Source organism: Mustela putorius, unplaced genomic scaffold, assembly GCF_011764305.1.
Source record: "Mustela putorius furo isolate JIRA1106 unplaced genomic scaffold, ASM1176430v1.1 tig00000738_pilon_pilon_pilon, whole genome shotgun sequence".
Taxonomy (NCBI): domain Eukaryota; kingdom Metazoa; phylum Chordata; class Mammalia; order Carnivora; family Mustelidae; genus Mustela; species Mustela putorius.
In genome coordinates, this window is record NW_025421463.1 from 3757198 (window position 1) to 4033616 (window position 276419).

The 276419-nt window shown below is 49.1% G+C and overlaps 9 protein-coding genes, 1 long non-coding RNA gene, 2 other non-coding genes and 1 pseudogene across 21 annotated transcripts; 4 read left to right on the forward strand and 9 right to left on the reverse strand.

The window, feature by feature from the left end:
• Window positions 1-599: 599 nt before the first annotated feature.
• On the reverse strand, window positions 600-59668 carry SREBF2 (sterol regulatory element binding transcription factor 2). Of its 2 annotated transcripts, XM_045083779.1 has the most exons (20): window positions 59269-59668; window positions 50234-50305; window positions 34713-35162; window positions 33582-33763; window positions 32740-32886; window positions 30665-30886; window positions 29543-29657; window positions 29139-29320; window positions 26855-27047; window positions 26053-26234; window positions 23471-23750; window positions 20549-20718; window positions 12865-13033; window positions 11480-11597; window positions 10584-10693; window positions 9067-9199; window positions 6474-6642; window positions 4191-4376; window positions 2652-2763; window positions 600-2314 (listed from the first exon to the last, which is right to left on the reverse strand). In XM_045083779.1, the coding sequence occupies exons 1-20, from the start codon at window positions 59651-59653 to the stop codon at window positions 2094-2096; spliced, it is 3798 nt and encodes a 1265-aa protein (XP_044939714.1). In that variant the 5' UTR covers window positions 59654-59668; the 3' UTR covers window positions 600-2093. The 2 variants fall into 2 exon arrangements, with proteins under 2 accessions (XP_044939714.1, XP_044939715.1); XM_045083780.1 differs by lacking the exon at window positions 50234-50305.
• Window positions 58191-60769, forward strand: LOC123393080. Of its 2 annotated transcripts, none has more exons than XR_006607798.1 (2): window positions 58191-58898; window positions 59858-60769. It is a non-coding gene; the product is annotated as an uncharacterized LOC123393080 (long non-coding RNA). The 2 variants fall into 2 exon arrangements; XR_006607799.1 differs by lacking the exon at window positions 58191-58898 and adding an exon at window positions 59678-59763.
• A 2738-nt stretch (window positions 60770-63507) lies between these two features.
• On the reverse strand, window positions 63508-78326 carry CCDC134 (coiled-coil domain containing 134). Its single transcript, XM_013045178.2, has 7 exons — window positions 78189-78326; window positions 76124-76242; window positions 75177-75298; window positions 74891-74975; window positions 72697-72878; window positions 72342-72413; window positions 63508-65048 (listed from the first exon to the last, which is right to left on the reverse strand). The coding sequence occupies exons 2-7, from the start codon at window positions 76224-76226 to the stop codon at window positions 64923-64925; spliced, it is 690 nt and encodes a 229-aa protein (XP_012900632.1). The 5' UTR covers window positions 76227-76242; window positions 78189-78326; the 3' UTR covers window positions 63508-64922.
• Window positions 78327-79385: 1059 nt separating this feature from the next.
• Window positions 79386-157888, reverse strand: MEI1 (meiotic double-stranded break formation protein 1). The gene is made up of 31 exons (XM_004771229.2): window positions 157706-157888; window positions 154641-154764; window positions 153779-153829; window positions 151417-151490; window positions 149997-150102; window positions 149259-149462; window positions 147513-147643; window positions 141457-141571; window positions 140634-140750; window positions 139179-139278; window positions 138922-139056; window positions 135181-135295; window positions 134214-134305; window positions 132788-132929; window positions 129435-129546; window positions 126923-126983; window positions 125824-125921; window positions 123082-123250; window positions 117043-117190; window positions 109075-109350; window positions 102988-103153; window positions 101121-101225; window positions 99310-99420; window positions 98621-98781; window positions 95130-95211; window positions 94768-94943; window positions 83129-83210; window positions 82565-82671; window positions 80617-80748; window positions 80318-80427; window positions 79386-79567 (listed from the first exon to the last, which is right to left on the reverse strand). The coding sequence occupies exons 1-31, from the start codon at window positions 157874-157876 to the stop codon at window positions 79522-79524; spliced, it is 3819 nt and encodes a 1272-aa protein (XP_004771286.1). The 5' UTR covers window positions 157877-157888; the 3' UTR covers window positions 79386-79521.
• Window positions 112141-112609, reverse strand: LOC123393103 (annotated as a pseudogene).
• A 3435-nt stretch (window positions 157889-161323) lies between the features above and the next one.
• On the reverse strand, window positions 161324-172152 carry CUNH22orf46 (chromosome unknown C22orf46 homolog). 2 transcript variants are annotated; one of them, XM_013045163.2, is made up of 2 exons: window positions 172068-172152; window positions 161324-165987 (listed from the first exon to the last, which is right to left on the reverse strand). In XM_013045163.2, the coding sequence occupies exon 2, from the start codon at window positions 165931-165933 to the stop codon at window positions 161431-161433; it is 4503 nt and encodes a 1500-aa protein (XP_012900617.1). In that variant the 5' UTR covers window positions 165934-165987; window positions 172068-172152; the 3' UTR covers window positions 161324-161430. The 2 variants fall into 2 exon arrangements, with proteins under 2 accessions (XP_012900617.1, XP_004771292.1); XM_004771235.2 differs by lacking the exon at window positions 172068-172152 and adding an exon at window positions 167325-167585.
• SNU13 (small nuclear ribonucleoprotein 13) lies at window positions 172116-182467 on the forward strand. Of its 2 annotated transcripts, none has more exons than XM_004771233.3 (3): window positions 172116-172247; window positions 180302-180422; window positions 181229-182467. In XM_004771233.3, the coding sequence occupies exons 1-3, from the start codon at window positions 172245-172247 to the stop codon at window positions 181489-181491; spliced, it is 387 nt and encodes a 128-aa protein (XP_004771290.1). In that variant the 5' UTR covers window positions 172116-172244; the 3' UTR covers window positions 181492-182467. The 2 variants fall into 2 exon arrangements, with proteins under 2 accessions (XP_004771290.1, XP_004771291.1); XM_004771234.3 differs by lacking the exon at window positions 172116-172247 and adding an exon at window positions 178574-178659.
• LOC123393110 lies at window positions 174508-174611 on the reverse strand. Its single transcript, XR_006607841.1, has one exon. It is a non-coding gene; the product is annotated as a U6 spliceosomal RNA (small nuclear RNA).
• XRCC6 (X-ray repair cross complementing 6) lies at window positions 177890-214212 on the reverse strand. Of its 4 annotated transcripts, XM_004771231.3 has the most exons (14): window positions 214110-214212; window positions 213392-213475; window positions 210447-210559; window positions 206462-206600; window positions 205945-206199; window positions 204374-204557; window positions 200967-201153; window positions 198023-198191; window positions 197151-197312; window positions 195159-195288; window positions 194448-194548; window positions 190621-190734; window positions 188356-188439; window positions 177890-178843 (listed from the first exon to the last, which is right to left on the reverse strand). In XM_004771231.3, the coding sequence occupies exons 2-14, from the start codon at window positions 213465-213467 to the stop codon at window positions 178815-178817; spliced, it is 1743 nt and encodes a 580-aa protein (XP_004771288.1). In that variant the 5' UTR covers window positions 213468-213475; window positions 214110-214212; the 3' UTR covers window positions 177890-178814. The 4 variants fall into 4 exon arrangements, with proteins under 4 accessions (XP_004771288.1, XP_004771287.1, XP_012900618.1 ...); XM_004771230.3 differs by lacking the exon at window positions 177890-178843 and having other exon boundaries at window positions 188034-188439; XM_013045164.2 differs by lacking the exons at window positions 177890-178843; window positions 206462-206600; window positions 213392-213475; window positions 214110-214212 and adding an exon at window positions 206643-206738 and having other exon boundaries at window positions 188034-188439; window positions 210447-210539.
• A 126-nt stretch (window positions 214213-214338) lies between these two features.
• On the forward strand, window positions 214339-234176 carry DESI1 (desumoylating isopeptidase 1). Of its 2 annotated transcripts, XM_004771236.2 has the most exons (6): window positions 214365-214719; window positions 225892-225913; window positions 226860-226929; window positions 229312-229421; window positions 230092-230214; window positions 231690-234176. In XM_004771236.2, exons 1-6 carry the CDS (start codon window positions 214632-214634, stop codon window positions 231778-231780), a joined length of 504 nt encoding a protein of 167 aa, XP_004771293.1. In that variant the 5' UTR covers window positions 214365-214631; the 3' UTR covers window positions 231781-234176. The 2 variants fall into 2 exon arrangements, with proteins under 2 accessions (XP_044939718.1, XP_004771293.1); XM_045083783.1 differs by lacking the exons at window positions 230092-230214; window positions 231690-234176 and adding an exon at window positions 220432-220476 and having other exon boundaries at window positions 214339-214719; window positions 229312-229331.
• On the reverse strand, window positions 225054-225160 carry LOC123393109. The gene has a single exon (XR_006607840.1). It is a non-coding gene; the product is annotated as a U6 spliceosomal RNA (small nuclear RNA).
• A 10008-nt stretch (window positions 234177-244184) lies between the features above and the next one.
• PMM1 (phosphomannomutase 1) lies at window positions 244185-254060 on the forward strand. Of its 2 annotated transcripts, none has more exons than XM_004771239.1 (8): window positions 244185-244376; window positions 247419-247536; window positions 248600-248676; window positions 248803-248894; window positions 249109-249208; window positions 252238-252313; window positions 253035-253150; window positions 253529-254060. In XM_004771239.1, the coding sequence occupies exons 1-8, from the start codon at window positions 244290-244292 to the stop codon at window positions 253649-253651; spliced, it is 789 nt and encodes a 262-aa protein (XP_004771296.1). In that variant the 5' UTR covers window positions 244185-244289; the 3' UTR covers window positions 253652-254060. The 2 variants fall into 2 exon arrangements, with proteins under 2 accessions (XP_004771296.1, XP_004771297.1); XM_004771240.3 differs by having other exon boundaries at window positions 253035-253133.
• Window positions 254061-255790: 1730 nt separating this feature from the next.
• Window positions 255791-266584, reverse strand: CSDC2 (cold shock domain containing C2). Its single transcript, XM_004771237.3, has 4 exons — window positions 266222-266584; window positions 258153-258451; window positions 256861-256983; window positions 255791-256280 (listed from the first exon to the last, which is right to left on the reverse strand). The coding sequence occupies exons 2-4, from the start codon at window positions 258326-258328 to the stop codon at window positions 256118-256120; spliced, it is 462 nt and encodes a 153-aa protein (XP_004771294.1). The 5' UTR covers window positions 258329-258451; window positions 266222-266584; the 3' UTR covers window positions 255791-256117.
• Window positions 266585-276419: the final 9835 nt, after the last annotated feature.

A 276419-nucleotide genomic window follows, 5' to 3' on the forward strand; every position in this document is an offset into this window, starting at 1 on the left:
ACAGAGCACTTAACTGTAAACTGGTACCTATCCTATCACTGAAACTGGCCAACAGGTCTATGGGGACTTTGTCAAAGGAGGGGACTGTCATCCCTGTCGTCCACATGTGGGAGCGGAGGTGAGGTTCTGCCCCAGGTGACCCAGCTGGGAAGTATGGGAGGGAGCTGGCCTTGGATGGGAAGTCCATCCGGTGGGCCGGGAGGGGGAAAGCAAACAGCAGCACCCCCAGAAGGGGAGCGATGTATCCTCGAGGGGTGGACACATACGGGCTTAGCACCCCAATCCCAAAACCACTGCTGCTGTGAGCAGCCAGCCGTGTCCTGGCCACAGGGACCTCTGCCTCCAGCGGTACCTCCAGCCGCCCTTGTATACACCCCAGGCTCTGTCCCAGCCCTGGGAGCATGTACCAGGGAGCGGGCATCAGAAGGGGCTGGTGTGTGTGGGGGGCGAGGAAGGTCCTCCCGTCTGGAACTTTCCAGGGGCCTCTCAGCAGAGAGGGAGAGGCTGTCCTCAGCCCCTGACCCACCAGAAGCCAAGCCACGCAGTCGCCCGGCTGGTCATCACGGCGGTCACACGACAGACCCTCACACACCTCCTGCTGGGTGGTACCAATCTGTGTTTATTGAATAACCTACATCCAGGACACAGTGAATGACTTCGTATCAAGGAAACCACAGGTGTATCCCCTTTTCTGTGAAAAAAACACCCCCTCCCACCCCTAAACAATAATGAGAAAAGGCACGATATATACACATGACACAAGGGCTGGCTCACCTGGGGGTCGGGGCGGGGGGGGGGCAGGGGCCACAAATCAGAGTGTGTGTGGGCAGCAGAGACAGAAAGGGGGTAGGTTCCAAGCTGAGCCATTCCAGCCTGCACTTGGAGTCAGGGGGAGCCCTGCTGTGTGCACCCCAGCTGGACCCCCCCACACAGGCAGGGAGCGAGGGATGGCAGCCCCTCTCGGCTTTGCAGCGGACTCTGGGGTCTCAGGCAGTCCTTGGGTCCTGGTAGAAACGGCCTCAGGGGAGGCACCAAGCCAGGCGCATCCAGAAAAGGGAGCACTTTTCCCTCCCAGGGCCCCTGTCAAGGCAGGGGGCATGAGTCCTAGTGTCCTCCCCAGAAAGGGATGGGGAGGGGCTGGGGGCTGGTCCCTGCAACCCCGGCTTATTTTCAGGTCAAGAGTCAGGGATAAAAATAGACAGTGGAGGTAGGAGCTGGGGAGGGCGGGAGTTGAGAGCCCACACTGGAGGCCCCGGTCCTCAGGCCCGAGGAGTAGCTTCATCTCTTCCAGCCCCCTGGGCCTACTCTGAACTTGGGCTGGCGTCCCAGGGGGTGGGGGAGCGGGAAGGAACAGGACAATTAAATAAGATACCATTTATTTTTTAAAAAATTAAAAAATAATGCCGACATTATTTCATGCAACCCCAAGCCTGCCCCCTGCCTCCCACTTGCCTCCCCAGGGCCGGGCTCCCTCCTTCCCTGGCTGTCCTGTGTAATGAAGAGAGAACAACGAACTGGCTTTGTCAGGCACAGGGGAGGGGACACAGACTCAAGATGCCGCAGCAGCTCAGCCCCGAGTCTCGGCAAACCCCAGCACGCGGATATAAAAACATCTGTATAAAAAGGAGGAAGGGGGCGAGTTGGGCCCAGTGCCAAGGGCGAAGTGCTCTGGTGCCCAGAGACCTATGTCCCCCACGGGGAAAGCCTGATAAAAAACAAGCAGCAGGAAAGGGGGATGTTCGGGGAGAGCAGAGCTGGGGAGGGCGGAGGGCCGGAGGCGAAGGCCGAGCACACTGGGAGCCCCCCCGCTGCTTTCAGGTCAGGGAGCTCCCCAGGCTTTCCTTTCCCAGACCTATGGACTCCTGGACCACGGGCCTCTCTCCGCAGCAGATTCTGGGGCTCGGCCCAAGGGGCCTACCAGGTTGAGGTGGTCCAATGCCTCGGCAGGCGACAGCTCAGGAGACCAGGCTCACCCCACAGTTCCCAGAGGGAGCAGGGAGAGAGACAGCTAGACGGAGGGCAGGGAGAGAGACCCCGGAGACAGAGGGAGGAGGGCGAGGGGGCAGGGGGGCTGCCGTGGGCGAGGCCGGGGGTCAGGAGGCGGCAATAGCTGTGCCGCCCCCCAACTTGACAATCATTTGCTGGCAGTCGTTGCACGAGCGCCGGTCACCCGCCTTCTCCAGGGTGCGGGCCGCCTCGGCCAGCAGCACCGCCCGCTGGCCCGGAGAGGACAGGAAGGACAGGGGAAGGTGGCGGCAGGCCAGCAGGATGGCGGTGGCCCGCTCTCGCTGGCCGGGCCAGGCGTCCGCCTCTCCTGCGGGAACGAGACACGAGGAGGAAGCCCTCACTGGGAGGCCGCCAGCACACAGGGGCTGTTCCGAGGGCTTGCTGGGGCTCATTTACTGAACCTCAGACTCCCCTGCCCCCCGCCCCGCCAATGGGGTGCGTTCTGGTGCCCTCCCTGGTTCACAATGACCCGCAGGGCACTCGGCTAGCACCCCGCCTAGAGTTCGGCGGTGGGGCTGAGATGTACCCCTCAGGTGTGCCTCCTGGGCCCCCGCCCCCCTCTCCCTGCTCCTGAGGCACAGCAGCCCTACAGCGCTCCGGGGCTCCTCCCCGGCCCAGCGCTGGGGTGCCCGCGGCCGACTCACCATGCTTGGTGCTCTGGGCCGTGCGCCGGCGCAGACTGTGCTCCAGCAGCTGGTGCGTGCGGGTGGGGCTGGCTCCCGCCATCAGGCGCACGGTGGCTTCATGCAGGAACACCTGGGAAGGGGCGGGGGACATGCCTGTTCCAGCCCCAGCGGACGCGTCTCCCGCCATCTCAGCAGCCACCCCACCATGGCCCTTCGCTGCTCTCCCCGTGGAAGCCACCTCTGTCCTCTGACCTCCAGGCCCAGCAGGCCACTGGGAGCAGCAGCAGGAGTGGGGAGCAGGGTGCAGGCCGGCTGGCGGGGGACAGCGTGAGACTGGGCCCAGAAAGAGGCAAAGGACTGCTCCCCCCTCTCCTGGAGACAAAGAGCGCACGGACACGCCCCCGGGCTGGAAGCTGAGGCGCCTGGGTGCTGCGGGGGTGGGGGTTAGGGGGAGGTGAGGCAGCGGCAGCCAGGGGGCTGGATCCCATTTCCCTCAGTTTCTTCAAAAATAGAGGCCACGAAGTGCTGCTCTTCTGTAAATTCGAGTCACTGGGGAATGGGAGGCAAGGCCTAGGCCTATAATTTTTTGGGATTTCAAGGCTCCTTTATACTCTGTATCTCCATCATGGGGAGGGTCTTGAGTGCCACCCAGGAAGGCCACGGGAGGCCACAGGGAAAGGGGACCACTAAGGAGTGTCAGCAGTGTGGGGGCAGGATGGAAATGGTGCTTCACGACGAGGCCTTTGATGCCAGCCAGGCCCCGAGCAGACCAAGGGGCCCCGAACGCTGGGGGCACACGTCCTCTTTTCCCCGCTGGAGGGTGGGTCACCGGTGATCAATGGGTTTTGTCCACTGGCCATCCTGGCTCACCGCATGCAGGAGGAGTCACAGTGTGACCCGTGAGGGCCCAGGGGAAGGCAGCCTGGCTTTTTCGTGCCCTTCCCCCCTCACGGACACTTCTGGCCTTCTCAAATTTGAGTTTTTAGAAAGTAATTCAGGCAAAAATATGTTGAGTACATTACTCTAATTAGCAATAAAAATAAAACAAGAAAGTTATTTGGGTCCAATAAGCCCAATTAATACGACTGCCCTCGGAGCCTCCTCAGATCCCGCGGCGTCAGCAAGGGATCTTCCGTGCAGTCAGGCAGCAGAACCAAAGCCCCCAGGGGCTCCGAAAATCAATTAAATGAAGTTCTAGGGAGATTCGGTCACTCTGACCCCAGTGAGAAAAACCAGAGTAGAGCTCTCTCCGTGTCCCCCAGCCATCCCAGGGCCAGGGGGTCCTCCCGTCCACGCACTGGGTGGGTGAGAGGCGCTCTGCGCCGGCCTCCGCCCGCGACCAACGGGCCGCTCACCGCCGCCATGCCCGAGGGCCGGGTGCCCAGCAGGGACTCACCTAACACAGGCAGGAGCAGGGGGTCCCCGGCCCCAGGTCTGGGGCTTGACAGGCGAGCCGGCAGACCTCAGAGTTGACCAACTCCGCAACCCCACCCTGGCGCCCCACCGGGTTCCAGGCCCCCCACCCCCGCCCGCCCCTGCCGGGCACCCTGGCCTCACCTTGCGGTAGGCTGGGCGGAAGCCATGAGCCAGCCGGCGCAGGCTGCCCAGGTCCCGCTGGAAACCGGCCAGTTCAGCCCCCGATGCATGGTATGTCTCGCCCAGGGCCTGGCTGGCTCCCGCCTGCTTCTGCCAGAGAGCCGTCCTCAGCGACAGCAGCAGGTCACAGGTCAGCAGCTGGACCACCTGTGGAGTGAGCCCCGAGGGAGGAGACAGGTGACGGGCCTGCTGAGGGGACAGCTATCCCCGTGTGGATCAGGCGGCTCCTCAGCCCCACACTGAGTAGCGCCTAGAGGAGTGGAGGGTCCCAGGGGGGCAGCGGCCTGGAAGACACGCCACAGGGAACAAGAGAGCAGCTCAAGGGTGAGCTCGTGTTCCCGGCATCTGGTCCTCTCTGTGGCCGCAGGTGGGGAAGGGAGGCCCAGGCAGGGGCTAGCTTGTGTGTCAGGGGCAGGAATGAAACCGTGCGGTCTGACAGGGAGGCACAGGTTCCTCCCACACCACAGGAGCCCCCTGCAGGCGGCCTGGCCACTGAAACCCCCAGAAGGCGCCATGGCCCTGGCCCCTGAAACGGAAGGATGGCCAGGAGATGGAGGAAGGAGAGGAGAGGCCCCCATCAAGGCAGCCAAGGCTCAGCCCAGGTGGTCCCTGGGGCTGGGGACACAGGCGTGCGAGAAGGCAGAACCACGGAGCAGCTGAACGCCGGGGTTTAGACCCACAAACCTAAACCTACTGTGGTTTTGCCACCGACTAGCACACGACTGAACCTCCCAGCCTCAGTCTCCTCATCTGCGAAGTGGGCACCGAAGGCTGTTTGTGTTGTATGAGAGCACTGTGTGTGTGTGTGTGTGTTTGTCCCGTGCCCGGCCTTGGGAGGCACTGTCAACGCCAGCCGCTGGTGCACAGACCCCGCACAAGTGGGACCTCATGTACTGTCGTCTGCACGACACCCACGAGGCTGGGCCACCTGCCTGGCTCCCATCAGCACAAGAGAGCAGTGACAGTGAGGAGACAGCCCAGTCCTTTCTGAGCAGGGTCACACGCGGTCCTCCGGTTCAGACGGACGCCCCCAGGATGTTCCCCTTCTCGCCCCTTCGCCAAGGCACTGGACCCACCCTGGACCCTGCCTTGCGCCTGCTCTGTGTCCTGACCCTTTGCCACAGTGTTTTCTGGCTGCCAACAGCCGCCGGGGACACGGAGGAAGCCTTCCTCTTCAAACAGAACCTGACATTTCTAAGGCGCGAGCGTCAGGGGGAGCACCTGTGGACGGGGAGCAGCCTGGGGCTGGATTCTGTCCTTTGAGAGATGCCAGGCTCCACGGCATCTCCTCCTTCTCGGCCCATTCTCCCAGAGAACTACCACCGAGGCACCCCAGCCCCGAAGGCGCCACGGCCTCTCTCCTGTTCCCCAAACCCAGCTGAGACCATCTGCTTCTCTCACGACGACGAACTCCACCGGAGACCATGGAGGAGGGGCACAAAGTGAGCGGTGGCTCCCCCGTGGGCTCTGCTCTTGGGCCCTCTCTGCACCCTGCCCGTCCTGCAGGGCCGGCACGCTTCCTGGGCTCGCCTCAGTACCGGAGGCCACCGGCCAGCCGCTGGGGACCAAGCCTCAGTGAGGGTCTCAGAGCCGAACGCTCCAGGCCACAGCTCATCCCTCCCTTTGTGCAGTGGAAACCAGGCTTCTGAGGGAGCAGACGACGCTTCACTTCTCATTGTGGGGCCCCCCTCCCTTCCCCTCCCCGCCCCTCCGGTGGGACAGGCAATCCCGCAGGGACAGCAGGGGCCCTGGGAGGGGGCACAGGCAGGCAGCGTCCCGAGGGCCAGGCAGGCCTCTGGGATGCACTGTGGAAACATTGCACGGGTACGGCCGGAACATGCAATGCAACTACAATGCACCGCAGCTGCCCGCTCGGAAGCGTACGTGGGGCCGCGGAGGTGCCCGGGGCGGTTGGCGGGTCGGGGCTGTGTGCAGGCACGGGTGGGCAGCCCCTCGAAGGCCGACCTGGGCACCCTGCGCCAACTGCCCAGGGGAAGCACAGAGCCCTGGCCGGCAGGGTCTGGGACTCAGGGAACCCAGCCGAAGCGCAGGCGGAGACACGCTTCCCTGAAGGCTGACAAGGGACCCTGACTGGGCCCAGAGGCGATGCCTGTGGGACAAGCACCTGCTGGCCTGGTTTGTCTTTTGGATGGCCCCACGGGCCGCGTGAACTCGGTGGGCCAGTGCGTCCCTCCCCGCCACAGCCGCCCACCTCCCTGAGGGGCCAGACAAACCCCCACTCACGTGGTTGAGGGGGAGGTCGCCGGTGGCCCCGCTCACGTTGAGGCTGCTCCAGAGGTGGCCGCTGGCCCGCTCGCAGTGGCAGAAGGCACTCTGAGACCCATCTGCCTTCCCAGAGAGTGAGGTGTGCATGGCTCTGCAGGTGTGCAAGACGGCCTTCACCAGAGGGCTCCTGGGCACGGAAAGCAAGGGGAGGGGCGGGAGGTCAGTGGGCATCACCGGGGCACCAGGAGGCGGGGCCTGTGCTGCCACAATGGCTCCAGATCCGAAATGCCGGCCCTGAATGGGGGTGGAGGAGCTCCCCACCCCCACAGCATCTCCTCCATTAGGGATGGGGCGGCAGAGCCCCAGGCCTGGCGACGCAGCCATGAGCAAGCCGAGCACCTGCCTGCGGGCGCTCACTTTCTAGACGAGTCAGAGAGAACATGCACTGACCACGGAAGAGGCAAGCACAGGCGGCAGATGTGCCAGGAAGAAAAGCCAAGCAGAGGAAGAAGGCAGCATCCTGTGAGGGGGGTGGTCAAGGATGTCCTCTCTGGGAAAGGGGCATTTTAGCAGAGACCCGAGGAAACATAGGAGTGAGCTGTGTGGGTTTCTAGAGAGGATTCCAGGCAGAGAAGCAACACGTGCAAAGGCCCTGAGTCTCTGATGGACGGGAGAATATCCAGGGGCCAGCATGACAGTGGAAAGGAAACAGGGAGCAGAGAGAGGGCAGGCCCCGCTCAGCCAAGCCATGCTCCGGGCCCCACCTGCTTCCGACTGCTCCCGGCGGCACCCGGGGCCCACCGCCTTTTCCTTTCCTACTTCTGTGCCTCTGCCGACCGGGACGCAGGGGAGCGCCCCTTCTACCAACTTGTCTCCTGAGACTTAGTCCATCCTCTGTGGCCCCTGGGCTGTCTCCTCCTGTCCTGCCCTCTCCCAGCCTCCTCTGACCGCCCACGGGGTCGGGCCCTTTGTACCCACCTCTGGTCACCCTAACACCAACCTGCGGGAGGCGGACCTCCCTCCCTCTGGCCCAAAACCCCTCTGGGTGAAGAGACATGCTGGCCGCTTCCCAGAAACCACGACTGGCCTGGTGAAGGCAGTCGCGCCAACTGCCCACAGAAGTGGCCGTGCAGGCCTGGCCACTATTGCCTGCTTGTGGCCACAACTGGTTCTCTTGTTCCCTGCTGCCTCTCAGAGCCTAGAATGCACTGCCACCAAGAGGGCCCTCAGTTAAGCATCTACGCAATAAACAATGGAACCAGGAAAGGGGAGGGAGACCTGGGAACAGGGCGTGTGTCGGCTCGGAAAGAATCGGAGACCCAGGCTCACCCACCGGGAACGCCACTAAAGAGCACCTGACAAACCATCTGTGCCTCAGTTTCCTCATCTGTAAAGTGGCCATAATCCCATTTGCTGCCACCTGTGGTGGCATGATGTATGGACTCTATTATATGTAGCTCCCCTCTGAGGGGCCATTCCCTCAGAAGCTGGGTGTTCAGCTCTCTCGGGGCATGTAGCTTCTTTTCACAGAGCAGATCGGGTTGAGGCTGGAGAGGCTGGGGCTGCAAAGGGGCCCCAGAACATCATCATCAGTGAAGAGGGACCCCAGAGGGACTGAATTCAGGGGGAGGAGTGTCTACGGACGGTCTGAGCGGATGCCAGGGCTCTGCTGCTTACACGCGGGGCCCCCGGACGGCGGACCTGCCGTGTCCTCAGCCACCCTGGCTGGGAGGGCACACCTGCAGGGCAGAGCGCCAGGCGGGTGCAGACTGCTCAGGTGCTTAAAAAACAGGTTTCCTGAATGAAATGGGGGTATCAGACCTACCTCAGAGAACCTGCCTAGACCTACTTTTCTCGGCTCCTTCCTGCTCTCCTGGTTCCTGGTCTGCTTGACAGGAAATGTTTTAGCCCTGGCTCTGAGGACCAGACCTGATGGGGCTTTTCTGTCTTGGAGCAATTTACTACTTCTCCGGAGTTGCAGAAGATGTTAGGGACGCGGAGCCAGCAACAGCCAGAGTGTCGGCGGGCAGGGTCGAGCGTCACTATGGGCCAAATGCCCCCCCCAAGAGGCAGGCGCTGAGTCCCCCAACAGGAAGGTCAAAAGCTTCTCTGGTTATGCTCGTGCTACAGGCCCAGGGCCCTCTGAGTGACAGAGCTGACGCAGGGCTAAGAGACGGCTGGAAGGAAACGATACCACACTAGCCCACGAGAGGATTCTCGAGCCCTGCCGAGCCCTGAGCCATCATCACACGGCCTGGCTTCACCAGCAGCTTCCGAAGACGCCAGCAGCCGCGATGCTCTCCCTGCAGCCTGTGGCTCCGCAGGGGCTGGGGCAGATGGCGCCGGGAGTCCGCGGACAGCCGCCGGGACAACACGGCACAGACTGGGCGCTTGCCGAGCAAGGTTTCTCCATGCCGCCCTCTCCCGCCTCTCGCTCTCTCTCCCCATCTACCACGCAGTCCCCCGGCTGCCTGACCATTCACCCCGGTGACCACTCAAATGACCACTCAGACCTGCTCGCTCCCGCTGACACGGAGCAGTGAGCCTGGCACGCAGGCCTCGGGGAGTGCCCCGGGCAGAAGCAAGTAACCGGTCAAGGGGGCTTACGCACTCTGTCACTTCCAGGGCTTTGGGGACACGCTCTACTTCAGTAAAATGAGTTCGTACAGCCGCGTCGTCTCCCTGGAGCCAGCTGATGGCCACCGTGATGGCAGACGTCCACCACCGACAGATGACATCTGGACCTAGAAGGGAAGAGAACCAAACGTGACTCCAGCATCCACAGACCGACGGCGCTCAGCCTGGCTGCTGGCACCTAGTTCCTGTGAGCACAAGCCGTTACCTTCTGGCCGTGGGCTGGGGACCTTTGGATTGTCCCCTTATACAGTTCTGGTGGGACATGAGCCAACACTATCTTTTGGAAAATGTCTGGCAACCTGTATCAAGTGCCTTAAAGATGTTCACTCCTAATAAGGTAGTAATCCCATTCTGGGCAACCTGTCACAAAAAAACTGGCCCCAGATAGAGGGCAAAAAAAAAAAAAAAAGAATAACAAAGGTGTGCACTGTAGTGTAATTTTTTAGAAAGATTTACTTATTTGAGAGTGAAAGAGAGAGAGAGAGAGAGACAGAGAGAGAGCAAGTGCGCGAGCAGAGAGCAGGGGCAGAGGGTGAATCTGACGCAGATGCCTGCGGAGCGAGCTCAGCCCCTGCAATCATGACCTGAGCCAAAATCCAGAGTTGGATGCTCAACCGGCTGAGCCGCCTGGGCGCCCCATGTAGTACAGTTTTTAAGAAAAATGTTGGAAACAACCTGAATCTTCTCCAACAGTCATGAAAAATGGGGCTTCCCAAATGTTCGCAATAAAAGGCTCTTGTTAGAATCTTCAGTCTTTTCCTCTCATCGACTCAAGTTTTCTCTGCTGCCGGTGGTCTCGCCATGTCGGGTGGGGGCTTGGGGAGCAGAGCGCAAGATAAAAGGCGGAAGAGCCTGTGCTTTACTTAAGACAGTCCACAGGGTCAGGGGTCAGGGACCAGGGGCAGTTGCTTTTCTGGAATCTTTCCTCCCCAGGGAGAATGGCCAGCAGAGAGTCTGGCAGCCCCCTCCCCCAGCAGCATCAGAAAGACCTGCCACGCCATCATCCTGACAGCAGTCTACGGACAGAAGCAAAGAATGTCCTGGTGCCAGCTCAGTCAGCGGGCTGCACTGGCTCGACCAATGGGCAGCTGCCCGGATGAAAGTCTCTACAGCAGAGTGTGTCAGACCCAAAAGCAGCCTTGGGGCCCCTGGCCATCCAAGAGTGAGCCACCACCAGGCCCCGGCGTCTGGATCATTGCTGCTCAGTCTGGGTGTTGGGGAAAGCTCCTGCCCCACTCGGCCGGGGCCCAGGAAAGATATCCCACTGCTCGTCATCCCACTTCCAGAATCAGGACTTCCTGTCCTCACAGTGCCACCCAGCTGGGGGCACCTATGAGCTGGGGCTACGTGCGAGTCACAGACACACGCCTCAGAAAGAGAAGATTCTCCAGCACACACTCGTAGCTGCCCCAGAGCCGCTGGGACCAACGGTCCCGGGAAGGAGGGAATCTGGCAACACGAGGCCTGCAGAGCTGACCTGCGGACGCTTACCAAGGGCTGACTTGAGCACGGAGCTGCTGGAGAAGGGCGGGGTCACAATCCCCACGGAGTCCACAAAAGAATTAAGTAATTTCAGGTACTCCAGAGCATTAGAAAATTCACTAGAAAGAAAAGAAACAGTCCCAGTGTACATCAGAATGGACAGACGGCCCTCCCTCATGCCTGGCTTCCAGGTTCCAGTTCCAAGACCCAGTGACCATTCTGGTTCTGGTCCCTTCTCCCGCATCGCACCAGGCACACCCTGAGCCCCGCCCCCAACGCCATTCCCAGTCTCCACAGGCCTGCCTTCCTCACGTGTCCCTGGGCGGCTCCTGATGATCTAGCCATTCCCTTTCATTCCTTGTCCAGCAAAACCGGACTCCTCCCCTGAAGGCCTAGTTCCCAAGTCCTTTCCTCCCACTAGTCATCGATGATGTTGATGTCATGGGGCAGGACTGGCCTCCCTTCCCCGCTCGGGTACACTCCAGCTGGGGCCTGGGCTCTGCGGGACAGTGACTTGGACACCTGTCTGCTCTGCAGGTCTTACTCTGAGGAGACAAGACAGCGCCCCACTGCTCTGTAGGAATAAGAAATTGCTCGGCACACATCCCCAGACGTCTGCCTTCGGCTCGGCGCCCCACATTCCGTTCCTAGGTCTCTGACAGGGCATCCCTCCCCACCCCAAAAAGCACAGCAACCTCGTCAAATATCGCATGCTCAGTCTGGGGGTAAAGGGTAAAGAGGTCAGGCCAGAACTCCCACGGGACTCTCGTGGGGCTGCCAGGTTTGGGAAATAAACACCAAGGACTCATTTGACTGCCCCGCAGACCCTACACTGGGGCTTGTTTCCTGCCAGGAGTGTGGGCCTCGCGGATGCCCGAGGCAGGGGCCCGTCCTGGGGACATTACCAGCTTTCTTCGTCCTGGTCTCCAGCCTTCTTCTTGGCCTGAGGCTTCACCAGCGACTCCACAGCTCGCTCCAGCAGGTTCCTGCAGAACGCCTGGTGGACCTGGGCAATGGGGTCCGCTGAAAAAGAGGAGAAAGGCCAAAAGGGTCAGAGGGTGTTCTCATAAGGCCATTCTGGCTTTGCTGAGAACACAGAGGATGGGCAGAGGAAGCCCAGAAACAGCTCTCCTGTCTGAATGGGAACTGAACCCCCTTCTCCAGCAAAGCCCCAAAGCGCCCTATTCAATAGCTGGAAGGTAGGGGGACGTGAGGTAGGGCAGTGCTGTGTCTCCTGGCAGTGCTCGACTTCCATTCAAGGTTGGGGCAACAAGCCTCAGCAGGAAACAGAAACGGGAAGGTGGACAGTCAGCAGAGGACAACAAAGTAGTGGCCGCCACCTTGACATGACATGCTCTTGTTTTCCAGAACTTTGTGGCCAATGATGGTCTGGCTGCGCTGATTAAACAAGTGGCCTCGTATTGCTTGCAACAGCTGTCACGGCCAAGTTCCCAACTGGCAGGCCCGAAGCAGGGTGGCAGCGGCCCCTTCCCTCCTGTCCCATGCAGGGGTGGGGGCTGCCACCTGACAAGGATGGGGAACACATTCTGGGCAATAGGACCTAGAAATGGAGCCCCCACGAGGTGAGAAAGCCTATGGAAGTCTGCAGTGTAGACAACGCAGACTGTGGGGATGGAGCTGAGATTCAGGATGACTTTAACTTTTATCCTTTCTTTTTGGTGTTGCGCACCATCGTTACACTTAAGCCATAAGTGATTATTTTTGAAAAAAAGATAGTGGAAGCTCGCGCCCGGGACATTTATCTGCAGAACACGCCCCACTCTCCGCATGCGCCCACTTTAGAGAGGGGAGAGCACGCAGGGAGCAGAAAGCCATTGGCCGCTCAAGTCTGAGAGTGGGACAAGTCGCCTCCAATCACTGTCAGACACCAGGGACAGCAAGCCAGCATCTCCATGCCTGGGGGCCTGTCCCCGCCAACACTCTGAGCACTTGATGACTGCCCGTCGCCTACTGTTTTCGAACTGCTCCGTATACGACTGCTTTCCAGCGGGACTGGGGGGCTGGGGCCAGTGAACAGCAGCTCCACTCATCCTTTGGGTCTCCAAAGAACCCAGAACAATGTGATGGAGGTAAGGGCCACGGGCTCTGAATGTCAGAGAGAGGCGAGCTGCAAACCTAGCTCAGCGGCCAGCCAGGTTTGTGACGTCCCTGAGCTTTGAGAACGAGACTGAGACCACCTGTGTCCCCGTGTGTTTGGAGCACGGTCCCCCTGAAGTCCTGGAGGCTCTCGTGGCTTTTCTCCAATCCCCGATGGCTGCCAAATGCTCACCTGGGTTCCTCTGAGCACAGTAGAGGCTCTCCTTGGCAGCCGACTTCACCGACCAGCTCCGCTCCATGAAAAACTTCTGGCCCAGGGGGTGACAGAGCCAGCGCAGTGAGTCGGGGACTGCGCTGCGCTCCGGGCCACACAGGCTCTGGGCTCTACTAAGGAAGTAGCTCTGCAGAAGAACAAGGACCAGGGGTGATTCCAGGGTGGCAGAATGCCAGCTGCAGCCACCATGGGGCCATCGGAAAGTACCACCGTGGTGGAGGCAGGCTGGGGAACGACGAGCAGGGGTGCCAGGCCCCTCACCTCCATGGAAATAAACGCCACCAAAACCAGGGCAAGTGGCTCTGGGGGAGCCAGTTCGACTTGGTGACTGGCAAGAGCTGGGGGCAAGGTTTCAGGGCACATGGGAAGCCCCTGTTGCACCCTGCCCTGCTCGGTTGGCCTCACCCTCGTGCAATCTCCCTCTGGCCCTGCTGGTGTTCAGCCTGCAGAGGTGAGGAGGGGAAGTTCGCAGAGGAGAGGTCATGGAGGCTCTGCAGCTGCGTGTCCACCCTCAGCCCTGTGAGGGCCTCGCAGGGCCAAGCCAGCAACCCCCCCACCCCTGCCAACCACCAGATCCTGGGACTTTTCCTGATCCGACATTTTAATTATCCTTAAGAATATTTTGAGGCAAAAGAGTATTCTGCTTTGACTGGTTTTTCATCTCTTTAACCTCTAAGTATTAAGAGTGGAGAAAAGGCACATAGCAAGCAGCTAGGAACTGTTATTTTTGTCACTGTCAACGCTGGAAAACACTAGAATGACGGGGTAGCACCCAGGCTCGACCAAGGATCCACGCAGGCACGCGTGTCTACGGCTGCTGTCCTTCCCCCCAAAGCTGGCTTTGCAAGGGCTTTATCTAGTCCCCTAAAGAGACCGCGGCACCAGGCCTAGAGGATCCCCTGACGGGAACACCACCAGCCTGTGAGCGAAGACTGGGCGAGACTCCGAGAGCCGCTCTGCTGGGCCCTTCGAAGCCAGCGCCCTCGTCTCCCAGGCCCCCCGCCTGCGGGGTCTCATCACTCCAGGCCTCCAGGAAGAGCTGCAGGCGTGCGTCCTGCCATGTTTTCAGAAATTCCGTCATTTAGTGAGAGATGGTATTTTTACTCTAAAAACCACGATTTCCAACCCACAGGCCCACTCAGTGCGGGCTAATGTGGACGAGAAGCTGAGCCGAGAAGGACGGGGCCGAGGGAGACGCACAAGACCCAGAGCTCAGGAAACCCCGAGGGGCCACTGGGACAGGCTCGCGGACTTAACCTTCACACTTCCGCCCATGCCTCCACAAGGAGGGCAGCGCCTCCCTGTCTGGTTCAGTCTGATGGTTCTGACCTTTACTGGGCTCTAAGCAGCCCTCAGCTAATGTAACGGCTTCAGACGACTTGAATGCCAGGGTCAGAAATAGCACCACCGAAGTGCTACTCGGGGAACACAGACCGAGATGACAGACTCTCATGGGGGCGGTGGAGGGTGCATCTGGAGCGTGCTGCCTGAATCGGAGAGAAAATGGCCTGGATGGCCTGGCCCAACTGCCCTACAGAGATCCCCCAACACAATCACAGCACTTCTCCGGAGTCTCTAATCGCCGGGCCAGCAGCACTCATGACCTTCCCTCCTCTTTGCTGACCGCTATATTCGAGACGGGATACAGGAGAACAAATGCAGAGGAACCCCATGACCTTCACCTGACCCTCAACAAAGCGCTGCAGAATCTGAGCCTGTAACTGCAGTGGAGGAGCCTGAATGGGCCAAGAGTTTGGGCGTGGGGCGCTGGCAATCCCAAGGTGTCTGAAGTCAGAGAAGCTTCTCCGGGCTGCTTCATCAGCAAGGGAGCACAGTGCCACTCCAGGGGAAACTGAGAACGACTGGTCCCGGGGTGCCTGGATGGCTCAGTCGGTTAAGTGTCTACCTTTGCCTCAGGTCATGATCGGGGGTCCTGGGATCGAGTGCTGCATCAGGCTCCCTGCTCAGCGGGGAGTCTGCTTCTTCCTCTCCCACTCCCCCCGCTCATGCTCCCTCTCTCTCTCTCTCTCACAAATTAATAAATACAATCTTTTTAAAAACAAAATAACAATAAAAAACAACCGGTCCCTCAGAAAATCTCAATATCAGCAAGAAAAGCAAAAACAAAGCCTCGTTAGGCGGTTTTGCAAAAGGAACCCAAAGAATGACTTAGAAAATCATTAAGTTAGAATATATTTGTAAGCTTAATACTGCAGAAAAACCTCAGTTCTAAGACATCTCAGTGTGTGTGTGTGTGTGAGCTGGAGTTTAGCGGTTTGTATTAATAAGACATATAAATCCTGGGGTACAATCATCCACAGTATAATTTCTAGGAGGCAAACTGAAAGAATGATTTCTGTTGCTCTTTTAATTTTCCTGGCATTATCACCCTACGATAATCTCCCTAAATTTTACAGACAGAATCTCCCCTGGCTGCGGCCTAGGAGCCTGGTCCCCTCTAACTCATTTGCTAACCGCCAAACCAAGCAGCTGTGGCAGGAGACTCAGAACTGCTCAGATCCTGAGAGCCACCCTGCAGTTCCTGGCCAGGCCCAGTTCCACAGTGTCCCTCCCACACCAGGCTCACCCCATAGTTCCCAAACTGTGTGCCGAGGCACCCCAAAGCACCCAGGGAACGTGCAGGGGCACCCCGGAAAGTTCACATTTCTGAAGTAAATACAGCCACGCCCAACACGAGTCTGACGCCACGTGAACTACGAAGTGGTAGTTTGAAGTCTCGATGTGAGACTGCACGATCTCCCTTTGGATGTCATATCTTCATGAAGCTGAGTTTTAAAAGGCTATTGTAATAAAAAGCAAGCACTGGGGGCGCCTGAGTGGCTCAGTCGGTTAAGCATCTGCCTTCGGCTCAGGTCATGATCCCAGAGATCTGGGATGGAGCCCCACGTTGGGCTCTCTGCTCAGTGGGAGTCTGCTTCTCCCTCTCCCTCTGTACTTTCTGCTCACTCACTCGCTTGCTCTAATAAATAAGTAAATAATCTTTGAATAAATAAATAAATAAAAGGAAGCACTGTCTGAAAATCAGAAGTTGGTGGTGGTATTATTCTGCTTTCAAAGTCTGAGAAGGTATGTGACACCCAACAGGTCCATGTACCCCAGTGATCAGTAATATTAGTTATCAAGAAAAAAAAATACTATTTCTTCTTTCAACTTTGTGTCTATTTCTTCAATAACTACTAAACTGTTAAGACATAAATGTGTATTAAGATGTCTGTACCTAATTAATAAACAGAACTGTTAGGTATTTCTTTTAGCCCAGGGCAACCATGAAAAAATTACTGAGACTCAAAGGGTGCCGTGAAGTGAGAAAGATTAGAAATCTCTGGTCTAAATCATTTTCAGAGGCCAGCCCTCTGCTTGCTCTCAAAGCCCGACTCATTTGCCAGCTAAATATATTCGACTGGGGCGCCTGGGTGGCTCAGTGGGTTAAGTTTTTGCCTCCGACTCGGGTCACGGTCTCAGGGTCCTGGGATGGAGTCCCGCATCGGGCTCTCTGCCAGCGGGAAGCCTGCTTCCCCCACCCCCTACAGGGAAGGACTGTCTCTGAGTCTGGCCCCTCTCAAGAGATGCCAATCCATGAAAGGGGTGGTTCCTTTCCTAGAAATCAGTTCCTCTCCTAGGCTCAGCCTTACTGAAAACCCAACTCTGGCCATACTGATGGTGTTCCAGACATTAATGCCCTCAGAGCACACACCACCACTTCTAGAGATTTCACCTCAGGAGAGACTTGGACAAGCAGGTGAGGACAGTGTGAGGGGACATGGCCCGTAGCACCGTAACTGCAAATATGGGAAGCAACCAGACGCCCCCCAGCAACCATGCTGCGGTGCAGGAGCCTCCGTGGAGTAAGGAGGCCACAAAGACAAAGGCCCAAGACTCACTGCTTGCTTGGAAAAAAGCAAGTGGCAGAACAGGGAAAGCAGACTCACCAGTGTGCAGGAAGCCCGGTGTGGGCCTCGATCCTGGGACTCTGGGATCATGACTGGAGCCAAAGGCAGCTGCTTAACTGACTAAGCCACCTAGGTGCCCCAGTAGGGGCAGTTTCAAGGGCACCATCTTTCTGATCCTCGGCTGCCACACACACACCCTCCTCAAGTGGGCTGCGTCCCTCAGAAGCGCAGCTTCGTCTTGGCAGTAAGGACAATCAAAACCCCAGTGAGGCTTCTGGGATGATACGACGATCCCAACATTTACACGGAAAGGTAAAAGAGCAAAACCTAGTCACTAAAGCCAGAGGGCTGAGATTCAGCCACTAGGGGAATGTGGTGTTGGCATAATGGAACATACTGGAGCATCCAGAAGCAGACTGGGCACTTGATTTATGACAGAAGCGCCACTTGGTGCTGTGGGGCAAGAACAGTCATTTTATTTATTTATTTTTTAAGATTTTATTTATTTATTTGTCAGAGAGAGAGAGCACAAGCAGGCAGAGTTGCAGGCAGAGGCAGAGAGAGAAGCAGGCTCCCTGCTGGACAAAGAGCCTGATGCGGGACTTGATCCAAAGATCCTGGGATCACGACCTGAGCCGAAGGCAGTGGCTTAACCGACTGAGCCACCCAGGTGTCCCAAGGACAGTCATTTTAATAACAGAGTCTGGGGGCAGGGAGATTTGCATATGGAAAAATAAAGTAGATCTTACATCTCCACCTCACACAAAAAGGTCAACTCCAGGTGGATTTGGGCTTGGGTCTGGAAATAAATACAGTAGAGCGTCTTTACGACTGAGACAGGGCAAAGATTCACTGCACAGGACGTAAAGTCACTAACTGTAATGGAAAAGACTAATCGTCTGATTTCGTGAATATTAAGAACTTGTGCTCATCAACTGACACCGGGAAGAGAGAGACTAGGTGGGGCCCCTGTGCGGCTCAGTCAGCTGAGGGTCTGACTCTTGGCTTTGTCTCGGGTTCTGAGACTGAGCTCAGTCCATGCTCAACATGGAGTCTGCTTGAGATTCTCTCCCCGGCCCCCAATCCATACACTCTCTTTCTAAAAGAAAGAAATAGGGGCGCCTGGGTGGCTCAGTGGATTAAGCATCTGACTCTTGGTTTTGGCTGAGGTCATGATCTCAGCACAGAGTCTGCTTGAGATTCTCTCTCCCCCTCTGCCCCTCCTCCTGCTTGTGCTCCCCCTCTCTCAAATAAGTAAGTTAGTCTTAAAATAAATAAATCTTAAAAAGAGAGAGACCGGGCAAGCCATAGAAGGAGATACATGCAAAAAGCATATCCCACAAAGGATCAAAGTCAGAATAAAGAACTTCAATCAATAAAAAGAAGACACGGGTGTCTGGGTGGCTCAGTGGGTTAAAGCCTCTGCCTTCGGCTGAGGTCATGATCCCAGCATCCTGGGATCGAGCCCTGCATCAGGGTCTCTGATTAGCAGGGAGCCTGCTTCCCTTCCTATTTCTCTGCCTGCCTCTCTGCCTACTTGTGATCTCTGTCTGTCAAATAAATAAATAAAACCTTTAAAATAATAATAATAATAGTAAGATTGCTGGGTGCCTGGGTGGCTCAGTGGGTTAAGCCTCTGCCTTCAGCTCAGGTCATGATCCCAGGGTCCTGGGATTGAGCCCCGCATCGGGCTCTCTGCTTAGCAGGGAGCCTGCTTCCTCCTCTCTCTGCCTGCCTCTCTGCCTACTTGTGATCTCTGTCAAATAAATAAATAAAATCTTTAAAAAAAAAAAAAAGACAGACATTGCAAATAAACAGGTATAAGACTTGAACGTGGTTTTCACAATAGAGATTATCCAAATGGCCAACAAAAAGGTACTCAACCTTGTTAATTCCCTGGAAATTATAAATGAAAACTATGAGATACCAGAGATATCAGAAGGGCCATGAATGATGGGATCATGTGTTTGGCGAGGAGGCGGGACCGGAACTCTCTTTCCTACACTGCTAATGGAGTGGAAACCGGTGCAGCTGCTCGGGAAAACTGCTGGGCACGGTCTACTAAAGCTGAACACCATTGGAGCCGCTGACCTGGTGGCACCGTCCCTACAAATGCAATCACACACTCACCACAGGATGGACAGTGACGTTCACAGCAGCACTGTTCATGATAACCATGAACAGGAAACTCCAAAAAGTCCATCTCTAGGTCTCACCATAGAATGGACGATCTCACTGTGTGCAGCAAGACAAACGAATCTTGCTCACAACCCTGCACAAAAGCAGCTGGACACACACAGTACCTACTGTTCGACTCTCCTTTCATAAAGTCCCAACAGACACAAACACCTAGTGACCAGGATGGTGGCTACTGTGGCTGGAGGCCTTGGGGGTAGGTAGGGGGAGTTTGCTGACTGCAAGAGATGCTTCTGGGGTCCTGGTCATGCTCTGTTCTCAATCTGTCTGCTGGCTGTGTGAGTGTATTTGCTCTCTGAAGTCACTGAACTGTTATTTATGATTTGTGTACTTTTCTCCGCGCATACTATACTTCAATAAAAAGTTTACAGAAATAACAAATAAGAGGCAGATTAACTTATGGTGCCAGAATTCAGAATAATGGTTACCTTTGTAGGGGGCAGTGTGAGTAAAAGCCTGCAAAAGCTTCTGGGGGTAATGGGAAGTTCTACTTCTTCTTTTTTTAAAGATTTTATTTATTTATTTGACAGAGACAGAGATCACAAGTAGAAAGAGAGGCAGGCAGAGGGAGAGAGAGAAGCAGTCTCCCCACTGAGCAGAGAGCCCGATGTGGGGCTTAATCCCAGGACCACGAAACCACGACCTGAGCCGAAGGCAGAGGCTTGACCCAGAGCCACCCAGGCGCCCCCTGAATGAACATCTTATCTAAGGTCGCTGAAATAGGGTTGAGACACAGAAAGTACATGGGGCTTTCCTGTGTCCTCTGTCACCTAGACAATGGTGACACACTTCAGGAAACCTCAGTGTCCCCAAAGGGCACATTCCTATTCATCAGCTCCTCAGTGCCACGACTGAGCTACAGCAGCAAACGGAGATATGCTCGCTCTCTGCTGAACACAGCGCATGTACTCAGCAGCCTACTCAACGCGGGCACCGAACAAAACGTCTCTTTCTGCTGGAGTAAGAGAAAGCCCGAGGTCAGCAGACGTGGGGAACCAGCTGATAACAAGGACTGTGAACTCCCAAGGCTGGCCCCATGCCGGGCACAATGCTGGCGCCTGATAATAGCTGTCTGTTCCTGCCCCGGGTCTGACCTGAACTCCTTGAAGACGTGCACTGTTTTCCGTTTCTGGACTGAGAGTAATAGAAGATATGCACTAACTACACTTTGTGTGACTAAAAACACTAGGAGACACAACCATAAATATCTCAAGAATTTTTATGACCACTCGAAGAACAGAAGGGTCATATATTTAACCCCCGAGAATGTGGGTCACTGTCTCGCTGAATCCCTCTTATTTCAGGCACTGAAATGTCCTGCTTATGCTTATTAAGGGCCAGGAGGGCTTTTGTTATCTTGTGGGCCGGCTTTGTTTCGTGCCTCAATATTTGTGAAATGACCCACTGACTCAGTATCTACCCGTCTAGGTAGTTGGCCCCTGAAGGCAGAGCCCACACCTGTTTCTGCATCTCAGCTCCTGGCCAGGGAGGGGCGCCTCCCACTGGTCTGCAGGAGGGAGCCGCAGGGTACTCACCGCCAGGAAGCCTAGCTTGCCCCCACACCGGGTCTTGAGCCCCATAGCCGCCGTCAGATGGATCTCAACCAACGTGCTCGGTGGGATTTTCTCTTCTGCGCATTCGGCCAAGTTCACGGCGCACAAAGCCATGTGTACATCAGAGCAGGCAGACCCTGCAGGAAGCTTCCCTGTGGCAGGCAGAAACAGGCACTGAGTTGACAGATTCCTCCAAACCCAGCTTTTTTTCTGTGTTCTCCAGTGTAATCAGAGCAAGAGCACAAGGACTAGAGAAAGTATTTGAACTCTGTCATCAGATGCTCCCAGCTCAGATGCTAGACTCTGTGAGCGAGGAGCTGTCTGTTCCTTTCTACCTCACAGGCTATTGGGGCCGAGAGGAAATGCATGTCAAGTGCCTCACATGTGGCCCACGGCTGTTTGCAGGTGGTTGCACAGGACTCAGAGGTAGGCACTGCGACACTTTCCAGACACAACCATGTTCTGGGAAACATCTTGCGTCTCCAAACATGGAGAAAGGTAGTAAAAATTGAAAAAACAACAAGAAAAAAAAATGATGTGAATTTATTTTCATTGTAAAAGAACGCATAATATCTAATACATCCCTTTTTGAGGAGTAAGTAACAAAATGGCAATGCCGTTGGACACATCTTGGTTAGCCATGGAAGGCTAGGAATGTTTTCCTACACACTCTGTGTGAGGGTTGCAGTTACGTGGTGTGACCCTGAAGTCAGGGGCGGAAGTGCCCCTGTGTGCGCAATGAGGGCCCATCAAGGCCATGAGGCTGTCACACTGTTGCTGGCTTTGGTCCTTGCTACAGGGCCGGGCGGGGGCCAGGACAAGCCAGCTTTGCTCGGGGAGGCTGTGCTTCAGGGGGACCCATGTCAACAGTCCAGACAGTGGCCGAGCCCTGACCTCGTCAGCCCTACATTCTTCATCCAGGGCCACCCTGCCTCCCCCATCTTTCTGTTAGCCCCTACACTTTGTTCTGCATGGACATCAGGTGTCGCTCTCCCCCAGGAGACACCATCTGGCTTTCTCTCTTCAGGGGAGGGAAGGTGGAGGGCAATGACAGGACCAGGTTTTAGTCACTTGTCCTTTCCATGCCTTAAATAAAGCCAGGCCCACAGAGCGCTCAGCAAATGTGCAGGGAATGAGCGACACACCCCAGGTGGAATTCTCCAGAACAAGACAGCTGGGAGGATGAAGCCTCCTGAGCAGAGAGCTGGGAGGGAGCTGGTGCCATGCCCTGAGCGTACTCTGAGAGGGGAGAGAAGAACAAAGCCGGGTCTGCGGACAGGACCCGCTCCCAGAACTCTACCGTGATCCCAGGTGTTAAAACCCCATGGCTGGCCCCACGGGTCTCATCTCCCATTCACTCCACGCCTGGGGCCTGCTAGCGCCCCGTTTCTGGGCCGAAGCTCCCTCCCCGGGGCATGTCCACCACCTTGCTGTTAGCACGCCCCACTGCTGCTTTCTGGCCTTCAGCGGTTATCCCCGTAGCGACCTCCCTTCCTGAGCCCTGACTCCGGTCCCCGGCACCAAACCTCCCGGACAGCCTTCGCCTGGCGCCTGCCCCTGGCCTGCCCATGATATGTGATGTTTTTCTGGGTTCCTTGAGGGTCCCCTTCCAAAGGCCTCTCATCAGCAACGTTGGCTTTCATTCGCACTGAAGGTCAAAGACCAAGCCCCCTTCTCGGGCCACGGGTCCAGCTCGCCCACCGCCACGCATCATTTCCCGCCAGTTCTCACAGGCAAGTGTTCAAAACCAAACTCCTCCCTTCTCCCTGGAAAACTGCTGCCCAGCCGTTCCCCCTCACCTTTTTTTTTTTTTTTTTTAAGATTTTATTTATTTATTTGACAGAGAGAAATCACAAGTAGATGGAGAGGCAGGCAGAGAGAGAGAGAGAGGGAAGCAGGCTCTCTGCTGAGCAGAGAGCCCGACGTGGGACTAGATCCCAGGACTCTGAGATCATGACCTGAGCCGAAGGCAGTGGCTCAACCCACTGAGCCACCCAGGCGCCCCTCCCCCTCACCTTTGCTGGCAGCAACACCATTCCCCCAGACTCTCAAGAAGCCAGGGAACCGTCCTCACCGCTCTTTTCATGACCCTCATGTCCACTGGGCCCCCAATTCTGGTCAATGCGAGCTTCTGCTCTCTCTCTGCCTGTCCCCCCCCCCCCCCGTCTCCAGCTGCATCTGCCCCCATCTGGCCTCCACGACACCAGCCTTCATCCGCTGCCCGCCCACTTTCTACCTGCCAGCGGAGTGAATCTGCTCACTTCAGAATCTGATGACATCATCACTGCCTGGCTCTGTCACCGCCCCCTCCCCTTGCCGGCTGGCTCTAAGCCCACCAAGCTCTTCTTCCCAAGAGTCATCCCGCTGCCTGGAAGGCACACCCCCTTCCACTTGGCTGGAGAACCATCTTGTCATGCAAAGCCGAGACCTTCCAGAAAGTCCTTCCTGAAACCCTCAACAGTAACCCCCGCCCTGCAACTGAAACCGGGGCCTTCCGCTACCTCCACCACCCAAAATCGGAACTCACTTGCAGACCGGGCTGCCAGTTATCAGGGCAGGAGTTTGCTGAATGAAATGGATGACATTTCACTGAATCTACGGTGACATCTGTTTTAAGTCTACTATTAAGTACCACTAAGGAAAAAAGAGAGCCAACTCTGCCACACCATCCACTGTGTAAAGGACACGGCCCAAGTGTACAGAGGTTAATGTGAAAACGCATGTGCCTTAAACCGATGAGCTACGGTAACGAGCCATGTCTGTAGCCAGGGATGTGGGCGGTCTGTCCGGGTGTTCTAGAAGAGCAGCATGAAAACGGCTTTGGCCGGGGCAGAGAGCAGGCAAACCAGGCCCGGGGTGGGGAGACGGCCCGGGGGCCTGCTGGGCATGGGCAGCGCCCCTCACCTGTGATGTGCAGCTGGTGCAGCCTGTGGTAGGCCAGGGCCGCGTCCCGGGCGCTGGCCTTCGCTTCGTCCTCGAAGCCCGCCGCGGTGGCCGGAGGGGCGGCCCGCCGGCGCTGGAAGACCTTCCTCAGCAGCCAGCGCACCAGGCGCAGCTTCTGTAGGCTGTAGCGAATCACGTTCCAGGAGAGGCTGCAGGCTAGGTCCAGGCGGGATGTGGGCAGGGCCCGGCCCAGCACCGACAGGCAGGTCTGCAGGTTGGCCGCGGCGGCTGCAAAATCCCCCTGTAAGGCAGCAAGTGTGGGGGGGGGGGTTGTTCACTGCGATCTCACTGTGGCCTTTTCATTTTGCTTTCCTTTTTTATTTTTTAAGATGTACTTATTTATTTTAGAGAGGGGGGCAGGGACAGAGGGAGTGAGTCTTCAGCAGACGCTCTCTGCTGAATGCCGAGAGGCAGGCTCAATGCAGCGTCTTGTCTCATGACCCTGAGCCCATGACCTGAGCGGAAACCAAGGGTCAGACACCTAGCCGACTGCACCACAAAAATTTTTACTTTCCCTTCACTCCCTAGGTGATCAGAATAACACATGATCACTGAAGAGTGTGGGAAAATTCAGAAAGCAATGAAAGGGTAAGAAGAAATCACCTGTAACCTTACCTCCCATGGTTACTGACATTTTCATGCATTCTCTCCTGGCCTTTTTACTAAATTGCGATTGTACTGTGGTCTATCTTTGAGCAAACACTATTGAAAATTTCCTACTGTAGCTTTTTTTTTTTTAAGATTTTTAAAATTTATTTATTTGACAGACAAAGATCACAAGTAGGCAGAGAGGCAGGCAGAGAGAGAGGGGGAAGCAGGCTCCCTGCTGAGCAGAGAGCCCGATGTGGGGCTCGATCCCAGGACCCTGGGATCATGACCTGAGCTGAAGGCAGAGGCTTTAACCCACTGAGCCACCCAGGCGCCCCTCCCACCGAAGTTTTACACATAAGATGAGAAGATGGATTTAAATGATGATCTTTCAGGCTTATATGGCTTTTTAGGCTTTTCGGTTCTCAAAGTGTGGTTCCTAGGGACCAGCAGCATCAGCCCCTGGGATCTTGCTGGAAATGCAAATCCTTGGTGCTCTAGCCCCCTCTCCCCACACCCGCTGAATCAGCAGCTCTGGGGTTCTGATCACCTCCAGGTGATTCTGTTGCCTGCTTAAGTCTGAGAGCCACCATCTTAGACAATCACCTGGCTACACGACTAGAACCAAGGATCTCGATAAACTACTCTATGCCAACCTGAGAGGGTCCAATGGAGAGTCTGTCGGAGAGATCTTTCCCTCATGACCAGCAACCAGAAGGAAACCGCCCTCCGCCTTCTCCCGTCCTGCAGGGGGCACAGCTGCACTTCTGCCGGCGCCATCGCAGGAAGTGGATGGACCAGTACAAGGGGAGCAGCCCTCTCTGGCTGATGGGCGGGTTCCAGAGGCACCTCAACCCTGACCCCGGCCCCTTCTCCCTCCCAGGACCCTCTCACTGTACCTCCGAGCAGCACAGCTCAGACAGAGGCCACCACAGCTCCAGCCTCCCCCACCCTGGAGTCAAGGCCACGTCCCTTCCACTCCACGTCCTATCTCCAGCATTTCCCGAGTCAGGCTTTCCTTTCAATGCCAGGCTCTCGCCGCCTCCGATCCAGTCTATCCCCAGAGCCCCTCACTTGCTTCCGGGCCCCTTCCCGCAGCCCATCCTTCCTGCAGCTGCCAAAACGATCATCAGGAAACACAGACCTGAACATGCCTCTAGGATATACATCTTGGAATGATGTTCTTCTGGGAACAGGCCTGCTTCAGGCGGTAAGCCTCCAACCACCACACCTATAGTCCAGGAGCCACAGCTCTGGCCTGGCTGGCAGCTCCAGGCTACTCGATCAGATTCTCCCCGGTGGGCACTACAGCCCACCACCACCAGCCCATGGGAGAGTCGGCCCATGGTGTACTGCAGCGGAGGACTGTTCCCGCTCTTGTTCCTCTGACAAGTGACCTTGAACTTTTCCTTCGATGCTGTGAGATGCCCCAGAATCCTTCCCATAAACTTTCAGCTAACGTCCCTGCTCAAAAACCTTCCTGGTTCTCCAGAGAACTGGGGGGGAAAAAAAGCCCCAGATCAGTTACTCGTCAACGATCTCTCCAATCTGGGCCCGAGATACATGACCAGCTTTAGCCCTCATCTGTCCCAAATGTATCCTATACTCCAGACATACCTGTTTGCCTGCTGGTCCCCAAGTAGCCCATCTACTCATGACCTCTCCACCTGGAAGGTCATCCCTGCCCCAACTGCTCGGCTCAAGCCCCAGGTTCCCCCGGCCCGGCTCGTGCCGTCTGCCGCAGCTCCCAGAGCACCCTCTTCTTCCTCTGTGATAACACACACCGCAGGTTCTCTCGTGTCCGTGGAATCATTCGCACACAGGGGTCCTCTCCTCTGCTGCCCTGTGACGGGCAGGGGCAGGGTCCTTTCCTGCCGCCCACAAGCACCCGCCCCAGCACTTCGCACACCGGGGTGCTTGGCAGAAGTCACTGAGTTATTAGCTGCAGACCTTACCCTGGCGAGGTCCAGATCTGCCTGCTTCCGATGTCTCCAGAAGGTGACCGAGGGGCGTGAATGGGGCCGGATCACCGGTTCCCCGTGGACCAGCAGCTTCACGAAGACGCTCAGGACGATCACACCATTCACCAGCCATAAGAGGAGTGTTGGCATCATCCAGTCAAACCAGCCTCCAGAACCTGAAGAGGCACGTCTCAGCGGAGCCCACGAGAGCAGTCTGAGGGGACGGCAGGCCCCCGAACTGACCCCTGCATCTAATAGGTTAGAGCCCTCCACCTCATTTTCGGGAGCGTGGAGAACAAGATGGAGTCATGTAGTAACAGTGTCTGAACGCTTTCCGTAAGGATAAGACATAGCCTTATTCCGCACCCCAGGCAAATGTGGGACAGTTCTGTACCCTAAATAGGGACCCTGTAGCCCTTGTCACTATGGAGCCAGGAGCCACAGCTAGATAGCAAAGATAACAAAAATCCTTGTTAGTCAAGGTGGGGGGAGACCATGGGTTTTAAGACTTGGGCAAAAATGCCACATCCTCCTTCAAACAGGGCCACCTACCCTCCCCAGATCCCCAAGCCCAGTGGTAACAGCAGTGTGGGTTCCTGATTTCTTTTGTTCTTACTGACTGAACTCGGACTTGCCCTGTTACTTCCAAAATGTGACTTATGCCAGTCCCTCGCAGGCCCGGTACAAAAGCCGTCTGGGACCCGGTGGACAAGCCGAGCCGAGTGCACACACGGGGCCTGTCCCCTGCCGCAGCAGCCCACCCGTGCCTGGGGGATCCAACGGGCCCTCTACCTACCTGACTCAAGGGACAGGATGCTGCGGCCGGAGCCTGAGTACGGGTGCTGGTCAGAGCCGTGGGCCCCTCCCCACTGCAGCAGGGCGGTCAGGGGGTTGAAGGAGAGGCAGAGGAAGGTGAGGACACACAGCAGAATTCGAGAGCGATCCACCATGCCCAGCGCTACTGGCGGAGAGTCCGGCTCATCCTTGACCTTCAAAGCAGGGCCGAGAGGTTGGAATGAATACTGCGTGGGGTTTTAACAGCATTTTACTTTTATATGTACTGGAGTCAGACTGTGAGATTTAAATTCAAGACTACGAAGTCAGACAGGAAGAGAGCAGGAGGCAAGGAAGAAGCCCACACAGCTCTTCGGCTACTTCTCAAACACTGGCACACTCGTCCTCTTGCCACCTGGGACAAGAACATGTTCTGAAGACCAAAGGCACAGGAGTCCTGCTCATAAAACAGAGCACACAAGAAAATATTCTGCAGGGTTCTGTATAATTCCACAACAGGCAAGCTAATCTAATCTAAAGCAACAGAAAGCAGATCAGTAGTTGTCTGGCGCTGGAGAGGGATGCGGGAACTACCAGCCACGGTGTACGAAGGAACTTTGTGGAGATGGAAATGTTCTATATCTTGATTATAGTGACAGTTACGTAAGCGAACTCTTCATACTATACGCTAGTGCCTTATGCTACTAAAGAACAGCTGCTTTATCTAAGCATGTAAATTCAGCATCAACAGGGGCGCCTGGGTGGCTCAGTAGGTTAGGCATCTGCCTTCAACTCGAGTCATGATCCCTGAGATCTGGAATGGAGCCCCACATCAGGCTCCCTGCTGAGTGGGGAGTCTGCTTCCCCCTCTGCCCTTCACCTTGCTCGTGCTCTCTCTCTCAAAAAAATAAAAATCTTGAAAAACAAATAAATAAACATCAGTAGAACTGATTACAGACCATACAACTGGGGTGCCTGGGTGGCTCAGTCGGTTAAGCATCTGCCTTTGGCTCAGGTCATGGTCCCAGGGTCCTGGATTTGAGCCCCACATTGGGCTCTCTGCTAAATGGGGAGCCTGCTTCCCCGTCTCCTCCTGGCCCTCTCCCCCTACCCTACCTGCTTGTGCTCTTTCTCTCAAATAAATAAAATCTTAAAATAAAAAAAGACCATACAACTTCAGTGTGAATCTATTTACAGGACTTTGCCCGCTGTAGAACTGCAGCACTGCTTTTTTACCCCTCCCTGTCTTACGGAGGGAGGGCTGGAGGCAGGAGCCCTGCCTGCCTAGGGAGCAGCCCACAGAGAGGCAGAGAGGAAGCCTGGGACCAGGTCTTCTTCAACTCTCAGTGCACACATAGCACACCACTCTTTTTTCAATATTTATTTTTAAAGATTTTATTTATTTGAGAGAGAGGAGAGAATGAGCAGTAGGGAGGGGCAGAGAGAAAAAGTCTCCCTGTCTGGCAGGAGGCCCGATGAGGGGCTGATCCCAAGACTCCGAGGTCATGACCTGAGCTGAAAGACAGATGCTTAAGCAAGTGAGCCACTAGGTGCCCCTCCTTTTCAACATTTTAAAGCCATCTGAAAATTTCTTCTGATGACAGATGCCTAGCTAATTCAATGTATATGTCACATGGCCTTCTGTTACCAAACAGAACCACATTTATAAAGTACTTCAAGAATAGAGCCTCCTCAGTAAAATTAGGTACATGATACTCCAAACAGTTTGACCCAAAACAGGCTAGAAGGGAAGTTTGTGTTTTCGAAATGGGAACTTGCCAGTAGGCTCCACCAGTTCCGAGGGCTAGATCATTAGGCTCGAGCCTCTTTTGGCTAATTCCATTAAACCACAATCACCAGGGGCTTTCTTGGACGATTAATGGCCATGGTTGGAATGTTACTTGTCAGGCTGCAAATTAGAATCATTTCCAGAAGAGGACCCAGAGGCAGCCTTGCCCTATACCGACTCAACAACCTCAAACAATGGTCTTGCCAGGCCCGCTAAAAATGAGGAATGTAACGAGGCGCCGCAGGCAGCGCGCCAGCTGCTGTGTGTTCCTGTTCTGGATTTGGCCCTTACTCCTCTCAGACGGGCTCCTGTACCAAGGACCACTTAAAATGGACTACATTGAACCAGTTAAGCGGATTTTGTGGGGGACGCAGCAGGACCTAACGTCATAGAATTCCTATTCTCCTTCCCTGGTCCTCTCCACGCCTGGCCTGGCCCGCCCTTGGCAGCGTCTTCACAGTTCAGTTGGGAGAGATGGGAGAGAGTCCCGGGGTCAGAGGATTTCTAAAGCTCATACCTTTGCATCATCCAACAAAGGGCTTCCTGGCTCCGAGTCGATGGAGTAAGGGGAGAAGCCAGCTTGGGACCCCGAGTCAGAGGCCGGAGGGGACATCAGAAGGACATTCTGATTAAAGTCATCAATCTTCAGCTCCACGTCATTGTCCACCAGGCTGCCTAGGTCGATGCCCTTCAGGAGCTCTGCAAAGAAAACCGCATCTGACAAATGGTCTGTTTCTCCAGAGCCCCCCCACCCCGCGCTGGTGCCTAGGCCAGGGCTGGGCTGGGGGAGGGGCCCACGGTCCTTTCTCCCGTACACCCCCGAAGGTGCCTTGTACACGGCCTTGGGCCCTCCGCAGGGCCCAGCACAGGACTTCTACAAGCAGAAGGTCTGATAACCCTTCTTTCGATGAGCACACTCACTGTTTTTCTGATTCGCCAGCTTCAGCACCATGTTCTCCTGGCGCAGTTTATGATTGACCTGCTGCAAGTACTTGATGTAGTCGATGGCCTTCCTCAGGACGCCAGACTTGTGCATCTGGGAAGGAAGAGGAGTGAAAACACAGTGGCATCCCTGCAGGCTACACGGTGAGAGGGCTGAGGCCCAGAGCCTGTGGGTGAAAGCAAGGCTCCAGGCTGCGATGCTGGCTCGCTCACTGGTTAGCTGTGTGACCCAGGACAAGTCACTCAGGATCTCTGAACCCCGCTTTTCTTGTCCTTAAAATGGGGATAATGGCGATATATGAGTCACAGGTGTGCAGTGAGGGCAAGATGAAGTAATACCGTATGGAGAGGAGCCCCCCTCCCCAGTCTGGTGCACAGTGACACTCGAAACACAGACGATTAGCTAGTACTCCTCTTAGAATAACCCTAGAACCAAAACAAACTTTAAAGAAAGCAAACAACAAAAATACCAGAGCACTGTTGGTTAACTATCTTAAGGAAAGTTCAATTAGCACAGTTCCGGTCCCTAGGCTAATAAGGAAAAAAAAATTGTCTTTCAAAACAGAGACGACGAAGATAAATAGATAACGGGTTTAAAAAAAAAAAATCTATGTGACAGAAGATAAATTCACTGAAATACCTGAAACAACGAACAATCTATTCCCTCTATTTGCTGCTGGTTAAAGACCCAATCTCCATCTTCTCTCTTCCCTAAAAAGGTAGAACTTCTGCTAACCACTCGCGAACACAACCGAACCTGTGTCAGCCACGCCACCAGCCGACGCCAAGGCACACCCAGCCCCGCACCCGGCCGCCATCTTGCAGCACGGATCGCTCCGCCTGTGCTACTGGAACCTGTGGTCACTGGAGAGCCAAGGTCCAGGCAGGCTGCTGCCTTACCAACCCCCACCAGTCCCCTTATGTTGGTTAGTATTTTATAATCTTGGGAAAAAACCACAAACCCAAGAAGCTTTAATAAGAAAGCGCCGCTAAACCATCCTTATGCTCACGCACTTGGACGTGGAGTCTCCTAAATTCCTACGGCCTAGACACAGAGACGGGAGACGATGGCACATGAAATGGTCGCTGCTCGGCACCCACCTTGGCATCTGTCCCCATGACCAGGTCCTTCAACTCGATGATTTTGTCATTGATAGAGGAGCGGTACCGTTTCTCGATGATGTTGTGGGTCGTTCGCCTTTCTCCTTCTTTGGGGGGCTCCAGTTGCTTGGCCCCCCCAGGCACCTGCTTAATGGGCACTTTCTCCTGCCCCATCATCACAGGCATTGTGGTCAAAATGGTCCCACTGCTGCCCACCAGAGTCTAGAACAGGCAGAGACACAGGGCAGAATTACCCCGTGGCTAGTTGGAGTAAAGCAATCCCAGAACAGAGACCTGCTGGCCTTGGCCTTGTGCCATTGCCTGGTCTGACACTCTTCGTGGCTGAACCAAATCAGGCCCCACGAAGCTTCAGAAGCCACGGTACCTGAGCTCCTACACTCCCTTCAGAACCACTGTCAACAAATCACACCACAATGGGATTAACGTGGGTAAGTATGTTTTAACCTTTGATCTAAGGGCACCCGAAACAAGTCATAGGATTCCTGTTTTGCAAGCAAACCATGAGCCACCTGTGAACTCACGTACACTGCACCGTATCATTCTGGCCTCAAGGAAAGCCTTCTCTTGGTGCAGGATATATCTTTTCCTCTCACATGACAGTGAAGTCACTCACTGTATTTCCTTATATAATTTGGCTATCAAAAAGCACAAGGGCAGAAGAAGGGCTAGAGCCATCCCAGTAGATAAACAGGCCAATTGTAGAGGCTCCCCCTTTTCTCCTCAAATCTGCTCTCTCCCCATTTCTATTTTTACCAATTTTAGTTTTATTTTCTTCAATAAATGGCCTCAATATCCAAATGGCCAGTGAACTTCATTAATCATTAAGAAGTAATTCTCACATAATAAAAAGCACACATTTTAAGTGTACAGCTTGATGCATTTTTTTAAAAGATTTTATTTATTTATTTGACAGAGAGAAATCACAAGTAGATGGATAGGCAGGCAGAGAGAGAGAGAGAGAGGTAAGCAGGCTCCCTGCCGAGCATAGAGCCCGATGTGAGACTTGATCCCAGGACCCCGAGATCATGACCCGAGCCGAAGGCAGCGGCTTAACCCACTGAGCCACCCAGGCGCCCCATTGATGCATTTTTAAAAAAAGATTTTATTTATTTATTTGACAGAGAGAGAGATCACAAGTAGGCAGAGAGGCAGGCAGAGAGAGAGGGGGAAGCAGGCTCCCCGCTGAGCAGAGAGCCCGACTCAGGGCTTGACCCCAGGACCCTGAGATCATGACCTGAGCTAAAGGCAGAGGCTTAACCCACTGAGCCACCCAGGTGCCCCAACTTGATGCATTTTTACGTATGGATATCACGTGTGTAACCAAGACAACCCAGACCAAGACAGAGACCATTTCTATCCCCTTAGAAAGCTTGCTGGTACCTCTTCCCAGTCCCACCTGCCCCTTCCCTAACTTGCGATCACTGCTCTGACCTCTAACACCACAGCTTCGTTCTGCCTCTTCTCGAACTTCATGTACCAGCATCCCCAGCGTGAGCTCCTCTGGGACAGGCATCTTTTGCTCAACGTACTATTTCTGAGGTTCAGCAGTTGTATATAGCAACGGTTCTTTTTGTTCCCACTTTTTGGCTCTTATGAATAAAGCTTACTCTCAAATTCTGATCACCTCTCACTCCCTCGGACTCTTTTGCTACAAGCCGCTGATGTGGCTGCGACCCTGCAGCCCAAGGACCGGGCCGTCCCTGTCCCTCACCTTGCAGCCCCTCCTTGCCTGGTGGGCCTGGGCTCTTTCAGAAGCCAAAGCCCCATCAGCGGGACCTAGAAGCAGACAGCCCTGGGTGAAGCCGTTACCCAGGAACCAGGGATACTCTGCTATTCCTCTCTCCCTCAGAGTCCCCAGTACTCCCACACTACATGCACTGATGGTACTTCTCAAGGGGGGGAAAAAAAACTCTAAAAGGGAGCGGTATTTGCAATCTGACACATTCCACAGGGGTTCTGCCCCTGTCCATTCTGTAGAAGTTTTGTGAACATCTCCAACAATTCCAAGAAAGGAGGGGTGGAGGGGGGAGGGCAGGAAGGAAGGCGGCTCTTACTGGTACTTGAAGGGCAGCTGTCTGGATGGGGGTGGTGAGGGCGGTGAGGGCTGGGTTCTGGACCGCGGCCATGACAGGGCTGCCATCTGTCTTTAGTGTGGTCAAAACAAGGGAATCTGTCTTGATGATCTGAGGCTGAACCAGGACCTGGATGGAGAAGGAAGAAAAGGAGAAAGGAAGGCAGTATTATTTTCCTATTTTGCCTTAGCTTCTTACTGTACAGACTCCCTCCAGGAAAGAATGAAAAAAAAAAATGTAACATTTTCCTCAAACTGAGAACACAGCTTGATGGCGGGGTTGAGAGGGAGAAAGAGTCGAGCTGAAGGGTCTTAGGTTTTAAGATTGGAAGGGTTTGAGAAAAGCAATGCCAGGGCCTGGCGGGGCAGAGTTGGTGGGGGTGGAGACAGAGGACAGGAAGGGGGTCTGATTTTGGACAAACTCAGGAAAGCCAGGAACATGGCTGAGACGCAGAAAGGAAAAAACCTGGAATTTTTTTTTTTTTTTCCCAAAGATAAATGACCTTGTTAGTGACTACAGTCCACTATAATACGTGACTTATAAACATCTTGGCACGTCTCCTTCCAGTTTAATGCCCGTTCTATGTGTCACTAGAATAAACTACCTCCACTGACTGAGTCTGCGTGAGGGCCGGCGTGGATCCACAGAGGCGGTCTCAGCCAGGTCTCCACACCCGGCTCAGGGGCACCTCCCAGGCACCCTAAATGCTGCTCCCTTACATGCTGCTGTTCCTTCGTAGTACGCAGACCACCTCTTCGACCAAAGGCCGGCTCCCAGCCTCTACCTGCCGCCCCCCCTGCCCCGACTTCTCTGCGGCCACCTACCGGGACCTGCTGCACCTGGGGGGCGGCGACCGTCTGCACCGTGGCCGGGGCGAGCGTCTGCAGCGTGCCATTGGCCGTCTGCGTCAGCACCCGCTGGGCCTGCACCGTCTGCACCTGCTGCTGGATGGTGACCGGCTGCACCTGGGAGGATGTCACCAGGCTTTGGACTTGAGGCTGAAGAACTTGGGAAAAGAGGAGGGAAAAGTCACACGGAGGAGAAATGTACCGTCACCGTGGCTTCAGCAACAAGTGAGGGGGGGGGTGCCTCAGAGCCATCCCGACTCCCCACCTGCTGCTGAAGAAGATGTGCACAGCCATTCACAGGCTGGTCTAGATAACAAGAACATTCCATGAGGGCTGCATCAACTTCTGAGGGAACGGGAACAGATTGTTTTATTACTCTGAGTGCTGGGGTGGAGGTGCCGGCAGCTAATCGGCCAGTGACTGCACCCAGCAAGGAATTCGGAATCCAAGGAACCTACAATCGCACCAGGCTTCATTCCTTCTCACAGAAGGAAGAGAAAGCGCACTCTGGGATGACTGACTCTGCTTTTTGCTTTGCTGCCTCTCCGCAGCCCCTAAGCCCTCAGCAGTGCACTGGAGAACTGTCAGATCCCTTGAGCTTCAGAATATCCTGCTCAGGGCTCCCGGCCGCACGGGCACGGGGTGTAACACGACACAGAGGGTCACTCGCACACACTGAGGCCCGCACGAGGCCTGCTGTGCAGAGCCGGAGCCCCTGCTCTAAGTCATACTCTCTGCGGTGGCTCAGGAGGTGTTTGCTGAATGAATGGTTCTCCAGCTCCGGGCGCCAGGATCTGGCTGGTGTTTGGGTAAGTCTCCGGACTCGTCTCACTCAAGCCTCTAGCTCTAGTTACCAGCGCGGCCCTGTGTCTACTCTGCTCGTTAGACGCTTCCACCAAGGGTTCTTGAAGCAGGCATGACAGCTACTAGGGTGTCTGAGGACACACAGAGTGTGAACTATTCCTGTCCTTGCCACCAGTGACCCCAAACTCATTCAGACCCGGTCATCCCCAAAGAGGGCAGAACCCTTGACCTCAGAAGCATCTGCAAACTGGCACAGAAACTTCTGAAGCAACCAATCACTCTGCTCTCTGACTTCTGAATCACCTTGGAAGCTGGTGGCTGCGTTCTGGTACAGCAAAGGCTGCTGGATGATCCTGGTCTGGGGAGCGGTGCTGAATGTCGGGGTGATCATCACTGTCTGCGGTGGCAGCTGCGCGGGGGGCGGCGGCGGGGGCTGGGGGCGAGGCTGGAGCACGGGAGCGGCCCGAGGCGGGGTGGGCACCGTGCTGGGGGGGACCTTGACTTGCAGGGCTGGCGCCTGGGGGGAGGCGGCCGAGGGAGAGAAGGCAGGCAGAGGGACCTGGCTGAAGGACCGCTGCTGCATCGAGGGGTCCCCCGCTCCAGCCCCCCCATTGCTGCTGCTGCCGCCGCTGCTGCCCCCGCTGCCTCCGCCACCGCCGCCGCCGCCGCCACCACCGGGGAAGGAGCTACACAGCTGCTCTGAGAACAAGTCAGGGAACTCTCCAACTTGATTGCTGACGAACTGCAGCATCTCTGTGAATAAACAAAAAGGAGTAATTTTATTGCCATACAAAAGATTTATTAACTTCCAAATTTGCTTAAGAAATGTAGGCATGCAAAGCAAAAAGCATTCCCGGGACCAGAGCAGAAGTGGGTCAGGAAACCCTCTTGGACCTCTCAGGAGGCAACCAATGGGCTTAGACGGCCAAGGGACAAGGGCACAGGACTTCCGTCTTCGAAGTTCTTCTCTCCCCACCCTACCTCCAGGCCCTTTCCACCAACTTTCCTGATTATATCAGGCCAAACGGAAGCTCCCTCTGCGGCAGGTGAGTATTGCTTTTGGAGGTTACTGCCCGTCTCATTTCACAACTGGGGACCCTTTGGTGGAAAGTGGGAGTTGCTGAGTTCAGCAGCCTCAGGTGTGAGGCCACCTCCAGTCTCAGCACTGCTCCCCCGGACAGGGCCCAAGTGCAGGGGTCAGGAGGCGTCTGGCTGCAAAGTCGTGCCAGACCCCAATCCGCCCTCAGCCCAGGCAGCATTCTCTGCTCACCACAGGCAGGCCCCCAGCCTTCTCTCCAAAAAAGGACATAGCCCTGGGCACTGCTGGTACCAGCAGCAACACTCAAGGATGATGAAGCTGATGGCCTCCGAGTTAGGCACTTTAGGGGTGGAGTGGATGGAAACATAATTGAAGCCCAGAACAGGGAAATAGCTTGTCCAAGGTCCTCCAGCTCATCAGGACACAGCGAGGATCAGAACCAGTTCTCTGTCTCCCAGCTGAACTTTCTCCCACTGTACCACAGGGCACTCACTGCCGAAAGGCTGGGCCAGAGCCCCCATGCTTTAGAGGGGGCCCACTCTGGCCCTCTTCGGGCTGGGCTCTTCTCTCTGAGCAAGGAGTCTGTGGGACCAGAGGGATGTGTCCACCTGGAGACCATGGCCCCCTTCTGGATTATGTTCCAAGTAGGAGCCCTAAGTCCCCAGCCCAAAGGGCCTCAAGCCTGCCTCCAGGGCCTCTTCCCCTACTTCATCCTCCCTGAAATTTACCAAAACCCAACTTAATCCACAACTAAAACTCATCTCTCATGACTCTTGCCTCCCCACAGAGCTGGTCCCCATTCGAAGTCTGGGGCCTCAGCTTCAGAGGCAGCTGATATAGTGTGGCAGCTATTTTCAGACCTATGGGTTCTTCAGGTTGCTTCCATTCCTTCCTCTTTGCTCTCTAATACATTCCCAAGAAGCTACTGCTTGATCCCAAAGTGTACACTCTCCTCCTTAGCTAAACATTCAAGGAAACACGATGCTCTGACTTAGCCACCAAAATACCCCAAACCAAAAAGAACAAGAACACCACCTCTTCTCATTCCCTCAAACCTCCACCACCAAGTCCCTCTCACCATCCCAGGTCTCTAACACCGTGTGTGTGTGCACACGCGCGCGCAAGTGCATTCACAGTAATGGGTCTGGGCTATGAAGAGCCTTAGGTCAAGGCAAGCAGAAAGCTCCTGGGGGAGCTTCCTCGGGTGGCTGAAGCTCAGCAGTTAGTACTTCCAGCGTTTGATCAGTTCAACCTGCTGGCAAAATGGCATCTCATCAGATGAAAGACTACACTGTACGGCAGTATTATTTACCAATACCTCAACACTGCTGTGTGTGGGGAGGAGAAATGGGAACATTGCAAAGTTTTAAGGAAATGCTTAAGAGGAACCGAAGAATCTGTTGAGCTTTCCAGAATTCCCATAAAGTTCTTACTCTGGAGGATCAACACAGAGGCCTGCTTTGTGAGCCCAAAAAACATCTCTCCCTGATTGACTGTTTCAATCCATGGAAAGCTAAGGAGGGCACAAGGCAACAGAGGCCAGAGGCTTGGCAGACAGGGCACAGACTGGCACCAGCTGGGTCTCAAGGTGCCACCCACACAGCCATGTGAACGTGGGCAAGTCACCTCTCACACCCTGGTTTCCTCACCACAGAAGGCTGCCTTGAGAACACATGGCTTCTTTGTTGTGGGGATTGATAGAGTCATTTGTGCAGAGTGCTCGGTGAGAGGCAGACCTTTGTAAAGGTCGCCGTTAGTGGTCATTCCGGAGCACCGAGCTCCTGGGCACTTCACTCCACTTATCTCGCTGGTCGAGTGTTCTCCAAAACCTTTCATGGAGAAAGACATGGGCTGGCACAGCGAAATAACCAGCAGAGGTCACAAAGCTTGTTCACAAAGCAGGTTAAGAGTGTGTAGGCAGATGGGATGCGGTGGTTTAAATTAAAAAAATAAATCCTTTCCAACCCACACACGACAAGCTCCAGCGGTGTTATCTGCAGCCAGGCGGAGAAGCGTGGGGCTGAACGGCGCAGAGGGGCCCCTTAAGACCAAGCATTTGAAGGAAGAAGTAATGGGAAGAGGCTCCCTGAGCCCCCGCTCCAGCAGGGCACACTGGGCCTTCCTGGGACCCCATCTGGTCTGCAGTGACAGAGGAGGGGACGCCCTGCCAGCCAGAACGAGGCCAGGAGAATGGATGCGCGGAAAGCCCACCCTGGGTGCAGTTTTGCGCTAACGCTCCATGCTGCGCCCTGTGGGAGAATCCTAACGTCTGTGTTTGCTGCTCCAATCACTGGAGTGCCACAATGACACTGGCTCTCATTTCCGCCGGGGGCCATGAAACCCAGAAAAGAGAGGCATGGGAGAAGGCACAGGTTTTATGGGGCTTTGAAAATGACGTTCCAGATCCTGCACGACGAGCTGCGGTCCCTAGAGTGGAGGGCCAGACTCCGGCCTCCTGGGAGGCCCCTAGGCCTGCAAACCTGAGCTTACCTGGCAGGGTGCTACCAGTGGTTACCTTCCCCAAACAAGCCACAGTCCCATTTTTTAGCTGCTGCTTCAAGTAAGGGGTAAGTCTGCTTAATAAAGTAAGTTGGGCCTCAAGAAACTACACTTGGGTTTTGATCTCTTTAAAAGCTCAAGCTCATAGCCCAAATCAGACGATGCGGCTGTCACCTGTGCACTGCAACCATCCAGAGCCTCATCCAGAGACCCCAAGTTCATGTGCACTTTGAGGAGCTTGCAACCACCAAGCACTTTGCCTGGCCCAGCTAGCAGCATCCACCTGAGAGTAAGGTGACCCAAAATCTGGGCAGATTAATTCTGGCCAGGGATACAGAGTCTAAAGCCCCAAATGAGGTAACACAGTCTCCAAACTGCATAGTCAGTCAGGCAACAATCCTTCACTGGGCATCTGCTACCTGGCCCAGATAGGCTCTAAGAGACGTCACAAAGGTCATTTATTCTTCTTAGATTTTGTATTTTGTTACTGCCTTGTGTCAGATAATGTTCTAAAATAACTTTCTTTTTTAAAATCATAAAAGTCACACTATGGAAAAAATTTAGAAAAAAGTTAAAGGAAAAAAAATCTGCAATTCCACCTCCCTGAGACATCTACTGTCGATGTTTCGATGTGTCCTTCCCAAGAGCAGGGCTTGCTTGCACGCGCAGGTACACACATGTGTAAGGACAGTTTTACAAAAGTGGGATCGCACTGAAGAGGCTCTGTTGCCCCCTGCCCCCCTTATTCAGTAAGACATGGGGAGTGTTCCGTGTCAGCCATTATGGCTACGACAGTGTTCTCTGGGGGAGTCCCGAAGTATGCATCGTAACATGTGGTATTGACACCCTAGAATTTCACCACTTAGTGATGACAAATGGCTATTTTCCATTTTTTAGCATTAACAACTTTTGTTTCTTTCTTTCTTTCTTTCTTTCTTTTTTTTTTTTTTTTTTTTTTTTTTTTTTTTTTTTTAGCTTTATTTATGGAGGGGAGAGAGGAATGGAGAATCTCAAGCAGCACGGAGCCCGACATGGGGCTCGATCTCACAACCCTGAGGACATGAGCCTAAAAGCAGGAGTTGGACGCTTAACCGACTGCGCCACCCAGGTGCCTCCAGTGTTAACAACTCTTACAAAAATCTTTTCCCACTGATCTGATGATTGGGATAAACTTCTAGAAATTGATGGCGGGGTCAAAGGACGGGTTTATGTGCTTCGGGGAGGCTATACCAATCTATGCTTCTGCCAGCATTTCCCCACATCTGTTTCTGTCATTCAGGCGGTGGGGAAAGAATGACATCAAACTGTTTTGGCTCGCATGAATGAGCGCTAAATGAGGCTGGATGTCTCCCTGCCAATTTTACTGGCCATTTGTATTTCTCCCTTTGTAAATTGCCTGCTCTTGACCTTTGTGCATTTTTCTATTGGGCTACTTGTTTCTTTTTAATTTCATACACTGTGGGTATATCCTCCTTATATATGTGCAAATATCCGCCACAATGTTATTCTTTTTTATTGATGTACAATTGACATACAATCCACTTTATTTTTCTTTAAATTTGTTGAGAAAAAAGAGCGGCACGTGGGTGGCTCAGTCAGTTAAGTCCAGGCTCAGGTCAAGATCTCAGGGTCCTGGGATGAAGCACCTCCCCCCAAATCAGGCTCCCTGCTCAGTGGGGAGTTTCTCCCTCTCCTTCTGTTCCCCTTCCTTTCCCTTGCGCCCTGCTCCTGCGTGCTCTTCTCTCTTAATCTCTCTCAAATAAATAAATAAAATCTTTAAAAAGACAAAGTTGCTGAGAAAAAAAAATGGCACAGGGTTAAGTTATTATGCCCTAGCCCTATAACTTAAAGTTTTACTTCTCTGGGCCATAGTTCTCTCACCTATAAAATGAGGCTGAAATTACACCCACCTGGCGGGGACGCTGAGAGCGCATGGACTCCAAGGCACAGGGCCTGGCCCTCGGGAATGCCTAGTTCATGCTATTCAAGGCAGGGTTTTTGACAGTCAGTTTTGCTTGGACCCTTGTTTTGAAAATTTGAATTTGTTCCAGTGCATTTGGATTTATCAGGGAACAATCTGGGCCTATCGTGAATTTTGTGTTTACTTATGCATGAGAGAAACACTAGAAAATGCAAAAACATTCCCAGCTGAAATGAGCCACACAGGACTACACGAAATGAGCAAAGGCGCACAACTCAAACATCCGCCAGCTTCGTCAGCTCACTGCACGTGTTACAAACCACAACCATCCACATTGGGACCAGAACTTCCCATGGACTGTAGACTGCCCTCCGCCCATCACTACACAGGAGCTCGGAAGCTGGAACTTCTAACGCCCACTTCCACGAGCAAACCTTAGGTCTTTTTTAAGGTAAGGGGTCCTATCTGTTGGGGTATTTCTGTGTTTCTTACCCACTAAGAATCTGTAAACTGAGCTGTTTTATTAGGTTCTTAGCTTCCAGTCTTTTTATTTTCTTTTTGTTACCACTGAAGATTTTGAGTGTTGTTACCCAAACCCCACCTCCCTCACACGCTGTGGTTTGCATTACAATTTTGCTCAGTGTGGGGATTTTTAGGAACAGATACGTTGTGTTACAGCAGAACTGCCTATACACAAATGCTAATACTGTGTAATGATATTACATGGTTTTTGTGTTACACTGAAAAGGTCCCGCATCTCCAAGATTAGGATAGTCACCTAAACCTTCTTCATGGAGTGTTGTTTATTTAATCTTGCCCCACATCAGACCTGCCCAACAACATAAGAACACTGAATAAATGTGGTATGTGATGTCTGTAGGCTGCTGGGAGTGAGATGGACCACAACCACTGACTGAGAGGGAGATAAGCACAAAAGTTTATTCCCAACAAGCAAGCTTCTTAAGAAACAAGTATCCTGGAAAAAATAAAAAGAAAGAAAGAAAGAAAGAAACAAACAAACAAACAAGTATCCTGAATTCAAGATGACGATCCGATCTTCCCTCCTTCCTTCCTACCCTTCCCTAGGATTTGTTTTAAAAAAAAGGGGCGCCTGGGTGGCTCAGTGGGTTAAAGCCTCTGCCTTCAGCTCAGGTCATGATCCCAGGGTCCTGGGATAGAGCTCAGCAGGGAGCCTGCTTCCTCCTTCTCTCTCTCTGCCTGCCTCTCAGCCTACTTGTGATCTCTGCCTGTCAAATAAATAAATAAAATCTTAAAAAAAAAAAAATCAAATGCAGACTAGTATCAAGCCTGAGGGTCAATAGTGAGGTAACTTTTCTCCACCATTTTGCTATGTGTAGTCCCCACTGCTTTCTCAGGACCTGAAAAATTAGTTATCGCCCCTCAGGTCACCAGAAGAGCAGTTCAGAAGCTGGGCTGTCAACTACACCCTTCTGCACAGAAACCCTGAAATGCAAGACTGTAAGGAGCATAGGGACAATGGTTAACAGGCAAACTGGTGCCTAAAACCATTCCAAACACCAGGGGGCCCATTTGCTAAGAAGCTCATAGCACAGGGATAGTATCATGTTCTTAAAGGGAATTCTGGGTCACCTTCTTGGGGGACAGGGAGTCCGGAGGAGGGCTGAATGACACCGGATGGCAAACTAGTGACTCAGGCATCCTATGTTTTAGGTGAGGGATGAGTAAACTCTTTTTACTTACAAAGAAACCACAAAGGAAAATTGGGCAGGGAGGTGGGGGTTCTCAAACACGTGTGTTGCATAACACACACTAATGTATCTCTGCATATATCAAATATTACGTAACGAGATAGATGAAAATTAAGAGACAAAGCACAAAGGGAAGCGGAGTCATTCTCAAATGGCATTCTGGTCTGCTCTGTTTGGCTCTCTCCCTGCCTGCCCGGCTGGCTGTTAGGGGCAGCCTGAGTCCCAGCTGAGCTGGCCAGTCCTGCCTCCTCTGTCCCACACAGCAGATTCCCAGAGCAGTTCCCAGTTTCAACCAGAACAATGATCTTCAGCACGACCTTCAACTGCTCTTTCTGCTTCTTTCCTCGGCCAGTTTACTATGCACTTCTGGCAGGTCTCCCTTCACGGTAGCAGTTTCCTGCTTAACTTCCATACTCTGCCTTGATTTCAACCGCAGCCTCCTACCCAGTAACAACTGTCGTCTTTGAGTATCTTGTTGGTCCAACAGTCTTTCAAATCAAATCAAATCTCTAAAACACAAGCGTCAAAGCTTCCTACCGACTGCTCCCTCCCACTCCAAGGGATTTCACTTCCCACTCACCTTAGCTCATCATTCACCTGGGGAAAATACCCACCCCCTTTTCTGCACATGCCTTTGGCGGGGTTAGGGAACAGAGCCTTCTCTGTGACTCCCGTGCCCCACCTTTTCTGCTCTTTACCACCCTCTCTTCCCATCTGAATTTCACAATTCCATTTCAAAACCACTTCAGGATTACTCTCCACCGGGACTCTTCTCTACCTCAGGCCGGCCATCTTTGAGCTCTTGAAACCAGCTGTGATTTATTTGTTAAGAAAAATTATCTGAGGGGAGCCTGGTGGCTCAGCTGGTTAAGCATCCCGCTCTTGGTGTCAGTTCGGGTCTCAGGGTAGTGAGACTGAGCCCTGCCTCTGCACTGGGCATGGGATTGCTTTTAAGTCTCTCTCTCTCTGCCGCCCCACTCCCAAAGGACACCAGCACACACTCTCTGAAAAAAAAATAAAAAGAAGAAAAGAAAAAGAAAAAGAAAAAAAGGGGGGATTATCTGAAACTTAAAAATAAGGCAAAAAAAAAATGTCCTTTTAGAGTTATACTAGAGGTAGCCATGTCTATGCTGACTACATCAAAGTCATCTGATGCTCTAGAAACATAAATTTGTCTGACTTTCTATTTACCGCAGATCAGACCCACATTCTGTAAAGTTAGATGTTCATGTAATAGAAAACTGGTAAGCTGTGAACAATTTTAAAAAAGATAAACTTGAAAGCTTTATTTTTATTGCCCTGTAAGACAGTAACCAGTTTTGCAACTAAATTTGCAATCTTATTCCTGCATCCTTTTTTTAAAAACTACATAAATACCTCTGTTACCTTTTCCTTTGACCCAGCTTTGTCATCTTTTTTTTTTTTTTTAAAGATTTTATTTATTTATCAGAGAGATAGAGGGGGAGAGAGCGAGCACAGGCAGACAGAATGGCAGGCAGAGGCAGAGGGAGAAGCAGGCTCCCTGCTGAGCAAGGAGCCCGATGTGGGACTCGATCCCAGGACGCTGGGATCATGACCTGAGCGGAAGGCAGCTGCTTAACCAACTGAGCCACCCAGGCATCCCCAGATTTGTCATCTTTATGGTTTTTTCACTAATAATGTTAATAAATCTCTGATATGTGCTGATGATGTCTTAGTATAAGAGTAGGTTTTTCACATATAAACGTTTTTAGTTTGCCACATTAAATATAGTAAGTTATATTTTTAAATGTTTTTTTGATATTTTGTAATTCACAAGTACATGGACAAAATCTTCCACTCCCCTGTACCTCTTCAACCATTAACCACTCTGGCAGTTTAAAAAACTGGCATCAGTTCCCTGAAGTGCTCCCCAAAGCAACTTTCACGCAATCTGTCAAAATGGCAATTATGCTTTCTGAACCAAAACTAGAAGGGACATATCACCTCACAATGGGACAAGATATTTTTGAAATCCAGGTTATCCTGGAAAATCTGGACAAATCTGCAATTTCTGTAAAGCTTCTACTTTTGGTGAAGTGGGTATGTAAATGCAAAAGGATTTAAGCCTGTTGAGCACCCACTGTGTGCTGGCCTAGAGAGATGATAAAAAAAAACTCCTTGACCTCAATGAGTTAGTGAAAGTGACATAATCACAGCAGCAAGGAGGACCCAGGGCAGGTGTAAGTGGAGCAGCTTCCTGACGGAGCTAGACTAAGGCTGATGGGCACCCAATGTGAATTCTAGGCCCAGGGAATCTCACAAGCCCAGGCTTGGAAGCATAGAGCTAGCACAGCGGGCTGCTGAGGAGAATGGGCAACTGGCAGGACCCCGGCCTGGGCAGGTAGTCAGGGTCAAATCATGTCAGGTTCTATAGCTCATGCTGATGAACCTGATCTTTCTCCTTATCAAAGAAGGAAATGCCATAGCAAGTAGTCCAACAATGCTCTAGGAAGGGGAGCCTCTCTGGCCCAGTAGTTGCTCCTGCTAGTTTGTATAGGGGAGGCTGCTGGCTTCCCCAGAACCCCACAACATCACAAACACATTAAGTATTCTGGGCACATACTTAAGAGTGAATTCTGACTTGTGAGGATAATATCAAAATAGCTGAAACAAAACTTGGAGAGCTTCATCAACTGATGAGAATCAGAGATCACATTTATGTATTATTTAAAAGTACACAGGTGGTTATGACTAAAATTACTTTCACAGGGCACCTGGGTGGCTCAGTGGGTTAAGCCACTGCCTTCGGCTCAGGTCAGGATCTCAGGGTCCTGGGATGGAGTCCCGCATTGGGCTCTCTGCTCAGCAGGGAGCCTGCTTCCCTCTCTCTCTCTCTCTGCCTGCTTGTGATCTCTGTCTGTCAAATCAACAAATAAAATCTTTAAAAAAAAAAAATTACTTTCACAGTGATTCTAGGTGGACAACATAATAATAGCTCTCACTGATACCTACTTAGTACTTTATATAAACTCTAAGACCAGTATTACTCCTTTGCTTATTAATAAATGAGGAAAATAAGATTCAAAGAAATTAAATTACTTGCCTGAGTCCCCTCATAAGATTACAAAGTGGCTGAACCGAGATTTGATTTGAGATCAGATTTTGGTTTATCTGAATCTCTCCTCTATGTATACTATTTTCCCTATAAAACAACATTGCCTGAATTTTACGTTTGTGCTCATCACAACTTGGGAGAGAGATGCGAGAGAGACCTGGAGTGACAATAAAGTAAGGAGAATTGAGGGGTGTGGTATAGAGGGGGGTGCTTATGTAATCCATCTCATTATTTCCAATATTAAGTTCAATGCTAATGGAAGATTAAAAAATCTCAGGGCGAGCATGCATGTAACTGACTCACTGGGGGAACAGGGGAGAGATATTTTTGCCTGCCTATTTGTATTCTGTGAGCATTCCTTCCTACTCAAATGATTACATTTATTCTCCAAATGAGACTTTCTGCCTTGATAAGATGCTTTTTCTAGAAGTCTCTCTCGATCTTTTGAAAAATACAAAACAAATAAAGACACATCAGTTAAGACATGCATTCAACAAACATTAACTGCATTTGTTATGTGCCAAATACAAAATTAAAAGCCTTCAAGAGGTACATGTTCTTTCTTTTTAAAGATTTTAATTTATTTATTTGATGGAGAGAGAAAGCACAAGTAGGCAGAGAGGCAGGCAGAAGGAGAGGGTCAGTCTCTCCACGGAGCAGGGAGCCGGATGCAGGGCTCGATCCCAGGACCCTGGGATCATGGCCTGAGCCGAAGGTAGAGGCTTAACCCACTGAGCCACCCAGGCGCCCCAAGAATCTTTTGTAGTTGATTTTTACTACTATTTATCTACTGTTTGTGTGTGAGTACATATTTATACGCGAAGTTTAAACATTTTTCTGCCACTGGAGAAGAACCCCATTAGCACTACCCCCCAGTTGTTCTCGCTGGCACGCGCCCACATACTGCGGTATGTAACCTTCCAATCTCCCTGTGAGGCAGCAGCTTCAGCTACTCTTTGAAAAAAGAGTTAGTGTGTGTAAAGCGCGGAGAACAGGGCCGACATAAAAGTTAGTGAGAAGTGGCGGTGGTTACACGGATTAAGTCCAAGTCCAGAGAGGGGATGGCCTGCACGTGGTCGCAGGCAGGTGGCTGAGTGAGTGGCAGTCACCCCTTCCTCTTCCCAAGCCTGTGCTCTTCTCACAAGTGCCCTGCCCCAGAAGTCCCCGAAAACCACACTGCGGGCCTTCCTCTCCGGAATGTTGTCCCTGCGCATGCCCAGCCTCCGGCCGGGGCTCAGAACCCTGCAGTCAGCAACCAGGTTGGACACCGGGCAAGCGCCCCACCCTGGGGCCCAGGCAGCCCTTACTCAACACCTAGTTAGAGGCATCATACTGCTGGCACCCCACTTTGAAAGGCCATTCCTCTTACTCCACCTATTACTTTTAAATGCCTGCTCTTAGGAAGAGGTTAAGAAGAGACTTTGAGAACAATTAAGAAGAAAAAACCTGAGCCAATTAGTGGCAGTGCTAATAAAAATAGTATCTAATTGTTAACATTTACCAAACTCTTACTAGTTGTCAGCAGTTGTGTTAAGCACTTTGCACAGATTCCCTCAGTTAATCTCCACACACTTTGACACCATTATCACCTCCACTTCACAGACAAGGTAAAGGAGGCACAGAGAGGTTAAGCTGCTTGTCTAACGTCACCCAGTCGGGTGGTGGAGCTGGAATCTGAGGTCAAGTTCTCAGCCACCACGTTGCACAGATGCATTGGTTCTATCACCGAAGGGAATTCACCAGACAGACCCCCGCAACAGGGAGATGCTCCTTGCGTGCCTCACTCAGGAAAGAGAGCCAACACCCCCCACTGAGAAGGGGAAGGACTGTCAGCTCTGGTCGGCCTGCATTTCCGGCTAGTCACTTGCCCCTCCCTGCACCGCAAGGCAAGACTCTCCCTCTCCTGGAAAGAGACAGAAAGGTGAGCAAGATGGAGAGTGAGACTCCCAGGAACCCATCCCACACCGTCCTGTTCTGGAAGACAAGGGCATCACACTGCACAGCGCCAGGTGACCAAGTGTCCACAAAATCAGGCGCAAGCAGAACCACCCTCCTGACTCTCCCAGGTGCAGAGTCTCCATAGCAGGGGATCTCAACCCTGCTCAGTCCTAAAGCCAGCCAGGCAGAGGTGAAAGACCCCAATAACCCACCATCCCGTCCTTCGGCTCACGGCCACCCTCAAAGCTCCCTAAGACTAAGGACAAAACAAATACTTGCAAAGCAGGTTATTAAGTCATGCTACCAACACCACCCCCCACCCCCCGCACCTGCACCACACCTGTGGGTTACCCTGCGAGGCGCTGGAGGCCACTGAGCACCTCGCCTGGGACCCGGCCCAGAGCCAGGACTCACAAGGGCTGCTTCTCCTCCCACCTCCCATCTCCCAGCGAAGACAGAGAAAGCCAACCAACTCCCATCCAGGGTGGTAAGGACAAGAACGGCCAGGCGCCTCACAAAAAAAGGGCCGTCAGGGAGTAGAGACAGGACTGACCGAGCTGGAAGGCAGGGGACGAAGAGTTTTAGGAGTCAGAGAGAAGGAAGGTTATTGCAGGCAAAGGAAACGGGCTGAACAAAACCACAGCACCAGGAAACGCCCTGCGAGCCGCTGAAATGGAGAGAGTGTGAACAGAGAGGGCAGATGCTGTTGCTGACAATTAAGCTGGGAAAGGCCTTAACGGCACCCTAAGGCATTTGGCTCTTCTTGTGGAGGCCAAGGGAGGCACAGAAAATGTAGTGGACATTTGCCACTTTTGTTGTTTGTCTGTCATCTGGCTGACCATCCCCCCAGGACCCTGATATTCCTTGTGGAGAACCCTCACTGGGTGGTCTTGGTGGGAGGTCAGGCTTTCTGCCAATCAGCCTGGATTCTCGCAGACCCCCAACCAGGGGCATGGCTCTTGCCACGGAAAGCAGCGGGGTCCTCCCCCAGCAGCCCCGGGGCTCGCCTTAGCTAAGCTCTGCAGATGAGCATCCCTTGGTTCTGGCCCGTTTTCCAAGCTTGGCTCTGTAGTTTTTCTGGTCAGTCCGTGCCAGTAAACTCTTCCGTTCACGCTAGCCAGAGGCAGTTTCCGCTGCTTATCACCAAGACTCCTGACTGATAGAGCACACAGACGCAGCAGAGGGAGGGACCAGACCAAAACCATGTTTGAGGAAGATAAGGAACAACAGTTATCAGGATGGTAGCCTGCCAACCCCACACGCCCAAGTGCCTTTCGAAAGGGCTGTTCCCTGAGCCTGGAACACGACTCCTCTCTCCCGCCCCCTTAGCTGTAAGAGCCCAGCTTGCAAGGCGCCTCCACAAGAAACCTCTGATCCCACCGCTCCACTCCTTAGGCGCCCCTCCTGGATGCCACCCTAGACCTGTGGGTTCTCAGACACTTTGCCGTTTGAGAACCTTAGTTCTCTACTGCACTCTGGCCACGCTGAATCACATGTTCCCAGAACATGCCAAATTATTCCCAACTCTGCTCCAATTCTGTCAAAAATGAACACCCTGACACTTTTCCTTTCTAAAGTTCTATTCACTCATCCTTCACATGTTGGCTCAAATGCTAAAGTCCTTGTGAAGATCTTGCTAATTCCCTTCGCCAGTGCTCAAAAAAACCTTGGAGTTTGTATCTCTGCCATGGTTTCTGCTGCATTTCACTTTGTAAATCCGGCTGTTCAGAGGTCAGCTCCCTGAAAGTGGGGACAGTTTCCTTCATATCCAATACCCCAAAGAGTCTAACACTGCTGTGAATATAGTGGATACTCATTCGTGCTGAACTGGTCTGAACAAGTTTAAAAAGTTTTGTGTTTTTGTTTTTTTTTTAAGATTTTATTTATTTGGGCGCCTGGGTGGCTCAGTGGGTTAAGCCGCTGCCTTCGGCTCAGGTCATGATCTCAGGGTCCTGGGATCGAGTCCCGCATCGGGCTCTCTGCTCAGCGGGGAGCCTGCTTCCTCCTCTCTCTCTCTCTGCCTGCCTCTCTGCCTACTTGTGATCTCTCTCTGTCAAATAAATAAATAAAATCTTAAAAAAAAAAAAAGATTTTATTTATTTGACAGAGATCACAAGTAGTCAGAGAGGCAGGCAGAGAGAGAGGAAGGGAAGCTGGCTCCCCGCTGAGCAGAGAGCCCGATGCGGGGCTCGATTCCAGGACCCTGGAATCATGACCTGAGCCGAAGGCAGAGGCTTTAACCCACTGAGCCACCCAGGCGCCCCCAAAAAGTTGTTTCAAAAAAAATTTTTAAAGACTTCTGACCAGAGCAGGGTCTCCTAAGACAGGCTTCCTGAGTCAGGATACCTTCCACCTCATTGCCACAGGGAAGGAAAGAGTATGGGCACCCATGTTAGAAGCCCCAAATTCAACTCCCAACTCCCATCAGCATGGGACATCTTGGGCAATTCATTTTCTCTCTCTGTTTCAGTGTCTCATCTGCAAAATGGGAATAAAAAGTAAGCCATCTACCTCACAGCACTGTCAGGAAGACAAATGCCCAACTTTTGTAAATTACAAGGCTTCACCATAAATTTCACACTTAGCCGGAAGCAGGGTCTCCCCCTGTTGCTGTGGGATGGTAAAGGCCCCAGCCGGGCAGACAGCAGTTTAACAAGGCAGCTCTACATCTGGTTTGCAGCCGGATTTTCACCACTGGTCCAAACCAGATTCTGAACCCAACAGACCAGTTCCACCTGCCAGATGCGGAAGCCAGATTGTAAGGGACATTCTGACACATATTCTTTAGCAATTCCACAGGGCCTAAGTACTGCAGAAAGGGCTGTGCTTTTCCAGTTTCCAAGCCAGTCAATGGTTTAGGATTAGTTTCTAAACAGAAGTTCCCCAGAGAGCCTTACCTGAAGGCCCCAGTCTCTGGGATCCTGCTACTCTAAAAAATTCCACAATGACCGCCCCCCCTCAAATCCACAATGTCAACCAAGTTTAACCCTTGAATCCTGTGGTCCGAAAATGGAACATTTTACCCTGTACTCTGTGACTGCTCCTTTGTGTCCCGCCCACCACACCTACAAAAGCCCTTTCAAAAGGAAGAAATAAACATTCCAAAACTGTATTACAAAAAGGGCCCTTTGGGGGCGCCTGGGTGGCTCAGTGGGTTAAGCCGCTGTCTTCTGCTCAGGTCATGATCTCAGGGTCCTGGGATCGAGTCCCACATTGGGCTCTCTGCTCGGCGGGGAGCCTGCTTCCCTCTCTCTCTCTCTCTCTGCCAGCCTCTCTACCTACCTGTGATCTCTCTCTGTCAAATAAATAAATAAAATATTTAAAAAAAAAAAAAAAAAAAAAAAAAAAACAAAAAGGGCCCTTTGGTCCTAAGAGTCAACTTGCGAAGTGAAGTTCCTCTTTCATTCTCAGATACAGTCAAAAGGGCATGTCAGTTCCTGTCCTCTTCCTTCTATGTGCTTTGTTCACTTCTTGCAGCACCTGTGACGTAGACATCGCCAGTCCCTACCTTATAGCAGAAACTAAGGCTCAGAGAAGTGCTGCAGGGCCCAGGGGGAAGTCACTTGAAGTTCAAGTCCACGGCAGACCCCTCATGATAAACACATGTCCCTAAATGTGTACCTGAGCAGAGGATCCAGGGTCTCTCTGGCCTTCGTCCACCACACCAGCTTGTGTTTGCAACCAGGAAGTCCACTGACATCAGACAGAGATGTAGCACAAGATATAGGAAAAGTACACGGGTTTTGGAGTTAGACATGTCTGGAGTGAGGTCATCATTCTATCACTTACAAATTGTGTAATCTGGGCCCCAGTTTCTTGTCTCTAGCACACCACAGAACTGGGAGGAAGGATTAAAAGCAAAACCACATTAGGAGGCAATTGTAGGTAAAGGGCCAAACACACTTGCTTGTTTACCCCACCAGTGCTGTGCCCAGACCCCGCATAACACAGGTCCTGTAAAGATCTCAACTGCATGCCTGCGTAGACACAGCGATTGCAAAACCAGGTGAAGGACAGAAAAGTAAAGGCGACTGTGGGGACAGTCAATAACTAATAAAGAAAAAAATGAGTCACTTTATCCTAGAGAACACCAATGACTTTTAAAGTTCAAAGGAAGGTAATAGGAGAACGGAGCTATTCAGAACAAGGGGTACTCCCTAAAATGTCCGATGATTTTGGTGAAAAGTAGTCTTAAGAGAATTACAGCGAAAGGAAGCAACTTCCAGAACACCGTTTATAGTGATGGCAAGTCCCCAAAATGTTTTCTAAGAGGACACACTGAAATTTCAGGGCTCCATGGGCTGCCACCGTGAAGCTACATTAAAGAAAGCCCAGACAGAGAAGAGAGTCCCAGCAAAACAATGTAAAACAAGAAATCATTTTTCAAGTGCCCCAAAGTGGAAAGCTGAAAATAAGGAACTGCTCCACATTAAGGAGCATTTTTTAATAGGAGGCTCCATGCTATGCATGGAGTCCAACACGGGGTCCCAAACCCAGAACCCTGAAAATCACGACCCGAGCTGAGACCAAGCGTCGGACGCTCAACAGACTGAGCCACCCAGCACCCCAAGGAGTGATTTTAAAAGAAAAGAGAGCAAGCAAACCCGATGAAGGATCACTCCAAGAAACTGAAAGTGGCAGAGTTCACAAGCATGGGGTCCTGGACAAGCAAAGCGAACATCTGAGACCCAGGAGGTGATCATTCAGAAAGCTGGTCACTACCCATGGACTGTCCAGTGGTCTCGAATACAGAAAAGTCAAGTGAGGCACGACGAGGCTGGGACAAAGGGGTCTGCATGTGTGTATTACTGGGAGCGCAGGGAGTGGCGTGAGCTTTGAAATGGCACGTTTGGCAAATGCAGGCGGAATAAAGGGACCAGAGTTCTGGACTCTGCCAGCACACTGAGGGGAATCAGACCCTCTTCCACACACTGGTGGTGGTTACAAAGTGGTACATCCACTGTGGACAGCAGCTTCCTTGGATTTCTCAAAACTGCAAATACACGGGCCAGAACAGAATGTTAGTGCCTGCCCCTTCCTTTTATACGTTTGATACCCTTTGGTTCTGTGGCATCCGATGTAGATATTCCCACCCCCACCTGGACCAGCAATCCCACTTTCCCTCATTTATCCCACACTTACACCTGCACATGCGTGAAATTATGAATCTATGAAGCCAGTTACTGGAGCACTGTTTTGGGTTTTTTAATTTTTTTATTATTATTATTTTTTAAGTAAGCTCCATACCCCGAGTGGAACCCAACTCAAAGCCTGATCTCAAAACCCTCAGATCAAGACCCGTGAGATCAAGAGTTGAATGCTTGGGGCGCCTGGGTGGCTCAGTGGGTTAAAGCCTCTGCCTTTGGCTCAGGTCATGATCCCAGGGTCCTGGGATCAAGACCCGCATTGGGTGCTGAGCAGAGAGCCTGCTTCCTCCTCTCTTTCTGCTTGCCTCTCTGCCTGCTTGTAATCTCTGTCTGTCCAATAAATAATAAATAAAATCTTAAAAAAAAAAAAAAAGAGTTGAATGCTTAACCGATAGAGCCACCCAGGTGCCGCAGCATTGTTCTTAATAGCAGGACTGGAAAAAAACTCTCAAATGTCCATCAAAAAGGAATTGGATGAATGCGTTGCACGGCACCCGTGCCATGGAAAATCGCGCAGCAGTAAAGACTGGAAAGATCTCCAATACACACAATTAAGTGAAAAGGTGAAGGTGCAGAAGAACAGAGCTTGTCGCACGCTACCTATTTGTGCAGAAATTAAAAAGGCAGCAAATATTAAAATCTACATTTATCTCTTATATTTGTATTAAGGAAGTTCTGAAGAAAGTAAAAGAAACTACAAAACGAATTACTTGCAAGGAAGTAGAGCCGGTGGGTGCTAAGCAGATGGGGGAGGCCTGGGAGCATGACTTTTCACGCTCCCCTCTTACATACTTGTATTTCGCCATGTGAACCCATTGCCTTTTTGAAGAAATAACGATCTTTTCCAAGTAAATGACAGCCAGCACAGTAATCACAGTCATGTTTAGTACTGGAGAGTCTCCAAACTGGAAGGGCCACGGATGGTGGTGTGTAGGAGCTCTAACCCACCTAGTGATGTAAGGTCCTCGTTGGGAAACAGACACCAACAGACGGACTCTGAAATAACCTGCTCCTACCTGTTCAGAACAATAGAATTTATGCTGATGGAAAGATGCAAATGATCCAAACGTTCCACGGGAGGTGGAGGTGCAAAGGCCTGCCTATTTGGGTGGATTACGCTGGACTATACAGCTATCCCACGTCAACTCTTTCAACACCTAGGAACCCGTAAGTGAAAATGTAACATTTTGTGCACACATTAATAAAGTTCAGCCAGAATCCAGAAGATACAAACAGTCTGATAGTCAGAAAGCCCTTTTTGAATCAAGTTGTTCAAGAACTTTTTAAATTATGAACTGAAGGAGAGAAAAGATCCAGTGGATATAGACACAAAAATACATATTTTTAAATGCCAATACATGAGCTGAGTAGGAGAATGACAGAAAAGACTGTTCAATAACAGGCCCAAGGCCTGGGTGTGAATGCAGAACAGTGTCTGTCAAGGGCACAGCCGAAGAGATCCAGGGAGGAGAAACCCAAGGAGACTGATTCAGTGGTCTGAACAATCCCAAAAAACTTTTATGTCCCAAGAAATGGAACTAGCTGAGATCAGGAGCTAAAATCAGGTAGAAAGCAAATAAGCTGTGAGCAACAGTAGCTCTTTCAACCCAAACATGAGCAACAGTGATATAGAGTCAAGTGTCAAAACAAAGTGTATGTCCTGAAAAAGATCTGCACATGGGTAAAAAGCAGACCTGCGCTTCACCTCAATGAGCAGTTTCCCCAACCATGACTCACTGGAGAAATGTGCAGAAGGTTTCCACCTCTCTGGGCACCTTAGCCTCCCAGGGCTGCGCTGGCCACACCCTCCCCACACGCCAGCCTGGCTCATCAGGTCGGCCACTCCAAACTCCCCATTGATGGGGACACCTGGCTGGGGGCCCACACAACACCCTGAGCTTGAAGGGCCAGCCTTCATGAGACACACCTTTACAGAGCACCTGTTCAATGCTAGGTAGTGTCCCGCTCTCTGCCAGAGATGGCACAGACCGCAGGGAGAGGCAGCAGAGGACAAGGTGGTGCTACCCGAAGGCTCAGGAATTGGAAGTTCCTCAGCAGGCTGGGAGTGAGGAGGTCTGCATGAAGGCACGTGTCTGACACAGTGAGCCCTCCAGAGCCCCCCAAGTAGGTACAGTGACTGACAGTTCAGTCACATCAGTGTATGTCACCAAGGAACTCAGAACACCAAGGATAAAGATCCTATAACCGTCCAGAAGTGAAAACAGGTGGCACAAAGGGATCAGGAAGCAAATGGTATCCAAGTTCTCAACTACCAGAGGCGAGACGACAATTAGGCAAGGCCTTCAAACTTCTGATATAAAACTAGGTGCAAACTAAAATTCTAAACTCACCCAAACTATCAAATTGGCGTGAGGTTAGAATAAAGGTATTTTAAGACACACAAGGCCCCCCTCACCCTAAATTTACCTCTAATGTACTCTTCCCCAGGAAGCTACCAGAGGATGAGCTCCATCAAAACTAGGGTGTAAAAAACAAAACAACTAGGGAACGGGGGCTTCAATATCACCCCCAGGGTAATGGCTAAAGTAATCCCATGATAAGTGTGGGATGGTAGAGCCAGACAAACATCAGATGGGGCAAAAAGGGAGGGCTTCAGAAGAGACGGTGACAAGGGGTTAAAAAGCAACTAACACCCTACTGAGAGTTTCTGTTGCAAGAATTAGGGCTGAATTAACTGCCAGGACATGGAAAGTAAGCTAGTGAGTAACTAGTGCTATTAGAAGCCCAGGGAAAAAATACAAACCCAAGAGAAATTAAAACCTCCACCCAAACTAAAACTTGCACACAAATGTTCCTAGCTGCTTCATCTGTAACAGCCGAAAAGTGGAAACAGCCCCGATGTCCATCAACTGACTGATGGCTACATGAAACATGATGTCTCCACACGATGTAGGATTCCATTTGGGCGAAGTGTTCAGAACAGGGCAAATCCCAAAGACAGAAAGTTAAATGAGCTCACTGAAAAGTTTCTTCGACCTCCTCCAAAGGAAACAGCTGTCTCTAATTGCCATCACCCACGCACTCCTGACTTCTTTCTGGCTTATATAGACTTGGACCCCTTCATCTGACTGCTCTGTCAAATGTTGACCTTCTAACTGCCAAATCCCAGGACTTCTTTCGTGGACTTGTCATCCCCGATGTCCTCTGCACCACTACCCCCATCACCCACTAACCACTCCCTGAAAAGCTCTCCTTCCTGTAGTTTTTATTACACTTTCCTCACCCGATCAGACCTCCCAGTTCTACCTTCTCTCACCTCCAGTGACTACTCCTCAATCTCTATCCCCAGTTTGACCTTCTCCTGAGTACTGGCCTCTGATCTCCTAGTGGATTTCCCAGCCACCAGCACCTCAATTTCTGCCCAGTTAAGGCAAGTGTTTATCATCTCCCCAAACTAGCTCTTCCTGCTGGCTTCAGAACTTGCCCAATGCTCCAGGACCGAAGCCAGGATGGGATCTTAGAACTCCACCTCTGCTCTGCCTTCAAGGTGAGGTCTTTGCTGAGGCCCCATCCTGTTATGTCCAACAACTTGCATAGTGGCCACTTCCTATCCCAACCCCATCGCCCTCTTTATCATCATTTCATACCCGGATGCCTGCAGCTCCCCCTGGCTGGTCTCCCTGACTCCAATCTTCTTTGCCCATCACCACACTTAAATTTTCCTAAAATCCGTGTTTATCGTGTCATCACCCTACTCACTCAGCAACTCCCTCTCCACATTCCACAATACATATGCATCAGGTATGAAGACTGTCCGGTTTGGCTCCAATTCACCTTTCAGAACTTATCTTCTACCTTTTCCTTACACACACCATAGAGTCCCAGAACTCATCAGTAACCCTTTGTCTCCAAGGCAGCTTGATCCTTCTCTGCCATGTGCTTGTCTTGCTGATGCTGCCACCCATCCTTCTGGGACTCAAGAGAAGGACACCTCTGTCACTGTGCCTCTCCTGATTCCAGTGGAAAAATATCTCACCTTTTTGCGTTTCAGAAGACCTGCTTTATCACAATACATAAGGCACTTTCTCATAACACAGCTATCTGCCATCAAAGAAAGTGCTCTAGATAATCTATCATCAGGGGCCTGGGACCTGGGACAACAGAGCATCCTGCGGTGAAACAAGGCCCCGGAGATGAAGTAACACAACAGGTTTCTTTGTTGGCCCTACAGTATGTTTCTTTAAAAAACAAACAAAACCCACTTTAAGCCAACATTTAAAAATGTCGATATATCACATAAAAATCCCAACTTGGGCATCCCTTTAAAAAGAGAGGACAGATCTCTCCACCAAGAGGCCTCCCTTGCCTACCCCGTCTAAATTAATCTGCCCTGGTTATTCTCTATAACATGGGTTTGTTTGTTTATTTACTTTTTTATTTATTTATCAGAGTGAGAGAGAGAGAGAACAGGAGCAGCAGGAGCAGCAGGCAGAGCAAGAAGCAGACTCCCTGCTGAGCAGGAAGCCTGATGGCAAGGTATCGGATCCCAGGACTCTAGGATCATGACCTGAACTGAAAGCAGACACTTAACCAACTGAGCCACCGGGCGTCCCTTTTTTTTTTTTTTTTTTTTTAAGATTTTATTTTTTTACTTCACAGACACAGATCACAAGTAGGCAGGCAGAGAGAGAGGGCAGAGTCTGATGTGGGGCTGGATCCTAGGACCCTAGGCCCATGACCTGAGCTGAAGGCAGAGGCTTTAACCCACGAGCCACGCAGGTGCCAATATTTTATTTTCATGTGTCCTGCCGGAAGTGTTCATTTCAGTTATTTGCTCAGCTTGTTTCCTCCCTCAAGAATTTAAGTTCCCTGAGAGAGAAGAGATCGAGTATGTCTTGTTCAAAGCGACCCTCGGCACTCTGTCCATCACACCAAAGAGATGCGCTGAATAAATGAATGCATGTGGCCTCCTTGGACTCACATCCTTGAAGGGCCCTCATGGATTACAGCAAGCATGATGTTGCCCAGTGAAGTACTCTTGCCCTCCTGGACTTCCTGGAGATAGGCATGAGAGCTCCAGGTTGCAAATATCAACCCCTCCTCCACCACCACCACCACCACCACCCCCCACCCCCACCCCCACCACACACACAAAGTAAGTGTATGTATTCATATCCAGTCTCTTCCCTATATGACTGGCTCCTAGAAGCAACTGATCCAACCCAACCCCAGGGGCTGTGTCTAGTACAGCTTAGAATCCTCCCTAGCCCAAGGTCACTAAATTCATTCAGGCATTCCACAAATACTTAGTTCTAAGTGCAAGAAACATAGCTGAAGGCAACAGAACGACCGGGCCCTCAGCTGACATCCTGGGGAATGGATGTGTAAGAATACAGGGGTATTTGTAGCTGTAGATCACTGGCCTTCGGCCCACTCAACCCTTCTTGTGCTCCAAGACCCCGATGAAAGGCTACCTCCTTGGAGTCGTCTTCCTGGTGTGGCAGTCTTTACCAAGCTCCTTCAATGTTGACTTTCACTTACTGTAAGCCATTCTGTACTCAGCATTACAGTTTTATTGTTATTGATCTTGAGTTCCATGAGGCCATAAAATTCTCTTTCCTATCTTTCATGTTCCCTACAGCTCAGAGACCAGAGCTGGCACTTGAATGCTTGCTGACCGTTGTAAGACAGGGAGTCATTTTTTTCCCCAGTCTGGTATGGGGACCTGCGAAGCCATTAAACCACTGTGGTCGTTTCCAGAATATATATTTTACTCAGAAATCTACAGGGGAAAGGCTAATACTTAACCACTAGGAAATTTAACACATTACAAATTAAGATAAACAGGAATCAGTTATGGAATGAGAAGGCAAAATGCACAGGAATTTCTTCATGGGAGCTTGCTGATGGGCAGCCTTAGATGTTCTTACTGGCTAGGTAACCTTGGGTAAGTTAACGAACCATGTTGAACCTCTGTTTCAGGATCTCAAAGGTGATGAGAGCAGTATAACAGACGTTATCTACCTGATGAAACTGTTAAGGACTGGGAACATTAATGTGTAGGAGTGCTTAACACGGTGCCTGCCACATAAATGCTCAAAACATGTTAGCGGCCCTTGTTGAGTTTCAAGAACCTCTCTTCTCCATTTGTTAACACACATCTCTGTATCTAGAAGCACGTAGTGGAAAAATCTGTGGTTAGACCTGGTGCTTCAATAAAGGGTCTTAGCTCACTGCCAGGAAGACCAGAAACAGAAAGCAAGGACAAGCCAAGGGGTTAAATGTCACAGAAGCAGATCCTTTTCAATTAGCTGCTGCCACTTATCTCTTCCCCTGGAAGAGTATCTTCTGCTGCCTCAGTGTCTTCATCTGTACAATGGGGATGGAGCCGCCGTTTCTGCCTGCAGGCCCGTAATGAAATCTTGGACATGGCTGTACTTTATAAACTCAAAAGCGCAATGCACTTGAGTTAGTGGTTTAAGAGCATGGGTTCTCATCTAAGGTGAGTGACCTTAGACAAGCAAACATCTGGCCTCAGTCTTCCATGGGACTGTAGTGAGGAGTAAGTGAAACAGTACAAAGACTCTGGGAATCAGAACATCAAAAGAGCCCAGCTCCTGAGAGTTACTATTATGGTTATTAACCTGTTCATTGGACTCCTCACCCCCAAGGATCAGGTGAAAGCCTGATACAGTGACACAAACACTAGCCCAGGAAATGGGCTCTCAAACCAGCTGGTTGACCTTGGGCAAGCAGCTGACCCTCTCCAAACTTTGGGTTCCCATGGTCGCAAAAATGAGAACACTGAAAGGGAGAATCCCTGGACTCCTACCAGCTCTTCCACTTCGCTATAAAGGTCGCCTAAACAAAGGCTACCCGCTCCCCAGCCTGTCCCCCGAAGGGCCACAACTCAAAATTCTCGCTGCTCAATTCCCTTTGCAGCGCGACAGCAGGAGCGCCCGGGTCTCCATCCCGGGGAGAAGCGCCCACACACCGCCGCCACCGCTCGCTTCATCAGCAACTTGCTTCTGCAGCCGCTCCCTGCCCAAAGTTTCCCTGAGCGCCGGGAGACCTGGCCGCGGGTCAACGCTGGGAAGACCAGAGATGAGAGCGCAGAACCTGGGGACCCGGTTTCGGGGATCCCACAGCTGCCCCCGCAGACGGGCCGGGAGTGACAGGTGCGATGCGGAGCTCAAGCGACGGGAGAGGGGGACCCCGAGCGGCGCGTGTAGGCGCGCGAGGGAGGCGGAGGCCGTCCGCTCTCCTCAGGCCGCTCCCTCGGGACACCTGCGACGCCCCCGCCTCAGCGCTCGGATCCCACGACCCCCGCTCTGCTTCCGGACACGCGGCGCCGCAGAACCGAGAGCCGGGCGGGGGCCCAAACCCGGCGCGCTCCAAAGGGATGGGTTCTGCCGGGCCGACCGCGCGAGCTGATTCTTCCCGCGCTAGCCAGGGCCGCGGGGGGTGGGCGCACGCGCACCCGCGCGCCGCCGTAACCCCTTCCTCCCCGCGCGCCCCCGCACTCCCACCCACCCACCCACCACTCACCGTCGATGTCCCCCAGGGTCAGCTCGTCGCCCAGCTCTGTGAGCGTCTCCATGGTCTCCAGACCGCCCAGCTCTCCGCTCTCGTCCATTGCCCGGCTCGGCACGGAGGCCCCCCCAACCGTCCCGCTCAGGGAGATGCGGGGGCGGTGCCGCCGCCACCGCCCATGACACCCTACAGCCTCCTCCCGGTACCGCCTCACCGGCCGGTGCCAGCCGCCGCCATGTTTGCGCCGCGCGGGAGGGGCGGGGCGGGATTCCCCCGCCCCAACCCGCGCCCCCTGCGGCCCCGCCCACAGGTCGCGCGCCCCCTTGTTTGTTGTCAATGGGACCAGGCTCTTCGTGGCCAATCGGCTCGCGAAGCGGCGCGTGGGGTGATGGCGCGTCATCGATCAGCAGCTTAGATTTGCATAGCGAGGCCCCACCCCTCGCGGGCTCCGAGCAAATGCAAAAAGCCGCCTCTGGGTCCTCAGCCCAACCTTCCTCCCCAGGCTTAAAGGTGCCGCTCACTTTTCCCTTGGGTCTGCCTCTACAAGCTATTCCATCCACCGGCTGGGGGTTGAAGGGTTAACACTCTCCGCCCCCGCTTGCAGGTCGCCCCCGGAGCGAGCTCTGAGCACATTACGTCATCTTCCCAGCTGCTCCCCCGCCCAGTCCGCATGGGAGAGCGGGTAGAATCAAACCTGGCTCACCAACACTGCGGCCCGGAGGGGTCTGGATCATTCAAGTCGCGTTCCCCGCAAGCCCCTTACTAAGGCAGAAATGGAGGCTGGGCGCGGGCCGCGGACTGCGTTCTACAACCTCCGCGCCTTTGCACCTGTCGCAGCCACGCGCCAACTCCGGCGGCCCTCGCGGGGGGAGCTCAGAAACGCCTGCAGACGTTCAGCAGCAGTGCTAGCGCCCGGGACCACAGGCTCCCCGGGGTGTGACCCGGACAGGAGCGTTTTCACGGTGCCGCAGAGACTCTGACGCGCAGCCCGCCGCCCGCAGATTCCCGCTCCTTCAAGCACCTCCTTGCCCCATCTTGCAGCTGGTCGCGACGTAAACACATGTGCAGACTAACAGGAGTGCACCCTACGGAATAAAAGTATGAGCGCTCAAACAAGTGCGCAAATATTAAGTTCAAAGACGGTCATCACACAGTCCTCCCCGTAACTGGGGCGAGCTGGGAAGCCTCATAACGGAGGATGAACACAGTACATCCACACAGTGGGATACCATGGCATCAGCCAAGATTGGGCACGTAAATGTCTCCCTATGGACAACTCTCACAGTATACTGTTAAAAAGGAAAAGTAGGTTTCTTAAGTAGGTTTCTTAAGAGATTGCTGTTGCTCTGGGTCAAGAGGTGAGCACACAGACCCTGGGGGGCAAACACACGGACCCACCTACGCAGTGTGACCTTGGGCTGCCTACTTAACTGCTCTAAGCCTCAGTTTTGAAATCTCTAAAATGCGGGGAAAATAGGGCCCTCTCAGTTTGGAAGATTAAATGAAATCATTTGCACATTCGTTTCATAGTATTTATTGAACATTTCTGACAGGCAAAAAAGAGGCAATTCCTGCCCTCAGGGAGCTTCCAGTAGTGATGAGAATAGACATTAAACAAATGTGAAAAGCAGACAACAGTACAAGTAATCAAGGGAAAGTACTGGGTGTGAGGCAACTAACAAGGATTCAGACATTTAAGATAAAATCTAAAATTCTTTTTTTTTTTTAATCTAAAATTCTTAAGAATCACATGTGGTGTAGTCAGGGCAACAGATGATATGGACAAAGGCCCTGAGGCAGGAGGAGCTGCTGCGGCCAGTGAGCACTTGGCATAAGGCCTAACATATACAGAACGTGCCCATACGGGAGAGTCATGGTAACTGAAAAAACAGCGATCTCTGTATTCACATTAAGGGCTAAAGGGCTAGAGGCCCAACAGCCGAGAGTCCGTCATGATTACTGAGTGGTTGGATTTAGGCTGAATTTTATTTCTTCTTGGTATTTCAGTACTGTTTAAATTACTTCTTATAATGAACATGTCTAACATAAGAAAGAACAGTGACTTATTTTTTGGGGAAAAAGGACAATGTTTCTTCACTGTTTACATGCAGACTATACAAATTAGTCTTACCCTGAAATGGAAAACCAGACCCTGCTACTCTGCTTGGGATCAAGCACTGACTTGGGCAGTGCCACCTTCGACAAGTCCTCTCACAGGGCCCCAACACACTGAGAGGTGACTGTCTGCCCGCCTACTGTAACTCACTTCGGTCCGGTGCTCTCCCAAACCAGAGCTTCAATAAGCCACTGCAGAGGGCTGACTGAGCAGCAGGGGGTCAGGTGAGTGGGCACAGCACCTGTCACTCCGCGTTGTCCCCACAGCTCCTCTCTGAACCTGCCCAGGGGCTGCAGTGCTAATAAAATGGCCGGAGGAGAAACAAATGAAGGCTCAGTAGAAACTACAGAAGAGGGGCACCTGGGTGGCTCAGTGGGTTAAAGCCTCTGCCTTTGGCTCAGGTTGTGATCCCAGGGTCCTGGGATCAAGCCCCGCGTCGGGCTCTCTGCTCACCAGGGAGCCTGCTTCCCATCTCTCTCTCTGCCTGCCTCTCTGCCTACCTGGGATCTCTGTCTGTCAAATAAATAAATTTTAAAACCTTTTTTAAAAAAATTATAGAAACTGCAGAAGAAAGCTGACTACACCACACCCATCTTTAGCAAAACACTGGCATTCTTCAGTTGGCACCGTGCCCTGGGTGGGAGAACAGAGTCCGACTCTCAGGGATGGAGCAGCCTTAGACAAGTCACTCCTCAGGACCTGGGTTCTTCACCTGGAAAGGGACGGACCGGGCAACCATATATCCAGAGATCTACCACAGACGGGGAAATCACTACAGGGCAGAGAAGTGAACTTTGAATATGCTTTCTCATTCACTACCTTCGATGCCTCCCTTTTTAGGCCTCTGCTCAGTGTGCCTGTCACTTTCTCCCTCCTCCCCCAATCTTTCAGGATGTAGCTGTCACTTCGTCCAGGATTAGGCAAGAATGTGTACCCCACAGTTTGACAGAGAGATTAGGCTTGGGGATGGAAAACAAGTTTGCTTTTGGATAAGCTGAAACATGAGGACAGAGTGTTATCAGTGGCAAGAGGGCAAGTACCATCAGCTTTGGGGTCTCAGAAGAGGCAGCTCCCAAAAAGAAAAGAGCAGAGAGGAGAGACTAAGCTTTAAAAAAAAATGCTTTGGGGGTACCTAGATGGCTCAGTCAGTTTAGCGTCTGCCTTTGGCTCAGGTCATGATCTTGGGGTCCTGGGATGGAGTCCCTGCATCAAAGTCCCTGATCGGTGGGAAGTCTGCTTCTGCTCTGTCCCTCCCTCTGCTCATGCTCTTATGCTCTCTCACAAATAAATAAAATCTTAAAAACAAAAAACAAAAAACCTTCACTTAAGGGGCAGGTGAGGAAAGAGGAAGAATCAGGAAGAGACAGAGCAGACTCAGACTTAGGACAGAGAACCAGGACAGCATGGCAGCACAGAAGCCTGGAAGGATCATCTCAAAGAGGTTCCAACAACATCTCTCTAGGAGCAGTGACAGGACAGCAGGAGGAAGATGTGGGGCTGGAATAAGGAGGGACAAGGGCTGTGGACCAGGGAGATTTTGCCCGTGGGGTCATCTAGTAATGTCTGGAGACTGCTACTAGCATCTGGTAGGCAGAAGCTAAGAATGCTACCAGTATCCTTCAACACACAGAACACCCATTCTCATATACACAACAAAGAATTATCTGGCCCGAAATGTAAATTGTGCCACTGTTGAAAAACCCTGCCTCTGAGGATACAGGGGGCTCCCAGACCCTCCAGGGGTGCCTCAGATTGGACCTGGAAGCTCAGCAAACAGGAACAATATCCAAGAACACGCTGAAAACACCACTAAAGATGTCATTGTTGCCACCACTGGACACCCCTGGCATTAGTCTAGTCTGGTTACTAGAACCAACCCACCCCCTGCCCTACTGCTCCCTCTGGTCACAGTGGCCTCCACCTCCATCAGCACAACTGCCACGCAGGCTGGTGCATCTGGTTGATGGCACATTGCCCACAGGACCCAACCCTGGTGCAAGGAAGAAGGACAAGTGCCCTGGGGCCTTTACACCTCTTGACAATGAAGTGGGAAGGCTCTGCCTGCAGTTAAGACTTGAGGCAGAGTTTCCGGAACTAGTAACCACAGTTACTAGTGGCATCAAAGAGAAAGAGAAAGGTAGAGCAGAGTTGTTCCGTTTCTTTCTTTGAAGGTGTCAGATGGGAAAACTTGGGCCCATCTGAGGATGGAGACAAAGGAATTATCCAAGATGGAGAGCCTAGAAGGATAGGGGCGCCAGATGGGACAGAGGTGAAGAGGGGTTAAGATGGGGCCCCTCTCTTTTGTTGTGCCTACAGAGATGCTCAGCAAACCTAAAGGATGATAGAAAAACCATTAGAAAACATCTGTCCCTGAGGAGCTGGGCCGCAGCCTCAGAGAAGCAGTTTAGGGCAGATCAGAGGGTTCAGACATTGTCAAATCCGTTTTGCTAATGAAGCCACAGCGCAGAGAAGGGCTGCGCCAGGGTCACTTAGCAAGTATGAGGGGCTGAGACAAACTCCTGTCTCTCTTGGACTCTGTCAGTGCTGGAGGGTTCTGGGATGGTCATGTGTCTCTCCCCTTTTAAGATGCCGACCTAGCTTGGCAAGTCAGAGAGACTGAATTGGAATCCCCACCAGAGCCTCTCCTTCCTCTGCCTGGGAGGGACATGATTAAAGGGCAGCTGCCCATTCAGGCCCTAATTCCCTGCTCTGTGTCCCCTGGTCTCTGCCATGGGGAGCCCTCTGACCAATCCAGCCTGGGGCAGCCCAGCCACGACAAAGCACAGCGTCCTGCAGAGCTACAGCCTGTTGCCCCGACATCCCCTACCCATAGCCCAAGGGCCTCCTAGGGTTGTCAGAGCCAACACATTGATTCTACCCTGCACCTGTTCATGGACTGTCGCCAGTATCTGATGACAGAGATCATGTTGCTCTAAAGTCCCTGGCTAAACCCCGGGACGCTTCTTCATGAAGGACAGTGCTTTGAAGAGTAGAGGAGACCTAAACCAAGCCCCTGCTTCACTGTTTTGCCAGGTCCCTGCCCCATGAAAGGGTTCCCAGCTCCCTGGGGCCCAAACCAGCCTCCATTAGCCCAGAGGATTTGCTGGCTTTTACTTTGTCTTTGCAGAGGGCTGGGACCTGTGCCCGGCAGATCAGTGCCACGGTGGGACCGGCAGCAGGCACAGCACTTCTACAAGTGGCTCAGAGCCCGAAGCCACTGCCTTCTCATGAAGGGCAGCAGCCAGCTGGCCAGTGGTCCTGACCCAAAGGGAGAGTCCAGCCCGGGATCCTTCCAGCCTCCCCGGCATCTGGAGATGCTTTGATCTGCAGCATGGCATCCTCTGAAGACCCCGCTGGCACCCTCTCCAGGGAGGCCCCTGGAAGGAAACCCAGCCCTGTGTGGCCCAGTCACTTCTGTTAGGGCGCAGAGCCGGCTCCACGGGGGCTGAGCAAACGCCCCCTCCCCGTTCACACGGGCCAGCTCTCACCACCAGTTGATGCCTCTGTCTCTTCCTCCAGACTGGTCTCCTCCTGAGCCCTGGGCTGCTCCCGGCTATAACTCCGACTGGGATCTTGAGATCCGCGGGCCCTTTCGGATCTCTTTCCGCTTCTCCTCTTTCTTCCTGCGTTTCTCCTCCTCCCTCAGGGCCTTCTGGAAAGGGTCGGTGCTGGAAATGAACTGAGAGAACAGAGCAGTCTGGTTTAGTCTACCAGCAGCGAAGAGTCTGCGCTGAGCCAGGCTGCCATGGGCTTGTGGCAGCAGGAAGATGGCCTAGACACACGCTCTGCCCTCGGGGAGCCCGCAGACAAGGAGACAGTTCAATGAGCCTGGGGAAAGCTGTTCAGAGGGTCTCAAAACATAACCAGGAGCTCCCCAAGCAGACAGGGTGAGCGAAGAAAAGGACATTCCAGGCAGAGGGGCAGGTGCTGAGGTGTGAACCTACATGGGGCTCCTCCTCCCCCGCCACACCCCTGAAGGGGGAAGGCAGCCAGCGAGAGCAGGAGACCACAGACGTCCCACTGCTGGGGAACAAGCTGCAGAGAAGCCCAGGCAATGGGAGTACAGCCACAGGAAGCAGCGCGCCAGACATCACACTGGCAGAGCTGGAAAGGGGGTGGAAAAGATGGTAGTGCCCAGGCTCACGGCTTCCGGGGTGCATGGACGGTGGTCCTGGCAAGGAGAGAGGAAGCCAGGGCGAGCCAGGGTGGGAGGAGGACCTCAGTGGAGGGACTCTGCTCTCCGCAGACCCGCTCATCTGAAGCCCTGGCTTCTGTTAGGTGTGTCAGTTACCGCTCAAACTAGCATCTCCATATCTAAAGGCCGCTAAGATGTCCCCGATGTGCCCCAGACTTACCATGACTCCATCTCCCCAAAACCCAATCCTCTTAAAGTGTCCCTGTCCTCGCCAACAGCAGGGTTCCGCACCCCCACCTCTCCCCTTCTGCACAGAGTCCTTGGCCAAGGCCCAGCTCATGGTACCTCCTAAGTTTGTCTCAAACTCACCTACTTCTCTCCATCTCTCCTATTGCTAACCCCATCGCCAGAGGATAGAGGCACTGACCAGACAACGTCCGCAAGCTCCCACCTCCACACCAACCCAGCTGCTTCTGTGCCCACGCTGCTCTTGGAGGCAAGGCCGACCCTTCCCCTGGGTGCCAGATCCTCTCCCCCGGCTGACATGCTCCTGGCCCTGCACCACCAGCTCTTCCCGGCTGACATGCTGTCCCCATCAACACGCCTGGTCTCTGCCACCAGATGAAAACTTCCCCCGGAATCCACACCCCCTGCAGCTACTCTCCCACTGGTCTGTGCCCCTTGAAAAGAAAGCTCCTCGAAGGTAGTCGACACTTGCTGTGCCCACCTCCTTGCCTCTCACTCTCTCGAATCTGATCTTTGTCCCGACCACTCCACCAAAACAGCTTGTATTAGGATCTCTGATGGCTACTGGCCATGATCCTAAATGCAGGGGCCAGTTCTTAGGCCTCATGCTTCTCAGCCTTCCAGCAGCTTCTACAAGCTGCTCACTCCCTCTTTGCTACGCTCTCCTCACAGGGTCTCCAGGAAACGATTCTCTCCCGGTTTCTACTCTCACGCTGTCATTCTGGGACTTCTTTGCTGGCTTCTCCCCGTGCTCCCACCTCTACCTGCAGGCACATCCCAGACCTCAGCCCTCCGGTCACTGCTTTATCTGCCCTGGGGTGATGGGACAGGACTTGTGCCGTGGCTCTCTGTACCTTCCTTCACAGCATGACTCGCATTTGTAGCCCGAGCTTCAACCCCCAATCTAGAGTCGAATTTCCAACCGCCTCCTTGACATCTTCATTCAGATGCTCACCAGGTCCAGAGACAAAGATCTGATCTACAATCCAGGCCTCAACCCGGTCCCACCACAGTCTGCCCATTTTAGAAAACAGCACCCCCTTCTTCCAATGTGTGCAGGCTGAAAGTCTTCTAGTCCTTTTTCTTCTTCTTCTTTTTTTTTTTAAGATTTTTATTTATTTACTTGACAGACAGAGATCACAAGTAGGCAGAGAGGCAGGCAGAGAGAGGAGGAAGCAGGCTCCCCACTAAACAGAGAGCCTGATGCAGGGCTTGATCCCAGGACCCTGGGATCATGACCTAGGCCAAAGGCAGAGGCTTTAACCCACTGAGCCACCCAGGCGCCCCAGTCTTCTAGTCCTTCTTAATGAGTCTCTCATGCCACATCTGCTTCCTTAGCAAATCTTATTGGCTCTGTCTTCTAAACAACCAGAATCTCGCCACCCTCACTGTTGTCACCCTGGTTTAAGCCACTGTTAACTCCCACATGCACAAGCACACTAGCCTCATGAGTGTCCCTATTCCCACCCTGGTCCCCTAAACTACTCCCCACACAACAGCCAGGCTGATCCCTTAAAGGGAGTTAGTCAGAGCCCATTACCCCACTCTCCATGTGTCTCAGAGGAAATGCCAAAACCCCTGAGAAGAACCCCCCCCCACCGCAAAGGGTCTTGTGATCTGGCCTACTCTGACCTTATCTTCTCACATCCTCCCCTCCCCCAAATATGCTTCTAACTCAGGACCTTTGCACTTGCTGCTCTTTCAGCTTGGAATGTTCTTCCCTCAGACACATGGCTGGCTCCCTCGCCTTGTTCGGGTCTTTTCAGTAAGACCTTCTGTGCCTGAGTCACATGAAGTAGCAATTATATCTCCACGGACCTTATCCCTGAATCCTTACCCATATTCCCCTGCTTTTTTTTCACCACCTACTATATTATATGTTCTTTATTGACTCTGTCCCAGGAGAGCAGGGCTAGTCGGTGGCTTCTTTAGTGGCTGGGATTTAGGAGATGCTCACGGAATGATAAATGCATGTGCTAGGCCTCTGAGCCTCGGTGCAACTAACTAGTCCCTCTGCCTGGAAGGTCCTCCCCAGGCTGGTCCACCCCTCAAGTCTTATTTATCCCAGAATCTTATTTATCTCCACCGCCCACCTGCTGCAGCAGGGTCAGGTTCCCTGTTAGCGGTTCCACAGCTCACCATGCCTCCCTCCTCCCCTAGTGTGGTGATCACGCAAGATCAGGACGGTTTCCCTGCTGCCTTCCCCAACAGACCATAAGCACAGGAAGAGCAGGGAGAGGGCCAGCCCTGTCTGGACAGGGGCAGCGGGGTTGTTCAGTGACAGGTATGTGAGCAGCAGGCGAGGATTCCCACAGTACTCCCTGGCATGGCAAGTGCATGCGGGGAGCTGCTGCTGCTGGGACAGGTCCACACTGGAGGCCAAACAGTGAGTCAAAGCTTGAGACCGTCCCCAGCCAATGACAAGTAAGGCACAGATGTTGCTGCTATGCTTATTTCCAAGCAGAGCACACTAGGACATCTACCCTAGAACCCGTTCCCTCTGGTTCATGGTCTCACCCTCCTCCTGTGCCAGAGGCATTCATGACCTACAGGGCAAGGAGAGCTAGTGTCACAGCTATAAGGCTTCTCTGTGGGTGCCCCTCCCTGGGAAAGGCAATCTGCCATGACCTTGAGTGTCCCTGCATATTCTTGCTGGGTATGCCCTGACTGTTCTTACACCGGCCATTTATCAGGGTGGCCACGGAAGCAGGCAAGCTCGAGGGACGTTACGTGACAAGGTGATAGCAGCAACCCTGGTAGGGAAACCCCCATCCCCCATTCTGCTGCCTGAAGCAAAGCCACTAGTTCAAGGGGGCCCTTGACTCAAAGGTTCCCCTAAATAGTCATGCTGGGTCCACTGATCGTTCACCTAAATTAAGAGCTAATGGTGCCATCCAGAAGAGTTAACATAGCCGGCCTCACTGCTAGTCTTCAAAAGGACTGCTTCTAAGCTGGGATCTTGGCTAGTGTTTGGAAACCTGGATTTGGTGGGGGAGGCTCCCATTGCCCTAATTAATGAGTGGCGCACTGAGCCTACTTTGTAAACAATGTGGTTTATGCTGACACCTGCTTTCCTCCTGGGAGTTCGGAATGTACTGGGCAGAGGGTGCTTAAGGGACCAGCTCCCAATAAAAACTCTAGGCACGGAGTCTTTTTTATTTTTTCTTTAAAGACTTTATTTATTTATTTGAAAGAGAGAGAACACAAGCAGGGGGAGCAGCAGAGGGAGAGGGAGAAGCTCCTTGCTCCCTGCTGAGCAAGGAGCCCGACACCGGGCTCAATCCCAGGACCTTGGAATCATGACCTGAGCCAAACACAGATGCTTAACCGACTGAACCACCCAGGCACCCTGAGCTGAGTCTTTAATGAGCCTCCCTGACAGGCAATTTCTCACATGTCACACGTATGCTCCTGGGGAACTCCACTGGGAGAGGGCTCATGCAGGTCGGCACCTGGTTTCCCTCAAACTTCACCCTATGAGTCTTCTCCCTCTCCCGATTTTGTGCTGTATCCTTTTGCTGTAATAAATTACAGCCACAAGCACAACCACACACTCAGTCCTCATCAAACTTGGGGATGCTTTCGGGAACCCCAGACACTGGTGTCTACTGGCCATCCAGTCCCAGTGACAATGCTGGAAGACTAAATGCCATCAGGGCCAGTCAGATATTGACCCAAACGTGAAGCCACCACCCTCGCTTAGATGGCACTCTGAACACCACGCACAGTGTATTTCTACCGACTGTCATTAGCGTCCTAGTCATCTGGCCTGCCACTTAGAAGACAACAGACGGGCAGATCAACCATTCCTCTCTGGGACCACAAACCATGGAAACAAACTGTGGTGGACGGTTTAACAGTCCAGCTCAGTTGGTCAGTTGTCCATCCTAAGGCCCACTCTCTGATGAGACCAACCAGAATCAAAACACTGAGCAAGACTCCGCTGCCCAGTTGTACTGGATTGTGCCAGAAGCGGCAGCAAACCTGCCGCTGTGGACGGGCACAGGGCAGGGGGCTCCATAGTTCTGGCTTTACTACCTAGAGGAGCTGGTTGGGATAGCAGGTCCTGAGATCATTAGGATAACGACCATTCGGTTGAGTATGCTCCCTCCAAGTACCTCTACGGTGGCCCATGTGGCCCAAGGTGGAAGATACAATGTGTTTCTGATTGTTTTGTAAAAATGCCCTTGTCCCATTCATAGCTGACCCTTCTGAATAAAACAAAGGTCCAGGTGAGAGTAGCAGATGACTGGAGAAAAAGTGAAATTACAGGTCCTAGGAAGTGACATCCTGACCTTGTGGCAGCAATTAAGATTAGCATCTGGGGAGGGAACAATTACTCCTCTTGGTCTCTTAGATCCAGCACCACCACCTGGCAAACAACCCTAGGGTCTGCCCAAGCTGAGGGGCAGCTGCAGCTGACAATCTAATCAGCTGTTGGGTGTCTCACTCTCAACCCTGTGACAGGAAAACTCACAGGGACATGGTCAGTAGTGAACTACTCTAATGCGCCTGCCTGATGCCATCAAAGGCAACTCCCAAAGGGACCCTGTGCAGACATACTCAGCAGCACAGCCTGTTTGAATCTGACAGATACACATGCATCTGCTTCTCCTGACGCCTGAGTGACCTTCCATTATGCCAATAGGGCAACTGAGGCTGCAGCTCCATAGGGACGTTGCCCTCAGGGCTCAGGCCAATAATATAATGGTGACTCAAATCAAGTAGTAACGTGTGGGAGACAGTGGGCCATGAAATGTCTCTTTACTGGGGCACTTGGGTGGCTCAGTTGGTTAAGGAACCAACTCTCGATTTCGGCTCAGGACATGATCTCAAGGGTGTGAGATGGAGCCCAAAGCCCCATGTCAAGCTCCATGCTGGGTGTGGAGCCTCCTCAAGATTTTCTCTCTCTCTCGGGGCGCCTGGGTGGCTCAGTGGGTTAAGCTCCTGCCCTCAGCTCAAGTCATGATCTCAGGGTCCTGGGATCGAGCCCTGCATAGGTCTCTCTGCTCAGCGGAGAGCCTGCTTCCCCCCTCTCTCTCTGGCTGCCTCTCTGCCTACTTGTAATCTCTGTCTGTCAAAAAAATAAATAAATAAAATCTTAAAAAAAAAAAAAAAAAGATTCTCTCTCTCCCTCTGCCCACCCCGCCCCCTACCCACTAGCACAAGCATGTACACACACTCTAAAATAAAGAAAAAAAAGAATGTCCCTTTTCTGGGGACAAGGATTGCTCTGGGTCCATCTACTGCTCCCTGTAATTACTGACAATAACATCAAAGATCAGCAGGTCAGTCTAAACTCTTGCATGGATGGTAATGGGTAACTGACTCGTCTCAGACCACATTCTGATTATCTAAGATAAGACCTACTGGCCCGCGCAGGACTTATCATAGCTGGCTGAGTCTGTGACGCTGGGGGCTTGAGATCAACACAGCAGGCTGGCTTCATCCCGCTGCTTAGTGTCCTGCTGATGGCAGCTTTAATCCAATGGCCGTACGCGACAAACTGAACATATGTGATGCTAGCCTCTACCTACGAGATCAATCAGAACTGAACCGCATGTTCATGCGGAAATTTAAGTTAAGCCAAGAGGGCTGTGGGGTGAACTATGGGGGAGGCAATCGACCAAGGCCCTGAGCATCCCTGCATATTCTCACCGGGTTCCCCAAGAAAGCAGAGCCCTGATCACTCTGTCTGGGCCTTCTGTCAGGACGGCTTGCAGAGAACAACCTGGAAGGGTGACATGATGACTTCCCCCAAAGAGCAGGTCTGCTTCTATTCATTCTGAAGGCCGTGGCCGTGAATATCCCAAACTTAGTATTCTTCAGCTTCATGCAAACCCACCGCAGCATGGTATCTGCCTGGGCTCCTGGGTCATCCCTGGGTGACTTGGGGAACAAGGGGAGCCCACATGACCAGGCCAACAGTCTACATATTGCTTTTGCTGCAATGAACTCTGATGTCTCTGACCTGTCAGCATCCATGAAGCAGGAGCCGCTAAAGTCCTAGACCTTCATGGACCCTGACACTCCGCCCTGTACCAGAGGAGAGCCTATGATTTAACAAGTCCAGTCCTCCAGCCTTTCCTGCCCCTGCTGCCCTGCCCTGTCACCTCTGATTTCCTCTCCCTGCTATGTGTCCCCATCTGTGACCCTACCCTGCAGCCTGCAGCCCTCGGAGCCCACCTCAGCTCCCTAGGATGAAAGCATATGCAGGAATGTGAGACAGAAGCCAGGCTGAGCACTCAGAGGCTCAAGGGCAGAGAAACAGGGCCTGACCTCCCTGGTGTCCACCTGATGTTAGATGCCTAGTGTACACAGGGATGGTGCACTCACAGCTTCTGACTGCCCCCTCACAGCTGGGGTCCGTACCCCATGAAAAGACAGGGAGCCTGAGGCTAGGACAGGGGCAGCAGCTTGCCCAAAGGTACCAAGGAACGAGTGATGGTACGTGCATCCAGACCCAAACAAGTCTGGCTCCAAGTCGAAAGCCCTCGTGCTCCACTCAAGGTGCTCCAGCCCCTACATGACCTGGCTGCCCATGACCCCGCAGAGGCAGAGTAGACACGGCCATCCGTTCCAGCAGCTTACCTCTGGGCGGTCTACTTTAAATGGGTTCTGGAAGTCAGAGTCTTTCTCGCTGATCCCCAGCTCCTGGGCCATCTGTGGATGAGGAAGAGTTAGTCATCCTCTGCCTTCTCCTGACTCCTTATCCACAGCCACTCCCTCCACGGTGGGACCCAGGCCCAAGGCTGAGGCAGATGTGGAACAGACCCAGGTCAGCACAGAACCCCTTGAGACGGGATCTCAGGGTGCCCTGAGCCTCATCACAGAAACCACAACCTGGGGCTGACAAAGGAGCGCCACTGAAGGCAGAGATGCGAGGTTCGTGGTACACCACCAGGCAGAGGGCCCCCGCACCTCCTCTGCTGCAGCCAGTCCTTACCAGGCTAAGGATGGGCGCATGGGGGCCCTGGTCAAACACGCCCGACTGGTTGCAGAAGCTGATGCCCCAGCGGATGAGGAGGTTCCAGTTGGAATTGTGGTCAAAGTAGTGGTGCACAATCCTCGGGAAGCGCAGCACCACGTCACCGAAGAAGGCCGTGTTCTCCACTACTTGCGAGAAAGCTGGCGAGAGGATCCTGATGAGTGGCCTGGGCAGATGTCCTTCTCCTGCCTGCCTGGCCACCCCAGCCACCCCTCAGGGAACCGAAGCCCACTAAGCCTACTCATCAGAGAAGGGAACTGTGCCCGCTCTCTTCAGGGGCTGACCACATGTGCAATACCTGCTAAAGGCTTTATGTCCACCAGTGACCACTAGGTCACTGAACCCTCAACACTACCTCCAGGGAGATGTGGCTGCTGTTCCCTCTGTACAGACAGGAAACTGAGGCTCAGATGGTGGGTGAGTGGCAAAGGTGGGCTGCAAACCCAGGTCTGACTCCAAGGGCCATGCTCTGTCCCCTGTATCTCATTTGTGGTAGGGACCAGAGAGGTGGGTGCCATTTTGCACATGAAGACCCATGTGTCATGTGGGGCGTGGCTGGGTCTGACTTCCCCAACTTGACCTCCAGATACCCAGAGCCAGGCCCCAGTGTTAACACAACTACACTGCATGTGAAGGGCAGGTCTGTTAGGATCACTGGGGAGCACAGGAGGGGCTTTTTGCTCTTTTTAAAAAATCTTTCCAATTTTATATTATTTTTATTTTTTAAAAAGGTTTTTATTTATTTATTTGAGAGTGAGTGTGAGAGAGAGAGAGAGCATGCATGCAAATGAGCTCAGGGTACAGGCAGAGGGAGGAGAAGCAGACTCCCCACTCACTGAGCAGGGAGCCCGAGGCAGGACTCAATCCCAGCACCCTGAGGTCATGACCTGGGCCCAAGGCAGATGCTTAACCATCTAAGCCACCTAGGCACCCCTTTATTTTATTCCAAATGCCTCCTGAGATGTATACTAAAATAACTTTAGACTTCCATCACAAAATTCCTTGACTTGGTTTCCCCTAATGTCATCATCTTACGTAACCATTGTACAGCTATCTAAACAAGGGAATTAACATCGATACTAATCATTAGACCTTATCTGAATTTCACCAGTTTTCCCACTAACGTCCTTCCTCTGGTCAACAGTTCAGACTAAGTCAGTGTGTCCATAGTGGTCGTGGCGGGAGGTCCCCCCGACCTAGGCTACCATGAAATGGAACACTCCCAGCCCCATTGAAGTTCCTGTTTGAGCCATCCCTGCAGATAAGGCCCAGGCAAGTCTCCCAGCATCAGCCAGGACACACAGAGAGACAAGCAGACTCCTCCAAAGATATGCCAGGTTGGGTCCAAGTCTGGTAAACAGAAACCTCTGGGTTTCAGAACAGCCTTAAATCTCAAAGAACTCAGGAGTTAGCTTAGGTTACAGGTTTGTAAGAGCAAACCCCTTGTTCTCTTTTTATCTGGAAAACGGGGGCTATAGTACCTTCCTCAGAGTTAGAGTGGAGACCCGAGGTGGTGTTTGTAGAGTGCCCCCCATCTGATATATAAATGCTATTTCCATTCTCTCTCAGACAGTGTAATCTAACAAGTTTGATTGTTAGACTATGGTCGGTTAACACGGGGAGGAGGAATTACCCCAGGAGAAGAATTCTTAGAAGAGTGGATGAAGGGACACAGGACATTATTTTACTTATCTATTCTTCCCATCCTGTCTCAAAAAGGATTTAAGGGGGTTGAGGCTTTCAAACAGCAGTAAAGAGCACTCTGAATTGCCCCCACTGGCCATTCTCTTCAATAGAATTTAGGTTTTTTTCTCCTATAAACGGGAACAACCCTTGCCTTCTCTACCGCAAGGGTCAGGATGGTAGAAAAGGCAAGAATCCCTAAGGTGGGGTCATAGGCAGAGGCTTCTCCCTGTTTCGCTTGCCCCCAGCACAGGACAGTACAAAGAACTATATCCAGAAACTGGCTCTGAAGCCCAGAAATGACCAGAGAAATATGGTTTAATTATCCATATACCCAAGGGGACCCCTTGGAAGGTGTTCTAAGCGGATACTTCCAGAGAAAAAAAGCGCTGAGAATAGGAGGGAAGGAGTAGCTAGGGAAGGTCAAGGTGGTGGGGAGGAGCGGGGAGTAAGATTGGGAAGACCATACCATCCTTCAGTTTCTCGTCCTGGGGGAAGGGCCCATCTGGGAGCACATCTGCAGCAATGAGCACTGTCCGCGAGTCCTCCAGCACCTGAGGGAACCCCACCCAGGCTGAGTGGCTTGGCAGAGCCCTTCACAGATGGCCCTATTTATTTAAACCCTATTTAAAATCTTTTGTGCATACAGTCCCCCTTCACTGAACACCAGGCCCTTAGGGAGCTCCTACCCATCCTTCAGTGCCCAGATCAAAGAAAGACTGAGCCTGCCGCGAGCTGCCCATGCCCACACGCACCTTAAAGAGCCCCTTGAGCATGACGTCAAGAATCTTGTACTGCTGATGGACATCGTTTAGCTGCGCCAGGTTTTTTAGTGCCAACAGCTGTTCTCGCCGTTTCACCTCAAACATCTTCTTGTCTGAGCAGCATGAAGTTAAGGGCTGGCACCCATACTCCTGCCTGGACAATCCAGCGGTCCCAGTCCAGAGGGCCCATTCCCGACCGGAAAGTGTCTGCAAGGGCTGGAGATGCCCACGGCTGAGATACCCCCCTTGTCCCCCACCACCAGGGAAGAGACAAACTGAGAGGCATAGGCATCCATTTCATGTAAGATTCTATATCCGACACCCTGAACCCAACCCTTGCCACCTGGCTCCCTGCCAACCTGCCACCTGCTGCAACCATTCACTATTTCCAGAACCTCCTCTCTGCTTACACTGTACATTTCACCTGGGATGCCACCACCCCCCACCCCTCCATGAGTTTGTACTCTCAAGACCCAGTTCAAAAGCCACACAACCATGTTTCTCCCTGACCCTCTTCCCCAACCATGGTTCATAAAACTGCTGACTGAAGAGAAGAGCATGAGGTCTGTGAGTTCCTCAAAGCCACGGACTGACCGGTCCTGACTCTTCTTTGTGTCTCTGAGTCTGGCCCCAGACAAGGTAGCTGAGGATGCCAGGGCCTAAGTCTCCACCTAGAGTCTCCCCCATAAGATGCAAAGCACACGCACAATCCTCAGAAAAAGTACGCCTTGTCTTTTCCATTCAATATACAGGGAAACTGAGGTTTAGAAGAGAACTGACTCGATCAAGTGTTGGTTAGAACACCTCACCTTTTCTTCCATTCCCATAGACTGGGTCTGCTCCAACCCTGAAATCCAATCAGTTGTGGGTCCAGAAAGACTGTTTATAGACAACTTCAGAAACAGCTTATTAACACCACCTCCCATGGCAAAGGATACAGATTTCCAGGCTCGGGTCCAGGGAGGTCTTCAGAGTTCCTGTGACTCCTGTCCCAGACAACAGCAGGACAAAGAGGAAGGCCAGGAACTGAAGAAGATCCATATTCAAGATCCTAGGACTAGGAAAGTAACCCAGAGAGGGGTGAGATCCAGAGTTTGGTTTTATAAAATAAAGCACACGCGCAATCCTCAGAACAAGTACGCCTTGTCTTTTCCATTCAATATACAGGGAAACTGAGGTTTAGAAGAGAACTGACTCGATCAAGTGTTGGTTAGAACACCTCACCTTTTCTTCCATTCCCATAGACTGGGTCTGCTCCAACCCTGAAATCCAAGCGGTTGTGGGTCCAGAAAGACTGTTTATAGACAACTATAAAGAGTGCAGGTGAACAGCAGCTTCCCGACATGCCATGGCCTCCAGATACCAGGAACCCAGCTTTGGGAACTCCTGGAACACTAGTCTCAGCCCGGGGCCTGTGACCACCAGACACTCCATGAACACTGTGGGATGGTAGGAGGGATATACAGATAATATTAGCAACATAGGAACGCTTAGGGCACAGGGTCAGTGTCTAGAGCTCTGGGCTGGAGCCCTGGCTCAGCCTCTGACTGTGGGCCCTGGGGCAAATTGCTCATCCTGAGCCTCAGCTTTTTCACCTGTAAAACAGAGGTTTCTCCCTACTGTAGGGAGAAAGGACTGGGTGAGGCATTGTGCCTGGGGAAGGGGGGTCTGGTCATTATCATTCCCTTTCAATACACCCCATCCTGGGCCCCAGGAAGATGTCCAGTTACAGAAGCCCAGGCAGTCAGGGGAGATGTGAAAACTTTCAGTTTCCCTCCCTCTCTGACTTCTGTCATCAGAGCAGAAAGGGGCCACCTGGTTGGCTCTGTCAGTGGGCATGCAACTCTTGATCTTGAGGTTGTAAGTTCGAGCCCCACACTGGGTGTAGAGATTACTTAAAAATAAATTCTTAAAAAAAAAAAAAAAAGAATGGAAGAAGGGATTTGGGGCAGGAAAGGAGGGTGCACAGTCTTGGGTAATAAGGCTGCCTGCCACTCACTCACTGTGGAACCACAGGCACCACAAGCCACACCTGTTCCTACTCAAGCACTATTCCCTAATTAATTTTTAAATTCCACATTCAAGGCACTGTTTGAGACCTGGGAATACACTGGTGTCTAAGACAAACAAAAATCACTGCATTCATCGTCCTTGTGTCCCCAGTAGGGGAAAGGGACAATCAATAAACCTGTAAAACAAGCACAAAAGGATAAGGGAGCTGACAGGGTGGAATATGAAACACAGTGGTCAGGTGACAGCTGCCCAATTTTACCAATGTGGAAACCAAGACACAGAAAAGTGAGGTGATTGTCCAAAGACACTCAGCTATTCCCAGGCTAATGAGATCCTAGATAAGCAAAGGCTACCTCAAAGCTGCCACCGTACTAGCAGGACACCTGCTCCAGGGGAAAGACGCTCAGTGATTGACAGAGCCTGCAGAGGTCATTCAGAGAACCGTCCTGGTGCCTGAGGATGAGACAACTGAAGCTTCCAGGACGGGAAGGAGTAGTCCAAGTTCGCCCAGGACCACCTGCCCTCCAACGTCACGCTCTAGACTCAAGAGAACGACCCGGGCAGGCTAGGGCAGAACTTAAAGCCAGGGGGAATCAGACAGCTGGTAACGACCGCAGCAGGAGAGAAGCGGGAAAGGGAAACCGAAAAAGCAGACGGCGTGGAGGCGGATCCTGCTTTATCTACTGTACTCCCACTGACCCTGCCTCTCAATCCCGCTCCCCGCCCCGTGCGTTCCCAGCGCTCTTCCCGGCTGGGTACGAGGCTCTGAACCCATTCTGTGAGGGGGACATGGCGGTAGTGGGCTCGCGGACCCGGCTTGCTGACCCGAGCCTTTGGGGCTCCCAGAGGAGTCAACGAGTCCTTCCGACGAGAAGACTCCGGAGCCGAGAATCTCATCCGCTAGCCCCAGCAGCAGGTTCGGGGGCCCTTGGCCCCTGCCCCCCAGCCCCACTAGGAGCCCGCCCTCCCTGGACCCCCGGCCCCACCTACCAGGCAGGTCAGTGCGGTCAGAGGCGTGCGGATAGGACGTCGGTGTGCTGCCCGGCTCCGGGGTCCACGGGGCGAACAGCAGAGGCGCGGAAGCTCACACTAGGCGCCAGCAGCAGCGCAGGAACCTGCGAGCGCGCCCCCGCCAATGAGCGCGGGCCGCGACGGCCGCTCCGCTGACCTCACTTCCGGCCCCGCCCCGCCCGGACCCCAGCGCGGCAAACCCGAGTCTTGTCCCGCCCACCTTGTGACCGAGGCGCGACTGTCGCCCTGTCACGGTCAGATTGGAGGAAGTTAAGCCTGCGTGGGGTCTGGGCCCGAGTCAAAGGGCGCGTCAGCGGACCGGGGCCCTGACCGAAACTTTTCATAAGCTGACAGTATCTTTTAAACTGTAGTTGACGCAACCAGTTTGGTGGGTCCACTAGCAGTTTTGTTTTGGTTTTTTTAAGACATCTGCAGTGCGGAGTTGGTGCATCCCCTGCTCGCCTCTTCAGTCCACCAGCTTCTAAACCTAGTTCGTCGGGGGCCTCCCTATCCGTTCATTAGGACGGAGTTCAGACCAGTGTTGTGCAGGGTCTGTACGGCCAAACCCGAGGAGCTGGGTGGGCTGCCCAGTTACGGCACCCAGGTCGGGGACGGGGGACAGGGGGCTCGGCAAGCGGACAAGGAGCCAGAGGCGCGGCGGGCTGAGTTGGGAACAGAAGCAGGCACATTTGTGGAGAGCAGACCTTAAAAGAACTGCACACGCGGTAACCAAATACTAACTCTGGGCAGGGCGCACGGAAAAAACACAAGGGACCTGCTCTAGCCAGGAACAGCTGGGCTGGGCTAGCGAGGCACAGGATTTGACCTGCTCAGCTTCCTTGCCTGGAAATTGCACCTCTCTCCATCTTCATGTGAGGTGAGGGGGCAGGTAAAGTACCTTGGATTAGAGCACTTGGATCACAGGGGTACCATCCACATGGCCTTTCTCTGCACTTCCAGCCCCGTGGATAGCCTGGCTGTTTTTTTTTTCTGGGTACAACTGAGGCAGCCGGCTGGTGCTCTTTACATGTCACCAGAACAAATCTCAGCCCCCAGTCCCTGAGGAGGCCATCAATTCCTCACGGAAGCAGTCCACTGTCTGAGTGACAGAGTTACCAGCTCCAGGGAGCCAAGACAAGTCATGTCGGAAACGTTTTTAGAGAGTCCACAGAGACATGTGAGTGTATCGTTTTATTTCCTGACTCCATTTCAACAATGGAGCTAATGGCTACAGTTGTCATCCATTTCCCCAACAATCCTTTCTCTTCACCAGGTCTCAGTTCTCTGTTTCTGGGCCTTCAAGTTACAAAGGTCAGTCTCTGATGTGGGACAGGGATACAGCCACCCCTCCCAGGCAACTGGCAGCAAAACCTGAGAGGAAAACAGCAGAAAGGTGGAGCCAACCATGGGAGAACTATACTTCCAGTACTCAGAGGTGCCATTAGGAAGATTGGGCTGCGTTCTAAAGCTGGGACCCAAACACCAGGGTAGCTAGTTGCTATTCAACAGGGAACTGTTTCAGGCACAGGGGAAGGAGAGCCAGGGAGGTAGCCAGCGGGAATGGGGATGAAGCACCAGATTGAACACCCAGACGGAAGTGTCTCTGGAGCACCCCAACCACGCCCAGAGGGCCTCTAGCTACTGCCCACAGCCCCCGGCTTTCTCAGGGGCATCACCCCCCACCGGGCTGAGGGAAGCACCTGAATCTGCTGGATTTGCGCAACTTTCTCCAAAGCTCTTGGGAAAGGACTGGCTCCTTCCTGAGTTTGGTAATGTGGCTTTGGAGGCAGACAAATGGGGGTCAGATCCTGATGCTATTACTGTGTGATCCTGGGCACATCATTTAACCTCTCTGGTCTAAGTTACATCTATGTTAATACCCTAGCTTCTGTGAGGATTAGACATGGTGCAAGTAATGTGCGTGGCCCTTGGTAGGAACTTAAAAAGAATAAGCCGTTGTCATTGCTATCACGATTATTCTCACTAAAGCAGATGCTTTAAAGGACAGGGCTGTAGACAGTGTCACCCCTCTGAAGCATGATGCCACAGCCTCCCATAGCCTGAGTGACCTTGCCCAGGCCAAGGCTCCCAGATGCAAGAAAGGATACAGCATGTCCAGGGGTGGCTGGGTGGAGGAGCTACTCAGGGTAAGGCCCTCTAGGGAGGCCTGCAGGGTGTGGGCCGTGGTGTGATCAGCCAGGAGACCCATGCTCTGGACCTGAGGGGAGAAGAAGGCAGGGAAGACAGTCCTTCTCAGCATCCACTCCACACAGGCCCTCTCAACCCTCCACCCTCTGCACTCTGACCTCCCCTCAGCTGCTGTGGCCAGAACCACCATCCTCCGCACAGAGGACGGCGTGGAGGGTCTAGCCTTACAGTGGCTACACAGCATCCCCTTCCCACCCACCTGCAGGAGGAAGCCATGCAGAGCCTGGCGTGTGTTGTTCGACAGTGTAGAGAGGTCAGCCAGAGCCGCGGCTTGCAGAACATGACCCACCTCCTCGTGACCGAGGACACTGCTGCTCTGGAACCGCACAAGCTGGGCCAGGGAGAGAAGCCCCAAACACACGGGGATTTGGCATATTCTTCACAGATATTTCCTGTGTCCCTGCTGTGTCTGGCCCTGGGCTGGGGGCACAGATCTGAAACCCAGAGAACCCTGCCTTCAGAAGCTCAGAGTTGGTGGGCAGAGGTGGGGTTGTGTCATAGACGAGAGGTGTAAACTAGGCACACTGTGACACACTCAGAGAGTTGGCCCTGCTGACCTCTTCAGTACCCTTCCCCTCACTCCTTGAACCTGCACGAAACACGCATGGCCAAAAGGACTGTGTATGGTTACCCAAACACACCACCACGTGTTTGTTTACCTGCTATTTTCACTTCACTGCCTGGAACACTTTTCCTCCTCTTTGCCTATTAATCCTTCAAACCTCAGCTAAAATGTTACCTTCCTGCTGAATGTTTCCGTTTCATTAAAACAGGAGAGGCATTAATTGGGTGCTTACTGCATCCTTATTCATCTCTCCTTCCTGGCTCTGACAGAAGCAATTATAGTCAACCTTTGAACAACGTGAGAGTGAACTGCACAGGTCCACTTAGACACAAATTTTTTCAATAAATACGGTATTATAAAAGTATTTTCTTTTTATGATTTTCTTAGTAACATTTTTTACTAGCTTCCTTTATTGTAAAAATCAGTATTTAGTACACATAACACACAAAATATGTGTTAACTGACAGTTTATGTTATCAGTGAGGCTTCCAGTCAACAGTGGGCTATTAGTAGTTAAGTTTTGGGGAGTCAAAAGTGAATATGCAGATTTCTAACTGTAACGGGGTCAGCACCCCTAACCCCCACGTTATTCAGTGGTCAGCTGTGCTCGTCTCCGTGTTCCTACACCAATCACTGCCTTATTCACTGATCCACTTCACTACCATTCACAGGCTCACAGCTTTGTTCTTTACTCAGTGTTCTCTGTTCTTTACTCAGTGGGCACTTATGGTGTGCCAGGCACTTAGCATATCTTCTGCTGAGCCACTAATAACATCATGTTTTTTTTTAAAGATTTTACTTATTTATTTGACAGAGATCACAAGCAGGCAGAGAGGCAGGCAGAGAGAGAGAGACGGGGAGGCAGGCTCCCTGCTGAGCAGAGAGCCCAATGTGGGGCCCAATCCCAGGACCCTGGGATCATAACCTGAGCCGAAGGCAGAGGCTTAACCCACTGAGCCAACCCAGCTGCCCCATAACATCATGTTTTTTTGTTTTGTTTTGTATAAATTAATTTATTTATTTTCAGAAAAACAGTATTCATTAACATCATGTTTTAACTATTAGTTTCCTTTTCTATTTTCTTCTCTAGACTGGGGGACCCTTAAAAGGTAGAACATTTGGCTCGGTGACATCTTTGGTCCCCAGCACAGGATCTGGATGTGGCAGACAAGCCTTGGCCAATGTTTCATGTGCAAATGAATTAGAAAGAGTATCTGGGGTGCGCCTGCCTTCATCTGGGGTTGTGATCCCGGGGTCCTGGGATTAGGTCCCATGTCGGGTTCCCTGCTCAGTGGGGACCCTGTTTCTCCCTCTCCCTCTGCCTGCCTCTCTGCATACTTCTGCTCTCCATATATAGCTGTCAAGTAAATAAATAAAAATCTTAAAAAAAAAAAAAAAAGAAAGAGTATCTGGGTCTTTTGGGGTGAGAAGATGTGGGCGCTTAGAGGAATTCTCTGAGCAGCCCTCCTAGACGGTGAAGGCCCACCCAGCCCCTCCGCTTTCTACCCGTCTACCTGGCCTCTTCAGGACCACACAGCTCATAACATCCTTCACACCACAGAACCATCCATTCTGCACTTACCAGGGTCATGAACCTCAAGATCTCAGGTCTGAGGAAGGAACTCTCTCCAGCATCCAGGAGGGTAAACAGCAAAAACCGATTCCAAGGCTGGGAAACCACATGGAATGCTATAGGAAACACCAGTCACCCTGGGTTGTTACTGCTGCTTCTCTGTAGGCCTTGGAACATTGCTGAAGAGGACTTTCTCTTATTGTCTCAAAAAGGGGCTGCTTAGCTAGCGGCAGGGCCTGGGACAAATTGACCACTGGAAGTTTCTTTCTTCCCTGGGCTTCTAGCCACCTATGCTGCCTGGCTCAGGGAGACCACATATCCCACTATTGTGGGAAGCAGAAGGAAGGGCTGTGCCACTTCAGAGCTTTGTGACCTTGGTTGGGCAGGTTACTTGACCTCTCTGGACTGCAGTGTCCTCATCTGTATAATGGACATTATAATGCCTTTGCATGTTATGAAAACAATTAAACAAAATGAGTGTGTATCAAAAAACAGAGGTTGGGAGTCTAGGACAGAAGGGTGGCAGGGGCTGGCCCCCCCATGGGAACATCAAAGAATGGGGAAGGTTTCTACCGATGTCTGGGCTCCGGGCATGCAGGTAGTCAAGCAAGGCTTCCAGGCAGCCAACACAGGCATAGGACAACAGAGGGTCCTTCTGCAAACAAACAAACGAACAAATAAAACCCCTTCGTGTCAGATTTTGCTACCAATGAGTTTTGATGCCAACCAAGAAAAGAAATTTTGGTTTTCACAACAATTTGTATTTCAGAATTTCGGATTTGGGATTGTAACTATGTAGAAAATCAAGAAATATCTGTTGCTTTTACCTCTAACTCATACATAGAGCCAAGTGCTTATACTGATGATTTACCTATATTCTGCCTACATTTAAGAGACCTTTTCAGAAAAGGAGCAGTGTCTGGGTAGCTCAGATGGTTAAGTGTCTGCTCAGGTCATTATCTCAGGGTTCTGGAATCAAGGCCCACATTGGGCTCCCAGCTCAGTAGGGAGTTTACTTTTCTCTTTCCCTCTGTGCACCCCCTTCCCGCCCCACTCCTGCTCTTGCTCTCTCAAATAAATAAATAAAATATTTTCTAAAAGAAGAGAGGAAGACTTTCAGAAAAGGAGTTAAGCCCTGGGCTCCACTAAGAGATTCACAAATTATAGACTCTATAAGAACCTCACAGTTTATCTAAACCAGTAGGTTTCCACCTTTTTTTTTTTTTTAAAGCAGAACATTACATCTAACAAAATTTTATGCTCTAATAAGCATACCAAATGAGCTCATTATCATCAGTCATTAGAAAAATGCAAATGAAGGGGTGCCTGGGTGGCTCAGTGGGTTGAGCCACTGCCTTTGGCTCAGGTCATGATCTCGGGGTCCTGGGATCGAGTCCCGCATCGGGCTCTCTGCTCAGCAGGGAGCCTGCTTCCTCCTCTCTCTCTCTGCCTGCCTCTCTGTCTACTTGTGATTTCTCTCTGTCAAATAAATAAATAAAATCTTAAAAAAAAATGCAAATGAAAACCACCATGAGGTACCATTATAACACTTACCAACAGCTAAAATTAAAAAGACTGACAATACCATGTTGGCCAGAATGTGGAGCAACTGGAACTCTCATATACTTTTGATGGGAAAGTAAAATGGTGAAGTCATTTTGGAAAAGTTTGATGGTTTCTTATAAATATATACTTACCATACATGGTAGGTAGAATTTTAAGACTCTCTCATGACCTCTGCTCCCAGATGTTACTCCTGTGATTATGCTATGGTATATGGCAAAAGAGGGATTGATTGGGCCCAAACTCGTCTACCAGCCCTTGAAAAGCAGTTTTTTCTGGCTGGTGGCAGAACCAGAGAGCCTGGGGTGTGAGTGGTTTGAAGACAGAGGGGCTGGCTAAGGAGGAACGTGAGCAACCTTAAAGAGCTGGGAGAGGCCCCAGAGGAAGAGATGGGTTTTTTTCCCCCAGATCCCCCAGATAAGCACCCAGCCTGGCCAACCCCTTGATTTCAGCCTTGTGAGACCCTGAACGAAGAACTTGGTCGAACCCACCCAGACTTCTGATGGAGAGAACTGTGGGATAGTACCATGCGGTGCTAAGCCATTACATTTGTGGTAACTTGTTACGCACTTAGAAACCAAGTATGTCGTTTGACCCAGCAATTCCACTCCTAGATATGTACCCCCAAGAAATAAAATCCTATGTCCACAGAAAAACTTGTACTTCAGTAGTAACAACAATTTTACGCGAAATAGCCAAAAATCTGGAAGTTCCAAATCAATAGGTAAATGGGTAAACAGCTGTGGTATGGCCATATGATAGAAGACTGCTCACCAATAAAAAGAAATTTAGTACTGACACACATGACAGCATGAATGACTCTCAAAAGCATTAAGCTAAGTGACAGAAGCTAAACACCCAAGACCACATTTTGTACGATTTCATTTGTATGAATTCAAGAAAATTCAGTGACAGAAAGCTGGTTAGTGTTTACTGAGGGACAGGGATAAGGAGAAGAGATTGACTACAAATGGCACAAGGGAACTTTCTGGGGTGAGGGAAACGTTCTCGATCATGGTTGTGGTAGTGTTTATAAAACTATTTGTCAAAAGTCACTGAACTGGGGGTGCCTGGGTGGCTCAGTGGGTTAAGCCGCTGCCTTCGGCTCAGGTCATGATCCCACGGTCCTGGGATCGAGCCCCACATCGGGCTCTCTGCTCAGCGGGGAGCCTGCTTCCTCCTCTCTCTCTCCGCCTGCCTCTCTGCCTGCCTGTCATCTCTGTCTGTCAAATAAATAAATAAATAAAATCTTAAAAAAAAAAAAAAGTCACTGAACTGAAAAAAAAAGTCATTAAACTGTATACTTAGAATCAGTGAATTTTATTGCATATAAGTTATATCTCAAAAAAACTGATATTTTAAAATCTTTTTCTTTTTTTATTTTTATTTCTTTATTTGTCAGAGAGCCAGAGAGAGATCAAGCAGAGGCAGAGGGAGAGGGAGGAGAAGCAGACTCCCCTCTGAGCAAGGGTTCCCAGGACCCTGGGATCATAACCAGCCAAAGACAACTGCTTAACCAACTGAGCCACCCAGGTGTCCCAAATAAAATGTTTTTTTAAAAAATAAACATTTTAAATTAAAAAAAAAAAAGAATATGGGACAGACTTAGACTTGGCATCCTTGCTTAGTCACTTATCATCTATGTGACCCTAGCCAAGGTCACTTACCCTTGCTGAGTGCAATTAAAAAAAATTACTGGGCTGCTGAGAGGGTTGGATGAGAATGGATATACGGTGTTCAGCCAGTGCTGGGCACAGAGTAAACAATAATGGGTGAGAGCAGCCTCACAAAATGCACAACCGAGGAAACACCCCCCCTTTTTTAACAACTCCGGGGTTTTCTCCTAGGCCTCCAAGGCACACAGCTTGAAGTGTTTGAGCTAATCCACTCACCTATTTTAGCGCTAAGATAATGAGGTCCAGGGAGAAGAAATACTTGACTGGAAGACACCAATACATATCAGTAAATGGCAGGTCTAGAACAAAACCCTAGGCTTTGTGCCCTTTCTCCTCCAATCTAAAATTAACTCTTGGGGCACCTGGGTGGCTCAGTTAAGTATCTGCCTTCAGCTCAGATCATGATCCCAGGCAGTCCCTTGTCGGGCTGCCTCCTGGGTAGGGAAACTGCTTCTTCCTCTGCCCCTCCCCCTGCTCATGCTACCTCTCCTTCTCTCTCTGTCTCAAATAGATAAATAAAATCTTTAAAAAAAATAATATTAACTCTTAACCAGTGGGAATTTCTAGCCTCTTCCCAGGTATGCAAGATCAATCACATAGCCACAGGCCAGCACACTTTGGCTTCCCCACCTGGAGAAGTGGCCCCAGTACCACTTTCTGACCCCATGCCCATATTACCTAACATATCCAGTGAGGACTGGCTGAATGGTGTGTGGGGAGCCGGGGTCACTAAGCATTAGGAAAGACAGGTACTACTACTCAGGTAACAATGGCTTCTATTCACAAGAGGCACTTCTTGAAACACCGAAAATGGATTTTGTAGCCAAAAAGACTTAGGCTTGAATTCTGACCTAAAAGTGTGTGACCTCAGGTAAGTTACTTAATATCTCTGGACTCTGTTTCCTTGTCTATAAAACTGAGACGAGGGGCACCTGCGTGGCTCAGTATCCAACTCTTGATCTCAGCCCTGCACTGGGCTCCACGCTGAGCATGAAGCCTACTTAAAAAACAAAACAAACAAAACAAAACAACAACAAAAAGCCCCTGATCCCTTATAGAGGAACTGTAATGAATAAACAACATATGTCAAGTGCTTACCCAGAGTAGGCACTCAGTCAGTGTTCTCCCCGCCTTCCACTCTCCAAGAACATTAACCTGACATGAACCTCTGCTCTAGTAGGAATGACCCTCAAGATCAAAACCTCACATCTTGTTAAATTAGCTCACTGATTTCCAAACTGGTAACAACATTCCATGCCCACCCCAATCACAAAGCCAAGTTTGAGCACAAGGATAACTGTCTCTTCCCTGCTCACACCCACTCTTACCCTTTCCCAAGCCTCCACAGAGATGTAGCAGCTGGACTGGAGTCCAGCAGACGTTCTTGCTGGAGACACCTGGTTTCTGCTTGGAGACCCCCAGCCACAAGACACTCTTCTCCATTCCTCCCAAGGTGGCCTGCGCTTCTGTTAGTCCTGGCCAGGAAAAAAGGCCCCTGCCTGTCTTCCTGCAGCTCCACCTGCTGGCCAAGGTCTCCATCTCCAAAGAAAACCAGAATAAACCTACTTTATTTCTACTCTGGAGACCTTCAGAGATTTATAGTCCTGTGGTTCCTCTGAGAACTAGGCAGAAGGAAAGTTTGCCTGGCTTTGCCCTACTCCAGTGCCATGCAAATCACACCAATGACAACAGCCCTCCTTGGGACCCTTCCACTGCTACTAATGGGCCCTCTTTCCCCCACGTAACCCAGCGTGATGAACCCTGGACACTTGTGTCCATTCTCACTGCAACCAACATTATCTCTCCTGTGCTCCATTCCAGGGGAAATGGAGCTGTTCTAAGAGGCACAAATCACTTACTGCTGAAAGAGTCCTTTTGTTTTGCAGATAGAGAAATTGAGAATCAATAAGAGACTGAATTGACTTGCTAAACCCCTTCAGAGTTAGGAGCTGCGCAGGGGCTACAAGGCAGATCTCTGTGATTCTGGCCAATGCACCTTCCACTGCACTGCACTGGCCCACCTCGGTCAGACAGACAGCTGCAGACCCTCCACACGCTGCCCAGCACTCCATCAGCGGTGTTGATGCTACGTGGCTGCTTTGGCCCAGAGACATCAAGGAGGACCAGCACTCAGCGCACTAGCTTATGCAGTACTGTCATTCTTTCCACTTTGATACCACTTTTTAAAATAACAGCTTTAATGAGATATAATCCATAAGCCAAAAAAATCATTCTTTTAAGGGTACAGTCAGCATTTAGTATATTCACAGAGTTGTGCAGCTATCTAATTCCAGAATATTTTCATCATCCCAAGGAGAAACCTCATTACTCATTAGCAGTTATTCCCAGTTCCCTGCCCTCCTAATCCTGGTCCGAGGCAACCACTAATCTACTTCCTGTCTCTACAGATTTGCCTATCTTGGACATTTCATCTAAATGAAATAATATCATACGTTGTTTTTATGTCTGATTTCTTTCACTGAGTATGTTTTCAAGGTTCATCTATGTTGTAGCATGTGACTACCTACCTCATTACTTTTTATGGCCAGACAGTATTCATTTGTATATACAATTTATTTATCCATTCATCAGCTGGCAAACATTGGGGTTCTTTGTACTTTGGAACTACTATGAAGAGTACTGCTATGAACATCTGTATACAAGCATCTGTGTAGATAAATGCTTTCAATTTTCTTGGGCATAATACCTGGGAGTAGAATTGTTGGGTAATATGGTAATTCCACATTTAGCTTTTTGAAGCACTTCCAGGCTGTTTTCCAAAGTAGCTGTGTCATTTTGCGTTCCCATCAACAACCTGTGAGGGTTCCATTCACTCTACATTCTCACAACATTTGATATTACTTATCTTTTGTTTTTAGCTATCCCAGTGGGTGTGAAATGGACCTCACTGTCATTTACTTGAGTCACAGCAATAATCTCCTGCTCAACAGCCCCCTTGCCTTCAGGCTTTGCCCTCCCACCCCTCTTCCCTACTGGGGTTGCCAGTGATCAAAAACTCAGTCTGATATCAGATAAAGGACTGGTATCCAAAATCTATAAAGAACTTATCATGGGTGCCTTGGTGGCTCAGTGGGTTAAGCCTCTGCCTTCAGCTCAGGTCATGATCTCAGGGTCCTGGGATAGAGCTCTGCATCAGGCTCTCTGCTCAGTGGAGAGCCTGCTTTTTCCTCTCAGCCTGCCTCTCCACCTACTTGTGATCTCTGTCTGTCAAATAAATAAATAAAATCTTAAAAAAAAAAAAAAGAACTTATCAAACTCAACACCCACAGAACAAATAATTCAATCAAGAAATGGGCAGAAGACATGAACAGACATTTCTGCAAAGAAGACATTCAAATGGCCAACAGACACATGAAAAAGTGCTCAACATCACTCAGCATCAGGGAAATACAAATCAAAACCACAGTGAGTTACCACCTCACGAGTCAGAATGGCTAAAATTAAGAAGTCAGGAAACAAGAGTTGTTGGTGAGGATGCGGAGAAAGGGGAACCCTCCTATACTGTTGGTGGGAATGCAAGATGTTGCAGACACTCTGGAAGACAGTATGGAGGGTCCTCAAAAAATTGAAAATAGAGCTATACTACAACCCAGCAATGGCACTACTGGGTATTTATCCTAAAGATACAAATGTAGTGATCTGAAGGGGCATATGCACCCCAATGTTTATAGCAGCACTATCCACAACAGTAGTCAAACTATGGAAAGAGCTTAAAAGTCCATCAACAGATGAATGGATGCCTGGGTGGCTCAGTCGTTAAACATCTGCCTTTGGCTTGGGTCATGATTCCAGGGTCCTGGGATCGAGCCCTGGATCAGGCTCCCTGCCCAGCAGGAAGCCTGCTTCTCCCTCCCTCCCCCACTCCCTCTGCTTGTGTTCTCTCTCTCTCTCTCACTATGCCTTTCTTTGTCAAATAAATAAATAAAATTTTAAAAAACAAGGTGTGGTATATATATATACAATGGAATATTATGCAGCCATCAAAACCCCCCAAATCTTGCCATTTGCAACAACATGGATGGAACTAGAGGAAATAAGTCAATCAGAGAAAGACAATTATCATATGATCTCTCTGATATGAGGAATTTGAGAAACAAGACAGAGGCTCATAGGGGAAGGGAGGGAAATATGAAACAAGAAAAAATCAGAGAGGGAAATAAACCACAAGAGACTCTTAATCTGAGGAAATAAACTGAGGGTTGCTGGAGGGGAAGAGGTAGGAGGGATGGGGGTGGCTGAGTGATGGACATCGGGGAGCTTACGTGCTACGGTAAGTACTGTGAATTGTGTAAGACTGATGAATCACAGACCTGTACCCCTGAAACAAATAATACATTATATGCTAATAAAACCCATGGATAAGAGCTCAGATAGGAAAACCTGGCTTTCATTCTCATGGACCTGGAGTACAGAAATCAGCTGACTTCACCTGTAATAATCAGCTACAAAATTATATAATAAATTCACATTAGTTAAAAAAAAACCAAATGTGGTAAAGAGGTGTTTCATTCCATGATATTAAAAAAATGTAACAAAATTATGTTATTTCTTAACTTTGTATATAACACGTGTCATATGAATTTCTTTAAAGATTTTCAATAAAAGAACAAGTAGTAAAATGAAAAAAAAACAAAACCCTCAATCTGATAGAAGCCCTTCATGGCTCCCCCCAACACTTCTTGGCCTGGCACATAAGGCACTGACTGGTGTCGTCTGTGCCCAGCTCCTCAGTGTCATCTTCTAATTCTTGCCAACCCCCAACACTGCACACTTCTCTATTACGTGCTTTTGCTCATGCTGTCTTCCCTGCCTGCAATGCCCTTCCCTCTGCCTCTGCCTAGACATTGTTTCAGTCTGAATTCAATGTCACTTTCTCTGTGAGGCTCCCTCTGACCTCCGCGAGCAGCAGAAGCTTTTGCCTAAAAGTTTTACAGAAGAAGACAGAAATGCAGACCACTGACCATATAATAACATATGATAAATGTAACCCTTATTACAGAGTTGAATAAACCATTCCAGGAGCTCAGGAGAGAGAGAGAGAGAGAATGAGACCTCCTGGATTGCTTGGAGAGACCGTGGATTTCTATGGAATAGTGTTTGCTGGATGTATTAATGATTGAACAAATGAAGAACTATTTTTAAACAGCAAACCTATGGAAGGGGCCAAAGGAGGTTTAGCTCCAGCCCTGGAGTAAGGGGAAGGACAGAGAAAAAAAAGGACTCTTCCATATACTTCCGTGGGTCAAGGGCAGTGACAGGTCATTATGGCTGAAAACAATAGGGCAGGGAATTTCTCAGGAATGTGTCAGTGAGAGAAAGAAAGAAGGGGCTTCTCGGTCATGTTCACCAGGCTGTGACAGGGACAGTGACTGTGAGGCTGAGCAACTCCCCACACAGACCCAGTAGCCTCTTCATAAGGAATTCATGAGTTACTCCAGTTGGTTCACCTTCCCCAGGACTGCTGAGGAGAGTAAAAAACCTCCAGAGAGATAAATAGTATATTATTCTACTTATATGAGGTCCCAGAATAGTTAAATAGTCAAATAGAGACAGAAAGCAGAATGGTGGCTGTCAAGGGATGGGGAGAGGGAGCAGTGGGGAGTAACAGTTTGATGTGGACAGTTTCAGTTTGACAAGATGAAGAAGTTTTGGAGAAAGAAGGTGGTAGTGTCTGTACAACAATGTAAATGTACTTACTACCACAGAACTGTAACTTGAAAATGATTAAAATGGTTAATTTTGTTATGTAATATTTTACCATGATTAAAAAAGAAAAAGACTGCTGGAGGCACAGAAGAGTGTCACAGGCTAATGACATCCAGGGTCTTGGGCCGGAGAGCTGAAGGGTAACGGTGCTGCAGGAAGTCACTGACCCCCTTGTGTTTAGGCTACTGGTTTGAAGAAAGTTTTTCATCACTCAAGGCCTGGTTTGAATGCGACTCTCCTGTAGAGACTTTCTTGATTCAAATAATAGGTCATTTTGGCATTAATTGTGATTAGTATTTCCTACTATCTGAGTGCTTAAATGGCTAGAACCATAACGTATTCATTTCTGTGTCCTCATTCACTCATTCAACAAACATTACATACCAATTTGGTACAAGGCTTTATGCTGGATGTTGAGTATAAGGGAGTAATTTTTCTCTTATGTTCTGAATGTTAAAATAGGAACTTTGGCCTTTTCAAAAACATTGGAGAGAAAGCACTTGCCTTTTCTCCCACATTTAACTGGCTCCTCCTCACCAAAGGAGAGATTTATCTAATAGGTAAAATGTTAGCTTAACATTTAATGTGCCAGCAGGACAAGATCAAGGTATTAAAGGTCATGTTCCCATGAAACTTAAACTCTTAAGATCATGGCCAAGTGGCAAACTGTCCATAATGTAAACATAATTTCCTTGCCTATGGGCTTCTGGTATGGCCTGGGGGAAAAGAGGGTGGTTCAAAAGCTCTCTTTGAGGGGCACCTGGGTGGCTCATTGGGTTAAGCCTCTGCCTTCAGCTCGGGTCATGATCTCAGGGTCCTGGAATCAAGCCCCACATCAGGCTTTCTGGTCAGCAGGGAGCCTCCCCCACACCCCGCCCCCCAACTGCCTCTCTGCCTACTTGTGATCTCCGTCAAATAAATAAATAAAAGGGCGCTTGGGTGGCTCAGTGGGTTAAAGCCTCTGCCTTCAGATCAGGTCATGATCCCAGGGTCCAGGGATTGAGCCCTGCTCAGCGGGGAGCCTGCTTCCCACTCTCTGCCTGCCTCTCTGCCTACTTGTCAGACAGATCTGTCTGTCAAATAAATAAATAAAATCTTTAAATAAATAAAATCTCTCTTTTAAAAACATTAATTAATTAAAAGAAAAAAAGCTCTTTTGGATAGATATAAAGCAAGTATACTAAAATGCTAATGATAGAATCTAGGTGGTGGGTGTATGCTGTTTTAGTTAGATTTGAACTCCCACAAAAAGTCTTTCACCTTGCTGTATATGAAAAACTCCAGGCCAAAAAAAAGCCCAGTATGATCTGAAGTCCCAGCTACATTCTCCTATAGTGTTTACCAGAAATAAAGCTGACGTTTTGGTTCTCATCTGATTTCTGATTTTTTTAAACCCACAAGAGGAACAAGACACAAAGATTAGTCAGACATAGTTCCTACCTTTAAGGAGCTCACAGCTGGGAAAGACTGATATGAAAATGGGGACTTACAGCAAAGAGCGCTAAGTGCCTTGTGCACAGATACGCTGGCAGGACAAGTCTCAGCAACCACAGACCCAGCACAGGGCCACGGAGCAAAGGCAGCGCAGGCCTGGAGCATCCTCTATCTCCTTACATTTCCAACTTTCCCCATACTGTGTAGAGGTCCAGTGGGGACCAATCCTCGAATATAATCTCCCATGATCAACAGCCATATCATATATGTGCAATAACCAAATACAGTCTACTCAAATCAAGGTCCCCTTCCTTCCCCAGAAGTCTCTGCAACTCGTCTCACTCATTTGCTGGCTCCCTGCACCTCCCTCCTCTTGTCCCATGAATGACTTGCCATCAGATCACACTGGATCTGACTGTCTCCCTTGGACAAGCTCCAAAGGGCAAGGAAAGAGAGTCCAAGTCTAACTAAAACAGCATAAACATCTAGGGCTTCAGTCACCTTATGGTGGCCGGCTCCTATTTGAAAATAATACACACTAACCTTCTTAGAAGAAAGTCCCGGGGAATCAAGGGTGGGAGACAGGCCAGGAGGCCAGGAACCGGGAATGAGTCCATACCAGAGAACAAAATGGTGCTGCCATCAAGATAAATGCCATTTCTGATAACCCCTGCCCTTGGGGAAGAAAGACAAGTCATGTGGTCTTTCCAGCCCAGTTCAATCACCTCCTTCAGGAAACCTTCTCTGACAGGTAGCTCTGCACTAACCCTATACCAGCCTATTAGTTATACCTGGGACCCCCACAGTGCAGTTGTCCCTTTAGCCCCAAATTGAACACATGGTGTTATCACCTCTTGTCTACATGGCAGCCCACAGCCAAATGCTCACTCCTCAAAGGCAGACAGTGACATATCTCCATGCCCCAACCACTCTTCCCAGCATTTGAAAGTTGGATAAACAATGATCTCCAAAAGTCCTCTTAGCTATGAAACATAAAACCCTATGAGGTAGATATCTACTATTTCAGCTTACATGAAATTCACTCCTCCTTTTTCTGTGAACAGTTTACTTTTTTTTCTTTTCTTTTTTTTTTAAAGATTTTATTTATTTATTTGACAGAGAGAACGATCACAAGTAGGCAGAGAGGCAGGCAGAAAGAAAGGAGGAAGCAGGCTCCCTGCTGAGCCAGAGCCCGATGCGGGGCTTCATCCCAGGACCCTGGGATCATAACCTGAGCCGAGGGCAGTGGCCTAACCCACTGAGCCACCCAGGCGCCCCTGTGAACAGTTTTCTTTGCAGAACCATCCCTCTTTTATGTTCACTCTACGAGAGTTGTGGAGAGCTGACCATATGCCCCAGCCTACAGGAGAGGGCACTGGCCCAAGCCAGGTCAATCAGAGCATCGGATGGCCCAGCCACAGTGAATGGCACATTACCCCAGCCAGGCTAATGAGATTCCGTTCTGGCCACTGCTGGGAAATAGAAAGTCTCTTGTTGTTGGAAAGGTGCTGCTATTGGTTATCTTACCATCCCATGAGAAATGCAGAACCAAGACATGGAGACAGAGTTCTGATGACATTGTCTGAGCCTATGGGATCCAGGTGGGCCTGAAGCCAGTGCTGACCCCTGGCCTTCTCAGTTATGAGCCATTTTGAGTTTCATTTCTGTCACTATAACATTAAAAGTCCCAATTAATCCATCCCCCCAATCCTGGAGGAAATACCAGGTTCCTGACAAGCAGCTACCTCTTCCTACAGTTGTTCTGGGAGAAGCAGGCTCCACTGACAGGGTCCCATTTGGCAAGGGCCTTACCTGCACCAAGAGGTTCTGCAGTCCAATGACCAGGGACAACACCTGTGATATTCTCAGTGGAGCCAGGACAGTGTTCTCAGAGGCCGGTGGTGGCTGGGGCCCTGAAGGCACCAGGGCCACAAGGGCAGAAGAAAAGTTTTGCTGCAGGGCTGTCCGCAGGAAGCATAAGATGGCAGCTGAAAACAAGAACCCCTTATACTCAGCTCCTTCCTCCTTCCTCACCTCCCACCTAGCTCTGTGGCAGGGGGAAGACAGTAGAGATAATAATAGGGTGACCACAGGCTGGTCTGGGGAGAGTGGTCCCATCTCACAGTCTAAGGGAAAAGCTCTTCCTTTCCTGCTAGAGTGCCCTGGGGCCATACCTGAGAGCAGCGCAGCCTTTTTCTTTGGAAAGCTGAGGACCTTCAATACTTGGTCCAGTTCCACGGACAGTTTCTGGTGAACCTGGTAGGGCAGAGGGAAGGGGACACCTCCCACATTCTGGCAGCTTGAGCAGAAAATAACCGGTCCCAATAGCTCGTAGGTACCCACACATACCTACTGCATCCAGAGGGACAAAGGAGACCACACAGTCTTGTGAGCCCACCAGCCCTGGATTCAGGAATGTGAGGAGGCAAATTAGCCTGTACATAGAGGACCCTTCTTCTCCCAAATCTCCCACATCGTCAATGAACTCTTCCACCAGGGAACCTCCCTGGCCTCATGTGTGACTCAGTCTCCACTCCAGCCCACCATCCAACTTAGATCTAGAGCCAGACAGCCCAGATTCAAAACCCTGCTCTGCCACTAGCTATCCATGTGGCCAAGGGGAATCCACTGCCCCTCTCCCAGCCTGCCTCACTTTCTTCACGTATGAAACGGGAACAATGCCGCCTGCTTTCACTCCTTCCAGAACTATTGTGAAGAACAGCTGAGGCTCAGCATTGGGGAACGTGTCTTTAAAGTCAAAGCACTGTCCAAACTGAGGGGTTAGTTGGGAGTCATGGGTTCAAAGCTGAGTCTGCTCTGCTTGCCTCACCCAGAACATACGCTGCTTCAAGGCAGGAATTACTTCTCTGCTTGGATCTATCACAGTCTGAAACAAAGCAGTTCGTCAAAAATGTTTGGCTGGTGGAATCAGCAGGTTCTAGGCAGAAGAACCAATTTGTACAAAGGTATTGAGATGACATACTAATGTAAGATGCTCACAGAGGAAACCGTATAGGAGTTATTCAGGAACTCTGTGATATTAGCTCAATCTTTCAGTATAGCTAAAACTACCTTTAAAATTAAAGCTATTGGGACACCTGGGTGGCTTAGTCAGCTAAGCGGCTGCCTTCAGCAGAAGGCCATGATCCCAGGGTTCTAGGATCGAGTCCCACATTGGGCTCCTTGGTCAGCAGAAGAGCCTGCTTCTCCCTCTGCTTGCTGTTCCCCCTGCTTGTGTGCTCTTGCTCTCCTTCTCTGAAAATAAATAAATAGTGCTTGCTTTGGCAGCATATATACTGAAAATATAAAGAAATAAAATGTTAAAAAATAAATAAAATAGGGGTGCCTGGGTGTCTCAGATGGTTGAGCACCTGCTTTCAGCTCAGGTCATGATCTCCAGGTCTTGAAATCAAGCCCCACATCCAGCTCCCAGCTCAGCAGAAAGTCTGCTTCTCCCTTCTGCCTCAACCCCTGCTTGTGCTCTCTCTCTAATGAAAAAAATGTTTAAAAAAGAAATAAATTAGTAAAATAAAATAAAGGCTATTAGGGGTGCCTGGGTGACTCAGGTCATGATCTCAGGGTCCTGGGATCGAGCCCAGCTTTGGGCTCCCTGCTCAGTGGGGAGACTGCTTCTCCCCCTCCCCCTCCATACTTTTTTGCTTGTGCTCTTTCTGGCTTCCTCCCTTTCAAAAAAATAAAATCTTCAAAAGAATAAAGGCTATTAAGAATCAATGACTCAGGGCGCCTGGGTGGCTCAGTGGGTTAAGTCTCTGCCTTCGGCTCAGGTCATGATCTCAGGATACTCAGATTGAGTCTCACATCGGGCTCTCTGCTTGGTGGGGAGCCTGCTCCCCACCCCCTGCCTGCCTCTCTGTCTACTAGTGATCTCTCTCTCTCTGTCAAATAAATAAATTAAATCTTAAAAAAAAAAAAAAAAAGAATCAATCACTCAGGGGCATCTGGGTGGCTCAGTCATTAAGCGTCTGCCTTTCACTCAGGTCATGATCCCAGGGTCCTGGGATCAAGCCCTGTGTCAGGTTCTCTGCTTGGTGGGAAGCCTGCTTCTCTCTCTCTCCCACTACCCCTGCTTGTGTTCCCCTCTCTCGCTGTGTCTCTTTCTGTCAAATAAATAAAATCTTTGAAAATAAAAGAATCAATCACTCAGTCAAATCATCAACCGTATGGAGATATGAAAGAGCAGAGCTTCTCCCTCTGCCTCTGCCTGCCTGTGCTCCCTTTCTCACTCTCCGTCTCTCTGATAAATAAATAAATAAATAAAATCTTAAAAAAAAAAAAAAAAGAAAGAGCAGAGCCGATTTGGAGAGGAGCTAACAGTTGGTCAGAGGACAGAGAAGGGTAGAATGGCAGAAAGTAAGGCTGCAGAAGGACCAAGGTCAGCAGGTTCTCAGCAGCCATGTGGAGAGTGCAACCAAACTGGCCACAGGGACAGGAGATCTGGAGCAAGGGAAAGGCCAGGGACCAGGAGGCTGAACAGGCCACTTCTGAGGGGAGAACGAACCATTAAGGCAGTGGAGAGGACTCAGAATGGAGGTGGGTAGTAGGTAACTGGCTGGGTGTGAGCTGAAGACCAGCGAGCCAGAGACACGGTGCAGGTTCCCACACAGGCAGGTGACTGCAGGGGAAAGGTGGGCCCACCAGCCTCACACAGAAAAGCAAAAAATGTTCCTGTCCCCAATCAATGCTGGGGCAAACCCCAGAAGACTTATTATAGTACAGATCTGCCACAGCCTGATGCCACTTTAGAGGACAAACTTTATTTTGTTGTTGTTTTTTGTTTTTGTTTTTGGAGGCCAAACTTTAAAAATGACTTCACTTCTACACAAAAGAGCATGTGCCCGGCACTTCAATGGCACAGTGCTGGGCACAGGGCAAAGACACCTCAAAGGCTAGAAGATGGCTTCTATCCGCCAGCAGCAGTCAGGCTTAGGAAGGAGACACAGGAATGTGGAGCAGCCCATATAGGATTTCACGCAGGTCACTCTGATGAGAAGGTCCCATACAAGGGGGTGAGGAGGGACTGAGAGGAAGAGGTGCTCTGTGGATATGTCCACTGTTCCCCTGTTCCCTGAATCACCTTTCCCAACAATCACAACGACAACTTGCATATGTCTGGCATTTCATGGCTTACCACCTAGCACTGTAAGGCCACAGGCTGGCTTCTGCCTTCCTGTCCAGTGTGACAGGCCACTCCCTACATTCTAGTCACATGGTATCTCACCAGTCTCCAAATATGTACACATGTCCAAAATTTGTGCAGCTTCGTGTCTTTTTTTCAAATTGCTCTCTTTACCTGGAATGCCTTTGCCTGGTACAATCTTACCTTTCAAAGCTTTGCTTAAAGACTACAATACAAAGTTTCCCAAGTGTGGGGTACGTGCTGTATTTATTTCTTATTCCTCTGTGGCTAGAATACAGCCCGGCATGAAGGTTATCCATGTATGATAAATTAATATAAACCAACCTGACAACAACCATGGACATCTTCTTCCCCATTCTGTAGGCAAGGACACTGAAGCTCAGAGATTAAATATCTTGCCAAGGTTACCCAGCTAATAAGCCAAAGAGCGGGAATCAGAACTCAGGAACTTTGTCACTCCTCTGTGTGCCACCCCATGCCCCAGAGCCACACGGGCTAGTGACTCACCTGCAGACTGCCGTCGTGCTGCTGAGCAGAGAAGGAGGCAGTGAGCAGCCAGGCGGAACAAAGAAGTGTGGTGCTGGGAGAGGCCCCCTTGGTCCAGGTGAGTACCAGAGTCTTCTCCAGAAGCTCAATCAGGGCCGTGCTACTAAGGAGCACTGCAGCAGCTGGAGATGGTTGGCAGGGTAAGGGCTATAAGTTACTCAGGAGGCCCTGCTAGGGCTGCCGGCATCGTGGTTAGCACCTGCCAGGGACTTCACACACACATGGTAAATGAACAAAAGGATCAGCTTTAGGCTCTATGGGTTCCAGCTTCATTCTAGAACCACAGGTTATCAGAATCAGAAAGAATCTTATGACCATCTGGCCCAGCGACATCCTCCCCATATGTATATATAGTTTTTAAGATTTTATTTATTTATTTGACAGAGAGAGACATAGCAAGAGAGAGAACACAAGCAGGGGGAGTGGGAGAGGGAGAAGCAGGCTTCCCGCAGAGCAGGGAGCCCAACGTGGGCCTCCATCCCAGGACTCTGGGATCATGACCTGAGCCAAAGGCAGACACTTAACAACTGAGCACCCCAAGCGCCCCTCCTGATATATATTTTCACAAGCAGGAAAAAACTACAGGCAGCAAAGGCCACAGACACTGCCCAGCACCCCTCCTATTCATTGCCTCACTGGGGCCTCAGCACCTCTTTTCTGACTGCTTGGTGTAGTCTGATGAAGGCTCCAGTACAGGAAGTTGAAGGCGGGCTGCAGGATGTCCACGTCAGCGGGGCCGCATTTCCCACACAGCTTGCTCACTGCAAGAGTCCCCAGGCCCCATCATGTAGCCCTTCATGGGTTCAATGCACACCAGCACTCACAATTCTCATAGATAATGGCCTTATTCTAATAAGAATTTCAGATGTCAGTCTGTCAGTCTTGGGGACCAAGCTCAAACTAAGTGTCCTTGGTAATACAGCCAAGGAAGAGGAACACAGTAACAAACCTGAAGGCAAGCAGCCCACAGCTGCAGCTCAGGACAAACTACACAAGTTTATGTGATCTAAAGGCATCCTGTAACAGCACTGGTTCCAGAATAGACTCCAGGTTGGAGAGTCTGCAGAGGTCATCTAGGTCAGCCTGCCACCCCTAGCAGGAAAAGATCCAGCCTCTGAAATCTTCTAGCAATGGGGCACTCACCACCTTTCCAGGGGACTCCATCAACATCAGTGTGAAGTTCCCTGAATTTGCCATATTCTCTTTCACATCACCCTCACATCTGGCTAACTCCTTAACTCCTACTCAGCAATCGAGATTCAGCTCAAAGTTCACCTCCTCCATGAAGCCCTCTGTAACTTCTCATGGCAAGATTAGATGCCTATTGCTCCCCCAGCCCTCATCAGAGTAGTTACTACACTGTAGAGCAGACATCTACAGAACATATCCCTTTCCTCCTGGGATTTGGCACTTTGCTCCCTGACCTACACCACCTCAATATGAAACCTACCTAAGTCTCCGTTCACTGTTTTGGCGGCCACATCACACTTGACTTTTAAGTGGCTTGTGGCCAACAAGATAAGCAGCCCTCTCCTCACCCGTCTTCTACTCACAATGCTCTCAAATAAAAGGATCGTATATAAATGTATATTATACTTCACACATATGTTTCAGGTCATTATTATCCCCTCCAGAGGCCCTATTGACAGCGGTTTGATTTTGTCCCAGTCTTCCCTCCCAGCTGAGTGTTACACTTGACCCGATAGGCTGGGAGGACCAGCACCAGGCCAGGCCTAAAGGCCCTTTTTAAGTCTGACACTGATCTCATGAGGATGCTGGGGCTCCAGGCAAGGAAAGAACCATCTTCACCTGTGGCCAGAGCACCTGACAGTCCACAGATACTAAAGACACACCATTTTTCCTATCGATTTCAGTATTTCCTCAATAAACCTTCCTAAGGATGCTACCTATGAAGTGGCAACGACATTAATGAAATGCAGTGAAAGTCCTGTTGAGGTCTGGGTACAGGTGAAAGAGGCTTAGGGAACTGTGACGTGGATCATCAGATCCTGAGTCAGTTGTGGAGTGCGGGGGAGAACTGAGCTTGTGCCCAGAAAAGGGAGCCTGCACAGAGCTGCACTGGAGGTCTATCTACTGTGTGCCAAGCATTTGAGTATTCGACCTCTAGCTCTCCCTTATCTTAACCCTACATCAGCTAAGCACTACTGTTTTACTTGTGAGGAACCGAAAACCAGGTGACTGCCCAAGGCTGCATAACTAGTGACTGAGAACAAATAAACGAAGGCATTCCTGACTCTAGAGCTGTGCCTGTCATACAATGTTCTGTTTTTGTTTCTTTTCCCAAACACTCCCACTATACAATTAAAGAAAGATCTAAAAGTATCCACAGCAGGAAGCTCACAGGAACAGTGACCCACTAGCTTCTTCCAAAAGGCTGAATGATGGAATAAAGGAGCATGCCTAGCCCTGGGCCCTCAGGCACTGTCCCAAGCCCAGGCACCTTGGTGAAGAAGCTTCATGGCCATGCTGTCCAGTTCTTGCTCTGATGTGTTCTTCAGCTGCACTAAAGAAAGGAGGCTCAGGAGCAATGGCAGGTTCCCTGAGGCTGCAAGGAACAGGAGGGCTGGTCAGGAGACCTAATGCTCAGATCACCTCAAGGTCAAATAGACATCCTACCCCACTGTAAATGTTTGCTGGGATTCACTCCTACCTCCTGCCTTCTTCCTTCAGTACAGGGGCAACTGACAAACTGGGTGCCAACTCTGGGCTGGGTACCAGAAACTTAATATTTCACTTAATCCTCCTTGTGAAATAGAGACTATTTCTATTTTGCAGTTAAGAAAACAGGCTCAGGGGCGCCTGGGTGGCTCAGTGGATTAAGCCGCTGCCTTCGGCTCGGGTCATGATCTCAGGGTCCTGGGATCGAGTCCCGCATCTGGCTCTCTGCTCAGCAGGGAGCCTGCTTCCCTCTCTCTCTTTCGGCCTGCCTCTCCGTCTACTTGTGATTTCTCTCTGTCAAATAAATAAATAAAATCTTTAAAAAAAAAAAAAAAGAAAGAAAGAAAACAGGCTCAGGGGCACCTGGGTGGCTCAGTGGGTTAAAGCCTCTGCCTTTGTCTCAGGTCATGGTCCTGGGATCCAGCCCCACATTGGGCTCTCTGATCAGCGGGGAGCCTGCTTTCTCCTCTCTCCTGCCTGCCTCTCTGCCTACTTGTGATCTGTCAGATAAATAGTAAAATCTTTAAATTATAAAAAAAAAAAAAAAGAAAGAAAGAAAGAAAAGAAACCAGCTCAGAGAGGCTGAGTGACTTCTCCAAGCTCCGACAGCCAGTTAGTGGCAGGGTCAAGACTTGAACTTAAATCTGAGTTCAATGCCCACATTTTTTCAACTATGTTTCCATGAAATCTTATGGCTCTTATACATTATTATCAGTTAGATGTGACTTATCCTTCCCTGCCAAGGAAGGACTCAGCTCCTCTAGACCCTCTTAAATTCATCTGAAAACTTTCATCCTCAGTCAGGACTGGATCAAATGAACTACAGTTCTCCTCCCACTTCCTCTTAATTGCTTGGAGATTTTAAATTTCAACTTTTTAAAAATAGGAAAAGATAAAGCAAAGCCAACCTTTTCAGTGTCTTTAAACTGCACCAAACATCAAACTTCCTGGACTCCAGGGACTCCGGGGAGTCCCATTCCAGATTTGGAAACTATCCTTCTGGATCTCACTAGCAGCTTCTAACACATTTCAGATCCACCCACTTCCGAGCCTTTGCAGGCTTCTGCTGCCTTTCTGGCCTCCCCCATTATTTCCTGCTTTCTTCTTCCCAAATGGGGGCTACCATTCTTATGAAACAGCTCTGAACACATGCCATGCTGGGTGGGGACATGCATGCATAGACTGAACACACCCACTTATGCTAAACACGCAGAAACATTAAACATAAACACATGCGCTCCATACGCGCACACACATACATTAAGTATGCTGAGTGCTCAGTCTCTGATGAGAGGAAGGAGGTAAAGTTTAGCTTGCTCCCACACTGGCCTGACTTTTATTTTCCAGAGAAAACTCCGACTCTCTCCTGGAGCAGATCTCTCTTTTTTTTTTTTTTTAAAGATTTTATTTATTTATCAGAGAGAGAGGGGGAGAGAGCGAGCACAGGCAGACAGAATGGCAGGCAGAGGCAGAGGGAGAAGCAGGCTCCCTGCTGAGCAAGGAGCCCGACGTGGGACTCGATCCCAGCACGCTGGGATCATGACCTGAGCCAAAGGCAGCCGCTTAACCAACTGAGCCACCCAGGCGTCCCTGGAGCAGACCTCTTTGAGTTAAAGGTCAAAACACGCCCCTGACAGCTCCAGACTAACCTCCTGAGGGAGAGGCCCCATGTTCCATCAACAGTTGTTGTAGGATCAGCAGGAAGTGGCCTCGGATGAGACCACTCACTTCGACATCCTCATTCTTCCTCAAAAAGGTCCTTAGGACAATCACTACTTTGCGGGCTGTGTCCACTGGGCTGGAATAGATGAGATCCTGAGCAGGAGAAAAGGAAGCCAGAGCTCAGAAGACATCACGGTTGGGGACAGGTTGGAAAAAGAGAGGAACTGGGGAAGGACCCAGGATGATGGTGTCACAGAACCTGGGGAAGGGAGCACTCCCTTGCTTGTCACCTATTATGTACTAATCTGTTGAAAAGGTCCATCCCAAATAGGAAGAAACGGAGACTCAGAGCGATTATGTGGTATGCCAAAGGTCACACAAGCCAGTAAGTGGCACAGCTAAGATTTGAATCTACTTCCAAGCCCAAAGTTGTTTCTACTTTCCAGGATGCCTCTCTCTGAAAAGGTAAATTTTAGGGTCAAGAAGAGGTTATTTCAGACAAGGGACCTGAATGTGCCTTAAGGGAGGAAAAGAGAGGGGGATGGAGATGTCACAGGGCAGGAAAAGGATGGGTTAGGACAGATTCAGGGCACAGGAAGGGAAGCGAGGACCAGGTCAGGCCCCTTTTTCTTCCACGGCATCTGGCTATTTCTGCCCCAAGCTGTAAAGGCCTTGGGTTCAGAAGGTAGGAAAGGACATCGCTTTTTATTTGCTTTCAGAGTTATTTTAATGAGTATATGTTACAGGCAAAGCCAGTCAGAAGCCACTCCAGAGACCATCCTACTGATAGCTCCTGGCACCTACCAGCTCAAACAAGCCAATTCCTTTGGACAGGCTAACATGCTGGGTGCTATGCAGCCAAGGTCACTCACAGACTCCCTTTCCAGGGAGGACAGCTGACACACAGAGAGACATGGCTATGGGGCACCCAGCCAGACAACTCCAGATGTGCTGATCACTGGGTGACATGGGGCATCTGGGCTTGGCTCTTCACAAACGCCCACAGCTGCCAGAGAAACAACTATAAATCAACAACGATTGCTCAACTATGGACTAATAATGTCAGGTCCTGCGATGTGTTCAAACTGCAGCTGGGTGTTTGTTGATGGATTATCTGTATCTTCAAAACTCTTCTAGATAGGTATCACCCTAATTTTTCAAATGAGGAAACAGGCAGATTAAGTAGCCTGCCTGCTGAGACAGCGGTGGCACTATAAAATCTACTACGCTGTGAGTTAAGGAAAAACAGGCATGAGTTTGGCTTCATTTTTGTCACCTTATATAGGGACTCAGAAAACTTCTCTAGAAGGAGATGATCACAGAATAGGAGGGCTAGGGAGACTCTCAGTTCATTTACAAGAGCCATTTTACTTTACAGGGTATGATTTGCCCAAGGTCAATTCCCTGATCCTGCTCCTTCACCAGCACTTGGCTGCCTAGCTAGAGAGCTGGTCCCTCAGGACCCTGAGTTAAATTTTAACAGTCTAAAAGGAAGAAGGCTACACAGCCTTCTGTGGCTATGGTGAATGCCAGGGAGGAAGAATGCACCCCACTGTGTGGGTCGGTGCAGAAGGCTCTGGATGGAACACGGTCCACTCTGCAGTCTCTCTTGCCCAGAGCTGTCCAGAAATTTCTGAGTGGGATGGAGTAGGGTGATACGGGTAAGGAGGAAACAAACAGAGATTCTGTGACATCATTGTTTTTCACATTTAAACAACCTACATGAAAGACCACCCATTGATAAGAGTGGCAATTAACAGCTTTGTTTTCAGCTGTTAATTACCCATATCAAAAACAGAAATTGGTACCAACACATTTTTAGACACTTTTCCCCTCCTGTGGCTAGAAGCTGGGGAGAAATGGTAAGAATTATATGTATAAACAGACAGCAAAGTTGTTCCTTGCTATTCTTTTTAACCACTGATGTTTCCAGGATCTAATTTAGTGAAAAGCTCATTAACTTGTAGGCTCCAATCACAGTCATGACCTTTATTAGTTATATGACCTTGAGCAATTTAATAAGCTGTTCTGAGATTACCATTCTCTCTCTGATTCAGTGATAAGTCTAACTATGTACAGGATAACAAGAGTGTTTCCCTACATATTCTGTCCACATATTATTCCCATATATTTATCTACATGTTATCTCTAATTTATACACAAGGAAACTGAAGCTCAGAAAAGTCTTCATCTTCCTGGGTCCCTATGTAGCATCTAGCCCTTGGGATAGATTTTTCTTTTGGAACTCTAGGCGAGCAAAACCCAAGGCTCCTTCCTCCCTGCCCAGGGAGGAGGGGTAGTGAGGGTGGTTCACATCCAAGGACAGTAACTGGGTCACAATAAAGGGCGGAGTGCCTGCCCCAGCCTGCCTGAGACATAGTCTCTCTAAGAATTTGGTCTTAGGATGCCTGGGTGGTTCAGTGGGTTAAGCCACTGCCTTCAGCTCAGGTCATGATCCCAGGGTCCTGGGATTGAGTCCCGCATGGGGCTCCTTGCTCGGCAGGGAGCCTGTTTCTCTCTCTGCCTCTGCCTACTCTCTGCCTGCTTGTATGCACGCTCTCTCTCTCTCTTTCTGACAAATAAATAAATAAAATCTTAAACAAACAAAAAAAGAGAATTTGGTCTCTTGAGATTCATTTTCTCTTTGGCTTATTTCCTTTAAGTACTTACACTCCTTAAAGCTAGTGATGCAGGGTAGTCTTCCTCTAAGGAGGGATCACCATCCTAGAAGGACCCAGACTGAGAAAGAAAACTTGGGGGAGGAAGATAATGAGCTCCATTTTAGACAGAAATGTCAAACAGAAGATTCGCTACATGGGTCTGGAGCTCAGGAGAAAGGTCACAGATGGAGACAGAGATTTGGGTCATCGGCATGTAGCAGGCGGCAACCAAATCCATGAGAATTATTGACACAGCCCAGAAAGAAGACACTGAGTATAAAGAGAACCTAGGACAAAACTTTGAGGCACATCAACTTCCAAGCACTAGCCAGAAAGAAAACTTTTTATGAAAGAGACTGGGAGAAGCACCAAGAGAGGTAAGAGAAAAATTAAGAGAGCTGGTATTGCCAAAACCAAGAGTGTGTCAATAAAAAGTGGATAATCATGAAATAATAACAGGTCATGTAAGATGAGAACCAAAAAGTCCACTGTAATTAGTCACAAGAACATTGCTGTTGATCCTGCTAAGAACAGTTTCAAGTAGCAATGTGGGCAAAAGCCAATGAGTGAAGGAATAAGTAAGAGATGACAGTTTTGAGAGCAGAAAACTACTTCTAGGGGTTTGGCTGTAAAGGGAAGGATATGAACATGAAAGGGTTGGGAAGGGAGGGACCAGCGAGCGTCTGGGTCCCAGCAGAAGACAACCGGAGCAATCAGAAGTAAGCCTACAGGGCTTAGACTCTACTACTCCCATAGCCCAGTGTCATGACCTGGGGTTTCTTCCTAGCTTCACCACTTTTTGACTCTCCCTTCCCAGGGATGCTTTAGAAGTCTCTATATGGTGACAGATGATACAAGCATCTGCGATTTCCTCAGTGGCAATGGAACAACCAAATCCGAATGACTAGTGCCTAGTAAGTACAAAATAAATGTATGATAAAAGAAAAAGTGAACAACTAAACTCAAGGCCTCTAAAAACCTGCTCTTCCCTATGCTTCTTCAACCTCAACTCCTGTGACATATCCTCCATGCTCCAAAACGTCACCCGACCACTCAATGTCCTTAAATCACAGTAAGAACTTGCATGCTGCTGTGCTGGCCTGGCAGGACCCTTCCCCAACACTGTCACTTGTCAAATCCTTTGCAATATATGACATCTTTCTGCCCCCCGCCTCCCAGGTACTCTGCCTCACCTTTACTGCCACACTGTTAGGACAGGTCCTACTGGTTTGTTGTGTCTGATTCTCTCCCTGGCCTATGGGGCAGGCTCTAGGTCCAGTTCTTCCCTGTATCCCGTTGCTCAAATAAAGAGCTCTCCTGTTAGATGGAACACTGGTTCAGGGTAGTTTTCTCTCTTGTTCTGAGAGTTAGCTCAGTTAACTGGGAAGAACATTACACAGGGAGTCAAAATCTGGGTTTTAATTTCAACTTTTGTGACCTATGGGAAATCTACCTAAACCTATCTCTTTGTTTAAAAAGAAAAAAGTACCATAAATATCTCTATCAGAAGATCTGCTTTTTTTTGAGAGAGAGAGAATGGCTTCTGTCCAGAACCCTGATTCAACGGGTCAGCAAATATTTTTAAGTACCTACTCTGTGTGAGAAACTATCCTTGAATGCTTCATCGCAAAGAAAATTCAGTATCTTCACTCCATCCATTGCTACTCTTCCTGGCACCCATCTTGGCCTTCCTCCTCTATAACTGAAGCTTTATTTTTAGCCCATTCCTTCTCTTTTCCTCCTCTTCCAAGGAAGAATTTGAGCCAAAGCATGAATGTGGTCCCTATCAAGCCAACACATGTGGCCTCACAAGATGAGAGATCTCAGGGATGGAAGACAAAGACTAAAGTCTGAGCGGGGAGCATGTACATGCATATGTGACTATGGACAGAAGCACGTACCTAAGGAAGTGAGGTCTACAACGTGAAGGTGTCATTTTCACCACAGTCACTAATAAAGTCAGCCCAATAAAAAACTCAATAAACCATGTTTGTTGGTGATTAAGAACATCAAAGGAATCCCCACTCTTCCCTAACGGGCTGTCATTCTTCCTGGACTAGGGAAGGGCAAAGTTGGTGAGTTGGCATTGAAAGCAGTGGTTTTAAACTAAATGTCTCCCATGCAGCAGTCAGTTGGGCACCTGCCACTAGTAATCACTCACTGAATACAGTGTCAAAGGGGGGCTCCTGAGTGGCTCAGGTGTTAAGCATCTGCCTTTGGCTCAGGACATGATCCCAGGGTCTCGGGATGGGACCGCATCGGGCTCCCCACATCGAGGCCCAGATCAGGCTCCCTGCATCAAGCCCCACATCAGGCTCCCCACATCAAGCCCTGCATCGGGCTGCCTGATTGAGCCCCACATCAGGCTCCCTGTTCAAGCCCTACGTTGGGCTCCCTGCTCAGCAGGAAGCCTGCTTCTCCCTCTCCCCTACTTGTGTTCCCTCTCTCACTGTCTCTCTCTCGGTCAAATAAATAAATAAAAATAAATAAATAAATAAATTTTAAAAATCTAAAAAAAAAAGTCAAATGGGGCAGATGATTTTCTTTTTTAAATAAATAACAAATTCTAGCGGTTACCTCTATAATAAAACTATGTCACTCTCATTAATTTATTTTCCAACATGCTTTCTTGAGTGGATGAAGAAAAGATGGAGCTAAAGGTAGTGTATTAGGAATTGCAGATGAGGGGCGCCTGGGTGGCTCAGTGGGTTAAGGCCTCTGCCTTCCGCTCAGGTTAGTCCTGGGATCGAGCCCCACATCGGGCTCTCTGCTAAGCACGGAGCCTCCTTCCTCCTCTCTCTCTGCCTGCCTCTCTGCCTACTTGTGATCTCTGTCAAGTGAATAAATAAAATCTTTTAAAAAAGAAATTGCAGATGATAGGCAGCTAGATGACTTATCTGATATACCTGATAGGAATTATAGGAATGTCTTAATTCATTAAAAAAAAAAAAGCGCTTGAATTTCTGACAACTTGGGATTACTTAGGGTTTGCCCAAGGGAGTGTGTTGCACATATAATGTTATCTTGTGAGTCATGGCAAAAAAAAAAAAAAAAAAATGCGCAGCCCTCTATAATCAACCATCTCCATTAACATGCCCCAGGGGTCTCCTCTGACATTAAGCCCTTGTTTAATGTCGAGAAGACAGGGAGGTGAGAGGGAATGGTGACTGGGGTCAGTATTGCACAGTTCTATCTCGTGAGAAGTACAGAGGGCCAGATCTCTCAGTGAACAAACTTCCATTAGACTTAGAAAAGAGTATGGATTCATAGAAAACAGGCATCTGCCTGCCAGTTCACATGGAAACGTCGATAAATCCAGAGGCAGACACAAACATCAGTAGTTGCCTCCTGACCCCAGTAATCCAGCTCCCAGAGAGAGAGAAAGAGCCCACCACTCAGCAAGTGGTCACCTACTAGCAAAATGAGCAGGATGCTGGGGCTGCTTCTGAGCATGCGGAACAGGGCTGTTAAGCTGGCAGGAAGCGGGGACTGTCCAGCAGAGGGGACATCATCCAGCTCCTCATAGCTGCTCTCTTCCCAGGAGAACCAAAGTTCCAGGACACGGTGCCCAAACCTGCTCATCAGCTCTGGATACGACAGGAAGAATCTGAGCAGGAGGGGGTGGTGGGTATAAACTAGGTGCAGGTCTGGGATGTCCTCTAAAAATTTTCTGATGGCACTGACCACAGACTGGAGACAAAGAAAAAAAAAGAAAGAAAGAAGAGAAAGGGACTAAATAAATCTTGCAGAGGACCCAAGACAACCCAACAAACATAGCCAAGACGTAACAGGGAAAAATGTACTTGGCATTTCAGTACTCCAGGAGAAAGAAAACTCATTGTGCTCACCCTGTAACAGTGGTTCTCAAATTAGAGTGATTTTGTTCCCCAGGAGATTTTTGGAAATGTTTACATTTTTTATTTTCTTGATTTAGGGAGTGCTACTGGCATCTAGTGGGAGAGAACAGGGATGCCGCTAAATATCTCACAATGCACGGGACGGCCTCCAACAGAAAAGAATTATGTTGTACAAAATGTTAATAGTGCCAGGGTTGAAAAGCCCAGCTCTATAATGATACTTACTATGCAGTGTTGTAATTACCAGTGTAGGTGTCTACCTCCCACACTAGACTTGAGCTGCTTGAGGAAACTGACCCAGATTAACCCGTGCCCCTGGCATAGGACCTGGCACAGAGGGGGCAAAGGGCATGTGTGTTGAATCATATATTAACCCTCAAAAGCTTACCTCCTCCCGTTGTACATTTAGCAAAGTTTAATCCTTAATATGCAATTCTAAGAGTTTTATACTTCATAGTTTGGGCTGTTTCATTTAGGTCTTTGATCCATTTTGAATTTATTTTGTCCATACTATGAGATAAGGGTCCAACTTCACACTTCTGCATGTGGACATCCAATTGTTCTAGCACTGTTTGTGAAAAAGACTATTCTTTCTTCCATTAAATTGCCTTGGCATCCTTATAAAAAATATGTGGGTTTCTTTTTGGACTGTCAAGTTTATTCCATTGATCTTGATGACTATCTTTATGTCAGAAACACAGTCTTGTTTATTCTGGTTTTTAAAAAAGGAATATAAAACTCTTGACTATTTACCAGTATTCACAATAAAGTACAATATATAGTTGGATAACATTCTGATTACTACAAAGTTATTGTTTTTCCTGGCTTCTGCAGAACCAGTAACCCAAATACTGAGAAGACTGAGCCTACATGCAAGGAATGAGCTGCGGTAAAGAAACAACATGCAGGTCAAGAATTTAGATTTCAGAATTCTATTCACTCATTTATTCCAGAAGATCCTAAACTGCCAACATCTTTAACCATCTGATTATGATTATGTTTCCATGAATGAGGTCTAGACATTCCTTGAATCATGACCTTTTATCCAATACAGCACAGAGATTTCAACTTCTTGAAAAGGAATGGTTCCCTAGAAGGAAACTTTAAATGTCCATTTAACTAAGTTTTGCTTACCTAATTAAAATACACCAGCACTTATCTAGTTTTCTCATTTGGGTGAGGAGGTTGTAATAAAATTTTCCTTTCAGGGATGCCAGGGTGGCTCAGTTGGTTGGGCGGCTGCCTTCGGCTCTGGTCATGATTCCAGCATCCTGGGATTGAGCTCCTTGCTCGGCGGGGAGCCTGCTTCTCCCTCTGCCTCTGCTACCACTCTGCCTGCCTGTGCACACGCTCTCTCTCTCTCTCTCTGACAAATAAATAAAATCTTAAAAAAATTTTTCCTTTCAGAGGTTTTGTAAATAAACTTGCATTTCTCTAACTATAGATATGGATATGAATCTGATATGGCTGCTTTTATATTGTCCAATTTAAATTGCTTCCGTTATATTTAAATTACCCAAATAATTATAAAATTTGAAAGGTTAAGGTTTCAGAAGAATTTTCAATCTAACTTTAAATGATTTATTTCTTAGAGTGCTGAAAATGATGGCATCCCAGAAACATGGGCTTACCCATGGTTATGAAATGCTGTTTTTGTTTTGGTAAATGTGAAAGAATGAATTGAAGGAAGGAAGGAAGAAAGAAAGCTAGTTGGCTGGGAGATAGAGAGGGAGGGAAGGAAACGATTTATCGATGTAATTTTATGTATACACACCGAAAACCCCCAAGTAAACAAAAAACCCAGAATGGTCCTTGGGCATACGGGATTTAAACACAAATTCTGATTGAGTAACAACTATGAAGACTTACCCAACATTTTGAAAAGGTGTTCTTTTTTTTTTTTTAAGATTTTATTTATTTATTTGACAGAGAGAGAGAGAGAGACAGCGAGAGAGGGAATACAAGCAGGGGAAGTTGGAGAGGGAGGAGCAGGCTCCCAGTGGAACAGGGAGCTGTTGGGGCTCAATTCCAGGAGCCTGGGATCACGACCTAGAGCTGAAGGCAGCTGACCAACAACTGAGCCACCCCGGGGTCTCTAGAAAAGGTGTTCTTGAATGCAGGGGAATAATATACCATGGTCTCAAATATTATTTTCTGATGCAGGGAGCAACTACAGAAAGCTTATATTTGTTCAAAGTCACCAGTGCTAGTAGATGCAAAAGAACCCCAACTCCCCCCCCCCAATACTTCAAAAAGAATCTATCAAACTGGTTTTTCATTAGAATGTTATTTCTTCACACTAATAAATAAAAAACCCAAGGCCCATATATACAAACATACATACATATAAGTACATATATAAAAATATATATATAAAAGCAATGCAACCTCTTAAAATTATTGAGCTTCATTTTCTTTCTTTTTTTTTTTAAATATTTTTTAATTTATTTATTTGACAGATCACAAGTAGGCAGAGAGGCAGGCAAAGAGAGAGAGAGGAGGAAGCAGGCTCTCCGCGGAGCAGAGAGCCCAATGTGGGGCTCGATCCCAGGACCCTGGGATCATGACCTGAGCCAAAGGCAGAGGCTTTAACCCACTGAGCCACCCAGGTGCCCCTTGAGCTTCATTTTCTACAAGAATGCCAAGTTAGTCTCTTTTCATAAAAAACAATTACAATTTGAGAACACTTCATATTTGCCTCTTTTGCAAGCACCAAGTCTGCCTCATCTGAATCTCTACATTTCATGAGAACCATGAATTCTGCACTGCTGTCTGTAGCACTGACTCTTCAGCCTGATCAAGACCTCTGGCAAAGCCTGATTTGCTGTTGTCGGATTCAGTGACAGATAAAGATTTTTTTTTTGTACCATCTTTTTCTTAACCAGCTTCTTGAGATCTAAGAAATACTTCCATTAACTCAGAACAATCTAACTTTCCTTCAGGTTTCCAAGTACTGTCTATAAATTCCTTCCACTTCAGGAAATACTGCACCTTCCCATTCACTACACATTGGTCCAGTATTTTATCCACCACAAACTCTCAGGCTCTCACTCTTCTAATTTTTCAGTCTTTTCATTCTGTTTCTTTCTCATTTTTTGTAATGTAGTCTTAGTGGAGGCCATTTTTTATTGTGGACTTGAAGAGCTATTTTTCACCACCTCAGAGCTGCTCTGGGTCCTGGGTCTCCAGCATCTCCCTTGATGCCTCTAGTTTGAAATGAAGGAGTGCGAACTCTTCAACTTTATTCTTCTTTTCAAGACTGTTTGGTTATTTTGGGTCCCTTGCATTTCCATATGAATTTTAGGAAGGAAGGAAAGAAGAAAAGGGCAACTGGGATTTTGATTGGAACTGTGTTGAATCTACAGATCAATTTGGGGACTATTGCCATTTGAACACTATTAAGTCTTTCCCCCCCAGTTTTTTTTTTTTTAAGATTTTATTTATTTATTTATTTGACAGAGAGAGAGATCACAGGTAGATAGAGAGACTGGCAGAGAGAGAGAGAGAGAGAGGGAAGCAGGCTCCCCGCTGAGCAGAGAGCCCGATGTGGGACTCGATCCCAGGACCCTGAGATCATGACCTGAGCCGAGCAGAGAGCCCGATGTGGGACTCGATCCCAGGACCCTGAGATCATGACCTGAGCCGAAGGCAGCGGCTTAACCCACTGAGCCACCCAGGCACCCCTTTTCCCCCCAGTTTTATTGAAATATAGTTGCTATATAACATTGTGTAAGTTTAAAGTACACTATGTAATGATTTGATAAATGTATATATCATAAAATGATCACAAGGTTGGCTAACATCCATCACCTCACACAGTTACAAAGTCTTTTTCCTTGTGTTCGGAACTTTTAAGCTCTACTTTCCCAGCAATTTCCAAATACCCAAAAAAGAATCATCAGCTCTAGTCAGTATGCTGTATGTTGTATCCCTGAACTTTTTTTTAATCTTTTAACTGGCTATTAAGTCTTCTGATTCATGAAAACAGGATGTTTTTTTATTTGTTTAGGTCTTTAATTTCAATGATGTTTTATAATGTCCAGCAGCCAGAAGTATATTTCTTTTGTTAAATTTATTCCAATGTATTTTATTTCTTGATGCTATTATAAATGGAATTGTTTTCCTAATTTCATTTTTGAGCATTATTGTTAAAGACTTAAGTCTCCCTTTTGAGCTTCTCTCCAGTCTGTCTCCTAAATGACTCAGCTAAGGCACACTACACCTGACTTTCTTCCTTGAAGGGATAGACTGGGAAACTGTCCATTTTGTATCTTAATTCTCTCCTCAATGAAGCCTCTCCTGATGTCATAATCAGATACAATCTCTTTCTCTGTGTGTTTTCATACCTCTCGAGCAGTCAGTCCTCCAGGTCCAGGAGAGCATTCATTGCTATTATTACCTGCCTGTAGAGGACCTTTTTGCTTCTCCTGCCAACTGTGCTGAGAGCAAGGAACATGTTTGATTCACCGCAACCCTGACAGGAGGCCAGATGGCATGTGACACATGTCAAGTGGTCAATTCATATTGGGGAATTATTATTTAATGGGTATAGAGTTTCAGTTTTACAAGATGAAAAGAGTTCTGGACATGACTAGTGGTGGTACTTGCCTAAAACTAATGTACTTAATGCCACTGAACTGTACACCAAAAATGGTTAAGATGATAAGTCTTATTTGGGTGTTTTACCACAACAAAAAATACTAAATGAATAATATATAAAAATAGAAAAACAGAATTGAGTTAAAAATCAGGCTGTAATTATAATTACCATTTGTATATTTATATATGATTTTTAAACATGCAAAACATGTTATATGTCATTTATGGATTCGTACCCTAGAGGGAAAGCCTAGAGTTTTATGGGCTCCTTCGAAGTTCCCACACCACCACTGGTAGATATGGAGAGAGGTCCTGAAATTCTATCTTACCACCAATATTTGTCCTGAAACTATCAGACTTTTCCTATCATGTCCTTTCCTCCTGCTTACATTAGTCACCTCAGGAAGCCCAGAACTTCCAGATCATCCCATATGGCTCAAAACATGCCCTTTTCTATTCCCATTTCCCACTCATTCCCAGTTCCCAAAACCCTTCGACAGAGCCCTTCAGAACTCACTCAGTTATCAGCAAATTCCTTGTCCTGTGCCTCTTTGAATGTTCCCTTCACCTAGTTGCTTTGATCTTCTTCCAAAAACCTGTCTTCCCTACAATCTCTCAATCAAGGCTATATTTGCTTCCCCCTCTGCTAGTTCCCAAAACATGGCCTCTAAATTCTCTTTCTCCCTTCTAATCTCCTCCACTTGCCTCAGCCAGTCATGCCCTTGCATGGTCATGCCCCGAGGCTTTGTCATTACCAAGAACTGCATGCTCCTCAATAATCCCAGTTCCAGCACGCCACTTTACCACCACCCCCTCTCTCTTTCCAGCTCACTCCCTCTCGTATTTCAGTACAACTCTTTGGCCCCCATCAGAACCAAAATCTTTGGAAACATCCTTTTATTCTCTCTTATTCTTACAACTCATATTGATCCACCAAGATTCTATTGGCTCCATTTCAAAATATATCTGAAGTTAATACTCTTCACCACCTCCTCTACTATCTCTTGTCCGTATTATTGCTGTAACTTCCTAACTGGCTTCTGCACTTCCACCCTGTACCCTTCTGGTCTATCATCCTAGAAGCCAGAGTCATCTTTTTTAATTCAGCCATGAATCAAGCCATAATACACAATACACAATATTGTTGTATAAATACAACTATATGAGATCACTAAAGAAATAAATTTAAAGAGAAAAGAAAAGCATCCAAGGCTGAGCCCTGGGGCATGACAACACTTGGAGGTCAGGGAGATAAGAGAAAATCAGCAAAAGACACTGAGACAGAACCGCCAGAGAGGTAGGAGGAAATCAGGAGTACACAGCATTCTAGATGCCAAATAAAGACAATGTTTCAAAGAAAACAGATGCTGTTGATAGGTCAAGTAAGATAATGACAAATATTGATTACTGGCTTTATGTATCTGTTACTGGTGACCTTGATAAGTGCATTTCCAGAGATGTGGTAAAGTTGAAAGCCTAACTGGGGTAGGCTCAAAAGCAAATGGAAGAGCAGGAAGTATATACAAGCTTAAAGCATCTTGTCATAGTAGAAAACCCAAACTCTGCCAAAGAGTACTAGGGTTGTATCAAAAGCACTCAGGATCTACCCTGAATAGGCTTCCACTGATCAAAGATAGGACAATTGGAGCTTCAGAAGGGTAATGACTAGAGTGGATTGAAACACATCAAATATTTTTAAATCCATGAATTCATAATGACACTAAAAAAAATCTCTTTGGTTCCTTTTGTAGAATGCTAGAAAATCAGTTCATTTCTTGTAGACTGTAATTAAAAGAACCAAACATTCAACCTATGTTTCCTATAAAATCTACCATTCAGAGTAACTGAGTAGTTGATAAAGGAAGTTTCCTTTCATGCAAGTATGCCAGTTAATAAACAAAGACTGAATGACAGAATTAAGGTGTTATTTTTTTGCAACCCTTAATGAATTAATAGTAGGCAATGATCACAAATGGCTTTAAATATCTCCAAAAAAGAGACAGTGGAATATTGTGTATCTAGGTCTATCTTACTTGAAAACTCATGCACTTCAACTACAACTTACTGCTTCCATTCAAATTAAACCAGGTCTGCTTACATCATGTTTGCCCCAACAGGAATAAAAAAAAATGGGGTGCCCTGCTGGCTCGGTTGGAGAAGCATGTGGCTCTTGATCTCAGGATCGCATTTGAGACACATGTTGGTGTAGAGATTGCTTAAATAAATTTTTAAAAACCCTTTAAAAAAAGGAGGCGAAACATTAGCCAGTGAAGAAAGAGTATCCTTAGGTTGAGGTCGAAGTGTCCATCTCTAAGGAGGAGAAGCGATCTTCAGTGAAAGAGGCGGAAGAAAGCGATCTTCAGTGAAAGAGGCGGAAGATTAGAGATCAATCAGATATAGTCCTCGATCCATAAGAATTTATAAAGAATCTGGAAAGAGAAAACTTGTATACATACAGCAAAGCGATCCAAAATCAGCCTGATTAACAATGTTCTGGGTCCCAGAAACCCACTTTGTTTGGTAAACCGTTAACAGAAAGATCTACCTCACACTGCTCTCCTCCTTCTCAAACCAGAGGTGGTACTAAGATAAGTGTCCTGGGAGTTGATCAAGTCTAAATTGGAGTCCTGGCTCTCCCATCAATTAATTTGTGTCCTAGAGAAAGTTACTTTAACCTAAGGCTTGATTTTCTTACCTGTAAAAAGTGGAAATAATCTTTATCTCTCAGGACTGTTGAGAGAATTCACTAAAATCTCAATGTGTCAGCCTCCTCCCACTCCCCATTCCATCAAGATTCTCCCTCTCCCTCTCTTCCTCTCTCTCTCTGCCACCTGCCTTCTCTCTCTATATCATCATGGTCTCTCAAGGAGCCTTGATGTATGGCGTGGAGCAGGAAGAGGAAGGGCCCTAAGTATTTTGTCCATACCTCATCTAGGGCACCGTCTTTGTCCTGGCAGATTGCAAGCAGATAGATGGAGGCTCTGAAGACCACCAGTGGAGGGCGCTCACCCTGGTCCTGCAGGGACAGGAGGAAGCTTTGCACAGCCACAAACAATTCTGCCTCTGAGACAAACCTGTCAACAAAGGAGAGTCTAAGTGAAAAAGACAGAGATGGCTATCCTGCCTTGTCACATCCTGTCTTACCACATCCTCCCTCTGCCTTCTGTCCTTCTGCCCCAACCTGTCAATGGCCTAATGACACCTTGCACAAAGAACACGCTACATATACTTACAAAAATTAGACATACACGCATAGCACAAGATTCTATGCTTTGTACAAATCCCTGTCAGGGGCCAGAGACTCCTCACTCACAACTAGAAGATGAAGTGTCTGGGTGCCTAGGTGGCTCAGTGGGTTAAGCCTCTGCCTTCAACTCAGGTCATGATCTCAGAGTCCTGGGATCGAGTCCCGCATCGGGTTCCCTGCTCAGCGGAGAACCTGCTTCCCCCCCTCTCTCTGCCTGCCTCTCTGCCTACTTGTGATTTCTCTCTCTGCATGTCAAATAAATAAATAAATAAAATCTTTAAAAAAAAGAAGATGAAGCGTCTGCCAGGTAGAATAGCACTATTAAAGAGAAGGATGCTACTTCTGGGGTTTAGCAATCCATTTTTTGGCCAACAGTCCACTCCTCTTTATCATTAAACTGGTATGTTCAGTGGGTTAGTTTCTGGGGAAGGGATTCGTCTATGTTTGTACATGCAAGGGTAATAGGGGTGAGAAGGGGAATGACTTTTTTTAGTAAAATACAAAAGGCATATACCCTATTATATCTTTTCAATTTTCCACCATGGATATCTCTCACCTATCAGATTAAGTTCTTAACAAAATTAAACATTTTAAATTGGGTAATACTAAACACAACATAATGTACTAGAGCAGAAAAGGGACAGTAAATGAAAAATTAGTGAAATTCAACAAGAATGCCAAGACCATTCAATGGGGGAAAGGACAGGCTTTTCAAGAAATGGTCCAGGCGGGGAGCCTGGGTGGCTCAGTTGGCTAAGCAGCTGCCTTCAACTCGGATCATGATCCCAGGGTCCGGGATTGAGCCCCACATTGGACCCCCTGCTCAGTGGGGAGCCTGCTTCTCCCTCTCCCTCTGGCTGCTGCTCTGCCTACTTGTGCTCTCTCTATACATATATATCTGTCAAATAAATAAATAAAAATCTTTAAAAAAAAAAAAAGAAATGGTCCTGGCAAAATTAGATATACAAAAGAATGACTGTGACCCCTCACCTAACATGATCTAAAAGAATATAGACCCCAAATGGGTCCAGAGCTAAAACTATAAAACTCTTGAAAGAAAACATAAAGCAAAAACTTCACAACATCAGATTTGGTAATGATTTTTTTGGATATGACATGAAAGGCACAGATAATAACACGAAAAACAGACAAATTGACTGATGAAGGTTTTTAACTTCCATGTATCAAAAGATACTGTCAACAGAGTAAAAAGGCAACCCACAGAATGGGAGAAAATATTTACAAATCATGTATCTAATGAGAAATTAATATCCAGAGTAAATAGAAAACTCTTAAAACTCAATAACAACAATAAAACTTGCTGATTCAAAAATGGGCAAAGGATTTGAACAGACATTTCCCCACAGAAGACATACAGATGTCCAATAAGCACATGGGAAGATACTCAACATCACTAATCACTAGGGAAATGTAAATCAAAACTATGAGGTGATAACCTCACATCCATTAGGATAGCCACCATCAAAAAGCAGAAAATAAGAAGTTGATGAGAATGTGGAGGAATTGGAACCCTTGTGCATCATTCGTGGGAATGTGAAAAAGTACAGCTGCTGTGAAAAAGAGCATGGCATCTCCTCAAAAAATTACAACTAGAACTGTCAGATGCTCCAACAATCTGGGTCCATACAAAGAAGAACTGAAAACAGGTTCTCAAACTGATATTTGTACACCCAAGTTCACAGCACCATTATTCACAAAAGCCAAAATGCAGAAGCAATCTGAGTGTTCACTGATGGACAAATCTATAAGCAGAATGTGATATATACATACAACAGAGCATTATTCAGCATAAAAAGGGAAGGAAATTCTGACATGCTATAGGAGAGATGAATCTTGAGGACACGCATTAAGTGAAATAAGCCAGTCACAGAAAGATATATACTGTGTGATTCTACTTACAGGAAGCACTTAGAGTAGTTAAAACCATTGGGACAGAAAGTAGCATAGTGGTTTCCAAGGGCTGGTAAGGGGAAATGGAGAGTTACTCAATAGGTACAGAATTTTACTTCTGCAAGAAGAAAAGAGTCCTGGAGATGAATTGTGGTGATGGTAAACCAACAATATTAATGCACTTAGGAACCCTGAACAGTACACTAAAAATGGCTAAGACATAAATTTTATGTTTGTGTATTTTACCACAATAAAAAATTGGGAAAAAATACTAACGTACCAGGTTGGTGTCTTAGTTTGATAAATGTACCGTAGTTATGTTAACAGTAGGAGAAAATTAGTGAAGAATTCTCTGTATTCTTTACAACTTTTGTATAAATCTATAACTACCCCGAAGTAAAATGTTCATTTAAGAAATATAAATAAAATGGATGATAGGTATAATTTACACATTGTATAGCTACTAAAAGTATGAGGCAGACGTATTAATACATGAGCTAACATGAAGAGATCTCCAAGATCTATTGTTAGGTTAAAGGGCCAATTGAGGGGCCCCTGGGTGGCTCAGTGGGTTAAGCCTCTGCCTTCGGCTCAGGTCATGATCCCAGGAGCCTGGGATCGAGCCCCCGCATCGGGCTCTCTGCTCAGCAGGGAGCCTGCTTCCCTCTCTCTCTCTGCCTGCCTCTCTGCCTACTTGTGATCTCTGTCTGTCAAATAAATAAATAAAATATTTTAAAATAAATAAATAAAATCTTTTTAAAAGAATAAATAAAGGGCCAATTGAAGACTTTATATAATATCTCATTCTATATACTGGGAAAAAAGAAGCATATGTGTGTTTCTTGATGCATAGACAAGTTCACACAGGGCACCTAACAGATGTTAATGCTGGCAACTATTTTACTTGCATATTTACATGAATTTTTTAAAAAACATTCAAAGAATCACACGGGCAATAATCAAAACAGTATGGTATTGCCATAAAAACAGACACATAGGCCAATGGAACAGAACAGAGAGCCCAGAAATAACTCCATGCATATACAGTCAATTAATTTACAACAAAGGTACCAAAAATATACAATGGGAAAAGTACAGTCTCTTCAATAAATGGTGTTGGGAAAATTGCACAGCCACATGCAAAAATAAATAAATAAAAGTGGATCACTATCTTATACTATACACGAAAACTGACCAACATGGATTAAAGACATGAATTAAGACCTGAAACCATAAAATTTCTATAAGAAAACATAGGTAGTAAGCTACTTGACATCTGTTTGGGGGATGATTATTTTAGAGCTTCTACCAACCAAAAATAAACAAATGTGGCTCTTTCAAACTAAAAAGCGTCAGCAAAGCAAAGGAAACCATCAACAAAATGAAAAGGCAACGTATTGAATGGGAGAAAAATCTTTGCAAATCATATATCTGATAAAAATTAGTATCTAGGGGTGCCTGGGTGACTCAGTGGGTTGAGCCTCTGCCTTCTGCTCAGGTCATGATCTCAGGTTCCTGGGATTGAGCCCTACATCGAGCTCTCTGCTTGGCGGGCAGCCTGCTTACCCCTCTCTCTCTCTGCCTGCCTCTCTGCCTACTTGTAATCTGTCTGTCAAGTAAATAAATAAATAAATCTTTTTAAAAAGTTAATATACAAAGAACTCATACAACTCAATAGCAAAAAATAAAATAAAAAATAAGTCCAATTTTAAAACGCATAGAGGATCTGAATAGACATTTTTGCAAAGAAAACATGCAGATGGCCAATAGGTACATGAAAAGATGCTCAACATCACTAATCAGCAAGGAAATAAAAATCAAAACCACAATGAGGTATCACCTTATACCTGTTACATGGCAATTACCAAAAAGACAAAAAAACAAGTGTTGGCAAGGATGTAGAGAAATGGGAACACATGGGCACTGTTGGTAGGAATGTAAATTGGTGCACTCACTATGGAAAAAAGAAAGGAGTTTCCTCAAAAAATTAAAAATAGAACTACCATATGATCCAGCAATTCTACTTCTGAACTCAAAAAGATATCCACACCACAATGTTCACTGCAACACTATTTACTAAGGCCAATACATGGAAAAAACCTGCATATCCTCTGGTGGATGAACAGATAAAGAAAACATGATAACGTACATACAGTGGAATACTATTCAGCCAAAAAAAGGGGGGAATCCTGCCATTTATAACAACATGGATTGACCTTAGGGCATTAGGCTAAGTGAAATAAGTCATAGAGAAAGAAAAATACTTTATGATCTTACTTATATGGGGAATCTTAAAAAAAAAAACAACAACTAAACTCTCGGATACTAATAACACATGAGGCTGGACATCTTCACCCACAGGGGTGAATGCTTAATGGGTATGAGGTTTTATTCTGGAGTGATGGAAATGTTTTGGAACAAGAGAGGTGGTGGCTGCACAACTGCAAATATACTAAATGCTACTGAACTGTTAACTTTAAATGATTAATTTTGTGTTGTGTGAATTTTACCTCAATACAATTTTTTTTTTAAAGATTTTATTTATTTATTTGACAGACAGAGATTACAAGTAAGCAGAGAGGCAGGCAGAGAGAGAGGAGGAAACAGGCTCCCTGCTGAGCAGAGAGCCCGATGTGGGGCTCGATCCCAGGACGCTGGGATCATGACCTGAGCCGAAGGCAGAGGCTTTAACCCACTGAGCCACCCAGGCGCCCCAATACAATTATTTTTTAAGCTTAAGGAACAGTCTTTAGATTTTGAAATTTTAATCAATTGTACAGTAATTTGGTTTTTTTTTTAAGAGATGGCAGCGGGGGGCAAAGGGAGAGGGAGAGAGAATCTTAAGCAGGGCTCCATGCCCTAGACAGAGCCCAATGCAGAACTCTATCTCAGGACCCTGAGATCATGACCTGAGCTGAAACCAAGAGTTGGACGCTTAATGGATTGTGCCACCCTGGAGCCCCTTAAACTGCACAGTAAATTTTTAAAAGATTTTACTTATTTATTTGAGAGAGAGAGAGCTAGTGCAAACAGCAGGGAAGAGAGGGGTGAGGGGAGGTACAAGAGGAAAGGGGAAAGGAGGGGTAGAGGGAGAGGAGGAGCAGAAAGAAAGGGAGAAGCAGGTTTCCCACTGGGCAGGGAGCCTACCCCAGGGACCCAGAGCTCAATCCCAAGACCCTGGGATCATGACCTGAGCTGAAGGCAGACACTTAACTGACTGAGCCACTCAGGCAATCCTGTTTAGTAATCCTTTTTTTTTTTTTTCCTTAAAGATTCCATTCATTTATTTGACAGAGACCACAAGTAGGCAGAGAGGCAGGCAAAGAGAGAGGAAGGGAAGCAGGCTCCCTGCCGAGCAGAGAACCCAACTCGGGGCTTGATCCCAGGACCCTGGGACCATGACCTGAGTCAAAGGCAGAGGCTTTAACCCACTGAGCCACCCAGGAAACTCCTGTTTAGTAATTCTTTTTTTTTTTTTTTAAATAATTTCTGTTCAGTAATTCTTCCAAAGCAAACCACTATTTTTTTTTTCTATGCACAAACAAAACTTTTTAAGGATACCAAAAAATTCTAATTAGCACTCTAGGCCTCTTCTCTCTACACTGTAACTACCCACCTGCCTTAGCCCTCCTCCAATATGTGAGCCCCTCAGGAATAAAACCCATTTCTCACTTATCTCTGTGTCCCCAGTGCCCAACACCAGGCTTGGTGAATATTTAGATGCCTCTGTGAATATTTATCAAACTAAACTGGGCTACAGATGCGGGTCCCAGGACCCACTGCCAGCCACTGGCATCAAACACTGACCTATCCTCATGGATGTAGGCCAGGTAGAAGAGGAGCAAGGTGCTGTACTGTCTCTGGCGAGCAGTTCCCTCCACATACTGGCGATCTGACAGGAAGGCGAGGCTTTCAGGGCTCCTGCTGCTTATCTGGGGCAGCCCCTGCTGCAGGAAGGCAGATGCTACAGAGAGTTCTGGAGAGGAAAGGGGCAGGAGAAAGCCACACAGAAAACACATAAGAGCAGGTAATCAGCACATAAATACCTGCCTACATGAAGGGTACTGCACAGGGTAGCAGGGTTCAGGCAGGATAAAAGGAAATCAGAGTCTCCTAGTCCTTTATAAAGCTTTCAACCTTCCAGGAGAGACTAAAGATATTAAGATGAACTAAAGATGTTCTTCCACTAAACATGTGGAAGAACATGGATACAATCCCTGATTCATTCATTCATTGACAGGGCCTGGCTGTGAAACACAGGCCCTATCTCCCGGAGCTGGTGGCTGAGAAAAGACAGATAATGAGACAGACAGTTAATAGGACGTGGGATCAAGTGTCCCATTCAAGCGTGACTCATACTACCTGGGGTGGGGAGGACAAGCTCAAAAAGGAGGGAACTGTGGAAGGTATGAGGAAATCAGGCAGAAAAGTGAGGGCAGAGAATCCTAGGCATGGAAAGAAAGGGGTTCAGGGGCTCAGAGGCTTAAGGGGACATGCTCAAGGTGCGGCAAGGAATTCCGTCTGACCAAACCAGCGATGAACAGATGTGGAGTGTTGAGAGTTCCAAAATGATGTGACGTAACTTGTAGTTTGAATGCTGAGTCAAGAATTTAGATTTTATCCTGAGAATAGATCTCCTATGAAATCTCTATTTCAGAAAAGAAAGGGTATTTTAATACCAGGAGTATAAAGAAAAAGACTTCAGAGCTCAAACTTGAATAAAGTCAACTTTATAGAAAATTCACTATATTACCCTTATTTTTTACATTTCACCATGGATCAGAGGAACCTTCATCACTGCTGACAGTGTCCCACAGACTGATCTTTGGGGATCACCAGCTGAAGGCTGGGGTGTTAGGACGGTAAGACTTGATTTTTGGACAGATCTTTCCAGCGGTGGATGGAGACCAGTTGGAGGATAAGAAACTGAAAGGAGGAGGCCAAGTCAGAGGTCAAGAGAAGGGTCTGTCCTGCCAGTACTGTGGACGTAGGGCCATGCGGAGGATGAGGATGGAGAATATGCACAGCAGAGCCAGGTCAGTTCTCCTAATTCTAAGTTTAGTGATTTTTGTACCAAAGCACACTATAATCATTATTGTAAAAATGAAACTAATATGCTGGAGTTCCACACATCCACCCACCCTTTCTCCTGATATATAAAAGAAGCAGTCTGCATGTTAGTAAGGCCTGCTGTTCTTCCTGGTACTCAGATTTGACAAGGCCTCATTGTCTAAGGAGGCAGATATGTGGGGCTCCTCCTATTCCCCCAAAAGAGGATACTGTAGGCAGCAGTAGGGCTAGCACAGTGAGCACAAGAGGTGCTGTGCCGTGGCTTCCAACATAATCTTAGGCGTCAACCATGGCAGAAGTGGTTGTGCTAGTGTCTCTGAAGGTCAGACCACACCTAACAGGCAAAGAGCAGGACACCACATGGAGAGGAGTGGCTGCTACAGTGAGAGACTTGGGAACCAAGCCAGTTGGAAGGAATGAAAATGTTCACCCGAGATTCGGTCTCTCTCAGCACAGTGCTGGAGAAAAAGGAAAAGAAGGAGTGAGGTTTGGGAAGTGGAGGGACATGACACATCTTCATAAATGTAAAAAAGAGGAAACACAGCTAGTACCACAAAGAAGGTATCATATTTGCTGAATGAATGAATGAATGAATAAGACAATGATTAAATTGTTTTATGTTATACCAAAAGAAGTCTAGGATAGAGGAACTCCATGGGGGCAGAGAACATGTCGTAATTATCACCATATCCACAGCAGCACTGAGGCCTCCCTGGCATGTAGCAGAAGCTCAGTGACTTTCAGGAGAGGGAAAAACTTCAGCTCTCAGCCCTCTATCTGCTATTCCTCCGGCCTAGACTCTTCCATGTGCCTTCTTTATCTTACGCAGACCTCTGCGAACATGCCACCTACTCACAGAGGCCTTCCCTGACCACATATCCAACATGTATCTTCTACCTCCACCATCCTCTATCCTTTTGTCCAGTTTTATTGTTTTCATAGAACCTATTCATTTTTTACATTGAATCTATGTGTTTATTGTCTACCTCTCTCATTCTATGAGGACAGGATGTTGGGACTCTATCACCAGCACCTGGAAAGAGCCTAGCACACAGTAGATGCTCAAGAAATATTTCATGAATGAAGAAACAAAGAAATGGAACAGGCCATTCGTGTATTTTGAACAGAAGTCTCTGGAGGTAACAAGCAGAGAGCGAAAGTTCTGCTGTAAGGGATGTTACAGAGGAGATGGCCTGGATGAGGAACTGGACTTGATAAGCTCTGGAGTCTTCCTCAACCCTTAGAGTCTAAGGGTCCAGCAACCTTGGATTCTTTTGTTTTCTAATTCTATTATCTCATCTCCCTAAGCGTTAGTCTCTAGTTCTACCATTCCATGATTCCGTGATTCCTCTGGCAGCTTATAGCCAAGAGGTCATAATTATTGTGATATTAACTCACTACCCAGCCAATCAACAAAGGTATCCAGACTGTAAAAAGATCACCACGGACCTGAGGAGTGGTCAAGCCGCAGCATCTTACCTTCTTGGGAAGGTGGTCCTGTCTTCTCTGGAGCTGAGAGGAGGTTGAGGCTCATGCAGTAGAGGAAATTGGAACATACCTGATTTAGGGCTGAGTGACTTAGAGGGTGGAAAGGAAGAGACAACAAGAGAGGACATTGTGACTTTGGCTGGGACAGCATTATCCTTGCCATACACTGGGGCACCACTGCCTTGTGCCAAAGCCCAATGAAATTCTAACCATGGCTCTGAAAGAAGAAATCTGGATGTAGCTGTGAATAATTAGTATGGAACCTGCTGCCACAGCTATAATGTAGACACATAGGCATTGACTAAAATTCAAAGTTGAAAAAATAAGTCAGGGAAGGCTACTGAACTCTGACTTAACAAAACATAGCAACAAAAACAAGTGTTCCTAGACCAGGAAAGAGCTTGGGAGTACTAGGGGGGAAAGGAAGCTATTGAACCCAAGACAGGTAATTAAGATCTCCTTAATTACAACATCCAAAATTGTGACTTTGAATCCGGATGGATCCTTGTATTTGTATCCCCTCCTGAAAGTCGGTGTTCTATTCAGAGATATGCAAGGAGACCTAAACACCACACTGTGGTCACCTTGCAGGTTGTAGGCAGTAACAAATGGGATCTGCCAAATAAATGCAGAGACAGGTGGCAAATCATAAATGGGAAGAAGAAAAGGCTACTGCACAAACGTTAACAAGACAGACTAAAGTCTGTATTTTGAACAAGAGAGTTTCTCCTCTGGAAATGCTGGGCTGGCAGCAACGAGGACATGACTCTGTGGACACTTCTTTCATACCCTCAAGGGCTTCCAGTTCCCCATTTGTAAAATGAGGGGTTAGACAAATGATCACCAAGAGCCTTTCCAGTTTTGATGTAACAGGTACCCATCCACGTGTCACATGGAATGAATGTCTCAGCAGAACCAGACTAAATAAAAGCTACAGAAGCATGTCGGATTCATACCACCAGCTGCTGAGCAATTCTGACACTGTGTCAATCCCCTCACAGTCCAATAACTAAACCAGTCAGAAATTTCCACTTGGCCAGTCAAGCACACTGGCCCCTTGGCCACCAATTTTCCCTGAGAGCAGACATACCTCAGGCTGTTGCGGAATCTGGCCTTCAGTTCCAGGGTTAGTCGTATGAAAGATGAGGAAGCTTGGGAGAAGTGGGAAACAAGCAGAAAGCAGTTTAAACTAGATTTATTACATCATCATCCTGGCCCATACTGATCACATCCTCTACTGCCTTCCCAAATCAAAACCTCTCCCAGTGAGACTTCTCTCAATAAAAATCAGCACCATCCACCTCGATGGCAGCCACAAGCCAAGGCATTATTACCCTGAGCTATTCCCTCTCCTTTCTGCCCCACATCCAACTGTCTCACACCCCTCAACACTATCATCAACCTGAGTTAATACAAGAGTCTGAGGGATGCCTGGGTGGCTCAGTTGGTTGAGAAGCTGCCTTCAGCTCAGGTCATGATCCCAGTGTCCTGGGATCGAGTCCCACATCAGGCTCCTTGTTTGGCAGGGAGCCTGCTTCTCCCTCTGCCTCTGCCTGCCACTCTGTCTGCCTCTGCTTGCTCTCGCTTCTCTCTCTATGACAAATGAATAAATAAAATCTTTAAAAAAAATAAATAAATACAAGAGTCTGAATTATTTTTTCCAGTCTCGCATCCCTCTAACTCATGGTTCATACCAAATCAAAAAGGATCTTTCTAAAACAGAAAGCTGAGCCTATCACTCCTCTTTTTTAAAACTCAAAGTTCCTAGGATAAAGTCCAAATTTCTCACATGGCCAACAAAGCCCTCCATGACTGAGCCCTGGCTGCTACTCTGTGGTAGACCTTCCACTATATGCTATGTGACAGGAAGAAAGGGCAAGGCTTTAGGGGCGCCTGGGTGGCTCAGGGGTTAAGCCGCTGCCTTCGGCTCAGGTCATGATCTCGGGGTCCTGGGATCGAGTCCCGCATCGGGCTCTCTGCTCAGCGGGGAGCCTGCTTCCTCCTCTCTCTCTCTCTGCTTGCCTCTCTGCCTACTTGTGATTTCTCTCTGTCAAATAAATAAATAAAATCTTAAAAAAAAAAAAAGGGCAAGGCTTAAATGATAATGATAAGAGGCAAGCATTGCATAAAAATTCAGGAAGCAAAAAAAAAAAAAAAAAATCAGAAAGCAGGCTCCAGAGTCAGATTCCCTGAGTTTGAATCCTGGGTACACCACTTCTAGGGCAATCTTGGGTAAATTATTCAACCTCTCTGAGTTTCAGTATGCTCCTTCGTAGAATGAAGATAATCATAATACAAACTTTCCAGGGTTTTTCTGAGAACTAAATGAATTAATATGTATAAAGCACTTGAAACAGTATGTGACAGGGGTTCCTGGGTGGCTCAGTCAGTTGAGCATCCGACTCTTGATTTCAGCTCAGACCATGATTTCAAGGTCCTGGGATCAAGACCTGCAGGCTCTCTGCTCAGCAGGGAGTCTGCCTATCTCCCTCTCCCTCCACCCTTCGTTCCCTCCTCCTGTTCACCTGTGCTCTAAAATAAATAAATAAATCTTAAGGGGAAAAAAACCCCAGTATCCAGGGCATCTGCCTCTCCTCCTGGCTTATGCTCTCTCACTCACTCTCTATCTCTACCAAACACACAAACAAACAGTGTCTGACAATAGTAAGGGTGTAGTAAATGTTAGTTGTCATTAGTTATTAATTATTACTCCCTTTCTGCTTTGGGCTGTTTTCCCCTTCCCATTCTCACCATCACTAATACTAAGGAAAATAAAGGAGACTCTAACTCTGACTCCTGGGCTTATTCAGCAGATTGAAGTATTTTCAGGTAACAACTGGACAAGTGAGAAAGGAAGCTTTACACTTAAGAGGGAAAAAATGACTGGCGAGAGAAAAAAATTAATAGATGCAAGAAAGCCTGGAAAAGGCTGAAGGAATCAAGAACCACTAGGGTTTGGGACGCTTGGGTGGCTCAGTTGGTTGGACGACTGCCTTCGGCTCAGGTCATGATCCCGGAGTCCCAGGATTGAGTCCCACACCGGGCTCCCAGCTCCACAGGGAGTCTGCTTCTCTCTCTGACCTTCTCCTTGCTCATGCTCTCTCTTACTACCTCTCTCTCAAATAAATAAAATCTTAAAAAAAAAAAAAAGAACCACTGGGGTTCAATTATAAGAAAGCAGTTCAGTGTACAGCTAGACAGCAGCTTTCACACAGAGTGCCAGTCCCCCCCAGAAGGCATCTGGAAGTCTATGGTGTCACAATGACTGGGGGTACTTCTGACAGTCAGTACTCAGGCATCAGAGATGCTAAACGTCTTGAGAAGTCTGAGGGAATATCAAGTATGGAGAACAACGTGGAAAGACGTGTGTTGTGGGACTGGAACTGGAACCTCCTTGATATTCTTAGAGAAATAGCAATAAATCCAAGAATTTACTTTAAGTACCTTTGGTTGTTGGATAGTATTGCCTTCCACTCAACACTGGGCAGAATATAGATATTGACTCTGAGTGATCACATAAACCTCCTGCCCACAGGTTATGCTCTCTTTGAATTCTCTGGCACCCGCCTCCCTCCCCACTTCCACACTTGCCTGATGCCTACCGAGCTTCTTGGAGAACTTCTCCTTCATGTGGGGAGCGATGACAAAGAGACTGTGCAGAATCGAGAGGAAAACTTCCATCAAGTTTGGGTGGGTGGCCTGCTCTGAGTGCCTCTGCAAAGAACCAGGAGGGAGAACCCAGCCCACCAGGATTGAGCCTCTGAAGAACAAAGCATCAGCAAAACTGGCATCAAATCTAGCAACAATAAACTAACCCCTTTCACTTGAAGGGCACAAGAAAAGCTAGGGAGCCTGAAATCACAAGCCTGCATCCAAGGATTGTATCCACCACTTATAAGTTGTATAAGACACATTACCTCTCTGGATCTCTCTGTACCAAATGGAATAAAACAGTAATAACAACAAGACCTAGTTCCCAGAAACAAATAAGATCTGATGTGTAAAAAAGTACTTCCTAAACTATAATGCAGAGTGATGCTGAAGTTTCTTTCTTTTTTTGTTTTTTAAATAGGCTCCACACCCAACATAGGGCTTGAACTCATGACCTAAGATCAAGAGCCACATGCTCTACTGACTGAGCCAGCCAGGCACCCTTCACTGACACCCAAGTTTCTATGACTATAGCCATCAATAATAATCATATAGTTTGCAAACTATCTTCGCATTTATTTTTTTTAAGATTTTATTTATTTATTTGACAGACAGAGATCACAAGTAGGCAGAGAGGCAGGCAGAGAGAGAAATCAGGCTCCCCGCTGAGCAGAGAGTCTGATGCGGGGCTCGATCCCAGGACCCGGAGATCATGACCTGAGCCAAAGGCAGAGGCACTGAGCCACCCAGGCACCTTGTTCACATTTATTTTTCCTTTTTTTTTTTTTTTTTTAAGATTTTATTTATTTATTTAAGAGAAAGAGAGAGAGAGCATGAGAGAAGAGAGGTCAGAAAGAAAAGCAGACTCCCTGTGTAGCAGGGAGCCCGATGTGGGACTCAGTCCCAGGACTGCGGGATCATGACCCGAGCCAAAGGCAGTCGCCCAACCAACTGAGCCACCCAGGTGCCCCACATTTATTTTTCATGTGACCTCTGTGAATACTCCAGTCATGAGGCAGCCCGATAGAGCAAACAGAGCTCTGGATTAAGAGTAGACAAACCTGGGTTCCAGATTAAGCTCTGCATAAAGTCACTTCATGCCCAGGGGTTAGTTAACCCTGCCCCTCTCAGTGTCTCAGTATCCTACCTGTAAAAGATGGGGTCTCAGAGACATGGTTCTTATAGATACATTTCCTTTGGTTTTTAAACAAAAAAATTTTTTTTTAAGATTTTATTTATTTATTTGACAGAGAGAGATCACAAGCAGGCAGAGAGGCTTGCAGAGAGAGAGAGGGAGAAGCAAGCTCCCCACCAAGCAGAGAGCCCAATGTGGGGCTTGATTCCAGGACCCCGAGATCATGACCTGAGCTGAAGGCAGAGGCTTAACCCACTGAGCCACCCAGGAGCTCCACAAAAAATGTTTTTATTTAGAAATGTAATACATGCTCATTAAAGAAAAGTGTATAAAATATGGAAAAGTAGAAAGCAAGAATAATATCATTCTACCAATTACTTCAAAAAAATTTTTTTAATTAAAAAAAAAAAAAATACCGGGGCGCCTGGGTGGCTCAGTGGGTTAAGCCGCTGCCTTCGGCTCAGGTCATGATCTCAGGGCCCTGGGATCGAGCCCCGCATCGGGCTCTCTGCTCAGCAGGGAGCCTGCTTCCCTCTCTCTCTCTCTGCCTGCCTCTCCGTCTACTTGTGATTTCTCTGTCAAATAAATAAATAAAATCTTAAAAAAAAAAAAAAAAAAAAAAAAAAAAAAAATACCCTAAGCCCCCAAATGCCAAAGTGTGGTATTTAGAGTCTATCCAGTTCCAGATCTGACTCAACACTTTGTAAAGTATAGGAAAAGGGCAGAGCAGATGAGGAACCAACGTAAACTGCCCAAGTGTTACTGCTAGTGAGTGCCAGTCAGAACGTGCTTGCAGTCCATGGCTCCTGACTCCTGACGTGACCCACCCGAAGACCCACGCATGCGGGCTCAAAGGCTTCTTCCAAGAGGTCTCCACCTCCAGAACCAGAGGATGCCTCCCTGCTGCCACCTACTGTTCCCAGTAGGTGTACGGAAGTGCCCTGACTAAAAGGCACTCTGCAGGCTCACCTCAAAGAAGACAGGACTCACCCAAAGTCAGCCAAGCAGTCAGACACTCTGGACCCAGCTCTTCCTACAACCTCCATCTCAAGTCAGCTCAAAACGAAGCTCTTTCGGACCAGGTCTCTCTTCAGAGTGGCCAAATTTCATTTACAGAATACGTGTGTGTTCCTTGGTGAAGCCTGAATCACAGACCCTCAACACTGTTCTTCACTGATCCTAAGGACACATGGGTTCGAATCTCAGCACTGTCGTGCACTTGCTTTATGACTATTGGAATGTGACATCCCCATCTTTATTTTTTTATTTTTTTAAAGATTTTATTTATTTATTTGACAGACAGAGATCATAAGCAGGCAGAGAGGCAGGCAGAGAGAGAGGAAGGGAAGCAGGCTCCCTGCTCAGCAGATAGCCTGATGCGGGGCTTGATCCCAGAACCCTGGGATCATGACCTGAGCCGAAGGCAGAGGCTTAACCCACTGAGGCACCCAGGAGCCCCGAAATCCCCATCTTTAAATTGAGGTGGTAATAGCACCCATCTCACAGTCACTAGGATGACCAAATTAGGTAATGAATACGAAGCATTTATCACTCCATAAACACTGCTTATTTATTCTATTACTACTGCTTTCTACTTTTTCTTGAGAGGCATCTGTTAATGTACAATGAAATACCACACTTTGGGGTTTGGGGGCATGGGTTTTTTTTTTTTTAAGATTAAAAAAATTTTTGAAGTCATTTCTACACCCAATATGGGGCTTGAACCCATAACCCCAAGGCCAAGAATTGCACACTCCACTGCCTGAACCAGTCAGGTGCCCCTACACTTTGTTTTTAAAACCAAAGGAGGGACGCCTGGGTGGCTCAGTTGGTTAAGCAGCTGCCTTCGGCTCGGGTCATGATCCCAGCGTCCTGGGATCGAGTCCCACATCGGGCTCCTTGCTCGTCAGGGAGCCTGCTTCTCCCTCTGCCTCTGCCTGCCATTCTGTCTGCCTGTGCTCGCTCTCTCTCTCTCTCTGATAAATAAATAAAATATTTAAAAAAATTAAAAAAAAATAAAACCAAAGGAAATGTGTCTGAAGAACAATAGCACTAAGACCCTCAGAAGGTCTAGTTGAGTACCCACAACCTTGTGTCTCTCGGCCTGGCTCAGTCTCACATCCCTCTCCTACCCAAACTTCATGCTATCTGTGGCTCAGGGGAACCTACCATCACCATGGGGATACAAAGGGAGTCACAGGCAGTGAGAAGAAATTCTGAGAAGTCCTCCAAAGTGTCTTCCTTCTCAGCACTTGGAGCTGTGAATGGGTTCTCCTGGGCTGAAGGCTCACTCTGGAATTCCACAGCCAACCTAAGAAATCAACATGTAAGGGTATCAACTACTACCTATGCAACATAAAGGTCAGAGGCATCCTCCCAGAGCTTAGGGTTCTGGGAAAGTATCCCCATCATCAGTTTAGAGAAAATTCAAGAGGCCTCAATGATAGAGCACCCGGTCCTTGGCCACCTGTCCAGCTGTGTACTCCCCACCCCCTCTCTCATAGTACAGGACCTATCACATGTACCTCCCTGAACACACCATGCCACTTGCTATTTCACATCTCTTTGCCTTTACGATGCTGGTCTCTCTGCCGGGAAAGCCTTCCCCAGATTTGTGACAACCTAATGAATCCTACATATATACACAAAACTGCCTCTTCCGTAAGAGACTGTAAGCTCCTTGGGGGCAGGAATCAATCTGACCTTATCTGTCTACTCCCACTGTCTAGCCACGGGCCTGACACAGAGTAGACTCAACAGACACTTGTTACTGTAAATTATATTAGTCCAACAAGCATTCAGCTTGTTTATAAATAGGTGTTTCCCTATTGGGCAAAGTTATTTGGGAAGAGTAACAAAGCTGAATGAGACAGAACCTCATTGTAGGGCAACAAAAACTTCACCAGGAGGCAATCTTTAGAGACCTCCTACTCTAGCTCCTCCTTCTCAAACCTTCTCTACACACCCCTGCACACACATACACACACACACACACATACATACATACATACATACATATCCCCAACCTCTGCCCCTGCCAAGCTGCTCTCATTATGCAGCAAAGCATCAGAAATCAAGTGTTGCAGGGCGCCTGAGTGGCTCAGTGGGATAAAGCCTCTGTCTTCGGCTTGGGTCATGATCCCAGGGTTCTGGGATTGAGCCCTGCATCGGGTGCTCTGCTTAGCGGGGAGCCTGCCTCCTTCTCTCTCTCTCCCCCTGCCTCTCTGCCTACTTGTAGATCTCTGTCTGTCAAATAAATAAATAAAATCTTAAAAAAAAATAAGAAAGAAATCGGGCGCCTGGGTGTCTCAGTTGGTTGAGCCGCTGCCTTCGGCTCGGGTCATGATCTCAGGGTCCTGGGATCGTGTCCCACATCGGGCTCTCTGCTCGGCAGGGAGCCTGCTTCCTCCTCTCTCTCTCTCTCTGCCTGCCTCTATGCCTACTTGTGATCTCTGTCAAATAAATAAATAAAATCTTTAAAAAAAAAATAAGAAAGAAATCAAGTGTTGCTTCTAGAACTTCATCCTCAGTCTGATTCTTCTCCACCTCCACCCCCCATAATACTGCCTCAGACCACAGAAGGTCAGTCCCTCACCTGCAGGCATTTCTAAATCCCTCCAGAGTGCTCAGAAGGAACTTTCCCCTTCGAAGAATGGACTTCTCTGAATCTCTGCTGGAGGCATGGCCCTGAAGTGAGAAGGAGAGAGGAGCATCTATTAGTCAAGTACCTACTCTGTGTCCCAAACTGTGCTTGGAAGACCACAAACCTCTTCCTTCCCCGCTGGAGTCTGGCATTCCCATACACCTAACACTTTCCAGGGGATCTTGGTTATATTCTCACAAATCTAGTCATCTAATAGCTCTTTAAAAAATGGCAGCAGGGGGAATATTAGCTATCTGTCTCCCTGTGAACCACAGGACTGGCTCTGTTCTATTATATGCAGAAAACTGTCACAAGCTGGTGCACATTAACTTAACTGGCTGTAATGCCCATATCAGTTGCTCCAAAACACACAAAAATCCCACCCCATCAGGTTTGATAAGCTTAATTTCCAAAGTTAATTTTGAAAGACATAACCAGCATTCACATTACCCATATCCTTTCTGATATTTTAAGTGGTGTGCCCTTAAAAGCCAACAATTCCAACACATTGCACATTGGTCAGATACTTTGCAAGATTCTAGTGAACCCAGCCTTAAATAATTTTGTGAGCATGTTTACCATAACTGCTTAGATGATATAAAAGACAAAGTGGTATAGTATAGTAGATCTGGGTACAAATACCCTGGGATTTACTATCCAAACTCAGACACTCCCAAGTTTCAGACCTTAGAGAAAAAGTATTTAACCCTATGGCTTCAGTTTCCAAATCTGCAAAGACGAGGACAGCAATCAAGCAGATTCATAGCTCTGCCATTAGGGGAGAAAAATAACATCTCATTATAGATGTTTTTGCATGAGAAAAAGTTATAAAGAGGCATACAAAGGTAAGGGAATTATCTTCTTAAAACACCTCATAGCATGATCTCCAGAAGAAACAGGCTGCATGCAGCGTACTGACCAGGGGCCTCCTGTTCAGCGGGGTCTGGGAAAAATCTGCACAGCGGCTCAGCATGGCTTCAAGCAAGGCCCGCAGTTCCCTGTACTGCACAGGTGGGACACTCTGATGGTCCTTCCTGCAGCCAAAGAGACAAAGGCAAGCTTAGGGTAAGGTAAAAGGATTCCAAGATACCTGCATGTTCTTAGGCAATGGGAGACAGCATGATGGATCAGAACATGGGTCTAGGATCTGATCTAATAAAAATCCTTGCTCCAACACTTGTCTAGCTGTGAGACGCTGTGCATAGTCCTCACTTTCCCTAGCCCTCAGTTTTGCCATCTATTAAATGAGAGGTAATAGCACTTTCCTTATAGAATTATTTTAAGGATCAAATTAGATAATGTATGCCAAGAAGTTATGACAATGCTGAATAGATAGTAAGCCCTTGTAAATGACAGCTGAGACTATCACTGGTGTTATTAAGGAGACAGAGGGCTTTCTCGTGGAGGAGAAAGAAGTACTATCTAGAATTGAAGGTGCATGAAGACATGTAATGGCCACTACCCTCAAATTAGTAATAAGCTCTCTTGGGGAAGAGAGATCAAATTTGCTATTACCTTGGTAAGGAAAACCACGATCAACAGGGAAATATTATCAGGACTCAGACTTTATTTCAGAATAGAGAAGAACTTCCTAAGAGTCAAATTCTAGAGAGGTAAAGGGGAAATTCTAGGTGGAGCAAGCTCCCCATTCTTAGAAATTATAAGCAAAGACTAGAAACTAGTTTTGGAGATTTAATCATTCTGAGTGTGGCATAAATGTGGAAAGTAACACTTAGGGTCCATCTGAACTTTCATATTCCATGGATTCAGGGAGGCAAGAGTCATAGATTAGTCTAACTGTGAGCTCCAAGAGGCCAGAGACCAGCCCAGCTATATCTTTTCATTTTACCTGAACAGAACTAGATGCATTATAAACTGACGATAAATGTAAAAAGATGTTAAATGAATGAATAACCACTTGACAGGGTATAAAGTCACTATATTTGTTTCCTAGGAATGCTATAACAAATTATCACAGAACACATGGCTTAAAACGACAGAAATTTATTTTCTTGTAGTTTGGGGAGATAGAAATCTAAAATCAAGGTGTTGGCTCCCTCTAAAGGCTCTAGGGAAGAATCCTGTCCTGCCTCATTGCTACTGGTGGTTGCCAGCATTCCTTGTGATTCCTTGCCTCAGAGCTGCATCATTCCACTTTCTGCCTCTTCTTCACAAGGCCATCTTCCCTGTGTCTATTACACTGTATGTCCAAATCCCCCTCTCCTTACAAGGGCACCAGTCTTTGGATTTACCAGCCAACACTGTATGACCTCATTTTAATTCAGTTGTCTCTACAACGGCCCTATTTCCAGATAAGGCCACATTCACAGGTTATAGGTGGGCATGAATTTTAGAGGGATGCTATTCAATCCACTGCAGTAACTAAGGGGAAACCTATGTCAACCCTCATCTCTGGGCCTTTTTGGAACACTGAGAGTAATCTGTTGAGCCTTCTAACAGGCACTCAGTTCACTGTATTATAGTTAAGCTTTGATTTCCCCTTTCCTTCTTCATTTCTAGAAGCTCTAAACTTTCTGTCCTACAGTGATTGTCAAGCCCTGGGTCCACCTTCTTTAAATTCTTTTCAGCAGTTCTCATTCCTCGTTCCTCCTTCCGGTTGGGCTTTCCAGAGACCCAGTGAACCACTATACTTCAGAGGGACCACTTCAGTAAATATTCTAGGAAATTAACATGAAAAATAAAATCATCTAAAGATTAATCTACTTAGCACTCTCCACAATTCTGACCCAACCTGCTTTCCCAGCTTCTTCATGTATTACTCTCCTTCACACAACCTGCTGGCCAGACTAGCTACTGTACCCTAAGTGATCCCTACACTTTCCCACTCACAAACCTAAATCTCTCTCATCCCTCTTAGCACAGCTCAAACATCACCCACCTCCTGCCTCAAAGGTGCTACCAGTCCCCCAAGCACTGGCCTCCTGGGAGACTTCCAGTTCTACCTGGGCACCTCTAACTGACACTGCTCTGCCTCTGTGCCTTTGATACCCTGTCAGTTAACTCATCTCCCCCTCACTGGGATTCATGCCCCCTGATTCAGAGATTCAGATGGGGGGGAAGAGGGGGAAAAGAGACAGATGAAGTCATTGTAATGTAAATGTTATTTTATGTTTCCATTTTTAGACCCCACCTACAATCAAATCACAAAGACTTAAATAAGGTTACAGAAGAGACTATAAATGTTAACAACCTTTACCATGTAAAATTAAAGGTACAGCTGACTAACACTGAAAAGGAGAAGGTGGGGAGGAGAAAGGAAAAGTTGGATGCTAATATACTCAGCTAATCAAGGAGGGAGTCAAAGATACTACTTGAAGTTGAGGGAACAAGAAATACAAGTTTTAAGTATACCATTTAAAGATTTGAAGACATTAAATATTAATTAGCAAAAATGCCAAAGAAATGTAGAGAAGACAAAATAATAGGATCTAAATCTTGGTCTTTCTTATGGGTGACTCAATGAATAATGTCCTAAATTGATAAAGTGACAGCATTATAAGCACATTGTTTAGGTGCAGGGAGATAATCACCAGAACTAAAACCAAAATGAGTTACATTTCGTTTTCTTTAGAAACTGGGAGAGGGAACTGTTCTTTTTCATTATAAAAATAAATATTTTATTTTTTATTATTTGAATACATTACTTTGTTAGATTTTTGGAAAAGAAAACATGGAAATAAAGTAAAAATTATTTCATAAATAAATATAAGTTTTCTCCATTATTTTTTTTCAAGATATCAGGCATCTTGCTAAGGAATACTTTACCATCCTGACCCTAGGATCACTTAATCTTACCATCTATTTTGAACATCTTTCATTCATACGCTTTCAGGAGTGAGGCATACAGTAGTGAGCAAACTGACATGGTCCCTGATCACTTGGACATTATATTATAGTGGGGACAGACACAAAATGAATGAATAAACAAGAACTATTCAAATGTTTGGTAGGTGCTATAACAGTCTAATAGGTCAGTTAGGGAAAGATGCTCTGAATGTGACCTGAATGATGGGAAGAAGCCAGTGGTGCAAAGATTTTAAGGAAGAGCATTTCAGGCAGAAAGAACAATTTGTAGAAAGGAAAAAGGGGGAAATTCTGGACTAAAACAGAAGACTGAAATGTTTAAAAAATTACATCCACGGAACAAACAGAATAAAATGCTATTTGAAAACATGCAAGTGGGGCACCTGGCGGGCTCAGTCAGTGGAACATGCGATTCTTGATTTCAGGATTATGAGGTTCAGCCCCACATTGGATGTAAAGCTTACTTTAAAAATTAAAAAAAAAAAAACATGTAGGGAATTGGGAAGAACTCTTCCAAATTAAAAATATGAAAGCAAAAATAACATACACAGTAGAAGTGTTGAAAGATAAAGTCAAGAAAATTTTCCAGAAACTACTGCATAATGACAAAAATATGTAAAACTGTCAGAAAACAAAGAAAATTAGAGGACCAGTCCAGATCCAACATTTGAATAGCAGCTCCAGAAAGACAAAAGAGTAAATAGAGTATTGGAAAGAAAAAATTGAAGAAAATTTCCCTGACCTACAGGACAAGTACTGCCTGGAAGCTTCCCTGGCTTGACCGGGCCCACGGGGCGTACAGAGGTGGAAAGTTCAGTCTGCCTGGGTCTCTCACCTCAGAAAGGCAGAAATGGCCTTCACTGCCTCAGCAGCCACCTCCAGCACAGGGCTGCTTACTGCTTCTTGGAGAGCACGGCCAGCATCTCTACACATGGCTGAGCTTGTAAACAGCTTAATCTCCTCTGGCTGCCTGAGAAATGGTAAATGATCAATGAATAAGTTAATGCCTATCATGGGCACAGCCAGGAACAAACACTTCTTTCCTTCTCCACTCTGGCCCCTACAGGCCCAACACCCCATCAATCTGCTCACCGAGTCAGGATCTCGGCAAAAAGCAGCAGACCCTGCTTATGCAGCTCTGTGTTGTTCATCCGGAGGCTTCCCTGTAGGCTCCTCACCACTGACTCGATCCCTATCTCAAAATTACATGACAGAGGCCAGGAATCAGTGCTTGGTAGCTCCTTCACTGCCTGCCCAGGAGAAGTGAGAGGCTGTGGACAGCACATATTTGCTGGTGGCCCCTCATGGAGGGGCCCTGACACGACTAAACAGAGGGGATGGGACTGTGAGATCTTCAAGGGCAGGCCATTCTCTGATTCATCTCTGTCTCCCCGAAACTCAGCACAAGCCATAGCACAGGCCCTGGTACTTAAAGTATTTAGTAAATGTCTACTGAATGAGTTGTCCCTTTTTCCGCTAGACACACTCACATTCCTTCTCAAAGAAGCGGGTCAGACCTCCACTCCTCCTGGAAGCCTTCCCTAATCCATTCAGGCAGAGCTATGGGCCTCCAGTGAGCTCCCACACCTCCTATACTTCCCTTTGGCAGAGCCCTAATTGGCTTGTTTGCATTTCTCTCCCCTTCCAGAGAACAGGGACCACATTCTAGGTATCACTAAATCTCTTAAGTCCCAGCCTGGTGCCTGGCACAGAACAGGAACATAGAATATAAAATGAATAACCAAATGTGTCCAGCCTAAAAATCCAGACATGATGTAAAAAGTCCCAGACAAAAAAAAAATACCACCAGGAAGGAAGAAGGGACAGTTTCAAAAAACTATGAAAGAATGAATCAGCTAAACTTAGGGACTAACTTGATGGACACATACCCGGGGGACAGGAAAAGACTGAATCCAAGGCTGAGTAAAGTCATTCTTAAGGAATTCATTCAGGGGCTAATAAGAGTACTTTTCTCTTGCCAAACAAGGAGACTTCTTCTAATCAGCAGTGGGAACTGTCTGGATGTCCCTGCTTGCATATGGAATCTGGTAATGAGTTTGGGCTGATGGAATGACTAGACCCAGCACTGCCTCCAAGGTGTAAGCTAGTCCCCCATCCTTCTTTTTTTTTTTTTTAAAGATTTTATGTATTTATTTGACAGAGAGAAATCACAAGTAGATGGAGAGGCAGGCAGAGAGAGAGGGAAACAGGCTCCCCACTGAGCAGAGAGCCCGATGCAGGACTCGATCCCAGGACCCTGAGATCATGACCTGAACCGAAGGCAGCGGCTTAACCCACTGAGCCACCCAGGTGCCCCAGTCCCCCATCCTTCTTACTGCTACTAACCTTCAAAGTACTGATCACACTGTGGGTGTGTGGGGTGGCTCAGTTAGTTAAACATCTGACTCTTAATCTCAGCTCAGGTCTTGATCTCTGGATTATGAGTTCAAGTCCTGCACTGGGCTCCATACTGGGCATGGAGCCTACTTAAAAAAAAAGTGCTGACCACCACCCTACCAGAGCTAGTGTAGGACTCCCACTACCAACCATACACCGTGTGGCACTTGGAAAAGAAGAGTGGCTCTTCTGCCAGAAGTATCAAGCAGTTGTAGCTGGACCAGACAAGCACTTCGCTGGAAGAGGAAAGGTGCTCAAAGAGGAACTCTGGCCGGGAGAGGGGAGAAAACAATAAATGACAGTCGTGTGACCACGATCCCGTCACTAAAGCTAGGGGTTTGGACTACTCAGCATCTCACACCTATTACATCTGTTCACACACACCCTCCATGAGATGTGATCATGAATTCACAGGTAAACCTGGAAAATAACCTCAGGATTATGGTCTAACATCATCATTTTAACAGGTGAGGAAACTGAGACCCAGAAAGAGCTATTGTCAATGGCAGAGGTTCGACTGGAACTCGGGTCTCTTAAAGCCCAGGTTGGGTAACAGCATGATGCAGAAAGTTTTTAGAGCCAGAGAGGCTTGACTGCATAGCCTTCTCTGCCTGTGACTAGCCTTATAAGTTTACACCAGTTATTTCCCTTCTCTGATCCTCAATTTCCTTATCCATGAAGCAGCCAAGTTGAGGACCTAAATGCGGCATCTTTCCATCACCCCATACTAGGTGTTACCCCTAGATGGTCAAGGTCATTATAAGGAATCTGTAGCAAAAGGATTCACTTAATGAGGCCTTATTCTCAGAGTGTATCCTGTACAACTGAGCTTGCCATCAACCTCTCTCTCCAGTACGCATTATCAAAAAAAAAAAAAAAAAAACCAATAGGACAGCTGCTGCTGCTGTGACTCCAGGGTCTCCAGTCAGAACTCTGGAGTCCTCAGAAGAGAAGATTAGAAGGAGCTCCCTACCTGGAATGTCGGCATGGATGAAGGCTGGGGCATGCTTCAGTGGGGAGTGGACCAGTACGGCAGTCATACAGTGGGCACTGGCCACCTGCAGAGTCTCATCTCTAGAGAGGAGAAGCTGGAGAAACAGGCAACAAAAAGTGCTATGGTGACAGAGGGCCATGCAGCATCAGACACAAGGGTGGTGCTTGGGGAAAGCTACAGATTACAGACTGGGGTCTCTATGAAGAACAGCGGGTGGGAAACAGAACAAAAGAACATAATGGCATCAAAGAACACTAAAGCCATCACCAAGAAGGGTTTGGGCCTTCATTGACAAAAGTATTTTCACAGCCCTCATCTGGTTTTGAAGCTTGCAACAAGCCTGAAAGGTAACAAGGGACCGTTCTACTGTGAGTCTCACTTTACGGAGTGTGCTGAAAAGAACTAACAATGCAGGCATGAGGCTGTTATCCTTAGAAATGGCTGTCTGCAAAGTTTGTCACTGAATGGATTTGGGAAGCTGGATCTCAGGAGAGCTCCCGCCACTCCCAGAACCAATAATAGTGACTTTGTGACTACTCTCTATACAAACACTGGCGCCTACACGCTGAATACCTGCCATCCTTCTGTGAGTCTAGAATTTTGGTATGTGCTAGGTAGAGGGGACCAAGGTGACTATCAGCCCCCAATAAAATTTTTGGGCACTGAGACTCTAATGAGCTTCCCTGCCAGGCCCCATCTTACATGTGTTGCCACAATTCATTGCTGAAGGAAGAAAGTGCCTCCTTGTCTGACTCCACTGGGAGAGGACTCAGAATCCTGTACCTAGTTTTCCTGAACTTTACCACATAGGCCTTTTCCCTTTGCTGATTTTGCTTTGTATCTGTATTAAATAAGAGCCATGAGTATGACTATCTGTTGAGTCCTCCTAGCAATCATTGAACCTAGGGGTGGTCTTGGAGACTCTCAACCTACAGAAGGAGGAATTAAAGCTCATGGAGGTTAAGTCACGCGCTCCAGGCCACACAGTTAATAAGTGGCAAAGCTAAGGCAGAAACCCAGGTCAGCCACGTCCAAATCTAGGAGTCTTCCTACAGGAGAAATGCCTCCTCCACTAAAGTTTTAGATTAGTTTATTTCTCTACTCAAAATATTTCAGTGTTGGGGCGCCTGGGTGGCTCAGTGGTTGAGCCTCTGCCTTTGGCTCAGGACATGGTCTCAGGGTCCTGGGATCGAGTCCTGCATGGGGCTCTCTGCTCAGCAGGGAGTCTGCTTCTTCCTCCTCTCTCTCTCTCTGCCTGCCTCTCTGCCTACTTGTGATCTCTCTCTCTCTCTGTCAAATAAATAAATAAAATCTTTTTTTTAAGATTTTTATTTATTTATTTGATAGACAGAGAGAGATCATAAGTAGGCAGAGAGGGAGGGGGAAGCAGGCTCCCCGCCGAGCAGAGAGCCTGACGCGGGGCTTGATCCCAGGACCCTGAGATCATGACCTGAGCCGAAGGCAGAGGCTTAAACCACTGAGCCACTCAGGTGCCCCTAAAAAAAATCTTTTAAAAAATATTTCAGTGAATTTCCATTATACTCTGAGTAACATCCAAACTCCTACTGAACACCATACCTATTGGGAGTCCCATGACACTTTCAGAAATCAAGGAAAGGGGACACCTGGGTGCCTCTGTCAGTTAAGCATCCGACTTGGTTTTGGCTCAGGTCATGATCTCACGGGATGGGACTGAGCCCCACACTGGGCTCCGCATTGAATGTACAGTCTGCAGCAGATCCTCTCTCCTTCTCCCTCCCAGACACTTGCTCTCTAATAAATAGATAAAATCGTTAAAAAAAATAAAATAAAACCTTATTTAAAAAAAAAATTCAGGGAAAGGGTTAACTGCAACTGTGGACATGAAGTGTAGGAGAAACTGGCCTCCTATGGGAAAATGGTGAGTAGAACATATAACATGAGACAAAAGAGAGTATGTCTGGTTTTAGAGCTTCAGAAGAAAAGGACCAAGTCACGCTCATACCTAGTAGAGACCTATCTGAGGGCTGTAAACTTAAATAAACCCATCTCAGTCATGTCAGACTTAAAAAAGAACACAACTGACCAGCTTTGCTATTAGTAGGTGAAAGAGTCTCTAAATAGTCTTAATCTTTATCTTGTTCTCTTTTATATAAGAAATGACATGTATTTCAAGATGCTATTGATGTAAGGCAAACCATTATTTTATATGCCACTAAAAGAAAAAGAGCTATAATTAAACTATGACACACTATTGATGGTAAAATGTCTTCCAATTTCAGAGCTGCTAAAATGTGAAAAAAAAATCTTAGAAAAATGCTCTTCAACTCTTAAGTAAAACAATGATTCTTGGTTTAAAGTGCATATTCCTTATTATTTTGAGAAAGAAAAAACACTCCAGTCCTACTTTTCCATCATACACAAACTTAACTATGAAAATTTATCCTTTAAAAAAAATCCTAGGGGGTACCTGAGTGGCTCAGTGGGTTAAGCCTCAGCCTTTGGCTCAGGTTGTGATCTTAGGGTCTTGGGATTGAGCCCCTCATCAGACTCTCTGCTCAGCAGGGAGCCTGTTTCCTCCTCTCTCTCTGCCTACTTGTGATCTCTCTCTCTCTGTCAAATAAATAAATAAAATCTTTAAAAAATAAATAAATAAAGGGGAGCCTGGGTGGCTCAGTGGGTTAAAGCCTCTGCCTTTGGCTCAGGTCATGATCCCAGGGTCCTAGGGCCGAGCCCCTCGTCGGGCTCTCTGCTCAGTGGAGAGCCTGCTTCTCCTCTCTCTCTCTCTCTCTGCCTGCCTCTCTGCCTACTTGTAATCTCTGTCAAATAAATAAATAAAATCTTAAAAATAAATAAATAAATAAATCCTATGGGCTTCTGGGTGGCTCTCATGTTTGAGCATCTGCCTTTGGCTCAGGTTATGGTCCCAGGGTCTTGGGATCAAGCCGTGTGTCAGGCTCCCTGCTCAGTGGGGTGTCTGTTTCTCCCTCTCCCTCTGCCTCTCCCCCTGCTTGTGCTTTCTCTCCCTCTCTCTCTCTCAAATGAATAAATATTTTTAAAAGGAAAAATTAAAATAGACTAAAAAGTCCTAATTGGGGCACCTGGGTGGCTCAGTCAATTAAACATCTGCTTTCAGCTCAGGTCATGATCCCAGGGTCCTGGGATTGAGCCCTATGTCAGTCAGTCTCCCTGCTCAGCAGAGAGCCTGCTTCTTCCTCTCCTGCTCCCTCTGCTTGTCCTGTCTGCTCCCCACCACCTTGTCAAATAAATAAATAAAATCTTTAAAAAGAAAAAAGGCCTAGGGTGCCTGGGTGGCTCAATTGTTAAGCGTCTGCCTTTGGCTTGGGTCATGATCCCAGGGTCCTGGGATTGAGCTCTTCACTGAGATCCCTTCTCAGGGGGAAGCCTGCTTCTCCCTCTCTCACTTCCCCTGCTTGTATTCCTTCTCTTGCTGTAAAATAAATAAAATCTTTTTTTTAAAAAGTCCTAATTATGTACTATAACTCATCAGGACTTGCACGATCTTCCCTGCTTAATCTCTAGACTCATCCCTGCCACTTCACTTTCTACCCACCATCCATCCCATTGGCCTCCGTCTGCTTCTGGAACACATCAAACGTCCCCCTTCTTCTGGCCTTCATTTGTTATTCTATCCGCCTGAAATACTTTTCTACCTGTTCTTCATATCACTGGCTTACCTACTTATTTTATTTATTCATTTGTTAGTTTGTTTATTTTCAGTTTCACTGAGGTATAATTGATCACGGGCTTACTTTAATTGTTCAAGTGTCAGCTCAAGCATCAACCCTCAGAGAGGCCCTGCCTGACCACTCAGCTTATACCTGGACTTCCTCACTATCTCATTTCCTCTTTATTTCCTTTGTAGCAAAATTAAGAGTTACTTTGCTTTTTTATTTACTTGTTCATAACCTGTCTTCCCCACTAGGCCATACAAGGACAAGGAACTCATCTATTTATATACCACGATATTCCCAGTGCCTAACACAGTGACTGACATATCAAATTGGTGCTCAGTATGTATCTGACTGAATGAATGAATCAACATTGCAACAGCAGGGACACAAACATTGACAATAATAGGGACCTGAATTTTGGAAGAATACATTGATTATCAGCCATAACAGGAAGGAGAAGCATTAGACTCTGACAAAAATGCCAGAACAGATGTAAAAGAATTCATGTCAGTCTTCTCTTTATTTAAAATTTTGTTATTTTGTTCATTATGAATTTTTTGCATTGATTAAAAAAAAAATACTGCACTGAAATACTATCTATCTTGATTGCTGAGTTTTTTAGCATCCCTTTAAATTTTACACCTGAGGCAAGTGCCTCACGTATCTCACCGTAGCCGCAGCCTTGCTGGTTGCTATAGTAAAATATGTTGATCATCTAAAATTGTCAGGAGAGGAACAGTCTCCATACGTGAAAGGAGAAGAGGAACCCGAAACCAAGATTCCTATCTCTACAAAGACCTGTCCCCTGGAGAAGTGCTCTAATCTCTGTCCCTGCCACCATTGTGCTTTGTTGGTGCACTGTGAGGACATAAGAGCTTGTGCCCTGCTGAGCCTGAGATCAAATGTTTTAACTAGATGTTACCTTGGACTCCCTGATGGCAGCAACAAAATAAGCACAGAAAAGAACCTAATATGAGATCTTCTGGTTCAGAGACATAGGACTTGCTCTTCAGAGTTCACAGGCCCTGAGTGGACCTTTCTAGAGGCATCCCAGAGAAACAAGAAGGAGCAATTTACGCTGGCTTTTTAATACCTACCTTATCTATCCCCAACTGCCCTTTCCCACTTCTGATCAGAGCTCCTCCTCCTTCCTGCAGAAGGAGTCCCACAATCTGGTCATTTAGTGATATCCCCATTATCAGATGAGGATAAGTAGTTCTGCCAAGCCCTGTGCTGAGCACTGCAGAGAGATACAGCCAAATCAGGTTTTGCCTTAAAGAAACTCCCAGTACAACAACCACAATACGGTGAAGTAAGTGCTGTGACATAAGGTACACTCTACCTAAAGGAACCAAGAGGACAAGGGAACCCTACAGGCCTTGAGGAATCAATGGACAAAGGAGAGGGGAAAGGTTTTAAGGCAAAGGGGAAGGGCATCTACACAGGCACAGAAACAGGATGTCCTGACACATGCAAGGCCAGGGAGAAGTTACATATGGCTGGAGCACTGGGTTGTATGGGGTGAAAGAGACAGATTAATAAGGCTCAAGGAATGCAGGGTCCAGAGAAAGAGGGCTCTAGCAAGTTGTTTATCCCTAAAATAACCGAGATAGCTTTGTTTCTGTTGATGCCTGTATTCTGCATTATCAGCCAACCTAGATGTTAAGAAGATGTGTATATAAGAACTCACAACTGAAATAAAACCTACAGTTGACCCCTGAGCAGTTGAACTGCACAGGCCACTTACACATGGATTTTTTTCAATAAATACATACAGTACTATAAATATTTTCTCCTCCTTATGAATTTTTAAGATTTTATTTATTTGACAGAGATCACAAGTAGGCAGAGAGGCAGGCAGAGAGAGAGGAGGAAGCAGGCTCCCTGTAGAGCAAACAGCCCAATGTGGGGCTCCATCCCAGGACCCTGAGATCATGACCTAAGCCAAAGGCAGAGGCTTAACCCACTGAGCCACCCAGGTGACCCTCCTTATGAATTATTTAATAACATTTTCTTTCCTTTATCTTACCTTAATGTAAGAATAAAGAATATAATAGATATACAAAATATGTGTTAACTGATTGTTATCAGTAAGGGTTCTGGTCAACAGCAGGCTATTAGTAGTTAAGTTTTGGGAGAGTTGGAAGTTATATGTGGATTTTCAAATGTATGAAGGGGTAGTCAGTGCCCCAACCCCTGGGTTGTTAAAGGGTCAACTGTACTTCCAGTACTCTAATAGCATATTGTTTGGGCCAGGAAGAAAACACCTTGGAAACCTTAGAGAGTAGAAATTCAAGGGCCAGGATCCATTTGGCTTCCCTTGTTATTGAATCTAGAGACCAGGAATCACAGGACAATCACCTTTTTGAGCACCAAAGGCAATGAGGTCTCTCCTGGCAGCCCCTCAACATCCTCAGTACTGTCCGCCAGCACAGACTTGTTCATGATCACGGACACAAAGAGATCATACTTCAGCAGCTGCCTCAACAAACCTAAAAAACGAAAGTTTTGGGAGGTGAGGCAAGAGGAGTATGGGTACCAGAGTACACCCAAGGAAGCCCCTCAGACATCTTCTGGAAACTTCTTCATGTCTCCTTAAACATTCCTAAGTATTTTGTGGGTTGTTTGTTGTTGTGGGGTTTTTTTAAAGATTTTACTTATTTGAGAGAGCACAAGCAGTAGGGGTGGGGGGTAGAGGGAGAAGCAAACTCCCCACTCAGCACAGAGCCTATAGGCCCCTAGAACTGTAAGATCATAACCCGAGCCAAAGTCAGGCACTTAACATACCGAGTCACCCGGGTGTCCCAGTACTTTGTTATTTTTAATGCTGTTATAAATGGGATTGTTTTAACTTCTTTTTCAGATAATTCACTATTAGCATTTAGAAAAAAAAACTGATTTTATATCCTGTGACTTTACTAAATTCATTTATTAGTTTTTAACAGTCTTTTGGTGAAGTTTTTAGGGTTTCTGTATATAAAATGATGGCATCTGCAGAGACAGTTATATTTCTTCCTTCTTAATTTTGATGCCTTTTATTTCTTTTTCTTGCCTCATTGTTCTGGCGAGGACCTCTAACCCAATGTTGAACAGAATCCCACACTTTCATATACCACCACCATGGCAACACTTACCACACTGGGCTCTAATTGTCCACGTCTGTTTTCTATACTAGACTATGAGCTGCTTCAGAACAGATCTTGGGTTTGGTCATCTTTATGATCCTAGAGCCTGGCCCAGAGCCTGGGCCAAAATGAATACTCACTATGTGTGACTGGACTGTTCATAACAGAGCTCTTGGCCTAAACTGTGAAAAGAAACTATTGTCACTTAGACTATGTTTTTCCCTGTAGATCCTGCTTAAGAACAGGCCCTCGCCCAGTCTCCAGTCACAGTGGCCATGTGCTCTGTTCAAAAAGCAAAAGCTCCCTACTCAGAAGCATTTGATAGATCTTATGTACCTAAGTAAGGACGCAGCAGAAGAGGCTGAATGGGTACACTGGGGCTCCTAAGGAGCCTCAAATAACAAGTAGAAATACCTGCACATCACCCTGGAGGCCAGAGATACCATAGAAGATTTTTCAAATAGGAAACTGAGAGAATGCGAGCTGTGCAATGTGAAGAATAACTTAGCAGCAAAAAACAGGACACACTAGGACAGGCAGTAAAAACCAGAGGTAGAAAATTGTTGTGCCACTTTCTTCTTTTTCTTCCAAAGGCAACATTCTTTTTTTCTTTTTGTAAGATTCTATTTATGTATTTGAGAGAGGGAGTGTGAGGGAGATAGAACGAGTGGGGGGAGGGGCAGAGGGAGAGGAAGAAGCAGACTCCCCAGTGAGCAGGGAGCCAACATGGAGCCAATCCCAGGACCCGAGCAGAAGGCAGATGGTTAATCAACTGAGTTACCCATGCACCCAAAGGCAAAAATTTTTAAGATGCCACACCAACTCTAGTCATGTCTCACAGTCTGTGGATCTTATTTCCAAACCCATGACTTCTACCCTTTATAAGGCACCAAACTTTCCCACCACTAAAGAGCCAACATCTCAAGTCCTCAAGCAAAACCTCAAAAGCGTTCTCTCTTTTCTCTCCAAACCTACATCTTACCCAAACAGTTGATCTGTAGCTCCTTTGTCTGGGCACCATCCAGGGTAAAAAGGAAGAGAGGACACAGCTTCTCCCGGAAATGGCCCAAAAGTATCTCAGCAGCCACTGGTGAGGAGTACAGCTTCCCATAGAGGTAACAGACAGAAGCTTGCACCCCTTCATTGGGGTACACTAAACCTCTCAACAGATGCTCCATCAGGTCACCTGTCCATAAAACAGTATGAAACTGCTGTATGTCAATTGTATGCCAGCTGTATGTCAACTGCTGTATGACACTCCAGACTACTGTGCCCAGTAGGGTAGTAATAGTAATACCCTATAACCCCCCATAATAAATGATTTCTGGGCACTTAATGAGAAGGGAAAACCAAATCTTAGAGAAGTGCAGTGACTTACCCTGGGGTAAACAGTCTGTGAGATATTTATTTGCTTTTTACTGATAGAAAAAAATACTTCTATATTGCAGAACTAATTCTTCCTTTCACCCAAAGGAAGGTTCAAAATAAGTATTTAATTAGTTTGTACTAACATAGTGAATCAAAATGACTCAAGATCAGAGTCAAGAAATACTTTTTTCGACTTGGCCAACATAGAGTACATTTTGCAGATGGGAAAATTAAATCCTAGAGAAGGAAAGTAATGATTTCCCAGGTGTATATACTGAATGGACCACCCAGATGGAAGTGTGATCAAACCAGGTAAAAGGGTAGTAGCAACTCCTCCCCAGAGGTCACTCACTGTGTTCCATTACAAGTTTGTCTGCCAGGGGAGGGATGGCATCCACCAACTTGCCAAGAAGGGTCAGGGTGGCCAGGCTGCCTCTCATGGAGGGCATGTTACACAGCTATAGAAAGTGAACACATTCCACTCCATAAATTAGGATCAGGACAGATGTCCCACCAAAATGTATCTTGCTCTATCCAGACCAAAGCCTATATTGTATGTGTCTCTCAATACAATCAGTAATTAGCCTCTTTAAATAAGTGTCTATCTCCCTGGAGAAAGGCTCGGAGTCAGATTCCTCTCTGAGTGCTCATATCTAGCTCAGTACATGACAGTTAAACTGAATTAAAATTAGCATATTTTTTGTCTCCTATACAGCCAGAAACTGGGGGGTGAGAGTTGGGAACATCATAAGGATAGAATTCTGGCTGAGTGAAAAAAAATAAAAGTAAAAATTAAAATTAAATTTAGTTTAATTTAAAAATATATATATACATTATCATTATCATAACCATTATTGAACTCTATTTGCCAGTCCCTATGCTTAATGGTTTATAGGCAGAGTTGATAGTATATATTTCCCTTTTCTAGTGACTAACTATAACATCTTAAGTAAGACTCTTAATTACTCTGGTGGGAAATAATAATAACTTCATAATGTTGTTAGGACTAAATGAGATACTGCACATAAACCACCTAACACAGTGCCTAGCATATGGAAAGTGCTCAAAAGGGTTAAATGGCACTGTCATAGTGATAAGTATTGATATATATAATTATAAATTCAACCTGATATATTAATCACATGCAGAGTAATTATGATAATTTAGTATAATTTATAATTGCATGTTTCTCTTGGTGTTAAACATATATCTTCCTTTTGTAAAAAATAAAAAAAATGATTCTGATATTATTTCTAAATCTTAAACATAATGCAAAAACTACTTATTAAATTGGTATCTTTGACTACCTTGAAGAAGAAGGCAGGTTAAATATACCTACTCAGTGCCTGCCTTAGATGTTGATAAAAGCAAATGACTTTAGTATAAAATACTGTATACAATTCAAACCAAATAAAAACACCAAGCAAGCCAAGACATAGTAAACATATTTCCTTAAATTGATCAAGAAAATCTATGTTGTACTTGGACATGGAGAATAGCCATGGGGTGATTATGTCAGAAAGATGGGACTTCACTGCACAAACGCAGCGTTTGGAAGACTGAAAGGGGAAGGAGGGAAGCTACAAACAGTAGCGGACCAGGATCAGAAGGCCCAAGCCTGAGCTCTGGCTCTGCCACTGACTCACTGATCACGCAGATCCCTTTCTCTATGTATTCCAACCTCCCCAACTATCTATCCAAAGAGGGTTGCACACAGCTCTGATTTCTGAGGATTCTGAGGGGTACTCAAGAACCCACAGATATTTACTGACCTCTTTGTGGCACTCATCCAGCAGGCAATGAATGATCTGCTCTAACTTCAGCTGAGTTGTAAGCTGGATAAGGACTGAGCAGACACAGTAGCATTAGTAACCAGAAGACAAACTCCTGGCCCACACGTCGCCTTTCATAGCCCTTCTACTCAAAGTCATTTGTTTGTGTTACCAGTATAGTCTTTTCTATCTCCCTAAACTGTGTGTATGTATCTAAACCAAAGGATTCCTGGCTTCTTTATCATTTTATATAAGTGGTTTACAATTAGGCTGCACATTAGAATTACTTAGGAAGTTTCAAAAAAATATATTAATGCCCAACTCCCAGTCTAGACAAATTAAATCAGAATCTCTAGAGAAAGAGCCTAAGCATTTGGGTATTTTTAAAGCTACCCAGGTGAGTCTATTTTGAAGCTCAGGTTGAAAACTGCTATTTTATACTCTCTCTACTTTTTTCCTCCTCACAGTTTGCTCCTTTATATACTAGAAAACAGAACTATGGCACACTCAATAGTATAGATTTCCCTTTTCTAGCAACTAACTATAGCATCTTTTTTTTTTTAAGATTTTATTTATTTATTTGACATAGAGAGATCACAAGTAGATGGAGAGGCAGGCAGAGAGAGAGAGAGAGAGAAGCAGGCTCCCTGCTGAGCGGAGAGCTTGATGTGGGACTCAATTCCAGGACCCTGAGACCATGACCTGAGCCGAAGGCAGCAGCTTTAACCCACTGAGTCACCCAGGTGCCCTAACTATAGGATCTTAAATAAGACTCTTAATTCCTCTGGTGGGAAATAATAATAGTATCAACTTCATAGGGTTGTTAGGACTAAATGAGCTACTGCACGTAAACCACCTATAATTGCTTATAATATTATCTCTCAGCCCCAAACCCATCCTTCTATACAATCATTTGTGATGCTTCTGCTGGCATGTTTGAGGAGCAGTGAAGAAGAGGCTGGCTCTGCAAGTCTGGGAAAAGCTACAAATAAGATTTAGAGGCTACTGCAGAAAGGCTCTGCCTTTCTGAAAAGAAACATTCTAGGATAATAGAAACAGGAAGAAGGTAGGCAGCAAACAGGAAACAATGAGGAAGGAGCAAATCCTTCTTCTCTGGCTTTGCAGTCTCTAGTGCCCACCACCTCAGTAAAGTTCCAGGGTTCTGAGGAAGGTCTGCAAGTTACCCTGGCACCAATCAGAAGTGGATGGCTTTAGAATTATAGCCCCACCCAAGAGTGGTCGAACGGTGAAGGGAAATCTCCCCATTCCTGCCAGTGGTCAAACTTCAAGTGGTGTTCTTGTCCACATTATCTAGACCGAGAGATGGGCAGAGGGATATACAGATATTAACTTGTGATCTGTTACAGCTGCTAACTGCAAGGCTGAATGGTCAGAGACCCAGGAGCAGTCAAGCAGCATCCCCTCCTCAGAGAAAATTTATGTTTTAGTAATTCCAACCTCCTTTTGTTTCCCCAGCCCTAAGGGTGGGAGTTGCTTTATGATATTGCTACCTCTGTGAAAACTTGGGTGTTCTCTTTTTGCCTTCAGTTACCCAGCTAATAATTTTTATATTAAAGTTTTCCCTGTTTATTTTTTAGAAGACTTTATTTATTTGACAGAGAGAGAGTACAAGCAGGGGGAGCATCTGGCAGAGGGAGAGGGGGAAGCAGGCTCCTGCTGAGAAAGGAGCCCAAGGTGGGGCCCAATCCCAGGACCCTGGGATCATGACCTGAGCCAAAGGCAGATGCTTAAGCGACTGAGCCACCCAGGTACCCCTAAGTTTTCCCTGTTTAAATAACTCCTGTGGTTTCTGTTTCTTGACTAGCCCCTAACTGATACAATTCTTGCTCTTTCTGCAAGAATCCTCCTATCCCAATTCTCTTGTCTTCTTTCTCCTCAAGCCCTTTAAAGTTTATTTTAGTATTTATACCCCCAACATGAAGCTAGAACTCAAGACCCCAAGATCAAGAGCCATATGCTCTTCTGATTGAGCCAGACAGGCACGCCACTCCTCGCACCCTTTCTACACTTCCACAGCTCTTACCGTTGCCTATGTGCAGACAACTTTTAACCAACAAATGTAGATGGAATGAAAAGAGAATTTGTACATGCCTTTCTAACAGTGTTCTTCAGCTCTCATTATTTGCCATCCAACCTCTCCTCCAGATTGTAAACTCTTAGAGGGCAGGAACCATGTCTTACCCATCTATGTATCCCTGGTTTCTGACACAGATTGACAACTGACTTTTCTTGATATGTCTCTAAAATGAAGCAGTTATTTCATTAAGATCTCAAATAACCAGAGCTGCAATTGCGGTTAATACCCTCAGCTTCAAACGCTAGATACACAGTTTCACCTTACCTTCAATACAGAGGTCTGTTACACTCCCATCTTCCACATTGCATAACAGCCCTTGGAGCCGAGAGAGAGAAGAGATGGGGATGGTAAATAGTTAAAAGAGAAACAAACCCACAGAGGCAAGCTATAAATTCTAGACTAATAGCAGCTTTAAGCAATGTCCCAGATAAACGCTATCCTCAACACCAAACACCTAGACTTTCAGTGACCCACTCTGGCTTTAAAAGAATAAAAACAGTCAGTGTGGCACAGTATAAAAACTAAGTGTTCTGGGGTCTATAATAGACCTGGGGTAAAATTCCAGTTCTTCCCGTTGTTAACCATGTCTTCCTTTAGCCTTGGGGACCATCTTCTCTCCCGTAAAGAACTGTCTTGGCAGTTAAAAGCCTGAAAAGCCTCTAGCAGAGAAAAATACCCAATATGAGTTAGCTCCCCTCCTCCCTGAAAGGGTTCTTTCCATAGGACATTATAATGACATTAAAATAAGGGACCTTTTAATCCATCTCAGGCACAGAAGAGGGAAAGTAATTCAATCAGGTCACACCAGGTCAATGGAGTCTAGTCTGGACCTTCTGACCCTATTGAGGGGCAGAGTGGACTTTTTGAATATCACACATTTCCCATACTCATATTCACACTTTTACAACCCTCTTGGCTGTAGCAAAGCCAGTTACCATCCAATGCATCATGTGTCTTAGAAAGGGGATCATTTCTTCATAATATGACAAAATAATTTACTAATACATTAAACTGATAAATGGCCAAAAACCTAAATTGTCTTTCCAAGACCCACTTCTCCAAACCCCAAAACAAATATACATGCTATACATACAAAATTCATGCCAAGTTCCCCTTCTAATCTCACCAAAAAGCGTGCTTATGAAGTGAATACAGATTCTCTGATCCTGAGCCACCAGCTGCATGACCAGCGAGGCATGCCTCAAGAGAGCATCTCGGAAGCAGGACAGCACATGCTTCTTGCGCACCAGCTTGAGAGAGATGAAAAAAAAAAAAAATTCAGTAAAAACCAAGCTTCAGGGGGCACCTGGGTGGCTCAGTGGGTTAAGCCTCTGCCTTTGCCTCAGGTCATGATCTCAGGGTCCTGGGATCGAACCCCACATCAGGCTCTGTGCTCAGCGGGGAGCTTGCTTTCTCCTCTCTCTCTCTGCCTGCCTCTCTGCCTACTTGTGATCTCTCTTTCTGTCATATAAATAAATAAAAAATCTTAAAAAAAACAAGTCTCAGTTATTCTGAACCCAAACAACTGTAATTTCTAAATATAATTGCAAAATGATACCAAAGGGTTCATCTAAACAATAGTAAGGTCATATATCCCTAAAGGGAGTAGGAAAAAGGGCATAAACTACACACAGGAATCCATGTGTTCATACAGAGGATTATTCATGAGCTAAGGTTCCCACCACCCTGTATTTACAGACCACTTTACTATTCACAAATCACTCTTTTGTCTACTAGCTCATTTAAACCTAACAAGTTGGTGAAGCAAGCAAAAATAGGTATTACTGTCACCGTTTTATAGATGAGAAAACAGAAGCCCAGGACTCAAATGTCTCCAAGGAGGTCTTATGCAAGGTCAGTGCCCTTTCCACTTCAACGGTCCAGGAGAGTGATTCTGGAGACCCTGCATAAGCCTCAAAGAGGTCGGTAGAGAAACGCATCCTTCCATTCAACATGGACATAAATCTTCACACTCAATTCACTTCCCTGTACAGGGAACTGGATAGTAGCTGTGTAAAGTGCTCAAGATAGTAGCAAAAGTTAGAAAAAGAAAGGGAGTATGCACTGAGGATAGAGCAGGAACATGGGTATAACTAACAGCATCCCCCTTTCAATTGGTGAGAGCCGAAGCTAAAAAAAAAAAAAAAAAAGTGCATTCAGTAAGAAGTAAAGTGCAGGGTTGCCTGGGTGGCTCAGTGGGTTAAAGCTCTGCCTTCGGCTCAGGTTATGATCCCAGGGTCCTGGGATCGAGCCCCCGAATCGGGCTCTCTGCTCAGCATGGAGCCTGCTTCCTCCTCTCTCTGCCTGCCTCTTTGCCTACTTGTGATCTCTGTCTGTCAAATAAATAAAATCTTAAAAAAAAAAAAAAAAAGAAGTAAAGTGCGTTTTCTTGGTGCCTCTAACCTGTGCTATTGCAAATCTCATGTATTCCTTCATCAGCTCCTCCTACATAATTCATTAAGCTAGTGATCTAAAAATCTTGAGGACTCTCTTTTACCTGTGGGATTAAGTCCACACTCTAGCTTGGATTCAAACGCTTGGAGGAACGCATCTTAACCTGGCTTTTCAATCCCACTTCCCTCAACTTCCTTTCGAACACTCTGATTACCTCCCCGAACTCCTCCTTGCTAATACCTACCTCCTGGGATAAGCTCTCCCATTGCCTCTGGAACAAATCTCACTCATCTTCTCCAGCCTAATTCAAATGCTTCCTCCTCTAAAAAACCTTTTTCCCAGTTTCCCTCCTTATCCCAACAGCTCTTGACCATAAATATATCTAGCTACTAAAATCCTAGTAATTTTTAGGCTTCTCATATTCTCCTCTATTAACTGTCTTATTTATCTCTTTATGTCTGACTCGCTATCAAGGAATGGCAGCCTCAGAACTCCTGGTCTCAATGAAATCTCAAATATTATCAGCTAGAGCTATCAGTTCTCAGAGGGTAGCCTGGGAACACCAGAGGATGCCCAGAACCCTTACAGGGTATCCAAAAGATCAAAATTATTTTCATATAATACTTAATGCAGTTTGCTCTTTTCACTCTTATTCTCTCACAAGCATACAGTGAAATTTTTCAAAGATTACATGACAAGTAATACACAACAGATTAAGTGCAGAAATATATGAGAATCCAGCTATCTTCTATTAAGCTAGACATTAAAGACACTTGCAAAAATGAGCCATTCCTTTCACTACCTTTTTACTTTGGAAAATATCATTATTTTTACTTAAATTACTTATGCTACAGAACTGTACACTTAAAATGGTAGATTTTATGTCATGTGTATTTTGCCACAATAAAACCAATTGTGCTAATAGATAATGGACTTAGCAGTATTTTTAAATTAGTATTTTAAAATTGTTTTTACTTCTAATACAGTAAATATCAGCGGATACAACCCACATAAACAAAAGCTCTTTGGGGTCCTCAACACACTTTAAAAGTGTAAAGGCATCCTGAGAATAAGACAACAACTTGAGAACCACTGATCTAGCCCACCCCCCTTCCCTCCAAGGGACGAATGCCCCTCTCATGAAGCTGAGAGAAAAGTGATCTCCCAAACTTTTCTTGGATGCCTCCACGGACCAAAAAAAACTCACTACAGAGGTGGGCAGGCAGTGAGGGGGAAAGCCCATTTTTCAGCCAGCTCTGCTTACTAGAAAGTTCTTCCCCTTCACTGCACTCTGCCTGGCTGTAACTTCTGCCTGTCACCCCTGCCATCGCAGAGACCAAGGCAGCCCCCACATTTACACCCTAAGACATGGGAAGGGAATGAGGAGCCTCGGCTGCGCGTGCACCTGGCCCGTGGGCCGAGCCGAGGCTCAATCCAGGAGACATGGCGACGGCAACTAAGGGCAGGGCAGCTACGGGGAAGGGAAGGGAAGGCGGGCATGCGAGCCAGCGCGTCCTGGAGGTGGCGGGCTTAGCGGACAGGAATGGGCCCAGCTGAGGTCCAGAGCCAGGCACAGGGGCTAGTCGGGAAAGCGGCCCTTGCTCCGAGCAGGACGGCCTGCAGGGTAAACTGAGGCGGGGATAGTACAGCAAAGAAGGCAACTCCGGGAGCAGGCCCGCTTACCAGGTCAAGTTAACGAAGCGGGCCCGGTGGAGGGAAGGTGCGTCAGGTTCTAGGGAGTCGGTCTGGCGAGGGAAGGCTGTTTGCTGAGGGAAATGCCGAAGCCTCTGTTCTTACCGATACGCAGGGCTCCGGCAGCAGCTCCACCATGCAGGCCAGACAGACGCGTGGGGGCACGGGCAAGAGCCAGCACGGGTCATGCCTGTAATGGGCCCTCTCGAAGAGCAGCGTCGTGTCCTCGTCCCTCCCAGGCCCGGGAAGGCCTGCCGCCGCGTTCCTCACAGACATGTCTCCACCACCTTTTCCCGCGCAGCGTGTGCGCAAGCGCGCTTGAAAAAGCCCCTTTGCCTTCGCTGGGGAGGGAGGAGAACGCGCGTGCGCAACCCGAGTGCTACGCAATCTCGCGCGAGCGATCTCCCGCGAGCTGCGGCCCTGAGAGCTTGTGGTAGGTGCGAGGACTCGCGAGTGTCCCGGGAAGGGCAAAGTAGTTTGCTCCTTGAGTTCGTAGGCGTTTGCCTTCACCGCGCTATAGGTTGAAAAATATTTAAAAAGATCTCAGGGATCTAAAAGCCGTTAGTATTTTTTTTTTTAAGATTTTATTTATTTGACAGAGAGAGAGAGATCACAAGCAGGCAGAGAAGCAGACAGAGAGGCAGGCAGAGAGAGGAGGAAGCAGGTTCACCGTTGAGCAGAGAGGCCGATGCGGGGCTCGATCCCGGGACCCAGATCATGACCTGAGCTGAAGGCAGAGGCCCAACCCACTGAGCCACCCAGGTGCCCCATCCGTTAGTATTTTTTTAAAATATATCTTTTTTATTTATTTATTTTTTATTTAACAGACAGAGATCACAAGTAGGCAGAGAGGCAGGCAGAGAGAGAGGGGAGGAAGCAGACTCCCTGATAAGCAGAGAGCCCGATGCAGGGCTCGATCCCAGGACTCTGGGATCATGACCTGAGCTGAAGACAGAGGCTTGACCCACTGAGCCACCCAGGCTCCCCTCTTAGTATTTTTTTAACTCTACGTGACCCCTTTCTCGAAGAGTCTAAGACGTTTCCCTTAAGATGCCCTCTCACAGACGGCTGCACGGCACTTGAGACTTTTGTGAGCGCGCAAGGAACACTGCAGAAGGAAAAATCGTTCATCGTTGCATGTATTAGCAATAACAGTCTATCCATCTACAAGAATTTATTTAGCACCTGAGTGTCCAGCAACTGGCTAATGGTGAAGGAGGTAAGCTCACGAGGTGTTTTCTACATTCAGAAGCAGTGTCACTGCGTGCAAAAAAATTTATTCCATAGAAAAATAGTTCAGAAAATAAGGATTTATTGTCCAATGTAGCGTTACGAAATAATGTTTGATAAAAGTAGGTTTTAACATGGACTAGTTCTCATTAAAATTTTGCGCACAAAAGATGCAGAATTATATACAAAGTATGTAAAATAAATAAGAAAACATTTATTCAAAATATTTTAAATACATTATAGTAGTAGTACATATTCAGTGAAGACAATGAAAGAAAAATAATATTTTGGTATATTTTCTTTTAGTCTACACATTTTTAAATGTATTTTTTAAGAGATTTTATTTATTTATTTGACACAGAGAGATCACAAGTAGGCAAAGAGGTAGGCAGAGAGAGGGGGAAGCAGGCTCCCCGCCGAGCAGAGAGCCTGACCCGGGGCTCAATTCCAGGACCCTGAGATCATGACCTGAGCCAAAGGCAGAGACCTTAACCCACTGAGCCACCCAGTAGCCCCAAGTCTACACATTTTTACAACAGTAACATATAAAGTTTGTGAACTGCTTCCTCCAGAGAAAAAGATACCATATGTGTCTTCCATATCATTAAATACTATCCTGTATATTTTTAAAATGTCAACAAACTATGTATTCTTTTTGACAGAGTTTTGAGCTAGAAACTGGACTAGGAGCTGGAGGATTCAAAAGTGAACAAGACAATTCTCGTCCTCAAGTTTAGTCAAGGAAGCAGATGATCAATTATTGCAATACCGTGTTAGTTATCTATTGTTGTGTAACACATGACCCCACGTGATGGGTTGAATGGTGACCTTTTAATATATCTCCGTATCTGCTCTGGACTGAATTGTATCCTCCAAATTCAGATGTTGAAGCCCTAACCCCCGATGTGACTGTATTTGGAAAGAGAGCCTTAAAGAGGTATTTAAAGTTAAAAGACATTGTAAGGGTGGGACTCTGGTCCCACAGAATTGGTGACCTTATAAGAAGAGGGAGAGGGGCACCCGGCTGTCTCAGTCATTAGAGCATGTGAACTTTGGTCTCAGGGCTGTGAGTTCGAGCCCCACGTTGGGTGTAAAGATTACTTAAAAATAAAATTTTTCTTTTAAAAGAGAGAGAAAGCTCTCTCACCTCTTTCAGTTTACATGTGCCAAGGAACGGCCATGTGAAGACGCAGTGAGAAAGCAACCATCTGTAAATCAGGAAGAAAATTCTTACCAGAAACTGAGTCAACCAGAACCTTGATCTTGGACTTCCAGCCTCCAGAGTTGTGAGAAAATACATTTCTGTTGTTTAAACCACCCAGTCTGTAGTATTTTTGTTATAGCAGCTAGAGATGATTTATGAAACACCCTAATCCTCAGAATTTGTAAATGTTGCCTTGTTTGGAAAAGTATCTTCACAGTTGTGATTAAGTCAAGGATCTTAAGAGATCATCCTGGAGTATAGAGTGGGCCCTAAATCCAATGACAAGTGTCTTGAGAAGAGACCCACAGAGTAAAAGGAAGAGGCAGTGTGACCACAGAGGCAGCAAACCAGCCAATACCTACAACCACCAGAAACTGGAAAGAAGCAAGAACTGATTGCCCTCAAGGCCTTTGGAGGGCCTTCTGACATCTTGATTTCAAACTCACAGTGTAAGTGCTGTAGTAGAGGCAGGCATGAATTGCTATAAGAAACAACTTCCAGGTAGCAATGTGTAGCAAGAAAACCATCAATACAGTAACTGGGTAATAAGATTATGGATTATTTTTCCTTTTCTGAATTTTTTAAACTTCCTTCAATGAGCATGTATGGGTTTTACAATGAATAGGAAAACTAAACGAAAGGTAAGAAAAGAAGGGAGAAAAAAGAAGGGAGGGAGGGTAAAGGAGAGGGAAGGAGAAAACCTGGACTAAATTCCCAACTCCAGCTTTCATGGATATAGGATATAGGATCTACTTCCACATGTTGAAGCTGTCTGTAGAAGGATCATAAGACATGTCTTTCGGCTCAGAAGCTTCAGGCTTGATTAAAACAAATAATCACCAGGTTGTCCCATTGGTGAGACAAGCAAGGCAACAAGTAATTATGGTTGACAGCGCTTGAGAAATAGAGGGGGGCATGGCTTTTCCATGAAATGTATTCCTGGGCAGCAGAGTTCCAGCTGGGGGAATGCGCCATAATCAGTTAACCTTCCTTGTGACCAAAAGACTTGCATATCAGTGTCCAGTGCAGAGCAACCCCCCTCCCACAAACAGTGTGAGCACCCCACCTCAATCAGAATTAGCCTGGACCAGGGCAGGACAGAGCCATGATAGAAACCTCAGTATACCCTACTGTAAGGAGCTAGGGAAAGGAATGTGTTTAGATGACGACAACATTGGGTTGACCCACATTCCCCAAACCTTCAGTACCACAGAGTACACTGGCTTCTACTCCACCTATGAAGTATCCCAGCCTCCAAAAGGGGACACTCAGAAAACATGTGCCAGAAATAGCAGAACCCCACAGGGCCCAAATAACCAATTTTATTAGAAGTTTTGAGGGTGAGCAGACAACTCATGCCTTCTCTTATGTGTCCTGAGGACCCTAGGCCCGCAGCCTACTTTCTAAAGCCATGCTGGAGCAGAAAACATCTCAAATGCTTCATTAAACCAAACTTTTGAGGGGCTGATGGATTCTTCAGGGATCCATGTAGGTTCTCAGGTTCCCCCTGACCGTGGAAGCACTTTGTCTTGGGAAGAACAGCCTCAGCACAGGAATGACTTGGTGGCTGAAGGTCTGTCTTCAAAGAAATATAGACTCCAGGGCTGTCCTTCCTTGTATGGTGGTCACTCACTTTGGAAAGCAGGGTAGGATCAGGATCCCGTAGACTCAGGTTGGGGGCTGAGTGCTGAGGCTTGGCCTGGTGTGGGGACCAGGATATCTTGTTTAAAAGGGTCGTGCTCAACCTTGCTGCAGCAGAGTGGAAATAACATTTGAAGTTGGAGGTATTTGTGAAATGGAAGGAAGGCTGCTGCCCAGCCCCTCTGCCCTCTGCCGCCTCCAGGCTTTCTCTTCTCCCATGTGCGGGCTGCTGACATTTAAGTCTGGGGGGCTCAGGGGCCTCCTGGGGTATGCGCTCCTTCCTCCAGGCATCATGGCCTGCCCTGGAATATGAGGTCCTTACTTTGCAGGGAGCCATCTCTGCCGTCTGGGAGACTCCTGGCCTGACCACTTTCCTGTCCCTGTTGTTCTCACTGGAAGGCTCTTGGCCACACCAGCTCCTAGACTGTGCTGCGGGCCTGGAGTTCCTGTAAGTGGCAGCAGCCTTGGCTCTAGGAGCCTTTTCCGGGATGTCCCATGGTTCTCTAGTGCCTCCTGGTGGCCTGACTCTCCCAGGCTTCTCAGAATGGATGGAAATGCCCATGGACTCACACCCATGTGACCCACATTTCTCTAGAGCCCTGGCCCGAGTAGGAAGTTTTGAGCTTTTTCTTTCTGGGGTCTGAACTCTCTGGGATCTCTCAGTTGACTTGAGGCCTGGCTTGCAGCCCTGGGCCTCACAGTGCGTTCCCTGCTGTCGTTGGAGCTCATGGGCTGTGTACAATCCAGGGAGCCTCATCCCAGCACGGGGTAGCGGGCATGGTCCCAACTTGTTAAAAAGCAAATGGGACTCCAGGATCCGCTTGGGGAGGCCCCACCTCAGGTGTGCAATCTTCCGTCGCATGAGGGACTCCAAGAGGAGCTGTTGGCTCTTTTTGAGGACTGGCCACTTGGGGGAAACAGTGAGGACAGTGGGAGCACCCACCAGAGCTGCGGCAGCTTGGGAGGCTTGGCGACATGAGACAGAGGGGCGGGCAGAGGGCAGGCCCAGGGGAGCAGCCAGAAGTTCTCCAGAATGTAAGTTCTGGAGCTGCCGCATCCAGCCAGAAGTCCTCCCTGGATCCACCCTTTTATCCTTTCGTCGGCTTTTCAGGGCTTCAGGTGGGGCCTGTTGGGAGGCTAGCCTGACCCTCACTCTGTGCTTCTTGGCAGAGGCCATGCTCTGGCTGACCATATGCTCTCCCTCCACACTGGCATGCAGGGAGAGTTGACTGCAGCTCGGGAGAAGCTTCAGCTCAGGACAGGGAGCAGAAGCCACTGCCTGTTGCTGTTCCATGGCCTCATATCCAGGCCCCTCGCCCCCAGAAGAGTCAACTGGGAGATTGTCTTTAGCAGCATCTTTTCCTCTGACCTGCTTCTCGTTTCCTCCTTTTGGAATGTGAGGTCCTCCAGCCTCCTCAGCTCTGCACTCTGTCCGGCTCCCAGCATCTTGGATTTCTGCAGCGTCCTCATCTCTGTCCTTGTCCTGGTTCCCCAGCTCTTGTATCTGGATCTCTCCATCTACTTCACTTCTTACCTGTCCCTGGTAATCTCCCCCTGGAGCCTGGGCCTCTGTACCCTCATCACCTGTGGTCTCTCTCAGGTTTCTCTTCCCGTGTATTTCAGTGTCTGCACCATTCTCACCTCCCGCCTGCTCCTGGTTCGTCCACTCTGATGAACAGCTCTTTTCACTAGCTTTGCTTTCTATCAGTCTCCCGGAACCTCCACTAAGTCCTTGGGTCTTTCCACTACCCTCACTCCTAGCTTCTCTCTGACATCTCTTCCCCAATGTCTGATTTTCCTCCTCCTTTCCCCTCTGTTCCCAATTGCTCCTCCTTGGTGAGTGACTCTCCCCAGTTCCACCATCTAACTGTTGCTGGCTCTCTCTCTCAGGCCTCTGGATCTCTACAGCATCCTCACTTCCAGCCTGAATTCTTCTTCCATTCTTACCTCCTGTCTGCTCCTGGTTCTTCCACTCTGAAAAATGGATCTTTCTATCAATAACACCTTTTACCTGGCTCTGGTCTTCTTCTGCATGTTCCCAGGTCTCTGTATCATTTTCAACTACAGCTTCTCTCTGGCTTGTCGTTATTGGAGCTTGAATTCCTGTACCATTCTCATCTCCAACCTGCTCCTCTGTCTTCCATTCTGCTGAATGAGTTTCTCCATCAACTTTACTTATTAATTCTCTCCTCTTTTCAGGCTCAGATGCCTGGGTGTTTGCACCATCTTTGCCTCTAATGTATTCCTGATTCTTACACTCAGATGTATGAATCTTGCTATTAATTTTACTGCTTGACTGACCCTGGTTTTCTTCCCCAAGTTCCTGGGTCTCTTTACCAACTTCACCTTTAATCCCTGTCAGATTTCTCTTCCCTAGTGCCTGAATGTCTATTCTATTATCATCTCCAAACTGCTCCTCGTTCCTCCTCTCTGGTGGATGGGTGTCTACAAGGGTTTCATGTCTTAATTGTCCTTGGTCCTCTGCTTCAGGAGCCAAGGCATTTGTACCATCTTCTTCTCCATCTTTTCTCTGATCTCTCTTCTCTGTTGCCTGAGTTTCGGCCCTAAATTCACCTCCAATCTGGTTCCCCCAACATGGTATCTTGCATTCTCTGTATATTTCACTTCCACTCTGGTCCAGATGCCCCCAACATTGTATCTCAAAGTTTTTGTCAATTTTACTTGCTACTAGTCTCTTGTTTCCCCACCAGGGTGCCCGGATCACCACCCAGTCCTCCTCTCTTATCTCCCTGAAGTTCTTCCTTCTAGAGATCTGGGTCTCTCCAGCATCCTCCCCCCTTCTCGGGCCTTGGTTTCTCCACCCCACTAGAAGTTCGTGTCTTAGTTGTTTCCAAATCTCTTCCTTAGATGCTTGGATCTTCTCAGATTTCTCACTTCCACTCTGATCCTTCTTTCCCCACCCTGGGGTCTGAGTCCCTATAACATTCTCACGTCTAGCGCATTCCTGTTTTTCCCACCCCAGGACCTGGGTCTCCACACCTTTCTCTTGTGTTACTTCTCCCAGGTTCTCCCTCCCCAGTACCTGGGTTTGCACATCATTCTCACCTCCAGCCTGGGCCTTGTCTCTCCTCTCCTGTGCCTGAATTTCTATGCTAGTATCATCTTGCATCTCGTCTTGTTTTCCCCATCCTGACAGCTGGCTTTCCTCACTATCCTCACTTCCACTCTGGTCCTGCTTCTCCAATTCTTGGGCCTTGGTCTCTCCTTCATCCTCTCCTCTGGCCTCTTTCTTGTTCTTCTCAAGTGCCTGGGTGACTACAGCATCCTCATCTCTACTCTTCTCTTGATTCCCCCATTCTGGTATCTGAGTCTCTGCATCAGTTTTACATCTTAACTGTTCCTGGTGCTCTGCTATATGTGCCTGGATTCCAGGAGGATTCTCACCTTCAGCCTCCCTCTCATTTCTATTCCCTAGTTCCTGAATTTCGGCTCTCTTCTCAATTCCCATCTCGTGCTGGTTCTTTGACCCTGATGTCAGGATATTTCCATCGGTTTTACTTATTACTAGTTTTCGACTGCTCCATGCCAGGAACTTAGTCTCTGCACCATCCTCCATCTCAAAATTCACCGGAAGTTGCCTTCCAGTTACCTGAATCTCCCAAGCATCCTCCCCACTGCTCTCTGTCTGGTTCACCCACCCTAGAGCCTCCCTGCCTAGCATCTGGTTTTCCCTCCCTGGTACCCGGGCCTTTTGTGGGCATCTCCAGGACTTCCAGGTGGACATTCTCACTTGTTGGATGGAAGGATCAGGCAAGAAGTCTCTGGAGCAGAACTGTAGCCTCTGAGATGAAGGGAGATTTGAAAGAGAGGTAGCTAAAATCCTGGATGTGAGGTGAGATCTCAGGCTGACAACACGCTCCAGTGACACCAACTCTTCCTGGGAGTGGACCAGCAGCTGCTCCATCCTTTGGTACCGGTCAAGGGCAGGGGATAGTGACTTGCATATCAGGTGAGTCCGCTCATCACTGAGACACCAGGGTACCTGCCGTGCTTCCCGAGAACTGTCCTGGAGGAGCATACAGGTGCTTGAAAGGGAGGTGGTGCAAAAGAAGGGCTCAATAGGTGTGTGGAAATCCTGAGGTGGGCCCTGAAATGGGTGTTGCCAAGAGAGCAGGTGTTGGGTCCGTGATACCTGGAGGCCCCTTCGGTATTCCTGTCTCTTCTTTTGTACCCATTGTTGGACATAAGCATCCAGGTCATTGAAATTTTCAGGACTGAAGAAGAATTCAGGGGTCATCCTGAAGTGAGTGTCATGTCTCACGGAGGGCACTGTCCACTTCTGCTGTGTCACCTGTAGTTTAGAATGAAGAAGTAAAATCTTTGCTCACATATTGTCTCATCTAATTCTCACAGATCAGAATTACAATGTCCATTATCCAGATGAGGACACTGGACTCAGAAAAGAGGGAATCGCTTCCCTTAGGGCATTCATTTAAGAAAGACAAAGAATTTACTCCAGATCAGGCACTATTCTAGATGCTGGGGTTACCAGCATGAACAAGACTAAAGTCCTTATTGGGAGCTATCTTCCAGACATGGAAGACACAATAACCAAGTATACAACATGTTAGGTATTGAAAAATGTTCTGGTGGAAATAAAAGTAGACTGGGTATGGGACTAGTTCCCTTAGACAGACTGGTCCTAGAAGGCCTCTCAGAAGAGGTGACATTTGACCGGAAACCTGAATGAAATGATAGGCAAGATGTTAGTGCAAAGGTCCTGAGATCATAACAAAGTCATGTGTATAAGAACATCAAGGGGCCCTATGCCCAGAATGGAACAGGTAATGAAAAGTGTGCTGGGAGTTGGGGTCAGAGAGAAATGTAGGACAGATCATGCTGGGCCTTTGACTTAAGGTTAGGAATTTGAATTTTTTTTCTGAGTTGACAGGGAGTGTATCTGTAGGAGCTGTTGCAGGGTTTTGAGGGGCAAAGTGGTATGATTTATTTTGAAAAGTTGGTTCTTGCTCATAAGCATGATTTTAAGTCAGGTGCAAAGGAATACCTACCATACGGCATCATCACACAGGCAAAACTAGTCCATGTTATTAGGAATCAGCATAGTTGTGACTGCAAGTTTCTGGGCTTGATGCTGTACATGGATGTATTCAGTTTGTGAAAATTCATTGATCTATAGACATGTGGTCTATGTACATGTATTATCCCTGAATTAAAATTTTAAGGGAGAAAGAAAGAAAGAAAGAGAAGAGAAGAGAAGAGAAGAGAACAAAAAGAAAAGAAAGAAGATAATCCTGTTGGCTGAGTGGAATATCGTCTGGGCTTGGATGAGAGAGGCCACAGGAACCCAAGACAGTGCTACATATAGTGTAGGGGAGCTATGAGGGAAGGTTTGCCCAGGGGGCAGCAGTGAGTTTTCTAGAAGTGATCAGATTTGAGATGTGGTTTGCAAGTAGAGCCCATAGGACTTGTAGATGGACTGAATGTGTGGAATGAGGGAAAGAGACCAGGGTGACTGGTGGGTTTTGGGGTCTGGTAATGTTCTCCATGACCAGTCTTGAGCTCCTCCTTGTGATTTATCTCTGGTATAGGACATAGAACAGGGTCCTCATAACAAGTGAATGAGACAATCTTGGTGCCGAGGGAAGGAGGTGTGTGGGGTCCCCTCACCTTGATGACCTTCCGTGTGCTGGGGTGGGTCCTTGTGACCTGGTGCCAATAGTGCTGGACCTGCCAGATCAGAAAGAGGCAGAGCACAAGCAGGTTGCCACAGCACCGAGGGTCCCTGCAGCTGCGATCCTCAGAGAGCAGGCCCCGCACTGGCTCCCACTCAGGGCCCTGGAATGGCCCCACCACAGCACAGGCTCCCAGCAGTGGCAGCAACATGACAAAGCGTAGGTGAGCAGGTGGTGTTAGGGAGTTGGAGGGCAGGACTGGTGTGACTGACTCAGCCAGTTTGGGATGAGGTAGCCCCTGCCTCACAGCACTCCTGTCACTGAAGCTACCTCACAAAGGAGCCTCAGCCTCCGTTCCACCCTGAACCTGGCACCAGAGCTGGCTAACATGCCCTTAGTGCAGGTAAGGACAGTGTTGGGAAACTGCCCAGAAGGGAATTAAAAGGAAGAATTTGTTTTAGATATCCCATCCTCTGGAGGGAAGAGATTACATTTCTCCTTATGTGATGGGGTGATGTAACTTGCAGTTTATATTATTTCTTTCTTCCCATCAGATACTTTCCTCCATGTGTCCATCTGCCTATCCACTACCAAACATTAAGTAATGAACACTGTATTGAACATGTGTATTCTTGTTTGAACACCCAGCATTCCTTCCTCTTTGTTCACAGTATTCTGGTTTTCTGTTGGGGGTTACTTTTCCCATCTCAGGATTGGTAGAGGAATAAATGCTACCCTGAAGACTGTCTTTCACCCAAAGGTTATATTCAAAATATTGAATAGTGGAGTAGGAAAGGGCATCAGCCAATTGGATGGGCCAGGCCTTAGCCCTTTAATAGCTGCATTATAAGTGTTCCTGAGCATCCCAGGAGAGGGGCATCACCTACCTGCCAACCATTTGGGATGTATTTCTCTATTTTAAGAACCCAGTATCTCACATGGTGTATTCTGGCTTAATGTTACCCCAGCTTATATCTGATACTCTCTCCTAGATCCAGGACAGTCAAGGAATGGAGGTGTGACCTAAGCTTAGCCAACGAGGCTTTCTCTGCCAGGGCTCTAAATATCAAAATCAGAGATTCAAGGTGGGGAAAGGAAGTTGGTGAGAAAAAGAGAAAGAAAAGCAGCCCATGACAGCTAGGAACTATTAAGACTTGGTATTTCTAGGAGATGCCTTGACACTCACAGTTGGGTCTTGGTATTCTCCTGCTCAGTATAAACAATTTCATAGATTATCAACATCAGACAAAACCACTCTGTGATAATCAAGACAAAAACAAGACTACTCTTTAATCCCATCTGAACAAAGACAAAAACATGAACATTATTGAAACCACAAAAATCACCAAATTCCCCTTCTTCTAATATGTGTGACTAATATGTGTGACTGCTAATATGTGTGACTGCTATTTCTTTACCAATTACAGCTTTAGCCCCGCTTTATTCCTTCTGCCTTGTAGATAAGATTATTAAGATACCCAATTATAGGGGCGCCTGGGTGGCTCAGTGGGTTAAGCCGCTGCCTTCGGCTCAGGTCATGATCTCAGGGTCCTGGGATCGAGTCCCACATCGGGCTCTCTGCTCAGCAGGGAGCCTGCTTCCCTCTCTCTCTGCCTGCCTCTCCATCTACTTGTGATTTCTCTCTGTCAAATAAATAAATAAAATCTTTAAAAAAAAAGTTAAGATACCCAATTATAGGGGTACCTGGGTGGCTGAGTTGGTTAAGTGGCCAACTCTTTATTTTGGCTCTGGTCATAATCTCAGGGTCGTGAGATTGGGCATTGCATTGGACTCCACATTCAGCAGAGAGTTTGCTTGAAATTCTCTTCCTCTCTCTCTGCCCCTCTCCCTGCTCATGCACTCTTTCTCTAAAATAAATAAATAATAAATAAATAAATAAATAAACCTATCTTTAAAAAAATGCCCAATCACAGAATTATTCACACTGCCTGATGGCATCTAATCCAGAGCAAACCCCTCAATTTCTTGAACCCTCCCTAAAATCACCTATTACAACACAAATCCTACAGTAAATCCTTCCTAACACCCTCTTATTGAGAAGGCCTATCATTGCCCACAATATGCATTCTCCCTTGATGCGATAAGTAATAACATTATAAAGTGTATTCCTGCTAGTCCTTGGCTGGAGGGCACTGACAGCGGAGTGAGACTGTAGGGCTGCTTCTGCTCTCACAACCAACTCCTGTGGAATCTATGGGCTCTACAACAGAGTTTTTCTCAAACTCCTTTTTGGTTGCTTGCCAGCAAAGATCCCTAAGTGAAACAGGCACTACCTTTGGGCCAGGCATAGTACCAGAAGATAGGTATCCAAAGTACCCAAGGCATCCACAAGACCTGCTCTCATGGAGCTCTTGGTGTGGTTGGAAAGGTGGGCACTGAATAAGGGCGAGGTTGACAGGTGCTGTAACGGGCAAGGACTGTGGATCCACCCGGAAGGGGAAGTTACCTGATCTGGGTGATCAGGGAGGCTTCACTGAAGAGGTGATGAATTGGAGTTAGCTTAGCAAAACAGTGGAGCACATTCCTCTCAACAAAGGTTGATGGACGAGGTTAGAGAAATTGGGGTGTTCTCGGGGTAGGAAAAAGGTGGGTACAGCTGTTATCATTGGGATGCAGGTGGGGACTGGTGGAGAGGAGTCTAGTAAACCATGAAAAGGACTTGGGTTTTTAAGCACAGAAGTGTGGTAAAGGACACATTTTTTTTTTAAGATTTTATTTATTTATTTGACAGGCAGAGATTACAAGTAGGCAGAGAGGCAGGCAGAGAGAGAGGAGGAAGCAGGCTCCCCGCTGAGCAGAGAGCCCGTTGCGGGGCTCGATCCCAGGACTCTGGGGCCATGACCTGAGCCTAAGGCAGAGGCTTTAACCCACTGAGCCACCCAGGCGCCCCGTAAAGGACAAATTTATAAAACAGATTGATATTGAGCATATGTCAAGATTTATGAACTTACTAGCAAGAGAAACAACAAAATCAAAAGTGTGACCTAGCTTTAAGAGAATTTGAAAACTGAGTCATTGTATAGTTGGGAAACAATTAGGTGAGATGTGCTGTCTCTTTACTCATAGTACTCAAAACTTCACGTCCCCATTAGTCTTTAATGAGGAGACCTGAGATATGATGGTCCTACATGCCAGATAAGCCAAGTAACAACTGGAAATTGTTTATAAAGTATAGCTAAAAATCAAATGATAAGGACACATCTATGACTATAAACTGGAATAATGTTTAATTCCTCAATAATGGTGGTTAGTATGTTCCATTAATATGGAAACATAAACAGGATCGGAAAAGTGAGCAGCACCAAACCACAGGTTCTGCTCTTACACAGGAATCATCTGTGGGCACTTCTTAATTTGGAGACAAATTTTGTTCTTTGACAATTTTTCTAGGATTTGCATGAAGTGAAGTTCAATGGAGCCATTTTTTTATGTAATTGATGTTCCGTCCTGGTGGCAGTTCAAACCCATTCTGTTGCTCCATACCACAACTTGTCTCAGGCAAAGCTGCCAGATGTGGTGGAAGTAATCCAGGACAATAGTCAAAATTCCAAGGCCTAGTTCTGATTCAGCCACTGCCTCACTCTGTGACTGTGGGCAAGTAGCTTCCCTTCTCAGGGCCTTGGTAGCTGTAAAATGAAGAGATTGCTGCATGATTCCTAAAGGATCCTGCTAGGGCTCTAACTCTAGGTTTCCAAAACGATTAACTGGAACTAGCCTATAATGGTCTAGTTTTGGCTAGATCCAAATAGTCCCAAGATGTGTTTGGCATCATGTAGGAGAGAAATGAGTAAGGGCCCTAAGGACTTCTTGGAGGTGGCGAGGCATGAGTCTCGCTTTAAATAATGGAGATTTGGGGACGCCTGGGTGGCTCAGTTGGTTAAGCAGCTGCCTTCGGCTCAGGTCATGATCCCAGCGTCCTGGGATCGAGTCCCATATCGGGCTCCTTGCTCCGCAGGGAGCCTGCTTCTCCGTCTGACTCTGCCTTCCACTCTGTCTGCCTGTGCTCGCTCTCACTCACTCTCTCTGACAAATAAATAAAAACTTAAAAAAAAAAATAATGGAGATTTGGAGCAGCATAGAGAAAAGAGCAGTATGCTGGGCAGAAGAAAGTGGGTGTCCTATGACATCTCCAAGCTCAACCTGACAGAAACTCAACCCTCACCCCCCAACCTGCTCTTCTTCCTGAATTCCCTACTCAATGGATTCTATTCCTGGTGGACTTCACATTTCCCACCAGTGTTTTAACAAGGATATCTAAATATGGGGGCTCCTGCGTGTCTTCGTTGGTTAAGCAACTTCTTTCCGCTCAGGCCATGATCCCAGGGTCCTGGAGCCAGCGGGGATCCAGCCCCACTTCAGGAGCAAGGTGCCTGGTTCTCCCTCTCCCTATTGCTTATGCTCTCTTGCTATCTCTCTCTCTTTCTCTCAAATAAATATAATCTTTAAAAAGAGAAAAAGGATATCTACATATGCAAGAAAACATTTAGGATTACCCATCTTATCTCCATACAGTTCCCTCACCAGTGTAGGGTCAAAAGAGGATTTTAAAAGCACAAGAATGTCCTCAAAGATAAACAGGCAATGGAACGATGACACCATTGAAACCCGTTGGTGTGTGTGCGTGTGCGTACGCAAGTTTAATTCATTGTTCCTGCCAAAAGTTTATAGTATAACGAAAACAAAAAGTGCAAATTACAGCCCCTCCCCCAGAACCTACGCGATAATAGGGCGACCTTAGAGGACGAGATCCGCCAGCTTTAGTGGCGTCACTTCCGCTTCCTGCCGCTCGCGGCCATTTCCACTCCTCCCGCGCGACTTTCCGGCAGAGGCGCGCGCGCTCCCGCTCTGACGTCGCCGGCGCTCCAAGGGGTGACGGGACCGCGGAATCGCAGCTATGGTGAGTGCGGGCTCCTGGCGCCGGGGCTGGGAAGCGGGAGACTCTGGGTTCGGGTCACTCACTGGACTTCGAGGGCTTAAAACTTACGCTGTCTAGACAGTCCGGCCCGGGACTAGGTTAGACCTCCAACGACCGCGGAGTCCCAGCCTCCGGCCCCGAGTTAGAACTTGGCGGTCGCGGGGTCCCCAACAGCCCCGCTCGAGGTTAGAACTCGGGAAGCCTCACGGCCCCAACTGCTGTGGTCGGGGGTACTTGACAACACTCTGTGCGCGTGGCCGAAAGCGTCGGGGGAATGGAGGAGTCCTGGCCCAACGTGGGAGAGATACCAACCCACGTGGGGGAGAGTAGGAAGTGGGGTGAGAAAACTTGGCTCCTTTTTGGCGGGGGAAGGGGGAAATCGCTAAGGGTAGTGTGGAACCCAGGATTCCAATCAGTCTGCTCTACACCACTTCCCCATTTGTGATGTTCAAGTTGGGGAGATCTAGGTCTCCGTGGGTCTGCGCCCGCCGCGAGTTACACGTGCCAGGGACTTCCAGGAGGAGCCTTTGGCGCTTGGGGGCTGCGGGAAATGAGTCCCCGGGTTGAGAAAAGGCTTTCCTGGGGCGGTAGTCTCCCAAATCAGAGGTCCTGGTATTACCACGTGCAACTTCTCTAAGCTGTTGGTGAGCTCCACGTTTTAATCAACTCCAGTAGCTTGGTAGCTAGTTTTGTTTAGCACTTGGTAAGGAAGGAACAGCTTGCAAAGAGCTTCCACTTCCATGGTGAGGTTTAATCCTTCCAACGGAGCTTGGATCCCGTGGTCATCTTCCCTCTCGCTTTCTCCCCACTCCCTATTTTGTGAAGCTAGGACTTGGCTGAGGTTAGAACCTGAAACCAACTCATCTTAATGCAATTCCATGAAAAGTTTTGATATAGAGTGGTCTCAACCTGAACTTAAGAGAAGTTCCCCTAAACTGTAAAAGGGGGATAACGATGCATGAGCATGTTTTCATGATTAAATGATATAATGCAGGGGCACTTGGGTGGCTCAGTGTTTTGAGCCTTTGACTACTGATTTCTGCTCAGGTCCTGATCGCAGGATCTTGGGATAGGCAGCGTGTCTGGCTCCATAACCAGGGTAGTGTCTGCTTGGGATTCTCTCACTGCCCCTCCTCCCTGCTCGCTCATGTGCGTGCCCTCTCTCTCTTAAATAAGAAAACTTTTTTTAAAAAATTAAATGAGATAATGCATGTTAAACAAACTAAGCTAATCCTAATGCTTAATAGGGTGTTAATGCGCATGCAGTGTTAATTGTTGAATCAAAACTTTGCGGGGTATTTTTGGCTCTCTGATATACAGGGAGACCAAAGGGGTCATGTTAGGGATGAAAATCAGCTAGCAGTATGATTTTATTCCTTCACTCCATTTAAATAACCCTCAGAAAAAATTAAAAGGTGAATAAATACACACTAAGGAAATTTCAGTTGCTATGTATGAGCCGACCTTTTATTGTTGATTATAATTAAAACGATAAGGTGAGACCTCTTTGATGGTTTTGGGGGCTCCTGAATTCTTCCCTTTTTATGCATTTAATATTTTGTTAAGAGTTGAGAATCCTAAATTCCAGAGAGGGGTTGTTGGAACTGTATTGGAAATACCTGATGGGGATGCCTGAGTAGCTCATTTGGTTAAGCAGCTGCCTTCAGCTCAGTCATGATTCCAGGGTCCTGGGATCAAGTCCTGCAACCAGCTCCTTGCTCTGGCAGGAAGCCTATTTCAACCTCTGCCTGCCACTCCCTCTGCTTGTGCTTTCTCTCTGACAGATAGATCGATCAATCAGTCTTAAAAAAAATAGGTAACAGTTTTTTGAAGTATATTTTTCGAAGTGATTTTTTAAAATAATTTATTTTTTTATAAACATATAATGTATTATTAGCCCCAGGGGTACAGGTCTGTGAATCGCCAGGTTTACACACTTCACAGCACTCCCCATAGCACATACCCTCCCCAATGTCCATAACCCCACCACCCTCTCCCTCCCCCTGGGAACCCCCAGTTTGTTTTGTGAGATCGAGTCTCTTAAAAAATATGGGGGCGCCTGGGTGGCTCATTGGGTTAAAGCCTCTGCCTTTGGCTCAGGTCATGATCCAGGGTCTTGGGAATCCATCCCTGCATTGGGCTCTCTGCTTAGCAGGGAGCCTGCTTCTTCCTCTCTCTCTTTGCCTGCCTCTCTGCCTACTTGTGATCTGTCAAATAAATGAATAAAATCTTTTTAAAAAAATAAAATATGAAACGCATCATGAATTTACATGTCATCCTTGCGCAGGGGCCATGCTAATCTCTGTATCGTTACAATTTTAGTATATGTGCTGCTGAAGCGAGCACTTTTTGGAGTTGAATTAAAGTATCGGATCCTTTAGTGTTGATGAACATTAGATTTTGATAAGTCAAAGACCTGTGTTGTAATCTCTCAGGTAGCCACTAAAAGAATACAGACTTAAAGTCCAAACCAGTAAATGGAATAGTAGTGTGAAAAAATAATAAACCCAAAGGACAGAAAGAAAGAAAAAGAAACATATCAATAGAAACAAATAGAAGGCACAAAAGAAGTATTTGAACCGAACATATCAGTACTTATGTAAATATAGAAAGAGACCAAGTGCTCCAATTAAGACACATTAAAGTAAAAGGAATAGTAAATGTTTGCCAAGTTAAAAGGTATGGTGTATCCTCTGTAAACATCATAAAGAAATGGGGTTTAAGGGGCGCCTGGGTGGCTCAGTGGGTTAAAGCCTCTGCCTTTGGCTCAGGTCGTGATCCCGGGGTCCTGGGTTTGAGCCCTGCTTCGGGCTCTCTGCTCGGCGGGGAGCCTGCTTCCTCCTCTCTCTCTCTCTGCCTGCCTCTCTGTCCACTTGTGATCTCTGTCTGTCAAATAAATAAATAAATCTTAAAAAAAAAAAAGAAATGGGGTTTAAGGTGAAAGGCAGGGACGCCTGGGTGGCTCAGTTGGTTAAACATCTGCCTTCGGCTCAGGTCAAGATTATGGGGTTCTAGGATCAGCGCCTGGGATTGGCGAGGTATCTGCTTCCCTCTCCTTCCCCTGCTGATGCTTGCTTGCTCTCTCCCTCTTCCTCTCTCTCAAATAAATTTAAAAAAAAATTTTTTTTTTAAAGATTTTACTTATTTATTTGATAGACAAAAATCACAAGTAGTCAGGCAGGCAGAGAGAGAGGAGGAAGCAGGCTCCCCGCTGAGCAGAGAGGCCCATGCAGGGCTTGATCCCAGGACCCTGGGATCATGACCTGAGCTGAAGGCAGAGGCTTTAACCCACTGAGCCACCCAGGTGCCCCTAAAAATTTTTTTTTAATATTTTATTTACTTATTTGACAGAGAGAGAAAGAGGGAACACAAGCAGGGGAGTGGGAGAGGGAGAAGCAGGCTTCCCTCTGAGCAGGGAGCCCAATGAGGACTGGGCCCGATGACCTGAGCCAAAGGCAGACATCTAACAGCTGAGCCACCCAGGCGCCCCAAGTAAATAAAATTCTTTACAAAAAAAAAAAAAAAAAAAAGGATGAGGGGCACCTGGGTGGCTCAGTGGGTTAAGCCGATGCCTTCGGCTCAGGTCATGATCTCAGGGTCCTGGGATCGAGTCCTGCATCAATGGCTTTCTGCTCGGCAGGGAGCCTGCTTCCCTCTCTCTCTCTCTCTGCCTGCCTCTCCATCTACTTGTGATCTCTCTCTGTCAAATAAATAAATAAAATCTTTAAAAAAAAAAAAAGGATGAAATGCATCTGTGAAGATAAAGTGGCTTAAAAAATAAAGTATGGGGCGCCTGGGTGGCTCAGTGGGTTAAGCCGCTGCCTTCAGCTCAGGTCATGATCTCAGGGTCCTGGGATTGAGTCCCACATCGGGCTCTCTGCTCGGCAGGGAGCCTGCTTCCTCCTCTCTCTGTCTGCCTCTCTGCCTACTTGTGATCTCTCTCTGTCAAATAAATAAATCTTTAAAAAATAAGTATGAATAAAAATGACATAATTACAAGAAGAAATAGATAAAAATGCAGTTATATAGCATTTAAGTATATAAATGATAGATGGTAAAGCCAGAACATCAGTATGATAATAGAGGATTTGAACAACACCATCAATAAACTCGATCTTGGGGCGCCTGGGTGGCTCAGTGGGTTAAGCCGCTGCCTTCCGCTCAGGTCATGATCTCAGGGTCCTGGGATCGAGTCCCGCATCGGGCTCTCTGCTCAGCAGGGAGCCTGCTTCCTCCTCTCTCTCTCTCTCTGCCTGCCTCTCTGCCTACTTGTGGTCTCTCTCTGTCAAATAAATAAATAAAATCTAAAAAAAAAAAAAAAATAAAATAAATAAACTCGATCTAGTGGTCATAGTGAATCTAGTAAATAAAATTGTAATAGAAATTTGAAAATAACTCATCAAGAATGAGAATACCACACACCAGAGCATGTAGGAATTAGCTAAAATATTACCTGAAACTTAAAATGCTTAAGTTGGAGGGAAAGGAACTATAAAAGGTAGGAAAAGAATAAAAGGACAAAATACAAAACAAAAGCAGAAATTATTGAAAAAGCAAATAGATCTGATTGTTACTGGAAACACAGAATCAGAAGATTTTCTTTGAAAAGTCCCCTCTGGTGAGGTTAATCAAGAAAATAAGCACAAGAGGTATAAGTAAGCGGTAGCAAACATGAAGGAGACATAATCTGCAGATATTAAAAAGGATATTATGAACACTTTGATACATATAAATATAGAAACTGAGATGAAGTGAATAAATGCCTGAAAAAGATGAATCAAAAACAATTTAAGTAGAAATAAAACTTAAGGAGTGCCTCCGTCCGTTAAGCATCTGCCTTCAGCTTAGGTCTTGATCCCAGGATCCTGGGATCGAGCCCCACATTGGGCTCCCTGCTCAGCATGGAAGTCTGCTTCTCTGCCACCACCCCCGCTTGTGCGCGCCCTCTCACTTCTCTCTGTCAAATAAATAAAATCTTTTATAAATAAATAAACTCTTAAAACTGAAGAGTAAAGAAACAAAATTAAAGTTTTTTTTCATGCAGAAAAATCCTATACCTGATTTTGAAAATAGCTTTATTGAGATAATTTATGTACTATAAAAAGTTCATCATCTGAAGTGTATATTGTTCAGTGGTTTTTCATATACTGACAGAGTTGTGCAACTTGCTGTAAAATTTTAGAACATTTTTATCATTCCTGCCCACCAAGAAATCTTTAAGTCTATTAGCTAATGGATATAAAATAAAATAAGAAAGCCTATTTAAGTTGATTTTATCTCAGGAATGCAACATTGGTTTAACATTAGAAAAACTCAAAAAATTAAAGGAAGAAAGCCTTTTTAATCTGTGTCAGTTTAGCACCAAAAAAATCTGATAGAATTCAACACCAATTTGTTTAACAAAGAAGAAATTCTTTTTTTTTTTTTTTTTTAAGATTTTATTTATTTGACACAGAGATCACAGGCAGGCAGAGTCAGGCAGAGAGAGAGGAGGAAGCAGGCTCCCCGCTGAGCAGAGAGACCAATGTGGGGCTCGATCCCAGGATTCCGGGATCATGACCTGAGCCCAAGGCAGAGGCTTTAACCCACTGAGCCACCCAGGTACCCCAACAAAGAAGAAATTCTTTAAAAAATTTTTTTTATTTAAATTCAGTTATCCAACTGATAGTACATCATTAGTTTCAGAGACATTCTTAATATAGTAGGAAATAAAGGGAATTTTTTAATTAATAAAGTGAATTTTCTTAGCCTGAAATATCTAGGAGTAAATCTAAAAGATGTTAAGCCTTCTGGGAAAATCGTAAAGCCTTATTGAAAGGTGCTGAGTTGGGGTGCCTGAGTGGCTCTAGTCGTTAAGCGTCTGCCATCCACTCAGGTTATGATCGCAGGGTCCTGGAATCGAGCCCCCCGAATGGAGCTCCCTGCCCCGCGGGGAGCCTGCTTCTCCCTTTCCCACTCCTCTGCTTGTTTCCTCACTCGCTGTCAAATAAAAATCTTTTAGAAAGAGAGAGAGAGAGGAAGGGAGGAAAGGAAGGTACTGAGTATATATAAAGTGATTGACAGATTGTGCATCCTAAAAGTCTTACCACAACTGGGATTATAGCAAATCTGCAAATCAGATTATCCCAGCAGATTTTTATGGGCCTTGAGAGGCGGATTCGAGAGTGTATGGAGAACACCGGACCAAATATAAGACCTTCCGGGATCTCCAGCCCTCAATACCACTTCATCTGGGACCACTGCAGTGGTTTAGGGACCGGGCGTTTTGGTGCAATCTCGCTCTTGATGTCACTTCCGCTGACGTCATCCCTACATCACTTCCGGCTTCTCTGCGGGTGGGTCATTTCTGTGTCCTTGCGGTATCGGGCAGGAGACCACCGAGACGGACGCGATGGTGAGTGTTCCCACCGGGCCATCACCCACGGGGTCGCCACCTAGAACTGCGGTGCCGCGTGCCGCGTACCGCGGTCCAGCTCCCAGATCCAGGGTTAGGTCGGACCGCCGGGGCGAACCGCTTGTTGCGATGATAACGTGGAGCGCTCCTGAATTTTATATGCAAAATAGTTGTAAAAAGAATCCTAGGGAAAACAAATGAGAAATTCATGAAAATTGTTAAACTGGAGAGGTAGGGGTGAGGAGGAAGGAATGGTATAAGCAGCCCCCCAGTTCGTTCCGTACCTATGTTATTTTTTTTTTTTAATATTTTATTTATTTATTTGACAGAGAGAAATCACAAGTAGATGGAGAGGCAGGCAGAGAGAGAGAGAGAGGGAAGCGGGCTCTCTGCTCAGCAGGGAGCCCGATGCGGGACTCGATCCCAGGACCCTGTTATTTTGAAGCAAAGCCAATGACTTAGCATTTTATTCATAGATATTAAATATGTGTAAAATACGTTTTAGCAACTGCAACACCATTATAATTCCCCTGAATTTAATACTTCCATACCAGTAAATATCTAATATTAGAGTCAAAGGCTTGAGCAGATTTTTTTTCTTCCCATTTGTGCCCCCCCCCCCGCAAGACAACCTGAACATAGATATTTCGTTCTTCAAGGGGGGTACTGATCACATGGCATCTTACGATGTTGGTGGCTGTTAATCAGTGTCTGGATCCATTGATTTATGTCTAAGTCAATTACCTGGTGAATATGTGTTGTAGGATGGTGGGATTTGATTGAATCTGTCCTTCTTTATTAGGTGGAATAATAATACAAGAGAATGTTGGCATCTTTTTGTTACCCTGTGATACAGTCTGTGTAGGAAAGGTGGGAATAAATGCTTTACTGTTTACCAGTTTTCAGAACACTTTTAGCTCACTAACATAGCTTTTACTTTGAAAACATAGATATTTTACAGATTTGAAAAGTAAGATCTTAGTTCTTTAAGCAAGCTGAATACAAAGGAACCCAATTTGTATCAGATTGATAACCACAGGGAAAAAATGGAATAACTTGAATATAATACTGTCTATGTGGGTGAATATATACTCTATAATATAGATGACCCTAGTCAGATATATTCTTAGAACAAAAGGAAATTTCAACCTTGGTGAGCTTGTTGGTAGAGGTACCAACCATTTTGTTGGCAGAGGTACCAACCATTTTGTTGGCACCAGCCATTTTGTATGTATTAACAGGTCAGATAAAGGAGAAAAGATGTTTTGGAAACCAGGATTCTTAGGACAGAAGAAGATTTGAATATTGAATGGGGAATGGAGAGAGAAAAGTCTGTGCTACATTTGTATAAATTATACCTTCATTTTAATTCAGTAAATATGTATGACTCAAGTGGATACTGAGCTCAGAGAACTTATTTGTAATCCATTTGCTATAATATTACCAAGGAAAAGAGAGGCACATAAAAGAATATAAGCTTTAGTGTACATCATTGGACTGGGTAATTGCTAAAATTTTTTGAAGCTAATCATTGTCTCTCTTAACTGAAGTGTTTTGTGACTTGTCTGGAACAACTTCTGGTTCAGTTTTAACTGATGCTTTAATGATTACCCCCCTCACACCCCCAATTCACATCCCATAGACTGAGGCTGATGTGAATCCGAAGGCCTACCCCCTCGCAGACGCCCACCTTACCAAGAAACTACTGGACCTTGTTCAGCAATCATGTAACTACAAGCAGCTTCGGAAAGGAGCCAATGAAGGTAAGGCAGCTGGAGAGTGCTTGAGGTAGAGTGATAAAGACCCTGTCTCTGGCTTAGATTTCCAGTTTGGAAAGAGGGCTGGAGACTCCTGATTGGAACCAGTGGATGGACTTAAGAGCAGCATTTTGGCAGTAGATGCTAAAAGTTAATGGACTGAGAATGATTTTAGATCCACCAGTTGGTAACATTTTGCAGCATTTACCTTGTGATAAGTAGGAGAGTCAGGATTTGGACATGGCCATTGTGACTCCAGAGTCTCTGGTCTCCTCAGTACTTCAGCATTAACAAAAACTGGGCCCTAGCACTGGGCTGCAGTGGCCAAACAATGCTGTGGGTGCTGATGTTGCTTGGTAAGTTGCATGTAGTGTGAGCTTTCCAGAAATACTGCTCTTGAGGAACCGGGATGGCAATACCCTGGATCCTTCCTTGATCGCAGAGCGTGAGAAGTGCTGTGCCGCAGAGCTTGTGTGAGAGCTGTTCTTGTCTACCAGGCAAGAGATGGTGGTGACTTAGGCAAGTGTGGTAGCCAAGGAGAGGAAAGAAGTGGTCTGTCTCAGGATGTGTGTTCACAGAACTGATGGGTTCAACGTAGGGTTTGAGAAAGGCATGGAGGATGGCTAATTGATGCTTAAATCCCTTATCACTTCCCAAGGCCACTACAGGACACACAAAATTGCTTGTGCCTAGGGATTTTTGCCCAGTTCTCTTGCACCTGTTTCTTTTTCTTGGAAATTGCTTTGTTAGAGCTTTCGTGCCCACCCCCCACACCCCCTCAGTCATTTACTGACCTCCCGTCCTCTCCTCAGCTACCAAAACCCTCAACAGAGGCATCTCTGAGTTCATCGTGATGGCTGCAGACGCGGAGCCCCTGGAAATCATCCTGCACCTTCCGCTGCTCTGTGAGGATAAGAATGTGCCCTACGTGTTCGTGCGCTCCAAGCAGGCCCTGGGGCGGGCCTGCGGGGTGTCCAGGCCTGTCATCGCCTGTTCTGTCACCATCAAAGAAGGCTCCCAGCTGAAGCAGCAGATCCAGTCCATTCAGCAGTCCATCGAAAGGCTCTTAGTCTAAACCCGTGGCCTCTGCCCCACTCCTCACTGAGTCCTCCCCCTGGGGTTGCGTATCACACCGTCTGTGTCCGCATGTGGTTTCTCCAGCTCCCTTCTCGTTGTATTCTAGTACTAAATCTGGGGTTTGCATTTTTGTATTATTTTTGTTTTGTTTTATAGGTGGTTTTTCATATACGAATCCCTCACCTCACCCCTGGTCTCATTCTACTCTCTCTGCCGTCCCGTCCTCTTTTGAGAAATGAACTAATGCCGAAAACGGGCGGAAACAGAGTGGTGACACCATGCAAAGGCAGGGAAGAGCCTGGTTAGAGATCTGGTTCCAACATTCAGGCGCTCACTTCCTGTTGTGTGTAGGGCTTGATGGATGTACACGCCATTCACTTTGTATCCCTTGTGCCTGGAGTACGGAATCATTCCATATGTGTTTGCCCTCGGGGAGTTATGTATCATTTGGGGAGAAAGCATGTATTCCGTGAGGTTCTTAGGTGTATGTCCAAGAGTCATTTGCCAGTATACCCCTGCTGTCTGCTTTGGTCATGTGATGTTATTCCCCTTCTTCCCCAACTCCCAGCCATGCCCCGGAGGGTGGCGGGGCAGCAGCATACCAAAGAGATGTGCTGCAGAGTTCGAGAGGCTGCCTGGGCCAGGTAGACATGAGGCAGCTGACCTCGGTCTTGAAGGAGTCCAGAGGGGCTAGAAAAAAGAGGGTCAGCTGATGCTGGAATGAAGAAGTCTGGGCAAGTCACAGAGACCTGACTGGAAGCTACAGCAGAGACGTTGGAATCAAGGAAGCATCCTCTCTGGTGAATGGAGATGTCTGCCGTGGACACTTGGCACCAGCTCTGAGAGCCCTACTCCAGTTCCCTGCCATGACGTAGGTCAGATGTATGTATTCTTTACCCCTTAAGAAGAACAGTGCTAGCGTGTCCTTCTTGTGAGCATCCTAATAAAGAAATATATTCATATTCCAATTTAAAGATAAGTGTGAGTCTTGGTATGTAGTTAGCTAATGCCTGAACAAAGGACTGCTTAGCATTATCAGAATGGTCACAGCTTCATAAACTTTGTACCAGGGAGGTGTGGAAAAGCCAGCACCTCGGTTGATCTCTGGTCGCTGCGTGTGTCTTGTACAGACTCTGTCACTGAGGTGCTGCTCTCAGGCTACAAAGGGTTTCTCGGCCACGGCACCGCTGACCTTTTGGAGCGGGAGAACTCTTCACAATAAGGGGCTGCCCTGTCTGCTGAACTTTCAGCAGCATCTCTGGCCTTTACCTACCAGCAGTCAGGACCAGGCTCCCACCTCTAAGACAGTGCCAGATGTCCCCTAGTGGCAAAGTCCCCCTAGTTGAGAACTGTTGCAGAATGAGGGCTCCTACCTAGTAGCCTTTGGCATATGTAAGATGGGGGGAGGGGAAGGTGATAATCGAAGCCCCTGCCACCTCACCTGCCTCTTCTCCCCGTTCTCTTAGGGTCAGCACTATGAGGTCTATGTCCCTCAGCAAGAGGTTTTTTTCCCGAAGTGTAGATAACTGGATACCATAATGGCGGGATGAGTGAGGATTTTATTTAGTGTCTTTTCGACCAGCTTGGGCGCATCTGCAGGAAACCTGGAAATCACCCCATCCTGCGAAGGCCTGTTTGTGCCCACCAGGCTCCCATCCCTAGCAGTTATATATTTGTGGATGGTGGAGTCCGAGATGCTTACTATCTTTTGTGGTGCCCATACATTTATAATTATACTTTAAAAGACAGAAGTAATTTGGGGGATGCAAAAAAATCAGGAAGTCTGGATCTCCACCTAGGTGGAAACCTCCATCTCCACTAGAGCCCTAAGGAGTGCGGTGGGGCAGGGACTCCTAGGACCTTCACCCCTAGTGCCCAGTTGACCCTGGAGTGTTAGCCCAGTTGCCACAGCCACAATGGAAGTCTTCGAAGGGCAGGATGTTCGTCTGCGATCCTGCGGAAAAAACTGGTTCTTTTCCCCTGCTCCGAGCGGCCTCCACTGCCTGTCCTGTGCTTGCCACTTTGCCATGTTCTGTCTTCACTCAGTGTTTCACATTTGGTTTCTCCAACATTCCAAGCCTACTTTCTTCTTGTATTTGGTGTTCCTTTACTGCACTGGTGGCTTTCTCCTCATGCCAGTCTTGATTCAAGTTATCCCTTACGGAGGGCCTGAGGTACAAACTACCTATTTCTCTTTCCCCCAGCACTGCAACATTTGATTTTTAACTTGTCCTTAACTAGTATCAGGGTTTTGTTTTCTGATTATTACCCTCGTGAGCAAGCGGGAACTTGTGTGAGGCCCTAGCACCCGTGGTAGTGCCCTAACACAGATGCTCCAAAAGTGGAGAATGAGTAATTCCTAAAGCCAGACATGCAAGCAAGGACATCTAGTAACTTCCATCCAGCCATCTATGAAGTTGGTTGCAAAATTTTTGCATATAAACATTCTGGAGAGAATCCAGTGGCTTTCATCAGGTCCGAAAGGGTCTTCTGACCCCCAAAGAACACTGGTTAGTAACTCCTGTTTTAGCCTAAGTTTCCCGAGAGGACCCATGATTGAGGAATGTTTTTTACATTTGCAATAATGATCTTGCTAAAGGTCATTTGTAGCATGTTAAGCACTAAACAATAAATTTCCATTATTTTTAGTCCCAAACTGATGAGGAAGGAAGGGGAGCTTGTTCTAGACACTTAATATCCCTGAGTCCCTCTCAGTGTCAGCTAAGCTACATTTTGAAAAATCAGGTATGCGCCTCTGACTTAGCAGATGTATCTGTTTATGGTGGGGGTTGGATGGGTGGGTATAACTGCCTCACCTCTTCCAAAGGAAGAAAAAGAGAGTAGCCAGTCAATATTTTCCATGATATCCTATGGCAGCCAGCCTCTAAGATGGGCCCCAGTGATCCTCACCTCCTGGAATTCATTCCCCTGTGAATTGTGGGCCCTCAGGCCACACCAACTCAGAGTTGGACCACATGACCAACATGGCAGAATGATGTGACTTCCAAGGTTCCAGAAGACATTACAGCTTCTGCCTTCATGTCTTTGGATCCCTGGCTACGAGGGAAGTCATAATCGTGTTACAAAGTCCTTTAAGCAATCTGTGAAGAGGTCCAAAGGCTTCTAGTCAACAGCTAACGCTAATTGCCAGCCATGGCAATGACCCTCTGTCTCATCTGTACTCACAGGATCTTAGTTTACAGAGGTGAGTACAAATTAAAGAGGAGAAGAGGTTGATGCCATTGGAAGAATTTACCACTTACATTTCCCAAGAGAAGGGGACATGCCATACCACACAGAGCCGCAGGGGAAGCACCCAGGATTTGGTCCGGTGGTAGAAGCAAGAGCAAGGGGAAAGCTGAGGCCAGGCTTTATTTGGGTTTCTGTGGTAAAGGCAAGACAGGGCAGAGTAAAACAGCTTAGGATTTGCCAGTCTGAACAACGCCGGTGGGCTTTGGGCTCTAAGAGTGGTTTTGAGTCGCCTAGCAGCTGGCTCTGGGATGATTTAGGGCAGGGACAATGTTGGTAAGGTGTCTGGCTTGCATGAGAGGCGTGCTGGTAAATACATCATTTACTGCGTTCACAAACTAGCTAGCTTTGGGAGGGGCAGTCTCTCCCCGGGCCTAAAAGCACCCTCCCGTCCCAGATGTCAAAACAAGATACAGAAAATTTAAAAGATTAATCAGCCATCTTGTAAATGGATACTCCAGCCTCAGTCAAGCTTTCAGAGGACTGTAGGCCTGACCGACATCTTGAATGCAACCTCATGATTGACTTCAAGCCAGCCTATCCGCTCCCCAGATGCCTCACACACAGAAATGCTAAGAAACAGTAAGTATTCATTGTTTTTAAGCCAAGTTTTGGGCTGATCTGTTACACAGGAACAGACAACTAAGGTTGTGGGGGTTGGTGACTGAGAGGGTAAGGCTGTCCAGTCAACACAGCAATAAATATGACTACGTCAAAACTGCAGGGCCATGCGAACACCAGAGGTGCTGGCAGGGCCCACAAGGGAAATGTTCCCGGCTGCTTCAGAGTGGCCAGAAGTAAATCCTACGTGGGACTGGCTTTCACAGGTGATGCAATCAGTTACAATAAGAATTATTCCATATTCAGGGACACTTTGCACTAAAACTAGAAAGGCTGGATAGTCGTCTGAGTGTAGCCGGGGTGTGTTCCCGCCCCCTGCACGGACTGGATGAGCGGAGGGAGAGGAAGTGGATGACTAATCTCTCCCCAGAGTTTGTGGTCCTGCCTTTTCTTCTGATATTTTAATAAGACATTAAAACAAGACACCATAAGATGTTCCCTCTGCATCTGGCCTCGAAGTATAAATGCACATGCGCATACCTTCGCTTGCTGTAGCTTCGGCCAGAGGTATTCGTGCTCTCCAGCTGCTGCCCACCGCTGCTCCATCACCTGCCCAGGCTGCTGGCCAATCCACCAAGACGTGGTGACCCCACCCTTCCCGCGGGGACGCGCATGCACGCCCATATCGCCACTGGCTCTCCACGACCCCCCCCAACCCGGGCACGTCACCACCCCCTGGTGGACTGAAGCGTGTTTGCAGCCAGAAGGGTTAGACGGCTCAGAGCTAGTACCTATTAAGCAGCGTGTTACATGTTTTCTATTTTCACCATTCCGCAGTATCATTCTTATAATAAATATGAGGAAACTGCAGCTCGAAAATGCCAGAGAAATTGCTCACGCTCACTTGTATGTATGTGAGGGAGCTAAGATGCACATTTACTAAATCTGATTTAAAGCCGCACCAAATTACGCTTTGGTTGTATTTCTTCTCTCCTGGAGGATCAACAGTAGGGATCGCAAGGTGGTCAGTTCACTCAGAGAGATCATAGCACTGCTGTGTATCACACACCTCAGACGGTTATTTTTCTAACATCACACTACCTTGAGCTCTTTCCTTCTCAACACTTTGAAAACAGAACTGAGGGAATGGAGCCTGGACTTGAGTCAGGTTCTCCAGGAGTGCATAGAAAAGCCGGGATTTCACTCTAGGGCTCCTCCTCACTAGCTAGGAAATCCAGGGTTTAAAACAAAGGCTCGGGCGCCTGGGTGGCTCAGTAGGTTAAGCCGCTACCTTCGGCTCAGGTCATGATCTCAGGGTCCTGGGATCGAGTCCCACATCGGGCTCTCTGCTCAGCAGGGAGCCTGCTTCCCTCTCTCTCTCTGCCTGCCTCTCCATCTACTTGTGATTTCTCTCTATCAAATAAATACATAAAAAATCTTTAAAAAAAAAAAAAAAAAAACAAAGGCTCAGCAATGGTACTCATTCTTACTCTCCTACTTGTGACTGGCCTAGATTCCTATCTATCTTTGTAGTCCTAGTAACATCCTCTAGAACTTAGGGTTTCCGAGCATGCTGCATTTAAGAGCGATGGTCTAATTTCTCAACAAGAACGAGCACTGACTATATTAAATGACTTTGCATCATCTTGCTGTGTCTTCAAAAGCACCTCTTCTAACTGGAGAATTAAGTTCTCTCCCCCGCAGAGAGAAAGGCAAACAAGAACGTAACATCTGCTTTCCAAGTAAAAACAACACAAAAACCCTTATAATCCTCAGAGACCAAAGCATCTAAAACCAAAAACTCTCTTACAAGAGTAATTTGACCCCTCCTATGTCTCATGAGATGCTCACTCTGGTCCTAAAAGACACAAGACCTACGAACTCTGAATCTCAACCCTTCCAGATGCTTTCCTTCCTTCTCGCAGGCTAATTCTTCAAAAGCAGTAGAGCAGAAAGAGCAGGAAAGGGACAGGGAGGATAGAAGAGGGATGGCATGTGGGGGGCAGAGGGGACACAAAGAGAAAGACACCCTGCCCTGCTCCTTCCTAGGAACTCTCCTCATCTTACTATAGCTCCCCTGAAAAATAGAAATAACTCACTTCACGTATGTTGGTACCCAAATCCTCAGGGCAACAGAAAATGTACATATAGGGGCACCTGGCTGGCTCAATGGGTTAAAGCCTCTGCCTTCGGCTCGGGTCATGATCCCAGGGCCCTGGGATCAAGCCCCACACTGGGCTCTCTGCTAAGCAGGGAGCTGCCGCCTCCTCTCTCTCTGCCTGTCTCTCCACCTTCTTGTGATCTCTGTCAAATAAATAAATAAAATCTTAAAAAAAAAATGTACATCTCTTCATATACCTGAATGTCACATGAACATCTTAAAGCAGCATGAAGGGGGCTATTTACTGATGAAGCAAATGGTACCAGAATTAGAAATGTTACATACTTACTGCTTCCAGAAATCTGATCTTTAGATCTATATTAAGATGCAATGAAAGGAAAAACAGGTGGGAAGCCAGAGCACGGATGAATATTGCTGGGGCTTGTCATCCCTCAAGTATATCAACCTGCCCTTAACTGTCACACTGCCCCCTGCCTTCACTGAGATTTGCTTCCGTTATGATGATGATATGTTCCTAATGGGAGAGAACATTAAGCTAACAAGCCAAAAGCAAGTGATCTTTGGAGGTGAGGCAGACACATGCTTCTGCATCACACTGAAGAACAGTATATAGTACAAAGTTAAGGCTCTTTATTCAGACAATAAAGCAAAGCAAAGTGAGAAGGCTATGCTGTTTCCATGGCAACGGAACATCTCATAAATGTAAAGTCCTTGGCTTATAACAGGCAGACTCTTCCTGGCTCAGGAGAAACCAGTTTCAACTCGAGAACAAAACCAGGCAGCCTGGCTAGAGTGCAGAAGGAGGGGGCTGGCTGGCTGGTCAGTTCTGGAAGCGCTTAGTAAGTGCATCCAGCAGCTCCTGCTTCTTTAATCCGCCCCTCAACCCATACACCCTGCAGGCTTCCTTCAGCACGGGCACAGTGAGCTTACCCAGCGTGCCCTTGCTCACGTGGGCCTTCAGATCCTCTTCAGATAACTGCATCTTGGGCCTTTTGCTTCCAGAACCTTCATCATCTGGGGGAAAAGGTCAGGAGGGAGTGACTGTTAATGCCACCAGCAGCATCCCAGCTACACTGCACAGGGACCCTCCTATGATCTGGGCTGCAGTTAACCATTTTCCATAAGGCTGTGATGTCCACCTAGAACACCACGGAAGAGTGGTTTTTGGTTTTCTGAGTTTTGTTTTTTTTTTTTTTTTCAGATTTACTTATCTAAGAGGGAGAGAGATGCGGGAGGGAAGGGCAGAGTGAAAGGGAGAGAGTCCTAAGCAGACTCCACACTGAGCCCAACATGGGGCTCGATCCGATAAGCCCAACATCAGGACCTGAGCTGAACCCAAGATTTGGATGGTTAACCAACTGCACCACCGAGTCGCCCCTGGAGGGTGTTTTGATAAAGCAGCTTCATTTAAGCATAAAGTCCCACACCAAGAAGGGAGTTCAAAGTAGTTTAAGTGCCACAATTTACCCAAAATTGGTGTTCACTCTGAGTAAGTCATTCGCTCCTTCCTTCATTCAAAAAGCACTTACCAAGGGCTGTGTAAAGGACTTAGACATCATGCTAGGTGATCTCAAAGTGCGCAGGGCGGTGGACCAACGCGTACATCACAAAGGTGTGCACAGGTGTGAGGAGTGAGGACAGCAGTTCACACAGGCACTATACGAGTTCCTTCGGATGCAGAGAGAACACGCTCCCTGGCCACCAACCTAGGCTCTCACCACTCCACTTCCTTGTAGGGCTGCTAGGCAAGCAAGGCCCCCACTTGGCTTTACTAGACCACAAACAGCCCCCCAAATTATAGCCTAAGCCAGAACTATTGTCACATGCCGAGGAACTCACAACACGCTGCCCTGAAAACGGTGAGAGTCACAGTGAAGAGTATTTGGGGTCTAGTGGCAAGAAAAAGGATAGTCCAGCAGAAAAAATGGTTAGAGCCAATCCCTGGAAGTTCACAGAAATAAAAAGTCCAAGAAAACCACATCTCATCTGGGATGTCTGGGTGGCTCAGTCAGTTAAGTGTCCGATTCTTGATCTCAGCGCAGGTCTTGATCTCCGGGTCATGAGTTCAAGCCCCGCACTGAGCTCCACACTAGGCATGGAGTTTATTTAAAATTTTAAAAAAAAAAAAAAATTTTTTTTTAATTAACATTGAAAAAACAAAACTAAACTAGATTTCATTGCTAACTAGAGAATTGCAAATGAACACAGGATGTAATTTTCCCTCTAGTATTCTTTGTGAAAAAAAGAAATAGTGTATCAGGTCCAGTTCTGGTGAGAAATGTAGGGAAATACACACACCCTTTCTTTCTTTCTTTTTTTTTTTTTTCCACACACCCCTTCTTGAACAGGGTATAAACTGCATCACTTTTTCGGAGGCCAACTGGCAATTCCGATCAGAATTTTATTTTTATGTTTTTTTTTTTAAAGATTTTATTTATCTATTTGACAGACAGCGATCACAAGTAGGCAGAGAGGCAGGCAGAGAGAGAGAAAGGAAAGCAGGCTCCCCGCTGAGCAGAGAGCTCGATGCGGGGCTCGATTCCAGGACCCTGGGAACATGACCCGAGCCGAAGGCAGAGACTTCAACCCACTGAGCCACCCAGGTGCCCCCCAATCAGAATTTTATTTACTTATTTTTTTTTTTAAAGATTTTATTTATTTGTCAGAGACAGAGGGAGAGAGAGCGAGTGAGCACAGGCAGACAGAGAGGCAGGCAGAGGCAGAGGGAAAAGAAGGCTCCCCGCCAAGCAAGGAGCCGCATGCGGGACTCGATCCCAGGACCCTGGGATCATGACCTGAGCCGAAGGCAGCTGCTTAACCAACTGAGCCACCCAGGCGTCCCCAGATCAGAATTTTAAATGGTGACACCTTGACCCAGCAATACCACCACTAGGAGTTTATCCTGGGTAAGTGGTGGGTCCACTCACACCGGAACGCAACAAGGGTTCATGTTCACTGCAGCATATCCGTCAAGAAAAGCTGAATGGCATTACCCTTCAGCTGAATAAACTGTGAACATCTATCCAGTGACGTACCCACCGTATGTAGCTACGTAACAAAATAGACTAGGAAACAATGTGAATAGAAATACATGTTTGTGTGAAATGCGTAGGCCTGTATGGAAATTTCCGAAGGGACATGACCCTCTGTGATAGGACCATAAAGGCAACTTTAAAAAATAACCCAGCTCCTCACCTTGCTTCCTCTTGGAAACTTTTCCTTCAGGATTGTAATCCGGTGGGTAGACAAGCTCCTTAAACTCACTCACCAGGAAGCCCAGTCTTTTGTCTATTGCTTCAATTTTAGGCACTAGAAAATACAAACACAGGAAAAGTGGCCAGGTGAGTCACAAGCCCTGGCTTTCTGTCCAGTTCCAAGCCTACGGGGACCAGAGGAGAAAGTACCTGACTGCTGGGGTCAGGGGGAGTCAGGAAGGGTCCAGGAGCCACCTGATCTGGCCATGACTACGTTCATGAAGCCTCTCTCCATGAACCTCGTTAACAACCGCATTTAATGAGCACTTACTACAGCCAGGCACCCTTCTACATACTTTAAACTTGTTTTTTAATTTAATCCTCTAGAGGGTAGGTACATGTGTCTCCCCATTTTATAGAGGAAAGCCAAGAGGTTGAAGGACTTGTTCAAGGCCACAGAGCTGGCAGTGGTAAGAGTCACGAACAGGGCTGGATTGTGGGGTTTCAAACGAAAGTCCGCACCCGCAGTGGGCTTACAGTCTGGTCAGGGTAAGGAGGTGGTGAAAACAGAAATGCAGCAGGTGGCCATGCCATGAGGGGACCAAATGAGAAACACTGGAACACGGGAGGGGTCAGGAACGACTCTCACAGCTGGTTCTAGAAAGCTGAGTGTTCCTCCTCAGGCAGATACTATTCCAAGCAGAAGGCATAGGGGCAAGAAGATGACATACAGCTTGAAGGCAGGTCAGGAGGGGAGGACAGCGAGGAGGCCGGAAAGACAGTCATGGCGAAGTCATGGAAGCCTTGAATGCCTGCCCGGGGCTTTGACATTATCCTGAGAACAGTGGGGAAACTCTGAAGGAGTATGGACAGGGTGGCGACAGGATCCCACTAGCATTTTAGAAAGATTCCCCTGGAGCTGTGTGTGGAGTATGAACCCAATGAGGGGAAGACCGAAGAGGGGGAGCAGGGCCTAAACCTTAGAAGCTGCAGAACTGACAGACACACAGATGGAACGTGAGGTGTGGGGGCAGCGGGCGGAGGTGGTGGCTGGCTGGGAGGGCAGGGGCCTCCCAAACACCGCTACAAAGGAGCAAGATCGCTCTGGGGGAAAGACAGTACTGGTGTTACCTTACCATTAGAGATGGTTTGTGGGGCTTGTGATGTCAGCTGTGTCACATCAAGGGCAAACACGAGATCGTGCCTCATCATCTCCTCAGGCCACGTTTGCTAAGTACTGAGGGGAGCTCCTGGCCCGACGTCACAGACAAACTGGCCAAGTCAGAAGCCCCGTGTCCCAGACTACACAAGGATCTGTGAGAACTCTGGTTCTCAGCCTGGGAACCACCTAGAACTTCTTTTTAAGAATCTGAGAGAGACAGACAGAAAGAGGACAAGCAGGGGGAGCAGCAGAGGGAAAGGGAGAAGCGAGCTTCCCACTGAGCAGGGAGCCTGACGTGGGGCTCGATCCCAGGACCCTGGGATCATGACCTGAGCCGAAGATAGTTGCTTAACCCACTAAGCTGCCCAGGCGCCCCAGCTAAGGACTTTTAAAAACACTGATAATGCTTCCCCCCTCTCTCTGCCTGCCTCTCTGCCTACTTGTACGCTCTGTCAAATAACAACAACAACAAAATAATAATAATAATAATAATAAATATAATAAAATAAAATAAATCTTTGGGTGCCTGGGTGGCTCAGTTGGTTGGGCCTCTGCCTTTGGCTCAGGTCATGGTCTCAGGGTCCTGACATCAAGCCCTGCATCGGGCTCTCTGCTCAGCGGGGAGCCTGCTTCCCTCGCCCCCCGCCTGCCTCTCTGCCTACTTGTGATCTCTCTGTGTCAAATAAAAAAAACAAAAAACAAAAAAACAACCACTGATGCCCAAACCCTTCCCCCCAGAGATTCTGATTTAACTGGTCTTCAAGTGAGGCCTAACGAGGCAGATGTTTTTTAAGTCTCCCAGACGATCCTATTGTACGGCCAATGTTGAGAACGAGCAGGCTAGAGGTGGGGGAATGTCTCAGATCACCTGGAAGGCTTACTGTAAACACAGATTGCTGGGTCTTGGGAAAGGACTCAAGAGTGGAATTCTGACAAGTTTCCAGACGATGCCAGTGCTGCTGGTCTGAGGAGCGCCCTCAGAACCACTGGGGTAGCCTGCGGAGGCCACTTCGGGAGACGTGAAGTTGACAGAGAAAGATGGGGCCCAAGGTCATCTAGAGTGCTCCCATGGCTGGAGGAAGAAAAAGGGAAGCAGGCCCAGCAATGGAATCCTGGGTCACTGTGGGCCCAGGAGAAAAACCAAGACAGCGCGGCATCCCAAAGCCAAATGGAGAAAGCGACAAAACAATCCTAAGTCTTCAGTAAGTGATTTATGGAGAGAAAACCACTATCACTGTGCCAGAGGGAAGCAGAGACGCTCCAGATTAGAAGCGAATAAAGAACACAAAAGGGCACAGAGTCAAAGCTGTGGGATGTCTGAGCGGTAGGAGAGCCGGGTCCCAGGGCATGATGGCCGCTGGCAGGGTGGCTGCGGTCCGGGCCAGAGCCGAGCAGAAAGGACAGGGCTGCGGACACAGGCTTGGGAGTCGTGGAAGTGAGGGGAAGTGAGAGACGCTGGAGGCTGTGGGAGCAGACCAGACCACCGACAGCGGGGGAGTTAGAGGAGACATGAGTACAGCTGAAAGGGCTCTAAGAATGCTGCGGAGGAATGGGGGACCGCCGTGTCCTGAGCACTTCTGAGCCTTGGGATCGAGATGTGCTTAATCCCTTACAGGAACATCCCACTGTCCCCATCTTCCCTATGAAGAAACTGAGTTTCAGGGAGATGAGATGAATGAGATCCCAAGCCTACTCGAGCTGGTACGTGGCCGACCTGGGATTCAAATCTGTATCGGCCGTTTCCAAAGCCCACGTCTTTCACCCCCTTGCTGGAGAGCAGGCCGCTTACTTCCTGAGTCACCTCAAGGCCACCAAGAAGATGGGCCACATCACCCCAGCCTTGCCCTCTAGCCAGATCCGGCTCACAGTCCCACCCCTGCACGGGGGGCACTGGCTCTCCCAGCTGGGATGCTTGGTCTAGCGTAAGACAGATTAGTAAGTGGGGAGCTAAATGGGCTGCACGAATTGTTCAGATCTTTTCAACCCCTGTCAAAAGCCTTCATTAAATCCCATCTGTTTCCTGCTGGGCATGTACTGACATCCCTAAACCGCACATGCGCTCTCGGGAAATAGGTAAGAGAATCACAATCAAGAAAGGGATGGGCAGCGAGCTTAGGGCTCGACTGAGGGGGCCAGGCCGATCTCCCCACCGTAGGGTCACGAGCGGGATCCTCTCGGGCACCGTGGCGCTGAGCAAGGGGTCGGGGCAAGACTCCCCAGACTCTAAACCTGGATCCACCGCCCACGACTTGGGGCCTTGGCCCATCACTTTCTTCTCCAGAAACCAAGGCCAACAGCAGCACCTACCTCACAGTTAGTAACAAGAGTTAAATGAGTCAACGACACACAAGACAACAGTGCCTGGCACATAGTGCGCGCTCAATAAATGTTACGGATTTTTTTTTTTTTTTTTACTTTTACCAACACGGAGTCATGAGGTGGCCTCCTTCAAAGACAGGTCTCAGAAGCCTGGCACTTTCCTCTCATGACAGAACCAGCCGAATCAGCCCTGCGGCAGCTGACACTGTTCTAGGACATCTCTCAGACAAGGAGGCTAGGTCTGGAGAGGGGGCGAGGAAACGCAGCCACCCTTCTGGTCCGGAGCGAGAGTGCTACGAGAAGCTCCCACGGAAAGAACCACGGAGCTCCGCCACGACCCTTCTTACGTGTCAGATCCACCACCTGCTCGGGCTCCATGAGATCCAAAGCCAGCGCCTCCAGGTTCCTGAAGTGTTGCTGCAGCACCGGGTTCTCGAAGCTGTCACTTCTAGTGGAATAGTCATAATAGCACAAATACATTAAAACATTGAAAATAATTTAAAATTATTCAATAAACCCGACTGAGGCAGCTCAGGCCTGGGGCTGGCTGAGGCAAACAGCCCAAATCAAATAGCAGGGAATATTGTCTCTTGAACCAACTTTTCTCTTCAATTTTCAGTTTTTTGGGAATCCAAAAGCTAATTTAAAAGCAAACACCGGGGCGCCTGGGTGGCTCAGTGGGTTAACCCTCTGCCTTTGGCTCAGGGCACGATCCCAGAGTCCTCTCTGCTCGGCGGGGAGCCTGCTCCCCCCTCCCTCCGCCTACTTGTGATCTCTTTCTCTCTCTGTCAAAGAAATAAATAAAATCTTTAAAAAAATAAAATAAGGGCAAACACCACGTGCCTGTCTGCCCCGAGAAGCAGAGGGCAGACAGAGACAGGGAGGAGGCAGGCCCGGGGAAGTATGAAAACAAGACCAAGGAGAGGAGGTGGGACATGGGCACAGAAAGAACCTGAACGCTCTTCCTCCCCATACTCAGCAGCAGCCTGGGAGTAAGAGAATCCTCTCACCTCGGGAGACGGTTCCAGAAGAAAGCCTGAGACGGACCCACCGCTCACCTGTAGTTGAAACGGAGCTTCTGAATGATAGCCTTCATCTTATCTATCTGCTCTGGGTTCGCCATGACTTTCTCGGTAAAGGGCACCTTCCGCTTATCGTCCGCGTAGGGCAAGAAGACGAGCTGGAAGCCTGAGGAAGGGGGAAAAGCCTCCTGAGATTTGACTTTATGGAAGGTTCCAGTTACAGAGCTGTCATTTGTCTCTCAACTCCAAGTTTGTCCTTCTACGATCTGTGACCCTGGGGCAGGGACCCTGCCACCCCTGCGTCTCCTTTACCAACTGACCCTGTGAGCATCTGCCCGACCGATTCCCTCTGGAGCCTGCAGAGCGGACAGGGAGGGAGGAGTACCCCTTCCCGCGCCCTCCCATCCCTGCCGCCCCCTCCCCCCGCCATGGCTCCTCGCCAGGGCCCTTCACCTGCCTGGCGGTTGGTTCCAGCCTCCGGCTTTCTTGACACACCCCGAGCCAGCTGGGCAGCGCCCCCACCCTTTCTGAGGCCCGCCTCTGCGCTTCAGCCTCTCCCCTCGGTTCCCACACCCCCAACCCACGTTAGAGGGAAAGAGGAAAGGTTATCAGGCTGTTCCTGTAACAGGTTCTAAGAGACTCGAAAATCTGGACTGGAACCAGCGACTGCTGCCAGGGGAAGGGCCCTTGCTGGCAAGGCCAACAGTGCTGAGCAAAAGGAAGAAACAAGTCCCTTTGCTCTCCGCTGCCCGAGGCTCCCATGAGCACCCACTAGTGACAGAGTCTGACAGTCAGGGGTGGAGGAGGAAACTGGTCTGGAGAGCATCAGCCTCAGCAGCACCGAGTGTAACAGGGGAATCTGGAGCTGAGAGACAGCCGCCTACTGACGGACATACAGAGCTCTTCCTCAGCACCCTGATGACCAGGGTTACAAACAGAACATTTTTGGGTGCCTGGGTGGTTCAGTGGGTGTCTAGGTGGCTCAGTAGGTTAAAGCCTCTGCCTTCGGCTCAGGGTATGATCCCGGGGTCCTGGGATCGAGCCCCGCATCCGGCTCTCTGCTCAGCAGGGAGCCTGCTTCCTCCTCTCTCTCTGCCTGCCTCTTTGCCTACTTGTGATCTCTGTCTGTCAAATAAATAAATAAAATCTTTTTTTAAAAAAAGAACCCAAATATAACATTTTTTTTAAAAGATTTTATTTATTTATTTGACAGAGAGAGATCACAAGTAGGCAGAGAGAGAGAGAGAGGAGGAAGCAGGCTCCCTGCTGAGCAGAGAGCCCGATGTGGGACTCGATCCCAGGACCCTGAGACCATGACCCGAGCCGAAGGCAGCGGCTTAACCCACTGAGCCACCCAGGCGCCCCCAAATATAACATTTTTGAAGAATTACTTTACAGTTTACTTTTATTAGCGTGGCTTATTGTCTTAGGCACTTTCACAGTTATTAACTTGTTTCACATGGGAAACAACCGAAAAGTAAGATGTTCCAGAATTCTCATCTTTGCAGATACGGAATGTAAGTCAAAAGGTTAAATGAATGCCCAAATCGGCCAGGTAACAAGTGGCAGGGATGGGCCTGAAATAAGAGAAAGTAAGCTTTCCCACACGTAAGGAGGATAAGTCAAGTCTGACTTCAAAACCCACAGTCTTTCTGCTCTACCTCATTGCCTTAGTATATGCAGAGGGTAAACCAAACACCAAACACTGCAAAGGTATCTAACAATGGCATTTAGTAAAGGTGCAGCAGTTGCGCCATAAACTTTGTCAGTAACCTGCCAACAGTCCCTATGCAGCCAATTCTTTAATGGTGGCTGCAGAGCTGCCTTGCATAGTTGCACATGCCGTGCACTGCACAACCATATTTGGCAGTTTTACCTGGCTCTGCATCAAATTCACCTGTGAAACCCTAAAATTTCCCAGACCCTATTCCTGGAGACTCTGGTTGAGCAGGTCTGAGTTAGGATCCTATAAGGGATTCCAAAGTCTGAGCAAGGTTCAGAAGCACTGAAAAGATCTCTTCCACATACCTGGGGGAGTCACCTGAATTTTCTGCTTATCCAGCTCCTCTTCCTGTGGCAACAAGGCCACAAAATAAGGAGGAATGTTCTGACGGGCGGTGTATCGACACACTGCCATGACCTCCTTCTCCAGACACTTGGTGAGGAGAGCATGGAACAGGGTTGAGCTCCCTGGAAAACAAACATCCCCGGAGTCTGCATCCCAAAGGTATCTCCTCCTCTTTTCCCTCTAGCCCAGGTTACAAGCCTATGATTTCTCTTCGATTTTCTTAAAAGGGCTTACGATACTTCATTAGGTCAAGTGTGATGAGCCCAAAGCTGAAAGGAAAGCGGGGCAGCAGAGGCACAGAAAGGAAGAGGAAGGAAAGCAATGAGAGGCTAAATACCTCAAACCCCCATTTCAGAGTGTGAATTATTAACATCAGTTCACTTGCACTATCTTTAGACTAATGTTGTAAGCCCCAGTTACTAATAAAAGCCAGCCAGGTCAAATACAGGGGCCGGTTAGCTACAGCACAGAGGAATTTAGGTCTGGACAGCACAAACACAATGACCTAGTTCACAGCATCTTTAACTGCCAACACTAGGGGAGAAACTGGGTTTTTGTTTTTTTAACTCTCCATCTGATGCCTCAAAGGAAGACTTCCATAGGAAGTAAGCTTTAAAAATTCTAATTCCATATCCTCCCCTGGATATTCACAAAGCATATTAGTGTATTATAGGCCCTAAAGAAACATCTTTAACTTTGTTTAGTCCCAAATTTCCACAACTTATCTGAGCACGAAACACTTTTAGAATGCCCCCTTAATATGTCCTACCCAGGCTCCAAGCAAGACGGCCTTCTGTGACTCATGCATTTACCCTCGGTCCACACCACATACCATTCACCAGGGACTCCTCGGGGTACACGAACAGGGAGGGCCTCAGGTGATGGTGTTTCTTCAGCATTGTCAAGGGCTTGAAACCGATGAGAATCAAACCTGGTTCATCAAAGCGTTTCAGCTCTTCTGTTTCCTCTTTCTCTAGTACAATCTCACGACTCCCATAGCTCTACAGGAAGGGGAACACAAGAGCCACATACACAGGCTACGTGGAGATGCAAAGTGATTGCCACACGACACTAGCAAGTTAAAATCAACTTTCTTTTAAGGAACAGGAAGATGGCTCACCAAGGACATCTTCCTGCTACCACAGGGAATGAACAGTTAGTTACTAAGGGCCAGCCAGACACCTTACATTCATCACGCAATTCATCTTCTGTGTCCTGGTAGATGTTAAAAACTGCTATACAGATGAATGAACTGAGTCTCGATGGTTGATAACTTGCTCCAGGTTATATAACTGAATTGGGCTTTAAGCCACCATCTCTCAGGTGCTGAAGGGCCATTCTCTTCGGGCATTTATCTCTTCCCTTAGTTAACATATACCGAACCCTCAGCATCGTCCCCGACCCACAAAAGCTCAAACCACACCTACTGATCGAGAAGACCTATGTCAGGTATTGGGGTAGGTCTGAGCAGACACGCACATTAAGTATTACTTCCAAACTTTAGTTTTGGATTATGGTCCTAGATATACAACTGGTAACAGAACTTAGCGAGAGTCAAATTTGAGTTTAACGAATAAAACAGAGCCCTCAAGTTTTTTTGAAGGCACACTGGATCAAGAAAGAAACTCCATAGGGTGCCTGGGTGGCTCAGTCGTTAAGCGTCTGCCTTCAGCTCAGGTAATGATCCCAGGGGCCTGGGATTGAACCCTGCATCAGGCTCCCTGCTTGGTAGGAAGCCTGCTTCTCCCTCTCCCACTCCCCCTGCTTGTGTTCCCTCTCTCGCTGTGTCTCTCTCTGTCAAATAAATAAATAAAATCTTTGGAAAAAAAAAAAAAGAAACTCCATGACCAGAAGAGCGACTGCCTATGAATAAACCAACATGAGTAACTAGTTACTTCCAAAATGGAAGAGGAAATATCTAGTCTTTTCCTTCCAAAAGTAGGGCAAAACACTCCAGCTTGAGATTTGTGCTCCAAAAAATATCTCATGAGTTGAATCAAAATAATAATTAATTTTAGTCACTTAGTTGATCCTTCTAGGTCCTGAACTTAGGCAAAAAATCTCAGATTCTTTCCCACATTTTGCATAGTTAGGAAGGATGAGTCATGGGGTACCTGGGTGGCTCAGTGCCTTATAGCCTCTGCCTTGGGCTCAGGTCATGATCCCAGGGTCCTGGGATCGAGCTCCACATGGGGCTCTCTGCTCAGCGGGGAGCCTGCTTCCCCTTCCCTCTCTGCCTGCCTCTCTGTCTGTCAAATAAATAGACAAAATCTTTAAAAAAAAAAAAAAAGGATGAGGGGCGCCTGGGTGGCTCAGTGGGTTAAGCCGCTGCCTTCGGCTCAGGTCATGATCTCAGGGTCCTGGGATCGAGTCCCGCATCGGGCTCTCTGCTCAGCAGGGAGCCTGCTTCCCTTCCTCTCTCTCTGCTTGCCTCTCCATCTACTTGTGATTTCTCTCTGTCAAATAAATAAATAAAATCTTAAAAAAAAAAAAAAAAAAAAAGGATGAGTCATTTGATTTTAATTTTAGACATCCAATCCTTCTACAGATTGAACAAAGGTAAGAGAACGAAGAAAGATAATGTTCTGCATTCTTAGTCCGTCCTTCGGATTAAGAAAGGCACGTGTAGGGGCGCCTGGGTGGCTCAGTGGGTTGAGCCGCTGCCTTCGGCTCAGGTCATGATCCCAGCGTCCTGGGATCGAGTCCCACATCGGGCTCTCTGCTCAGCGGGGAGCCTGCTTCCTCCTCTCTCTCTGCCTGCCTCTCTGTCTACTTGTGATTTCTGTCTGTCAAATAAATAAAATCTTTAAAAAAAAAAAAAAAAGAAAAGAAAAAGAAAGGCACGTGTATATCATTTCAAAGCACAGGAAAAAATTTGGTTCGGGGGAAAACAACTGCCCCCCCCCCCAAAAGTTCACTTCACAGCTAACAGCTTCCCTAGCTCTTCTCCCTAGTTATCGATAAAGCCTTTTCTACTACTCTACCCAAACAAGGAACTCGACTGTTAGAGCAGAATGCAGAGGGGTCAGGGGCTAAAGTTTCCACTGCCATTTTTTTCAAACGCTGGTTCTAACTCTCTAGCTGTCAAACTATCAATGATTTAGACACTGGGGTGCTTGGCTGGTTCAGCTGGAAAAGCATGCAACTCTTAATCTTGGGGTTGTGACTTCAAGCCCTATGTCGCCTGTAGAGATTACTTAATTTTTTTAAGATTTTTATTTATTTGACAGAAAGAGATCACAGGTAGGCAGAGAGGCAGGCAGAGAGAGAGAGGAGGAAGCAGGCTCCCGGCTGAGCAGAGAGCCCGATGCGGGCCTCGATCCCTGGACCCTGAGATCATGATCTGAGCCGAAGACAGAGGCTTTAACCCACTGATCCACCCAGGTGCCCTTTTTTTTTTTAAGATCTTATTTACTGGGGTGCCTGGGTGGCTCAGTCAGTTAAGCATCTGCCTTTGGCTCAAGTCATGATCTCAGGGTCCTGGGATGGAGCCCCATGTTGGGCTCCCTGCTCAGCATGGAGTCTGCTTCTCCCTCTCCCTCTGCCCCTCCCCCTGCTCCTGCTCTGTCTCACTCTCTCACTGCCTCTCAAATACATAAAAAAATCTTTAAAACAAAAGATCCAGATGCCAGAGTTCCAAACAGGAATGGTTTTGTGTTCTAACAGCCTAGCTACAAAGACGTACACAGAAAAATATTTAACTGGTTAGGCTAATCACTGTCTCCCTCCCTGTTAACTCTTCAACGGGACAAAATTCAGTAAGAAGGCAGGCCTACCTGAGACCTCTTGGTGTCACTAGGCAGAAGCAAACTGCCCGTATTTACATTAAATGTCCGGGTCTTGGATTTCACTGGTTCATTGGTTTCCCGATAAAGCCTCACTGGAGGAGGTTTGACAGCCTTCTGGACCATATTATACATGCCGACAGTGAGTGCTATATCTTTGCTCAGCTTAAACTTCAACCTGGAGGAGAGAAAAACAAAAAGCCATGGACTGAAAAATTATGATTTCCTAGCTAAAATTCTTTTGTGGTACCCAAGTCTTGTTTCATTCCCCCCAACAGTCCAAATTCCTCAGATATAAATATAACATGTTTAAATAATACAGTAGAGTTTGCGGAGCACCTGGGTGGCTCAGTGGGTTAAGGCCTCTGTCTTCGGCTCAGGTCATGATCCCAGGGTCCTGGGATCGAGCCCCGCATCGGGCTCTCTGCTCAGTGGGGAGCCTGCTGCCCCTTCTCTGCCTGCCTCTCTGCCTACTTGTGATCTCTCTCTCTGTCAAATAAATAAATAAAATCTTTAAAAAAAAAATACAGTCGAGTTTGCTATAATAGTATCTCAGGGTCTAGATCACAAAAATTAGTTTCAGAATATATAGTTAAATACTTAAAATAATGATAAAGAGTGTACTGTAATAAAAATAATGATTGTTTTAGGGTGCCTGGGTGGCTCAGTCAGTTAAGTGTCCAACTCCTGATTTCAGCTCAGGTCACAGTCTCAGGGTCAGGGGATGTGAGATCAGGTACCTATGTCAGGTACACTGGGTTCCACACTCAGTGGGGAATCTGCTTCTCTCTGCCCACCCCCCAACCCCACCACACACTCTCTCTAAAACAAACAAAAAAAAACAAACAAACAAAGATTCTCTTCCTGTTCTTCTGCCCCTCCCCCACCAGACTCACACATGTTCTCTTTCTGTCTCTAAAAAATAAGGAGCCAGGGTGGCTCAGTCAGTTTAGCATCTGCTTTCGGCTCAGGCCCTGATCCCAGGGTCCTGGACTCGAGCCCTGTGTGGGCTCCTTCATCAGCGGGCAATCTGCTTCCCCCTCTCCCTCTGCCTGCTCCTCCCCCGCCAGTACTCTCTCTCTCTCAAATAAATAAAATCTTTTCAAAAATAAAGATGAAAGTTAGTATGTTAACAAATAACTTAGGGCAGTGCTGGCACACAATAACCTTGTGATAACATAATTCCATTATTTGATTATAGTGAGAACATTAATCATTTTCTAGGCCTAAGGCGTTATTAGTTCTCAAACAGTTCCAGTTTATTACTCCTTTCAAGTATCCTGTAACCATTCGTCCAAAGAATAATACTAACATTTGGGGATGCCTGGGTGGCTCAGTTGGTTAAGCCGCTGCCTTCGGCTCAGGTCATGATCCCAGGGTCCTGGGATCGAGTCCTGCATCGGGCTCCTTGCTCAGCAGGGAGCCTGCTTCCCTTCCTCTCTCTCTGCCTGCCTCTCTGCCTGCTTGTGTGTACTCTCTCTCTCTGACAAATAAATAAAATCTTTAAAAAAAAAAAAAAAGAAAGAAAGAAAATACTAACATTTGTAAATAATCACTATGCCACGCACTCTGCCTGGGCTATCTGGGTTAGTCAATACAGCCGTCCTATGAGGAGGGACTATGTTTGCCCCCATTCTACAGAAGTCCAGAGAAGTTACGTGACTTGCTCCAGGTTGCCCAGCAGAAGGCGGGGACTACAATCCAAGCCAATCTGGCTCCAGAACCTACATTTTTTTTTTTTTAAGATTTTATTTACTTATTTGACAGAGAGAGAGAGAGAGATCACAAGCAGGCAGAGAGGCAGGTGGGGGCGGGAGAAGCAGGCCCCCCGCTGAGCAGAGAGCCTGATGTAAGGCTCGGTCCCAGGACCCTGAGATCATGCCCTGAGCTGAAGGCAGAAGCTCTAACCCACTGAGCCACCCCGGCGCCCCCAGGACCTACATTTAACCGCTATTTTATCCTCTCTGCCGTCCCCACCTAAACATGTGCTAGATTTCCAAATTGCAGTGACAATACTCCATTATTTCAGGAAGGGAGAAGAGATGCCAGCGTGTTTGTGTGAAGAAAAAGAAATCATTCCCAAGGGGCAAAGGAGAGAGCCCACAACCAAACTATAGCCGTTCGCAGTGGGCTACTATGTGGTTGCCCTGAAATCGTTTCATGGGTTTTCTAGTAGAACTGTCAGTAACCTCCTGAAAACTCAAAAACTACCTATGGTCATGTTCCCCTATGTTGAGGAACCTAGTCGAAAACAAAAGCCTGACGTTAACCTTTCGAAAGCAACATGGGGGAGCCCTTGGGACTCTCATGGCAAAGTTCTCTAAGAGAAGGTAATTTAGGGGCGCCTGGGTGGCTCAGTGGGTTAAGCCGCTGCCTTCGGCTTGGGTCATGATCTCAGGGTCCTGGGATCGAGTCCCGCATCGGGCTCTCTGCTTGGCAGGGAGCCTGCTTCCCTCTCTCTCTCTCTCTCTGCCTGCCTCTCCATCTACTTGTGATTTCTCTCTGTCAAATAAATAAATAAAATCTTTAAAAAAAAAAAGAGAGAGAAGGTAATTTAGGGGCGCCTGGCTCATTGGGTTAAGCCTCTGCCTTCAGCTTAAGTCATGATCTTAGGGTCCTGGGATCAAGTCCCATATTGGGCTCTCTGCTCAGCAGGAAGCCTGCTTCTCCCTCCCCTCTGCCTGCCTCTCTGCCTACTCATGATCTCTCTGTCAAATAAATAAATAAAATCTTTTTTTAAAAAATAAATAAAAGGGTCGCCTGGGTGGCTCAGTGGGTTAAGCCTCTGCCTTCGGCTCGGGTCACGATCCCAGGGTCCTGGGATGGAGCCCCGCATCAAGCTCTCTGCTCAGCGGGAAGCCTGCTTCCTTCTCTCTCTTTCTCTGCCTGCCTCTCTGCCTACTTGTGATCTCTCTGTCAAATAAATAAATAAAATCTTTTAAATAAATAAATAAGATTTTTTAAAAAGAGAAGGTAATTTAACAAGCTGGTTCCTGTTGATTTCAAGTTTGTAAGAAACCAGAATAACGCAACACCATGACAGTAACTAGCACTTCCGGAGTTTTTGCTCTAGACCAGGTATTACTGTTATCCCCAATTTACAGAGAAGCAAGCAGACGACATACTAGTGACTTCAGGTGAGGACAGCAGTAGGCCACAACTGTTTACACCAAGGAAGTGGAGAGCTGTGTTCTTCTGGAGAACTAGCCTACCCACTCTTGCCAGAGGAAGAGAAGCACATATGCAAACATGCTAGGCAGAGATAAAGCGAGTTTTCAGTGAGGCACACGGGGAGGCACCGCCCAGAGGTAAGGAGCCAAGGAAGCTTTGTCAAAGCAGCTGGGTGTTCCCAACCGGGCAGGGCCCTTGCAGGCGGTTGGCCCAGGTTCAGAGCGCACCTGCACAGCACACGCTTCTTGGTCTCCTTGGCGCGGACCTTCCTTAGCAGGTCCTCCAGTTTGCTGGATTCCTCAAAGTGAACCCCTAAGTCCTCATCCTCGGCTGTGCTGATGATATCTTGGTAAAACAAGGATATGTCAAAGCCCCCACGTTTCTTCAGGTGCATCAAGTCCAGGAAGATACCTGGGGAAAGGAAAACAACTTTCAGCAAGCGAGAATTTTTTTTTCAGTTAAACCTAAATACGCAAAGAACTAGATGGGTTATTAACATTTTCAGGACTTATAGACGCGCTAAGGGAATCAGCTGCTATAAGGGCAACTTATTCAATATTTTAATTTTATTTTTAAATAGGCTCCACGCCCAACGTGGGGCTCGAACTCCCAACCTTGAGATCAAAAGTCACATGCTTTACTGATGGAGCCATCCAGGTGCCCTGAGCATTTACTTATTCAAACCATCACCATGCATGGTAGCATGAAAAGACAAGAAAAGCTCGCTCTAGTAGAGCTCTTAAGAAAACACACGGCCCCGGGGCGCCTGGGTGGCTCCGTGGGGTGAGCATCTGACTCTTGATTTCAGCTCAGGTCATGATCTCAGGGTCGTGAGCTCAAGCCCGGAGCCTGGAGTCCGGCTCCACACACAAGGCGGGCTGTTTGCGATTCGTTCCCTCTGCCCTCCCCGCACCCACCGATCACACACACACACTCTCTGTGTCTCTCTAAAACAAATAAATCTTAAAAAAGAAAAAAGAGAGAGAGAGAGAGAGAGCAAATGGCTTCATCATTTTCAGTAGGAATGTTACATAGATGTCTCCCCCAGCATCACTTTATTCTTTCATTTCATACTCAGTGGAGAAAAAAGAAATGTTTGACATTAACTAGCAATAAGATTAAGTGTCGATTTAAAAGAACAGGGATGGGGCTGGGCGCCTGGGTGGCTCAGTGGGTTAAAGCCTCTGCCTTCGGCTCAGGTTATGATCTCAGGGTCCCAGGATCGAGTCCCTCACTGGGCTCTCTGCTCAGTGGGGAGCCTGTTTCCCACTCTCTCTCTGCCTGCCTCTCTGCCTACTTGTGATCTCTGTCAAATAAAATTTTTTTTAAATTTTTAAAAAATAAATAAATAAAAATAAAAGAACAGGGATGGGGTGCTTGCGTGGCTCAGTCAGCTGACTGTCTCCCTTCAGCTCAGGTCATGATCCTGAGGCCCTGGGATAGAGCTCTGTGTGGGGCTCTCTGCTCAGCCAGGGAGCCTGCTTCTCCCGTCTGCTGTTTTCCCCGGTTGTGCACACTCTCTCCCTCTTTCTCTGTCAAAAAAAATAAAAGCTTTAAAAAATAAAAACAGGGGTGCCTGGGTGGCTCAGTGGGTTAAAGCCTCTGCCTTCAGCTCAGGTCATGATCTCAGGGTCCTGGGATCAAGCTCTGTATCGGGCTCTCTGCTCAGTGGAGAGCCTGCTTCCCCCTCTTTCTCTGCCTGCCTCTCTGCCTACTTGTGATCTCTCTGTCAAATAAATAAATCTTTAAAAAATAAAAATAAAAATAAAAAATCAGAAAGGAACACAAAGATGCCAACCTGTGTCACGGAGATCTCCAGCTTTGGTCCTGGCCCGGCTGGCTTTGGCACTGTCAAGGCCATGGGGGTCATCTTCATTGGTGAACAGCATGATCCTCTTATGGCTCATCTTGACCTGGACATCGCTAAAGAGGTTGGCGCAGACCCAGAGCACCTCACTCAGTGAGTAGTCAGACCCATGGCCAATTAGGTCTTGGAAATGTTCCTTCCCCTGCTCCCCTTTAAACTGGTCAAGCTCGAGCACTCGTTTCGCACCTGATCAAAGACAAGGAGTCAAACAGGCAGAAAAATCAGAACAGAGTTAATGTCCCATTTATATGGTAAACAGAAGAGCCGAGGTCCTGTTCTCACCCCAGAAGTGTTTAACCCACAAAGTGCACATCCCAGGAAGAACCCCCCTCTGCAGGAAAGCATATTCTTAGTCAACATGTCATCTACTTCCTTCTCCACATCCTTCTCTGTTCAGGGCAGTGACCTTCCAGTTTAAGGGAAAAGCTGATCTTACGCCTCTACTGACCTGGATTATCCAACTCCTGCAAGACGTAAATATTTTTGAAATTCACTGAATTTTTATCCTTCTCAGTACCATAGAACACCACTGCCAAGAGATCTTGATCACTGCTTATGATCTTATTGGTATACACACTCAGGATACACTGACAAAATCAAAATAAAAATTCAATTAATATTTAACTTACCATAAAATTTAAACTCCGTAAGTGCCTGGGGCATAGTAGATGCTTAATATATTTGCTGAATCTGTCCATGGCGTTAGATTAAGGCCTGACTCCTACCTTCAGGAAAGTCATGAATCAGTGAGAAAGATGGGCATATATATTATGCTATAACAAAAGGCAAAGTGTGTTAAGTATGAGTAGTTCCTACCGCAAGAAATCAAAGAACTAGAAACACTTATTAGGGAGGAAATTCTGCTGTTAAGAAGGGAAAACAGCCCAGCATTGGAATCAGAAAACCTGACGTGAGTCCCACTAATGTCATTTACTGAACTGACTTGAGTTTGGACAGGCCATGTGATCTTCCCTCAAGCAGCCTGAGACCAAGAAACAGAAGGTACCTATGTAAAATAATTACCTATGCGAAAGGTTTAAGCTAACAATAAGTAGATGTGGCCCAACAGGAAGTCCTTAACTGCTAACAGCATCTTTTTTTCCCTAACAGCATCTTTTAGAATAAAATTTGCTTAATTACACAATTAAAGATGTCAGTATTCTAGGAAAATCCTGTCTAGTAATTATTTCTACAAGTATTTTAACCTACTCTTTTTTTTTTAATTGAAGTATATTGTAACATAATGTTACCTGTGTCAGGTGTACTCATAGTGATGTGACAAATCTGTACATTATGCTTTGCTCGTCACAAGTGTAGCTCCCACCTGTCACCCTATAAAGCTATTATCATACCACTGACTATGTTCCTTCTGCTGTACTTTCCATCCCCTAACTTTACTTTGAGCAGTCTATAAACATTTACAAAACTTTGGTGAGGGGCCCCTGGTGGCTCAGTGGGTTAAAGCCTCTGCCTTCACTCAGGTCATGATCTCAGGGTCCTGGGATCGAGCCCCGCATCAAGCTCTCTGCTCAGCAGGGAGCCTGCTTCCCTTCCTCTCTCTCTGCCTGCCTCTCTGCCTACTTGTGATCTCTGTCTGTCAAATAAATAAATAAAATCTTAAAAAAAAAAAAAAACACACTTTGGTGAGCGCTTCTTTTAGGTTCTAAGAATTTTTTTTTAAAATTTTTTTTGAGAAAATATTTTTTCATTGCTTATCAAATACATTATATTCATCTGTGAATGTCTCACTTATTTGCTACATAGTAATACCTTTTCTTTTGGATCCTTTAGGCATAAAGTGTTCTAAGAACCCTTTGAAATTACATGCAGAAGTGTGAGTGTATCTTTTTTGGAGATGGGGTATATAGCTTTTGCCACATCCTCAAAGAAGGCCACAATCCCAAAAAGGTGAAAGCAGTCCTCCTCAAAGAGTGATCTCCAAACTAGCAACATCAGCATTACCTAGGAACTTGCTGGAAATGCAAATTCTTGGTCCCAGCTCTAGATCTACAGAACCAGAAATTCTGATTCTGGGGTAAGGCTCTGCATATGTGCTAACAAGGTCTACAGATGACTCTGAAAACCACTGCTTTAAAGTTAAGGACTATTCTCATTAATTCTTTTTCTAGATACAAGATATTCTGATTTGCCAACTACAAGAACTGTCTGTATACAAATTAGAACATCAGAAGCTTCTGTTTGGCTCCAAACTCTAAAAATATAAAATATAATATATGCGGCTAAGTCTTTAGAATTTATAATTCTTCTCTATAAAGAAATGCTAATCTTCTGGAGATGGACTTCACATAACAAAATTAACCATTTTTATTTTATTTTTCAATAGGCTCCATACCCAGTGTGAGACTTGAACTCACAGCCCCAAGATCAAGGGTCTCATGCCCTACTGATTAAGCCAGCCGATGTCCCCAGATTAACCATTTTAACATTAATTAGTTCAGTAGTATTTAGTACATTCGCAACGCTGGATAACCACCACCGTCTAGTTCCGAAAGAATTTCATCACCCCAAAAGCAAGCACCACTCTTACCATTAAGTGATTGCTCCCTCCGTGCCTCTGCCTCCATCGCCATTCCTGGTCACCACCGACCTACACTCTCCAAGGATTATGTATTTTTTATTTCATATAAATGTAATCCCAAAATGTGTGACCTTTTGTCTGGCTTCCTTGACTTAACATGTTTTCAAGGTTCATTCCCTTGTGGTCTCAATATATCACTCCATTTTAGGGCTGAGTAGTACTCCACAGCATGTATAAACATTTTGTTTACCCATTCAAAACATTCAGGAATAACACAGAGGTAGTGGTTACACAACATTATGGATGACTAAAACCTTTGAAATGTGTACCTTAAAATGGTTAATTTTACGTTATGTAAACTATAGCTCAATTTAAGAAAAAAAATATTGAGGCTCCTGGGTGGCACCTTTGGCTGAGTGTCAGACTCTTGGTTTTGGCTCAGTCGTGAGATCAAACCCCACATTGGGCGCCTGGCTCAGTAGGGAGTCTGCTTGAGATTCTCTACCTCTCTCAGCCCCTCGCCCTGCTAACACTCTCTCTCTTAAATAAATAAATTTTTTAAAAAAACAGAACAAGGGGCGCCTGGGTAGCTCAGTTGGGTGAGCGTCTGCCTTCGGCTCAGGTCATGATCCCGAGGTCCTGGGATCGAGCCCCACATTGGGTTCCTTGCTCTGTGGGGAGCCTGCTTCTCCCTCTGCCGCCTGCTCTCCTGGGTTGTGCTCTCTCTCCCTCTCAAATAAAGAAGTAAAATCTCAAAACAAAACAGAACAAAACCAAATATTTACTCCTTGATGGGACAGGTACTATTATTTTCTCCATTACGCAGATGAGGAGATAGATACCAAAAGGTTCAGCAACTCTTCTGTCTTCATATAGTTTGTAATCAAGACCAGAATCAAGACCTGAACCCATTTTTATTCTATTGGGTAATTAGCTAGGAGAGGGACTGCTGGGTCATGTGAGAATTCTATGTTTAATTCTCTGAGGAACTGCCATCCTGTTTCCCACAGCAGCCGATCCATCTCACATTCCCACCAGCAACGTAGGTTTCCAATTTCTCTGCATCCTTGCCAGCGTTTCTTTGTATCCTTTTTTCCCCTCTAAAATAAAGCCATGCTAGTGGGTGGGATATTATCTCACTATGGTTTTGCTTTGCTTTTAATTTGCTTTTCTCTAATGACTAAAGATATGCATCTTTTTGAGGGCTTCTTGACCATCTGTAGATCTCTAGAGAAATGTTGCAAATCCTGGGGCACCTGGGTGGCTCAGTGGTTTAAGTCTCTGCCTTCGGCCCAGGTCATGATCTCAAGATCCTGGGATGGAGCCCAACATCGGGCTCTCTGCTCAGCGGGGAGCCTGCTTCCCCCCTCTCTCTCTGCCTTCCTGTCTGCCTACTTGTGATCTCTGTCTATCAAATAAATAAATAAATAAATCTTTTTTAAAAAAATGTTGCAAATCTTATGCCCATTTTTAAATGGAGTTGTCTTTTTGCAGTCTTTTTTCAGCCATGGGTAATACTCAACTTCCAAATACCAATAAAAAGAGGACTCATTTAACACCATTAACTGTTAGAATATCCTTTCTTCCTGCACACGCACATCTTTACAGGAGGAGGAGCCCTTCTGTACCACCAGCGCTAACACAAGAAGTGGGAGCAATGTATTCCTAGGGTCTGAAGTCCAAACACAAAATAAAATGGGTCTATTCTCCAGTGCTGCTACCTTTTTTTTTTTTTTTTTTTAGCTCAGAGTACATGTAGCCATCCTGGGAGAGGCTAACCAACACCGATCATTCACAAATTTTTCAAAGAGTCCATAATTTTTAGAGTAGTGTTAATACTTTTTTCTTCCTCTCCTTCTTTCCTTTTTTTAAATTAAATAGCAGGTCGTCTTACCTGGATGCTCATGTCAAAAGGAGTCATTTCATCTTCACCCTCAGATTCAAACATGGCCCTAGAACCATCAACCAAAAAAATCAAACTATCTCTTCCTGAGTATGTATATTCTCCTATGGGGGAAAAAAACAGAAGAAAATGTTTGCACCTGTGGTCATATTTATCATGTTTATTATTCATGTAAAACAAAGAAAAAAAAGCCCATTACAATGTCCACCCTCCTCCAAAGAGTAACCACTAAACTGACTTTCAATAATCATTTCCTTATTTCCTTTGTAATTTTATCATCCTAGTGAACATTCCTAAACACTAGTTTTGATTTAATTAAGTTTCGAGGGGCACCTGGGGGACTCAGTCAGTTAAGCATCTGACACTTAATCTCAGCTCAGGTCTTGATCTCAGGGTCGTGAGTTCAAGCCCCCAGTTGGGCTCCACACTGGGCATGGAGCCTACTTAGAAAAAATAAGTTTTTGAAACCTCTTAATCTATAGATACACCTCCGTTTTTGTGTCTTATAACTTATTTGCCAAAGAACCAGAATGTTGTGTTACATAGTTTTCCACTTTCTGGATTTTGCTGACTGCACTCTTTCGGTATAAACTGACATAATCCTCTGTCTTTCCTACTGAGGACCTAGAGAGGGTTCATCATCAGATTCAGGTGTTCTTTTTTCCTTTCTGGCATCATAGGCGATGCTGAGTTTTTTATAAAAACACATAAAATGGGGGCACCTGGGTGGCTCAGTGGGTTAAAGCCTCTGCTTTGAGCTCAGGTCATGATCCCAGGGTCCTGGGATCGAGCCTCGCATCGGGCTCTCTGCTCAGCAGGAAGCCTGCTTCCTCCTCTCTCTGCCTGCCTCTCTGCCTACTTGTGATCTCTGTCTGTAAAACAACATAAAATGGGGGCTCCTGGGTGGCCCAGTCAGTTAAGTGTCTGCCTTTGGCTCAGGTCACGATCTCAGGGTCCTGGGATGGAGATCGAGCCCCAGTCAGGATCCCTGCTCAACAGGGAGTCTGCTTCTCCCTCTGCCCTTCCCCCATGCTTGTCCTTGCCTGCTCACTCACCTGCTCAATCTCTCTCTTGTGTTCTCTCAAATAAATAAATAAATAAAATCTTTAAAAAAAAGAAACACATAAAATGTCTGGTTGTCTCCCTTTTTTTTCACACTGCTGCTTTTAATACAATAAATATAATTTCCCATCTATAAAATATGGCGATTACGGGTCAAGAGCCCTAAACAAAAATTTTTTTCATTTTAATTAATTTATTTTTATTAACATATAATGTATTATTTGTTTCAGGGGTACATGGCGGTGATTCATCAGGCTTACACAATTCACAGCACTCACCATAGCACATACCCTCTCCAATGTCCATCACCCAGCACCCCCATCCCCCCCACCCCCTCTTAGAGCACCCTCAGTTTGTTTCCTGAGATTAAGAGTCTCTTATGGTTTGTACAAAAATTCTATCATGACCCAGTGAATTCTACCTCTTAGCAATCTAAAGAACATAAGATATGGGAAACCCCTTATACAAAATTTTCCACAACAATGTTGTTCATTAAAGTCAGAAATTGAAAATAGGGCACCTGGGTGGCTAGGTCATTAAGCATCTGCCTTCAGCTCAGGTCATGATCCCAGGGTCCTGGAATCAAGCCCCACATCAGGCTCCCTGCTCAGCAGGAAACCTACTTCTCCCTCTCCCACTCCCCCAGCTTTGTTCCCTCTCTTGCTGTGTGTGTCTCTCTCTCTGCCAAATAAACAAATAAAAGCTTGAAAAAAAAAAAAAAGAAAAAGAAAAAGAAATTGAAAGTAACTAAAATGTCCAATGGGAAGCAGAGTGAAAAAATCACAGTACCTTTAAAATGAGTTATAAAGATGACATATATGTAGTTACATGGGAAAATATATCTATAATATACTAAGGAAAAAAGGCAGAACACAAAATCTATGTTTAAAATTGTTTTTGGAAGACTGGTGCAAATGAAAACGAAAAAACATATATTCACTATGATTATAAAAAATCAGACACAAAGAAAAGCAGACATACATAGTTAAGAAATATCAGAATGAAAGATGAAGGAGGGGCGCCTGGGTGGCTCAGTGGATTAAGCCGCTGCCTTCGGCTCAGGTCATGATCTCAGGGTCCTGGGATCGAGTCCCGCATCGGGCTCTCTGCTCAGCGGGGAGCCTGCTTCCCTCTCTCTCTCTCTCTCTGCCTGCCTCTCCATCTACTTGTGATTTCTCTCTGTCAAATAAATAAATAAAATAAAAAAAAAAAAAAAAGAAAGATGAAGGAAACTTCCTTCAATGAAGGAAATAGGCAAAATGCCAAAAAGCTGGCAATAGTAGTGTTTAGGCAGTAGATTACAGCAAATTTTCTTTTATGTTATACATTTCCTGTGTTTCTCACTTTTAGTAAAAACACTTTAAAATTTTTTTACCCAGGACTTAAATTCACCAGTATGTAAACTACATGTCCCCCCTACTTCTCTTCCTTTATCCTTTGTGTTACTACCACGCCTGAGACCATGGTGAGAGAATGAATCTCGTAACTGTGTTGCTCACGTTTTCGCTTTGGTTGCTGCAGTTATTGTAGGGTGAAGACATTTTTATACTGAGGTCCTACAATGAGTAAAACAACTCTCCTGGGTGAGGAAGGGTCTTCCCTGAGCCACCTAAGGTGACAAAAGGTACCAATGTTCAGGGTCATTGACTGGAGCTCAACAGATGTCTCTCTACCTACCAGAACCCAGTAAAAGTTGAAGGGTACAAATGTCTCAAGCACTGGAGTAGGACTTGAGTAAAAGAGCCTTGGATAGCTCTGCAAAGTTCAAAGGAAGAAAAGCATTTGAGATTCTCTGGGGAGGGCAGGGTAAGCCATTAGAAAGCAGAGACAGGGAAAGTCATACACAGAACTGCGCACACGTTGAAGTCACTTACCTCCTGCTTCAAGTCCCTCTTCTTGTTCTTCTTCCTCATCGCCCTCGTTTTTGTAATAAGACTCCCAACCTGACATATTGTTTACTGCTCACCAGGTGAAAGAAAGTTATGATCAGTAAGAAGCAAATTTAACCCTTAAAAATATCGACTCCTAGGCTCCTATGAGATCCGCCCTAAAGTCTCAAGGTTACTGGTGAGGAATGTGGATGCTGGATCCTGCTGCCTCCAGAGCTCTCAGTAACTGAGATGTACTAGTATACGGCCGTAGGCATCATTCCAGCGGCAGCCTCACCTCCGCTATCCCTCAGGGCCGCTTCAGGGCTCGTAGCGGCCCTCCGACTGACTGGGGTGCTGGGGCAGCCCAACCTGAAGGTCCCGTCTGGCCTCCAGCACCATCTGGACCTACGGAATTCCTGCTCCAGGGTACTAGATACTCTAGCGGACCCACTCATCCCGCCCCCAAATTTCCCCCAACTCCTGGGCCAGCCACGCCGAGCGACAGGGCCTCACTGCAGGCTGGCCTCAAGGCCAGGAGCCGCCTCCCACGGAGGAGGGGACGGGAACCAGAATCAGTCTCTACCCCGCCGGTCTGCACACTTCGTGCTGACGCTGCCTCGCGGGGAGGCTAGAGGGGCGCGCAAGACTAAGTGAGCGAAGCACGTTGAGGCCAGCCCCGGCCGGAAAGCAAGGGACAAAGCGAAAAGCCCGAACTGCCTACCTTAGAAACAACGAAGAGATCAATTTGGACAAAAGGCGGGGCGCCACGCTCGCAGGGGTTCCAGTTCGCGCTCCCAATCAACGCCCGTTACGTCATCACGCATAGCGCGCACATTCCTCCTCAAGTTGACACGCCCACTTCCCCCACCCGCTTTCCACTACTGTCTCGAACGAATCCGAGCCCTTGAGCGAAAGCCCCGCCCCCTTCCGCGAAACCCCGCCCCTCGTCGTCCGTCGGGACGGTAGCACATGCGCAAGAGTGCGTCTCCGCTCCCGCCCCCGCCCCCGCCCCCTCTTCCGCGCGGACCCTGCCCGTCCCGGCTCTGTCACCTCACAGTAGTCGTTGCCGGTGGCGGGCGCGGGGGCGCGTGTAGCGCAGGGCCGCCTTTCCCCCGCCCCTCAGGCCGGGCCTGGGCTCGGTCCCCCCCGCTCCCTCCGCTCCCCTCCCCCGTCGGGTACGGGAAGGTCCAAGCCGCTGCCGGGTGCCTGAGGGACTTCGTGGCAGCCGCCGCCACGGGTCCCGATGGAGCCGCCGAATCTCTATCCGGTGAAGCTCTACGTGTACGACCTGTCCAAGGGCCTGGCCCGGCGGCTCAGCCCCATCATGCTGGGTGAGGGGGCTGGGGGCGGGCAAGAGGGTGCCGGGACGGCCGGCAGAGGTAGGGAGGCCTGGACCACGGCTCGTGGTGGGGACGCGGGGCCCAGAGGATGCAGGAAAGCGCGAGTGGAGAAGGGAGAGGTCTGAGGTTCGGGCCCCTGGAGCGCCACTTTCCCGACTTCGCGTTTGAATCCAGGAGGAAGGGATGGAGGCGAGTCACGCCCTCCCCCTGCCCCCTGCGAGCCGTGGGGTGAGCCGGCGCTGCAGCCCGGCGGCTCCCCTGCCCCACTTCGGGAGCGCTTTACACCCCTTCCTCCACCGAGTGTAGGGGAGATGAGGATGCCTACTGCGCGGTGCCCCTCGTAGTGGAGGGGACACTGCGGAGGTCCCCGGTGGCCCTTAGAGAGCCTTCCCTCCGTGCCAGAAGGACACTCTGCAGTCTCTGGGGTAGATGGGAGTAGGAAGCTAGAGCCGCCCGGGGGCCCAGCCGTGGCTCCCAGGTGGAGGTGAAGTCAGGTCTGCTACTGGAGCCCGAACTCGAGTGACAGTGCGGTCTTCTCAACAGTTTTTAAGTTAATTGCTTTTGTCCAGATGGTTAGAAAGCAATTCTAGGGGAGGACTGGATACTGTTGTGTCAGTAAGGGTTAGTAAAGGACGTATTTCAGGTGTGCTCCATTAAACGACTTCCCGACCAGAAGAGAACATCAGCCCTAGTTCGCGGCATGTCAAACCTCATTATAACCCAAATACCGAAAGGTCTCCTCTAACATAGAAGTTGTCGCGTTTGTGATTTCAGTGGATTCTGGGCGGGAAAGGATTCCAGGAATTGAACAGCTTTGGCAACATCCATTGGAATGGCTAGTTTTTCCTTACTTTTATGGACTCATTAGAGAGTGTTTTAGTTCATCTTGGTAAGACAAGAGGGCCGAAGTCAAGTAACAAGACTACTTGGGAGGCATCTTTTCAATGACCTTGAGTTTCTGGTGTATCATAGTGAGTTGCACTTAATCTCAACCCTGGGCCAGTGAGTGGTTACTGATGGTTGGCTTTACCTCAGAATCACCTGGGATGCTTGTTAAAAATACAGATCACTTCACTTTCAACAAGTTTTGGTCAATGGAAGTAGAGAAAACAAAGTTGGAACAGTTCTTTAAATATTCAGTGTGTTTAAAGCAAAGGATTTATACATGCTCCTGTAGACAGGTAATTATCTGGAAGAATACATAAGAAATTGAAACAGTGGTAACTTATGGGAAGGGGAACTTGATGCCAGAGGACGGGAATAGAAGGGAGACTTCACTGTAAACTTTTTGTACCTTTCGAATTGTGTACTGCACACATATATTTATTCAAAATAAGCGAAGTTTTAAATTTATGGATTCTAGAGCCTCGTTACACAGGTACTAAATAAGAATCTTCTGGAATTTTGATCCAAAAATCTGCATTTTAAATAAGCTCTTCTTATAATTGTTATGTAGCCAGGCCATTGTTGGCTAGAAGTTTGGGCCCAGATCACCAGTTGTTAAAATGACTAAGGCAAAGTTGAAAGCAAAACTTACAAAGTCATGGAGGAAGGTGCTAATGGCTAACAGATTACATCAGTCAAGTTCCAACTAAACTTCTTGGAATGGAGCCATTATTTGGTTACTTTGGTCATAGCTATAAATGCCCTTAGGGAATCACTGCTATGTGATTCATTCAATATTTTTTTTTTTAAGATTTTGTTTATTTGACAGACAGAGATCACAAGTAGAGAGGCAGGCAGAGAGAGAGAGAGGGAAGCAGGCAGAGAGCCCGATGTGGGACTCGATCCCAGGACCCTGAGATCACAACCTGAGCCGAAGGCAGCGGCTTAACCCACTGAGCCACCCAGGCGCCCAATAGATTGTTTTTTGAGTCCATGTGTTAAGCTTAACTGAGGACAATATATTGAGCAAAATGTTCACTGCCATCTTGGAGCTGCTCACCGGGGATGTGATAAGTGTTAGGCCATGCAAGAAGCAAACAGGGTGCTGAGATTGAAAGTAACAAGAGAAACCTGACTTTAAGGGTATCAGAAGGAGTGACTTAAGTTGGGAAGTCAAGGATCAAGTAGTAGTCACAGGAGGGTGGTGAGGGAGTTCTAGTGTTCTAGGCATGAGGAAGATCAATCTGCCAAGGCTGGGAGGTAGGATAGAGCCTGGCCTTGTGCTGGAACTGAAAGAAGGCCTTTGTGGAGTATCATGGGTGAAGGGAAAACTGCCATAACTGAAGGGGGAGGGCCAGACAGGCCCCCTGCCCCCTCCTTTTTTTAATAGATGAGAAATCTTAGAAGGATCACGGGCAAAAATGGGAACTTCACGAGTTTGGCACATCTGCCCGCAGTGGTATTTCTGAGAACATCACCTTGCCTGCAAACCTAATTCTCTCTTCTCTATCCCTTGTCTCCCATATTGCTTTTATGGCTTTTGCAAAAGTAATGAAAGGATTATCAAAGCTAGTAATCACTACTTTCTAGAGTTAGAAACTTTTGGAAAATGGGCATTGCCATACTGGTTCACCCTGTCCAAACATCACCAACCTTAAAGTTGGGTATATACCAGTGTATTGATTTCCCATTCCCAAATATATTTGAACCTTTAGAAAGTCCACTTATTTCCTGATTTTTGCTATATGACTTCCAGAAGCATATTAATAGTTTGCATTTGTTGAGAACTTCCCATGAACCACACACTTTTTTTCTGAGTACTTTGTGTGTGTTACAATCCTCACCATAGTTTTGGGAGGTAGGTCCTGTGATTACTTCCATTTTTCATTTGAGGAACCTGAGACATAAGGTGTAAAGAGACTTGCCCCCCCCTCCCCGCCAAAAAAGAAACTAGCCCCTGCTCACACAGCTGGTAAGTGGCAGGGCTAGGTTATAAACACGAGCATTCTGACTTTCAGGGCTCGTGTTGTCAATCATTTTGTTATATCCGCTCTACTGTGTAACGTGTCCCTTTATAATTTTTCAAGTTTGTAAAAGCATCTTTGGTCAAGTGTTTCAAATTTGGATGAGAAAAGGATCTGCGTTCAGTGTTTCTGTGCCATTCATAATTATGGATTTATGATCATTGCTCATTGCACTCATTTTGCCATATTAAATTAGTGTGGCCTCATCAGTTGTACCTTATTCTTGTTATGATGGTTCCTCATTAAAAGACACCATCTAGGGGTACCTGGGTGGCTGCCTCCAGCTCAAGGCATGATCCCAGAGTCCTGGGATGGAGCCCAGGGTACCTGCTTCTCCCTCTCCCTTTGCCTGCCGCTCTGCCTACTTGTGCGTGTGCTGTCTGTCTGTCTGTCTCTCTCTCTGTGTCGAATAAATAAATAAATAAATAAAATCTTAAAAAAAAAAAGACCCCTCTAGCTCTATTATAGTCATGACTGGACTGGAGAAAGCCTAGTGTAATTCCCTTCTCCTCCACTGGAGACTCCACAGTTTTATCCCATCCAGTGTCCAGTCTCTTAGAATAATTGCTTCGCATGAAGGTATTTCTGGTCGACTGTCCTTCATTCACCATGAAATGGTCCCAGATTTATCCTTAGCGTTCTAATAGACAGCTGATTATACCTCTTTTTCGTAATATACCATTTGCCCAAGATAATTAGCTATAATAATTATCCTTTAAGTTCCTCCTCTTGATAATTTTGGCTGTTATTTAAATTTCATGACCTTTTTCAGTGCTAAAGGACATAGAGACAAATGCAGAGGTGCTTGGGTTTTTTTTTCAATTGTGATAAGAATACATCATATTTGTTGATTGTTTTCTAATCTAAAGTTTTGTGTGCATGCACGTATCTCAGGGTTATGTTTATTTTTTATTTTTTTCAGAAGCCTATCTCAAAATTGTTCTCAGGTTTAAAGACAGAAGGATATAGAACATATTCATTTCTTGGCAGAATGCAATCTAATGAATATTTGAGATTTTACTTTAGACCCAGTTCTTCGCTTAATTCTGTAATACAAAAAGTAATGAAGTAAAAAACATGAATTCTGAGGGGTGCCTGGGTGGCTCAGTCAGTTGAGCATCTGCATTTGGCTCAGGTCTTAATCCTGAGGGCCTGGGGCTCCCTGCTCAAGGGGCAGTCTGCCTCTTCCTCTCTTTCTGACCCTCCCCCAGCTCCTGCTCTCACTTGCGTGTATGCGCCCCCCGTCAAATGAATAAATAAAAACTTTTTTTTTAAAGAGTTTATTTGACAGGGATCACAAGTAGGCAGTTGGGGGGGGGTGGGGTAAACCAAGCTCCCCTCTGAGCAGAGAACCTGACATGGGGCTCGATCCGAGGGTCCTGAGATCATGACCTGAGCTATAGGCAGAGGCTTAACCCACTGAGCCACCCAGGCACCCCCTGTTCAGCACATCTTCGCTCTTCAAAAGCTATGCTGCCTGCCATAACACTTCCGCTTGGCCTGGCTAACTTCTGCTCATCCTTGAGTTCTCAACTAACATGTCTCTTTCTCTAGAAAAACTTCCCTGACCCCTACCCCACAAATCTTGGTCACGTGTCCCCTGTATGTGCTCATAACATCCTATGCTCCACTTTAATCGCATTTATCATTCTATTTCATAATTGTTTTCTTTTTTAGAGAGCGAGCACTTGCAAGCAGGGTGGGGTGGCGGCAGGGCAGTGGTTTTGGGGTGGGGGGATCTTAAACAGGCTCCACACTCAGCACGAAGCCCAACGTGGAGCTCAATCTCATGACCCCGAGATAATGACCTGAGCCGAAATCAAGCCAGCTGCTGGGGCACCTGGGTGGCTCAGTCGGTAAGCATCTACCATCTACCCAGGGGTCCTGGGATCGAGCCCTGCATTGGGCTCCTTGCTCCGCAGGGAGCCTGCTTCTCCCTCTCCCTCTGCCTGCCGCGCTCTCTACTTGTGCTCTCTATCTCTCTGTCAGATAAATATATAAAATAAAATAAAATAAAAAATTCAGATGCTTCACTGGCTAAACCACCCAAGCACCCCTGTAATTGCTTATTTCCTCATCAGTGTTCACACACCCCCAGAACTGGACTGGAAGCTCCACTGTGGGCAAGAACTCTATGGATTTATCCAGAGTCTAGCACCGTGACCGGTGTTCAGTAAATATAGCCTAGCTGAATGGCGGAATGTTGCAGACATACCTCAAAGCATTGCAATAAGGCCTGACTAATGAAAACAAGCAAGAGTTAAAGGGAACTCTCTCAGTACTGAGGAAAAGAACTCCTAAGTCAGTTATTTTATACGAGGAAAGAATCCTGTACTGACTCCAAGGAATCCTAGCATTGGAATATCAAGTAGTTTTAAACCTACTTTTTTTAAAAAATTAAAATACCCTCTCAGTTGTTTGGGGTGCCTGGGTGGCTCAGTGGGTTAAGCCTCTGCCTTCGACTCAGGTCCTGATCTCAGGGTCCTGGGTTCGAACTCCGCATCACATTGGGCTCTGTGCTCAGCAGGGAGCCTGCCCCCCCCACTCTTTGCCTGCCTCTCTGCCTACTTGTGATCTTTCTCTGTGTCAAATAAATAAAATCTTAAAAATAAATAAAGTAAAATAAAATACCCTCTCAGTTTTTAACAATGTACTGCATTTGATTTTGTGATAACCTTTCTTTGCCTAAAGGAAGGGAAAGCCCTGCCAATAGCCTTTTATTTTTCTTTACAATATTGGCACAGAGGCCCACTTACATTATACAAATGTTTCCTTTTACCTCTTTCCCACCTAGATTCAATATTTATCCTGTGGCCCCAGAGAAGAGCAAGCTGATTTTGTAAGTTACATTAACCCCTTCATGTGGCTGGTAATCTGGCAGATGCTGAGCCAACCAGCAGGTTAAAGCATTGCCAGCTGGGCGCCTGGCTGGCTCAGTGGGTTAAGCTGCTGCCTTCGGCTCAGGTCATGATCTCAGGGTCCTGGGATCGAGTTCCACATCGGGCTCTCTGCTCAGCAGGGGCCTGCTTCCTCCTGTCTCTCTGCCTGCCTCTCTGCCTACTTGTAATCTCTGTCAAATAAATAAATAAAATCTTAAAAAGAAAAGAAAAGAAAAGAAAACATTGCCAGTTAAGGGCGCCTGGCTGGCTTAGTGGGAGGAGCGTGCCACTCAATCTCAGGGTTGTGAGTTCGAGCCCCACACTGGGTGCAGAGTACTAAAAATAAGTAAATAAACCTAAAAAATGTTTTAATATATTAAAAAAGCATTGCCGGGCGCCTGGGTGGCTCAGTGGGTTAAAGCCTCTGCCTGCAGCTCAGGTCATGATCTCAGGGTCCTGGGATCGAGTCCCGCATTGGGCTCTCTGCTCTGCAGAGAAGAGAGCCTGCTTCCTCCACCTCTCTCTCTCTGCCTGCCTCTCCTGCCTGCTTGTGATCTCTGTCTGTCAAATAAATAAATAAAATCTTTAAAAAAAAAAAAATAAATAAAAATAAAAATAAAAAAGCATTGCCAAATAAAACCACTATCAAGGGCTTCCTAGCTGGCTCAGTAGGTGGAGCATGTGGCTCTTGATCTCGGGGTTGTAAGCTTAAGCCCTACATTTGGTGTAGAGATTACTTAAAAATAAAATCTTGGGGGCGCCTGGGTGGCTCAGTGGGTTAAAGCCTCTGCCTTCGGCTCAGGTCATGATCCCAGGGTCCTGGGATCGAGCCCCACGTTGGGCTCTCTGCTCCGCGGGGAGCCTGCTTCCTCCTCTTTCTCTCTGCCTGCCTCTCTGCCTACTTGTGATTTCTCTCTCTGTCAAATAAATAAAATCTTAAAAAAAAATTTTTTAAATAATAAAAAATAAAATCTTAAAAATAAATAAATACACTATCAATAATACTGCATGTTAACTGGAATTAAAACAAAATAAATAAGAACACTATCATTAGAGGAATATGGGAGGTGAGCTAGGTCTGCATTTATACCGGTGACCTAATGCTACTTGCACAGAGCCCCGTGCTGCCCCATCACCAAACAGACATTTGCTGAACAGCAGCAGGATTCCAGGGGCTGATCTCGAGCCTGTCCTGCAATCAGCGTGTATGTCTATGTGCCACCCGTGCCAGGATGCAGTATTTTCTCCTTGGCTTTTGTATCCTAACTCACCTCTTTCACAGTCAGTGGAATGCTGACTAATGCAGACCTCACTCTGCATTCTTTGTTACTCTTGATGGAAACAGGACTGATATCCCTGCCTTCCATTTGTTTTCATGTGCATACTTCATAGCCCTTGAAATCCGTGCCCTAGATGCTCCAGCAAGCTTGGAGACATGCAGGCATCTGACCCACCCACTCTTGGGCCTGCTGACGAAATCCTAATGGGAAAATAATCTGCTTCTCTCTAGTGTGCTAATATCCACTGAGCCTAATTCATGTTCCAAAATGGCCCTGTGACCTAATTCAGTCTCAAATCATCATCTCCTACTCACTCCCGCCCCAGTGTGGCCAACAAAAAAAAATATTTTTTTAAGATTTTATGTATTTATTTGACAGACAGAGATCACAAGTAGGCAGAGAGACAGGCAGAGAGAGGAGGAAGCAGGCTCCCTGCTAAGCAGAGAGCCCGATGTGGGGCTCGATCCCAGGACCCTGGGATCATGACCCAAGCTGGAGGCAGAGGTTTAACCCACTGAGCCACCCAGACGCCCCTGGCCAACAAAATTTTTAAAAATCAGTTTAGTTCCACTTTCCAATGGCTGTCACTTGACAGAGGAGACCGTGGTCCTTGTTCTTTTCCTCCCAAGGACAGGCTGCTGAGCAACTGCCCTTATGTTTCTCCCTGAACTGCTCCAACGAGTACATTGGCGTATCGTGGTTTCTCCTCCTTGCTTTTATGCCAGACAAACCATGCCTCTTTATTTACCTGTTTGTAAAATGATGTTAATAAATATTTGCCCTACTCCACCGCATAAGGATGTCGTGAGAATAATGATAACTGAGAGTAAGGATCATAAAGGATGTACGTCTGCGGAAGCTGCCTTTGAGGACGCTTGTCCCAAGTGGGTGACCAGTGCCGTGCAGCCTCCAGTCTGTTTCTCAGCCACCTCTGTGGGATTTCAGCTCAGTTTGGATAAGGGCAGAGCCTGCCCCACCGTCTAGGGAGCTACCTCAGAAACCCCAGCCTGAATCCCTCTGTCTGTCTGGGCTTTGTGGGCCAAAGTAGCAGGTCTCTTAGTGAAAAGCACACTAGTCTCCTAACTGAAGGAGAGACAGAACTCTGCTACATTTTCTTTTCCTTGTTACTGCATTTAGCCTGGCCACACTAACAGGGAATGAAATGTTTGTATTGAAAATAGACACAGTATTTCATGTTAATTCCCTACATACTGAAATCTCTTCTTAGATTTTACAACCAATCCTAAGGTAAAATTTATCTTTTGGAGGTCTTTACCCTTCTCCCCAAGGCCGTTGAACCTAGTATAGTCTCCATGTATCAAAATTCTGGGTACCATACACTGTGATGCTGTATTTTATTTTATTGTTTCAAGAGGGGAGGAGGAGTAGGGGTAGGGAGAGATCTTAAGAGACTCTCCGCTGAGGACAGAGCTGTTGCAGGGCCCAGTCTCAGGACCCTGAGATCAGACCCTGAGCTGAAATCAAGAGGTGGACGCTTAACCCACTGAGCCACCCAGGCGCCCCTACAGTTCTTTTACAAGATGTAGATGTCTTTTAAAAAAACATGGATCCAGGGGCACCTGGATGGCTCAGTGAGTTAAAGTCTCTGCCTTTGGCTCGGGTAATGATCCCAGGGTCCTGGGATTGAGCCCCTCATCTGAGCGGGGTAAGTCTCTGCTCAGCAGGGAGCCTGCTTCCCTCTCTCTCTCTGCCTGCCTCTCTGCCTACTTGTGATCTCTGTCTGTCAAATAAATAAATAAAATCTTTAAAAACAATATATAAAAATAAAAACATGGATCTGATCGAGGCACTCTACAGCCTAACAACCACAAATGCCCCCCCAGTGTAGGGCAGCCTTCTGTCCAGGCTTACCCTACTTTGCTGGTGCCCCTGCTAGCCGCTTTCCCTCCTGTCACCATCACTGCCCTCTTTTCTCTAACCTGTCTTTATCACAACTGTGCATTTGCACATATTCACTCCGGCAGAAAGGACCACTCCTGCCCCTACTTGTTCCCTGGTTGAATTGCTGCTTATAAAGTTTCCTTATCTTTATTATATATAACATCTTATTTTTAGCACTCTATAATTATACCGCTCTATAATGAGAGCCTATCAACATTGTATTTTACTTAGTTATGTGTGTGTCTCTCTTTCCATTTGACTTTGGGCTCCTTACAGGCAGGAGAATGATCTGTTCATATTTTCATTTCCATACCTAACATCATTTCTGCCATGTGGAGGTATAGAATACATCTGGATTGACTATTCAGATGGATGGCGTTGTCAAGTTTTGCTCTGTCATTTCCTGAAGGATTTCACCTCACATATGCTCAATGAAGAAATGGATAATAGCCTTTTTATACCATTGTTCTGTTGTCTCTGTATGTGAGACAAAGAAATTAAAAAGGCAAAGTTGGGGCACCTGGGTGGCTCAGTGGGTTAAAACCTCTGCCTTTGGCTCAGGTCATGATCCCAGGGTCCTGGGATCGAGTCCCGAGTCGGGCTCTCTGCTCAGTTGGAAGCCTGCCTCTCCTTCTCTCTCTCTGCCTACCTTTCTGCCTGCTTGTGATCTCTGCCTGTCAAATAAATAAATAATTTATTAAAAAATATTTTATTTATTTATTTGACAGACAGATCACAAGTAGACAGAGAGGCAGGTAGAGAGAGAGAGAGGGAAGCAGGCTCCCTGGTGAGCAGAGATCCCGATGTGGGGCTCGATCCCAGGACCCTGAGGTCATGCCCCAAGCTGAAGGCAGCGGCTTAACCCACTGAGCCACCCAGGCGCCCCTAAAATTTTTTAAAAATAAATAAAGTTTAAAAAGTAAAAATAAAAAGACAAAGTTGAATTTACCCTGAAGGGGAAAAAAAAAGCAGACACAAAATTCGGGGACATCTGTACCAGTGTTTTTTATCTTGCATTCTAGTTAGTTTTTTTTTTTTTTTTTTTTTTTTTTATTTATTTATTTATTTGTCAGAGAGAGAGAGAGAGAGCAAGAGCGAGCACAGGCAGAGTGGCAGGCAGAGTCAGAGGGAGAAGCAGGCTCTCTGCGGAGCAAGGAGCCCGATGTGGGACTCGATCCCAGGACGCTGGGATCATGACCTGAGCCGAAGGCAGCTGCTTAACCAACTTAGCCACCCAGGCGTCCCCTTGCATTCTAGTTAACACAACATAACTGTATCAGGACCTAAGGACCTTATTGGAGGAGAAATGCATTCCTAGAAAGTCTCCCAAAAGGTTTTTTTTTTTTTTTTTTTTTTTAAATATGGAACGCTTCACGAATTTGCGTGTCATCCTTGCGCATGGGCCATGCTAATCTTCTCTGTATCGTTCCAATTTTAGTATATGTGCTGCCGAAGCGAGCACTCCCAAAAGGTTTTTAATAGGTTATTCTGGGTGGTTTTGTTTTTAAGATTATTTATTTCAGAGAGGGAGGGAGTTTTGTTTTGTTTTGTTTTGCCTCAAGGGAGAGAAATTCTTCCCCCAACTCAAAGATTTTTTTTTTTTTTTAAGATTTTATGTACTTATCTGACAGAGAGGAAACAGAAGCAGAGAGAGTGGGGGAGAAGCAGGCTTTCCACAGAGCAGAGAGCCCATTGCGGGTCTCAATCCCATGACCCTGGGATCATGACCCAAGTATAAGGCAGATACCTAACGACTGAGCCACCCAGGCGCCCCCACCCAAAGATTGATTGACTGATTGATTGATTGATTTTGAAAGAGACAGCCGGAGAGGGAACACAAGCAGGGGGGGAGTGGAGAAGAAGAAGCAGGCTTCCCGCTGAGCAGGGAACCAGATGTGGGACTCTATCCCAGGACCCTGGGACCATGACCTGAGCCAAAGACAGAGGCTTAAGGACTGACTCACCTAGGTGCCCCAAGGGAGAGAAAGTCTTAAGCAGACCCTGCACTCAGTGCAGAACTCAATCCTATGACCCTGAGATCATGACCTGAGCTGAAACCAAGAGTCAGACACTTAACCGACTGCGTCACCCAGGTGCCCCCTGGGTTACTCTGGGTTTGGGTGATGGTCTGAATTTACTCAGGCTGAGAGGAGTCTGATCCCAGAGTGGCTAAATCTCTTCTTTTCTCCACAGGGAAACAACTGGAAGGCATCTGGTAAGTTGGGTGGGACTCCACATGGATTGGCTAGTTTCTGAAACAAAGCAGTACCTGTGCGTTTCAGGTCTCTGTAGCTTCCAGCTTGAAACCGAGCACTCCCTGCCATCAAACTTCTGACTTCTAAAGCAGTGGTGGTTCTCAGCCAGCGGTAATCTTGTGCCCTGACTCTCACCCCAGGGACATTTGGCAGTGTCTAGAGACATTTTTGATGGGTGGGTAGAGGCCGGAGTTGCTGCTGTAAACACCCTACCATGCACAGGACAGCCGTTACAACAAAGAATTATCCAGCCCCAAAAATAGCAGTGGTGCTGGGGTTGACCCTGCTCTAAAGAAAGGCAGGATGATGTTGTGCCCACCCGCCCAACCAAGGCTTTCTAACTACAGAAGTCTCAAGGGCCCCACATGTCTGTCTTGAAACGCGTCCACTTTGGTGCCTCTGTCCTCGATCCTTCCCTGTCGGACAAGATGGTCGCTGGGTTCTCAGTTCCATGAAGGAGGAAACCATAGGTCAACTAACAGTTTCTCAGTGTCAGGGTGAATCCAGGGCCTCCCCTCTGCTGACATGATCTATAGCAGCGGTTCTCCAGGAGGACAGTTCTGCCCCCAAGAACAATCCAGACGAGTGTCTGGAGACAGGTTTGGTTGTCACAGCTGGTGGGGATGGGGTGCTCCTGGCATCCAGTGGGGGGAGGTCAGGATGCTGCTAAACTTCTAGAATACACAGGACAGCCCCCCAGTCAAGAGTTCTCCAGCCCCAAATGTTAGTAGTGCCAAAGATGAGAAACTCTGTAGGATATTTATGCCTTTGGTTAGTTACATAAGGCTGTTGACCTTGTAAGTCCTATCCTTGGGCAGAAATTACTCTCCTTCCAGTGGGGTATTTGCTTTTTCCCAGACCAGTTTTAAGTTTTCTGGCTTACCGACTCACTTCTCTGCATTGCAGGCACACCTCCATAGTTGTGCACAAGGATGAGTTCTACTTCGGCGTTGGTGGTATCTCCAGCTGTCCCCCAGTGAGTGGCTTCCCTCACACCCTTCCCCGTCTCAGGTCCCTGGGGTCCCCACTCTGTATGTCTGGGCTTTTAGCCCAGTGGATGTTGGCCTGTGACATAGTTCCTCCTAACTACCTTAAGACTCAGCTCAAGAACGCCCTTCCCTAGCTTCCTCTCTGCTCCCTTGGCATTTGGGGGTCCCTCTGGGTCCCACCGAGTGTGATACGGTAGATGAACCAACCGTTCCTGAGTCTCTGCAGGGAGCTGTGTGTCAGCTCCTTGTGACCTGAGACTGTGTCTCGCCCTCTGTCCCCATCACCAGCTCAGTGCCTAGCTCATAGTAGGAACTTAGCCAGTGGTCAGCTGAAGGATGAGGGCTCAGAGAGGTAAAATGTGTTGCCCCAAGTTATAGGGCCAGTAATTAGCACCAGGGTATAAGTCAGGACTCTGCCTCTAAAGTCCATGCATCTTTCCAAGAAATTCCTTAGCTATCTAAGGGTTTTCACAGGAGGTAGTCAAACAAAGACCAGGCAACCATTCATTTTGGTACTCATAAATGGAAAGGCATTTTGATTTCTTCCTCTCACCAGTTCGCCACCTTCTCTAACAAATCCTTCATGAAGCCCAGTTAATTCCACCTTGTAAATGTATCTTAAGTCAGTCTCTCTCTCTTCATCTCTTTCCCTGTTTCCAGAGCTTTCAGCTTCGTCCATGCCACCCTCACAGCTAGCCTGGACCGCAGAAGTACCTCTGCTCCCCCTCCGTCAGGACTCCCCCCCCCCCAGGGGGCGAGGTGATCTTTTCCAAAATGAAAATCTGATCGTGGCATTCCCCTGTTTCTGTCAGAACTCCCCCTACTGCTCTTGGAATAAAACCCAGCAAGCTTAACCTGGCCTCTGGGCCCTCTCTGATCCGGTCTCGGTCTCCAGCTCTGCATGACCTTTTCAGGTGGTGCCTTTTCCCACCCCCACCCCCTTCTCACTTCTGGAACATTCCATGGACATTGGAACCTAAGCTCTCACTTAGCTCTCACTAAACTCTCACTCCTAAGCCCACCTCCCTGATCCTTCACCTGGTTCTGCCTCTCCGTCCTTCAGATCTGAGTTCAGTGTTAGTCTCTCAGGCAAATCTTCCCAAACCCATCCGACTGGAAAGGTCCCCTGCCGTACACACTGGTGGTGCTCTGTATTTTTCCAGTAAGACCCTTATTGCAGCTCATAATTATGCATTGGTTTATGGGATTTTTTTGGTCTGCCTTCCTGCTAGACTATAAGCTCCATGAGGGCAGGGATCTCATCTGTTTTGTCCCCATCATACCCCAAGTGCCTAGCGTAAGGCCAGCATCTAGTAAGTTCTCAATGCGTGTTTGTCATATGAGTGAACGATAGGGACTCAACTAGTGACCTTTCAGTCTTTACAATTCTGAGACCATTATTCTTGGACCACCATAGTTACCCTGCTCGCCACGCTTTCCCCCGTGCCTAGAACAATTTTAGTATATGTGCTGCCGAAGCGAGCACCCCCCGTGCCTAGAACAATGTCACGCACACAGTAGGTGCTTAATAGCTGTTGCATGAATGAATGATCTTTGCTAGGAGCTCTGCTCAGGAGTCCTCTCCCTTACTTCCCCAGCCCCTTCCCAGCTCTGTCCTCCCCAGTGATCTGTTGCTTCACCCTTGGCCGGTTTCCCCCTTGGCCTCAGTCTCTCCTTTGGTCTGCTGTGGCAGTCTGTTAACCCATGACAGAGGGTTTTCTGTAGGCCTTCCATGGCCCATTAACTCCCTTGCCTGGGGAACCCTATCACCATTATTAGATTATCTTCACAGATCAAAATAGAGCTGAGCTGTGAAAGTATTTGCCAGCCCACCAGATCGCTCAAGAGTCCTTCACATTTTCCCAGTCTTCCCAGGGATATCAAGTGTGTCACAAGAGAAAACTGGCTGTAGACGCTTAAATGTAGGCCTAGAAAGATGGCCTGTCAAGTGCTAGCCATTTCTGAATATCCTGTTGTGCCCTTGGGATCAGGCATGTTGGAGACAAAGGGAGACTTCAGGTTCTGGATTTCTTTTTTTTTTTTTGGATTTCTATTTTTTTAATCAACCAGATGAGTAGATAGCATAAGGGGTCCAACCGGCCAGAGACTTGGCTTCCCCAGGCCCCGCCAGAAACCAGCAGCCCAGCTTCTTAGCCACATGGCCAGCACGTGGCAGTGGAGAGTTGACGGGAAGCTCTTAAACCATTGCAGCCTGATCCGATAGGATATAACACTCTTCGTCTGCCCTGGGTGCTCTGAAAGTTAAACGTTGTTGGAACAGAGCGTTGGTGGCCTTCTATGGGAAGCCACATGAAAAAAATTCAGTGGAGATAGTGACTTAATGACTTTCTTTGGGTTGGCTCTTTTAGGGAGGGACATTGCTTGGGCCCCCAGACTCTGTGGTTGATGTGGGGAGCACGGAAGTCACAGAAGAACTCTTTCAGGAGTACCTCTCCTCCCTGAGGGAGTCTCTGTTCCGGTGAGTGGAGACACGGGCGGTGGTTAGTCAGGTCTGTCCCCCGACTAGATAACAGGCCCTGGAGGGCAGCCACCAGCTCACATCCTCTAGCGCACTCAGCACAAGGTCTGGCCCAGAATTGGCTGAATACATTTGAAGAGAAGGCAGTTCTGCCCCCAAGGAGAGCTCAGCATTGCTCCAAGGCTCGTAGTCCATCCGAGCCTACCTTCTGCCAGAACTCTGAGGGCAGGGCTATTTATTCCTCCCGACTCAAATCAGCAGCTGCTGCTCACAGCCCGTACCGGGCAAGTACCTTGTCCTGGGAAATCAAAAACAGGGTTTGTGGAGGGGTTGGGATGATACGCAACCCTGAGTAGGTTCTCTCTTCAAGAAGCTTTAATCCGCGGTTGTAAACGTTCAGCTGTAACCCTTGAGCTCTGCTTTGGTGAATACAAAGATTCTCCTGAAACAGTAGAGGAGCCATACATTTTTATTTCCTCCTTCCTTTAAAAATTGGGGTCTTAGAGTCCCCGGTGGCAAATCCAGCAGCCCTCGGGAGTGTAAGAGAGAAGGAGAATGCCAGGGCTCGGACTCAGCTGTGCTCGTCATGCCGTTACTTGGGTTGAGTTGTTGCACATACGTGCTCGCTGCCCCTCTGATCTGTTCTCTAAACCTTTCCCACAACGCGCAGGAGAGAGTCCTACAATGTCTTTGAAAACAACTGTAACACCTTCACCAACGAAGTGGTGCAGTTCCTGACTGGGCGGAAGATCCCTTCTTACATCACCGACCTTCCCTCTGAAATTCTATCCACGTAAGTGGCCTTGGTCTCTGGCCCTGCCCTTGAAAGCCCTGTTCACGGTCCGTGCGTGGGTCTGGCCCACGTGTGCCCTCCCTGGCTCTCAGCAGAATCCTCCCGTGGGAGGTGCGCCCTGTTGTGATGGCACCTGCCAGCAGGGGCCGCCACCATCCTCTCAGTCCCTGGTCCCCGCCTGTGCGACCTTCACCCTCCCTGGAGTTGGACCTGCTCTGCCCTGGCCGGAGTGCAACCACAGGACTTAGGAACCCGCTCGAATCTAGCTAGGGCACTGACACACCGTCCAGGCATCTGTCTGCCATGTTGGTCATGAGGCAGGCCCCTCCCCAGAAGCACATGAATATAAAACACTTTTACATGGACAAGCTAAGAATAGATCGGAGCATTAGTATGGTGGCTTAGTCTGTAAATGTCATTTATTGGTCTTGCTTCCTCTGTACTGTGAGCTCTTTGAGGCCCTCAAAGACAACTTCCTCCTGGCCTTTGTAGCACCCGGTCAGCCCTCCCATCTGATGTAGTCGTCCCAGTCTCAACTGTCCCCTAAAAGGGCCCGCACACCCAAACCCATCATACCCTTCCCTATCTTGGCTGTGGAATATGTTAAGGCAGCCTCTACCCACTCCAGGACCCTGTCCCACCTGCTGACTCTGACTCAGTTTCTCCTGAACTGGGGCCCTGTCCACCAGAGGTCCTGACAGGTTTAGCAGGCTCGGCAAGGTGAGGTGTTTTCCGCACGTGGGTAGGAACCCCTCAGGAAAAACTCGCAGAGGAAACAGGACTGCTGTGTCCTGGTGGGGAGAGCCCTCCCGGGCCTGGCCCTTCCTGCGTGTACTTCAGTGGGTGTGTTGAACCCCGAGGTAGTAAGCGTTGCTAAGGGATCTGGGTTATGGGGCCCTAAGCAAGTAGAAGCAGCTGGAATGTTCTTGCTGCTGTTATTTGATGCGTGGAGTTCCAGGACTTATCTGGTTTAGGGCTGATATATCTTAGTTTCATCTGCTTATGCTCGAGAATGCTTCATCCCCTTCAAATCTGGACTTGATTTTCAAAAAGGGCACTGTCCACTGAAGAAAAAGAAGGCCAGTAACTGAGATGTGTCGTGGGTCCCTGATTTAAGGTCATAGGAATTTTGGAAAATCTCTCAGACTCCGGTATTGGCAATGTTCTGGTACAGAAAGGTCAGAAAGCTCTAGTTCCCTGTGTGTCGCCAGCCCGTTCAAGCCACCGAGCTAACCAGAATCTAGCAGTGAGGTACTGAGATGGCAGCGTCTACTGAGGCGGGGACCCCAAGGGTAAAAGGGCGGAGCAGGCTGTCTCAAGAGCCCCCCTGATGACGTCACTTGCGGGGCAGGTGACAAAACTGAATGAGGCTGTGCTGTCCTTCTTCCTGGTTGGTGGCACCCCTGCCCCCGTGGGCGCAGCTGTGACGGCCTGCACCCAGCCCACCCCAGCCCCTGGGTCTCTTTTCTCCACAGGCCCTTCGGACAGGCCCTACGGACCTTCCTGGACCCCAGGATTCAGCCTCCTGAAGGGAGCCCTGTGGGCCCACCCAACGGCCAAAGCTAACAGGACTGCATGGGACCGCCCTGCCTCACAGGGGCTTTTCCTTTTTAAACAAAACAAACCCTACCAGATTTCTATTTTATAATTTTACATCAGAGCTAACAACCAGGGGACGGCTTTTTAAATTTCCCAGGGAAGGATGTCATCAGGCTGCATGTAGGACAATGCTGCTAAGAAACAGAACAAAATGCCATCCCTTCTAATAGTATTATACTAATTTATTAAGGCTGTCTTGTCTGTGAGTTCACTTCTGACGCTGCTTCCTGAGCGTCCTCCGCACTGGAGAAAGGGAGGGGGTTTGTTTCAGCAGAAGGCAGGAGGCACAGTTTGGGGGAGCCCCGACCTAGCACCTCTTTCCACAGACCGCCCGTGCTCTACCCAGGTTGTCACCACCTGGGAGACCCAGGTGAGTTTTACGACATTTGTGAAGCACCAGTTGCGACATCCCAGAAGCAGTGACTCTGGTTTTTAAATGAACCAAAGGACTTGGTGCACCTGAGACCACTCTCAGGAAGACTGACCCAACCCAAGTGAACTCTGTAGCCACAACCTCTCTTACCGTCCCTCCCTACCCCAAGCAAGGCCACAGGGCCAGGCCTAGAGCGACCAGAAGCCTCAGGATCGAGGGAGAGTGACAGCAGGTGTCAGGCCAGAGAGTACAGGATAAAGCCATTCTTCCTTCCACCTACCGATTGCCAATCCTCTGACATCAATTTTGAAGAAGCTGCCTAGCTGCCCGCGGGCTGCTCTTCCTCAGCGTAGCTGGCCTGTCCCGGTGGAGGTTTGGGCTGGAGTGCCAGAGACCCAGGCCTTTTGTCTACAAGTAATAATGTAGGTTATTTGCAGTCACTGTACCCCCCTCCAGTGCCCAAACCAATAGGCAATATTTGGCCAGGGACCAAGGAGGAAGAACTCCTGCTCTAGGAAACTATCCCTGATGTAGAAAGAGTAATAATGCAGAATTAAGGTGGCAAGAAAATTGTGAATTGTTTCCAATAGAGATTTTTTACATTATCCTCAATGTGTTTTGAAGGCACATGTTATTTCCGTTTTCGTTAGGACTTTAAGGATGCATTGTTGAGAGCCTGCCTGGGCACCTTCCTAATGAGCCACTGCAGGAGCTTATAGGGAGGAACAATCTGGACGTTTCTTCTCTGGAGAGGCTCTCCGATTCCTTTTTTTCACGTGCCTCTCTTAAGTTTGGGGCAGTGAGTGTGGCAAAGGGATGTAGAACTGCCGGGTCCCTGAGTCCCAGCCCTGGCATCTGTGGGCTGCTCCCGCCACAGCTCCTGCCTCTCCTCAGACTTGAATTATGTTCTCTTTCCTTGGGTCTGGCCCGTAGCAGGTGCCTTTGCTTTTCAGAAAGCTGCTGCTCATCTCTGGCCTCATCCCCTCCTGTCTCTGCCATTAGTCCTAGCAGTTGGCACCATGGGGGTCTCAGCTAGAGGAAAAGATGGTTTTCTCCCTTAGTGTTGGTCTGTGACCTGACCAGGGGCACCTCCACAGTGACCAGCTTTGATGTTGAGGGTCATTTTGGAGAGCAGAAACCAGCAGAGACTGTACTTAATGTGGACCTACTGGCAGAATTGGGCTCATGGAGAATGGGTTTCAGGCTGGATTTCTCCCTCCCAGGAGGGCAGCTTGTTGGTGGAGGCCTTCGCCCTGCCTCCCGCCCAGTTTCTCTCCTATTCCGGCTTGCCTCGCCTAGCCCTCTCGTCCAGGCTTCTGCTCCAGACCTCTCCTCCCAGAACTCTCAGCTCTAGCCAGAGGGCACTGGGCAACACAGGCTCCACCCCCTTCTCCCCCATATCCAGGCTCAGCTGGCTTCACTCCTAATAGCAGTCACTCCAGGCCCAGGAGAAGTTAGCCAAAGTGCTACCCTGAGAGACTGAGTCACTCGGTTCATTGAAAGCCCCCTCCATGCCCAGCAGCCATTTGTGCCAATGCCTGTGCCCTGGGGATTGTGGGGTCTTCTCAGAGCTCTCCAGGAAGCCAAGCTCTCTCTCCCCATCCAAGGCCCCCTGTCACTCATTTTGGAAGCCTAGGCTCAGGCTATGACCCCTAACCCCATCCTCACATGTCTTGGTCAATCCCAGAACCCCAGGAGCGGGCTCATTGTGACCAGCTAGCTCCGCACGGGTGTGCGAGGCGAGCAGAGCGAAAACCGAACCATGTGTGTAATCGTATCACACGGCGGACACCTCCATGGAGGCCCATTGGTTTAAAGGGACAGGGAAAGAGGACGGATGAGACCATCACCCCTCCCCAAAATAAAGCTGTACCTTTGAGATTCCTTTTCGCCCTTAAAGTCAAACTACTAATAACTGTCTTGTATGGAGGTGTTTGCTGGTTTCTTTGGTGTTTTTTCTAATGCAATAAACTCATTTCTGCCTGCCGCATTTGTGTAGTGCCTCAAGGTCACGGTATGCGTCCAACATAGCCAGGCTTCTGTCTGCCTCTGAGCTTAACCTTGCTGAGTCTGGATAGTCTGCCTTTGCTTGGTCGTAAGCCTTATGGATAAGAAGTGACACTAGCAGGGAAGAACGCATGACTTTCACCATTGGTTTACAAAAATGGGGAAAAGGGGACGCCTGGGTGGCTCAGTTGGTTAAGCGGCTGCCTTCGGCTCAGGTCATGATCCCAGCGTCCTGGGATCGAGTCCCACATTGGGCTCCTTGCTCGGCAGGGAGCCTACTTCTCCCTCTGCCTCTGCCTGCCTCTCTGCCTGTGCTTGCTCCCTCTCTCTCTCTGACAAATAATTTTTTTTTTTAAATCTTAAAAAAAAAAAAAAAAATGGGGAAAAGGCCCAGAGAGAATATCACTTGCCCAGTGTCACCTTGTGACCCATGGTAGAATAAGACTCAGAGCCCCATCTGCTGGCCCCAGCTTCAGAGCTCTTCCCGAGGACATGCGCCATCAGAGGACATCCTGACCTCACCGAGAAGTGTTCTCTTCTGGTTTCATTTTGGCTATCGGCTGTGTCTGCGGCCCTAAGGCTCTCTCCCCACCTTGCTACCGTGACCTCACTGAACAAATCGGGGTGGGTAGAGAGCTCTCGGAGCGGTACTCGCCCACTTTGAGCCAGCACCTTCCACAGGCTGAGCCTGTGCTAGGTGCTTTAGCATGCGACAGACTTGAGATGTGGTTACGGGTCTCCTGTTACAGCTGGGGAGACAGGTGCGGATACCCATGTGGCCCATGGCTGAGCCCTGGAGTCTCGGTCATGTGTTCTCACCGCCACACCCCTGAGACCTCACTGTTGAGGCATTGAGTCTTTCCAGCACGCTAGCTGGAGAAGACGGTTCTGGCTCCCCAGAGGACACACAGAGTAGGTGGCTTTGGCTGGTCTTGTTTTCTCCCCCCACCCCGTGGTGGCTGGCATGTTCAGAGGCAGGAGTCCTTAAGAGTGCCTGCTCCGAGATCACGTAGCCCGAGCATATATGAAGCCGCACTGGGCTCTGGGCTGGGGGTACGGTGGTGAGCAGGACCAACAGGGCCCCCGCCTGGCAGGGATTCTATTCTGGGGAGGTTGGGAGACAGAAAGGGGAGAGAAGTTTGGTCATCTGAGGTGGCACAGCCCTGGGGAGGAATTAAAACCAGGTGGCAGCAGAGTACATGAATGGGGGGAAGCCCTGTGACAAGGCGATGTATCAGCTGAGGCCTAACTGACAAAGGACAGATGTGACAGAACATTCCGGGCAGAGGGAGCAGCAAGTGTAAAGAACACTGGAAGGACTGAAGGAGACCGGAGTGGCTGGAGCCTGAGAGCCGAGGCGTTGGTGGAAGGTGTGGAGGCCGGAGAGCCTGGTGGGTCAGATGGTGCCAGGCCCTGTAGGTCAGAAAATGACACACTCGATTTGCTGTGTTGAGAACAGACTGGGGGGTGGGGGGGCACCTGGGTGGCTCAGTGGGTTGAAGCCTCTGCCTTCAGCTCAGGTCATGATCCCAGGGTCCTGGGATCGAGTCCCGCATCAGGCTCTCTGCTCAGCGGGGAGCCTGCGTCCCCCTCTCTCTGCCTGCCTCTCTGCCTACTTGTGATCTTTCTCTCTGTCAAATAAATAAAAAATTAAAAAAAAAAAAACAGACTGGGGATGTGGTGGTGTGAGAGGCAGCAGAAAACCAGGGAGGCGGGTAGTGCAGGAGTCAGGGAAGAGGAGGTGTGTTGTGTATCAGCTGAGGGCCCGGAGAGAAGCCCCCGCCCCCCCGCCGCCGGTTCCCGGGTATTCAGAGCGCAGGGAGGGAATGGGCCGCTCCAGAGACAGGAATGGTCAGAGCTTCAATGACTACAGAGCCAGTCAGCCTCTTGCCCTGAGTCCATGAGCTTTGATGGAGCTACTCCAGCTTTGCTCTGGGGTGTGCTTAAAGTTCTTAATCTGTTTTTCCCAAAATGAATTTTTTTTTTGGGGGGGGGTTACAAGATAATCTATATTTAAAAAATGTAAGCGACCAATGAAAGTACAAAGACGAGGGGCGCCTGGGTGGCTCAGTGGTTTAAGCCGCTGCCTTCGGCTCAGGTCATGATCTCAGGGTGCTGGGATCGAGTCCCGCATCGGGCTCTCTGCTCAGCGTGGAGCCTGCTTCCCTCTGTCTCTCTCTGTCTGCCTCTCCATCTACTTGTGATTTCTCTCTGTCAAATAAATAAATAAATAAAATCTTTAAAAAAAAAATTAATTAAAAAAAAAAAAAAAGAAAGTACAAAGACGAGAGGAAAGAGTCATCCGAGATTCCGTCATCCTACGGGACACTGGATTTTGTGAACATCTCTGCCCATGTTTCTGTGGGTTTGAGGACCTGCTCTGTGCTGCCTGCCTTTGTTCTCTCCCAGCATGTCGTGAGGACCTGTAAGGCCCCGGAAGGTAGGAGGAGAACCATTGAGAAGGGAGAGAGGGTGCCTGGTGGTGGTATTGGATGGAGGAAGCTCTAAGGAGTGGACATTCCAGCAAAGTTCCCCAAAGCTTGAGGGAACCAGTAGGTAAGAGTAGGCCACTCGTGGGGGCAGGACCTGCCCCGGCGTGGGAAGATGGTGGAGGAGGATGTCCACCCAGGCTGGCGGGTTGGACCATGAGACCCATGGTTCCTCAAGCTCAGAGGGGCTCTGGCCTGAGAGGGCAGCAGAGAACCCAGGAGGGGCCTGGTATATCTCTGAATGCGAGCGCCTTGACCATGGAGCCCAGCTCCTTTGGAAGGGGGCGGGGGTTGTGGGACTGGTTCTGGTCTGAAGGGTTGCCTGGGAGCCCCAGAGTCCCCTGCAGAGATCTCTGCTCCACAGACTCCCCCCGCCCCGCCCCCATGCCGCCCCTGGAGAGAGCCCCTACAAGGTCACGCTGCAGGGAGAGAGATGGGCACCAGGGGGCGCCGTGGAGGAGCAGAGGGAGAAGAAGAGCGAGAATCCCAAGCCGGCGCTACACCCAGCACAGACAGCGACACAGGCCTCGATCTCACAACCCCAAGACCATGAACTGAGCCAAAATCAGAGGTTGATGTTTAATTCACTGAGCCAACCAGGTACCCCATCAAGACCCTTCTCAGACCCTGGGCCTCTCCAACCCCCATACCCTGCAGCAAGTACAGGGCCCTAGCACTACAAGTGCTTTCCAACCCCTCCTTCAGTTACAGTTTGCCGGATCGGGGCACCTCTCCCCACCTGTCTGCAGAGCTGTCCCTTACTTGGAGCTAAAGGCCCAGCTCCAGCGTTTCTTCTACAAAACTGTCCTGATTTTTCCCCACCCCAGAGTGGACTCTCCTCCGCTTCCTGGCGCACTCCCACTAGCAAGGGCACCCTCCAGGGGTAGGGCCTGGCTCTGATCACCTGGGAGCACGGTGTCCAGCACAGGACCTGGCAAAGAGGCAGCATCTCCTGGAGAGCCAACATTCAAGGGGAGGTCAGGTCTTAAAAAACCCTGGATTTGGATACAGGTCTCTGACTCAAATAACCCTTAATGAAGGCCTCCCCCTCTCTGGGCCTCAGCTTCTTCTTCATTCATTCTTAGAATGAAGACTGTGGCTCAGATAGTCTCTGCCACCCCTCCCAGTGGGGACTCCTCTCCCTGCGTCTGGTTCCAGAGATGAGGAGTGAATCGCCAAGCCCTCAGTCCCGGGGCTGGGCGCTGATCCTGGTGTGGGCGTGGGGAGGGCTGCCGCCCTTACCCCCCACCTCCAGGTGGGGCAGTGTCATCCCTGTCCCCACTGGCTTTGGCCCCAAGGGGACCTAGTGCCAAGCCAGCCACAGCTCTCCACCCCCTCCATAAACACCTCTGAGCATGCGCCCTTCCACTTGTTTAAATTCCATGCACTGTTTATTGTGAAAATAATATAAGCCCAGCAGACATTTTGAAATAGGGAGGGAAAAAGCCAACATCCACAATCTCCCCCAGCCTCCTGCTGCCCCTGAACCCAGAGGGAATTAGAACCAGCACCCAGCCCGGACTGTTCTTTGCAGAGCCTCTCGTAGCACATCTCCTTTCCTGTGCCCCTCATCTTCCTGACTGCTTGGGGAGGCAGGCACTGGTGGCCCATTTGTAAATGAGGAACAGGCTCAGACATTGGGAAGGACCTGCCCAAGGTCACCCTCGGGCTGTGTCGGGGCAGCCCCAGGAGCTGTCTGACTATATACACACCACACCAAGACTGCCCCACAGGCTGGCACTGCAACCCTTGAAAAGTCACACTCCAGGCAGGGAGAAAGAGGGTCCATACCCACTATACTCAGTACGCACTGATAGTTGGCCTTCCAGCAAGGGGGCAGGGAAATGCACAAGCTTTAGAGGAACAACGGAATGTGAATCCTGGTTACACTGTGGTCCTAGAAAGCCAGCTTCACCTCCCTAGTGTCAGTATTGACCTCTAGAAATTGACATAAGGGTACTCACCTCCAAGGGTTTTGGGCAAAAGTAAGTGAAACACCCAGGGTAGGAGCCACAGTGTCCAAACCAGATATGGAAGGTGCACTAATCTCCAAACCTCAGTCAGATGCCTGGCGCCACAGAGTCAGAGCCTGCCTTCCTGAGCAGGAACCTTCTGGGTTAGGGTCTCAGGCCCCCTGTCTTTAGGCCTGGCTTCCTTTGGTGCTCTGGAAATGCTTTCTGGATGGTCTTTCTAGTCCCAGTTCCCCCAGTCCTACTCCTCCCTCTCCCTAGGGCCACTCCAGGGCCCCACCTGAGTACCAGTTGCCAGGGACAAGCCTCTCAAAGGGACACACTGGTGGCCACAAGGGCCACTCCCTCTGGTTGAGACGAGAATTCAGAAAAAGACTGTGGAAGGTATTTATTTGTAAGGAAACTAGTTCACTGCACGTCTAAGGCACAGGTGTGCTATTGCTGTGGACCCAATCTACAGGAGGCAAAACCTGTGAAGCCCCCTCCTACGGCTTCTGGATCCCAGCCGCGGGGGCGGAGCCCGGGTATCTGCATTCAATCAGTTCTTAGGAATTCTTGGGCAATGGAACAGGTATTGGCTGTGAGATAGGAGAGACTAATCTCAACACTCCAGCCCCACCCACCGGCTCTACACTCCTGGACCCTGGCAGGGGGTTTCAGGTCCTGCCAGTGCCCAGAGTCCCAGGGACCAGATCCAGATGGAGCAGGAGGAACAGGACAGGTAGGAGAACGAGTTGGGTTTCCCTTCCCATGCAGATGATTCTGTTTGCTGTCTGTATCCCAACAGAAAACAAAAGCTTTTTGAGGGCAGGGCCCTTGTTTTGTTCTCTACAGTGTTCCCAGAACTGAGAACAGCATGTAGCGCAATGCATTTGTTTAATGAATGAACCAAACTCTGGCACAGGGCTTGGGAAAAAAAGGCAGATTTTTTTTTTTCTTTTGCCCAGCTTGAATATGGCTCCTCGGCAGGGCACAATTACTGATCCAGTCCTTTTTTTTTTTTTTTTTTTTTTTTTTTTAAGATTTGTGCATTTATTTGAGCACAAGTGGAAAGGAGAGGGAGAGAGAATCTCAGGCAGGCTCTGCGCTCAGCACGATGTCAGCTTGGGGCTGGATCTGATGGATCCAAGATCACAACCTGACCGGAAACCAAGAGTCAGAGGCACAACCAACTGTGCCACCCAGATACCCCTGTTGATCCTGTCTTTTAAATTTTTTTCTCATATTCTGCTCATCATGGATTCTTTTGCATTAATTTTGATTTTTAAAAATATTGTTAAACATTAAATTAAAATGCCATTTATTTTATCTTTTTATTTTTAAACATTTTATTTATTTATTTGACAGAGAGAGATCACAAGTAGGCAGAGAGGCAGGCAGAGAGAGAGAGAGAGGAGGAAGCAGGCTCCCCACTGAGCAGAGAGCCCGATGCAGGACTCGATCCCAGGACCCTGAGATCATGACCCGAGCCGAAGGCAGCGGCCCAACCCACTGAGCCACCCAGGCGCCCACCCTTTTGTTTTTCTACACCAAGTGGAGACAGCGATGAAGGATTATTGGAAGAAAAGCCCACAGGGTCAAGGCTCCCCGCCAAACCTCCTGCCCTAAGAGGAAACCACCCTTAAAAGGATTCTACACCCACCCAGCAAGGAGCCCTCCACCCTTTTCCACATGACAGATAAATGACAAAAACCTGATTGGGTATGGGCGCCTGGGTGGCTCAGTGGGTTGGGCCGCTTGCCTTCGGCTCAGGTCATGATCTCAGGGTCCTGGGATCGAGTCCCGCATCGGGCTCTCTGCTCAGCGGGGAGCCTGCTTCTCTCTCTCTCTCTTTCTCTCTCTACCTGCCTCTCCATCTACTTGTGAACTCTCTCTGTCAAATAAATAAAAATCTTTAAAAAAAAAAAAAAAAAAAACCTGATTGGGTGACAGGCACGGGGAGGATTAGTCAGATTAAAACAGCCCGTCCTGGGGAGACCTGGGTGGCTCAGTAGGTTAAGGCGCTGCCTTTGGCTCAGGTCATGATCCAGAGTCCTAGGATCCAGTCCCCCATCTGGCTCCTTGGTCAGCGGGGAACCTGCTTCTCTCTCTGCTTCTGGCTGCCACTCTGCCTGCTTGTTTTCTCTCTCTCTACCCCTGGCAAATGATAAAATCTTAAAACAAAAACACAAACCATCCCATGAACAAGCCCATGAAAACCCCTAGACTTAAGAAAGTCTGGTGGCAACCCTCTTGGGTCTGCTCCCTCCTCAGGAGCTCAATAAACTTGGCGTTGCTGCCCACCACTCTTCGTCTGGTCTACGTCTTCATTCTTCAAAGCGGTGTTGACCGAGGACCATGGGCACCAAAGGAAAATAAATCTTGCAACAACAATATTACCTTCTACAGCTGCTCTGAGAATGAAGAAGATACGTGGTCGAGTGCCCAGTGTGGTGCCTAGCGCACAGTCTAGGGATCAGGAAATAACAGTTACTGTTAATGGAGTTTTGGAATGTAGGTGAGGTCGGGAGGCGACAGCCAAGAGTTCTTGAGATGTCTTTGGTGCAATAAGGTGATTATATTAAAGCACGGGCACAGGACCCTTGGGCAGAAAGAGGCGCTATACTAGGGTTGCGAGGGCTGGCTGATTCTCTACTTGGGAGTTGGGGGTAAGGAAAAAGGGAGAAAAGGGAGGTATCCAAAAGGATTTTCGTTGCTTAAAGAGGACCATCAGGATACTGCAGTCCTTGCTATTATCAAGGTAAGTTGTTTTCCCTCTAGTAAAACATTAACATGAGAATAGTTGTAAGTTTCCTGGAGGAATGTGAATGTGAATGGCATATCCCACTGCCCCACTGCTGGGGGTGTGGGGGGGGTTGGGTTGCGCGATGTCAACTTGTGCCTGTCCTTAGCTTGCTTGCCTACTACTGCATCACTACTGTCTCACTGTTCATAGTCATAGCAGGTGCCGATTACATCTCCATTATACAGATTAAGAAACAGGTCAGGACACGGGCGCCTGGGTGGCTCAGTGGGTTAAGCCGCTGCCTTCGGCTCGGGTCATGATCTCAGGGTCCTGGGATCGAGTCCCGCATCGGGCTCTCTGCTCAGCAGGGAGCCTGCTTCCTCCTCTCTCTCTCTCTGCCTGCCTCTCTGCCTGCTCGTGATCTGTCTGTCAAATAAATAAATAAAATCTTTAAAAAAAAAAAAAAAAAAAAAAGAAAAGAAACAGGTCAGGACAGGTGACCGGTCCAAGTCCTTACAGTTACCAGGGACCAAATTACACTTCTCCTGATTCTGCCTTCCATGATCTTCCCAGGCCACTGCAGCTACTGAGACAAAAATAGAAAAACAAAACCCAACTAGCAAAGGATGGTGCACTGACGTGCCACTCATAGGTGTGTGGATGTGTGTCTTTGCGTGACCAAAACTGCCGGGGCTGATCACAGGCGTCAGGGCAAGAGTGGCAGGTACAGCAAAGATGCCCGTCCAGGCATCCGGTCAAGCTGAATGACACCCCCCGGGGAGCACAGAGGGGAGCAGGGGTGGGCTGGGCTCTGGCAGTATGGAAGGAAGCCCCCCACACCCCAAAAAAAAGAGTCCTGGAGAAAAGGAAGCTGCAGTCGATGCATTTCTGAGGGGAGAAAAACGTTAAAATTCACCGTGATACCAATCCCCGGGGACGGCCTGCTACTTTCCATTTTAATGCTCTTTCCATGTTAAATATTCTACAACGCAGGTTTTATGGCTTCATGACACTTCATCTCATAAATGGATCGTAATTAAGTTAACCAATCACCAAATTTTCCCTTATTTTTGACAAGTTAAATTGCTGGCTCAAAGGTCTGCTCATTTTTAAAATGTTTGCTGACCCATTAGCTGTTTAATCAGGAACGATACCAAGTACATCTGTAGAAATTCTCCTTTGGAGTAGGTCTGCTGTGTGCCGGGTACTATGTGGACTCTTTTTCATTTATTATTTCTTTGTAGGTGCCACAACAACCATTCAAAGTAAGTGGTAGTCTTCCCTTTTTATAGGTGGAGACGCAGAGCCTCAGAGAGGTGAAGTGACTTGTCCAAAGTCACGTAGGGGTGAAGGGGGAAGAAAACCTAGAACTAACCGTAAAGTCAATGTGATGTTAAATAGTGAACAGAGGTGATGAAGTTCTAGAACCTAGGTGAGGTTTGGTGGGCTGAGGTCCGGAGCCGATGACCAAGAAAGAATTCTTGAGACATCTTTGGTGCAAAATGGTGGTTTATTAAAGCACGGGGACAGGACCCGTGGGCAGGAAGAGCTGCTGCTGCCCCGGGTTGTGAGGGGTGGTTGGTTATATACGCAGGAGTTGGGTAGGTGAGGACAAAGGGGTATTCAGAAGGGCTATTGGGGCAAAGAATACTATCAGGATATTGAAGGCTTAGTTACTATCAAGTAAAGACAATTGAGAGTCTCCTGGTGGAATGTTACATTCCTGCTATCAAGCATCCCTGTTAATGAGATTTAGGTTTAAAGACAATTGGGAGTCTGGTGGAATGTTACATTCCTGCTATCAAGCATCCTTGTTAATGAGATTTAGGTTTAGAAGAAATTTAACTTTATTTACTTTTCCTTCTACCTCCACCTCCTTCGGTTTTTATGGAGGGGAGGGTAACATTAGGCTTGAGGAACTGAGTTCTGTGTCTTTGGAAATTGGGCTATTGATAAGGTAACTTCTTTGTTGTAATCTCAAGGACATTTGCAAACCAAGGGAGACTCCTGTCTTGCAGGATTGTGATCTCAGCAAGTTAACTATTTATCATTTTATGGCAGTCAGGGGTGCCTGAGGAATGCTACACCTATGGAGGGGAGCGGATGAAGGGGGGGGGGGTGCAAGGTGCCAGCTCTTGCTTTGTCCTCAGCCAGCCTCCTGCTCCCTCATCAGAGGGGTCCAGGAAGGTTTCCCAAAGGAGGTGGACCATGAACGGGGCCTCATGGGGTGGACACAATGACAGCAGAGGAGTAAGAATCGGCGAAGGCCATCTGGCAAAGTCCAGAGCCTGAGCAAAGGACATCAGGTGATTACTTAAGGCTTGAGAATTGTAGGGCAAAGGCATTAGCAACAGGCGGGTGCGTCACAGATGATGGCAAGCTGGGCGAGTCCGAGACTGCACAGGTTCTTTGAGACCCGCCCCCGCCCCGTCCTGCCCCGCCCTGCCCCGCCCTGCACTGCACTGCACTGCGGAGTTTGAGGCTCCGCCCCCGTCCAGCCCCTTGTCCATCGATGCAATCAGAATCTTCCCGCGAAGGAGCGACTCTGGCCCCGCTCCTCTCTTCCGGGTTGTATCACTTCCCGCCGGGCCCGGGCCCAGGCCCCGCCTCCGTCTGGTTTGAAACAGTCCGACCAACCCGCCGCGCTCAGCTCCGCCCCAAGCCACGCCCCCTCCCCTCCCGGTGCAATCAGAACCAGCCTCCCTGAGTCAGCTCAGGCCCCGCCTCTGCCCCGTCCGGGCTGTCCCTCTCCCGCCGAGATCACGCCCTGACCACGCCCCTTCCCGGTTTGGCACCCGCCGGCGGGCCGCGTGGCCCCGCCCCTCCCAGGCCCCGCCTGGTCTAGCCTCTTTCCCAAGCGGCTGTGGCGGCCGCATCTCTGGCCTCGGCCGCGCGCGCGCGGAGTTGCAGCCATGGCGGTCTCCGCTGAGGGCGCCCGCAGGAAGGAGCGCGTCCTCTGCCTGTTTGATGTGGACGGGACCCTGACGCCGGCTCGCCAGGTAAGGCCCCGACGTTCAGCAGCTGCCGTCGGGAGTGTCACGCGGACGCTCAGAGGCCGAAAGTGGTGACGCTGGACACCCCAGGACGGAGTGTGGGATGCAGCGGTCCCTGGTCCCTGACGCCCCAGGGCCACCCGCTGGGAGTGATGCGGCCCCGGCCCCCCATGTCGCAGCCCGCGAGTGTCTGCGCCCCCCTTCTGCCCGGGAGCGTCGGAGCGGGTGGGATTCTGGAGGGAGGAGACTGCGAGCGGGGACCTGGCTTCCCTACCCCCGCTCAGGCTTCGCCTTGCTGAGGCCTGGTCCCCGGACGCCCCCGCCTCCCCAGCCCGGGGTCCCGCCTCTAGGACGCACCTGTAGCCCGAAACTGGCATCTGAGCCCAGGATTCTAGACAGGGTTCGGCGCGCACCCGAGCATCAGAGTCGCTATCTAGTGAGAGTCCGGGAGTCGTGAAGCCAGCCCACCTGACCTTTCCAGGCCCGGGCCTAGGTCTGATTTTCTCAAGCTCCTCTGCCACTTCACCTCCCACCCTCAGTTATGGAGGCAGGGAGGGCTCCTGTACCTCCCCGGAGGAGTTTTGGGCTCCGCCCACCCGGAGGTGAGAGTCACTGGGCCTGGTCTGGTCACTGTGAAGGTGTCGTGGCCCAGGGAGGGTGGGAGGACCACTCTTCTGAAGACTTGTCGCTGTGTTGATCCTCCAAATTCTGCCCGGCGCTCAGTGTTTCTAGCTTTGGATCTCACCCTAGATGAGCCCCTAGACCGATTCTCACCAGCTGGGTAGTAAATAAGCAGGCCTCTTTCTGGACAGCCCTGAGGCTGTTCCACCCTCCAGCCAGGCCATAAGGGACAACTGGGATCCCCTAGAGCAGGGACCCGTAGGGCTGGGTTGCAAGGCAGAGGCTGATGGGAAGCCAGGTCTTAGCCTCCCCTCTTAGGTCCTAAATGGCACCCCCTTCCCTTGGATTAGGCTCTGGGAACACAGGGAGAGGTCAGGCTGCTCTACTGCTGATGAGGGAGCAGGAGGCTGGCTGAGGACAAAGCAAAAGCTGGCGCCTTGCACCCCCTCTTCACCCTTTCCCCTCCATATGTGTAGCATCCCTCAGGCCGGACCTCAGCCCACCAAACCTCACCTAGGTTCTAGAACTTCATCACTGCCAGTAGCTCCCAGGGTCCTCAGGGATGGGAGAAAGATGACCGTGGAGGGGGGTGGCAAGGTCTAAGGCACAGCTCCAACCCCTCCCTTTGACCCTTTGCTCCACTGACCCACCAGCCCGGACGTGTGTTATTGCTGGCCACCTGTTAATGCCAAGCTCTGTCCTTAGTGCTCTTGAAAGTTAATTACCAGGGAACCCTGCGGACTCCGTCGAAAGATCATGTGACTAGATCTGGGGTTCCTAAGTTCTAGCCCCACATGGTACAGAGATTACTTAAATAAATAAATAAATAAATAAAAGCTAATTTTTTTTAGAGATTTTATTTATTATTTGATAGAGACACAGCGAGATAGGGAACACAAGCAGGGGGAGTGGGAGAGGGAGAAGCAGGCTCTCTGCTGAGCGGAGAGCCCCCATGTGGGGCTCGATCCCAGGACTCTGGGATCATGACCTGGGCTGAAGGCAGACGCTTAACTACTGAGCCACCCAGGTGCCCTAAAAGCTAATTTTTAATTATATACGTATTCACAAACACATTCTCTTGTGAAGAATGAAAACGTAACAGAGATGCTAAAGTCCCTTCTGACCACGTCAGGATCCCAGACCCACCTCCACCCCAAAGAAAGGTTGTTACCGGTCCTGTGATTTCCTTCCAGACCTTTGTCTAGATCTGTTTACTCAGAACAAATATTAAGCAGTTTTTGTGGCCTTTTTTTTCTTTTTTAAGGTTTTATTTATTTATTTGAGAGAGCGAGAGTGCACAACCAGGGGCAGAGGGAAGAGGGAGAAGCAGCCCTCCCTCCCCCGCAACCAGGGGCAGGGGCAGAGGGAGAGGAAGAAGCAATTTCCGTTGTCCACCACCACCACCACCACTGCTGAGCAGGGAGCCTGATGCAGGGCTCCATCCCAGGACCCTGAGACCATGACCTGAGCCGAAGGCTGATGCTTAACAACTGAGCCACCCAGGCACTCACCCCCCACCCCGCCTTTTTTTTATGAATAGTGTCATACTGTGTGTGCCTTTCTGTAACTTGCCTTTTTTTTTTTTTTAAGATTTGTTTATTTATTTGAGAGAGAGAAAGCAGGGGGAGGGACAGAGAGAGAGAGAGTGTGTCTCAGGTAAACTCTGTGCTGAGCTACCTGTTTTGGACAGTTAACAGCATGTCTTAGGGACTGTTGCCTGTTGGAAGCACAGGCCTGCCTTGCTCTGTAACCACAGGGCACCATTTCAGAGCAAGTGTTTCCCTTCTCGGGTCAGCAAGCTTAGGAGTTGTTTGCAGGTTTTCACTATGATAAACCACACCTCAGTGAACCTCCATATACACCCAGGCAAGAGAAGTGGAAATTCTGGAGGACGGGGTGAATGCATTTTAAGCTCTCTTGCAAAATTGCCCTACAAAGGGGCTGCACCAGTTTACACTCTCAGTGGCAGAATTTGACAAAGTCATTTCCCTACAGGTATTGTCGGCTTTAAATAGCCGGGAACCTGAAAACGTGGAGTGTAACTCATTAGTTTTCATTTCCTTGGGGAATCTTCACATGATTAGTTAACATCGAATTGCTTGTTTGTTTCCAAGCAATCGGGATGCACTATCTCATTTAATCTTAGCACGGACCACCTCCAGCGGTTGCTACTGTGATCCCCATTTTACAGATGGGACAGTCACTAAGGCAGAGAAAGCAAAGCCAGTTGCCCGAGAACCATCTGCAATTGAGGGACTTGAGCGAGAGTTTGAATCTATGAGGTCTCCTTTTGAGGTCTGGGTTCTAACCTTGAGCTACCTCAGATTCAGATGGAACATGGGCCCCCTTGAGCACTGTGTGTGGGTTGAGTGAGGTCCCAGACCTGCTAACAGCCAGAAATCTTGTGCTTTCCCCACTCCCCTGCAGAAAATTGACCCTGAGGTGGCTGCCTTCCTGCAGAAGCTGCGTAGTAGGGTACAGATCGGTGTGGTGGGCGGCTCCGACTACTCTAAGATTGCCGAGCAGCTGGGAGATGGGGACGAAGGTAGGAGGAGCACCCAGAGCCGGCTCCACAGTCCAGATGGGGGTGGGGGGAGTTCGGAAGGTCCCCGATCCCTTGCGCCTTCAAAGACCCAGCCCCGCTTCTGTGGGGCAGAGGGAATAGAGGAAACAGTCTGATAGCTCCCTCACGGACTCACAGGGAGCTCCGGCCATGTGCCTGGCACTGTGGCAGGCTTTGGAGAAAGGGCAGGGAACAAAGCAGGCAGGATCTTGCCCTGGAGTAGTTGACATTCTCAGCTCTCTCTGCTGAGTCTCAGGTTTCCTGTTTAAAGTGCACATAGTCAGTTACTGAAAATGACCATGTGTTGATTTCTTTTCACTGCATCCTGATGGCCACACTGTAGGGTGGGCACAGTTATCCCACTGAACAGAGGATTCTGAAGTCACCCGGGGAAGTTGTTATAGCCCCAGAGCATCTGTTCTCAGCTGACTTCCAGGTCTCAGCACAACTGAGGCACATCCCACCAGCTCATGAACTAGAAAATTTACCTGACTTTTACCTTTTCCCCTGCCCCCTCATGCATCCCATCAGCAAGTCTCAAAATATCTCCCTGAGGACCCACCACTGCATCTCGAGGGCCCCTCCATTGTCCGGCTCCCTCCTGGCTGTGCTCCCGGAGCCTCTCCTCTTGCCCCCTCCAGCCACTTCCTGTGGCAGCCAGAGCTGAAAACTCCTCCATACAGCCCCCCTTGCAGAATAATGATGGAAACTATAAAACAAGGTGGGAGCCTCAGGACCGCGGTGGCTGTGGGAGCATGGCAGAAATGGCGCCCTCTGCTGGGGAGTCTCTCGAGGCTGCAGGATCTTGGAGTGGGGAGGGTGATCCAGGCAGAAGCACCTGCGTGCAAAGGCCCGGAGGTGTTGACCAACTTGCTGGCTTGTTTGGAAAAAAAGTTGAAGGTGAAGACCAGAGAAAAGCAGGTTTCGGATGGAACAAATGGGCTTTGAATGCGAAACCAAGGAGTGTGAGCTTTATCTCTCCACTTGGCTCTGGGGGCTTGGTCTCACAGTCTTTCTTTCTTCCCCGCTTCCATGTGCCCTGAAGTCATCGAGAAGTTTGATTATGTGTTTGCCGAGAATGGGACCGTGCAGTATAAGCATGGACGACTGCTCTCCAAGCAGGTCAGTGCCCCTCAGGGCCTCAGCCTGCGACACTTTTCCATAGCGGCATAGCCTCTGATGCCTCAGTCCCGGGCTGGGGGAGGGCACTGTGCCCGCTGCCCTCAGAGCCCCGCGTTCCTTGCCCAGACCATCCAGAACCATCTCGGGGAGGAGCTGCTGCAGGACTTGATCAACTTCTGCCTGCGCTACATGGCCCTGCTCAGACTGCCCAAGAAGCGGTGAGCCCTCCCAGCCTGCATCCTGCCCCGCCACCCCTGTCTCAGGCCTGAGGGAGGACAGGGCCGGGTCTTCTGGATGCCACCGGCAGGCGCTGGGGCCCCAGCTTATCGCTGTGTGGATTCTTGTCCCACCTGAGGTCTAAGGAGGCCGAGGTCCCAGATGGGGCTGGATTTGAATTCAGGGCTGTCCTTCTCCCTGCCCCTGTACCGCCAGCGGAACCTTCATCGAGTTCCGGAATGGCATGCTGAACATCTCGCCCATCGGCCGGAGCTGCACCCTGGAGGAGCGGATCGAGTTCTCCGAGCTGGACAAGGTAGCCCCCGCCGCGCAGCCTTAGGCTCTCAGACCTTGGCCACTCAGCCTCTCTGAGCCTTTCTTTCTCCTTAGCAAGATGGATCAGTGCGGGGGTCGGGGGTGGGAGTTCTGATTCAACCAATACCCTCTGGGACACCCATCCCGAGCCATGGTCTAGGCACTCCATGTCTTTCCTGTGTGGCTGGTTTCCTTCCCTTGGTCACTGGCATCAGCAGCCATCACTTGCCTAAGCCAAGGGCATCATTTCTACCTTCCGCCCACGTGGGGGCCAGCCTCTCGAGTGGCCTCAGATCTGTTCACCTGTGTGTGTCTCCCCCCATAACCCCCTGCCAGTCTGTTCTCCAGCGATGCCACTGAGAACCTTCTAAAGCCTGTCAGCTCCCCCGACGTCCTGCTTACAGTGCTTCCAACGCTCCCCTTGCCAATTGGCAGTGCCCCAGCCCCTCCTCTGGTGCCCTGAGCCCTGAGGGGTCTGCCCAGCCCGCACCCACCTTTCAGCTTTCTGTGCATCTGTTCCTAGAACATACTGATACTTCTCTCGTCTTCCGGTACGCGCGCCTCTGCTAAACCTTGCCTTGCATTTTGTGTGTCATCTGCACCGCCCACCCTGCCTTCTCAGGAGTAAGGCCAGCCAAGCCTCTCGCCACTGGCCCGTGTCTGGCCGTGTCTGGCCTTCGCGGTCTCTGCTCCAGCCACGTCCTCCTTGGGGATTCTGCAGGCGCAGGTGGAGATGGAGACGGCTTCAGGGCTGTGCTTGGGCTCTCCCCCATCCCTGCCACCTCTGCTCGGGTGTCCCTTTCTCACTCCATCCAACCTGGCGCCCCTGCCCCTGCCCCTGCTCCCTTCCTGTCCTGCTTCTCCCCGGGCAGCCGTCGCCACCCTCTAGTACACTCTCTCAACCTACTTTCCAAATCGCGGATACTGTCTGTCTCCCCCGCGGAAGCTGTAAGCTCCTTAAGGGCCAGCTTGGCATGTGCCCAACACGTAGCAAGTGCTCGAGAAATCGTTTCTGAGTGAATGAAACAGGTGGTGGTGTCCCATTTTATGAATGAGGAAACTGAGGCTCAGAGAGGGGAAATGACTTGCCAAGGTCCCATAGGAGGTGGCTGAGGTTTCCTCGAGGGTGGGTGGGACTCTCGGATGTTCACTGACCCCCACCTCATCCCAGTCCATGTCCCAAGGCTCAGGGGAGACACTGCCCATGGGCACGGAGACTTTTCCTTTTGGGGTGGTGAAGACTGACCATTGGCAGAGAACCCCTCCCACTCACATACTGAGAGGTGGCCCCTACTCAGGCCACCCAGTTTCCAATGCCAGCTCCACCTCCTGCTTGCCAAGCAGCCGGGGGCTTTGCTAGCTACTGTGTGCCTCTGTTTGCACATCTGTAAAGTGGGGGTGAGCACAGTTACATCCCATGGGCTACCGACCGGGCGAGTTGGAAGTTTGGCACACACTAACCCTTCCAGCAGCTTCCAGGGTCTTTTCTTGTCTCTCTGGCTCTTGTTCTCCCCCTTCCGGTCTGAGGGGAAGGCACAGACTCCCTGGCCTGTGTGACCTACACCAGCCAGGATCCCATTTCTTTTCTTCTTTTCTTCTTCTTCAGTCCTTCGGATCCCAAGGGCAGGTAGCCCCTTTCCTTAGACGAGGACACTGGGGCCATAGGCTGACTAGCTCAAGATCACAGTGCTGGTTCTTGCTAAGGCTAGACTTGACACACAGGGCTCTTTCTCCAAAGACAGGAAGTATACCCCTTCTGGGTCGCCTGGGGCCCCATTAACTCTAACTGTGGGCCCACAAAGTGGCCTCTGGTGGGAACTCTGGCCTCCCTGGGGGACCATTTGCCTGCTGGGAAGGTAAGGCCACAGTAGGCAGGGGTCTCACATCCCACCTTTCTGCTTGTTAGGAGAGGGAGGGAGGTAGGATTCATTCATTACCTCTCCATCCTTTAGCTCAGGAAACAGGCTCAGAGAAGTCAGGCGACTTGCCCACAGTCACACAGCCAGGCCTGGAACCCAGGAGGCCTGCCTTTATCTCAGATTCGGCCATATCTGGCCTTATAGCTCATGTCCTCCCTGGCCCACTTCAGGTCCCAAACTGTTGGCCACTGCCTGCCTCTCTCGGTTCCAGTCCTACCCAGCGCGGACTGACTAAAATGCAGTCCTAGGTACTTTACTCCCAGGCTTCAGCATCCTCAGTGGCTCTTGGTCCCCCAGGATGTGTGCAAGCTCCCTTCCAGGCCACCTGTGAGCTGACTGTCCCTCCAGGCTCTTGCTGCTGCTTTGGGCACAGCGAGCCCACACTGCATGAACCTTCTGTCCTGTGGCACTGGTCCCCAGCACAGCAGCCAAGGTGCTGCCCCTCTAGGCCCTGCATGGCTCCTCCATCTGTGGCCCCAGCGGGGCCAGGCCAGGGGTCCTTGAGTGCATGTCTCCTTAGTCCGAGTCTCTAGATACACTGCAGACTTGCAAGATCCTGCCTGAGGAGTCGGGGGCAGCAGGGGCCTCCTGGGCACTGCCCAAGTTCCCCAGACCCCTGCACACCAGAGGTGTCCAGCCGGCACACATCGCCATGTGGTTGGGCCCATGGCTGTGCCTGGCATCCTGCTGACCTTACTCTGAGTACCCACGGCCACTGCCGCGTAGTAACAGGGCTCCATGTGCTCGTGGCTCCTCACACTCATTTCTGGCATCTGGTTTGCTTTGTTGAGCTGGGCAGAGCCCATCCCCTCAAACTTCTTCTGCCCCGCTCCAAGGCCTCCTTCAGATACCCCGCCCACACCCCCCAGGGACAGGATCCGCCCCTAAGTTCAGTCATTGACTTTCTGGATTCAGGCCCTGGCTCTGCCACTGAGGCTGGCTGACCTTGAACAGGGCACAGCCATTCCCTGAGCCTCAGTTTCCCCATCTGTGAAGTGGGGATCATGATATCCACCTGGAGACCTCTGAGCCCCCGGCAAGTTGTGTGCCCGGCACAGGGCCTGGCACACGGCAGCCCTGGGAGCCTGAGTGTGCTCCCTCCCTCCTGCAGAAGGAGAAGATCCGGGAGAAGTTCGTGGAAGCCCTGAAAACAGAGTTTGCTGGCAAAGGGCTGAGGTTCTCTCGAGGTACGTGCTTCCATTCATCCCGTGGAGGGTCTGAGAGCCTGGCCCGGCCGCCAGCCCCAGCCTAAGCCTTCCTGCCCCATAGTCCTCCCCACCCAAACCCAGGCCATGCCCTGCCTCACCCAGTTGCTCAGGTCAAAAAACCAAAGTGTCTTGTTCAGTGTTTATCTCCCTCACCCCTTCCCAAGGGCAGTGTCCTAGCAAGTCCCAGGGCCCTGCATCCAGAATGTTTCTGGAATCTGACCGCGGCTCACACCTCTGCCACCAGCAGCCTCTTCTCAGGCTCTGGCTGTCCAACACCACTGTCATAGTGTCCAGTGTCCAGGGATGCTCCCGGGAAAGCAGACCATGCTGGACCCCAGGACATGCGTGGCCACGCCCCTGCACGGCCCTTGGCCTCCTCTGGTACTAGAACACACGGTGCCCTTCTTCGCCTTGGGTTCCCTGCAGTTGGCGCTCTGGCTCAGGCCTTAGCTCAGTGTTCCCTCCCAGAGAGGTCTCCCCCGCAGCGCTGTGTGGGGGAGCTTCCGGCTCTCTACCCCACTACCCTGAGGTGGCCTGGCCTGTTCATCACCTGTTCTGCCCGCCAGGATCACAGCTCTCAGTGAGGAGCCTGAGGCTTCCAGGCCCTGTGCCTGGCTCTATGTAGGCATAAATGCAGGATCTTGGCCAAGTCCACCCCGTGGGCCACGCCACTGTTAGCCTCGTCTGCCACCCCCCACAGGCGGCATGATCAGCTTCGATGTCTTCCCTGAGGGCTGGGACAAGCGCTACTGTCTGGACAGCCTGGACCAGGACAGCTTCGACACCATCCACTTCTTTGGTAACGAGACCAGCCCCGTGAGTATGGCTCAGCCCAGGTGTATTCCACTCCAAGTCACCCCCAGGTCAAGGCCAGGACACAGGGGAACAGAAACCTCCCTCAGGAGACCCCTGGAGAACAGCCAGTGTTCCTCAGCCCCATTACACAGATTGGAAGGCTGGGGCTAGAGCTGCCTGGACGCTTGTCTCATGTCACACAGCAAGTCAGGGCAGATCTGGTGAAGGCTGAGAAGGTGGGGTTCTGGGTGGTTCTGAGGGGGGCTGGAGGAGAGGCAGCTCTGCAGGAGCCAGTGTGGGGAGGGGACCCTGTGGCAGGGCACATGCTGGGCCTCAGCCCTGGGAACCTCCTCCAGGCACCACCTACATAAGTGCCTTCCTGCCCTCCCTTGTGCGCAGGGTGGGAATGACTTCGAGATCTACGCTGACCCCCGGACCGTCGGCCACAGCGTGGTCTCTCCGCAGGATACTGTACAGCGATGCCGTGAGATCTTTTTCCCAGAGACCGCGCATGAGGCGTGACCAGGGCCCATGCCTGCTCGTAGGGACTTCAGAGAGCTCCCCCCAGGCCTAAAGAGAGCCCCTGGCCCCGATGGTGGGGGTTGGGGGATGCCAGGCCCCTCCTCCCGTGGCTCAGGATGCCTGCCTATGACCTGCTCCAAGGCCTCCCTTGACAGGGCCAGGGTCCGCACGGACAACCGTCCGCAGCTAGTCAGCTCCTGGGGGGACCGGCTCGGTCCTCCACCATCACAGCTGCTGCTTGTACTTGTGAACAGGACAGATTTCGGTCTACGCTGCAAGTAGGCCTGTGCTAATGTTGGCACGAGATAGAGCCCACCCAGTTTGCCTGTCCCAGGCAGGGTGCAGTGCACCGGGGAAGGTGCGTATTTGCCAGAACTTTCTCTCAAACATTAAAGTTCCTGGAACAAGGTATGGTGTCGGCTCTGTCTGAATGCGTAATTGGCGCCCATCATAAGCCACGGATGTCCCAGCCACCCCTTGGCAGGTGAGGGAGCGGAGGCAGAGCTGGCAGGGACTCCCCGACCCCCTGCCGGGTCACACAGGAAGTCTTCGACCCACTTGACAATGGGCCACTGAAGCCCTAAAACAGGTTAAGTTTGGGGTACTCTCCCCAGGCGCCTGCCCCAGGACCCACAGACGGAGGCAGCTCTGGGCCAGGTGGAGTCACAGTTGAGGGTTTATTGCCAGTGTTAGGAAGGATGGGGGTTGGGAGGGGGTCCAGGTGGTTTGGACACTGTGGGGCATGGGTTTGGAGGGGCACAGCCGCCCCCTGCCTCCCAGGCAGCCCTGGTGCTGATATTACCACATCTTCTGTCCTGGCTAGTGCCTAAAAACGGGGGGTCTGCTCAAAGGAGGGAGGCTTGGGGGCTCCCAGGAGTTAACCTGTACCCATAAACCTTCTGCCAAGGAAGCCAGGGAGTCCTTGTTCCTCTGGGGCAAGTCCTTGGGCCTTGTCCGAACAGCTGGGCTCAGACGAGGTGGTCAGGCTGGGCCATTCCATTTCTCAGCAGCTCTGATCACCCCCCAGCCTGGTAGGGCCCGACGTGTGGTGCACGTACCCCAGCTCATTGCTACCCCGCGGGCCTCGGGGCACCTGCAGTACTGGGGATCCTTCTAAACAGATACCCCTCATCTTGGGCATTTGAACCTGTTTTACTCCCAGACCCGGTCTCACAAGGATCACTGTCCCTGGCAGGCCTTTACTCGACCCCCATTTCTTGTACCATCAAACGGTGTGTTCTCTGGGAAGGGGTGTGGTGGTGATGGCGGGGGTAGTGGAGGCAAAGCCTCTCCTTTCTGGCCTCCCAGGCCACACCAGCCCCCCCACCCGAGAGCCAATGCACACAGACACATACACGCACAGACGCACACACCTTAAGGGACCCAATGCACGAGATCAGGACCATACCCCCCAGCCGCTGGCCTACTGGGGCCAGTAGTAAGGGCTGAAGCTTCAGGGAGAGAGTCCAGCAAGGGGCTGCGGGGCTAGTGGTCTTGGGCCGAGGGCCAGCCTGTGGGTGCCCCTGCCTGGCCCTGCCTGAAGGGGGACACGTTTGCCTGGTGGGGTCCTCAGCAGCCACATCTGGGCATGGGCAGAGCATCAGCGGCGTTTGTGGGTCAGGGCGAGGGGGATGGTTCCGTCCAAGCCGGGGGAGACGTGCCCCCACCCCTCCACAGATCCGTGTCTCCCGAGTGGTGGTGGCGTGGCTCAGTGCAGCCCAGGGGAGGGGACACAGCCTTGAGCTCACAGAGCCATTGCCAGACTGAGGAGGCAGAGGGACCATGGCCGGCAAAACGGAGACCCCAAAACCGCCTCTGCCCTCAGCTCCTGCCTGCCTGCCTCTCCGGGACGCTGAGAGGAGGGAGCAGGTGGAAGGAAGGGAGGCTGGGCCCGTGGCAGTGGGGGGGGGTCTGACTCCAAGGGTTACCCTCTTCCCCTGCCAGAGGCTGGGAGGCGCCCCCAGAGCTCTCGCTGGCCAGGCTTCTGAGGGAAGGGCTGCAGGCCACCGTGGGAGGCCCCAGCCCAGCGGGGAGGGGTAAGGAGCACAAGCAGAGTCTGGTCCCTGGGCCAGGCCTGGAGCAGAGGCGAGGGCAACACGCTGGTATGGACAGCAGCCCACCGGGGCCCGCTGCCTCCCGGGCCCAGGCCCGACGCAGGCCCTCGGGCTCGGTGGACAGGAGGGCGAGAGGGTCCTGTGCGGATGTGGCAGGGAGGGGAAGCAGACAGCGGACAAACAGGCGGGGCTGGGGGCCTCCCCTTGGTCCAGCTCACGCAACAATCACGGGTCACGGGGGGGGCAGATGGAGGCACGGGCTCACGGCCACAAGCACAGACAGACAGACGTGTATGCTGAGGCCGCCCAGGGGACCGGGCCAGCCAGTGCAGCGGGGCCTGGAGCCCCCAGCTGCCCATCTACCCTGTGTGGCTCCCCACCCGCCCGGCGGCTGACACGCGAGCCCCCCAGCCTAGGAGCCCACGACCTGGCCGGACCACGTCTCGTGGGGAGTATGTGGGGCCAACTGGGTGAGCACCACCTCCACGGCCTGGAACTTCTGGTTCTTGGGTGGGATGGGGCACATCTTGTAGGTCACCTCGTCGCCTTCCACGGGCACGTACTCCCCCTCGATGCTGGCGGGCGGGAGAGCGGCGTCAGCCCAGCAGCGGGCCCCACTCCCAGACACCCGCCGCGGGCTGGCCTGAGGGTGGCCTCCCCTCCCTTCTCAGAGCTTCAGCTCTCTAACTTGTAAAATGGGACTCCGAAATGGTCCCTCCTGTCTGTGCTTTTTGGGGATTGAGACACGAAAGGCAAGGGAGGTCTGGAGGCCTAGAGAAGCTCAGTGCCCTCCCCAGGTTTGCCTGGCACCGGGGCTGGGGGCCAGGCCTAGGTCAGCTCTCCCATGCCCATCTACCTTCCAGGCCGAAAAACCCAGGGGCTGGCCCCGCCCTCTCAGTGCCCGTGATGCTGGATCCCAGGGCTCAGCCAGTAGTTCCCGGGGCTTCTGGGGCCGGGATGTCCCCCCCCCCACCTGGTCCAGCCTTCCCCTGCTCCCCCTCCCACGCACCAGCAGCCCCTGCGACAGGAGGAGAAAGATGCCAGGGACACAGACTTCAGCCAGCCAGGGTACAGGCCTGGAGAGGCGTTTCTAGAGGCCTTGCCAGGAGCCTGCAGTAGGGGCCCAGCCAGGAATGTAGTGGGGGAGGGACTCACTCAGATACATGCACAAAGATGTCCTCGGATCCATTCTCGGGGGTGATGAAGCCGTGGCCCTGTGAGCGTGAGAACTGCTTACAGACGCCTTTGAACACGGGGCCAGCCGAGGCCCGGGCTGTCCTGAGGTAAGAGTAGGGGGATTAGAGCTGTGATCTGGGGACTCCCCTCCCTGGACTCCCACAGCCCTCCCTGGCCATGTCTGCCTGTAGAGCCTGTCCCAGGGCTGTAGAAAGTCCTCCCCAGCCCAGAAACTGCACATGGTAATGCTCTGTCATGGTCCCATTGGACAATAAGGAGACTGAGGCCCAGAGAGGGCAACTGGCTCTCCAAGGGAACACAGCAAGCAAATTTCCTGACTCCCAGCCAGTGCCCCTCTCTGTGCAGAGCACCCTTTCCTCCTGAGACGATTCAGGTTTACATGGGCTCCTGCTGTAAGACTTCTGAGTGAAGAATACCGAACCTGAACTCGAATACCTCTCAAAATGGGGAGCTCACTACCTTTCGAGGTCACGGTATCCTATTCACTTATTTGTCCCTTACCCACTCATTTATCATTTATCAAGCATCTGCTCTGTGCCCAGCCTTGGGTTGGACACAGGGGACAACCAGTCCCATCCAAAACCTCTCCTTTAGGGACACCTGGCTGGCTCAGTCGGTGGAGCACGTGACTCTTGCTCTCAGGGTTGTAAGTTCAAGCTCCATGTTGGGTGTAGGGCTTACTTAAAGCAAAAACAAAAAATCTCTCCTTTGGCCAAGACAAGTCAGTCCGCCTGTGATCTCTCCAAATCGCCTCTCCCATGTGACCCTAGCCAGCGAACTACCCCAGAGGCCCAAGTCTGGTCTCTGTCTAGCCCGCCCACCCCTCACCAGAGGTCAGTCCTTGCTTCCATTTTGGTCCAGGCTGACCCATGTACCTTGAACACCCAACTTCCTTCTTCACCTAACACGTCCTCCAAACCCACTAGGACCTCATCCCCCCTGATGCCTGACATTGTGTCCTCTCTCCCAACCCTGCTGGGTGGAGGTGAACTGTAGACAAATTCCTTCTGGATCATAGACAGCTTATAGGCAGAGACTGTCTTATTCACCACCGGATGCCCTAGTCAGATGCTCAGTAGATCTTAGTGGAGTGAAGAATGAATGAATGAATGAACACAGTAGTTTCTGGAAGGTCCATATCCAGCTCCCTTGAGTCCTTGAGTGAGGACAGCAGGGGTTACACAAGGATAGGACTGGAGCCTTGTCCTGGGGAAAGATCCCCGGAGCCTGGGCGAGGGGCAGGTACTCACGCTGAATACGTCCTGGTCCGTTTGGTGGGCAGAGGACTGGGCAGGTCCCGGGACGAGACGCCGCCCCGCTCCCAGACCCGGCTGCCCTCCCGGTGGAAGGGGAAGGTGGGCCAGACAGGAGACTTGGGGGAGTGCAGTGGGGGCACTACCGGGGGCGACGTGGGTTCTGAAGTCATGGCGGGTCCCGCGAGAGAGCCCGGTGGGCTCCCGGGCACAGGGGCCGGTGAAGAACTTGGGCGTCCTTGCGGGCAGGGCCCGGCCTGGCCCTGCTCGGCAGCCGCACCAGCCACGGGCTCCGTCTAGAAGGGAGAGAAAGAGGCAGAGTTGAGTATGGGCCAGGCTGAGCATCTTCTGGACACCAGGCCGGAGCCTGGAGGGCTGGGCCGGTTCACCGACCCTCACAGAGTGACCTCAGGCCACTCATAGCCCCACACTGACTCAGAATCCTTCCCAGAAAGACAAAACGGTCCTATAAGCTTGCTCTGGGCTGAATTATTTCCCCCTAAAATTCCTATCTGGAAGTCCTAACCCCAATGTGGTGGTATTTGGAGATGGGGCCTCTGGGAAGCCATTTGGAGCAGGTGAGGTGGGAGAGGGGTGCGGGGGGGCGTGATGGGATTAGTGCCCTTGGAAGAAGAGACCCAAAGACCTTGCTTCCTCGCTGCCACGTGGGGACACAGCAAGACAGAAGCTGTCTATAGGAAGGGGGCTCTGACTAGAACCAGACCATGCTGGCTCCCTGATCTCGGCCCGCCAGCCTCCAGAACTGTGAGAGTTAAACTGTCGTTGAAGTCCCCCGTCCACGGTATTGGGTCACAAGGGATGGTCCAAGCTAAAACTAACCTCCAAGTCCTTCCAGCTTAAGGCTCAGTTCTCTAACTCCAGGGCCCTGGGAGGTAGGATGGGGAAAGCAGCCAGTGACCATCTGGAACACAGTTTGGCCCAAGTGTGAGCAGCTTCACATCCACACACCTGGGCTCGAATCTCAGCTTCGTCACTGTCACTTGGTGACTTCAACAGTTCCAGGAGACAGTGCAGGCTCTGGAGCCAGGTGACCTGGGTTTGAATCCTGCCTCCTGCCCCTAACCGGCTATGCAGCCTGCCTTGGTCAACGCTTTTAATCTTTGACTCAGTTTTCTGCACTGTAAAATGGGGCTAGTGCTGGTCTTCACTTGGCGGCAAGGTTGCTGTCAGGATTCAGCACCTCTCTCCATGCCAGGGCGGGGGCGTGGGAAGCCCTTGGGAACGCTGGTGAGTTTGCCTTAGCCCTATTTTCCTCTGCTCTGAAGTGAGATTGAGAATACTTACCGCGCAAGGTTGCGAGGGGTCACTGACGGAGTGTGTGACAATATCGGCATCTCAGAGATACCCAATGAATGGCTATCGTCAATGCTCAGCAGTAGAAATTCCCTCATCACCTGCTAAGTGCCCGGATGACCTTGAAGAAATTCACCCTATATTTTCCTCTACTGAGGAAGAGAACATAGTTCTCTCCCCACCGGGGCTGGGAAGTCTCAGACCCTAAGAGACGCTGCCGTGGAACCCCGGGGAGGGCGGCTCAGGGTACCGAGCCGGGCTGTGGACGGAGCCCGGGGCCACAGTGGGGCCAGACTGGACACTTGGACCAGGAGCCCTCCAGCTCTGCCACGTACCAGCCGCCAACCTTGGGGAGAACTTCCACTGGCCTCAGTCTCCTCATCTGTATAATGCAGCTGATAAACCCTGCCGGACTCCCTCACCAGCTCCGGTGAGCCTTGGCTAAGCCTAGGCCTTCCCAGAGGCCCCATCATAATCTACAGTTGTGCAGGAATGAGGACGGGACTCTCCACCTCCTCAGCCCCCTTCTTCACTACCTCCCCCTCCCCCAAAGACCCTAGGGCCTAAGGTAAATCCCTGAGCCGCAACCCTATTTCTGGCCTCCATCTTGTGCCCCACCCCCACTCCGGCCTAGAATTTCCAGGGCAGAAGCGCCCTGAAACGCAGTGTGGCAAGGGAAGGGAGAGCGGAGAAGTCACAAGATCCAACAGTGGGGCAGGTCTCCTGGCCGCCATTCAAGGTCACACAGCAAGTGGGACCCGTCTGGGTCAGGTTCAGGAGCTGCTTCTGCCCGGCCTCCAGGTGGAGATGCGGCCTTCCTCCTCCCCAGACCCCCGCCCCCCAACATGCCTCTCCACCCAGGAGAGCTGCTCCCTCACGGCCCCTCACAGCTCCTCACAGCCCCCTGAGGCCAACGTGGGGTTTTTCTTTCCGAGCCTGCTCCAGGAGGCCGGGCCAGGTTTGGCATTTTTATTCCCATTTTTAGAGAGAAGAAAACGCAATCACACGAGAACTTGGGCCTGAGCGTTCACAGCAACATTATCCACAACAGGCCCAAAGTGGAAACGAGCCAGAAGTCCATCAACAGACAAGCGGAGACACAAACCGTGGTCTAGCCACAGAGCCAAATAGGATTCAGCCGTAAAGAGGAACGGGAGTTCCTGACACCGGCTGCAACACCAATGAGCCTGGAGACCCTTTCGCCAAGTGGAAGAAGCCAGCCAGCCACAAGAAAGCACGTTGTGTGATTCTATTCATGTGACATGTCCAGAATGGACAAGTCCACAGAGACAGAAAGGACATCAGTGGTTGCCAGGAATTGGGGGGGGGGGATCATGGGGAGTAAATTCTAACAGGTGCAGTTTCTTTCTGGGGCGATGAAAATGTCCTGAGGTTGATCATGGCCTTGTTGCACAATTCTGTGCCTATACTGAAAACCACTGACTTGTCCACCTTGAACGGTTGACTCATACAGTATGTGGGTTATATCGCCATAAAGCTGTTATCAAAAAGGAAACCGGGCAGCAAAACTACCCAAGCAGTCCGAGCAAGGAGAGCAAGTGACGTCGGGGCCTCACACTGCCCGCTCAAGTGTCCCCTCCACACCTGGGCACGAGTGGCAGGTGGACAGATGCTCCCCTTCCTTCTGTCCAGAAAGCGGGGCAGTCCCAGCCTGCCCACTGCACAGTTTTCCCAGAGCTGGTATTGTGCTTGGTGGTGACAGCCGGTGCTGGGAGGTCGTGGGGAGGAGGGGCAGAGGCAGCCCACAGCCGTTACCAGGGAGACACAGCTGAGCCAGGCCCTGCTCTGGCCAGGCCAGCCGGGTCTCCCGACCCGAACGAAGCCTCTTGCAGGGAAGGGGGAGAGATGCATTGATTAATTACCCAGGGTTAGGGGTGAGGGAAGGCCCCTCTCCCTTCCCCTCCCCAAAATGGGTTCCCCACAAGGGACTAGGCAGCAGAAGAGAGGGGGATAGAGTAAGGGCAGGGATAGGCCTTCCTGCCCTCTGGCCCCACAGGCCTGGCTGCTCCCGGCCCTTCAACCCCACCCCAAACACTGGCTCTGCGCAAGCAGCCCACGGCTGGCCTTAGGAGAGAGGGCTGGGGGTGCAGAAAAGGCCGCCTCCAGGGGGGCAGAGGGTGCTGCTTTCGGATCTCCCCCAACTCCCTCCTCTTCTGGAAAACGGGGAGTGCCGGAACCCGTCCTCCAGAGCTCCTGTGAGGATGAAATGGGAGGCAGTGCGGGGGAGAACAGCAGGTGCTGGGCGAGAGGTCGCCCCTCCCAGACACGGCTGCTAAATTGGGCTTAGGGGGAGAGGGAGTGGGAGGAAGGAGAGCCCCAGCGGAGCCAAGCCAAGCCCAGCCCCACCCCCTCTTTCCTGTATCTCAAGGTCTTGCCCACCTACCAGGTCCCCGCCCTGCCCCTCAGAGCTTCTCCCTTATTAATTCCTGCAGTGGCCCTTTCAACGGCTGCCATCATGACTACATTTTGCAGAGGAGGAAACTAAGGCTCAGAGAGACCAAGTCATTCACTCAAGGCCACACAGCAATTAATGTCTGAGCCAGGACTAGAAGCAAGATAATCTGACTCTGGAGCCCTGAGTTCAGGCCCTGCGTTGCCACTGAGTTGCTGTGCGACCTTGGACAGGCTTCCCCTCTCTGGGCCCTGCCAGAAGAGAATAAGGGGACACAGAGCAAACTTCCAGTTCAGACCCTCTCCCCAGGGTGTTGCTGCAGAAAGGAACCAGTAAAGACAGGCTTTTATTGTCTGAATGCTGTATCTAGTGCAAAAGTCTTTACAGAGGTCACTCTCCCTTCCGAAATCTCCCAGTGGCCCTGAAAGGTTGGAATTTCCATCATTTCTATTTTACAGCTAAGGAAACTGAGGCTCAGGGAGGTGGAGTGACTCACCCAAGGTCACACAGCAGGTGAGTGAGAAGAGCCCAGATTCAGCTGAAAGCAAATGGTGTTCTTCTTAAATTCTGCTCCTGGTTCAGCCAAAACACGGCTGGAGTTTTTACTAAAAGACCTTTGCCTGAGAACTGAAGGGGAAAATAAACTCCCCAAAGCCGCGAAACACATGAGTTTGAAGAAAGTTTGTTTCAATTCAGGGTAAAGCCCAGCCCCCAGGGGACTCGGTCCTAGTGTCTGGGAGCACATGTGGCCCAGAATGAAGCCCTTCAGAACGGGCCGCTGGAGGTTCGAGGACAGGTCGGGACCATTTCTGGCCTGGGCTGGACGCCAGTGACCCTCCCTTTCTGAGCCTCAGTTTCCTTATCTGTCCGAGGGCTATTAGTGGCACCTGTCCCGTGTGTGGGAGGGGCTGAGGGGCCGCTGTATCAACGGTCCCCCTGTGAGGGCACGTCTCCCTGCCCATGTGTTCTGGCTCGACCCTTCCGGCCACGCTGGTCTGTATTTTTCTGCATGAAGGCCAAACCTGGCCATTCTGCGGACAGAAGGACTAGGGGAGGTAAAACCAGAACATCGGGGCTGTTCAGAGGTAACCTGAGGCGAGGCTGTGATACAGTGTGAGTCAGCCCTGTCAGCAGGTGACCATCGTCCTGGTGCTGGGGCTTCTCCAGTTCTCAGACACCCCAAAAAGACGGGGCAGACAATGGCTGTCAGAGTCCTCTCTTGACTGTGCGAATGTCTCTGGTCTGGGGCAGAGTAGGGAAAGCCGACTGGATCAACCCCCCAGTGCTGTGTGACCTGGGCCCGCCCTTGACCCTCTCTTAGCCTCACTTTTCTCCTGAGCTGCTTGAATCATCACTGGCCCAGATGCCTACTGAAGGTCAGTCCAACTGTCCTCTGAGGCTGTCAAAAAAACACATGTAACTGCAAGGAAATTGCTTGCCAGGCACTGGGACCACAGGCACAGGAGGAGGGAGCCCCAGCCTCCAGGGGGAGGACCAGACTGACCAGGGCACAGCGTGGGAAGTCCGAACGTGACAAGAGGCACGGCTACCACATATAGATCGTTAGCCACATGGCCGTGCTCTGCCAAGTCCTTGGCCTCATTTCCTCGGGAGGTCCCCACAACAGCCCTACGTGACAATGACTGTTATTAGCCCCATTCTTCAATAGAGTAAACTGAGGCCCGGAGAAGGAAAGAAGCTACCTGGGGTCACACAGGTGGTCAGGGGAGGTGCTTTCTGCGCGTGAGACTGTGGGAGGGGGGAGGAAAGCTCCCTGACATCTCCTGCCCTCCGCTGGTGAAGGAAGAACGGGGGTGTGGAAAAACTGGGGAGTCAGGCCTTGGGGTTCTATTTCTGGCTTTGTGCCGACTCAGACTATGACCTTGGGTGAATCACTTGCCAACTCTGGCAAGCCTCAAAACAACTCCCCCAGTGAGTATGTCCCAGCCCTGAGCCCCCACGTGCAGGAGCAGCCACGGGCCGGAGAAGGTACAGTGGCTTATAAAGGGGAAGGACACAGGGCACTGGATGGCGGTGAGAGGGCTTTCTCAATGTCGGGGTCTTATCTACGGTCGGCGGTCCTAGGAGCAGGAAACAACCTCAGGACCACCAGCCAGAAGCTGGCACCTCCCCAGCCCCTCCCCCCCCAGCCACCCAGACAGTCCTTAAAATACCTCAGTGCCAAAGCTGCTCCAGCAGCTGGAGGTGACCTAATTAAACCTGGTTCTTCCCCCTCCTACAGTGTGTGCGTGCGCGTGCATACACGCGCGCGCGTGTGTGTTTGTGTGTGCGCGCGCATGGGGGTTAGGGGCTGCCCCAGCCTATATTTGAGCTTCATGGAGACCTTTTCACTCTCCTTGTCACATGCCCCTACTGCCTGGGGGAGGGGCCACCCTGAGGAAGGCCTTCGGGCTTCCTTGGCACCAGTGAGGGTAAAGATGCCAGAATGGGCCCCGCAAGAGCCGTACTCACATCCCATCTCTGCCAGGCTGTGTGACCCTGAGCAAGTCACTTTCCCACTCTGAGTCCCCTAGAGAGAGGAAAGGATTGGTCAAAGTCACACTTAGAGTAGCTGAACTCAAATCAGTGTGACCTCAAAGCCCAGAGCTCACCGGGGTGCCAGCTGCCACCCCAGTGACCATCATTCCACCTGCTTTGGAGCAAGGGAGAAGCCCCCACTACTTGTTGTTCCCTACCTGGCTGCTCTGCGTGGACAGGGGCCCCAACTGCCCCAAGCCCCCTTCCCACCAGGCTCCGGGACTTGGCGGTGCTGGCGGTGACCCCGAGACACGACCCTCTCACCCAAGCCCGGAGCGCCCTCTGCTGGTGCCAATCTTGGGGCCCTGCCTCCAGACCCGCCCGCGGGTGTCCCCTCCCCACAGGCTGGCAGTGTAGGTCCCCCTATTCCTCCCTCCAGAGCCCCTCCAAGGCCAACGGGCATCCGTGAACATTGCCAGGCCTGGCAGGGGACCCCGTGACCCAAACTGTCCCCGGGCCTTTCCCAGGCCTCTCTGTGACCAGTTCCTGCTCAGATCTTTTTTTTTTTTTTTTTTTTTTGGAGTGGAGGGACACAGATCCGGAGGGGTGGGACAGATATGGGAAATAGATGCTGGAAAGGACTTCAAGGAAATGGTGGGGGTAGGCGGGCGGGGGGGGGAGTCTGGGTGAAGGAAACATCCAGAATTTGGAGGGGCCTCTGGGAGGCTGCAGACTGCCCCTCCCCATCGAGAGCCCGGTTCTGGAGCACATCCAGGTGGGCACGGTGCCAGGCTCTCAGGGAGGTTGCCCACCCTCCTCCCGGGCGCACTTCCTCCTCCCCTCCCCCAGCCCCAGCGGATGCAGCAGTTCACACTCCGTATTTATTATTGTTCTCGCGCCGCGTCCCTCCCCTCTCCCTGGGAAGAGCCTGCAGGCTGGCAGCTTGGCAGGAACCTGCTGTCTCCCTTGCGGGTGCCAGCATCACCCCTTATCTCTGCCCGGACTCCCTGTGCCCGGGCAGGCCACTCAAGGACTTGGGGCTAGCCCAGGCTGCCCCGAGTCCCAGCAACCTGCAGCTGGGGGCCAGCAGCCCCGGGCTCAGCACCCTCACCTCTCCACCCCCCACCCCGCCGCCCCAGGGTTGCACCCTGGCAAGGGCGGAGGTCAGAGCGAGACCAGCAAACAGGGGAGAGGAGTGGCCTTGGGAGAGGCGAGAGCTCTGGGTGGGGGCTGCTCGGAGGCGAGGATAATTACAAGGAGCCGCCTCTCCAAGCCCATTAACACAATTATCCCCATCGCGTTGGGGACGAAATAGAGTCAGGACGACACAGCTGCTCCAGGTCCGACTGTCTGCCTGCCCTAAATGGTCGGTCCCCGGGCCCCAGCCCCGAATTCCAGGGGGACGGACACATGCCCCCTGCTGCATTGTGCTCCGACCTCTCGGCATCGGGTCGGAGCACAATTATTCCCCAGTCATTTCTCTTCCCCCGGTTCCCAGACGGGAGGCTGCGGCTTGGCAGGTGTCTGCTGTTCTCTGCCTCTTGGGCCAGACACAAGTCCCAGACACAGACACAGACACACAGACCCACACACACAGACACACACACGCCTCACAGGGAGCCACACGGCCTCGGCTCCTCTTGGGGGCTTGGAGGAAGGAGGGAGAGAGGGAGGAGGGAGGACCGGGTGGGCTCCTCCACAAACCCTCCAACACCCTCCTCTGTAAATGGAACGGGGCTGGGCCAGCCCCAGGGGAGGGACCCACCTTCCCAGCCCCGTCGTGTCCTACCTCCCCGCGTGGCCCCTGCCAAAGCCAGTTTCTCGAGCTGGTGTGCCCTCGCCGCCCCGTCCTGTCCCTTACCTCTCCGGGGCAGCCGAGGTCCAGCCACCGCCTCCCGCAGCCGCCTTCAGCACTCTGCCTCCCTCTGGCCCTCGGAGCTGGCCAGCAGGGGCCGGGTCTGAGATGGGTTGTGTGTACGACGAGTGTGTGTGTGTGTGTGTGTGTGTGTGTGTGAGCATGCGGCACCTCGAGCCCCTCACTCACTCACACACGCCCTCCTCCTGACGTCAGGAGGAGCCGGGGGGGAGGGACGGGGATGGGAATTTGTACTCCCGGCTTAAAGGGACCCAGGGCCCTGCTGCCTCGGGGCCAGACACCGCCTCCTGAGTCAGGCGCGGACGGGGTGAGGGAGTTTTAGCTGCGTCTCTCCCGGCCCTAAAGCTTCTTTTTTTGGAAAGTGGCTTTTATTGTCAGGCTGGGGTATAATTTGCCCTGCCAGGTGGGAGTAGCTGCTGAGGAATGCGGGGCGGGGGGAGGAGGGAGAGAGAGAAGCTGGGGCAGCCCGCATTCCTGGCAATTAGAGAGCTGGTGGGTGGGCGTGTGTGCGTGCGTGTGTGCGTGCGTGTGTGCGTGTGGGTGGGGGGTGGGGGGCGTGGGGGGTGTACAGGAGACTGTGCTGGGGGCCACGGGGTTTGGGCCGGGGGTAGTGGTGAGTCTGGGAGAACAGAGGAGGGGGAGGAGCCCTCTCTGAGGGAGCCCCGACAAGGGCGGGGCGAGCCCCGTTTTGGGGACTCTCAGACCTTCCTCTGCCCTGTGGATCCACAGTGTCCCCGGCCACCATTAGCACCGACACTGCTCAGGTCTACCCCTTGCTTGGTGGAGATCCTTGTCTGCAATTATGGTAGCGCCTCTCCTTCTCAGGCCCACAGTGGACGATGTTTCTGTTGAATTGAATTGAATTGAATTGAATTGAATTCAATTCAATTCAATTCAACTCAATTCAATTCAATTCAACTCAATTCAATTCAATTCAATTCAATTAAATCGAGAAGCCCCTAAGGGAGTGATAAGCTTGCTTCTCTCTCTCTCTCTCTCTCTCTCTCTTTCTCTCTTTCTCCAGGTCGGACGACCCCTGCGCCCTTCCCAGTGCCCCTGTCTCCACATCAGAGAGACCCTGGGTGTGGATCTCCGCTCCAGCATCCCCAGGCCCGTGATCACTTGGGAAAATCTTTTACGGACTCTGATCCTCCGCAGCCTCTCTGCAAAGAAGGGAAAAAGGCCCTTTCTCAGCAGTGCTCAGTGTTTGCAGAGCAGTCTGCGGTTAAGCCTCAGGCCCCGCTAAAGAGGCCTCCACCTGGGGTTTCTGTTCCTCCCCACCCCTTCTCCTAGGCCTCAGCTTGGCGAGAAGGAAGCTTTCCCGCAGGCATCCTTCATCCTCCTGAGGCAGGCTGGCATTTGAACAGAAGTCTTATTAAGATCAGAAGGAGGAGGGGTCAAAAAGGAAATGATTGAGAAAAACGCAAATAACAACAGCCAGTAAGACGCACTGAGGGCTTCCCAGCGGGCTCTGCCTCGCCCAAGGCCCACAGCGGTCCGGCCATTTATGACCGCCGCCCCTGCTCTGCTGCTGAGGACGTAAGGCTCGGGTAGGAGGGAGTTGCCCGTGTTCATTATCTGGCTAGAAAGATATTGAACCCAGGGCTGTCCAAGGCCACCACAGATCCCTGCTCTTCCAGAACCTCCCAGAACAATCAGGCTCGGACAGGCTACGTTTCTGATCCTGCACAAGAGGTGGGGATCCTTGTGGCCCATCCGCACCCGAGGCCTGGAGTTCGGATTCTGTTCCACTCACTGGACTGAGAACCCTCCCAGTGGAACCTCACCCGGCTTAAACCCTTCTCTTCTTTCTTGGTCTTCCTCTCTTCCAAAGAGAATCATAGTTTTCAAAGGGCCCACACGAGCACCAGCTCACATGCTGCTTGTAACAGCTCTGGATGAGGAGGGGCACCTGGGTGGTTCAGTGGGTTAAAGCCTCTGCTTTCGGCTCAGGTCATGATCCCAGGGTCCTGGGATCAAGCCCCCGCATCAGACTCTCTCTGCTCAGCAGGGAGCCTGATTCCCCCTCTTTCTCTGTCTGCCTCTTTGCCTACTTGTGATCTCTCTCTCTGTTAAATAGATAAATTTAAAAAAAAATTTCTAAAAAAAAAATTAATAACAGCTCTGGATGAGGAAATGGGCTGGGAGAGATGGGGGACCTCGCTGAGTCAGCCAGCGCGGAAGCGACAGAGTGACAGAACAGGCTGTGGTCCCATCGTGTTCTCACACTCCAGGAGAAGGGCCAGGGCTGGGGTCCACGCCTGCGATCTCCCCGCCCACCACCCACCGTCCCTTCTCGGGGGAGTGGCCCCGTGCTTTCATCTGGGGACTGCCTTCTCTCTCCCGAGCCACAGGAACCCCATCTGCGCATCAGAGCTGGAGTCCGGGAATTGGGTTGGAACTTCAATGCCAAGGTCGGCTCTTCGCTCAGCTCCTGAGTTGGCGGAGATTGGACCTTGGCTGTTGGTGGCCGAGCTGTGGACTACAAGCCAATGATGGGTCAAGAATGGGGAGCAGCCAGGGGGAACTTTTCTGAGGGGATGATGTTTGAGCTGAGCCCCAAGTGACAAGAAGGAGCCAGACTTGCCAGAATCCAGAGAGGAGGCTGGTGTGGCTGGAGGTGGTAAGGGAGGTGAGGCGGGGGTATAGGAGACTCGAGGCCAGGAGGCAGGACCTGAAAGGCCACCTATGGAGCCCGAGGCCTGGTCTGCTGTGGGCAAGGACAAAGCAGGGGCCACATGCCCGACCCTCACTTTGTGGCCGGCCTTTCTCGGAGGGCCCACCCGCTGCCGGCAGACACGAGTGGGGGCTTCCAGGCACCCTGAGAGCCGTGAATGAAGGAGGCTGGGCTGAGGTTTGAAGTTGTGTTATGATTATTCCCGACAATGAGGAGAGGGCACAGCTGTTCATTGAAGAAATGAGCAGCCCGTGGCACCACCCACCCACCCACCCACCAGCCGCTGAGTAACAAAGAAATTGTCTGCTTGAAACCAGGGGTTCTGCCGCCGAGGCTATTTTTGTGAAACGCTGAGAATTCAAAAGCTCATCTCCTCGAAAGCCTTCCTCGCCTCAGAGAATCTGGAGGTGGGTAAGGGGCAGAATAGCCCGAGTCCTACTGATTCCCTCTGACTCACAGTTCCCACCCTGTGACCCGCTGCCAGCCCACCCACGGGGGCCAGGCCTGGGCCTCCCTGGCCTTGAATCCATAGATGCCTTAAGATACATCCATCCTTAAGACGTGGGTGCCACCCGTTGGACGGACGTGGAAACTCAGGCACAGAGAGGTAGAGAAACTTGCCGGGGATCACACAGCTGGTGACAGAGCTGGGATTAAATCTCAGGAGTTCTGACTTCATTACCTTCTCATTCCTTCTGCTACACCACACTGCCTTCGAGATGTCTTTTCGGTCCCCTGGATGCCCATTGCCTTGGCCATGGGACTCTTCTCCAGCAGGTTCTAGTGATTTTGCTCCGTAGAGAACGTGGCTTTTCCATCCTCTCTTCCTGTCCCCCGGCCGTCTTGTCCAGTCCGACCACCGACCGCCCTTCTGCCAGAGAAGGTCTATTTCTGCAGCTTGGACCACGTCCTTCGTTCATTCATTCAAACATCTGACAAATATTTATTGACCCCTCGGGCGGTCTAGGCTGGAACACAACAGTGAACCAGACAAATACACTCCCTGAGTTTATAAAGCTTATGTCTTATCTAGGAAGAGACATAATATCAAGTATGCAAACGAATAAATGTATAGCCACAAATTATGAAGACAGCACAGAAGCAGGGTTTGAAGAAGGAGACAGGCAGGACTGAATCTACCCACTGAGGGCTGAGAGAGGCCACTTGGAGAAGGAGAAGGGGCCATTTGCAAGCTGATCCCCAAGGGTGAGAAGGAGCCTGCCTTGTAAAAAGCAGGGGAAGAGTGTTTCCCAAAGAGGGAAGAGCATGGCTGAACTCCCAGAGGCAGGAAAGGCTGCTGCATGTTCCAAAGGTCACTGATGTGGCTGGATGAGGAAAGACGGAGGAGGGCAGGGTCACACTGTGTGTGTGGGGGGGTGCTGGCAAGAGGTCTGCTCCTCACCTGAAATGAGATAGGAAGGCGTGACGTGCTCCTGACTCCAAAGAGTACCCCCAGCGGTCTCACGGCTCCGTCCAGGGTAATGACCGACACAGGCAGGAGACTGAGGAAGATGGAGGGGTCCCCTGGCCCTGGCCCCAGGGCTGGAGATGACCCTGTGGTCTGCGGGTGAGAGTTTCCTGACGCTTAAGTCCTCTTGAGTCATTGGGAAGCGCTCTCCATCATGGGGAAAGGGGTCCCTGCCCACGGCTGGCCCCATCTGCACCCTGCCCTAAGACCCCAGGGGCCAGGCCGACCCCCCCCCAACAAACCCAGGGCTGGGAGGAGGTGTGGGCCAGGCCTCCCTCGCACACCCATTCCCGAACACCCCGTGTCTTCTCAACATTCAGCCTCTCCTCCCCCTGTACATTCTGAGTGAGGCTGTCCCTGACTGTCCTGGCTAGAATTCTAGTCACTCACTGTCACAGTATGCATGTGACCTTTCTCCATAGCAATGCCTGGAATGAGCTCCCACATCTGTTTCCTGCTTCCCATCGGGGGCCCCCAATAAATACCTCTTGATTTTTTGCATTTTGCTTTTGGCTCAAGCCAGAACAGAGAGCAACATATCAGGAGCCTCTATTTCCAGGTCCCTTCTAGAATCACTATTCCCAGTAGTACTTCAGCTGTGTTTTTGGCCTCCATGGAAAGACTTTTTTTTTTAAAGATTTTATTTATTTGTTTGAGAGAGAGACAGTGAGAGACAACATGAGTGAGGAGAAGGTCAGAGGGAGACGCAGACTCCCCATGGAGCTGGGAGCCTGATGTGGGACTCGATCCTGGGACTCTAGGATCATGACCTGAGCTGAAGGCAGTCGCTTAACCAACTGCGCCACCCAGGCATCCCAAGACTTGTTTTTTAAATAGTTTATTTTTGGGGCGCCTGGGTGGCTCAACTGGTTGAACGGCTGCCTTAGGCTCAGGTCGTGATCCTGGGGTCCTGGGATCGGTTGCATCCGGCTCCCTGCTCAGTGGGGAGTCTTCTTCTCCCTCTCCCTCTGCCTGCCTCTCTGCCTACTTGTGCTCGCTCCTCTCTGTTAAATAAATAAAGTCTTAAAAAAAAAAAAAAGAGTTTAAGTAATCCCTACACCCAACGTGGGGCTCGAACTTGCAACCCTGAGATCAAGCATTACATGCTTTTCCTACTGAGTCAACGGGGTGCCCCCCACCATGGAAGCACATTTTAAAGAGTGTCCAAACGAGATAATTCTTCCTCGTTCTGCTCCTCAGAGCTTCTATTCCTAAGAACCGGGAAGGAGGTCTCTGGGGCTCAGAATTGAGACAATCTGGACTTACCGACATCTGGTGAGTTTCCAGATTGTAACTGAAAATGTTTTCCTCTTGGCTGTGGTTGCTGGAAAGCTCTGAGCCAAATCCCTCCACCATCAGCAAGCTTCCAGACCATGGGGGTGGGTGTCTCAGGGCTAATCTTTTCTTTCCTCCCTTCTTTCATTCAATCATCCAACAAATGTTTGTCCTGGAGTGACTGTGCACCTTTCTAGGTTGGCGGGGGTCCACAGTGAACAAAACAGACGGAATGTCTGTCTTCATGGAGCTCGCAGTCAAGAAGGGGAGGGGGCGAGAGAAGAACCTGGTGAGGCAGGTCACGTGCTGCGGGAAACTGGTAAGTGGCGTGGAGCGGGGGCTGCTGGCTGGGGGGCTTGAGATTTAAAATGGGGGGGACTCGAGGTGGGGGGGTCAGGAAAAGCCTCACAGAAAAAAGCAAGGGTCTGGAGGACACAAGGAGGGGAGACCATTCTGGGGAGAGGCAGAGGCCCGAGTGGGGAGTGGGCCTGGGGTGTCAGAAACAGCCACTGGGCACAGTGATGGGACATGCAGTCACAGAGGCGAGGGGCAGAGGACGCCATGGGCTGTGAAGGACACCCTAAAGCCTGACTTTTATTTATTTATTTATAGGAAAAAAACTTTTTTTTTTTTAAGATTTTATTTATTTATTTGACAGAGAGAGATCACAAGTAGGCAGAGAGGCAGGCAGAGACAGAGGGGGAAGCAGGCTCCCTGCTGAGCAGAGAGCCTGATGCGGGGCTCGATCCCAGGACCCTGAGATCATGAGCTTAACCCACTGAGCCACCCAGGCGCCCCAGGAAAAAACCTTTTTAAAAGGTTTTTTATTTATTTGTTTGACAGAGAGAGAGAGAGAGAGAGAGCGCTCGAGCACAAGTAGGGAGAGCAGCAGACAGAGGGAGAGGGAAAAGAAGGCTCCCAGCCAAGCAGATAGCCCCATGTGGGGCTCAATCCCAGGACCCTGGGATCATGACCTGAGCTGAAGGCAGAAGCTTAACTGACTGAGCCACTCAGGTGCCCCAGGCCTGGCTTTTATGAGATGGATCATTGCAGGGTCTGGAGAGGTAGACCGAGAATTTCTGACCAGTGTTTTAATAGTGTCTCTCCGGCTTCTTAGCAGAGCCAGTGAGGGAATGAGGCCAAGACAAGGAAACCAGCGTGGAGGCTAAAGCAAAGGCCCAGGTGAGGGGCATGGGGGGGGGGTGCAGGGAGAGGGGCCTGGGCCCCAAGGGTTGCAGTGGGGGTGAGCCAGACTGCTGGACTCAGGATGCATCAGAGGTAGAAACACCAAGATTTGTTCACAGGTGCTTAGAGGAGGTGGTGAGAGCCAAGGAAGCCTCATCCCCAGGTTTGGGCCTGAGCGACCTGAGAATGGAGGAGTCCGTTTCTAAGATCCGAAGACTAGGGCAGCCACTCAGGCTCAGACTAAACTTGAGATGCCTGAACAGGGATGTGCAGCAGGTAGGGGGGAACCTGGAGTGTGGGGAGAGGGCCACAAGGGAGCCACAAGGGAGCCACGGGGGGAGCCTGGGTCGGGGGAAGGGCTCATCACCGCCCCGAGGCCACATGAGGCTGCAAAGTGGGCCTGACCCTGAGTGCCGGGCCCTTGGGAGCCAAGGAGTGTGTGAAGGAGGAAGGAGGAAGGCGCTGACAAGTAGCCCCGGACTGGGCCACGCGGAGACCGTCCGTCGGTGACCCAGAGAAAACGCTGTGCGCTGCGTGGCGGGGCCAGAACCGGACTCGACAGGTTGAAGAGAGGATTAGGGGACCGCCAACTGGGAGGGCACCTTCAAGTGGTTTTGCCACTAAAGGGAGCAGAAAATGGGCCACTAGCTGGAGGGCCGAGAGGGGGGTGTTTTTAATGGCTTTTTCAATTTAAATTTAAATTCTGGGGGCGCCTGGGTGGCTCAGTGGGTGGAGCCTCTGCCTTCGGCTCGGTCATGATGCCAGGGTCCTGGGATTGAGTTCCGCTTCGGGCTCTCTGCTCAGTGGGGAGCCTGCTTCCTCCTCTCTCTCTGCCTGCCTCTCCGTCTACTTGTGATTTCTGTCAAATAAATAAATAAAATCTTTAAAAATAAATAAATAAATTTGAATTCTGAATAGGTAATATATTCCCATGATCCTAATTATCGAAGATTCCAGAGGGCAAGGCCGCTTGGTAATCTCACTCCCCGTCTTTCCCCTCCCCCACACCCTCAGCCGTTCTGTTCCTTGCGTGCCCCCCCACGGAATCAGCTGCTTGCCCACAGAGTATTATTTTCCCATAAACAGGAACACCCCATACACACTGCACTATGCCTTGCGTCTTTTAGTGTATCCCGCATCTCATTCCACAGCAACACACAAAGAACCTTCTCCTCCTTTTTTTTACGGCTTCGTATTATTCCGTTCTGTGAGGCACCATATGTCATTTCTATCCTGTCCTCCATGACGGACAATCGTCTGAGATCGGTTCTATTATTATCTCTGTTTTAGAGAGAGACCGCTGAGGCGCCTGAGAGGTTCTCGGGCTTTCGCTCAGCCCCCGTGCGGTGGCGTGGGAACTCCATGCCCTTCACCACTCCCTGCTCTCTCCTCCTCCTCCTGGATTAGCTTCCAGCCCTATCTCTCCCTCCACTTAGCAATGATTTGGCTAGCCTTTTGTCGTTCCCATATTTACAGGCCGCACACAGGACTAGGCCCAGAGGACGCAGAGGGACACGGCGCCGGGGTCCACCGCCGCTGAGCTCACAAACTGCCTTTGTGTGCGTCTGCGAGCCGCCTCAGCTTCCACGGAACAACGCAGAGAATGAATAAAGAAGCCCGGTCCCTGTTTTTCCTAATGAGGAAATCAAACGTGCCAACAAATCCCTGTTGCCGTCCTGTGAGCTGAATGCCATAAAAGAAGCCTGGGAACCCAGAACACTAACGCCGCAAGGCTGGCCCGTCCCCTCAGCCTGGCCCCCCTCCAGTTTCCCATCTCCGTGAAAGGCCCCGCCAGCCCGCCAGGCCCGAAGCCCTCCTGCCTTGGCTCCACCCCCTTCCGTCCCTAGGTCACCCACCCTATGGCGGAGACCACCTCCTGGAAACCTCTGGACTCTGCCCAGCTTCACGCTCCATGGCTACCAGCCTTACTCGGGCCTTCTCTCACAGGAGCCTTCCAGTAACTTCCTCCCTGGTCCCACCCGCGGTCCACCCTGCTGATGCGTCTGTGTCATTCCCCTGTTGTTACCATCTAAGGCTTCCCTTTGCCGTCCTTGGGCTAATAAAGTCCTGGCACCGCCCAGTGGTTAGGATCGTGGGCTCTGGAGCCTGAATCCCAGCTCTGCCACTCATTAGCTGTGTGACCTTGAACGACCTACTTAACCTCTTTCTGCCTTAGATGAGGCAAAATGAGATGAGATAAATGAGAATGAGATAAATCAGATAATGATAATTATAGACCCTACTATATGGCTGTTGTGAGGATTAAATTTAATGAATATTATAACGATAAGTCCCCTGGGATCCGGACCCTGCTGAGGTCTCTGATCTCTCTGGTTCTTATCTCTCTATAAATCAGCTGAAATAGTTTTCATTCTGAGACCTTCAAATTCCATCCCTCTCTCCTTCCCTGCAACCCCTCTGGGCTGAAGCAGGACCCGGGGTTCTCCGAAGCTGGGCACACAGTATGTTGAGTGAATGAATGAAATGAAATGCATGAATGAGGTGGGCACTGTGTTTGGGTTCTGAAGGCTGAGTAGGACTTTTCCAGGTCAAGAAGTGTTTGAGGTGGGACTAAAAGAACTTGCCTCACCCCGTGCTTGGAGGACAGAAGGGAGGTCAGACTGGAGAGAAAAGCTGCATTTGGTCCAGACCAGGAAGAGAGGGTTTTCATGACTGGGTGAGACTGAGGCCAGGAGCCCCAGGAGCCAGGGGTGTGGCTAAGCTTCAGCAGAGCTACAGAAAGGCCTGAACCAGGACAGTAGCCGCGGAAATGCAATGAAGAAGGAGGTTTGAGAGATTGAGGGAAAGACTTAATATCATCTCCTCAAGGCGTCTCCTGAATGCCTTCTAGAAACCATATTAGGGGATCATGGGACTAAAGAGCTGAAGTAGCATTTCCCCCTGTCTTCAAGTCGCTCACACCCTAGGAGAGGCGGACAGACCTAAAAATAAAAATATGGATGCAGAGAAGGCCAAATTAAGTCTCACTGCAGCCGGCCTCACGCAGATAGCGCTACACGTGTAAAATCTGCAAAGTGAAGCAGCGTGCATTTCCGAGCGCCTCTCTCCTCTACCCCAAGACTTTTTTTACGTTTTCAAATTTTTATTTGGTTTAAACACACAGCAGTAGATTGCTACAGCCCGCCAACTTTTAGAGGCAATGCAGAGGTTTAGATGGGCCTGCTTGCACCACAGCCCGCAATGTCAGACAAGCTGCTGAATTATCTTAGCCCAAGCCCATGTTACCCGTCATAGGAAGATGAGTGGGGTTGGCAGGGGCGGCGGGGGAGAGAACAAAATGGGGCTGGAGGTGTGGGTAGAGGTGAGATCCTACAGGGTCTTGTGAGCGATCATAAAGGTTTTGGACTTAATTATTTACTTTTAAGATATTTATTATTTGAGAGAGAGCGAGCACACCAGCAGGGCCTTGGGGAGGGGAAGAAGGAGAGGGACAAGAAGACTCCCCGAAAAGCAACCCACACACTGGATCCCAGGACCCTGAGATCATGACCTGAGCCGAAGTCAGATGCTTAACTGACTGAGCCACCCAGGCGCCCCAGTTTATTTATTTATTTTAA

Bases quoted from the DNA above. Each gene is read 5' to 3' on its own strand.
- SREBF2 (XM_045083779.1), bottom strand. From the start codon at position 59,653: ATGACGCGCCATCACCCCACGCGCCGCTTCGCGAGCCGATTGGCCACG. The intron at 11,598-12,864 runs GTGAGCATTTGG...CCTCTTTTTCAG, and splicing joins CTGTGCTCAGAGGAACCCAG to CGGACCCCATTGCCCAGGTC. The intron at 9,200-10,583 runs GTAAGCGTCCGC...CTTCCCTTCTAG, and splicing joins CGTGCTCAAGTCAGCCCTTG to GTCCAGATGTCATCTGTCGG.
- CCDC134 (XM_013045178.2), bottom strand. From the start codon at position 76,226: ATGGATCTTCTTCAGTTCCTGGCCTTCCTCTTTGTCCTGCTGTTGTCT. The intron at 75,299-76,123 runs GTATCCTTTGCC...CATGCTGCTCAG, and splicing joins GGACCCGAGCCTGGAAATCT to ACAAGAAGATGTTTGAGGTG. The intron at 65,049-72,341 runs GTAAGCTGCTGG...CTGTTCTCTCAG, and splicing joins TTAAAGTAGACCGCCCAGAG to TTCATTTCCAGCACCGACCC.
- MEI1 (XM_004771229.2), bottom strand. From the start codon at position 157,876: ATGTCTGTGAGGAACGCGGCGGCAGGCCTTCCCGGGCCTGGGAGGGAC. The intron at 123,251-125,823 runs GTAAGATGCTGC...TTTCCTCTCCAG, and splicing joins AGGACCACCTTCCCAAGAAG to AACTCTCTGTAGCATCTGCC. The intron at 98,782-99,309 runs GTGCTGAGGCCC...AACCATCTCCAG, and splicing joins ACCAAGCAGTCAGAAAAGAG to CTGCTGCAGTGCTCCTTAGT.
- CUNH22orf46 (XM_004771235.2), bottom strand. From the start codon at position 167,540: ATGTTGCTGCCACTGCTGGGAGCCTGTGCTGTGGTGGGGCCATTCCAG. The intron at 165,988-167,324 runs GTGAGGGGACCC...TCTAAACTACAG, and splicing joins GCACACGGAAGGTCATCAAG to GTGACACAGCAGAAGTGGAC.
- SNU13 (XM_004771233.3), top strand. The intron at 180,423-181,228 runs GTAAGGCAGCTG...TCCTCTCCTCAG, and splicing joins TCGGAAAGGAGCCAATGAAG to CTACCAAAACCCTCAACAGA.
- XRCC6 (XM_004771230.3), bottom strand. From the start codon at position 213,467: ATGTCAGGTTGGGAGTCTTATTACAAAAACGAGGGCGATGAGGAAGAA. The intron at 206,200-206,461 runs GTCAGTAGAGGC...GTCTTTGATCAG, and splicing joins GCAGGAGTTGGATAATCCAG to GTGCGAAACGAGTGCTCGAG. The intron at 188,440-190,620 runs GTGAGGAGCTGG...CTTTTCCCCCAG, and splicing joins AGTTTCCAAGAGGAAGCAAG to ATGATGAAGGTTCTGGAAGC.
- DESI1 (XM_004771236.2), top strand. From the start codon at position 214,632: ATGGAGCCGCCGAATCTCTATCCGGTGAAGCTCTACGTGTACGACCTG. The intron at 225,914-226,859 runs GTAAGTTGGGTG...TCTGCATTGCAG, and splicing joins AAACAACTGGAAGGCATCTG to GCACACCTCCATAGTTGTGC. The intron at 229,422-230,091 runs GTGAGTGGAGAC...CACAACGCGCAG, and splicing joins CTGAGGGAGTCTCTGTTCCG to GAGAGAGTCCTACAATGTCT.
- PMM1 (XM_004771239.1), top strand. From the start codon at position 244,290: ATGGCGGTCTCCGCTGAGGGCGCCCGCAGGAAGGAGCGCGTCCTCTGC. The intron at 248,895-249,108 runs GTGAGCCCTCCC...CTGTACCGCCAG, and splicing joins CTCAGACTGCCCAAGAAGCG to CGGAACCTTCATCGAGTTCC. The intron at 249,209-252,237 runs GTAGCCCCCGCC...TCCCTCCTGCAG, and splicing joins AGTTCTCCGAGCTGGACAAG to AAGGAGAAGATCCGGGAGAA.
- CSDC2 (XM_004771237.3), bottom strand. From the start codon at position 258,328: ATGACTTCAGAACCCACGTCGCCCCCGGTAGTGCCCCCACTGCACTCC. The intron at 256,984-258,152 runs GTGAGTACCTGC...CTCTTACCTCAG, and splicing joins CGGACCAGGACGTATTCAGC to GACAGCCCGGGCCTCGGCTG. The intron at 256,281-256,860 runs GTGAGTCCCTCC...CCCGCCCGCCAG, and splicing joins ATCTTTGTGCATGTATCTGA to CATCGAGGGGGAGTACGTGC.